At 41.0% G+C, this 262,903-nt stretch overlaps 6 protein-coding genes across 9 annotated transcripts; 2 read left to right on the top strand and 4 right to left on the bottom strand.

Annotated features, from left to right (window-relative positions):
- Positions 1–8,213: 8,213 nt before the first annotated feature.
- On the bottom strand, positions 8,214–40,146 carry EFCAB2 (EF-hand calcium binding domain 2). Its single transcript, XM_064508071.1, has 7 exons — positions 40,102–40,146; positions 21,586–21,670; positions 16,825–16,897; positions 12,017–12,096; positions 10,117–10,159; positions 9,946–10,012; positions 8,214–8,909 (listed from the first exon to the last, which is right to left on the bottom strand). The coding sequence occupies exons 1-7, from the start codon at positions 40,127–40,129 to the stop codon at positions 8,794–8,796; spliced, it is 492 nt and encodes a 163-aa protein (XP_064364141.1). The 5' UTR covers positions 40,130–40,146; the 3' UTR covers positions 8,214–8,793.
- Positions 40,147–61,825: 21,679 nt separating this feature from the next.
- HNRNPU (heterogeneous nuclear ribonucleoprotein U) lies at positions 61,826–75,690 on the top strand. Its single transcript, XM_064509417.1, has 14 exons — positions 61,826–62,811; positions 63,835–63,946; positions 64,070–64,143; positions 66,622–66,761; positions 68,212–68,311; positions 69,200–69,312; positions 69,736–69,999; positions 70,275–70,394; positions 70,900–71,028; positions 71,406–71,574; positions 72,102–72,341; positions 72,788–72,990; positions 74,058–74,129; positions 74,565–75,690. Exons 1-14 carry the CDS (start codon positions 62,067–62,069, stop codon positions 74,616–74,618), a joined length of 2,535 nt encoding a protein of 844 aa, XP_064365487.1. The 5' UTR covers positions 61,826–62,066; the 3' UTR covers positions 74,619–75,690.
- A 12,432-nt stretch (positions 75,691–88,122) lies between these two features.
- LOC112984641 (cytochrome c oxidase assembly protein COX20, mitochondrial) lies at positions 88,123–92,737 on the bottom strand. Of its 4 annotated transcripts, XM_064509416.1 has the most exons (5): positions 92,502–92,737; positions 91,928–92,014; positions 89,694–89,808; positions 89,476–89,539; positions 88,123–88,899 (listed from the first exon to the last, which is right to left on the bottom strand). In XM_064509416.1, the coding sequence occupies exons 1-5, from the start codon at positions 92,532–92,534 to the stop codon at positions 88,758–88,760; spliced, it is 441 nt and encodes a 146-aa protein (XP_064365486.1). In that variant the 5' UTR covers positions 92,535–92,737; the 3' UTR covers positions 88,123–88,757. The 4 variants fall into 4 exon arrangements, with proteins under 4 accessions (XP_064365486.1, XP_025958442.1, XP_025958441.1 ...); XM_026102657.2 differs by lacking the exon at positions 91,928–92,014 and having other exon boundaries at positions 92,502–92,725; XM_026102656.2 differs by lacking the exon at positions 92,502–92,737 and having other exon boundaries at positions 91,928–92,355.
- Positions 92,738–121,329: 28,592 nt separating this feature from the next.
- DESI2 (desumoylating isopeptidase 2) lies at positions 121,330–138,378 on the bottom strand. The gene is made up of 5 exons (XM_064509415.1): positions 137,873–138,378; positions 129,946–130,018; positions 127,941–128,034; positions 127,094–127,235; positions 121,330–125,001 (listed from the first exon to the last, which is right to left on the bottom strand). Exons 1-5 carry the CDS (start codon positions 137,909–137,911, stop codon positions 124,768–124,770), a joined length of 582 nt encoding a protein of 193 aa, XP_064365485.1. The 5' UTR covers positions 137,912–138,378; the 3' UTR covers positions 121,330–124,767.
- Positions 138,379–142,241: 3,863 nt separating this feature from the next.
- Positions 142,242–187,519, bottom strand: CATSPERE (catsper channel auxiliary subunit epsilon). The gene is made up of 22 exons (XM_026102641.2): positions 187,244–187,519; positions 185,395–185,443; positions 182,818–182,891; positions 180,374–180,443; positions 178,646–178,734; positions 175,972–176,002; positions 174,595–174,672; positions 173,315–173,421; positions 168,338–168,830; positions 167,481–167,952; positions 161,953–162,392; positions 158,672–158,730; positions 155,279–155,354; positions 154,805–154,857; positions 153,856–153,909; positions 153,131–153,164; positions 152,957–153,036; positions 152,512–152,611; positions 151,705–151,791; positions 145,576–145,736; positions 144,316–144,369; positions 142,242–143,311 (listed from the first exon to the last, which is right to left on the bottom strand). The coding sequence occupies exons 1-22, from the start codon at positions 187,288–187,290 to the stop codon at positions 143,161–143,163; spliced, it is 2,859 nt and encodes a 952-aa protein (XP_025958426.2). The 5' UTR covers positions 187,291–187,519; the 3' UTR covers positions 142,242–143,160.
- Positions 187,520–187,992: 473 nt separating this feature from the next.
- On the top strand, positions 187,993–223,720 carry ADSS2 (adenylosuccinate synthase 2). The gene is made up of 13 exons (XM_026102611.2): positions 187,993–188,378; positions 205,232–205,334; positions 206,610–206,678; positions 207,460–207,510; positions 209,788–209,854; positions 213,324–213,431; positions 213,656–213,737; positions 215,490–215,616; positions 217,765–217,919; positions 218,344–218,468; positions 219,958–220,055; positions 222,019–222,168; positions 222,944–223,720. The coding sequence occupies exons 1-13, from the start codon at positions 188,211–188,213 to the stop codon at positions 222,994–222,996; spliced, it is 1,356 nt and encodes a 451-aa protein (XP_025958396.1). The 5' UTR covers positions 187,993–188,210; the 3' UTR covers positions 222,997–223,720.
- Positions 223,721–262,903: the final 39,183 nt, after the last annotated feature.

Below are 262,903 nucleotides of genomic sequence, written 5' to 3'. Positions count from 1 at the left end.
AAATTGTCATATTAGCCCAAGTAGCCACTGTTTCTCTGTGTTTCTCAGTCTTTGAATGCAGGTGTTGGTTCTTCCCGTTTTGTAGGGACCTTATTCAGCAAGTCCTTGCCACTTAATTGGACTTTACCTCACATCTTGATTTGTGTATGAAGAATTTGTTTGCTGAATTTAAATGGTTTTCCTCAGCTCACTTTTTTTGTAAGCATATAGCAGTTCAGAGCATGATTGACAGTAGCTTTCCTGGGTGTGAATTATGCATGTTAGAGGTGTGTAGAATCAACACATTTACCTGTAGATCATTCTTTTCTAATTTTTATGTTTGTCCCAAATGTCTAGAGTTTATCATTGATCATTTCCTCTTGTGACTGTATCAAAGCCTTTGTTTCCCCAGTGAAAACAGGAAGGGAGTAAGCAATGATGCTCAGCTTCTGTGTTGTCCTGAGATAATGGAAGAACATCGTTCTCTGCATTTTATAGCTTTATGCTTCCAGCTAACATTGCCTCCTATAGGAGCAGTGGTTTCTGGCTATCAAAGGTTTCCTCGCATGGAGTACCAAGTGGCCACGTTCTTGTACAACTAGGGACTAACATCTGTAGGTAGGGATCATTCTCAAACATTTAAATGACCCTTCACCCCCCTTAAATGGCCAGGTTGTGAAACAGTACTGTTACAGAGAAAGCTTATTGGGCTTGTGGAAAACTTGTTAAAATTCTGCCATCCCATCCAAAAGAAGAGTTATCATTATGCCTCTGCTGGAGCTCATTCTCTGTGTGGGTATTGCTAAATCATCTCTGCCAGATAGAATGTGTCCCAGGCAATTAGAAAAGTCCACATAAAGGGATTTCTTTCTTTTTTTCTTAACCTCTACAGTGTCTGCTACTGTCCCTACGGTTCATTTACCTATTTTATAGAGTAATATTCTGGGAAAGATCCCCTACTCCAACTAATCCCCACTGGAGAGATGGTGTGTTTTTGAAGAAGAAAGCACACTTTATATTATACTACTTTGCCAAAAGATATTGTGTCCCTTCTTGGTTTGGAAGACAGAAAAAAATATTTCCATTTATATGAGAAAATCCAAAGGGCAGATTTCCACATGCCTTCTTTCTTCATGGCCACTAAATTCTACCCCCTGGAGCCACACAATTTCTGTGAGAGCACCTTCAGGATAGCCCAATCGCATGTTGCCAACAGGAAATAAAGAGGAAGAGCACTGCCTTCACATTAGTGTAAAACCAATGGTTACATGCTTTGAATTCAACAGTTACTTATAGCTCTGTTTCCAGTACACTTTTACAGATGCTTTCAGGATATGTACTTTGGTGTGACATCAAAAAGAAACCTGTCTTGGCAAAGGAGCAACAGAGGAAAATCATAGCTCGTTTATATGAATTGAAAAATACTGTAATTAAATAAAATAGTATAACTATAAAAATAGTATGTAACTGGTTTTATTGTCCTCCCCACCCTACATTGCATCTATTCTTAATTTAGAAACTATCTGTTTTTAGAGCACACACCATGATGAAACTATTCCCGATGTGAGCCTCCTAGGGCTACTGTGATAGAAAAAGTGAAAGACACCAACACAACATTGCACCTCCAGAGGAGGAGACGCCAGAAGAAACTGTCAATGAAAACAAACTACATTCAAGCAACTAAACCTCGGATTCAAGCAGGCTCCTGTAAGCTCAGTGAAAGATATCGCACACAAATAGGCATGTCCTGCAACATGTCCTGAAAGTCAAACACCAGTGGGGCAATGGAGCTCTTTTTTTCTTTTTCTTTCTTTTAACAGGGGTTGAGTCAAAGGCCCTCTATTTAGAGTGGTCTGCTTCCCACTACTAGTCATACCATCTTTTAAGCAAGTTCTCCCCTGCTGATCCCAACAGTTAGTAGTAAACTGTAATGTAATATTTAGTTTAATTATCAAACTCTCTCTGCAACTTTCATGAAACTCAAAGAACTAAAGACAGGCTTTCACTTCTGCATCGAGTTTGAGTTGAATTTGAATGCACCTCTGTGTTTGGGGGGAGCGCTGAAGAATGGCATTATTTCTCAAGGCAACAACCTAACACTATATGAAAACTGACTACTGTGGGTATTTTTTGTTTTGTCTCTGCAATGTTGAGTGAAACTTAACCATGCAAATAGAAATTTCAGCAAAGATGTCCTTAAAGTTAAGCTATTGAGGTTTTTTGGGCTGTTTCAGCCTTTGCTAGTAGTTTCCATTTTGAGTGTACCACAAGCTTAGTATTCCATCGCTGTAAAACTTTGACTATTGTAATGCATAAAACTTGGACAACTTGCAAATGTGGAATGCCTACAAATTCTTGCACATCAGCTTCAAAACCACAGCTCCATAAAACCCAAGAAGTAAATTTAAATTATTTTAATGATGAGGCCGATCTCTAGAGGAAGGCATTGCATACCCCAAGACAAAGCCTAGAAGCCATTCTGCACTGGAGGATGCTGCTGCCTTGGCAAGAAAGAGATTATATTGGCAGGAAATATCCAAATGCTTTCCTCTACCTGAAAGCATCCTATTTCAAACTGTTTCCTTGTATGCTATCACTTTAATTGAGTATTTAGAACAGGAAAGTCTGTTCTAAAAGGGCTTCTCAAAGGAATAATTAGAGTCCAGAATAAAAGGAATTGTTTTAATATGTGAAATCACAGAAGTAACATCTGTGTTTTAAGGCTGCAGTGTTTCCAAGGTAATGGCAGGAAGAGGTAATTGTAAGCCTCCATGCAGCGGCATCCCTGGATTTACTTTTTGGGCTCTGTTTGAACAACACAGAAAAGTTCTGTCTGCAGACTCCTGTTGAATCTTGCTTGCTTGCATTAATATGGACAAGATTAACTACCTGCTCCCATGGTTTTACATTTCTGGTCATTTCAATGACACAACTCGCATGCTGGTTGTACATCTCTGTTAGATCTTCCACAAATGACACTTCTTTTAAAGAGACTAAAAGGTTTTTACAGTGCCTTGTGAGCCAGGACATCACTATTTCTGAAGCTCTTCTGCAGACAGGACTTCCTTTGAAGTCAATGGGAGTTCTGTCTGAATAAGGACTTCAGGATTTGGGCCTCAGGATATAAATGCTGTGATCAATCTTCTGAGCATAATGAATAACATTTTCTTGGCTTTCAGAACCATATTAAGCCAAATAGTAGCCCCAGGGATTCAAAATGGGTTAAACAAGAGAATCTGCTTTGTTTCAAGCTACATCTTTATTTAGCTTTTAAACCAGCAGTCTCCTTGCCTAGTAACATTCCTCTGACATGCCCTAAAAAACCCTCCAACAATAAGACTAAACGTTTCAACAGTTACTTTGACAGTCAAGCCTATCACAGCATGAGACACTGTAAAACAGTTGTGTTAAATGAAAACGAATGTATTTGCTCTAGACCGACCTGTTTAAAAGTTGTGACCTGAATGTACAGCCTCAAACAAAGGACTTGAAGGCTGAGAACATTTATTAATCATATGACAGGGAGGTCCATAGGCACTGATTTTGATCAGGACATCATAGTACTGGACACTGTGCAAACATCAGAGGTAGTGATATAAGAAGTCGACAGTCCGGGTAGATAAGACGGATACTCCCTGTCTCCTGTTCTTTATAATTACACTGACTTTATAGATGGAAAGTTCAGCTGCAGAGAGATTATATGACTTACCCAATACCTCTCAAAGTCTAGAATGAAAGCTGACTGCCAACCAGGTGCCTTAATGTCGAGACTATGCCCCCCACCTTTTACACAATGACAACAGTGTATTACAGGACAAAAAAAAAAAAAAAAAAAGCCTCCCATTGCAGTCCCAACCTTGGCTTGACTCCAGCATTCACCACTGCCTTCCACCTTGAAACCAAAGGCCTACATCCTTCCCCTTATGGGTGACAAGAGTTTTGCTAGTGTTGAATTCAGCAATAGCAAATCTAGATCCAGTGATAAATGACAACCCATGCAGTGCTGTGAAGAGCCTGGCTCCATCTTTTTGACACCCTCCTCATAGGTACCAGGGGCTGCTGTTAGGTCCCGCCTAAGCCCTCTCATCTCCAGGCTGATCAATCCCAGCTCCCCCAGCCTCTCCTCACAGGGCAAATGGTCCATCCCCAGCCACACTAGTGGCCCTCTGCTGAGCTTGCTCCAGTTCATCCACACCTTTCTCGTACTGGGAGGCCCAAAACTGGACACAGTATCTAGATGTGGTCTAATGAGGGCTGAGTGGAGGGGGATAATCACTTCTCTCAACCTGCTAGCTACTCTCCTCCTGTTAATACAGCCCAGATGCCTCTGCCCTTCTTTGCTGCCAGGGCGCACTGCAGGATCATGTCCAGCTCTCTGCCCAGAATAACCCCAGGTCCTTCTCCACAGAGCTGCCCCCAGGCAGTGAGGCCCCAGCCTGTACTGCTGCACCACTTCCTTTCCCAGGGGCAGGACTTCACATTTGCCCCTGCTGAATCTCATAATATTTTCGTTGGCCCATTTATCTTTGGCCTTCCTCTGCAGTACTGAAGCCACCAGCGAAAGGCACAGTAACTGAACTTGCCTATCTTGGGCTAAAATTCACAGGGAAGTGCAAGGCAACAAGAAGACCTGGACTGGTTAAGTTCAAGGAAGTCTCCTAACACAGCAGTGACTTGGGGAACATTTTGCAGGCTCTTACCTCTGTGAAAATGTGGGTGAGGGAGCATAGGTTACTAGCCCATTTTCCTTCCTCTAGTCCCAGGTCTGATGCTGGCCCTTCAGTATTTTGGTGAAGGAAGTCCTGCAACTTTTATTTCTGCCCATGACCAGTGGAGAATCTGAAAGAGCTGCAAATACCATGCTGGCCTATATTGCAGTGGGAAATCTTCCAGCCTTCAGGTGTGAATATATGTGGGGCTATCACTGGCAGACAGAAAGATATTTTGGAGAAGCAGCTCCAAAGCTGACAAGGAAGAGGCAAGAAGCAATGAGCAACTGGACTCTCAAATAAGAGTTCAGCAGTTGCAAGAATGTTTCCACAGTACCACTAAGAGTGAGGAAGACGTCTCCACTATATACCAGGTATCTCCTGACACAGCTGAAGCTAGTTGTTTTAAACAAGTAAAGTCTTGTCTAGCCTACAACTTGCAGCAGTAATGTAAACAAGCTGCTGATTCAGTTGTATTTGTAGATGGTTTTCAGGGTTTGTTTCTTTGATTTTTTTTTCTTTTTAATGCCTGGTTAATGAGTTCCCTTCCCTCTCCCTCCTTCAAGTAGGTCAAAACCCCTCTGACTTCCCCAGCTTCTTCAAAGCCTTGGCTCTGCTTCCCTGCATGGTTTTATTCCAGGTGCTAGGCTAGCTTCTCCCTAGAGGCTCCCTGGTGCAATCCATTCACTTATCTTGGTTCCTGATCTTGAGGGAAGAGTCAAAACAGCGAGCAAGGAGAGGCACGCAGTGAGAGACAGCTCTAGACTGCTCAGTAGCATAGATGGAGTTCAATTTGTCCACCTCAAAGATGAGGTCAAAATAATGTATTTTTCCATTCAAATTTAAAAACAAATAGTTTTTTTTAGTGATAGCAAAATGGCTCCCTAAAGCCCCTGGTTGGGAAGGTTCAGCAGAAGTTTGGAAGAAATAGGGATGGGAGAAGAGGTCCTGCTTTCTCCTCATTAAGCCTCCTCACCTCCCCAGCTGACTTGGCCTGACAGAAGCCCAGCTTCAGAGCAAGGCCAGAGTCCCCGGCATGGAGGGGTCCCTGCACTGCCAGCTGCCTCTTACCGAGACCCTTCCTGGGAGCGTGGGGCCTCCCCCCTGCTCACCCACAAAGAGCACAGAGACTTCGGGAGCTCAGAGAGCCCATCCCAGAGAGATACAAGGAGTCCTCACACACAGCCCCCCAACACGACGGGCAGCAGAGCAAGCACTGCGTGCATTGGCAAGTCTTGAAAGACAAGGGGCAGAAAATAATGCAGTCAAGTTCTGTGCTGCTCTGCAGCTTCCCGGGGGACCCACAAGGCAGCTCCTTCACAAGCAGGTCAGACTATTGCTATGTGATCCTAGCAGGCAGGGAGTGCTCAACTTTTGGGATCCTATTGAGTCTGAGATTGGTTTTTGACACTTCCTTCAGTCCTAATATGGAAACTCTCTAGGCAACTGAATTTGCTTTTGCCCAAAGTGAAGTCTGAAACTTGCTTTTTATCTGTCATATCTGCAAATATCCTTCTTGGGGAGAGGTATAAGAAGGTGGGATCTGGAGGATTTATTGTGTGATAGATTCAGCCGCAATCCCACTTTTTACTTGCCAGGATACTTTCTTCCGTTGCATTTGAAGACTGCAGGATAAAAATGTCAACAGATATATATTAAGAGCCTATCTGTACTGTAAATTGCAGCTGTGGTGTACATGGGCATTCTGATTTGATGCAGCAGTAGCTGAGGCAGGCCTCTGGGGTCGCTCCACCACTGACACAAATTGTGCTCTCTCTGGAACACTGCGAGCTAAGAAATAATTTCCTGAAATGAGCATCCTCCTGCTGACATCCAACATGAGGCTGACAGTGGCTTCCATACTGCAGAATATGAACGAGACTTTTATTCATGCCAGCCGTATTAGAGATCCAATAACCCACTGTATATCAAAAAGAAGGACCAATCTAGGGAAAGTAACTGTAATTTCAGCTTCCAAAGACAGACTAAAGAAGACTAATAAAAAATAAAATCTTTTCTTAATGGGTCTTTGTTGCTCTTCCTTTAATCTTCAAAAACCTGTACCCTCACACATTGTAAGATTAATGATTACCTGTGCTGTTTCATTATCACTGACAAAGAAATGAAATATATAGTAAACGTGTTAACAAGAGTGGATAGTAAAGAGTCTAAGGACCAGAACAATGGTGGTTCCCAGATGGAAACCCAGTTTAGACTTAGGCAGATGTTGCTTACCTGCATTAACTCTTTGCTGTGCTACTGTTTAGGGAAGTGTCAGTGAAAGACAACTTGGGTTAGAGAAGTAAAAAGAGAATAAAAAAAAAGTCTTTCTCTTCCAGATTGCTTCTGTCGCCATGTTTAGATTGTGCTAATCCATTCTTTGTGAAGCACAGCAAGCAGCTCTCATGCAGATGTGTATGAGTTTCCAGCTCATCAAGAAGTGAAACAAGTACGTAGAACAAAAGACCTGACATCAGGATCCCTGTGGTCTCTTCTCAGCTCTGCCACTAGAAGCACATGAGATTGGGTAAGGCACTTCATGCCTCTGTGCATCAGCCTTCCCCAGATTTCATCAGCTGATGAGGTCTGTTGATGACACAGAGGTGGGATATGCAATTAATACAGAAGAGTGGTAGGACACTCACTATACAGGAGGAAACCAAACCTGCTGGTGGAGATTAGAAAAATAGAAATGGACCGAGTGTGGAGTGCAGAGTGCAAGACGGTTTCCTCGGGGACAAGAGGACACACACAGAATCTTCTCCCATAACCTAAGACCTCATCAGCTGAGGGCAACTGCTAGTCAGTTATTAGAAGACTATGTACAAGAATTGTGTTGCAGCCACAAAAAAGGCAAAATCAGGATGCCTCTGGAAAGCTATTTCTAGTAGAAGTATGGAAATATTAACAATGTTCAAGGTGCTTGTACAGGTTTCCTCTGGAATTCATCTGGAATTGTACAGAATTCATCTAGAAGTTCCAGAAACTCACAGTCAAAAAAGATGAATTTTCTCTAGAGATTAAAAAGGCCCTCCAATCCCATGCAAAAATATTTTTAAAAGAGGCTGTTTTCCCTCTCAAAACAAAAGCTGTGAGGCGATAAAACTATCTCAAAATGCTATGGGACAAACCACAGGGAGGGGGAAGAATTCCTCAAGTTAAAGGACAACAGCCCAGTAACAGTCAAGAAAGTAGTTATGCTAGCAATGGGAAGAGCACTGAGGTTTGCAGTGACCTTCTACCTAGGGCAGTTTAGACAAGTAATACACTAATATCTTTTAAAAGATGGTGCTTGATCAGTTCATGAAAATCGAATTCCAGTCCTATGTTCCTAAGCTTTGAACTGTTTAGGACCATGACTTTCAAACTGGTAATGAAATGGGACTGTCAATTGTCTGTAATAAGAGGAATGTTTTCAAGGATTACTTTGTTTGTAAATATGACACCGGCAATGGTTTGAGTGGTACCTGCATGTTTAAAACAGATGCAAAACAGTATGTTTAAAACAGAAGCAAAATACATATGTCAACATGAGAAACAAAATATATTTAATTGCCTATGGTAAGCAAAACATAAAAGTTTGACAGAACCTAAAAGCTATAGAAAGCTTATTTGTTCTATACTATTCGTTCAAAAGTAGTAATCTACCCAGTACCTTATTAGTTAAACAAAAGCAGGGATTATTTTGAGATATAAAAGCTTTATCTTTGTAGCATGCCTTCACATTTTCAGTCATCTTAAGCTACTCACTCACCAATTTATTTCCTGCTTTCACAGGTCTCATTTTTCCATTAGTTTTTCAAACACAATTGTAAAATAATTTTTGTCTCCATTAACATTATTTTCCTGATGTTTTTCAAACCAAACACCATGATTTCTTTTCCAGCCCTTACATAATATTTCTGTCAAGAGCTCTTTTTCTGGGTGTGAATATATTTCAATAAATATGCAGATCCCAAGGAAATATAGCTACACAGATTTTATTTTAATTATAAGCATAAGGTCACAAGCTGAGCTTTGCTATGCCATGCTACACATATTTCAACTAACTGCCAAGCTACACTGCTGTTACCAAAAAGTAACTCAGACTCTATAAGGGAAGCTCTTAAGCATCATCTGCTATCATCAATGTAATGTAGTCTTTGTAGCGAATAATATTTGTTTCTGGATCTAGAGCAGCAGAGAGCATGTCCTCCATTTCTTCTTGAGTAAAGGGCTCACCTGAAAGGGAACAGAGAGCAACACCTTGTCTTGACACACATTCTTTCAGGGTTGGCAAATTACCCTGCTTTTCCCTTGCAAGAATTTCCTTTCAATCCTCAGACAGAGGAGATAAGGAGCAATACCAAGAATCTAACTCCTTTACTTTCACAAGTATAAGTCCTGCATGACAAACCAGCTGGCCTATGGGAAAGGAGACTGAGGGCCTGGATCTTCTTATCTCCATTCAATTCACAAACCTCAAAATCTGCAACAGGAATTACAAAACAACTGTTTTTTTCAGTCAGAATGAATTCTTGCGATGGCCACATTAATCCTATTTTCCCTCATTTTCCTATCCTTTCACTTGTGAGTATTCACATCATGAAAGGCTTCTGTTTCTCCCCTTTTAGGAGCTTCAAAGCTGCTGTTGGCCTACTGCAACCCTCTTTGAGAATACAGTCCCAATCTGAAGACAGGTCTTGGAAAGTCTTGCACAAAGCATGTGTGCCCTTTTGTACTTGAGGCAGGCATGCATGAGTCAGCCATGCGAGAAAAGCAGGCTCTTCAAGGCGTATTGAGGATTACATGATATACAGCTTAAATCTGGTCTTTAAATCTCTTGGTTTGCATAGGGCACTAGAAGTAAGATCAAGATAATGCAGGAATGAATGAGCACTGAAACTACCTGAAATATTTGGAAATCTAAACTACAAGTTTACAGGAGGAAAGAAAAAGAGTCACATCCTTAGGAAGCACAAAGGTGTGCACAGAATCTTAAAATACCCACATAAGATTGAATTATGATTCTTAATAATAGCAAGCTCTATCTGAAAGTATCTGCAAACAGGCAGGTAAATGTCCTTTCCCTGCATTATTCACCAGTGGAATATTTTAGTTTGCAGCCACTCGTCAAGAGAACAGAATCGTTTGAAGACAGTGAATCTGCTCCTGCAAGTTTTGGCATGCAGAATCAGGGCCTCAAGGTGCCATATACACATATAACGTTTATTTTCTTAAGTACTGATATTACAAGAATAATTAGTCAGCATGTTACCTTCTTCAGTCATATATTTTACCAGCTGCTCTTTAGTAAGATATCCACATTTATTCTCATCTAAAGCCTTAAAAAAAAAAGAAATAAAACTGTTGTGGTTTTAACCATACAGAATCAAGAATCAGCAAATTCCTTCCAGCAATTAGGTGGTTCAATCTTTTAATTACAGACCTCAAATGCATGTAGAAGAACATCTTCTGGAATAGGCTGGTAGCTGAAACCGTTGAATCAGAAAAATTAGTGTCAGTGTTTGCAAGGCTGCTCCACTATTTTGAAAGACTAAAACACAAGCATTAAAGGAAAGTGAAAACCTACTTTCTAGAATTTAGTAAGTTTGTCTATCTAACATTCAATTCCAGCTTGACTTTTTGGAATTGCCCATATCTTTACCTCTTATGTCTTTTGTTGTGTTCCTGCTTCATTTTTCTTGTGCTAAAGAGCCAGGTGAGTGGCTTCTGCATGTCTGGGCTGGCTGAGTGGGTTAGTAAGAATCAATACCAGCTGAATCATTCCACGAAGCCAGTACACTGAATTGGAGAAGACAGCCAAACCAAGGAAACAAAGTTTTGTCCAGGTAGGCTGGTAACTAGGCAACAGATCACCTAGTGGGGCTTTGAAGGTCTAATGAGCTGATGATGAGCAAAGGAGGCTGGTAGCTACAAAAGAAAAGGTCTGTCACTAACAATTTCAGAGAGAAAGCAGAACTGAGTACACGCGTGTGCACGTGCATGTGTGACTGATTCCACAGCTGAAAAGGAAGCCATGTATAGCAGTGGAGACCCTCCATCCTAGCACTCTCACCAAATCCCAAAAATACTAATGCGAAGTGGAGATGTTGAGGCCAGGGAGGTTCTAAATGCTTGATTGTTTTGTCCGGACCCGCCTTGCTCTTTCACTATCTCAAGATCAAATGTGCTAGAAAGAGTCCATGTTTTCTGTGATACAAATCTCATGTGCCCTTGGATAAGTACATTATAGACATAATGCCCCAGAAGATAAAGTGGGTCCTGACATGCTTGCAGTAGCCTGAAGAAAGCGTGCATGTGTGTGTGTTTGGGTAGATGGGGGGGATAGAGGAGGAGGAGAGAGCCTGGAGCAGCAACATATCACTTTGTGAAGGGCTGAACATCAGTGTGGAGCAGGGGATGTGCCAGAAAGGCCAGAAAAGGCGGGGGTGCTGGAGCCTGGGAAGGCAAGGCGCCCACTGCGGCACGCTGGGACCCAAACAAAGAACCTCAAACGCAGCCCCAAGCTGCGCCCACGGTCCCTGGACCCGATGAGGCACTTTTGGGCAACCCTACAGTTATTTCACACGTAGCACCCTCCTGCTGAGGCCAGTTTTATTTTGCACACAAAAGTCCCTTACCATCATTGGATGAGACTGAGTTTTCCAAAACCCTGGGTTACCATTTTTAAAAAGAAAGATAAATTCCCAATGGGTAATACTGCTTTTAGTGCCAAATATCACAAAGTCCTGTGTACATGCAAAGACTTCACGGTGCCTCTGAATAATGCAGAGCCGTCTTGTTCCAGACTTTTAGACCAGCAGATCTTTTAGATCAGCAGTCTATTCAAGTGCTAATTGTGTACATTCAACTGTACCTGGCAGTTATTTTGAGACACATGTCATAATATCATATTTGAGACACAAATATGAAGCTGATTTATACAACTTATTAAAAATACACTGTAACAGACTGCGCTTCTCAGTAACTGGACCTCATGTGTGCAGAAAAAGCAATGGTTATGACCTTAATTTGCACATAAAATATTTTCAGAGATGCCCAAACCATGCTGAATAGCAAGTTAATTCTGATTTACATTAAAAACACAGAAGCTGCATGTTATCACGATTCATGATTATAAGCTGACATTACTTATACCATCGCCTGAGTATAATTTTATGTAGACTAAATCATTTTGAACTAAAACCTCACTTTTAACGTAAGGTAAACTGAGTTTAAAAAATAAAAATAAAATCTGTACTCCTTCCAGTTACATAAAATTACTGTTGATATATTCTTTCAGAATCGGTCCTCTCAGTATGGAATAAAATTCCACTTTCCATTACCTTCTTTCAAGCAGTACTTTTCTCATCACTGGAATAAATTTTTCCAGATGAATGTATCCAGTTGGTTCTTCTTCTTCTATCTAAAAATAAAACTTAAGGATGGTAGGTTAGATGGCCCATTAGCAAACTAATAGGAAAAACAGAAAATTTGGATGAGTCCTGCATTAAAATTAGTTAGACTTTGAATATTTATATCAGGCTCCTAACATCACATGGCACCAAAACATCGAAGTGAAATGCTTCTGATCAAATAGAAAGAAATTAGAGAAAGAAATTATATCCCAGGCAAAATACAGGCCTGCTAGTATAGACTCTTTCAACAACTCAATATTGCCCTCTTGTGGTTAGCAACCATTCATACAAAAGACTTGGACACAGTAACCGCCCTTACCTTCCACAGTAACTCAATAAAACGTGCAGATGGCATCTAGCTAGTAAAGTCCAGCACGACCTGGAACATCCCCAAGCAGTGTAATGCGATACCCATAATAGCAAATTGTTAGCGTGTTCCCCGGCAGCACTTTGGCATATGCCAACTAATGCTCTCCCCGCAACTACCAGGCCCAATTTGGGCGTTCAGACTTCAGGGACTTCTCCGAGCAGGCAGTCTGCAGGAAGCATTTACCAGGGTAGACATGGGCTGCTCTGTGCCAGCTGGCATCAACATCCAAGGATGTTTCTGGGCACATTTAATATGCTAGTTTGGACATGGCCCCAGCCTAGTATACCTCTAGGATGGAATTTGTTGCCTCCACATGTTTCATAGCCAGGTAGAGTTGTCGAGGGAAGGACCAAACAGGCAATCAAACTGAGTCAGGGCAGTATGAAACATTCACAAGGCAGCCCATAAAATGCTACACAAAGAAAAGCTTCATCTTGCCTCCCAAACAGATTAATAGGAGAGTGGCTCCACAAAAGCACCAGGGACTCCTAGCAGCAGCCTCACTGCATTCCCATACTTCCACAGGAGACAAACAACATGATCAAAAACTGTACCAGTGCATCCCTTCACTGAGACTATCGAGTTGCATTCCCAAAAGAAGTGCCCTTAATGGAGCTAGCCTGTTTCTGTCTGAATTTAGGCTGGATGCATGCCTTGCAGTCTCACATGGCAGCAGTGACACCCTGCTGAGCTCTCTACAGACACAGGCCAGATTGAAAGAAGATTCAAGTAGGCACTAGTTTGAAATCTAAGCCAGGGAAAGACTGAGGTAAGAAATCTTCCTCTTGGGAGCTGGGTCAGAGCAGAAGGAGATGCCTGCTACATCCAGTTGCAACTGCTGCTGCATGCACTCTTCCAGTGCTCTTGAAGGATTTTGGTTGACAGAGGAAGGTAGCCACCCCATCTTGCTGCTTTAGAGTGCAGATTGGCTTGAAAAAGTACTTTTCCCCTTCTGTCTGCTAAGCCTGGCAGAAGATATCTTAAGCTAGGGAATGAAGCTGTTGCATACTTCTTCCTAAATAAAATGGTACCTTTTACCATTACAGGACCATTTGCTTTACTGCTTAATCTATTGAGAAGATGTAATAAAATACTTGGCAAAACCTACCTTTTTTCCAATGACATAACAGTAAGTCAGTGCACTGAACTATTACATGCATCATAAATATTGAGAGAGGTATCACTAGGAAGGATGTTTTATGAAGCATCTATGCTTCAACTAGTAGTAGGTCAAAAGTCTACAGAGACAGAAAAAGAAATGTGGTAGCTATTTATAAATAATGTATAGATATGTCTTATATTAAGCAGAATAACCAGAAGCAAGGGCCCAAAGCATCCATAAAGATGGTAAGTTACATAAAGCACATTTAAGAGCCAAAAAACATTAGATGTGCTCATCCAAACAGTTGAACGACATCCTAATTTTCATACTGGAAAAACTCACTAGAGCTGACCTCTTCAAAAGCTCACCATAACATATACACGTGAAAGTGGCAGCTCTCACTGGCAAATATCCAGATTTCTCTCTTTTTGTTAGTGTGCTGTTTGTATTTTGCCTTCAGAAAAGTCTGTGGAAAAGAAACATTTCCTCCCTGGCAATGGACCTAGTCCTGGAAGGCGATGAGCAACCTCAGCTCCCACACACCTGGAAAGAACAGCTACCATTTCAGTGGCTCTACAGACCCAGCAATGTCTCGATCTGTTAAAACTAACCCTATTTCTAAAATTGGATAGATATATGAGTGCACTGAATATTTTATCTGGCCTAAGTCAGTAAGTATTCAAATCTGCAAGTATATCCTCTTCCTCATGCTCACTCCTGTTGTTCTATCACATCATTTCTCAATGATGTTTTTATTTGTCTGTAATTCCTCCCCTTTTCATAGCAGCTGTGACAATAACAGCATTTGCTAGTTCAAACTCTGTAAGTTTTGCTCCATTTCTTTCCTTTGGGTACCTCCACAACTGCCATAAAAACTGTATTGCAGCACCTCATTATGTTTTGTATCTTTACACTCACAACCATACTATTATTGTCCACATAATGTTTGGGGAAGTGAGGCACAAAGAAACAAAACCACCCTCCAGAGCTACCCAGGAGGTAGGTCTGTGGCAGAGCAGTGCCCTGAACCTGGGCTTTCAAACCCCAGGCCGTTGTGGTAACCCTCAGATCAGCCATTACCATCTCTAAACCTATCATTTAATCTTAACTCTTTTAGTAGGGCTAAATATATGATATTAAGTATAGTATTTAGCATAAGGTAATATAGGAAACAGTATATGATAACTTTAGAGATAAAATAATTATATAAATGCTAATTTGGCAGCTAGAAATAACTTGGAGGCAACATATGCTGGTTTAGCTAAAATTAGGTTAACAGGAAGCTGGATGACTGAGACACACAGGAGATGAGAGACAGAAATGAACCACTGCTTATAATGGCTTATATTGGATAAATAACTTGATTACAAACTGGCCAACAGATACAATTTTTACTTTATTCAGATTAAGATAAAGTGGTATTACCATAGTCAATAGTAATGGTACCTTATATAAATTAAGATAATTTTGGATTATGAATTAAGATAATAAATAAAGGGTTCTGCAAAGAGGTAGTGTTCTTCTGGTACTGAAACCTATGCCAAAGTTTCATTTACAGACACAATGAAACCTTTGAGATTTAACTTCCAATTTAGTGTTAAGGTCAACCAGTATTCTTGAATGTATTCTTTCTTCTTGCATTTATTTGTATTTTAATTTACTGTCCTTATAATCAACAATTTCATACATGCCATACCCTTGTATACCAACAATCATCCACCTCATAGCTGCATTGTGCTGTACTTCATTATATTACGTATCTCAAATTTTCAGTAAAATTGAAATAAAATAAAAGAAATCTAATCTCTTTGCAGGGAGGTAGAGGAGGAATACTTTCAATTCTGCTGGTTCCCCCAGTCTGGAGATGGGGGGGGGGGGGGGGGATGTCAAGGCATCCCCTCCTTTTTCTCAGTTGTTTATCTTGAGACAGTGGTACAGTTCATTTAGTGCAAACAACAATCTCTGTGGGCCACTAAAAATATCATCTATATTAAGCACTATAATTTCTCTTTCCCATTTTGTCTTGTTTGTCAGAGGGAGCTGGGACAATCTGCTACTGAGAGTACAGAACCAGAGGAGACAGATTGCAGTATCATGTCAACAGATCTTTCCCCTCTAATGGTTCTTTGCACTTCCTCATCTGAAGCAGCTGCATCATTTTTACAAGATTTAGAACAAGATATTTCACACTAAATACTGAACTAGAAGAGACCAGACAAGCCTACTGTGGAGAGACAGGCATGCAATAATCCAGATATTTGTTGGGGGCAGGAAGAAAAGAGTAAGAGGGACCAAACCCCAGTATCCTGACATATACTGGAAAGCGCAAAAATCCTTCCCCCACCTCCCAGCCCCAGAATCTCTCACTCCTTCAGGCAGCGTTTCAGTCTGCAAAAAGCATGTGAAAACTCTTTTTCCCACTCCTTTGTCCCATTTATTAACCATACCCTGCCAAGGCACCATCACATCAGCCTTTCTATTACAAAATAGAAGTACAGCATGGTGTGAGGAGACACAAATTACAGTCTAAGAACAAACTCTTGAGAAATACAATGGAAATGCCTTGCCGCTGCACACCAGTGGGAGCATGGGAGGATCGCAAGATCCTGCTAGTCTTTATGTCTGAATTCTGACAATTACAAGCTGAAGTGATCAAGTAAGAGAAGATTACGTAGCTACAACTGAGAGATCTCAAGTTTGGGGGAGAGATCAGGAAGGACAGCAGATTGAGAGGTCTGGCTATATAGGATGCAGCAATAACAGGTCCAGTGGAGAAAAATGTCAAGTCTTCAACTTGGCACATTTTTGGAATTAGATGTGTAATTTTTAACAACTGTTCAAGAATCAATTCTTATTAGTCATCTAGTGTGTCCGTGACACATCCAGAGAAGTAACATTGTTAGAGTTTGCATATCCTCATCTATCTGTGGTTTAATGTGTTCTTTTTCATCAGCCAAAACCACATTTTTCCTCCATTTTCTACAAACCCTCCCCCACACTGTCGACACAGTGTCACAGTGACCTTCTGGGGTAAAAGAGAGTCAAAGACTCCTCATTTTAATCTATCAGTGTTGTTGCCGTATCAGCCTAAAGGCTTGCTTCAGGGCAACCTAAGAGACTGCCTGCCTGCCTGAATCACTTCCATGATGCTTCCAACCTCTGGGAAAAGAGCTTAGATTTCCTACACAGCAATGCAAAAGCGCCAAACTTCTGTAAGTTTAAGACAGAGAGAGAGAAAAAAAAAAAAAGATCTAAAACATTTACCTCTGCAAGCAGTTCCTGTAGTTCTGCCTCGGTCGGGTAGCAACCCAGTGACCTGACAATTGAACCAATCTCTCTGAAAGAAAGAGCATCTCTGTTGGTAAATCTGCAATATGAGAGTGTGAGTGTCCAGCCATCAATTCAGAGCTTGCAAGTAGGTGTGTGCATGTACTCACGCATAAGCATATTAATGTGGACTTTTAAGATGATGTCTTAATAAATAATGTCAATTTTTACATATATTAACATCTTGGAACTTTTTGGAAGAGTATAATTGTGTTTGTGACTTTTCACTTCAATTTCTTCTTAACCATTGTGGTGCAGTATCTCTGCAGTTTGCTTTTCAGTTGCTGTCCTCTAATTCAGCGATGCTTCATTTCAGCAAAGTCTGTATTTACACAGTTAACAAAACACTGAAATCTATTGAGATGAAAGACAACAAATAAAAATATATATTTATGTTAAATGCTACAAAAATACAAATTCTAAATGCAGTAGGGAACTATTACAAAAGGTCAAGAAGAATGGGGGCAGCCCTGCTGTGTTCTAACAGTTGCTCAGACCAGCGCACTGGTTTATCGCCACCCTGTTTATGCTGCAAAATATATTCATAGTTTGCATTTTCTCCTGAACCTGATGCAGTTGTTCTCAGGTTCTAAATACAATTCTGAGCAAACTGGCAATGCCTCCAAAAAGATAAAGATGGACAAACGATATCCTGCAAATTTAGCAACTGGCACATTATGAATCTGAAGTCATCTGTTGGCTGTTACAGAAAAGTACAGACAGTTGGTGCAAATTAACTTAAAGAATACTTAAGTTTTTCTATATATTTTGTAAAATAATGTTAATTTGTACTTCCCAGCTACATCACAAACTAGAATCAAAAGCTAAAAAAAACTGCAGAAAAGCTAAAAAAGCTACAAAAAGCTATAAAAGGAGTGCTAGTGAGGCTTATGCTATGATAGAAAACAATATAAGCATCAGTATTTCTTATGATTTCTATTTCAATTCCACAACACAAAAATTCAAGTACATTTGAATAAATATCCACAGTGTTGTTGGCTGCCATGACTCTGACCTCTGTGGTTACCTCATTTTTGCCAGTACATTTGGTGGAAAATGAGATTGTCTCATAAAAATGGTAGACAGGAGAAGAAATGGCCTCTGTAAAATCATCTTACAGCAGTAACGCCCCAAATGTGACACACCAAGCACAGATAAAATTAGATGAGCTGAGCTCCCATTCTGACTGAAAACATGTTGGAAGCACTATCATAGACAAAAGCAAGGAAAAAGCTTCACAAAAATAGTTACAAAACAAAACACAACCTCACACATACAGTTTTTAGGAAACTAAACCATCTACTCCAATGACTTTGAGTGAAGTCTTGCTCTCTCTGGACATTAACGGAAGTTTGGCCATTGGCTTCAGCAAGGTCAGACATTCAATCCAGTTTTATAATCCTTGTCCATGCATCCTATTTCTAGTATGGATATATCGTATTTGATGCTGTCACTCCTGCACTCCCTCACCTCTTCCACCTAAAAAATTCTTGTAAATATTCCCTGCCTCCCCAGAGAAACATCCAACACAGATCATGCCCCCCGCTGTCCCACTCTATTTCTAGTATCACAGACTGGCAGCAGAGACGGGAGGGTGGCCATCCCACCCCTGCCTCGCCTCTCACAGCAACCCAGCTGCAAGGGGGCTGAGGCACGCCAGGCCTTCAAGGAGTCCGCAAACCCTGGCACTGCTGGATGCTGCTTCTAGCAGCCTGTGCATATGCCAGCATGAGGAAGTTGGCTTAGGTGTCTCTGGTCAAAAAGTCACGTGTCGCATGTGGTAATAACGTGGGGTTTAAAGGACCCCAATAAAGGACCCCTGGCTGCTTCCTCTCAGTTAGTTCAGCAGCTCCAGCTTCTGCTGCATAGTTTCTAGTATAAGAAAGTGATGGCTAAACTGAGTTTATTCTCATACAGCTTTTATAATGCAGATGCAATAAAATTCTTGTGCTGCGGTTTTCACCCAAGATACACTATTTTTAATGACAAGACTTGCAAAATCATGAAAGTCCTTGTCTCAGGGCATGGTGCAAGCAGAATGGAAAGTACCTTCTTCCCCATGCTTAATTTCTTACTAATTTGTATTTGCATTAAGAGTCACACAATACTGGTGTTAGCTTGCTGATGAAAGTAAACTTCCCTATTCTTCCCAGGTATCCGATATTTCAGGAAATCGTATTCATACTTCTACAATCTTGGTTAAGAATTGTGTTGTACTGCCACCTTCTGATACAAGCTAATCAGCCATTAATAATCACATTAATGTGATACAACCTTGCAATATGAACCTAGGAATGATTAGACAATAAGTTGTTGTTCATTGACAGCAGCCGTTCTATGATAAAAAATATGGCATGAGATAGCCCATTTATTATGTTAAATAGACTTTTGAACACCCTCTCTCACAGCTGAAGGCTTACCAGCTGAATAAAGAAGGGAAAAAATGTTTATTCATGTAATTTTATTGTTGTAACTTTTTTCTCCAGCTCTACAGCCATCGCGCAACGGAGTGGAGAGGGTAGCACATCTCATAGCTAATTTGCCTGGACCACAGCTTTGGATGACAACTGAATAAGCAACTAGTAACGTCAGGGGGCCCAGCCGGGCCTGGCCGCCAGGACCCGTCCCCCCACCCCGAGGGCACAGGGCCCCAAGGGAGCCGGGCAGCCTCAGCCCCGGGAGCATCAGGCACCGCTGTAGGAACGGGGATGGGGTGGGGGACGAGGTGGGAGACGGGGGTCCTGTGGCCAGGCAGGGGCCAGGCCACGGCGCGGCAGCGACTGACAGCCCCAGGCTGGGCTGAAATGAGGCCAGGCTGGGGGTGGAGGAGGCCAGGGGTGGGCAGGGACAAGGAGGGCTGGTGGTGCCCCCGGGGCCATGGCATAGTAGACAGAAATATCAAAAGAAGAAAAAGGCCTAATTTTAGAACTCTTTCCTAGATAAGAAAGAACAAGGATTATGTAGATTTTCTCCATGCATCTAAAATTTAAGAGAGCGCTCTTCCCAAAGCCCCCTATAGAAAAGAGAAAGGCAATTGTACTGAGCGTCACAACATAGCCTGCAACTCTCCCTATCTAGTATAACTGAAAACTCTTTTTGTATCTATGAAGTTCCCATAATTTCTGAAATTTAGAGACATTAGTAAGCATGCAGTGCTAAAAAACATAACACAGTTTGCACCTCTCTCTCCCCTGTTTTTTGATGTAGAAAAGAAGCTTGGAACATTTAAAGATGTTTTCCTACTTGGCTTCATTATATAACACGAAGAATATTTTATGAAAAGATAATTTCACCATAATTTCATAGGGTTTACACTCAAAAATTGAATTATAATTAAAAGATCTGGTAAAATTCTTCTGAAAATAGTAACTGGAAATATGAAAAGTTACTTTAAGCAAACTTTAATGACAACAGCTTACAACAAATTCATAACCTGCTCAGTGAGTCATAAACATGCCTTTTTTTGTATTTTATACCAAAAAGATACACTGTTAGAGGTATGGATGTTTACGTTAAAGTAACAATGTTAACTTAGAAAATACCAATATTAAAGTTATTTGTGAATTTTTTAATTTGACTTCCTTTAGCTCTGTATCTGGTATCCAATATGCCTTCATCAGTCTAACTGTTCATGTTTCCATCTTAGCTCTTTCACTGAACATTTTCTTACTCCCTAAGACACATTTTTGTGCATTTCCATAATATTGCATGAGAAAGGTATAGTGTGTGCAGTTCTCCCTCCTGACTCCCATACGATCATCCCATTCCCTCAGTTCTGGTCATCACATTTCGAAAAGGATCTAGTAGAAGAAGGAGCATGAAAAAGAATGATCGGAAGTGTGGAATGGCCTCTTTTAAGAGATTATTTTTACATTAGGAGTTTTCAGCCTGCAACTACTGTGATGGAGGAGGGATGTGGCAGACAGCTATGAAATCATTAATGGTGTGGAGAAGACAAATAGCGAACAATTATTCACTATCTATCAAGACAAAAACCAGGAGTCACTCAAATCATTATGTGGCAGATCTACAACGAATAACAAGAAACACTCTATATTTGTTCAATTCCTTATATGCCTTCCCCAGCGAACTATTAGTAGCTCAGATGAAGGGTATTGGGCTAAATGGACTTTTGGTGCAATCAAGTAGTCCTTAGTTATATAATCAAATTATATGCAAGTTTCTTCCAAGCTTCCTCATCTTGGAAAGAGGAGCTGCCTAAAAACACCTCCTCATCAGAACAATATCCACCTTTCACAGTACACCATGGGATGCACTGCAGTCAAGGATACCTACTGACAGGTAGGTAACTGTGGCACAGGCTGCCCGGACCACTCCTTCATGTGCTGGGATTAATCTGGCAGCAAAGAGATCCATGTAGGACCCAAGACTTGTAGTGCCACATGAGCTACTGGAGCAGATATTCACTAGTGATAACTGCAGCCTTAGACTACTTGGCTAGTTTCATTTTTCCCTTGTCTCTTTGTTCACCAGTCCCAGCATCCCTCTCTCAAGCTAGTCTCAGTCTTTAATCAATGAACAATGCAAAATGTTAATTGAACACGCAAAGATATTTTGTTCGAGCAGGGCCACAGGGCTGTTTCAATTATATTTTCCAGTAAAGCAAGTCCAAGTTTAGGGCATTATTTTCCTCTGTACTAGATTTTGTAATATTTCTGTGTGAAGATATATACAAACCTGACATCCACAGTTTTATTGCATTCATGGTCAAACACCTCAAAAGCTTCTATAACCTTTTTCTCAATTTCAGCTTCTACACGGTCTGCAAAAAGAAACATAAGAGAAGCAAACGAAAGATTCACTGAGCTGCCGCAATCAATTTATTTCTGATTTGAGAACTGTGACAACAGAAGTACCAAAACAAGAGGGACAAACAGAAAAGTAACTTCGAAAAAGCAGAAGTTATTTTGAAAAAAAATCTAAAAGAAGAATTTGTTATCTATACCGGCAATACACCATGCTATGGCTCCGCAGCTGTGTCAAGTCTGAGGGCAATGGTGTGCCTAGCACATAGCTGTCCAGTGTGAACCCTGCTCAGAGAGTGCTGCAGCTCCTCCCTGACGGCGTGCCGAAGCCCTTCCTGGACACCACGGTGCCAGTGGGACAGGAAGGGCTAACACGGGCCAAGGCTGGCCCTTGTGTGGGGTTGAGTCACCTCATCCAGGTTCCTGCACCCAGGAAACAGAAGTGCTCCCATGTCCACTTGGTTAACCACACCATATGAAAAGCTGAGAGCCAGCAGCAAAGAAATGGCTAAGATCTGGGCATAGTGAATGTGTCTCATGATAAATAATTGATTGTAACAATCTGGAAAGGAAGAAGATCTCAGGGAAGGGGAAGGACTAGTCTGCTGCATTTTGTTTTTATGCCTTGATCTCAAAAACTGGGGAAAGAAGAACCACAAGTTACCACAGTTATATCTGGTCTACAGCCTGAAATGTCATTCCTGGTGTAGGGAAAGTACCAGGAAGTAAATTCTGAAGAGAAAAACGTAAAAAGAGGGAGGAGATCCATCTCAAACTAAAAGAGAAGATGTGTCCTCAGGGAGCTTCCCAGTCAAGGAAGCCAGGGTAAATAAAGAGTGAACAGGTTAGCCCATTAATCAATCTTGTAGTTTGACTCCAAAAGATAGAACACAGGAAGAAAAGTGATATGGAGTTGACATTTTGGTTCCTATGACTAAATACAGCCCCAAACTCCAGTCTGCAAAACAGTACCCAGGAGGCAGACTTCTGTGAGTTAGCCTCATTGCCTCCACACAGACACCGCAGTGAAAATTTGAGCTACAGCCAGAACAGGAGACTGATATCAGATGTACTCTAAATCTGTTTCCTCATTTTCACACTTTTCTTCTGAATTTTCAACATAGCAATAAGAACAAATTTATTTTCTTCTTCAGGCTCATCTGGGGTTAAAACTGTTTTGGGGCAGCCCTGACAAATATTACACGGGTGGTCATTGTTTCCACAGACATAACAAATTCACATCTGGTTTTCTGCAGTCCCAATGGCTTGAGAACCCTAGGGGCTGCAGCATGCAACCATTTTTTCATTTGCAGCCTTGCCCTCATGACAGAAATGTCTGCTTTCTGGCAAAACGTATCAGAACTCGACACAGCTAATGCAGTGCCTACATTTGTTTCAAGTGCTTCGAGGCAGTACTGGATAGAACCAAATATAAGGAGACTCTCTTTCATACAGAAGAGAGGGTACTGGTGCCTGCTGCTTTCTGCCAGTGTTCAGTACTGAACTCCCCCAGAGGATATGTAAAGAGAAGAGCAGTAGCAATAGACCCTGAATTCCTCCCTATAAGGTTATTCTCCTGATGGAAGCAGAGGCAGGAACATGTACCACACATTTGAGATTATTAATTACCAGAGGTTACTAATAAGGAAGAGCCTCACTCAGTCCCCAGATACAGGGAAACCTGTATTTTTTTCATAAAAATACATCTGCCTGCCTTTTATCTACCTAAGCAGTACAAGTCACATTTAATTTGTTTCCAAAAAATACAGCTAAACCTAAGTGGACCTGATTCCTCATGGAAGAGGCCCTAAAAACTTACTCTAAACCTACTGAATATGATAGCAGTCTTTTCAGTGACTTCAACGAGTCTTGGATCCAGTCCCCAGCACACACTGTTGGTGTTTGGTTCTTCTTGAGATCAGGCACTTCAGTTGTACACTATGTCTTGCAACAGAGAAGTGCTGAAGGAATATTTATAGCTGAATATTCTTGGCTTGATGGGTGAGCCTTCTGTAGAAATAAAAATTAACCATGGGAAGGCAGGGAAACATTTCCAGTGTTGGAACTTTGTAGACATCCATTTTCAAGTTGCCTTCTGTGGATATAGCGTACATTATTAGACTGTCCTGTTTCAAGAGGCCTGGCAAGGAAAGGTCCTGAAACTAAATGAAAATGATTATTTAATCTAGATAGCAGATCATCCATATTTCTTCCAAGAAGTGAGAGGAAGTTGTGATCAAGAACCAGATCAATGGAAGAAAGTGTAATACACTGTAGTGCTATCAAAGACTGTATGAGAAGAGTGAACACTTAAAAAGCTACTGACTGTATCTCTCATTGTCCCTCTAGAAAAGAAAGCCAAAGATGTTCAACATAGTTCAACATGGCAAAGCTAGTTATCTGAAAACTTCTGTGATCCACTCTAAACTTCTCTTTTGGAGGGATGGATTCCTGCTCTAGGAAAAGTAATAGATAAAGATCTAAAATGATACCTTCAACAAAGCTATAAAGAGATCAGAGGTGCAGGTAACTTAACAAATGTGATGCTTCCTAATGTACTAAAATCTATCTGCACAAGGAGACTGTCCTCCATGCATAGAATGAAGGTTTCATTTTGCCCTGTGGAACAATTTTTTAACTATTTTTAGGACAGAAATACCTAAGCTTTGATCACCTAAAAGACTGCACTCAGTAATTCTACCAGTAATTGTACTAACCAGAAAAACACTATCACTATCATCTTCCTTTCCTGTACTATTCTTTGCTTTTTTCCCAGTCTGTCCAGTGTGAACTAGCTAAAGCTCCAGACACTACCAGTTAAGTAAGAATGGCAGGGAGCAGGGATTCCCGGATTAATTCTTCTGGTTCTCTCAGCCTGAATATTTCCTCTTCAGATAGTCCAGCCTGTTCTCTGGCACTTTGAGGCCCATTTGAAGCCAATCCTTAAGCACCACACCTATCCCTGTTGTGACATTTATTCTCAAAGACCACAGCTTCAGTCTTTGTAGGGAACAGAAGCAATTAAATAGATGTTGCTCTGCCAGACTCTGAGTAACGAGCATTTTAAAAAGTGATTTCTAGTTGATACAACTTGCTAGATTCTACCATTCATTTAACTGTATGAGCTTGCTTTCTTTTCTTCCTCAGGGCTAGTTGCTCTGATGGTTGCTTCTGCAATGAGGTCATGACAATTTCAAAGCCAGCTCTTTCTTTCAAAGAACAGAAATTACATGAAGAATAAAAGTGGCATCAAAGAACAGATAGGCCAACATTAAACAATCCTCTAAAATGCTAGGGAGCAGCAGCTGTCAACCACTCATGGGAAAAGGTTAGGTCCCCAAGCAGCCTCATGAACCTATTACAAAATGTGGTACTCTGAAACTCTTTTTGTGCTACGGAAAGAGAAAAATTAAGGGCTGATTCGTGGAGGAGCTGAGCACCCATGGCTTTGATTACATTTATTAGTTGGTATTACTGCTCAACACACCTAGAAGTTAGTTCATTCCTTTGCTAAAAAAATGAAACATTAGTCCTTATAAACATTAACTAAGTATATTTTAAAAACTATAGTCAAGTTTATATTTAAACTCCTTTATGCATATGGATACCTCATTAATTTCTCCATCCTGTCTGCATGGTACTATCTTACAGTTACAAGCAGGTTAAGGAGACCCCAGAGGTCTCTGGTGACAGCAACCCTTTCTCACATTGAATTGCCTCACTGAACTAGTCAGATTGTGAAAGGGCATGAGACACAACCAGGTAACCTCAACTCAGTGATAGCCAGTGATCCTTCTGCTCTGTTACCCAAGCTATGGTATTCACAGCCATCTGCCTCACACTCCTCCAGCGTTCTTCCATAAGGTCCCTATGACCTCCCTTAACAAATCCTGGTTCTTCCCATCATTCCTAAATTACAAACTTCACTCTCTGTTTTGCCACCCAGTGCCAATCAGAAAGAAGAGGTGAGAAGGCGGTGGGTTATAGGGAGTGTCTGAGCCAGCTGGAGGTGGGAAGGGCACAAAAAAGTAAGTGTGAAATCTCCACTTAAAATCTGAGCCTACTATATGATCCAAAAAAAGATTTGGCCAATAAAGAGTAGTAGTTCAACAGCTCTTACTCCCCTGTCCATCAACAGCTTAATATGGAGTTATGATTCTAGTAATGTGCCAAGATGCAGAAACAGCACCCCAATAGGAAGGGAGACTGGTGCTATTCCTGAACATGTGAAACAAGTACAGTGTTCCCCTTAAAGGAGATGCCCCAGTTTATTAGCCAGGTACACAGGGCAAAAGGATGAAAGAAATGAACTCAAAACAAAAGCAAAAGAGATTTGTATTGATCTTTGCAGCCATTGCTTCCTATGATCTACTCCAAAATCCTTCACAAAATTGCTAATGGAAATAAGGACTTAAGAACGGGAAAAAAAACAAATCTGACTATAGCCCTAATGCAAAGAAATGCATACTTCAGCTTAAATCTGAAGCAAAAAAAGAATAAGAGACTTTAAATTTGCAAGTTTGGGAAGGTTATCAATTAGCTCTTATAAGATCTATTCAGGTTTTTAAGCAAGCACTGTTAACTGGACTAACACCTAGGTCAAGGTATTAAAAAGCAGTGGTAATACTCAGCACCACCAACACAGGTGAAATCTCAAACACTGTCAAAGAAGCCCATCAATTATATTAAAACATTGTGTTTCCAGAGCAGAAAGGGAAAGCCAGTGTGTTTTCATAAAATGAACTCTTTGTGATTATATCCGTGAAAAGTGTTCCCATGCTACTGCCCCTCTTTCCCAACTCCAAAGCAAAGTATACCGCTCCCTAAAGTATTTTGTCACAAATGTCCATGTTGCCTTCATGTTAAGTGTACCGGGGAACTTGACTGACTTAAAAATTATTCAGAAATCTCTCCTCACCCCAAAGAAGAAAATCTTACAACATTCAACTAATACTATTTTAGGGAAATTTCTGAAGAAAGAGAACACAGGGAGAAAACAACCTTGAGGCCATTTGAATCTGACTTATTGTCAGATATATAGATCTTTTCACTCTGTAGTAGAAAAGGAATACATCAGATTTTGTCTAGATGACCTTCTTCATTCCAGAGGAAGCTTAATGTACAGTCAAACTAATATGCTGAATTAGTAATTGTATGCCATGTGGTAGAAATAGTGGGGCAAGAGAAATATTTTCTTTTCTACTCCGAACCTCCTACAGCATCGATGACACGAGTATGTTAGGTAACAGAATAGGAAGGAACAATACGATTAAGCTGCAAGCTTGTGGAATATACAATGTTACGTCTTTGTGTCCTGTGATATACAATGAAATAAATTAACTTTAAGATATGTGCTCATTGGAAAAAGAGTCCTAATTCTGAAAAGACAAATCAAGCAATTTTGAAGAAAAACAAGAGGTTTATAAATCTCCCTGATTCCTCCAAAGAGAGGGATATACCCACTGCTATACTGCAACCTGAAGAAAACAGGTTAGCTCACTGACTAGACTTCAAGAAGCAAAAAGAAAAAAACAAAAAAACAGGACACCGTTCAATATATAGACAGTAAAAGGTTTTTTGGCTTAGAGCTTTACCTGGAGAAAAGTTCTTTGTACCCAAAACTAAAATCCACCTAGACATTAAGCTAGGAGGAATCTAGGAAAAGTTTGTACCACCAAATGATTACAACAAACACTTCAGTTGCCACCTATGAGGCAGGATAGAGAAAGGTATGGTAGTAAGCTTTTCCTAATAATTATATACACTTCTACTGAGCAATTAAGGATTCCCTGTTAAGCCCAGCTCTAGCTGTAACTGCAAGCCTTGCTGAGCATATAGCTCCCAGGCAGCAGATTCCTATTATGGAGTCAGGCCAAGGGCACCATATCAGCAGAGACCTCACATAGCTGCCACATAAACTTTCCAGCATTAAACCGGACTTTCAGGTTCCTCATCACCCTCAAGCTAGCTAGGGTGTTAATGGATCTTATCAAATTTGTAGGGTCACAGGTTCCCAGAGAGACTGAGGAGTCTCTAGCCTTGGAGATGTTTAAAATCGGACTGGACACCGTCCTGGCCAACCTGCTCTGGGTGACCCTGCTTGAGCAGGGAGTTGGACCAGACCATCTCCAGAGATGCCTGTCAACCTCAACTGTGCTATGATTATGTCTCTTGGGAAAACTGTGATGTAAGGACTGGAACATGAAACTACCCAAAGTGTTAATGACACCAAGAGAAAATGTGTCACCTGAGTTTAGCCATTCAGACCAAATGAAGAGATAACAGATGGAGCTTCATGAAATTTGGTATATGTCAGTTCCTGAGAAATGACCAGGCTGTGGTCTCTGCTGAGATGGTATTTCCAGCTACTTAACAGCTGCTGAACCAGAACTATAGAAGCACAGTCTCTGGGTTAATCATGTCATAGATTGCACAAAGGATTTCCCCACCGAAAAAAGTTGGTGATCCAAGCTATGGTCTGCACATTCAGGAACAGGACAATGCTTTTCTCCTAGATAAGTAGCATCCTACCACAGATGATACTCAGATGATACTCAGCCAACCTGAATTTTAGTCTGTCTCCTGCAGAAGAAGAAGAAAGCTTAAATGGTTTCTGCAGAGGTCACTTTCAAGCACTCTCAGAGAAGTACAAATGTAATCTCAAGAACAGTAAAGGCCTTTTCCTGCATGTTTTTCAGAATCATTGAGAGCTAGCCATATGATTGCTCCCTATTATTTGTTTGTCAAAGCATACATCACACGGTATCTTGATAAACAAGCAAAACCCCTATCAGTGTGAATCAACAAAACCAAAATCCTACGTTCATCAACATGTATGCAATCAGCCTTGAGCTAAGAGTATAACCTCACTCTATTGTTAGACTTGTTTTCTTAAAGGTATTACATGTGAAAATGACATGAAAAATTATCTGGTTGTTTCCACCACAGTTAACTGCCTTATGGAAAACTAATAGAGAATAAAAATAAAAGGGATATATTTAAGAATAGATAGACAGTAAGAAGATCTCCAAGTGGAGCAATCAGAACAATCTTTTCACAGCCCCATAGTCTGTGGTACAAATAACCACGAACAAAGCCACCAGCAGCAAACACATTTTTAGAAAAATCAGATTATTAATTTGATGTCTGATAATAAAATACAGGCTGTCAGTGTGATGAAGGTTGTGGCAAAGTTAACAGTAAAAGCTACTTCAAATTCTAACACAAAAATATTAAACACTAATTTTCCTTTATGTCTTTATGTTCTTTATTGCCATAAGACAATTGTAACATGGGCAAAGTATATAATGAACTGATATAAAAAAATTAAGTGCTGTCTTGAATCCAAGTTTGGCTACAGAAATGAGACCATTTTATAGAATGATGTTAGTAATAAAAAAAAAGAGTTCTAATCAACCACAACGGAAATATTTGAATTGCTTCAGTCAAAAGTTGACAAATCCATTAAAGATTTAAAAAAGAAGGATGTAACAACTGTGTATTTCAACCTCAAAGTCATAAAATGCAACAATAATATACATACATACATACAAATATATATATACATATAAAATAAATCCAGTTTGTGATAGCCCATTGGTGGCAACTAATGGCACTAGAAGTTGCTAGTAACTTTACCTGATGAAACAAGAGATCCTGAATATTATTTGAGGCTTTGATTGTGCAGTAGATGGCATTCTAAATGCATAGATTCAGAAGTTTTAATACACTTGGGAACCAAAACTAACAAAACTAATGGGGCAATTAACAAAGTAATTCACCCACTGAGGAACAAATTAAGTATAAAAAGTATTGCTGCCTTGATAAACAGTCAAATTCCTAGCTGTTCATAAAATTCTTAAGCTGACACTACTGTAGACTTAGAACAAAACATGCACCAGAGGATGCCATGTCAAGCTGGAAAAGAAGCCACAAATAGTGCTTTTCATCGCTTAGTACAGGCTAGGGTGTTTAAGTCCATAGTCCATACTGCCTCCAGAACACACTGTATCACTATTAATATGCTATTAAGGTAGCAGTGACTCGACTGATTAACCAATGTAAACAGCAGAAATCCAACTGAGGACCACAGATAGACACTTTCTTAAGTAGCAGATCTTGAGTTACAAATGACTAGTCAAAGACTCAGTCCTTTTATGATGCATGTAAGCTAAATTCTGTACATGTGAGAAAGCATTAATAGTGTGACCTAAAACAACTGGCCAGAGTGCTGGGATCTCACATCCAAATAAACAAGATGACTCATGACATATCAGCGAATCCTCACACGGGATCCTCAGTGCTGATGAAACCGTTTTATTTAACTTGCTGTACATCATAGGCTTCAAGTGGCAAAATGATTTAACTGTTTAACAATGTGTAATCACTGACCTGCAGTTAGCCACCCCAAGAAACAGCCCTGTAAACCAAGAAGCATCACGACAGCACAAGCATTTGTGCTTTTCCTCTGAGCAGCAGCTAGATGATACTGGCAGTAGTCACTTAGCATTCACATAGATGTTTCAAGAAACCCTGTGCCAAAAGCAACCTTTTCTGTTCATCATAGTCAGAAAACCATGGGAGAGGATGAAGGCTGAGATGGTATTACAGAAGGCCTATCTGTCTGTACTGCTAAAAATCCCCGTCTGTGTGATGACCACACATTCTGTACATCACGCAGGATCATGGTAACAGCAATGGACTGACAACTGGTGTGCTGTGAACATACAAAGATCATCAGTGCAGGTAATATTTCAGGACTGGGAAGATGTAGGTCACAGACAGCTGTGTAAGTTCACTCCTTGTCCACTGTAGAGTATGAGTAACACAGTTGTGCTATTGACGAAAAACAGCTGTTGCTATTTAGTTCACATTTGGAAAGACCGTGGCTACAGAGGCAATTTGAAAGGGGATATCCATCATTCATAAAGTTCTTGTCCCAAGTTACCTGTTGCTCCCTGACACACAGGATGTCTTTGCTTGCATCGTCTTACACAGGTGTGTAATCTACAGGTCACACTTATCTACTGCTCCCCCTCCGGGTCAAATATGGTTCTTCATCAATGGAAAAAATATTTCTTTCCCTCATGGTACACATCCTTGTAGGTCATCAAACACATTCTACTGCTGTCAGTTTGGGTTGCTCTTGCAAGATGCCATTGCTTTGTGTGGTGTATGGTGGGCAAACAGGCCCCACACCAGTCCACAGAGATCAGTCTCTACCCTCTGTACTTGAAAACTCATATCTATATGCCCTGATTCATAATGATCTTGCACTGGTGACCTGAAATGTCACCTGAAATGACCTTCTGAAGTACAGCCTGAACAACTGCTGTATGGTTTAAATCTGACTTCCACTTTCTTACCAGAATCCTGTTTGCTTGCTCTGTCCAGAGCTTGTGCAATATTTCTTAGTGCAAATGCAGATGGCAAAATATGTCAGCATGAAGCCCAAGTGGAACTGTAACCACTGTCTGGGCTTGCTGAAGATAATTCATTTGCCTATGGGAATGGAGAAGGACAAATTATGAGGGATACCCTTGTCTCTGCAAAATCCTTGACAGATGCTTGTTGTGATATAAAATTGTCCACACGTTGGAAGGGAGCAATAAACCATTATCTTCTGCATCACTTTCTTCCTATCCTACAGCCCCTGACAGCCTCCCTAAGCCCAGGCTTCCAGGACACAGTTCTTTCTGGAGGTCACCAGAAAGGAGGATTGCAATCTGGCAATTTGTTTGCCAAAGAAAAAAAAAGTATAAGGATTTCCAATATATGAAAAGGAAATCAAACAGCTTCTAAACTAACTGAAACTATTTACAACAAAGTAAAACTTGAAAATGAAGGGAAGGAGGGGCAGGGCATGTTGACTGCTAAAAGTTACCATATGGTATTAGGTCCCCATAGGAGTCCTCCTAATGTCATATGGTGGTTTTTACATTCTGCAAAAATCCATTAAGTGCTCTTTAGGGCTGGACATGCGGTATGTTTGCCGGCAGGGATGGGGCTGTGCCTGAGATGTAGCATGCATCATGTCCCAGGTCAGAGCAATAATCAGACTCTGGAGGCAGGGAGTACTGATCCAGGGCAAACCCAGCCAGTGGCCCATAGCAGAACCTAGCCAGAGACACTAAGACAGGCCAGTCCAGGCCTTGGAAATGCAGGTGGCAGGCTGGGGCCATGACTTGGCTAGCAGCACTAGACTCTCCTGCTGATGAAGTGTTCAAGACCTAGCAGGATGCCCAGAAAAAAAACTCTGAAAAGAAAGCCATGAGCTGACCTAATTCAGATTTAAATTGCAAGGGATTCTGGCACATTTTCCACCAAGCAATTTGTAAGCCACGCTAGAGCATTCATTTTGTATCCGAAGGGAAAACAGTCCCCATGAAGACAGTCATCCCCTGCCTCGCTGGTATGAGTAGGCAGAAGCCCTTCCATCAGGAAACAGCAATGCAAGAATTCCCACATGTGTAGCCACGGGAAGTTTAGAGGTATGTTCACTGCTCTCTGTTTTGACCAGCCAGGATGATGCCATGCAGGAGACCGCTACCTGTAAGTAGCAGGGAAATGCACAAGCAAATGCTTGGTCTCCAGCCCTCCTCCAGCTGCGATCTCCTGTTCTGCGGCTGCCCTTGGCACTGTGTGTGGCTCCACCCAGTCACAGCACGGAGCGTCTCCTGCCGACTCCCACTGTCCCCTCCACTGCAGTTAGAGCCCAATGACAAGCACCTTGCTTGGGCTAGCTCCCAGCTCTGTCTTGCACCCTTCCCTATAGCTACAGCTTATAGGTTTTCATCAGCCTGAGGACAAAGGCTCCCTGAGCTCTGAAACGGTCAACAGTGAGAACTAATGCCCTGACTCGACCTTCTTAAGCACCTTACTCCTTGTATCCTAAACCACTGTCACCCTCCTGTAACACATCATCATTCTGCAGCTACTCAAGCGGTGGCTGAGTACAAGTTCCTGAAGCTTAGGGCTTCTCGAGCCAAAGAAGCAAGCTCTGAGTAATACCACTCACCCTGTTCACTTGCAGAGGTCCAGCTCTGAGGGCAAAGCTCTCCTGAAAATTGGTGTCCACACACAAGCTGCTGAATACCTGCTATTGCGTACAACTGACTGAGGGCAATGAAACAGCAGGCTTATCCACAATGGTTTGCAAAATGATGGGGGAAAATCCTTGATTATTGCTGTAAAGATCTTACATGTCTGCTGAGCAGAGGATGTGGAGATATGCCCCCAATCATCCAAAGAGAAAAAGGAACCCCATCTATGCCTACACCTGGATTACCTCTGGTACACCTGTGATCCACAGAAAACATTGAATAAATATCTTTTACTTCTCATGAAGAAACTCATGATGGTATCCTTTCTACAGTGAAATGAAAGAAATACTGGCACTTGGGGTTTGTTAGCCTGCAAAAAAAGATTGCCACACTTTTTTTAAAGTCAATACCAGATGCATAGTAGTCTCCCTTTTCGTCAGGCAGTGATAAGCTCAGCATAAATCTCCATTAGGGATGTCTTGCACATCCCTAAATTCCCAACTCTGGCAGTTGTACCAGTTAGCACTCCTGCTGCAGCTCAGAGCTGGCAATAAACAGTAATCTCCACTGTGGCAATTTGTTCCGTATCTTTCATCTCAGCCACACCTGGGAGATAATGAAAGAGCTGTGTCTAGCTCGCACTTATATTATCTTTCACCACCAGTGGCAAACTGCCCTGCAAGGATATATAGCTCTCCTGGCAATGCTGAGATTCTTGATCCATCTCCAGCTATAGCTGACAGGTAAGAGCTCATGTAGTCTGTGACACCGGCAGAACTGTGCTACTGCTGTCCTGTGTGGTCCCAGATGGCATTTGGCTCAGCATTGCCTGGGTTCTCCATAGTGCTGGTGTGTTAGCAACAAAGATAAAATAAATAAATTTAATATGCCTACTAAATTGCATCTGCACAGTGACTGCCAAAGTGCTCATGAATCAGAGACCAGAATCAAGCGGATATTAGAGCTCGTAGAATTAATTTATTTTAGAGCATAAGCAATTATGTTCTAAAAAGTTTAACTACAGCAGCACAGTAGCACTGCTAAAATACAGTAGTTTATGAACTTACTTCTTCTGAAAGATCTACATAAATTTCAACTCTTCCTTAAATTCCAGAAGACATACTCTAATTGTCTAAAACATAATGGGAGAGTGAGGGGTTTTAAGTATGACTTTTAATACATGCTATTATTATATAACATATCAACATAACAAGCCCTTTATTTTTCCTGACAATGTCTCACAAGGGTTTAAAAAAAAATACAAATTCTATACTGTTTGCGATTTTATCTGCACACTTATGGAGTGATGACTTCGACCATTCAAAGGAAGACTATGTGAAAGCGAAACAAAAAGACAAGGGATTACTGCGGTTTGCTGCTGCCCTTTGTTTTTTAAGGAGTTTTCTTGAAAGTATCACTTACAGTGCTAAATCACTTTCTTTACATATCATGAGTGGATAGGAGCCTCCATCTTCCTTTTGCCTGCATGGCAATAATATTCTGAAGTTGTACAACATTTAGTCTGACAAATTTAAGACATTTACATGTATCATCAAGAGGAGATAAGACTTTGCTCTATAACAATTTGAGGAATGTTAAGCTAAGGGAAAATGTTGCAAACAGGATAATAAAGGATACAAACTGATCATGGAAAACCTTCAGAATTCATGTCTATTTTTCAACCTAAGCATCACAGCAACGAGGGTCTAGAACTTCCCCTCAGCTTCAACTAGCAACACAAAAATCCAACATCTTTAACATGGAGCTTGGCAAGCTTTTGAAAGTTACGGATGTATGCAGCAACAGGCTGGACTCAGCCAGCAAGGAGATCCCTGCCAGTATCACGTAGTCTTTCACATACTACCCAAATCTACTTAATGTTGAACTGTATGTATTTCATGTTTCCAAAAAGTTGGAATCTCTGGGGGGAGGGGGGTTGGGTTGGGTTTTTGGGGTTTTTTTTGTTTTTTGGGTTTTTTTGAGCTAGACCCTTACAATTAAAGACAATTTACAAAAATATCATCTGGGACCTGTCAGCACGGAGGAGTCCAACTTCAGTAGCCACAGGCACCAGCTTTCGGCTTTGGCGGGGCAGAGCGGAGGCCTGGCGGCGGCGCCGCACTGCACCGGGGCGGCGGGCTGGGCAAAGCCCAGGGACACGGGTTGCAACAGGGCCCCACACCCTGCTGCTGCCTAAGATCATGTTCCTTACGTGACCTTTAGTCAGCCACATTTTATTGCCAATAGCAACAAAGCAGGATCTGCTCACACAAAATAAAGGTACTCCGAAACTGGAAAAAAAAAAAAAAAACATCTTGGCTCTCAGAATAATTAGTATGTAGACATGGAAATTCTTAATAACATGTTAACTATTGTTGGAAAGATAATTTGTGGGAGTTCTCTAGCTCCCTCTCAGCACCGCTTATCTGCTGGTTGGTATTGTTTAAAAGACAAAAAGTTTAAAGCCTTTCTGCAAACCAGCCAATTTTTTATTCAGTAAGTCAGCTAGAAGTAGAACCAAATTGAAAAAAGCTTCTGCTATTTTATGCACCATGGAAACAAGAAAGCTGTCAATCTGCAACTACCTAATCTACACCCATTTGAGATCAACAGCTTTTGCTGCAGCAGTGTAGCCAAGAGGATCAGAGATGTATGGCCTGTGCCTGCCCATAAAGATGGACACACTTTATTTCTCACTTCAGTCTCAAATGAGTACAAATGTTAAAGCATAATGGAGACTGATGTCAAGGTGCATGTTAAACAGCATTACAGTCTAGTAAAAGCTATAAACATTTCTTCTCAAGTAATTTCTTACAGCAATGTCAACAGGAGGAAATAAAAATAAAGATATTCATAGTCTTTGTCTGTAAAATCTACTGGGATAAGACTACACACTGATTTCCTAAGTGATCTCATACATTCAAATTTTCTTCTCAAGCTGAAATATTCCTTGTTTGAGCCCTACCCAAGCTATTTTTTCAAAATCACATCTTTAAGTGATATTCTTTAACAATGTACACTAATTTTGTTCTTTTCCACAATGAAACATAGCTGCTTTTTTAATGAGCTAATTTGTCTGATGAACTACTTTAGCCCACAGGTTTATAGTAAGTGTTCGATCTATAACTTTTGCACCTTTCAAATGTCGATGCTTACTTGTGAAAATGCAAAAAACCTACATTTTAAAATCCTCAGTATAGCAAGAACTTAAAGTTATACATGTGCACAAGCATCCTGTGCATCACATTACCCCATTCAGTGGGATTCCCCAAAGCTGTACACAGCTTAAGCACTTTGCTGTGTCAGGTTTGAAACTCTCATGTTAATTAAGTTTGCTCTGAGCAGAATTAATGGTTACAATTGCCTAAGGTGCTGATGGCAGCCAACAGCCTCTCTAAGCTTGGACTCACAACTTGATCAAAATAGACAGAGGGAGTAGTGATAGGACATTTTTAATAACTCTAGTGAACACAGAATCCAAGTTTACCAAGATAATACAGAAAACGGTGATCCTATTCACAGATGCAGGCAGATTCAGCAGGGCAGCTGAAGCAGTGGCAACTCTGCTTCTTTGCAGCAGGCCAAGAAATGCCAATTGGATATGTAGCTGGTTATTACCAAAGATAAACTGCAGTTAGTCTCTGATTCATCAGCATGCCAGACTGCAAACCAGGGCAGTTAAAGAGCACACATATATATGATTCAATCCACTCTGTTATTATACTTACATAAGGCATTAAAATCAGAGTGAAAACTGTTTCCCATCTCTACTCATGTCACCCCAACATGAGCACTTCGCAAGTGGGGAAGAGGATCTGTGAGGACTGACTGCGTACTGCAGCTCTAACTCCAACTGCTCAGAACAACTCCTAACTATCTGCCACAGAAAGCCATCATCACAGAATGGTTATTCCCCATCTCCTTAAGTCTTCACATCAGAATTAGGTATCTTTCTGGAGGACGTCCACTATCCAGAACTAGTTATTTAGTTTTGTAGGGGTGCAAGTGTGTGAAACAGGACCTCAGACTATTTAATATACTTCCTTTCAGATTAAAATTCGTGGCATTAATTGCATTTTAAACATGTGCTAACTGGCACAATGAATATGGTGTTAGAAAAACTGTAATACTGATCAAGTACACGACACTACCATAATGATATAGGAACACTGAGCATTTTTCCCTTTATGTACTTTCATGTAATTTCTTAAATCCCAGCTGGAGAAAAATATGTCCTGTCTTCTGTCTAGTTCTACTTCAGGCACTACCAGTCTGACATCTTGCCTTCAGGTTCTTGTAACATCAGTATTGAGATCACAGATATTAAAATTTAGAAAATCTGACATGTTATGTCAAATTATAAAAAAAGTATCTGAGAGCAAATGGAAGAACAGACAGACTGAATTAAGACGCAGGAGAAGGGAAAGAAACAGAATGATGGGAGTGAAGATACAGACAAATATAAAAAAGAGACAGATGAAGCAAACAGTGTACTGTATAAAGAGTATAAAGAAAAACATTAAGCACTGTTGAAAAAATAAAGCAGCACAAATATAGAGCTATAAATTCATACATAAAACATATGGCCACAGATACTATAGGCATGATCTACTAACACTTCTGCACATGCAGGATTATATTGACAAAAATAGTGTAAGTTAGAGGGTAATACTCATGTGAGCAATGTCATACACAAGAGGTTGCAAGATTTGTCCTTTCACCATTCTTTTTGTGCGTATATCTGTAAAATATTTAAGAAGGCTTTTTAACTTTGAAGAAGACAAAACTTGAAAATAATAGGACCTCAGGGAAACCTTTACCATGAAAGCCGGAGGAACCACAGTTCTACAAAGAACTGAGAGGAATACCCTAAAGGCTAATTATTTGACAATACAACTAACATTATTGTTCTGTCTGAACCGTAATACGCAAACTGCAACTTTAACTTTCTATGTGGAGTCCTTGTCGGAAGAAAGCGTGCTCAACACATGAACTTGGATTTGGGGAATCCTAATTAACCCTCTAAATGCTATCTGCAAGAAGCTCCAGAATGGGCAGAAGCTCCTTACCCTTGTGGGACTCCTTCTGCAGCTTAATGAGACACTGGCTCCTCGTTTGCCTCAAATGTGTTTATGATAACGAGAAACCTTTATGAGGTAATAAGCAACTGGTCCACCTAACAAAAGAGTACAATTCCCTTCGGTGATTATAGGCGAACTAGATGTCTTGTCCTGGAATCATGTAAGGCACACAGCTTATTGTCCTCATTTTACAGATCGGAAACCAAAGCCCAGTATGTTGCTTTCCCACGTTCGACTGGGAAGTCTGACAGGGCCAGGAATGGAGTCGGGGGGTCAAGGCTGCTTAGGGTGACAGCACAGACCACTTTCCTATAGAAGGAGGCATTACTACATTTGATAGCCTATTAGGAAGGGTTTTACAGGATGCCAAAAAACATGAAGTAAAAAAAAAATCTGTTTCTTCAGTAATACAGTAATTAAACCTTTTTAAAAGTATCCTCACTTTGAATCTACAAAACCTGCATTAAAACACATTAATCGAGCAATCTAAAAACCACAATCTTCCTTCTCCAAGAGTTTCTGCCTGTGGATTGCCAAAACGGTGTAAAATCTCATGTATGTATGGGTGCCCAAAATATGTGGAGCCAGACATTCCCATTATCACTGTTATCCTGCTGGAACACCAGATTGCCTCATCTCAGATGGTTCAGCAGACTTCCAGACTCTTACACTAAATTCTCGACCTATCTCTACCAGTATTGTGCTTCAGCTTCATTTGTAGAATTGGAATGATAGAAAAAATATGCTTTTGCAAGACTAAACATAGATGAAAAACAATATTCAAGAAGTAGTACCGTTAGCAACAGTCCTCATTGAAACTACAGTGGTCTTATTTCTTAATTTATGCAAGATATCTATACTGCAAAGTCTGTCTTAGAAATACTTCTAACAAAGTCAAATTGCTCATTCAGCACTATCCACAACAAACGCTTATACAGGACTTCTCTGTGGAGAATATTGTTTTTCCTAAATAACATGAAATAATTCATTATTTAGACTAATTCAAATATAGTATTTAGAATTTGCAAAACGTTTCTATGTACACAAGTTTATTTCTGGAAATGAGGGATGAGTTTTAAGAGTCACAATACTGTGAGTTTTACAGGAAGTACATTTGTTTTTCTTGAAACGATAGCTGAATATCCTTGCAGCAGGAGTTACCTTTAGCCTATAAAACATAATTTCTGCTCATGCTTCCTAGAGTAGAACATGCTTGCCTCTAAAAATAAGTCATGATGCTATCAGCAGCCCAGATTACTTTTTTTTGGCAGAGGGAGCCTGACACATCCAAAAATGAATGAAAGAGGCGATGACCAACTGGCTAAAGCAGCTGGTTTAGCCTCCCAGTCCCCCCTGAAGCCACCTCCTGCGACAACAGCGAGGCTGGCCCCACTGCGCCACCTCCGTGCACCCAAGGGACCCCGCGCAGGTCCATCCCGCCAGGCAGCGCAACAAAAGGGCTGCCAGCTCCTGTGGCCATCGCCCGGGGTGGCATTGCTGGGGTGGCGTTGCCTGGTGGACATTGCCCAGGGGGACATCCTCCACCATGGGGAACGTTGCGGAAGGAGCCCCTCATCCTGATGCAGGGGCAGGTTGGAGGTGGTGGTGCTGCCACCTTGCACAGGGGGCGCGTGTGTGTGTGTGTGTGTGTGTGTGTGTGTATGCGTATGTCCGTTCCTGTGCGTCTGTGTATGCTGTGTGTGCATGCTGTGTGTGCATCTGTGTGTCTTTGTGTCTCTGCACATTTGTGGGTATCCTCGTCGTGTCTCTGCATGTGCGTGCGTGTGTGTCCGTGTGGTGTCTGGCTGTGCTTCTGTGTGTCTGTCTGTCAGTCACTATGCATGTGCATGACTGTGTGCAGTGCCTCTGGGGGGGGGAGTCTGCCTGTGCCTGCGTGGCTGTGCATCTGTGTGTGTGCGTGTGTGTGTCTCAGGACCCGTGTGTCTGTGTGTGTGTCTCAGTGTGTGTCTGTGTGTCTGAGGGCCCGTGTGCGTGTGTGTCTGTGTCTATGTCTCAGGGCTCGTGTGCCTGTGTGTGTCTCTGAGGGCCCGTGTGCGTGCGTGTGTGTGTGTGTCTCAGGGCCCGGGGGGGGTGATGGTGTGTGTGCCTCCAGGCCCGTGTGCCAGGCCGGTAGCAGCCCGGGGCCGGCAGCCGCTGCTCCCCGCAGGGCCCGGCCCGGCCCCGCCGTCGCCCCGGAGGCCGGAGCCGGCCTACGCAGCGGCCCCGGCGCAGCCCCAGCTGGCGCGGCCCGGGCCCGCTGCCCCGCGGAGAGGCTGCGGGCGGCTGCCCCCCTCGACGGGGCCCCTCGCCCCGGCCTCGCCTTACCCTCGCCGCTCCCTGCCTGCTGCGCCATGGCGGCAGCCCTGCGCCGTCGCCATGGCGACGCGGGCCACCCGCCAGCGCAGCCGGGCACAGCCCCCCGCCCCACCGCCAGCACTGGCACCAGGCCCAGGCCCAGGCCCAGGCCCAGGCCCGGGCCGGCGGGGCCAAGCGGGGCGCAGGCCCGGGCCCGGCGGCGCTGGCTGGCGGCGGCGGAGCGGCCTCCCGCTGGGCCGGGGCGGGGCGGGGCGGCCGGCGCTGCCGCGGGCGCCCTGCTGGCGCTGAGCGCCGGCCGCGGCGCGGCCTCCTGTGGGCCCAGCTAGGCCGCCCGCGGGGCCCCTCCGCAGCCTGGGCGCTTCCCGACTCCGCGGGTCGCCTTTAACAGTGGCTTCTCAGCGCGTGCTGAAAAAGGCAAATAAAAGATTCCTGGGGAAGCTCACGGGAGTCTTTGAGCATCGCCCCAGCTCTCAGCAGCTGGGACTGTGCGGCCCAAGTCCCCAAACGTGGGCCGAGGCCCCCGCGGGTGGCAGCTGCTGTGGGCACGGAAGGGGCCTGGCTGTCAGCAGAAGCAGCACCCGCCGCCAAGCCCCCTGCTTCACAAATTTCTGTGCTTTTTAAATAGAGTTTTCCCAACAATTGCATAATTTCCTGCGTATCTGAGCTTTAGAAAGTGAAAGAATATTTCATTCTAAATACCAAGGCTCTGAAACAGATAAAATATTCTTACTCTCCAGTAATACTGAACGGAACTACACAGTTTCGATTCTAGATACATGTTTTAGCAGACACGTTTGCAATTCATGGTTCTTCAGACTCTAAAAACAACTATGAAAGTTGAGAAAATACAGATAAAATAAGAATTACTATTCTAATATATTCTTAGGAAAAAAAGTTATTATGAAATTCCTAGAACTAGAACCTTGTCCTTGCCACAGTGGATGCTTATTTGTCACATGTTTAAATTCTGCAAAGCTCAGGTGGATGATTCCTCCTCACACACGCTTATCCACCCCTCAAAGAAACAGTTACGATGTGCTCAGTATTCACGGAAGCCTGAAATTTCAAACAACCCATTGAGCAGAAATAGGACTTACTTGCTCTAAAAAAAAATCGCTTTTTAATAACATTTGCTATTTGAAGGAAATAGAAATCCACGGTGCCTTTCAGCCATTTATTTCTGTGTTTTTATTGAATGTAGCTCAGAATAAAGTGGATATAATAGATACCCAAGAGAACACACAATTACTCTGTTGGGAAAACAGCTGATTATGCTCTCTGAACAAAGCTGATCCCTCTGAATGGTTATCTCTAGACTTGAACAGCTTATGAAAGTAACTAAATATTTCAAAGTACTTGTTTGACTGCATGAGGAGCATGGATTTGTTTCCTCTCAAATTTATAGAAGTTTTGGTGAAAGCAGCATGGCAGCAAAAGGAAAAGGACCTAGCAGCAGCAGAAGGAAAGGCTGTTATCTTTCAGTCTTACAGTGGTCCCATTTCTTATTCCCTCAACCCCTCCGCACACAGAACATTTGTCTTTTCTGGTTGCATGTCTGTGGTAAATCAGTCACATTTTCGAAACTGAAGAAAGGTGCAAAATACATTATTGGACAAGCTCAGAGCTTTCTTATTACTTCCCTCCCCTGCCCCAACTGTGAAATTGCATGTTCTCCTACAAATGCTAAGTTATTCAAAGTGCTTACCAGACTCTCCTAATAAATGCTTTTAAAAATTCTGTTCCAGTCTCATTTAGGCCAAACCCATACCCAAAATGTGAACAACGACCGGTTTTAAAATAGATATAAATATTGCTTATCAGGCACATTTATTAAGAATCTTGTGTTTTTACAGTTGCCTTTGACTTGAAGTGAGTCCTTGCAAATATGAAGAGATAAGACAGTAATTCCACTCAGGCCAGTACTTTTAACATCTTTCCAGTAATTACACCAGGGCCTGTGCTTGGCCTACCTCACCAGCCTAGGAGTTTGAATGCATGTCTTCTACCCATGCTTGTTTTAACTTCCTCCTCGAATGAGGGCAACAGAAGCAGTGTATGAAAGCTAAAAAGAAAGGGAAAATCTTTCCTTCACTTCCAGTAAGAAATGTTGCACATTCACAATGTCTACATCCTATTGTAGCAGCTGAGCCAGACCCTCATCAGCTGCTACAATAGCTCCTTTAGGACAGCATTATACCAAGGAGATAAAGGTATTGGTCAAATCCTGGATTTTTGCACTCATTCAATTTGATACCTTTAACCTAGCTGCAAAATCTTTTGACACTTACAGCTATTATTAATATCAGCAAACAATATTTTGCCCTATCCTGCCAATGTTGTTGAAATTCCACTTATGAAAATTACTGTAAATCAGAGTGCTTTGTCTGCATCCCAGCAGTTTACTGCTCCAGCCTAGTTTCCTTGTGCTTTGAATAGCTCGTGGCCAAATGTCAGCACCTGTTTCCCCTTCTTTCCCCACCTCCTGATACACAGGGTTTGGGTGTTTTGGCTGTCTACAGGAACAGAACAAAATACAGAATGAGAAAGCACTTCAAAATGAAAACTCACTTTAAAAAAATTTCCTGGCAATATATCTTGAAAAATGAAGGAAAAGATTTTAACAATTATGATGCAGATCAAATATTGGACCTGAACCACATGACTGTTTCCTTTCTAACTTAATGCACAGACATCTCAAACGAAGGGTATGAGTGGGCTGAAACAACTAATCGTGTTTTGGCACAGACAAGCACAAAAGGAAACCCAGAACTACTAATTCAACAGCTTGGAATATCAGCTGCTACATGCAAGATCTTTAAAGAGCTCCTCTGAAGAGAACATACCCTTTTAAACTTGTAATTTTTCATTTAAAAATGTCAAAAAATATCTCAGGGAAAAATACGGAAGAAACCAGCAATGTTGATATGGTCTGAATGCACTGAAGTCTAATAGAAGTAAGGTACCCTTACTTCTGCACCTAAGTAATTTCATCACATACATTCTTCTCAAATATCAGGGACCTATCACACATTTTGTGTATTTTCTGTACATACATTTAGAAATTTTGTTCAGCGTTAAAAAAACAGCACTAAAATGAGAAAAGTGATGTAAAAGATCAAGTATTTTCAGGAGGCACAATAATGTTCTACAAAGCGCCAACCCTCCATGGTTTGGGGATTGCAGCATTTTGACACATCTTTCTCGTGAACACTTGTTGAACATCTTCACTGTGGGACTCCCTCTGTGGATCCGTACAGACCAAATAACTGAAGACACAAAGATGTGTATTAATTTGCCCTTCACAGAAAAAGCAAAGTAATAGCTATGATTCTGTAACTGGAGCCTACCTTTGCCTAAATCCCTACCGCCAAAATGTGTCTCTGTGTGGCCATGCCCTTTTCTGTCAGTACAACATGAAAGACCCCAGTGCATTTGGCATCTTCATTCCACTCTTCCTTTGGGATCAGCAGCTGATTCAAGTGACTCAGTAACAGTTCCTTCAAAATAGAGTATTATCAAAACATTATCTGTTCACTCAAGTGATACACAGCAACCAGATAAAAAATGAGAAAGACTATTCTTTACCTATGCTATGTCTTCCCTTCAAATTTTGGGTAAATTCCTTTGAAAACAGATACCTCATTCCTTGATGTGTGGGAGGGAAACATCTTCTCTTCCTGCTGGTTCTCTCTCTTACCTTAGAGTCTGTTGATCCTATGTTTGGACCAGATAAAGAGAAGCCTCATGGAGTGGGCAGAGCCAGACAGTAGGCATACCAACCACTAATAGCTCCACCATTGACCTCTTCAAGACTGCTGGTGTTTTCATCACATTTTGTTTTCTTTTTGAAAATGGAAGAAAAGCCTTTCTGGTGCAACTCTGACTTACAGAATAGCAATATGCACATAAATTGACATAGTTCATTTTCCGTATGGGTAATAAACAAGTACTTAACCCGAAAAGCCCAGACTCTGTCCTCCTAAATAAGCTATCTGAAGGAATGATTTCATGAGACATGGGGAGTTCACTGAGGCTGAAAGGGAAGGCTAGAGCTCTTCCTTCTATTCTTGCCCTTCTTTCTCTATTGCTGACTGCACATCCACCTTCCACCTTGTGCTGGCTCATTCACTGTGAGCAGATTTGACTCGCTGATGTAGCAAAAGATAATCCATCAAAAGTGGATTGTTTTCTGCCACATTATTAAGTTCAGCAAAGGGTCTGACAAGCACCTGAACCAGCATAGGCAGGGAGCTGGACCGTGCAATTAGAAGTGAGGAAGAAATATGGAGGAAGAAGGCAGAAAGCGTGAGACATTCTTTTGGAAGGTGAAAGCTCAGTTGTTGACTGAGTCTGTAAATCAAACTCGGAAGAGAGGAAAAAATAGGTTCAAAGGCAGTTTATTATGATAGTATCTCAAATCCTTCTTAGTCCACAGGATGGCACTGGAACTGCCCAGGCAAGTATTTCCTGCTGCCCATGTACAGGTATGATCCTGTGGATCTTTAGATGCTCCTCTCCTGCCTCAGCAAAGCTGCATTTGGGGAAATGACTGAACATACATTAAAAAGAATTACTAGGAAAAGGGAAGCACCTCTTCCCCTCAGCAATATTCCACAATATCAAGGCACTACTGACAGTGCTTAGCCTCTGGGACTATGCCTAAAGAGCTGTAGCAGAGAAGAAAACTTTACTTTTATATCCAACTGCCTGGATGCTGCTCTCCAGCTCACCCAGACACAGAAGTGGCCCTAGAGATCCACATATTTTAACCTTCAGACTTTATTAACATTAATTATATCTAGAAATGAAGCCAGAATCCCTGAGAACACTCTGGCAGGAACAAAATACAATAATCCATCTGCCTAGCAACACAGGTTGCCATGAATACTTCTCCCTGTGCTCCACACTCAGCATTGGCTCTCCATTGAATACAGAGCCAAGTTCAAGGGCCCTGTACTGGTAATGAAAGCCTGTTTCCTTGCATGAAGACCTTGGTTTCCATATCCAAGACACCTGTGTTCCTCTGGAGTCTAGAAGCTGCCAAGCAGCAGCATGCAATTCCTGCATGAGGGAGACAGGACTTTCCAAGCAGCAAGACTTTGTCAGTGAAAGCACGCTTGCAGGAGACAAAAGTGACAATGTTGGCAGCCTCAAATAAATGCAAACGCCATTTTTCTTCTCTCTGTTTCTTTTTTCAAAACTTCTTCACACTCATTTCAATACCATAGCAAAAAGCCGCAGATAAAATACTATCAAATTATTCAATTTACATACTGAGGAAGAAAAGAAGAAAAATCTATGAGTGGTACTGAATACATGGAAATACTGTATGTAACCCCCAGCTTAGGAAGTCCTTGAGCTACAAACCATTTGCAGGAAACTGAGAAAGAATATTTAGGTTAGCCATTTGCCTTGCTCTCCACTCAGCATCTGCTTTAGGCCACAGCTGGAAATAGGATACTCAAAGATACGGACCTTTGATCTGACCCAGAAGCTTTGCTTTTATGTTCTTCAAGAAGGGAAAGACTTTCCATTTTTTTTTGTTTTTTGGTTTTTTTTAATATTTAAGGGAGGCCCTCTGATAATATAGCTCTCTAGAAGATGTGGAAAACATAAGAAAAAATAACTGGAATCATAGGTTTCAAACTAACCATAGGACAATTACAGTTGAATGGGAATACTGAGCACAGGTATTATGTTTGTGTGACAAATATTGTGAATCTAGCCTTAAAAAAAATCTCTTATTTTGTTGTTTGTTATATGATTAGATTCCATTCAGGGATGTAAAGGCCATGCCTTAGTTAAATATGCCCAAAGTACATTCTGCAAAGCCATCAGCCACAACACGGGGACAGTTAGCTTTGGGGTGTCATAGAGAGAATTACTATTTCTGTTAAGAGGGGAGGAACTAAGGGGTACATATTACTTACACATCTGAATAATTGAATATGGCACTTCATGGATTCAGATAAGCCATAATACAATACTTTTTAAGACTCAGGAAAATCATCCCAGTGTATTCCTAGTAGAATTACTTTCTTTTAGAACTTCTGTTAAGGTTATTCAGGCGTCAAGATATTGCTGCCCTCACTAGGTTAGTAATTATCAAAATCAAAATGAATCTGGGCATAAGAAAAAACACAGATTTAAGCATTATCCTGGATTTTTATGTTTTCTTCAGAATGCAAGTTTTCATTTATTAAAAAAATATATAGACCATCTGCCTGTGAAGATATGTTTGGAGGATTTATGTCACATCCTTTTAAATCTACACTAGGAAACTAAAGGGAGAAAATCATGTTCTCTCAGAAGTCCCATTGACTTAATGTGTTCAAGTCTGTTTACAAGTCTGACCCACTACCTGCTCATGTTAACTTCAGAATTTCAGTGGGAGTAAGGTTAGGGTCTTGCTCTTAGTTTGATTTGCAATTCATTCACCTCCCACTGACACAAATAGCACAGGATTAAGACTAGTATTATAGCTTCATCTCAATGCTCATTCATCTCAGCATTTTTTTATTCAAAGGACTAATTGCATGGCTAGCTTGTTTTTCCAGGTTCCTGACATTTTATTAATGCCTAAAAATAAACTTTAACTTTGCAGAAGTTAAATTCATTTCCCAATTTAAATAATGTTAGGTTCCTGCTAAATGGAGATATTAGCCAAAATATCTGATTTGTAAACTTTCCTCTGTAGACTTACTATTGTGAAATGAAACTCATTTTGAAATAAAAAATATAAAGTCTAGTACTTTGTTGCTTGAAGAGGTAAAAAAAGAACAGAGGTAAAACACTTTCAAGGAATATTACCTCTACCTTTAGAATAAGAAAGAAATTGAACCCCTATCTGATTCCTCAGGAGGGATACAGGAGTTTAATGCACTATGGTCAGAAGATAGATAACTGCATTGAAAATCTAATCTATGCTCAGAGATGTTGTATGCTGGCTATGAATGTAAAATATTCATACCACAGTAGACTTTGTTACAGTGTCAAAAGCTGAAGTTCAGCCAGTTTTACCAGCAAAAGTTGACATTTTGGTGTATTCCTCATTCTAGGGAACTGGAAGAATAAGCTATTAAAAGTGCTTCTCTTGTTGGAAACTTTACCAGAGTAACTATTTAGATTTATCATAAATCTAGAAATAGAAAGGGTTTGTCTACTGGGCCATTTAGACACAGTAACTCAAACTAAGAGGAGGTAATTAATACTCAGGATTAGTTGAGGGGTTTCAGCAGTGCCGTGCCAGAGTAAGCAGGGGCAACCACCTGCTTTGGTAGCACATTCGCTGCCCTGCCCCAAGGAGAACATGGCCCTGAAAGGATCGGAGTAGGAAACCAATTCAGCTAAAAAATATCCTTTTTTGTTGTGGTGGTTGCCAGGTTGTGAGCTGGGCTAGCGCAGCAGAAGGGACTGCATTAGAACAAGCAGCCAGGGGCTATGGGAACATAGAGCGGCCACTGAGCACCAGCCTGAGGCTTTTGGTACAATCCTCCATCAGCGAGCGGAGGGGACTTCTGGTCCATAGCTGGCTTGCGCTCTTCCAACTCAGGTGCCTGCCATCCTGAACTAGCTGCAGTCACACTCTGCTCACATAGAGGCACACAGAGGAAGCAAAAGCAGGGCCTGAAGGGAAAAGAAGCATCATTTATTAGACTACCTGAGAGTTGGGGAAAAAAAGACAGGTTTTTGGACATACGAGCTCTTTTTTAGGTCTGAAATAAAACTTGCATTCCTTGAACAGAATACAATGGTAACTGCTTTCAAACAAATTTAGCTTTATTGTGTTAAATCATTTGGACTGTTGGAGAAAAATGGCTAGCAGGTACCCACAGGGTAAAGGTGAATGTTTGCAGAGGAAGATGTGGTAAGGACATTAGCCTTGTGGGGCAGAGGGACAAGAAATTATCACTTGCAGAGCCCTAAGGGGTGGGGAAAACTGCAATGTGCTAAACTCTTTCTAATGGTGTACACAGATGCAGATAAAGGAGTTTTAACAAGAAGAGGCTACTTAAATATCCTGATAAAGCCATTTCAATTATCTTAGGGTTGGACATTCAGAGCAGTATTGCTTAAGGATTTATGCAGCTGTGCAGTGAACCACAACCAGGTAAATGAAAAACAACCTGAAAAATAACGCAGCAAAAACAGGCAACAAAATACTAATGGGTTGTTTCTCTACCAGGTAAGTTCTGGTTTGCTGAGTAGCCATACAAACACTTGCACAGCACAATGCAGGGAATGACAACAGCTTAAGCCACTGTTGTTGATCAGAGAGTTGCCCTGTGCACAGTTAGTTGTGAAACTGTGCCCTCAGCACTCTTTATGCTTTTTTGGCTATTATTAAAATGAAAAATAAGGCCAATTAGGATAAGAAATTGAGCAATACTTAGGAAAATTATACAATTCTCCACAGAGGGAATGGGCTGGATGGTGCTGAGGATTTCTTTTGTTCCTAATGATAATTTCAACTTAGTCCAGTGGACATTTATATATCTAAGTAAAATCCTTTGCATGTGTAGTTCCGTTTACTCCTGTAGATTAGTTGCATGTGCAAGATTACTCTAGTGTGTAAAGATCTGTAATATCAGGTCAGCTGTGATCAATTACCTGTTTACTTAAGGAAGTTATGGCTAAGAGTTATGCAGGACAGTGAAAATGGACTACCTAATGTATGCACAAGTTTTAAATTGCTATCCAAACTTTTACAAACTGGAAATACAAGTTTAATAATCCATCTTAAACTGAGGATCAGTAAGCCCTAGGCAGATAACTTCTTCCCAGTTTTATGTCATTAGCACCATGGTTTACTATCAGGGATAGGATAGCTATGTAAATAAGTTTAAAAATGGCATTATTTACAGTTTGAGATAGTTATTTTTATTTTCTTATAATTGCTAATTGATATATACAATCAAAACAGAACGTTTCTTTTATCTGTCTTAAATATGCTTTCACAATACAGCAGTGTTTTTTGGCATTGCTGAAGACATCACCTCCATCTTGAGAGGTATAGTTACTGTGAATTTAGATTAACTCAGCCAGACACAGAGTCTAAAAAGGAGGGTAAGTTTTAACTAACTAAAGCACAAGATCTGGAAGCCTGAAGAACAAACCTTTCTGCAGTGATTTAAGGCAATACTTTTTTCTCTTGGTGAGCTTACCTTCCACTGCTGGCTGGCATCTCCCCCGCTCCTTAACACAAGAATCAGAAAGGGACAAGCGTGGGTGCTCTAGGTACACCTTCTCCCTCTTTTCTTTTTGCCTCACCCTGGTTGTTCAGCGCAGCACAGCACACTTGATACTTTACATTGATAAACTAAAGCTGTGACCCAAGGAGTCACACATCCCATTTCATCACTTCTCATGCAGTGCAGCTACTGGGAAAACAAGGTCTTAAACCACTGCAGCTAAACCGGACAGAATCTGTCAGTGTACAGTGCCAGTGTACAATACTTATGTATTGTTTCTCTGTTGCTAGACTTCGACTGAACCATGGATAAGTCTTTTAACCCCCATTTTGCAAATACATATGTAAGTGATTTTGCATCTGTAATCATTTACAGGATTAAGATCAAACTTCCAAAAGCTTCAGATGTCACTGAAAAGTGACATTGTATCATCTTTCTATTGCACATGGGCTGAACAAGCGGTGTTAGCATTGTGTATTTTGTACAGTCTTTAGGATAGTATTTATACCTCTCTCCCCATCCCCTTTGCAAGTAGTTTGTCTCTTTAGATATAGCATGGAACATCTAAAACATGTTGGAAATAAGAGATTGGAGAGAGAAGTGAAATGCGATTAAAGAGCTGGAGCTTAATTTGTAGCCACTGATACAAGCAAGTGTAGCAGCTACCTGTAGAGCACATACCAAGAAAGGAGGAGTGTGGGAGGAATTAGTGGTCTAGGGCAGATGACATACCCAAGGGCTGGGACTTTTGAAAAGGTTCTCCTTTTGTGTGCTTTGCGCCTCGTAAACATCCAAAGGTGATCTTGGAAGCAGACACGTCCCTGGAGCCTTCCCTTCCATGGCATCTGCACTCCTCCTCTTTCTCATAGTGAAATTTTTGCATGATAGGAAAAGTCCAGATTTCACAAAGATGTAGGTAGACAAGCCCATGATCTCCTCCAAATCACAAGACACTACTGGACCATCCTGCTGATCTCTAGTCCTACCACCAGGAAGTTCAACAAGGTCGAATAGCAAGGTGGTGTAGTAGCATGTTCTCCCTTTTGACTGATGGTCAAATATAAACACTCCTGGTCTCACTGGGAAGCCTGCATGGCTATAGTAGTCTTTTCAGTGAGCAGTTCATCTGCAAAATCTTCCAGGATGGCTACCAGAAATCTGCCAAGATGCTCAAGAACTGATCTGGTAGCCATGGAGATAATATACATGATTCTTCTGATCTAAAATTTTAGAAGTCTGAGAATTCGTTATTCTCCTAAACAACTCTAGCAGCCAAAATTTTCAGCACATTTTCAGAAGTCCAGTTTCCAGAGTGACTGAAAATATCCTCAGTAAACATGACACAGTCTCAGCCAGATTAAAAGAAGTTGTCTTTGTGGGATTACCTTGCTTCAACAGTACAAGGAAGAAGCCAATTTTTAGAGCTCTCTTTTTATCACTTTCCAACCTATACTCATTGCCATAAAATAGGAATGCAAAAAGTTATCAGCCTTGAGCTATTGGCTTCCCTATAGATTTGAGAAATGAGAAACGCAGAGGAAAATCTCTGATTTCAGACTTTAGAAATAGTGAATACCCATCTCTTTTTCTCAGTAGGGACAATCTTCATTAATATCAGAGTAACATAGGGAAAAAAAGCTCCATAAATTCACAGATCACTCGGAGCTCTAGGCCTGGCATTTGGGTCTGCATAAGATGTGGTTGGCTGTGAAGGTCTTCGTGCCATTAGCAGCAACCTGATGGTTCTTGATTTTGGGAAGATGTCTTCTGCTGCTTTTGAGACACCCATCCCCAATTCTTTTGCCCTTTCTCCTAACATCCTTCAATAATCTTGTGATTGTAGGTAGTAGATAACAGTTGGTTTTATATTAAGGATAATATTTCAAAGGCAAACCTGGGATATAATGTCTGCTTTTGTCAACTTGGCAATTGCATATAATCACATGGAATTAACCCATTTAACCTTGTATCATCACTTGGAAATCAAGAATAAAAGTGCTGATATCTGGAAGCAGGAGAAAGAGCATGTGTGATACCTATTGAGAAAGACGCACTGGGAAGGTAAAAAGATTTGTGAGATTAGTGTTAGAAGAAATAGAATGACACCTAAATGAGAGGATTTCAAAATGGAACAGAAATGAGGAATAGAAGTGAGAAAACACAATCAAATGCTTGAAAACAAAAGCTTCAGAAAACAAAAGGATGAAAGAAAAAGCATATATGGATTATCCGATAGAAAAGTTGTATTTGTCAGCTTTGGAGCTTTAAGTTTTGAAAAACTGAAAAGAGAGGAGGATCTGGTGATCCCAAATATCTGCAGATCTAAATGGCTAATGGAAGAATCTCAGTCTTGAGGCATATACTTGTATTCAATTCCAGTCATGAGGCATATACATATACTTAGCTTTACCTCACACAAGTAACATCAGTGAGTTCAGCAGTAAGCTCCGACAGTGTAAGTCACACTTCTCCCTCTCTACACCTCCAGTTTCAACAGATGCAGCCACAGTAAAGACTGGAAAAAAGAAGACAGAAATCAAATGTAATCTCCAATTCAGAGAAAATATCAGACTGCTAAAAATACTAAAATAAAATTCCTCTCCATTTTCTTTACAAATGCAGTTCCAAATATACCTAAAGAATAGAAAGGGGGGAGTTAACATACTGTCACCCAGGATTAACAATGTTAATGTAAAATATAGGCTGTTTGTATTTTAAGGTATTTTTGTTCTCTGCCACACGCAATGTCATTGCTCATTAAAATACTGTGTTCCATAATTTTGCTTTTCTTAATTTTAAGGACTTTCCCATTTTCATTATTGTCTGGAATAACAAAATCTCAGAGGAGATTCCAGGAGAAACATTAATAAATTGGTTTAACAAACTTAACTGAAGAAGCAAAGCGAGTTTCAAATTTCAACAAAGCTGATTAAAATCCAGAACACACTCTGGAAGAGCAAAGTGTTCTTCAGTGTATTTATAAACTTCACTTTATTCAAAGCTGTTCTGGATATCACCCAGGAAAGCACCCTCTGGTAGCACCGCACTTAGCTGCTGGCAGCACCCCAGCTCAGGCACTTGGGCTCCTTGCTGCCCCACCAACACTCCTTGTCCAGCCTGCCCAGGTGGTTTATTTAATCACTCACACTTCACACTTTCCTCCTGCCCTTCTGCCTGTGAGCCAGGGGCTGGAGTGCTCAGGCTTGGCCAGGTGTTATCCAGGGCAGTGTTTCTGGAGCAGCCCTCGCTGGTTTGGGAGCAGATTGAAGTCCTTGCCCTGCCTTGCAAAGGCCAGCGCACGCATGTTAATGACCCTTGCCAGGGTTGGTCAGGATCAAGCCAGTCATCGCAGTGCTTCAGCAAAGGGAAATTCTGTCTAATTATGATATTATTATATCATATTATTGATATGATTATGATCATAATGATATGCCATCATAGTGATATGAAATTATGATAAGCCAAAGTACCTTCAAAGGTAACCCCAGTGAGGCTACTTGCAGAGAGAAAGTATTTGAAACACACGCAAATAGGGGAGGGACTATAGGACAAATAATGAACACAGTAAGGAAGAAGTACAAAGGGACAGTGAAAGAACAAAGGAAATAATGAGTGAGAAATTACCAGAGGCATCTCTTCATAATAAGGGTTCTTCAAATAAACAATGGACCAAATTCACTAAAGCTGGTTTCTGATTTATTGCTGGTTGCTAAAGCACAGCATTAAGTACAAACTTGCATTATCAGGCCTAAGGACTTGGACAGTGATTGCTAGAGCTAGTTTCTGTGGAGTTAAAAAAACTCTTGGCTTTTGTGATGAGTCCGGCTTCACCCTAAGATTAGACAGAAAAATAGAAGATGAAGGAAGAGTTAGTTTTGAAAATTCATTTAAACATTTGCATCTGAAAGCCATGTATTCATTTCACTTAAAGCTGATCAGTTATAGCATTATTTTCTCATATAATTGCTTCTTTTTCAAATCTTTTATGTTTTTTAAATTTATTTTTTACCCTTAATTGCCTTTTGTGTGTCAGTACATTATAATTTCATAGTGCTGTCCATAGCTAGAGTATCTCAGCACTTTCCACATAAAATAGATCAGTAATAAAAAGATCCTTCTAGATTTTGAGGACATTCTGATTCTTCTCTGTTTTGAAGGTGTGAGAGCTGTGTATGGGGTAAATGTGTGGTTTTTTCATTCCTTTTAACAGCACTTTTGGTTTTAAGTCTTGAGTTTGTAAATGTTAACAATAGACAAGTGCATTATTGTCACTTAGCAACCAGCTTTTATTTTATTTCAGAAACCCTGTCCTGTATTTGATAATAGATTGCTAAAGCAGTTTCTTGTTATGACTAGCATGCTGTGCTCTCTTTGCTTATTTATTTGTTTTTATTTGTTTTAAGTTTTGCTGTTGGTAATCTCTTTGGTGGTACATGGAGAGGGAGGGAAGCAGGAAAACCAAGTGCAGATGCCTTCTCTCATATAGGAACAGCCAGGCAGTTTTGTTTTCTTTTGTAAGAAAAAGAACTCATAAAATCTAGAATCTCATTTAGGCCCTGACCCTGTAGTGAACTCAGCAGAGTCACAGGGGTCCCAGGACATGGGAAAAGCTACAGGACAGAGAGCCTTGGATTGTAAGTAGTGCCAGTTCACACTGCTGCAGAAAACAGTTTGGTTCCACGTTATTTAAAATGATGCTTTGCTTTATGTTCAGAACCAGAACATTTTCCCCGGGTGGCTTAGGGGATTGTTAAATACGGGACTGAGGGCTTTGCGGAGGAAGCCCCCTACCAAACTTTCTCTCCTTCCACTGCCCGTGGTTTTGCTGGCGCTGTTTCTTTAAAGCGGCGTGACCTGATGGGATACCCGGTTCAGGTTTAAATACCTGCTGCAAGGGCTGCCCTCCTCCTGCAGGAGGGCCTCCGGCAGGGTCCGTAGGCCATGGATGGGGAGCAGCAAGGTTAAGTGCCACTGCTTTTGTTCTCGTGGTTATTGTTAAGCAGGACAGTGTGCTTTGTGCTGACAAGAGTAAGTTGGTAGGGGGCTTGCTGAGCTTTTGGATGCTACCTAGGAAATTACCTGTAGCCGTTTGCTAGCAGTCTGTGTGCCGTTTTGACAGATGAGCTTCTGTTGCTGCTGAATCTCTTGTATGAAATGATGCTGGTTTTCCCCCACCCTGAATATAAAGAGGCTGAGCAGATTTACTCCAGCAGAGTGGGTTAAAGAACAGTCTATGAAAGTTTTCCTGGTACAAAATGGCTTTTTAACTACACTATTTCATGGGGTAAAACACAGTTTCCTAAAAATCTCTCTGAACTCTAATTTATTCTGCTTTTCTATATAAAGATGCTATAGCATACATCCTTAAAGTTATATGCTATTAATGCTTGTGCTCTTGTTTGTTAATATACAGTTAAATTTTACATAGCTGAGTCAACACACGTGTGCCTGGAGGAGAGAGGGTGGAAAGGGTGGTTCTTCTCTCACCATTTATGCTGAGTGGTTTTCCTCTTGTCTTGTCTGTGTTTACTTATTCTGAGGCATAACAGGGAATTGTAGCTAGACTTCTGGAGTGCTCTTTGCAAAGGTAAGAGTGAAGAAATCCAAGACAAAAACTGTGGGGAAAGGTGGCTTTGTGCTTTCCTGGCTGTGGGCTTTCTGGAGCTACCTTAGCAGCCCTCAGGATCTTGTAGCAACAACCTTGTAGCATTGGCAGAGCAGTGCCTATGCATAGAGAGCTCTCTGGGATCTAACTACTCATTTTTTCCTGTATTGGGCATATTTCCTGTGTAGGAAGTAGTGCTGGGAGTGCTGGGGTAGAAGTTTAAGAGGCTGCTCCTGTCTGTGTATTCTTCTCCTGAGGCTGTACAACTTAAGAACGGATAAACCAGCAGTTTCAGGAAGGGGAGGTGGGGGAAGTCACCCTTCTATTGCTGGGATATGTAAATTCATGAAAACTCTGTACTTCAGTTGTGTGGAAATTAAGAAAACAGCCATCTTAAAAGCTTGTTAACCTGTATTAATGCACACTTGAAAATTGCTTGCTTACTCAGTTTTGCTAATCCCATATTTGAGGTATGGGTTTGGACAATAATAGTAACTTGCAATTAGGATACAACATTCTTTTAAATTTTAGGGGGGTTGTGTGTTTGTTTAGCAAGACCTTCCCAAGCTGTGGAAACCATTCTTTCTGAACTGAGGGGGCATAGAGTAGACAGCCTAACCTGGCAGTGTCCTGGTGCCACAGAAGGTGTATGGCAGGCTCCCCTTTTGGTCCGTACCATAGCAAAATGGGAAGGAGAAGGGCATATTGAATGGATCCAAAGAGTATAACGATGATAGGAACTGCAGTGTTTGGTGAGCAATGTGTATAGTGTAGAGCATGCAGGGGACTAGAACATGAGGGAGTAAGGGAAGGAAAAGCTGAGAAGGCAGTCATCTGAACATTAATGTCTGTAATCTGCTGTATTAAAAAAAAGGAGGGGGGCAGGTTGAACAGAAAAGCTATGTGAGGCAAGAGCTGGTCTGTCAGGTGTCAGCTGGGTTGTCCTGCCACCCATACTTTTTGCATCTTTCTTCTGAGATCCTGTAGCATTAGTTACATATATTGGCCATATGTTCCTTCTGGTATATGTGCAGGAAGGTATGCTCGAGCTGACACTCAACTTTAAAGCCTCCTTTTGACTGTCTAAAAGTACGTTAGAGAGAATATTTGATATTCCTCTTGAAACAGTTTTTTTTAAATGCTGCTTTATTTCAGGAAAGCAGTGTTTTGAAAGCTGATTCACAATGTTGCCTCCTCTTTCCACTTTCATAGACTGAACTCTATTCAGAGGGGTCTTATTCAGTAGAGACTGCAGCTAGAAGATACTGAATTTAGTCTGCTTAATTTTCCTGAGTTCATAGGCCTGCTCTAGCAAATGTGTATGTGTGGCAGGTTACAAGAAAAAAATCAAGAAATTGCAAGTGTCTGTTTTCCAGAACTGATATCTTCTTATGAATTAACACTCTAAGTGTGTGGTCACTATGCCTTTGAATGACTGAATAAAGCCAAAATGATTTCTGGATTTAATGTTGGAGAATGCAACCTTTCTTTCCAAGGCCAGGTTTGGAACCTCTTTGTGAGTCTTTGATTGCTCTGAATTGAGAAGCCTTTTCTCAGGAGTTCATGTTTTCTGGCTTTGTGTGGTGTGTTTTAGCAAGAGAAGCTACGGCTTGAAAATGGGAGAAAGAGGATTCTTGTCTCTGGGGTCTTCTGTCTACAAGGTCAGTGGGTACTGACCCTTTGAAAGGTGACAAGCATGGGTTATGGGTTGTGACTGGATTATGTGATGAAAACACAGCTTCCTTAGTCAATGTGAAGCATTCCTGCTAACTCTGGGGAGTGCTTCCTCATAATTTAAAACAAACATACTCTTATTCCTCATTTCATATTCCTGTTTCTTCTGTTCCATCTCCATCCTTTTCTGCTCTTTGCTGGCTGTGACTGTGGTGGATGGGGCTGGAGTGTGAGCACATGCGGAAGGATTGCTGAGGGGAGTCTGGTGGTCCCAGAGTACTCTGCAGCCCTTCATTCTGCTTGGTGGGATTGCTGAAGTGTATTAGATAAACAGAACCTCATCTTAATTCAGCACAGCAAAAGCAAAATGATATTAGGATTTTGAAAAGGACTTGTGTATTGAAACTTTATTGAGAATCTATCTGGAGGCCCAAAGGATACAATGACAGAAAGGGCATGCAGAAGTACTGGGGGGGGGGGGGGGGGGGAGATACTAGGTAGGCATATTCCAAACCAATGCCAGAAATCTGAATTTCAGTCCCTTGAACACTGTTAGTTTTACTTGAAATCAGGCACTAAACATCTGCATGAAATAAGGATTTAGTTCCTCTTCAAATAATGGGCATTACTGCAAATGGCCTTCTTATTTCTGAGGTGGATTAAACCTTATTTGATATTAAAACATCATGAAGATATTATAGATAGTATAAGGCAAAGCCTATCTATCTTTGTAAACTGACTGACAGTAAGCAATAGTGAATGCCATGGGACGAGGAGTTCAGGGCAAGTAGGCAGAGATTTCTCCAAAAGACACTCCCAGCCTCCTCGCATTTGTGTTTCAGGTATGTGCATGTGTGTATGTAATACACGTGTGTGTATATTTGTATTTATATGTGTGTGTGTGTATGTATATATATGTGCATGTGTGTATATAGTGGGGGATGAACAATCATCAAAACTGATCCTTTGCCATGAAACCTCGTTTGTGACAAATTAGCATTTAAATGTCTGAAGCTTTCTGACCAGCCCTAATAATGATTAATGAGGATTTCATGAGGAGACTTGGAGAGAGAAAAAGACTCACTCCACATGCTCCCTGCTATCATAAAAGGCAGTAGAGTATTTCAAGAACGATATTCTCTTTTAAAGTCATGGTGTCTTGGATTTCAAACTCTGAAGGCAGTGTTAATTGAATATGGGCAGGTTGAGGATATACAGAATAAACCCAGGAGCCTACTGTGATGGTCAAAAGTAGGGTAAAGCACAAGAAGGACAGATAAGGCTGAAAGAGAGCAAACCTAGGAAAAGATAAATGTTTGTGTGCTGCAACACTGAAGGTGTAAGAAAAAAATTTAAGTAGCTATCACATCTCTAGGGAATTACTGCTATTTGAGCAGTGTGATATAAACATGGATTTGTCTGATGTGTGCTTGGGGTAAGAGACAATTCCCTGCAACTTGGAGGTAGTCTGACGATGCCAGACCAGTTCTAACAGCAGTTGGTATGACTGATCTCAACATCCCTCTGAGTTCCTCTGAGGAAGGAACAAATGGGCACAGTGTTGTGCACCTGCAGAATTGCACAAAAGCCCAGGCAGGATGGGCCCCCTGGGACCATCTGGTCCCCCCATGAAAACCTGTCATCCTTCTTGTCACCCCTTGGAAAAGATATCCCTGTCCCTTATCCAGGGGAGCAAAGAACCACTGCAGAAAGGGAGGCACAGTGGTGGGGAAAGGGCTGACCATTTTTGGAAAGCAGGAGAGGAACCAGGAGTGGGAAAGGGGAAAGACCAAGAGTGACTAATGGGAAGAACATTAGGGGTGAGAGGTGGAGGTTGGCTAACTAAAATCTGAAAAAGCACAAACAAAAATGAGAGGGACCAGAGCAACTGATTAGAAGGGGTGAGTTGCAGATTGAGAAGATAGCAAATTGCTTTTGAGAGGGGAGACTGGTTTGGAGCGAAAGATATTTTAACTTTCTAAAGAAGTAACAGAGGTATGAGGAAAATACTGTATGATGGATAAATAAGTACAAAGAAAGCACAAGGAACTACATGTTGTTTATGGGTTGATGCCACTTTCCAATTAAATGAAGGGAGGCTTTTTGTTTTTTTGGTAAACTTGGTATATTCTGAGACGGAAAAAGGGCAATTTAAGGCAAGAATATTTGTGATTGTCAACAATGATGCTAGGTATTTATTATGGCCACCACTATTACACAAGTAGTAGCTTTGCAAATTAAAGCTCAAGTGCTTTAATTTGAACTTTCATGTTTCAGGAGTTCATATTACTAAATGTTCATTTTTATGATGTAGCTGGTATCTGCATGATCTATGAAAAGCTGAGTTGAAGGATCTGCTATCTGAATTAATGGAAGGCCCAGCAATGGGAAAAACATATTCCCTTAACTCCCCCCCCCCTCCCCCATTAAAGTAGGAATAGGGAAGAGAGACACTCCTGAAACTTAGGATCAAGGAGGACAAATGAATTCTTAGTTTTTCCCAAACTGGGGCATTTGGGTAAGAAACATGTATTTGACATATACAGCAGAAAACTTAATTTACTTTTACCGTGAAAATCAGTCATAAGGTTCTGTGTCTATTTCAGTTATGTGTGTATTGTATGTGCTTAGTTTTATGAGAAAAGCTATTCTCACCACAATTAAATCACTTGATATCTGAAAATCAGCTGGGATCTCTCACTTGATAATAATGGGTAGCAGCATTCTGTAGACTGAAAGCATGGCCTTACTACACTTATGAATATCTGTTTGATAGTGTAATTAATGGTACTATATAACCAGGCACTTAATACTATGGTAGGCATTAATTCCCTAAAACAAAAGTTTAGCCTTATAAGTGGTTTAATAAGGAAAGTGGCCTTTTCAGGTTGGTGGTAAAAAAAAAAAATTCTGGGAAAAAATGGTGAGCTTCTATTTTAATACTCAAACCAAATTACAATTCTTATTTTATGTACTTGAGCCTTTATGTACAGGCTTGAGTGCTTTGGGGTAAGTAAGTAATCTCTTGATGTGCCTCAAAGTCGTTAGCTGTTTTGTTTCTCCATGGTAACAAGAGTATAAAGCAGTATGAGCATGTTACTGAAGTAGGCAGACATGACATTGTTTAGGAATGGGATTACATGTGAGGACTGTAGCTCTAAGATGATTCTGAAGGGCAGTTTTTAACACAGAAGTGCTGTGAATGTGTGCAGATGTGCTAATTTAAGGTAATATTCAGGGCTCAAAATGGCTGGAAAAAATCTATAAAACTATAAAGTTTGGTCTGGTAGGATTATCAGATTAGGCTGATGTTCTTCTGGAAACATGGCTCAACATGTGATGAGGACTGTGACATCAATGTTTAAATGCAGGGCTCTGCCTCAGGTTCAGATGTGCAACAAGTCATAAGGACTCTGGTGTGTGTTTTTGTTTACAATTTTTAAACTGAAAGTTCACAAAAGAATATGGACGGAGGTGGGAGAGGCGAAAGATTTAAATTATTGTAGAGGTGTCTATAAACTTCAGTAAGCAATCTTGCAATATTAACTAGGTAAGCCCTGTTTACTTTTTGTTCCCCTCTGTGGGAGAACAGTATATATCAACATTACCTTAGCAGACACAGTTCCTACGTGAAGAAATGAAGAAAGGTAATAATTTATATCAGTGCAGCTTGATAATGCATTGACCTCTCCTTAGTACTGATGCACTTTTATTTTTTCTCCTTTTCCCCCTATTTAGATGACTGACCTACTCAACTGAGAAAAATCTACTAACTTGCCTTTATACAAGGAAAAGGTTGTGATAACCTCTTTCTAATCTGTACATATTGCTTGAGGGAATTCTTACTGTCTCTGTTCCAACAAGACTTAGTATAGTGATGGGTTGAGCTAACCTTGCAGATTGAGTCATGTTTCTTCTGAATGGATTCAGCTTGACTGGAGACAGAGCAGAGTGTGTGCGCCTGTGCTTAAGAGACTGTTTAACTTTTCCTTGTATAGTTAAAAACAGTGTGACTTCCTTGTCTCTCCTCCCTTTTCCTGAATGCAGGTGAACTTAATATAACTTGTTCTGGTTCAGAAGACCATGTGACCTGTTCCAACACAAGGCAACTTCATGCCAGTACACCTTCCCTACAATAGGGCTTTATACCAATCTTTTAGTTGTTTAACTTGCATTTTTTTTAAAGCAAGTGGAAATGAACTTTTTTACTCAGGCTCCCTAAGGAACCAGACTTGTATACTAATGCTTACCTCCTGTTCAGCTGTGCTGCTCTCTGCTGTTTCTTCTCCAGTAACTTTTGACCATATTGGAAAATTCAATCAGTGCACAACTTGGTGGCCGAATAGAGAGAAGACACACAGATTAATGCTTTGCAGCAGGAAAGCTGGGAGAAACAGCAGTTTGCTTGCATTGGTTAACTGATCAGCTCTGCACTAAGCTCCAGACCAGTGCTGTTTCTCTGGCCGAGAGTTAATGCACTTGGAAAACCTTAATTAGCCCTGTGGCTTGTGGACCCACTTGGTCTAGTTACTAATCAGGTTGGTGCATGCCTCATACTGCTGCAGCCTGTAAAGAAATTGCTGTATAGCTCTACTTTTGTCCTTATGTAACTGTGCTAACAGGGTTGTACCAGGGTGACTATTTTTGAGTACAAATATTTTCACTTTCAATTGAAACGGAATTTCAAACCCTTTTTTGTGCAGCACACTGCAGGCGAAGCCTGCGGAGGGTGCCTTGGAGTGGGGGCCACAGGGCTGCCGTGTGTGGAGGCTGAGGCCCCAGCACAGGGCCCTATGGCGGAGGGGATGCCGAGCTGGGCTGGGGCCCTATTCAGGCTTCGTCTTCCACCGAGGGAAGAGCTGAGGCCTGGTGAGGTGCCGCTGCGGCCGATTTCCCGTCCGGAATGGCGTATTTTGCCGAAAGCGAGCGGGCAGCAGCGGGGTGTCTCGCCCTGCTTCCTGCCGCCGCCTGGCCCAACATGGCGCAGGTACAGCTGTCAGCGCGGGGGGGGGGGGGGGGGGGGGGGGGGTTGGAGTGTTATGCCGGCAGAGGCAACTTTTTCTTTCCTGTAACTCGGCGGCGTAGACGCCACCAGATCGGGCCGCCGGGGCCCCTCCTGCCGCCCCGGCCCCGCCGCCGCCCCAGCGCACGGCGCCCCGCGCGGGGGAGCCGACGGGGGCCGCGCAGAGGTGCTGCGCTCGGGCCGGTATTTACGGTAGCGGCGGTGCGTGCGGCGGCCGTTACGGTAGCGGGGGGAGGAGGGCCTACGTGCGCGGGGGCGGGGCGGGCAGTGCTGCGTGCTCGGCCCCGCGAGGCGCGTCTCCCTCGCGAGCTCGGTGAAAGGATTTGGCGCCAGGCGGGTCCGCTCTGCAGCTGCCGCAGCCGCACGAACCAGCCGCGCCACCCACCCACCGCCTCCCACCGGGGCCTCGACCCAGAGCCGCCACCGTCCGCCCGAGCCCAGAGTCGCCCGCGCGCCGCCCAGGGACCGAGCCGCCGCCGCCATGAGCTGCTCGCCCGTGAACGTGAAGAAGCTGAAGGTGTCGGAGCTGAAGGAGGAGCTGAAAAAGCGGCGCCTCTCCGACAAGGGCCTCAAGGCCGAGCTCATGGAGCGGCTCCAGGCCGCGCTAGACCAGGAGGAGGCCGGCGGGGGAGGCCCCGCTAGCAGCGCAGTTGAGCCTGGCAACGGCAGCATGGAGGGGGAGGCAGCCGAGAGCGGTGGGGGCGCCTCGCAGCTCCACCAAGGAGGAGGCCCCGACCAGGCCGCGGCCTCCACCGCGGAGGACGACGACGAGGAAGGGCTGGAGGCCGCCGATGGCGACGCCATGGAGCTGGGCGAGGAGAACGGCGAGCGGGCGGGGGCCGGGGGCGGCCCCATGGAAGAGGAGGCGGGCGGCGAGGAGGAGGAAGAGGAGGAGGAGGAGGATGAGAACGGAGACGACCAGGGTTTCCAAGAGGGGGAGGACGAGCTCGCCGATGAGGAGGAGGCCGCGGCCGGAGACGCCAACGGGCACGGCGAGCAGCAGCCGCAGCCCCAGCCGCCGCAGCAGCAGCAGCAGCAGCAACAGCCCCCGCCGCTCCTCCAGCCGCGTGGGGCCGCCAAGGAAGCGCCCGGCAAAAGCGCTGGAGGCGCCTCGGGGTCCCCGGCGGCGGCCTCCGCCGGCCCGGCGGGCCCCGCCAAGCAGCAGCAGCAGAAGAAAGCGGAAGGTGGCGGTGGCGGCGGCCGCCCCGGGGCTCAGGCCGCCGGGGGTGAGTGTGCGCGACGGGTTCGGCGGGAAGGGGGAGGGTGGGGGGGGAGAAAGGCCGTTAATCCCCCCCGCCCCCCCCCCCGCCGCGGGGGTGTGGGGGGGCGGGCAACGGCCAAGAGGGCGGTTTCCGGGGTGCGCGCGGGAGGGCGTTCGCGGCCGGCGCGAGAGCGGGCGCGACGGCGGCGCCTCCCCCGCGGGGGGGCAGGGAGGGGAGAATGGTGGTGGTGGTGTCCCCGAGGGGGTTTCCAGCCCCCCGACCCGCACCGCGTGCTCCGCGCAAGGCGGCCGCGCCGGGCCGCGGGCGGGGCAGAGGGGCTCGCGCTCGCTCTCCCCCTCTCGAGAGGGGTCGTTGCGTGAGGCCGCCGGAGGAGGGAGGGACCGTTGCGCGGGAGGGGGGAGGGTGGAGTGGAGGCGCGCGGGGGGTGAGGGGAAGGGGCCGCCGCGCCGGGCCGCGCGGGGGGAGGGGCGGCTCCGGAGGGGCCGCTGGGGCGCGCTGTATTGTGCAAAGGAGCGCTCGGCGGCGTGACGTCACTTCCGGCCTGGGTGCTCCACGGGATGGCGTTTGGAAGGCCTGGTACAATGGAGGCGGGAGGAGGCGGAATCCCTTCCCTGCAGGCGGCCGGGCGGCCCCGCGCGGGGCTCCCGCCCGCCGCGCCCTGCCTGCCGGGAGGCGGCGCACTCGTGCGGAGCGCTCGGCGTCCTTGTGAGCGTCCGGGAGTGTCCTGCTCGCCACGGCGGCGGGGGTGAGGGCGCGGGCGCTTTCTTAGCCATTTTTTTTCACTGCCTGAGAGCGGTAGGGCTTTTCTCTGGGTGTCTTCTACTAACGTCGAGGACTGCGCCAGATGCGGAGATGCGAGCTTTTTATCTTAGATCAAGTAAAAAAATAATCTGCCAATATGCTGCTGCTTTTCCGTTGCTGAGGATTTTCTTCCAATTTCCAAAATTGGAGACATTATGCATGGCCTTATTCCTAGCTAACTGAATTACATTGTGTTATTAAAATAAATTGTAAACTCTGTTATAGGAGATGCTAAAACAGAGCAAAAACCTGGTGAGAAAAAGAGGGGAGTGAAGAGACCACGTGAAGATCATGGCCGTGGTTATTTTGAATATATTGAAGAAAATAAGTACAGCAGGTAAAGAAACTTCTGATGCTGGGCAGCATTTTGTGAATGAAAAGAGGAAATATTTGTTATACCACTATTAAAATATCACCAACTTTAATTTTTATTCCTTTTTTTTTCTCCCCTGTTCTCCAGGGCCAAGTCCCCTCAACCACCTGTTGAAGAAGAAGATGAGCATTTTGATGACACAGTGGTTTGTCTTGATACTTGTGAGTAAACATGCTTTCCTGTACTCTGGAAGATGTAGTGGTATGCTTCTAATCTTAAAACTACACTTTCTGAAATGCAGGGCAGATTCATTGACTCACTTTCATTACTAAATAACTTAGAGTGCTTCTGCTCCTTTTCAGTACAACAAAACAACAAAAAGATGCATGGGTCTTCATGTTAGCAATTACAAGGTAGATTTTCCCTGGAAATATGTAGTATTTGGTGTTCTGAAGAAATCTTAACCAAAACATTAAGTTAGTATGTGAAGTAAAATGTGCCAGCATATAGTGAGTGTAGATCACACTAAAAACAGCTTAGGTCATGAGGAACTAATTACATTTTTGTTATATCACATGAATATTTTGTTTTGGTAAGTTTCAGGAATAAACAGTAGAAGGTTAAGGCGGTACAATCTCTGGAGTAAGTTTCCTGCATAACTTGTGGGGGCCCTATTTACTGGCAATCCAATGCAGGTTGTTTTTCTGATTTCTAATAAACTTCAAAAGAAATCAGCTTAAACTTCCTGGAAAATGCTTCATTCATGCAATCTGGGAGATGCAGGGGTAGATGGTGTGTGGAAATGGTATGGCAGAGAGAACTGGTTCAAAGGGCATAAGAATTGAGAACTACATACAAACTGGGTTTTTTGAAGCAGGTTGTAAATGTTACTATTATTATGATACAATATGACTCGGACTAACTTACATTTGTATTCTTGAGGGTAAGTATAAGGAATTACTGCAGAATTACTGGACTTGAATAAGCAAGATATTAACTTGTTAATAGTGCAATGGAGGGAAACCTTAAATTTTAGCTCTGGCATATTTGCTAGCAGTTTCATTTTTTTTTCTTCCTGAGAAATACTTTCACATGGAAGGAGGCATTAATTTACAGCCACATAAATGGCTGAACGTGCTGTAATTGAGATTTAGTTACCAAACTGTCAAGTCGATTATCTTTTGACTGCTAAATGGTTGTTTCTTGGTGGGAGTTACCTTTGTAGGAGTTTGTAATTTGCCAAATAACTGACTAGTAGCTAATTTTGAATATTAGAAGACCAATACTTCTACTAGAAATAAATAATAACAAAAATGTTGAAGTTTGATTTCTTTGGACAAACAAATTCTTCAGTTTAGTCTGACAGTTTAGTCTGAGGTGTTGTCAGGCTGCTCGTAGCACAGAATTGATCATAATTTCAAGACTGAATTGCGTAACAACCTGGTGCTCTCTTGTATGGGCCATAATGACCCAGACATAAGAAGTTTAGCACTGTTAAGTGCTTTCTGTTACACATATTTTGTAAGGACGCTATAAAACTTAGAATTCTGTATTCATTGTTCTAAAAGTAACTTGTACCAGGTGGATTTCTTATGTATGGTAGCTTTATTTGCTCTTCATGCAACAATTGAAAATATTAATGAGAAAACATTTGAGTCAAATATTGCAGTTGTAACTGGAGATGGCTTTATGCAGACAAAACACTCTCATTTGTGAGCCTTTCCAGTAATAAAGGGGAAACTGCGTTCTTCTGTACTTGGACAGCATGCAGTTTTTGTACTAGGACAGAAGATACTCATTGCTTGCTAACCTTAAACCTTGTTTGTAACTGTCGTATAGGTTTGGAGTTTCTTCTGTGGATCCCTAGCTCTTGGAAAATTCAAGGGCTGTATGCTGCACATCATATTACCATTTTGCATTGCCTTGTTGAAAGCTACTAGAAGAAAAACTTGAAATTTCATGGTGCTACAACTCTGAAGATATAATTAAAGCAAAGGTTCTACTTATGCTCCTAGGATTCACTTAGAGCAATAGGCAAATTTATAGTGCAGATTGTGTTTTTCATGTGAAGGAGGTTCTGTTGTCACATTCTGCCTGCTTAAGCTACCTGTATCTGACTTAACTGACTTTATTTTAATTGGCTTAATGTAATTGGACTTGCTAAATCATTGTATTCACCAAAGGCAGTACTACTTTCAATACTTAAATAAAAGTACTTGTCTTTCTATTTATTTCTTAGCTGCCCTTACTTAGGCTTGGACAAGGGGGTAAGAAAACTTAAATAAAAAAAAAATCTAGCAAATAATTCAAAGAGCACTGTGCAAGTTCCTGTGGTGCATCGTGGTGGATTGTCTCAGGTAACTGGCTAATAAGGTTCAAATAGAAGAGCTGAATTTAGCCACTTCAGTCAAAGTAGGTCTGTGTTCCAGGTGTTTTTGCAGAAATCAAAATTCGATAGGAATTTGATAGTGAAGATGGCACCTAGGAAATGCTAGCTAATGTATAACTTTCAGATTTGTCTAGGCATGTATTCAGTTGCTCTCCTGAAAGATGCTGAACACTTGCCAGACACCAGCAGTTTGTCTTAAAATCGGTGGAGGTTTGCATCTTTGAAAATTGAAATTGCCTTTAATGCCTAAGATTAGACAGTCATACTTTATTTTGTAATAGAGTAAACAGAATGATTTTTATGTTAACAGATAACTGTGACCTGCATTTTAAAATCTCAAGAGACCGGTTTAGTGCTTCCTCTCTGACCATGGAAAGCTTTGCTTTTCTTTGGGCTGGAGGGAGAGCCTCCTATGGAGTTTCTAAAGGCAAAGTCTGCTTTGAGATGAAGGTGAGTTAGACTGATGTTTTGGTGGGAGATTATTCTGCGTGCTTAAAACACAGTACTGTTCATACTTCACCATTTTCTTTCAATCCAAAATTTTTTATTTAGTTGCAACTAGTTCAGATGAATAGAACATGAGCTTTTAGAAGGCCTTCTGTTCTGGGCCTGTGAAACTGTTCTCAATAAAAGACATCTTAATTAGCAAAACTTTTTCCTCTTTTATATGCACTTCCTTTAAAAAATGAGCTTGCATTTGTGTGGAATGTGTAATTTCTGGTCTTAATTTTTGAACCAAGATTTTCTCTTGGTATCTACTGTGTTGAGACTTGATGAATTTTGGTACTTGCTAGTCAGAGTTTGATGGTGCTTTCTGAAGATTCTAGAACACCCACAGCCACCCCCTCCAGAGGTCCCTTCCAGCCTGAATAATGCTATAGCTTGTGTACATAATGAATATGAAAATCTTGAGAGTAAGAGTTCTCCTAAAGGAGAATAACGGAAAAGAGAAACAGCCATTCAATAATTGGATTTCTCCCATTCACTGAAGGGGTAAAAATGGAAGGTATAGAATTTGATTTTGATTTAACGATGTTTAAGCCTTCTTGCACATGACATTCCTCTGTGTATACATGCTTACTCTGTTCTCTTCCTCCACTATTTTCCAGTCTAACCACTGCCACAAGGAGTGGGTAGTGACCCCCTTTTTCCACTCTCCCCTGAGCGATCTCTATCCCTGTTGGTACTTGTAAATTTGGAAGGCTAGTGAAGGGATATTGATGTCATTGTTTTCCTCTTCACTTTCAAAGCAGTTTCACTTTGGTCACCTGACTTAAGCAGTTGTGGAAACGAATGCTGGTCAGGTTTTTTTGCAAATTTCACCAAACTGACCTGAAGCAGGTAAAAAGTAGCAGATTGCCTACAGATTCCAGTGCTTTTGGTGGGGTTTTTTGAATTTGCTTATGTTGTTTGGAAGTTGGCAACTTGCCTAGGGACACTACTTACTGTGGAAAGGGATGAGTGTAATATTTTCCCAGGTCTGTCTAAAACATGTTTTTTCATCTAATACCACATTTTACTGGCAAAGTAGTTTATTGCTATATCTCAATAGTATGGTAATGTTTAAAAATTTATATCTTATGGTGTGTAATTTTAATACAGTCCCAGAAGGATTGAGGTTTTTGGCCACTAACAGGGACTGCTGTAACTAAGTGCTCTGATTGAAGTTATAGGGTATATCGTGTCTCCATTGCTCAGTCAAGAGATGTAAATATTTAGTGACTGGCTTGTGATTCCACACAGCTTAACTTGAGCATGCCTCATATTTTTGCGGAAGATGATAATTACTTGCACCTAGCAAGGACTGAAACAAAGTACAAAGGTTCCAGATATTACCTTTGTGTTTCCGTCTTGTTGGAGTCTAATACTACATACCTTTTAATGAATGATTTAAAAATAGGTTACAGAAAAGATTCCTGTTAAACACCTGTATACAAAAGACATTGACATACACGAAGTGCGAGTTGGCTGGTCACTGAACACAAGTGGAATGTTGCTTGGTAAGACTTAAACATTTGGTTACTTATGTGTTACTTGTTTGTGCGGTTGAAATTCTCATTTCTTAAGCATGTTAAGAAAAACTTAGTATTTGTAATCCAGGTGCTTTGAAAAGCAGTCTTGACTTGAACTGTTTATTGGGCTCAGTGAGAGGAGGTGCATTTGGGGGATCAAAAAAAGCTGTTAGGAGAGGGGTTTTTTTTAAGGTGTAAGACTAGCTGTAAAAGAAATTTCTGGATAAGTACACTATCCTTCTTTTGGGGGTGGGGGAGAAGCCACATTTCTGAAAGTGGCTAGGAAGATAAATTAAAACTGTTCATTAGAGTATTAATAGCTAATACCTGCTGCTGAGATGCTCCTTTGTGGGGAATGTGTATGAATTGATAAGTTCTAACATCAGCAGCTTTCTAGTCAAGTATTTAAGTTCTACATGAGCCTAGTGACACTTCCTGTTACCTTCATTCTCAGCGGTCACATAGTGAGTTGAGGGGAAATTCAGCCTATAAAATGGGGAGGCTTAAGTGCTATTCAAGATTAATTCATAAAGCCTATGCAAATATTTGTATTACAAGTGTATGGATGCATAAGCAGGTCTTATGACTTCAAAAATTACTTACTCATGTTTTCTTTATCTAGCAGTTTAGCTTTATGCAAATGTGAATCTGGAACCAGTAGTGTAAGACTCTTAAACCTGGGAAGGGGGCAGCACTGCTGTTTGATATTGAGAGTGTTAAGTTCTTGAAAGAATGAGCACTAGTTGTTCTGGGAGTCAAAGCTTGTTCTGGCATAAATAAAAGCATTCTTAATATCAGTATATTTAAGTAGCTGTAAAGTGACTGTTCATGAAAGTTAGACAAAATACATACTTTTAGTTTAAATTATTTCTTCAGGTGAAGAAGAATTTTCTTATGGATATTCTCTAAAAGGAATAAAGACATGCAATTGTGAGACTGAAGACTTTGGTGAGAAGTTTGATGAAAATGATGTGATTGGATGTTTTGCTGTAAGTTTTCACTTTTTTTTCTCTTGAGGGGAAAAAAACACCCTTGAATTTTCAAGCTTCTTTGATGTGAGAAGGGGTAAACTGAATCCAGAAAAACTTGGAGCAAGACAAGTCGCTTAATGTAGGGAGGAGGCAGAAATAACATACATAATCAACAGTGACTGCTGTCAAGGTTTTAAGATTGCATATTCATAGACAAATGTCTTTAAAGCCTTTTTTTTAAAAAAAAAAAAAGATCTTAAACAAGATCATCACTGACAGTCACTCATTTCAAGAGAGGAAGCTTTTAAGGAATTCCATTATGTTATGATGATGTTACAGAGGAAGCTTTGAGTGAATAGAGCTAATAAATTGTATTAGTAATTACAGTTTCATTATGAGGTGAATAACTTCATACAAACTAATGCTTTGTTTGAAAAACAGAATTTTGATGGTGATGAAGTGGAACTCTCATATTCCAAGAATGGACAGGAGCTTGGTGTGGCATTCAAAATAAGTAAGGAAGTTCTTGATGGGCGGCCACTCTTCCCACATGTTCTCTGCCATAACTGTGCAGTTGAGTTCAACTTTGGTCAGAAGGACGAACCTTACTTTCCTGTACCTGAAGAGTATACCTTCATCCAGAAGGTCTCTCTGGAGGATAGGGTCCGAGGACCAAAGGGGCCTGAGCAAAAGAAGGATTGTGAGGTAAGGATCTTATTTATTATCTCAAAATAGTTGAAGCAGATGGACAAAAGCAGTGGCATTCATTTAAGCATAAGCATACTACTGTACAGCTCTTGACCTTTTTGTTTGGAGAATAGCCTTGACACTTAGTATCCCATGAATTGCTTTCCCCCCCTACCCCCCATTCTCTATTTTAATTGGGCTTGCTAGCCTAAGCGTGGCAAAGTTTCTTTTAAGTTGCATATTAAAGAAAAAAATTTGAACTAGTATTTCAAATACATAATTTGTCACAATAGGTGGTGATGATGATTGGCTTGCCTGGAGCTGGCAAGACTACCTGGGTTACCAAACATGCAGCAGCGAATCCTGGGAAATATAACATTCTTGGGACAAATACTATTATGGACAAAATGATGGTAAGTGGTAATGTGACTTCCCATTTGTTGATATGTTGCACATTTACTGTAAATCTGAAGATTTTTCTGCTCCCGGAGAATTCTTTCTTTATAAATCTAAGAAGTAGCTAGTTACTTGACCATTAGTGAAGATTAAAGATTTAGTCTTACTGAATTACAATTCTGCTGTGCTGTGTGCAAGAAATAGTGGGTTTTTTTGTGGCGCTGTGTAAGAAATGCTGCTGTTCAGGTATCTCAATTGCTGTTTGTCATTGTGTTTAGAATAGCATATGCAGCTTTGAGTCAATGTGATGAATATATCTTAGATTCAACTGTATGGCTTCACCTAGATTCTTCGTTTATAAAGATACACATTTTGTGGAGGCTTTGGGAATTTCAGTTAGATGAGTTTGTAGCCATTGCCTTGACTTTAAGAATCGTTGAAGCCAGATGAAAAGCATTTAGCAAAGGAAAATGGCAGCCACATGGATCAGGGCTGCTGTAACTTTGGGAAATTTCTCTATAGGTTGCAGGTTTTAAGCGGCAGATGGCAGACACCGGAAAACTTAACACACTGTTGCAGAGAGCTCCACAGTGTCTTGGAAAGTTCATTGAGATTGCAGCTCGTAAGAAGCGGAATTTCATTTTGGATCAGGTAGAGGCTTCAGTGAAAAATTGTTAAGGCAACTTGTTATTGGCTATAGTGCAGTAATTAAGTGGGATTAAAGTTGCATTCTAATAGCAGTTGTTAGTTTCACTTAGTGACTTTTACTACTCATTCAGGAGATGCAGAGTTGAGATATTACTACAAATGCTTTATCTGAACTTCTCTGGATTTATGGGATGTGGGAGGAATAGTGTTTTAACACTTGAATATGAGATGGTAACTTTGCATTATGCAACATCTTTGTGTCCAGTTATTTGTAAACTTCATTGCAAGCTCTTGTAGAGGTGAAGTCTATACACCATAAGTTGACTTCCTTAACTCTTACAATGACAGCTACGTGTAGTAAGTTACTGCATTTTTTTCAGACAAATGTGTCTGCAGCTGCGCAGAGGAGAAAAATGTGCCTGTTTGCAGGCTTCCAGCGCAAAGCAGTTGTTGTTTGCCCAAAAGATGAAGACTACAAGCAAAGAACACAAAAGAAGGCAGAGGTGGAGGGAAAAGATCTTCCAGAGCATGCAGTTCTCAAAATGAAAGGCATGGAACATAATCCTATACTGTGTTTTAGGATGCTGAGTATCTGTTTAAAGGATTAAGTAAATCTGAAGTCTAAAAATCACGTTATCTTAAACAGTTTTACTTGAGCAAAACTGGAAGACTATTGTAACTTGTAGGACAACACTATATTGTGTTCCCTCTGCTGCAGTCCTTAACGCTACTCAGTTATGCTGATATGCTTCATGCAGATGCACAAAGCTGTCTTGGCATAAAGTGCCCTATTTAAATGACATATTTGGCAGAAACTGGTACTCTGAGTGGAGGTTTAAAAAAAAAAAGATATAGGCAGAATGTTTTCAAGGTTTGGAACAGTACTGGCAACTCCTTGGAGACCCATTTATTTCTTTTGTCAATCTTACATTTCTCAAATGTTCAAGTTATGTAATTTTGTCCCTATATGTTGGGAATGTGGGGGGTGGGAGGAAGAATGGGAGAAAGGTGGTTAAATACATTTTTAATTCTAGCTGAATGGAGATGCTGAATACTCAGTGTTTTTGCAATCGTAGGGAACTTCACTCTGCCAGAAGTAGCAGAATGTTTTGATGAAATAATCTATGTAGAGTTGCAAAAAGAAGAAGCTCAGAAGCTCTTGGAACAATATAAAGAAGAAAGTAAGAAGTCTCTTCCACCGGAGAAGAAACAGAACACTGGCTCAAAGAAGAACAAAAAGAGCAATAAAAATCAGTTTAATAGAGGTCAGAGAGGACGTGGAGGATTCAATATGCGTGGCAACTTCAGAGGGGGAGGTGAGCCTAGAAATGAAAAGCCTGTAAACTTGGAGGTTGCTGCTTTTTTTTTTTTTTTTTTTTTAAGTTTGTAGTACTTGAAGTGCAGTTGTTGTGGGAACCTTGATTTCAACTCAGATAAGTTTAATACCTTGACCTTTACTGCAAAGTTAGTTTTCTCTCATCAAAAGTGAGAGTCACCAGTTCTTTCCAAATCTGGAATTACAGTATTTGTGTGGCTTAAGAAACAAGAATTTAGAAACTGTGCCTCAAGTTTGGTGTTCACTTGTGTACCATACTACATTAGGGATTTTCTTCATGTTTAAATTAGTGTTGCTCACTGACAAGATGGCTTGAGTTTTTGTGCTGAATTTGGGCATCAATTTCTGTAAAACTATTAAATATTTCCTATATGAAGATTATTGTTCAAAGTAATTACTTGATTCAAGCAATTCTTTTCCCTGCAGTCCCTGGCAATCGTGGTGGATACAACAGGAGGGGAGGCAATATGCCTCAGCGAGGTGGTGGAGGTGGTGGCGGTGGCGGTGGCAGCAGCGGTGCAATTGGCTATCCCTATCCTCGTGGCCCTGTCTTTCCAAGCAGAGGTGGCTACTCAAACAGAGGAAATTATAACAGAGGTGGAATGCCCAACAGGGGGAACTACAACCAGGTAATGCTTTTTTTAGGGATTTTGTTAGTTGAACTACAGTACTTAATACAACATTGTTTGAAAGGTTTGTTACTAATGAGTAGCAGCAAACTTGACTATTTTAATATGCTAATCCCATGACAAAAGGCCGAACTTTCTAGTTTAGTGCAAATGCCTAGAGCTCTGTAGATTACCTAAAAAGATTTAATGTTGATACAGTGGCTCCATATTAAGACTGTACCTCTCTGGCCTATTAAATCTGAAGATTTTTAGGGCTTGTGCTCCATGGTAGGTTAAGTAGCAACTTCTGTTTTAGGGCTCTCTGAGAGGCCAGAGTTTCCTTTTTGCAACTAATCTAGATGCAGTTCATCGAGATGCAAATGCTCAAGGTGTAACTTCTAAATATGTAGTTTAGCATTTCGTTTTTGTGTCTAATAGCAAACACAACTAGTAAAGACTTAATAGCCTTTTGTCCTAACTGACGGATATCAGTGAAAGTATTTGAAAATATAAAATTTGGATTACTGAAGAGCCAGCAGATGGAGCCCAAGCTAATAAACATGCCTCAGGTTTGTCTAATACTGATAAACAGGGGAAAAGCAGTGTCTTATCTGCTAGTATCAAGGTCTTTTTTTGTACTATAGCTTTTATTTGAAGTTTTGTAGACTAGCTTTTCTATTCTCAGTTGTATGACCCATATCCTTTTGTCTGATCAGATAACATCCTTGTAGCAACTACAGCTTTTCCTAACTAAAAATAGCCAAGCTCTTGTATTTTTAGTTGTCCTGGTGCACTTCAGCAGCTGGAAACAGGGTGAGTCAAAACTGGATTACCCAGCTTTCCAGACCATGGTCAACAGCAGTTTATTGAGCTGGCTTATTAGTTCAGAGGTTCTTGCCCTGTGCTTAAGTAGTGGCTGCTTGGAGGGAGAGACTTTCAATATTTTGTTTGTTAATGTAGACCTGATACCTTACACTGGAAAGCTTGTATGTGGTATGTCATGTTTTGGTAAGAATAGGAAGATTGGCATTAATACACTTCTGGAAGATCTATCTGGATGAAATAGTTAAACTATTGTCTTCTTACAGAACTTCAGAGGACGGGGAAATAATCGTGGCTACAAAAACCAATCTCAGGGCTACAACCAGTGGCAGCAGGGTGTAAGTAGTAATAACTTAAACTTTTCCTGTTTACTGATTGTTAACTTGAGCATTTCAAAATGCTATTGGAAATAATAAAAGTAGATGCATAACAAAAACTGGATAGCAAAATTTTGTATTAGTCAGGTAATGTTACTATAAATAGTTGTCTCTGTAAAACTTAATGTGGCTTGGTGGTTTTGGTGTATCAAATTTCAGCTATGGCTTATCAGTCTTAATGGTATGTAGTATTTGGCTTCACATTAGTACTGTGAAGTGCACTCAACTGCCTTCAGTTGTTCAAGAACTTACTGCTCTTTGAGAGGACTCTAGTCTTAAGTTCCAGGGGAACTAAATGTTTAAAAAAAAAAAAAAAAAAAAAAAAAAAAAAAAACTAAGAAATATGACTTTGATGTGATTACAGGTTAAAATTAACTATTTATCCATTTATTGCAGCAATTCTGGGGTCAGAAGCCATGGAGTCAGCATTATCACCAAGGATATTATTGAATACCCAAATAAATGAACTGATACATATTTCTCCAAAACCTTCACAAGAAGTCGACTGTTTTCTTTAGTAGGCTAACTTTTTAAACATTCCACAAGAGGAAGTGCCTGCGGGTTCCTTTTTTAGAAGCTTTGTGGGTTGATTTTTTTCTTTTCTTTTTTTGTACATTTTTAATTGCAGTTTTAAAGTGATTCGTAAGAGAACCTCAGCATTGTGCACGATAAGAGAATGTGTCAGTATTTCAGGGTTCTACATTTTATCTGTAAAATGTGACTTTTTTTTTACCACAACAAAAGTAAAACGTTGCTTTGTACCTGGTGTCTTTTTATTAAAGAATTTTCTCCTTTTTTCCCCCATTCCCCAATTTCTAAGAAACAGTCGTGAGTCATGTCACAATACGATAGAAATGTTAGCAACCAGATTCGTATAGAGGCTCCTTAGTAGCCCTCATGAATATCATGAGATTATGTAAAGCTCCATATTGCACTTCATCCTCTCTATGAAGCTTCTGGGTGGGGAGGGGAGGAGGGGGAGGTAAAAGTTTCTGGCAATAACTAGGACTTTTTTTGTAACACTTGGAATTCAATAAGATGTTGGGGCAAAGAGGAAACCTGGAGCTGAATAGTGAAGATGGAGTGTATATAGAAGCTCTTAAAGTTGTAAAACTTGGTTGCATTATTTGTGGAGGCTCAAACTTGTGAAGGTACAACACCATAATTTCTTTTCCATTTGTTCTGCATTTTGATTCTGAAAAGAAGCTGGCTTTGCCCATTTCTTATTAAACAAAACTTGTTGTAAATCCAGTTGTCTAATGGGATCTATATGAAGTTAGCTGTGTGTCTGTATAACCCTTTCCCCACAAAATACTGTATACCTAGTGTGCTTGTAGTAGTTACTCCACCATTTTGTAAGCTAATGAAACTGTGAGTCACCCATTTTATATCTAATTTTTAATCATGTCAATTCTCAAATGGGTGTATCTCCTTAGCCTGCTGATTCCTTTTTTTCTTTAAAGAAAGTGGGTGGAGAAATTTAACTCTAGACGTTTGTTTGCAATAAAATAAATTCATTTTACTCTTGTTTTGGGATTGTTGCCATCAAGGTCTAAAATCCCTTTAAGGCTATAAAGAGGAAGAGAATGTATAAAAACAAATGCTGTTGGACAGTTTTAAACTCATTACTATGTACATGCTGAAATACTTGTGTTTCTTTAAAAATCTAAACTGGTCATTGCTCTGTTAGAGATCACATGTATTATCTCACAATTTAACATGGCTATATGTGTAGGGCAAAAGACTTTTGAGTTGCACTTTTGCATCATGTAAATCCACTCTATATTTATTGTAAAATAGAAATTAGGGAGGGAGTGGGGAAAGAAACTGGACAGGGAATAGGACAGAAGAAGGGTTGTCATGGAGAATGAAATCTGGAATTGAACGGAGAACTTCAGATTTGTTTTAATTGCTATTTTGTTCAGGTATATGCTTTTGTAAAATTGTAGTGGTGATGTTAGCTAACAGTTTACTTGCATTTTAATGCCATAAAAGACAGGGAAGAAACATAACTGTTACAAATTGGAGTTACAGTATACATGTGAACATGCATGTTACTGCCAGGATCTGGGACTTTGGATTTGTGCGTGGAGTTCCTCCTGGCAGTGTACAGACTAGCAGAGGCTTACCAGCAGCAGTGTAGCTGTAGAGTCAATGTAGTGTGCTTGAACTTTTTTCAAATGTTAGTCAATTTCTAATAGTCTTTGGAAGTAAAGATATAGTCGTGTTGCTCTTCTGGCCTTTATAGCAGATACCATACTGCATATTGACATTAAACATTCACAGCACCACCTCCTTGTTAATATTGCTTTAAATCATCCCTCTGAACAAAAAAAGTGTAAATTGTCTTTAAAGAAACACTATTTAAGAAACTAGAAATACAGGAAATCTAAACCTGAACCTGTTTTGCTGAAATGGAATTTTTTTTAGATTTGCAGAAAATCATAGTGTAATTAAATTCCTTCCTCCCCCCTACCCTCCTCCCAAGAGCTAACACTTTGTACGGAGTGCTGATCCTTTGCTTATTTTGGTACTCTATAAAATTATATAGTCTTAAACTGAAATATAAGAGCCTACACTTACTACGTGGTTGTAAAGTTTGTATTTTAATTTGGAAGTCTGGGGGGTTTAATTCTTTGAGGTATGAGGGTTTTTTTTTTTTTAAAAAAAATACAACCCTTTTCAGTTTGTGGCAGTAGATGTCTTTCACGGAATATGTTTCTGCTTAAAAAAAAAAAAAATCCTATATAAGAAAAGTTGTTTTGATAACAGTTTTTGAGCAATATCATATGTATTACCTGTATTCTGATATACAGAAATCAAAGTTTTAACATAAGCATAACAGAGGCACATTTAGTTATGAAATAAGATACAAAAATCTAAATACTTGTCTTTTCCCCACTCTTTGCTTGTATTTATTACAGTAGAGCGGAGACCCTCACTTTCATGAGGCTTTGTTCAGCCTGCATCTGTCCATAAAGAATTCTTCTATTTCCATCCTCACTCAGATTATTCTTAGAGGGGACTTGATATATGAAAATGACTTGCATCTACCTAGAAAATTACTAATAATCCAGAAACCTGAAAATTGCATTTTGTGCTTAAAAAGCAATAAGAAGCTTAGTTGGTGGCTACAGAAACACAAGAGAAGCACAGCTGTATGTTATCAGAAGGAGAGGGCTGGGCCATCTGGCATATTGAGCAACTTTAGCAGGCTTAGAAGGGCTTGTTTACATGAAAAAACCCATATTACAGCAGCTGCACCGCTGGCAGTGGTGGTGCAGATGCTGGTGATGGATAACAGACTTCTGTTGTGAAGTACAAACCTGGAGAACCTTGGAGCTGGTCTGGTAGCAGTGGAGTGTGGTATGAGGATTGTGCATCTGTTATCAACAGCAGTAGTAATAGGTTGCTCCCAGTAATTTTTTTTTTTTTTAAAGCAGTCCTTTCTAGTCTAAGTTGCCTAAATCCCTTTCATGTAAACAGTGAGGTCATAGCCACCTTGTGCTGCATGATGGACCCATGAGTACTTCAGCTGCAGACAGAAGGCAGGTCTATGCTGGGGATCTCAAGAGGAAGCTCCTATTGGGGGGGGGGGGGGGGGAGGAGGTTGTATTCTGTTTTTGCTAGTAATAGGAGCTGGGATACACAAGACTTACCTGTCCTGGACTCGGTGACAGTGTAACTGCAGGTACTTTTCTGGTGCACTGTGGTACTGGCAAGAAGCTGTGCCTTAGGGCCTCAGAGAGTCGTGACTGCCTGAGCAAAATGGGTGAAAGTGTTCTCCAGGTCTGCTCGGACCCCAGTCCCAAAGCACTCTCTGGTATCTTTGAAGTGGACCTTTGGGGGGGGGGGGGCAGTTTGTGCTCTGAAATGCCGTATGAAAGTCCCTGTCCCCACGTCCAGGCTTTCTGCCTTGGTGAAGCGACTCTTCTAGCGGGCAGCATTGCTTGAGCTGCACAGGAAGTGCTGAGCAGTGGTGCCGGCACGCACGTGTGTATGTAGGAGTGCAGTGTAAATGATACCTTAGTTATGGGACAAGTTTCTTTCAGTACACATTACAGAATATTTCTTGATCACTAAGAGATTTTCAGAAAATAGATTCTCCCTTGAACCCTTCCTTATTTTTTCTGGTACTGGAATTCATTAGACTAGTGTTTTGGTAATGCCACATGCAGCCATATTTGCATTAAAAAAAAAATCTTCTTAGTGGTGCAAGCCACTTTTTTGTCTCATTACTGTAGCATGTTTTATTTATGTCTTTAATAGAAGTAGCTGATGAAGCCATCTTACAAGATTTGGAGATTTTTTTAATCGTGACCTTTTAGAAAACTAGGTCAGTGCTTTCTAAAAGCACAGCTTCAAACTAAGCCACAAGAAATCAAACTGACTATTATAAAAGGATGAGAGTTACTTTAATACTTCACCAATGTGTAAGAGCCAAAAACTGGACTCCCACAAGTGAAGAAGTGTGTTTATACCTTAATTTTGAACAAGTGAAATTGAAGTAAGTCTGTTTTAAGCAGTTTTAGCCTGAAAGACTATGGAGCTTCTGGCAAAGGAAAGCAGAAATTCAGAACTGCTTTGTAGCTTGAGCATTAACAACCCCCTTGTGAAGTTAGAGAAGCACCCTTGTTTTGTCATGCAGAGTTCACTTAATCCTAGACAAAGTGACACCGTTTGGATGGGGGGAAGGAGGCCTGTTTTTATTTTAACTGCAGGTTAGTTATTAGTTTTGTGCAGCTTTCCTCCTTTGCTCAGTGACTGAGACACCAGCTGTCTCCTCCGGTGCAGTGGGCCTTTTTAGGGCTAACAGTTGCATGGAATCAGTCAGCCGAAATAGGGACTTGGCCAGAAGTGAATCTAGATTGGACTCTCGCCTGAGTTTGTCTTTCTGCCAGTACTGGGAGCGGCAGGAAGATCTGGCAATGAATAAATAACTACATAAACTCAGTTACAGTTTAAAAAGATGCAAAATGTTTAATAATATTGTAAATTAAAAAAAGAAGGCAAACCCCAAAACCTGTAATATAAATAACTTTCTCATGCAGGTGATATTGATATTAGTCATTGTTTACCAGTACTGGTATTTTAGAACAACTTTTTATTTTAATTTCTGGTTTAGTAGGCAATCTTTGATCTGCAGAATGATATTGGTCCTAAAAGTTACTAAAATTGAAATTACGAGTAAGGGAGCTTAGCCAAGTTTTTCCTCAAACTTTGTCACGCTTAGAAAAATGTTATGACTTGGTAGTGCCAAAGAAGATGCAATTTACAGTAAATAACTATATTGGAACTGCCTCTTGGTTAGCACACAAGGATTGAAAGGATACTCATTTTCACAGTGTTAATTCTCCCTTAGTTAGAATCAGATGTCTGCATACCAGGACATTTGTGATAACTAATGTGTCATAAAAATGCAAGTATATGCTTTCTGGTCTGAACGTGGCCTTGGTTTGTCACATTAGCCTACGTTAGTTCTTTCAGTGCTCTTTGCTTGGGAGGTTTTCCCCTAAGTTCTAGGAAAAATGTATTTGCATCTGACATGTGGGGAGATCTGTGCTGGAGTGCAAACCAGTTCTGAAATGGTGCAGAAATATGACAAAGTTTTATCATAAAAAGGGTCAGAATAATACTGAAAAATTCCCTAGGTGTAATTGCATGCTTAAAATACCAGTGTTTTCCAAATGTGAGACATACGAAAGACTTGATTTTCTTTATTTTCTACATGTAACCTGTTCAGAAACAGGTTAAATCTGTGTTTTCAAAGGGCTCTGGTGAACTTTCAGCTTAGAGGGGCTGTTGAGCAAGTTGATAAGATAAGCCCTTGTATTATAAAAGGACTTTTGCCTTTGTGGTAAGAAGGTATTAAGAGACGGGGGAGAGGAAATGAGTAAGACGAGCTGGAGGGATTTGTTGTAATTTTTTTTTTTTTTCTAAAAGAAATGACACTTAGGGCTTGTTTACATTGCTCTGTGAAGCAAGATTTGGAGATCGTTGAGCTAGCAGAGACCTGAGCAAGCAGATCTGCATACAGCAGCCCGGCTTTATGTGCAGGTTGCGAGCAGCAGGGCTGCATGCGTGAAGTCTGACGGCATCTGTGTTGTGAGCACTTCTCTCTTTTCTACTTCGTATTCCCAGCTGCGGCTAGAGCATGTGCAGAGCTCTAGTGTTTGGGGACCTCTAATGCAGCCTGAGAGTAGTTCTGCGTACTTTATCATTATGGATTTAACTCTTTGAAAACTAAATAGACTGTGATTTGTGTGGTCAGTCCTCTGCACTATGCCAAGCTGCTTCTGCCTTGGGTCTTGAGTAATCTCTGTCTCTCAGTAGATGACTGGATTGTAGATGCATTGTTTATGAGAGACCTTGGGAGATCATCTAGCCCAGCCTCCCACTTCAAGCAGGATTGTCACTAGCACTTGATCAAGTTAGCTGTGGTTTTGACTAGCTGAATCTTGAAAACCTGCAAGGATGGAAATTACGCAACCTTTCTGGGCAACCTGTTCCAGTGCTGTACCGCCCTCTTAGTAAAAAAGTTTGCCCTACTGCCTAATCCAAACCTCCCAAGCTAGAGTCTGTGGCCATTGCTCCTGTTTTACATTATCTGCCACTACTGAGTGGAGTTTGGCTCCGTCTTTGTAACTATCCTGCAGGTAGTTTTAGGCAGTTATTAGATGATGCTATAGCCCGCCCTTCCTCAGACAAGTCCAGCTCCTTCCACCTTTTCTCCAGAGGACATGCTCTTGGCCTCTGAGCACCTTGGCAGCCCTTTGCTGGACTTTCTCCAGATTTTCAACATCCTCGATGACCAAGAGGCCCAAGGCCGGACAGGAGAAATCCATGTGCTGCCTCAGCAGCATCATATAGAGGGGGATAAGAGCTTCCCTTGATTTATTGGCCCCGTACTTCTTGATGTAGCCTAGTATGTGTTTTGCCTTATGTGCAGTGAGAATGCTGTTGGCTCGTATTCAACTTGGCATCCACTGTAAGCCCTATCCTTTTCAGCAGGGCTGCTATTCAGTCAGTTGGTTCCTAGCCTCTATTGTACACTCAGTTTTTATATAATAGAGTGTATAAGCAGCTATGCTGTAATAAAAAAAATTGTCATTTATTAAATTGTTAAACAGTAAGTCAAGTACCTATGTCTTGTGTATTTTGTCTATTCTGAGAGATCTTGGAGAAAACTGTGATAGAGCAACTAAAAACTATTTTAACACTTGCATATCAGAAGACATAATAATGTTACAAAAATGTGTTTGCGTTCCAGACCTAAGACAATCTTTCCGTGTAGTTTTTGTAAGAAATGGCATGCGCCTTTTTGTAAAAAGAAGAGAAGTATCTGCTTCATAAAGCAGGGGACATTGAGCACTATGCAGACTTCTGGTATTTGAGCTGAACAGCTTAGTCTGATACGTGGTTGCAGTAGAAGCTGCTTTCTCTGAAAGAATGAGGTGAAAGGAATTGTTGTAATCCAGCACTGGAGTGCACAAGGCAGCCTGCTGAGCCCAGCGCAGCTTGGCGTTCCTCTCACCTCACTGGTTTGGGAGTTGAGAAAAATCTCTGATTCCCTCTGAGATGCAGAAGAATGTGGAGGCCATATGCTGGAAGCAGGAGATGTTTCCAAAAAATGAGGTTTCTCTGGCAACTCCTGGACATTCTTGGGACAGGGGCTGCTACTATTACTTCAGCAGTGGTGTTGGCTCAGGCCAGGGATATTTATGTTCCTCCATTACTTGGCAGTCTGCCTCTGTGTGTTTTAAGTAACATCCGTGAAAGGGAAATAGAAACTTCCAACAGTTTCTCTTGGCAGATTCTGTTGTAGAAAATGGAGATGATAGAGGTTTTCAGGAATAAAGTTGTTCTTGTCTATTATCCAGCAAGTATTAAGTATAAGCATCATTCTTAGGTTCCACAATAAAACAGTGAAAACTACACCATTGAAAGCAACCAAAGGTTGTTGGGGGAAGGGAGGGAGTGAATGGTTTCCTCCTTGGGTGGTGGCTGTATCTTAGAAGTTCTAGCTGGTGTGGATCCTACTGGACATGACTAGTAGCTGGAAGGTGTTTCTGTTGCATCAGTAACCGGACTCTTCTGAATTTGGTGTCAGATTTACTGCCCTACCAGGAGTATACAATTTAATTAAAGTCTGTGGTTTGTTTGCATGACACAGCCTTGTAGTTCTCAGAGCCTGACCATTCCTGAAGGAAAGGGGGGTGTGTGTGTGTGTGTGTGGGGGGGGGGGGGGCACGTGCGTGCCTGCCTCCTTTGCTCTGCTCACATTAGATTTGCTGTTCTGTGGGAGAGGCTGGCTAGTTGTGTGGTAGGTGAACAAGCACTCTGTCATCCATGTAGGTCCCCTGTGACAAGATGTGTGGTCTTCTCAATGGCCAGATAGAGCCACAAAGAAACAGATGGAGCAAAACACCTAGTCTTGATCAAGATTAAGGGTGTGGTGCCCACCACCTCCAGAACATGCAGATTCCTTTTTCATCCTGTCAAGTGGAGCTTGGAGAAAAAGGCTGCTGCCTCAATTAGTTTAGGTGAAGCACTTGAAAACACATATGTGGGTGGTAAGGTGTAAGCTTTGAAGTGTAGTTCGTCTCCAGTAGAAGGGTGTATAAAACGGTCAGTGGATTGTTGTATTGAGATGACCATCTTCTTGTTATCTGGAGTACAAAGATGTCTGTGGGAGTGGTTCAGAGGGACAGTGTGGGGTTTAGGAAGAAAGAGCTGAGCCTTTTTTTAAGTGGGCAGTTGAGCAGGGGATAACTGAAGAAGATGATTGTGTTTAGACACTGTCAGAGCTAAGAAAGAGAGCAAAACAAGTTCTCTGCTGGCATCCCAGCATTGCTTCAGGGTGACACTCAGGGGCTTTAAATGCTGGATGAGAATCTTTTAAGCAAAGTATGTAATAATCACTGGTAGTCCCAGATTACTTTGGGCTGTCTGAACAGAGTATATTCTCCATTTCTGAGGAGCAGGCTGTTGGAAAATTTCTTGCTGTATATTGGATCTATGAATAACTCCACAACAGCCATTTGTGATATCTTATCTGCCCAGTAGTAAATTGATTACTGGCTCTATGTCTTCAGCACTGTTGCTACCATCTCATCCAGAGTCTGATCATTTCTTGACTGAGTGTGGCTGTTAGCTTCTCCTTCATTGCTTACCTAAGATATCCTGGATATTTTGTTGGCTGGGATTGTGGGTCCCCAACTGTGAATTTGCTCAGAACAAGGGAGCCATATTATAGGCCAGTCTAACATCAGACACTCTTACATGGTGACATGTCAGGAACTGTGACTGTGCTCCTGCCTTTGTGCAAATGGGTCGGGTGGAGCACTCCTCCTGTCTGCACAGCTCCTGTGCAAAGTGTTGCAGTGCTGAGGTGGGAGAGAAAGACACTGCTCCTGGGGTTTGGCCACCAGTGAAGGTAAAGGTGGCAGGAACTCCTGACCTGGATGATGTAAAGCACAAATATTGGCCAGTGTTGAAAAGCTCATAGGAGAAAGCAGGTGGGTATATGAGGACCTGTAGGCCAAGACTGCCTGTAGATAACTACACACTGTGCTTGCTGGAGTTAATTGCAAGTCATTTGTCATCAATAGGAAAGACCAGAATCTGCCTTCTGAAGAGAGAATTTTTGTTGGCTGAGAGGCACTTAATGCTTCTGTGGACACTGCTGTTTGTAACAGCATTTGACATAATAAACAAGCACTTACAGTTTAAAAAGTAAGCAAAGAATGTACTTTGCTCTCTTACTGACACCCTGGGAGCATTCAGTTAAGGATAGCTGGCGATTCTTCGGTTTTGTTAAATACATCACCACAATATACAAAGACTGGGTATTGTTGGTGCTGTGGCCAGTCTAAAGAGAAAGAGCCCTGTAGTGGTAATAGTCTGCTCCCATGGTAAATTTTATGTACTTCCAGTGGGCTCTTGACATGTTCAGAAAAGTTCAGAGCTGTGAGCTAGTGTTGCTCATGATAGGTGACAGAAGCAAGTGTCTACTGCCTAGACATGCTACAAGGGTTAAAACCATCCTCCTGAACACCTAGAACAGAATTGCTGTTATTTAAAACAAGAAGATCTAGAGAGTGGCCTTCAGAGAACTGGGTTTCCAAACTGCACTGGGGGCCACAGACTGCACCTGTGCCTGCAAATTTCCTCCCAGAAAAAGCTGACGAGATTTCTGACTTCAAGCTTTGAATGATACAAAACTTAGTGATGGACTTGAAACAAATGTTGAGAGGCAAAATACCCAATAGAGATATGAAGATTAAGACCACAAAGCTGGATGCAAATTTACAGTTCTCCCCCCAGAAGGGTCTGACCAGTTCCTGCAGGAACAGAAAGACCTGCTGCTAGCCTGTTCTTGGGCATACCAGATAGAATCCAATGGAAAAATGAGTTATGTGCTGAAAAAAGTATACACAGAGCAAGGGAGAAGGTACGGGCCAAGAACAGTCGTGGTCAGGGTTTTTGATAGCCATAAATGAAAGTCTGTGTTTACTAGCATCTTCTTATCCAAGGTTCTACGTTCTCTTTTCCTCCTTCTCCCCTGCCCCCTTCCCCCCCCCCCATTTTAAGGTTTAGCAACCACACTTGCTTAATGTAATATGTTCTATAAAAGCAGAACAAGAATACATGCTCCAATGCCTTGAGTCACATTAACTAAAAGTCAAATCCATTTCTGACATTTAATTAATTCTTGATTCTTCAAATGCTACACTTGGTCATCTGAAAATACTGTAAGAACTTTGTTTTGATGAATTTCTCAAGGCAATAACGTATTTGCTTCAAGCTTTGAATAGAACAAACCAGCCAACCTGCACTAGTCATCACTGAGCTCTTGAGTTAAACTCCTGGATATAAGAATGATAGAAGTATGGGAATTAGTCTATAAAACTGGGATAAATCTTTCACTCAGGAGCTTGTTACAATGGAGTTCATATTCACATAAAACTGGTTACCTGGGCTGCCTACATCAGAAGTAACAAATGTACCTCCCTCTCCCCAGTCATCCTACCAAAAGCCAGACTCATTTTCTAAATTTAATTTTAATTTGTTAATGACAGGAGGAGGTCACCTTCCCTTTGCAGCACAGTAGGGCTTGGGGGTGGGGGGCACACAAATCAGCTGGGAAGCCTGCAAAATGAAGCAATAAGAAAATGCCAACAATGTCTGCCAAAAATCTCTGCTTGGGTTAAGCTGCAAAGCATGAGTTTGAGATGGCATTTGTAATCATCTTTATTGTCAACTTAAAAATTCTTGGGTTGTGAGCCTGTTACAACTGTAGCTGACTGTAAGCATTAACTTTGCTTTAGCAAAAGGTACTGAAGAGCAGAGATGATCTAATCATACAGATCTCTCTTAACAGCATTGGTGATTAACCTCAGATTGCTGCATTTCTGCCTGTTGCCTTGACAGTGACTTTTTTTTTTTACCCCTGCAAGGCTTGAAAGCTGCCTGCCTTTGCTGCATGGGCACTGTCGGGAGCCATAAGCATACTCCTGCTGGAGGACAGCTGATAAACACTTTTTCCAAAGAATATTGCTACTGTGGGGAGTAGCAAGAGTAAGGTAACTGAGGAGTGGATGCAGTCATATAGCCACTTACTTGCTTTAATGTAGGTAGGATTTTATTAACTTCAGAGATAAAAAAAAAAAAAAAAGTGTGCGTGTCAGTCAGTTTAGTGACCATAGTAATAAATGTGCAAGAGACCTAAGTGACCCCAAAAATTCCTAAAGTTGTTATACTTTGTTCTCTCCTTTTTTAAGGCTTTTTCAGAGTGCCAAAAAAAATTTCTTTTTCCAAAATTACTAGTTCCTTTTAGTAACTGTTTTATTTGATGAATCTAGATAAAGTAAGAGCTATCACACCTGGCACAGCTGCAATACTTAAAAAGAGAGATATCAAGTCCAATAATAAAATACAGGTGGATACCATGTGATCCCACTGGTGACTTAACTTAAAAAATTAGCCTTAATAGGAATATAGCTCACTAATTTAAGATGTAGTCAGGAAACTGATTTTCATCACTAACAGTGTTTCTACTAAGTTACTATAATGTTTCTTGTGAATTTATCCTAGTTTACCCCCCTTAATAGCTTTGAGATGCCTTTTTTTTCTGTTCCTGTCCCTCAAAGTAGCTTGCTCTTTCAACAAGGGTTTGTAACTCATCAGTCACTTTCAATATACTTTCCCTAGCTAATGCAGAAGCAGCTGTAACAGACACTTTGAGGAATTATGTCAGGCTTTTTTCTACATGTTTAACTATGGACATTCTTTCCTCCGTTATTCCAGCCTGCCCTTCATGCCAACAGGTTCCTTCTTTCCTCCCTTCAGCAAATACTCTGACTCTTGTTTAGCTCAATTCTACATCAACTTTTATTAAGTAATGAAACTTGCAAGTCCATCATGACATTCAGACTGCTTGCATATTCTTTTTCCTCATTTTTATGGTAACATTCAGCATACTCATTTTACATTTTGCACAGCAGTAAAAGTTCACTAGATGCTAAATCAGTTATCTAAGCAACACAGATATAGCTAGAATTTGATATAGTTATTTGCCTGAACTGCTAATACTGTAGCAGAATTGTTACTGAGCTAATATCCTTAAATACAATAGCTTAAACCAGCAGCCAATTAACACTGGAAAGAATCTAATCTTACAGTTTCACTCAGATTTTTTAATTTACACAGTATCACAATGTTTCTGCTTTTTTCTTGTCAGAATCGCATAGTTACTCATTTTGAAGGATACCATTATGTGCCTGCTAACTTCTTTCCTATCAGTACAAAACAGCATTCTCTTCTTTCTCAACTGTGCTTTGCCAAAGAGTAAATTTTCATCTGGATGCTTTTGTTTGCTGAAGTTCCCTACTGAACTATGACCTCTTAGCTGAAAGACCCCCTGCTTAGGTTGCAATTCCTTTTCTTATGTCAGATAGCAAAGAATTCAACCATGTATTAAAATAGGGACTTGCTATGTACTTGTTCACAGCTCATTCAGTTTCCCACTGCCACTCCAAGGCCCTTGGAAGCAATACCTCCTACCCCCTCCAAAGAGAAGAAGCCTCTCTCCCCCGCCCCACACAAAACTACGAGAAACATTTTCTCTTCTGAGTTACGGTTAGCTAGGAGTAACTGCTGAGTTTTAGCTTTTCCAGTGAGGAAAGAAAGAGTTTCATCATATTAACTCAAGTTCTCCAGAGACTTTTACATAAACTGTTGAACCGAAAGTCCTCCACAAAAATCCATCCTTATTGTGTTTCCTGCAGAATAAACAGGAGGAATAGAGAACAGAAGGAAACGGAAAGATTACATGATTGTTTTCTTCTTGTGAGAGGCTAATCCACAGAGTAAAGTTTAATTATCTTAGTGTAAACAGCATGTTTGTTTAGTGCTCTCACATATATCTGCAAATTAAAATATGTAGTGCAATGGTGTTGTTTACATCTGGACTCCAAACCTCCCCACACCAACCTGAGACACCAACAGATCACAAAGTCTCTCAGATTAAATACAGGGTTGGGAGAAAGGACTGAATTTGCTCAGAGAATGGCTTTAGACAAGAAGTAGTTTATAGCATAATTTTGAAATCTAATTAAGTCATTTTGCGAAAATAATAAATACCCTATCTCCTTCCTCAGCAAAGGAATACTATGTCATCACTCATCTCTTTACAATTAGATAACACAGTATTTCCAAAGAAGAGAATGTTTCCTTGAAATTATACATCAGTATTTTTAACTAAAGACTTATAGCAAAATACACAAGTAGCACATGATTTTTTTAAACAACTGACCATTACTATTTATTAATAATGTAAATAAGTATTTCACCAACTAAACAGCAGACCGTAGTGTAAGAAAATGTTTTAAATAGAAGAACAGGATTTTAATTAAATTAAAAAATGAGTTACATAAATAGCTTAGACTCCTCCTGAAGTGCAAGTAATTTATTCTTAGTTTCACACAGAGAGAACAATGATGGAATTTTTTCAATTTCACAGTGTATATGAACTATCTGAAGTTGCCCCCTACACTGCAGTTGAAATCTTAAGGCAGCTACTGATATTATCCATCTTGCACAAGCAAAGCATTCACCTACTGTTTAAATGTTCCTGTTTTAAAAACAGCACAGTGAACAGTAGCACCGAAGGATATGCTTACTCAAAGAACAGCTGATGAAAATATTTTCCTATATTTAAATGAGATGTAATTACAACTTTTCTAAAATGAACCATTCTGTTTATAATAAAAGTTACAGTAGTCCAAAAACACTGTCATTAATCCTTTGAGAGCATGCAACAGAACATATCAGTTCCCAAATGTTTAACAGGCCAAAACCAAGGAGGTCATTCCGAACTGTGTACATAGTCATATATACGTACATGAAACAAAGAAAGGCTTGTATACTGATTTAACAGATTCATTATGAGTTTCTTACTTGAATTTGCTAGGAAAAACAGCACGATTTAATCAGTCTCATTCACCTCCCACGTTTACAGGGAAGACTGCCATTTTTGGACCACCTTCCCCCAAACCTGTATTAGACCACAGATTCCTCTATAGCATACTATGAATTGCTTCTTTCATTGCCAGTTTGTTTTCTTTCTGGATCAAGAGAACTGCCTTCAAATAAAATTTTGTTTTTCATTCCTTCTCTAAGCATTCTTTGCCGGATCCTGTGTTGGGCAAAATTGTACCTGCAATAAAACCTAGGGGAGAGGGGGAAAGAAAACATGATTCCCTGCTTCATATTAGTAACAATATCAAATTAGAGTTATTCAACCAGTTGAAAAGTTGAAACCACATATAGTAATGCCAATAAAATTAATTATGAAATAATATAGGTAACTGCTGCTTCTCTAAGGCAAAGATTATGCACCACTTAGGAGACAGACACATGTCCAATGAAAAATACTAATTTCTATAATTTGAATCTTAAGCTCATGAATACTGAGCATGCTGCCTTCATAATTAGGATGGAAGGATAGTACATATGAAGAAAAAAAGAAAGAATTAAGAAAGAAGGAAAGAACAACTGGGTTGTTTTGTCTCTTAGGATTCAAGAAAAATATAGCAACTTTTTAAAAATAGAATATTAACATAAAAAGTCAAGGTCATTTAACTCTTTCTCCTTAAAAATATTTTTTGGGAGAAGGGAGAGGATACTTTGCTAGACAAGTCTATAAAAGATTTTTTCCAGGAACAGCGTGAAAGGTCAAAAGTGGATCATGTTGTACAAAGCTGCCATCACAGGTCTGTCAAAATTCAAGAAACATTTTACATACCAGTATCCTAACATTGTGAAAATAAAGCCACCAACTGCAAAGTCACAAGATCTTCTAACTCTACCTGAAAGAAAAAACAAAAATTCTTCCAAAAATCGGAGAAAGAAACGTGGGTGACTTGGGTTCCTAGCGGTTCCCATTATGTGAATAAATACCAAATAGGAATAAATTTCTCCTTACAAATAAACACAGAAAAGAGAGAAGGAAATAGTACTTACTAGTTGCTAAAAAATGTCCGAGACCCAAAACTAAAGATCCCAGTGAGCCATAGAGTACTGATTCTCGTGCACATGGGACATTTTTAACGTCAAGGAACCCTAGGAGTTTAAAGGACTGTAAGAAAAAAAAAAGAATCTAATTACAAAAACATTTATGATTTAGCTTTATATATAAAAGCTATACTTGAACCCACTTTGTATTCCCCTTTCTAGTAATTTAGCAAAATAATAAGAAAGGTTATCTTCTGAGTTATTACACATAAGTTACCTTGATTTCTGCTCTGCCTTAACTTTATCACTCTATTAGTTTCAACTGCACTTGTACCTGCATAGATAAAGCACAGCCAATAAAACTAACGATGTGTCAACTATCTTATTACATAAATTTAAAGAATTACTTTTGTAGAAGTCTATGATGCCAACTTCATTGTTAAACTGACCGGTACTCTTAGTAGTCAAAAATAAATACTCAAGGCATTCCTATTTCTGAGGTTATATTAGAGCAAAAGATTACCATACACAGCAAACATGGACAGCTGTGTGAAGAATGGTTTCAAAAGAATTAACAATTGATTTATGGACATCATTTTGTATAGACCTGGTGATCTATCCTTCCTATTTAAGATTATAAAAGAACTGCTCCCTCTCTTCCTTTACATTCCCAAAAGAAGGAAGGGAGAAAACCCATAGGAATCTATTATCTTTGCTTAAAAACAACATGCATCACAACAAACAGGTAAAGTTACAGTCCATAATGCAGTTAGTTATACCATGTCATTTTAACATCTGAAAAAGCAAATGTGCTTTAAAAAAGTGAAAAAAAATTACTGGAGAATACACATGTACTAGAGAAACCTTAAACTGAGCAAAGAATAAAAACATTTTTAAACCAGTAATTTTTAACCTAATCCTACATAAAGGATGTTGCATAGAAATTCATCTGTACACAACACTTCAATTTTTAAGTAAACCTACTAGTAAAAATTACTCAGTTATTTCATACCCTGCCCTACATTTATAATCTATCCTAACTTATATCTACCAATTTTCTATTAAATTCTCAGATGGCAATTACAAGCAGCATTGATAAACCCAGCTCTGGACTGAAAGATGTGTTTTTTACTTCAGAGGTGATCGTACTGGCTTTAATACAATATAAGCTTTCTAACCTCAATACAACTCATACTTCTCACCTGACACACATCCTTATAAAAGTGTGTTTGCACCACAAGCAGGAACAGGAAGCTACATATAAGAAGGCTTCAAGAGGACACGTGTCAAAGTTAAAGTGGCTGAACAGGAATAACATCTGCACTTCCTTCTGCAAATAATTCTTTTGTCAGTGATAGTGTGAGAATTCTGTCTTCATCCATTTTGTTGCATTTAAGTCCTTAGACCACCATATACCATGTGTGCAACATTATCAACTAAAATCCAGAAAGATGATTTTTAAATGGTTGTGATTTTTTGTAAAGATATCGTACTTGGACAAAGTAGATGTTCTAGACAGAATGCTGCAGTAAAGCATATGTGAAAAGTAGACAACTCTGTGAGACAAGTTATTGTGAAATACATCTGACTGGCATTAGGGATGGCAAGCATTTCACAACAGCTGGATTTATATGCAAGTATATAATATCCCCATCAATAATTATATCTTTACTCTCTGTGGACAACCATTAGCTGTTTCAACACAATCCCTTTGTACAAATGAGACAAAAAGGATTTGGTCTATATTGGTCTAAGCTCCTCATGAATAATTTCAAGTACTCTTACACGGAAGAAGTCATTTGATATGTTGCTGTTGTTGGCTAAGGTACCCATGCTACATCTGTGCTGCATGATGCATACATTTAAAATAGTGTTTCACCTGTTGCTATAGTTGAAATCATTTGTTACAACTCTACCCTATTGGTACTACTAAGGCTACAATGTCACCAGTGTTTCACCCCAAAGGAGAAAGCCCCAGTAGAAGGGTCTGTGGAAAAAAAGAAAGGTCCTAATCAGCCATACAAAGCCTTAATTCTGTCACCTGAAGGATCATTTTTCATATCTCACTCCATAATTATTTCCACAGGAACAAAGAAGCCTTCTAACACAGCAGGTAAAAGCAGCAGCTCACACAACTGGTGTAAAATAGCCTACACTTGTCCTGCACCGGGCTGGCCACCGGTGCGCGTGCCCCCTTGGCGTGTGCGGCCCCACGGCGGTGCGGGCCGAGGGATGGCACCTGCCTGAACGCGGCTCCGCTTCTCAACGGCTTTTTCAGCGGGGTCGGCGAGCTGGCAGCGCCCGCAGAGCGACGACACAGAATAACAGCACTGGCAATGAAACATTAAAACGCCTGAAAGACCCCAAGTGATCAGAATCTCCTGATTTTTATACATATGCAACAGATCCAACTGGGCCCACGCCGCCCGCGCAGACACAACGGTATCACCCGCCGGCAAAGGAAGCGGTGCCCCCCTCCGGGGCTGGCCCGGCCCCGGCCCCGGCCCCCCTCACTCGGCCGGCGGCGGCCGCGCTTGCTGGGGCTTCCCCGCCGCCCACACCGGCGGGGCGGGGCCGCGCGGGGCGAGCTGCTGCCGCCAGGACTCCTTCGGGCAGCCCCAGCCGCCGCCGCCGCCGCCTGCCCGCTCCCGCCCAGCTAAAATGAGCAGCGGGCGGGATCAGCCGTCGGGGAGGGTCGGGCGGGGGGGGGGGGGGGCAGCACCCTGCGCGGCTCAGGGAAGCCGGGGGGGGGGGCACAGGCCATGGCGGCCCACTGCGTAAGAGCCCCCACTTCCCCCCCCGCGCACCCGCCATTACCTTCTCCGGCTCAGAGTCGCCCTCGCCCGCCATGATGTGGTTCGCAGCAACCCCCTCAGCTCAGCCCCCGCCCCCTCCTCGCACCAGCGAGCCCAGACTACAGCCGCGTAGAGAAGGCCCGCGGAGGGGCCGCTCTAGCTGCCCCGCCCCGCCCCGTCTCTATGGTGCCTGCGCGGTGGGCGGGGGGGGCGAGCGCGCCGGCGCCATTTTAGGTCTAGCTCTGAGATTCCAGCAAAATCCTTTGTTCAGTGAAATGGGTCACGGAGCAGGGCGCGCGCGCGCACGCGCGCACGTACGTGGGGGTGCGCGGGCACGCCGCGGGGGGGGCAGGCGGAGGGAGCGCGGCGCCGCCGCTCGCGCACGCTCCCTCCCACCCCGCGGCGCGCGCCTCTGGCCAGCGGGCGGGAGCGGCGGGTGGGGCCGTTGAGCCGTTGGTGGCCTTGTCGTCGGGGTGCGCGGGGACGGCGGCGGCGCTGGCGGCGGCGCGGTCGGGCCCAGCGTCCCGACTACCCTGCTCGCCGCCCGCGTGTGGCCCAGCCCGACAGGCGCCCTGAGGCTGGTCGCTGTCTGGCCAGTGATTGCAGGCCGCGCCCTGAGGGCTCGGCGCCACGCAGGCTCTTGGCCAGGGCAGGCGGGCTCCTTCGCCTGCGCCTGTGCCACCCGCCTTTGCACCGCCGCCACGGCTTGGGATTTTTTTTTCCTGTTTTGTTTTTCTTCTGTGAAGAGTGCTATGGCAGCCAAGATGCTCTGCCAACCTCACGACCTTGTGCCATGTCATTTGTGTACTCGGCACCTCATGCAGAGGGAATGTCACAAGCCCTCTGTATGTGTCTGTCTTGCTTTTTAGATTGGGGCACTCCTTGCCACAGACAGCAGCCCTTGTTTTGGGGTTTACTATCAAAACAACGTATTTAGAAGTGCCTGAATTTAATAACTTACTATGTGCTCAATACTGTACCATAAATACTCAAAGAGAGGCCCTGCTGCAGTCTAACAGCATGATCTGGGACCCAGCCTGGTTTAGCTGAGTTATTAAAGGCAGACTAATAACAGGATGTAAGAGGTGAAAAAGCAAATACTGTAAACGTGGTCAGTGAGTAGCACCTAATGGGAGAAGGAAGATACAGGATACTTCAGTGAGTGTAGGTGCCTGAACCATACAAACATCAAGAAGGGGGAAAGGTTATTTTCAAAGACAGCAAGGGATAACCCAGAGGGCTGGAATATGATTAAGAAAAAATCACACTGAACTGGGAGAAAAATGCACTGGTGATAGGATAAAGCAGATGGAAGAAAAACCATTTTAAAGGATGTGCTCTTGAAAATGATCTCGTTTAGTGCATTTACAACTAAATTAGATAAAACACTAGTGTGTGTTCCATAGGAGTAAATCCTGTGTTAAATCCAGTAGGTATACTGGAAATGATGCCTTACATACATAAATTTACCTGTAGTAACATCTGAAGAGGTAAATGGTGCTAAGTAACATAAGGTAGAATTTCATAAGGGGAGAGATACTGGAAAAATACATTTTGCTGCAAGAAAACAAGTCTCTATCTCCTAGAGTAGTGAATTACAGGGTGGGTTCAATTTAGGACCTTTTCCATCTCAGCAATGAAGTTTAAGATGAGAGATGTATTGCCTTGTTCATTGATTTAAAAAATATATATCTTGAAACATCATTTTTCCTGCATTTGGGGGAGGGATGAGATGTCTTCAGACCTTTTTTAGTTTTATTTTTGGATTTGTTTTGATTCTATTCTGAATAGAATTGTCTTTTTCACACACTGGAGTTTAAGCCTTTTTGATATCTTTTATCACTTCTTGTTACATGTTTTCATTATTCTGAAAACTATACTTTTATACATCATGAATTTTGATATGTCACTGGTTCAAAAGTACTGTTGCATATTTGTGTAGGCTATTTGATATCTCTCTGATAGATTAGAAATGAGTCTCTCAGTCCTTCCCAGCCACCCCAAATCTGTCATGGTTTTATTGTCTTTTTAGCCTTTACAGGCTGTGCTCCAAATTCATGGAATGCACTGATTCAATAAATGTAGTATTAGTTTAAAAAAAAATCAGTAAACACAGCTTGAATTGTGAGTAGTTCAACTGTTTTTAAGTTAACATATATTAGGTATTTAGTGGTACAAACATGGTTCATTTACTAGAACAAAATGTGTGAAACTGAAGATCATTGGCATACTCTCTTCCTAGAAGAGTTTGTAACATATTTTTATATTACTTATTTTAAAAATATATAAGTGAATTTTATTAAGCAACTTCAAACACTGAGGAATCACAGGAGTATGCTAATATATTTGAGATTGACAAGGCCACAATGGGGAAAATGGATGGTGCTTTTACTGTTGATGAGGTGGCCTGACCTACAGAAGTGAATATTTTGAAGGAAAAGAATGTGAGAATCTTTTACTGCTTTAAATCAGCAAACTGTTTGCAGAATTAGTGTGTTGGAGAGTACAGTCCACTAACAGAGCATCTTCTGTTTGTTTGCTAGCTAAGAATATGCTAAGGAAAAAACAAGTATTTTTTCTCCATAATTCTATGTGTAATTTATGCCTTTTCCAAATATTCAAATCACATAAATTACACTGAAACATCCATTGGCAATAAACAACATCAGTTTTGCCCTCTTTGATACCCAGTCATTAATCTGCTTTACTGCTACACATCATAGTTCTGCTTCATCTGTTTTAGAAGTTGTTTTAAAATTAATAACTATTATCCTTTGTAGAATTAAAAATACACAGGGGACTGTTTGACGTTGTTTGGGATCAGTGAAGACAATTTGGAGCCTCCTTAGTTTAAGAGTGGAGGGGCTTCTGACATGGCCCTTTTTGTGATACCCTTGAGTGTACAATTCACTTTCCTTCTTGGTCTATAATGACCTGCAACCTTAGGACATGCTTTGAAACAATGTGGTTTCCTCAAGTTCTTGAGGTAGGCAGTGCTTTTGAGTATGGGACTTGTAGTTCTGTCATTTTTTCCTGGTATGTTTTTTAGACTGGAAGTAGAATGCTCTTTTTTACATCATAGATTCTAAATATACATATATATATTTATATATATATATATATATAAGATGTATAAAAATATTAGTTAAAATACAAGTTTTAGCCTGTTGAAAAGCTGGAATTTAATGTGAAAATTATATCCTAAGTATGAAGAACTTTATTATAATTTTAGGAAAACTATATCCTGTTAACGCTGTCTGGGAGAAAAGTGGAGCACTGATGCAATATTATTAAACCAATGCTGGGCAAAGCATCCAGGCATTATTTCTGGTAACAGCAAAAATGAGGATGTCTGAGTGTACAGTATTGTTAGAAAAGGGTGGTAGTCCAAGAAATGCGAAAGCTGCTGAACTCTGCCAGCTACCTCACCAAAATTATTTGCTACAAGGGCTGGACCAAGTTTTCATGCCTCACTGTTCACAAATGCTTGGTGCAGCTGCCCCAGCAGAGGTGCATCCCAGAGCATCTTCCATCATATCCTGCATGTGTATCCTGCCAGGACCCATGGAAGATGGTTGGCAGAGTCTTGGCCTACATCTGTTTCTCTACTGATAGGGACAATATGCTGTTTCTGGAAGTCGGGTACGTTTGGGATTGCTGCCTTGCTTGTTTTTTTGACCATGAAATACATGATTGACATAGAAAGATACCTCTTTCCTTCATGACAGTATCTGGAGCTAGAGACCCTTAAGCTATCTATGCATACTCAGTTTTATACATAATAACATGCTGACTTCCTCTCTCACCAATTTGAACCTTTGTATTTATGCAGCCTTTATTTTTGTTTGTGTGGTTCAGTAAGGTGTAACACCCTTTATTCTGAATCTGCCTGTCCATTCACTTGACTTGAAGCCACCAGTTCGGGAATGGTGTGGGTTGGCCTTTGGCAGCAGTACTTATTCTGTGCCCTTGCCCTTTATCTCAGTGTTTAAAGATCAGGCCAAGCAAAACTCTGTCAGTCTGGTAGTTGGAAAGAGGCCACCGTGTGCAGGACAGGACACAGGACAAAAGGCAGTCTTGTCGTATACTGCACGCAGGAACCTGGCCTTGCTGATTTCTCCAGTGCTTATTGCCTTCATCATACACAGCACTTTCTTGCGGGGTCTGAACCTACATACAAAGATCTCTTCACTTCTGGAAAAAAATTAGGCTGTACTCCCTAGAAAAATAAGGCTATCACATAAACTTGGAATTAACATTTCCTACCTTTAGCACCTGTTGGGCACCTAAGTAATTCCTATAGTGTAAGCTATTTCTGTAGTCTTGTAGAGAAGCAAGCACCTGCAAAAGATGAGTGAGCCTGTCCTAAGAAATGTGTTTAATAGGTGGTATGAATGATGACAACTTTAGATTGATGGCTGCCATGGGCCTTTCAGATAATTAAGCTTAAGTGAAACAAACTCAACTTCAGCTTACGGAGACAAGCATCACATGCTCTGCCCAGGTTGTTTGCTAAGGCTTTTCTCATGATCTGTCCACAGCAGTTGTTACTGGCAAGTGGCTACTACTCTCTGTGTTGGTACCACTAAACCACTCTCTGCTCCATCTCTCTCTTTCCATGTGTAGCTTAAACTGTTCAAAGGTGGGCTGCTGACACCAAAGGCAGTCCAGACTGTCCCCTTACATCTTTACTGTGCAGTCTTGCCTCATCCCTTGTACCACCAGCTCAACCACATGATTCAGCTGAAAATTAACACTAGAAACTACAATTTCCTAGCCACTAAACATGAAGGGAGAAACATGATATTCTTCTGAGAGCAGTGCAGACTTAGCACGTGACTCATGAAGTTGCTGTTACAAATACTGTTTGGTATGCAGCAGGCCATCAGCTTCCTGGACTAGCAGTTGAGGCATGCCTCCAGACCAATGTTGAGGATGTTGAGTGGGTCTCTTTATTTGTCTGCATGGTCAGCCTGAAGCTACTTAAACAATGAAGCAATTGCTTGTGGTGACTGTGCACTGTTTCATAAGCCATGAAAGCAAGGGGCTGTGAGACTTGCCAGATGTCAAGAGGAAGGTGGTTATGCCATTTGTTCTGTCCTAAGTTTTCATGAGAGTGTTTGTCCTTCAGAAGAAGGATATTATATGGATGCAAGTGTGTAGGATTTGTGTATTTTGATAGTTTTGTGGTGGCAAATATTTATTATGATGGTTGTAGAGATACTGTGCAGGAGGTTATGTCAGAGCCACCACTTGTGTGGGAACAGAGCAGAGTGGGGACAGGACAGAGCATGGTAATGTGTACGCTGTCTGCTGTTGCCGAGGCAGTCAGGAATCATGCTCAGACAATCAAATAAAAAAACTCACTTACTCACTTCTTTCTTTTTAGCATTAATGCTGATGCAAATTAAGGTTGAACTGCAAGACACTTTTACTCTGGGTTTGCTTTACTGATCGTTTCTGTAGGTTGACTTTTCCTAACATGTTCCTAACTACCTGAACAAATGAGCTTTTCAGATATAACACATGAGAAATGTTAATTCAACATACTCCTCTCTAAAAGTCAAGGAAACAAGCACGGGCTGCTAATGGCTTTATTTCTTCTGCCAGATCTGTCAATCTGTTTATCTTATTGAAGCACCTGATTCAAAAAGAATGATGGGTTTATATTAGAAAAGAAGAACTCTTTACATAAGAAGAACTCTTATGTAAAACATAAGAGTTTTAATTTCAGTTTAAATCATTAGATGTAGAGATAGATTTAGAATTTCGTGACTTCTTAGCAGTAGTTGGAGTTAAGGATGCCTGTGACTAAAATAGAACAGAATTTTTCTCAATTAAGCAAACATTTCCATATAATGAAAATGACTATTTTGTCTATAAAGTATGTCGTAAATGCATTAGTGGCAAGTACTGAAAGACCCTATGCTTTCTTTTAAGTCTCTCTAATGCACTTGAAAGAGAAGATGAGAGTATTTATTTCTGCTGTTTTTCTGTTTGGCATTTTAAGCTGCAGCTTTGTAAGATATAGAACTTATTTTCTGAAACTGAAGACATCTGGAAATGCATTTTACATCTGAAGCAATTAAATCAGTATAAATAATGACCCAGTAATCACAGGGCTATAGAAGAAGAGTGTGGAAGGAAACTTGAAAGGTTAGTTAGTCCATTCTTTTGCCCCAGAGCTAGTTTATTTATACCTGTGTTATTCCTGACAGATATTTACCTAACCTTTTTTTAAGACATTCCCAGACTGGGATTCCATGACTTCCATCAGCAGTCTCTTTCACAGATCACCTATTCTAATGCTGGATGAATTTCTCCCCTAAAATTATTATTTCAAAAATCTGTATATAGTGATCATGTGACTTTTCTGATATGTGTTTTATGTGTAATATTTCATAATTTTCTATCAGTGAAATCATAGTCTTTTTCATTCAAAATGGTATTGTGTCATGCTTCTAAACTTATGAACATTAAACATAGGATTCTTCAAATCAGAATATTGCTATTTTTGTTCCTGCCAAAAATTCCCAGAAACATTTCACATCTTAATTTTTTGAAATACAGTGTCTATCTTGAGATCTCTATCATGAACATTATGAACTCTAAGCCTCCTGTGCCATGTTTCCCATATGAATGTGTCAGGTTTAATCTTTATTCATTCCCGAGACCAAACCGAATACTAGAACTAATAAGATATTTGTATGGTAATTGTTTCTTATGGGATGTGATTTCTGAAAATTCATAACAAACTGAAGAGGGTTATGCCAGTAAGAAATTTATTTAAAAATAAGCTATTTATACGGCACAGTAGAACTACAAGATCCATGGGGAAAAAAATTACTGAAATCTATTAAATACTCAGGCACCCTCTCAGGCTTAAGAATTTGCTCCCTGACCACAGATCACTAGAGGCTGGAAGAGTGTTCAGAGGAAGCATCATTGCATACTTCTCCTGTCCTTATACTTTTCCTATATATCCAACTTTGGCTGAATGGCCTTTTTGCATTCCCCACTGTGACTATTCTTGTATTTTTGCCAAAATTAGGCTGAAGCCTGGAGAAGGGAAACAACCTTCATATTGCCCGTACCATGGTCTGGACAGCTGGTTCATTTTTGACACAGACAGTGCTACAATTTAATGATACCTCTGAGCTGAAGGGCAAGAAAGGAGAGAAGTGGCATTCTAGGAGCCACTTTGAAGATGTGTTTTGCATGCAATGCACTGTTAAAGTAGATGTATGATTAGAGAACAGTATACAGGGAAAGAGGCTGGTTCTGAGGAGTCCTGTTCAAGGAGCAGGGTATATCAAAGTCAACACTCAACTCAGACAACTGGGAGAGACGCCCAGAAGAGATAGTGTGACAGCTAGAAAAAACATATGGTGTATCAGATCCCACCACAGCTTGTTTTTTTTTTCTTTTTTTGGTAGTGGTTTGGCTATTTTTTTTTCCCCCTATTTTGTAATTGAGTACCAAACCTTTTACAGTAAGTTTCATTGACTTATCTCCACCTTGTCTGGTGAGAGAACTGACCTCTAGTAACCTGCCAGAGGGAAGTGCTATGTTCCACTGGAAGTAGCAAATATACAGAAGTGCAGGGTATGCATCTAAGACAGCTGCCATCCAAAATATGTTTAAAGAGTCAGGGGAGACAGGGTATGTTTTTTCATCATGCTACACATTAGTTTCAGTATATTAGAGCAGTACAGAAGAATCTCCTATACAAAACAGTGTGCCTTTGGCAAGTGGCAGAGGAAAGCAAGCTTATGGCTTCAGAAGGACCTTATAAGAAACAGCTAATCTGCAAGGCTGAGATTTGACAGATCAAGGATTTAAGCTATATCTAAAATACAATTATTTCCTAACAGTTGTTCTAGATTTTCAAACACCTCTCTGGTCCCCCACTATGGCGTCCAGATTCCCTGGAAAGAATTCAATTTTTTTCTAGTTAAGTAACAGGAATGACTTACTGTCTTGCATACTGAGAATGTTAATTTAGCACAAAACAAAAATATTTCTGTATCTGATGAGGTTTCTGCTGCTTTCTGAGAAGGATCAGAGACTAAAAATACTTCCAATCTTGTTGTTAGTGTTTCTGGATTCAGTATTTCTTGCTCTTTTCTTGATGCCCACTGTGACTTGGCCTCAAGGCTGTCAGTCCTTTGGTGATTAGCTACCAAGGGCTATTACCTTCTGTCAGATTTTGGTTTTGGAGAATCCTAATTTCCTGCTTAAAGCATCAGCCTCTAGGCTGAAGTTACTTATTTGTAAGAATTAATTCTCCAGTGCACCCGGGACAAGACAGCCAGCAGGATGTGGAGGGCCAGAAGCTGTCTGTGATCTGAGGTTTTGGAAAATGGCAGGGCAACTGCAGCGCTCCCTGTTCCTGGGCAGTTGTTCTTGGGTGGATTGGCTGGATTTGGGTGCACCCTCTGCACAGAGCAGTTAGCTTGTGCATGCCTGTACGTGCACAGTGGTGGTGCTGGGGAAGCCCTAAGAGTCTCCCTAACCTTCATGTAGGATCCAGTGCCATTGTCTGCACAAGTACAGCAGGTAGCTGCTCTGTAAATTTGGTTACGGAGGTCGTGGGGATGGCACCTGTTCTGAAACCAGTGATCTTTGCAGAAGGCTTTCTCTTATTTATGCTGATAGTTTTATTTTTCCATACAAATTCTAACATGTCAGACTGGTGCCTTTTCAGCACCTCTGATGGCCAATGGTTATTGAGGATTAGATAGGATCAAAATGGTTAAATCCTACTGATCTGTGCACAAAACAGCTGAGAATTTTTCAGAGGAAGATACAATAAATGAAATGGTGAGGATTTAAGCATTTTGATCTTACTTAATCCTCAATAAATATCAGCTCCTTGGTTGCTGGGGGTGTGTCTGCTAAGAACAATCTGTCACCTGTCATTGTGCTTTTAAATAACTTTGATTTCAGATCCAAAGCTAAGACAGGTAATTAAGGAAATCATGCAGTCTTCAGTTGAGAAAAGCACAAAATTTCAACATTATCATTAACCACAAGTGTGCTGCTGTCTTTTTGAGTTCATTTCACATTCTTCTCATGCAATTTTGGTTTGTAGATATGAAGAATGACATACTGGACTGATTTTAGCAGATAGCTCAAGATTAAAGACATATTAGCTACAAACTATCCAGATGCTACAAAGTTGTATAAATGCTGGTTGAACCTAAAGTTTTCATAATTAATACATTTCAGTTTGTGAGAAGTTTTTTAGAACTCATTTTAACAGATACACACCAGTATTTCACCAAAACACTAAGCTCATCAGATCACTAAAACTTACTGATTACCTCAAATCTGTCCATGTTACTAGTAAGGTTTTGGGCAAAATAAGCAGGTCAGCTTACAGACATTGTGAATTACAACATGTGCTAAAGAATCCTGTAACTAGGACAAAACAGCATCATTTAATAAAACATGTTTTCTTTTCCAGAGGCCTCTATCCCAATAGCAACAAAGTTAATGGCACCATAAACTCGAGAGAAATAGGTCTGGAGGGCAACCTGAGAAGGCATTTTGTCCAGCTTCCTGTCCCAATGAAAATTAATTATACCTGCAACATTGATGACAGCTCTTTATCTACTCTCTTCCTTGAGACCTCCACTGAGACGCTGCAACCTTCCCACTGTTCTTACCACAAGGAAATGTTTCCTCTTGCCTTTCCTGTCAAACTGTTCTCAATAACGGCCATGGAAACTCGGGCTGATTTGTCATCCTCATCTCTGTCCATTAGGAAACATATATGATTGATTCAGTTAAGGTTCAGGCTCGATCTGGAGGGCTCCTCACACAAAAAAAAGCTGACAGCCTGCTGGTAATATCCAGAAAGGAAACAGCCATTTCTTTCTTCTTTAAGTTTGATTAGTTATTCTTACATGGTAGGAAGTTCTCTTTTTCCCATTGTCACAATTGAGGAACTGAAGAACAGAGAAACTAATAATTTGCCCAAAGTTATGTAGGAAGTGTGCACCAGAAGAAAACTGAACACACATCCTTTCTGCCTCTGCCATCCTCTTTGTATATGTACACTTTCAGGTCTTCATTACAAATGAATGCCTCCATAAAAATACTGATGTGAAAGGGATATTAAATTTTATGTATTTAATTTTTAATACCAATATATATGATCCTACTGATGCAGCCTGCTTTCACATCCAGTTACCACATCTGATTAGAATGAACTAAACATTTAGGAAAGCTGTGATTTGGAGAGTCGAGTCCCCTACCTTCTATATCTTCTATTTTGAGTCAGGTTGGTTTGGGGTTGCCTGCTTGGAGCAAAAATCTGGGCAGATCTGAGTAGAAGAGCTGAAGGAGTCCCAAGAAGTTGTGTGTATTTTGCTTTTTAGATCCACAGAACAGCATCTGTAGTTATGTAGATATCCCTTTCTCTCACAGGGAGCTGCTGCTGACTGCTTTGACGGTCTTCCTTCTGTCTTCTAGGAGGGGTATTTGCAACAGCTGTATTTATTCCTGAATAATCTTTGTGCTACTGAAGCTATGGCTGCATTAGCAAGTAATGGAGTGCAATGGGAGTGGATCAGTAGATTGACACAGCCGATGTTTGAGTGGTTCACTTCTCATCCCCTGAGTTCCACTGCAGCTGTGGTTCAAAGCTGTCTGAAGGAGAGAAATCCTGCAAAACTTTGTATCTTTAATTGTAATCCCTTCTGTAGGCCCCTGTGGGAAATATCATGCTGTCCTTTTAGCTGTCTCATGCAGATGATGCCACCATTGCCCATGCCTGGTCTCACATACAAAATCCTTAGTGCTGTTCTGTGCCGTAGTGCCCACTGCCTGACCAGACTCCTCATGCTAAGTTTGAGCAATGGCCACTGCAAACAGTGATGGGAAGGTGTGATGGACTTAATGCCAGTGCTGCAGAGGCTGTTCTGGATGACTCTGTGAGTGTACTGTTAGCCAGCCCCCAGGACCTCCTTTTTTTCTGAGGAACTGGTTATGCAGAGTGACTGTGTTTGAGCCCTTGCTGCTGTGGGTGTTTTGTCTGGGTTGACAGAGGCTCTGGGCCTGGGACACAAGCTGCAGCTGGTGAGACTGTACTGCCCTGGGGACTTAGGATGACCAGAATGCGTGCAAAACTTTTGTAAAGATGGTAGACATGGTCAAGGGCCTTTGCTGGCATGTGCTGGCACCACTTCACCATCCTTGCAAGAAAAGTTGGTCTTTCCTACTTGCATTCAAGATGGTGGCTGTCAACTTATGTAGCCTAACTCCAGCTGGCCAGCAACTAACCAGTTTGGGGTATCCAATGTGAGTAAGGTAGTAATTGAGGTGTCCAAGACCATCATCCAGACTTCCTTTGAACACTGCATGGGAGATAATCACAAAATCATCCTGACCTTTACTCCTTGTGTGTTCTCAAATTGTGGGGGAGCTGGTGGTGGAGTCCACATTCCCACCATGTGCCTGACCCAAGGCAGCTATGAATACGTAACTCACCAGGGCTACCACTCCACTGCCATCCAGGGCCTCAGTGGACAAGTGAAGCAGATTTATGGACAGCTCAGTAGGCATCACTGGAAAAATTCATGACATTCAAATCTTCCTTAATCCAGCCTTGAACTCAGTGAGGGCACTAGCACCTTCTCTCCAAGGAGAGACAGGATTTTTTGTGGTGCTTGGGTGCCCCTTTCCATCACAGAAGATGCAACACACTGCCTTGCATCACTGGGTCGCAAGGCCATGCCCCTGCACATGGTAAACGACACCTATGTTTTGTTTACCTCTGCCCCTACCATATACAGTGTGGAAATAGACCATGTATTTGGTGGTCTCCCTGGAAGAGGGTGGATCCTGGACAAAAAACACAATGTCAGTTTTCCCAGTAACCTCTGAATTATGGGCAATTGCTGTGCCCTACACAGCCTTTGTGAGGAAGCAAGAAACCTCCCTGCCCATGTTGGCAGAGTGAGGATCATTTCCCTCTCCAGCTCTGTGCACAGCCCTCAGCAACTCTGCAGGTGGTTGGGACCCTCAAGACAGCACTCGTGTCTGGGATGCTCTCTGCTCCTGTGCTATCAATGACCACAAATATGAGGCACATCCAGGAGCAGAACAAGTGGGACAGGAGAACATGATTAAATGTCAGTGCCCTTTTCAAGTGCATGCATGAAGTGGAATCTAATCAGCAAAATGTAACGATGAAAGTGGGGTAAATTCCTGACAGCTCCATGTCATCTGTTTGCCCTCTTTTTCCCTGGAGCAAGGAATGAAGGTGTCTGTGCTCTCCTTTGTAATTTTGCCTTCTTCACACTCTTGCTGTTGGCTTGTGATCCACCATCCCTTTTGAACAATCATTGCGACTCTACCTAGGTCCTCCATGGCTGTCTATGTCCTTTTTAATCTTTCTTCTACAATGAGCTGGGTGAGAGCCATGCCTGTCATCTCTAGGGCCCTCAGGAACCACCCCACATTTCCATAGAGCTGTGGGCCATCTGTCCACATAGGCCTTGGGTAGGCTGGCTTGCTTGAGAGAGTGAAGCAGCTAGGATGGCTCCTATATTCTGCCCAGGAGAAAGCAGTGGTGGAAAAGGGCTTTTTTGCTGCTTTGTGAAGCGGTGACAAGAAAGGGGAAAGGGTTTGAGCATGGTTTTCTTGGATGCTTCTTTAAAAGGAGCTGGCATGAAATAGGGTGGTCAGAGGGAAGTGTGATAGAGGTTCTGCAAGCAACAGCCACAGATGAGAAATTTGATAAACATTAGGGAGGTAGGGAGTGAAGCTGGCAGCTGCTGTCCTGGAGGGCGTGAACCCTTTCAGCAAATAAACCTTAACCTCTCCCTCCACCAACAAAAGCTTTCTCTCTCTTTGCCCCTTTTAAACTCTCAGAAGTCTCCCATCCATCCACTGCCAGCTTCATAACGGCCCATGACCCATGCCTCCTCTCCAGCAGGATCCTCACAGGTGGACCTCTTCTGGCCCAGAAACTATTTTTGTTTCCTGCAGGAAAAAAAAACCCAAAAAAACAGGCATGCAGAGCTCTTGGCCTCTGTCTTCCATGGGAAAGTTTGGGAGGACAGCTATTCAAACTGTAACCATGTCATCCAGGGTCAGCATAGGCCATCAGCACCCCTTGGTCAATGCTCTCTGCCCCCTTCCTGTCTCTCGAAGAATACAAATGCCGGGCAAGTGTGCAGCTTTAGGCAAAGACCAGACATGTAGTTACAGAAATGGGTCAGCAAAACTGTAAAACTGTTCGAACACTAAGACTTTCTGGCACCACATACTATTCTCATTCCACCCCAGCAGTGCTCAGCCCCTCCTAAAGATTTTGTTGTTCATATTCCATGATTAGGAGATAAAACCCTTATTCCAGGTATAGTTGATCAGTTCCAAGATACTCAATTTCATTCCCTTTTTGAAGGTGCTCTCTTGTCTCAGAAACTATTTTAAAATCTTACATGAAATTTCCCAGGCTACTTGCTAGCATATACTGACAAGTTCCATTTTGGGGAGAATTCTTCCAATTACTGAAAGTGAAGTTGTTCTCATCTACCTGTTGCCCTCAGACAGAGAGCATAAATCAGATTTAAAAAAGAAAAAGTCCACCGTTTTATCACTCACCATCAGAATGCATGGATTTCATACCTGTCATTTGCTCAGTTTGACTGCAGCAGTTCTGAGTGTATGTCTGCCAGCTCCAGTTTTTTCTTACTTTGCTCAGGATTCTCAAGACTTATCACCTATAGGGCAACACCTGTGTGTCAGTGTCAGCAAACCAAGAAAGAACACCTCAGTGCTGCAAGGGAAAGCTACAAAGAAAATACTTGGTGACACTATCAAAAGTCCTTAGTATTATGACACAGGCTAGAGTTTAGTTATCACTATGTAATTTGGATCAAATTGGATTTATCAGTGTCTAGGACAATTTTCAGTTAACAAATTGCACTAGTAATCTTCAAGAGGCACTTTACAAGGCTGCTAGGTAATTTTAATGTACTTTGTGTGCTGCTATTGAAAAAGAATAGTGGGAACCAATTTTGAAACTCACCATCTCCCCTCCTTTAATGGTTGAGGGTCAAGCAAATTTAAATCTAAAAATTGGTTTGAAAGTTGATGTGTTTCGCTGAATAGAGATAAGAAAGAACAGCTGAACTGATGAGTCAGATAAAAGCATTCAACATATGTCCTGATCTGAGAGTCTGACTATCCCTGTGGCAACTAGAGGTTTTCGCAGTGAAGAAGAATGTAAGAACTTGCACCCTTGAACAACCAGTATGACTGTCTGTGATGGGAATGTGAGTCAGCCAGCGCTCTGAGCTAACCTTACCCCACTATTCCCCACTTTTTTTCATATGACTATGGCAAAATATATCAAAAGCTTTCTAAGGCTATGTTTATTAGAACAGAAAAGTAATAAAATAGGACAACACAATCCTCTAAACTAGTGTGTGAGACAGAATAAAGAAAATTCTGAAAACATATCTATCCCGTACTTAGTGGGTCCTTACGAGGTGGATATCCTTTCCTCTAGTTTGCTTTGCAATTTAGCAGCATTCAGTAAATTCTTACATTGAAGAACTTCATACAGTCCCCCTGGGACTTCTTTCCTTTCATCATCTCAGAGATTCAGTCTGCGCCTCTTTGCAGGCCAGCCCTCTGGTCCTCCCAGGAGCTGCCCCACCTCTGCTTTTACTGCATCCTTGCAGCTTGCACGCGCGCTCGCTTGCTCTCTCTCCTTCCTGCCTTAGCCTGCACTCTGAAAGTATGCCCCAGTTGAGCACAAAAAGTTCCTCTTAAGAAATCCTCCTTCCAGAGGATTTCATCTGACCCACAGCACCCAGGACAACACAACCTGTTACACCTTGCTGCCCAGCGCACCCTCTTAAACAACATACAAACCACACAGCTGTGAATAAGCAAGTCAGGCAATTCTGCCAGCCATTGCACTTACACAGCCCGCTTCTGACCAGCCATGCTCAGTCATGCTCCACTCCAAAAGATACATGAACTCTCAGGAGAAACTGGTAAATGTCTGCTAAACATGCTAGGTAATTCCGATCACTCTTGCTCTTCGCCATCCCCTACCAAATAGAGGGAAGCCTATGGCTTCTTAAATTCATTCTCAGGGGATTCAAAACTCATAGTTTTGAATTCAAACTCACTGCAGATGAAAGGACTGTTTCCCACAGCCACAGGTGAAGAAGGAACCCCTTTGTCATTGACCAGCAGGGATGGGCAGTCAAAGAAAGGCCACTCACAGAAGGCAGTGTGATAAAGAACATTTCCCCTTCCTCCTGGCGCAGTCTCAGACACAGATGATGTAAGAAAGTGGGAATCAAGGAAAGGTCATTTGAGGCACTCAAATGGAGAGACTTCATGGAGAAAGAGTCCTTGCTTCAGGGAGTCAGCAGAAAAGACATGGATGTAGCTGAAGGAAGGCGTCCCCACAGGACACAATGGGCTTTGCTCCCTTGTAACCTCCTGCATTTCCCTTGGTTGCTCTTGCCCTCATCCCACAAACTCTGGGGCTGTGATTTCACAGTGGCAGCTCAACTGCCTGCTTTAGGCCTTTCTTATCCCGTATCTCGGGGGTGGTGGGGGACAGGCATCGGATGCTCCTGCATGAGGTAGGACCACACAGGCTTCTTTGTCAGACTCCACCGTGCCTGGGCTCTCCATCCTCTCAGTCTCCTTGGAGTTTAGTAACTCAGTGCTTCAGCTAGCACAGGAAGAGCCAAGAATGTGCCGATGAGTATGGCTGACAGTTCACTCCATTAACAAGACATGAGACTAGTCCATGAGTCAAGCAGCTGTCTGCTGCTTGATGTCTCACTTAGCTTCAGCTATGCTGTGTGGCATACAGCCCTGGTTCCTGATCTGCCTGGCTTTATTTGAGTCCCTCTTATCTTCTGTCCACACTTCTGCCTTGTCTTCTGGACATCGGCCTAGCATCTGACCAAGCTTCCTGCCAAAACCCTTTGTCTGATGCAATCCCTGGCTTCTCTGATTCCTGCCCATCACCTTTATTGATGGTGGTACCCATCTCCTGTCTCTGCTCTGGCCCTAACCATTTAGACAGCACCCTGGCAATGTTCCTCCTAGTACTTCCTAAGACAGGCCAGAGCACGAAGCCGTGCACTGTTCAAGCTCATCAGGAGAGTGACTGAGCTTTTCTTTCAGGGAGCTCTAGCAACCCAGGCAGGCGGGTTTGAGAGGGTGGAGTACTTTGAGGCAAATTGCTGGCCCAGGAAGGGAAGAGGTGGGCAGGAAAGCTCAACCCTCACATCAGCCTATACCCTACCAGACAAGACTCCAAAGAGTGTCTGAGCCTCTTCTGATGTGAGCGGGGGGGGGGAAGTTCAGCAGGAAATCTGGGAAAGGTAACATGAGAGGGAACTTACCCAATCCTGAAAATCTTGTTCATGCCAAACAAGTTGCTTTTAAATATGAGTTCATTACTCTTATGACAGTAATAAATCAGCTGGGAAAGGATTTTATGTTTGGGTGGCTAAATCAAATGAGACCCAGTGCCAGTGTTTAGCCAGCTGAATCATGCCCTAACCATCCAGCTTGAATCTAAAGAACCCAAACCATAGCTCCCCTTTCTATACATTAAATCAGTACCTTATACATTATGTTATGTATTCTTCTGTTGCTCCCATCTTCTATGGTGTGACTGATGTGTGCTTTTCAGTCGGTTAATCACCTTATCCATAGTCTAAGCATTCATGCCATATCAAGTCATTGGCAGCACCACATGTCTTTTTCACACTGTGAATCTTCAAATGCCATATTTAGACATTTTCTGAACTACATGTTTCTTCCATAAAATACCATAGCTGTCTGTTGTGGGGCTGTGTTACTCCTTTGATGGACTGTAGACCATCAAATCTTGCTTCTTAATTTAGCATCTAATTGCTTATTAGTAGTACTGTGAAGTTCTTTATGACTTCAGTTACATGGCTACAGTAATTAGACTTTATATTCCTGAGGCCTGCATAGCAGTGCTTTAACACTGCATAAAGAGATGAAACATTCCACAATAGAGCAGTAATTGAGCTCCTAGGATTTCTATTTTATATCCTCAAGTTTTGTAGAGTCTTGCTATGGGAATCCCTTCAGCAATAGGGTCATGGTTAATTCAGGATAGTCATTTTGAGTAAATTTCACAACAGTAGATGCAGAAAAATAGTTCACAGAAAGCTTGTGCGATCATGTAGTTTTCACTGAACCAAGGAACACCGGAACTTTTTAGTTACAGAGCACTTGTTTATAAGTGCCATGCTCAGCTCTGATATTTGCATGACTTGAACTAAAATATTTCTTGTTTGACTTGGCTGCCTTAAGCATTTCTGGCTTCTTGATAGCATTTTTGTAAAACATTGGAGCAAGTTCTACAGAACTTATCAAAACTTATTAAAAATGAACTCCACGTTGATAACATCTGTCCACAGATGTTTCCTCTCATTTGCCTGATTATTAGTCATTAGGAAGGCTTTTCTTCCACTGAAGTGATTACTTGCAGGTGCTAACATTGCATTAAGTTGAACAAGCGTGGAATACAGTGCATATGGCTGTTCTGCTTCCTCTCACAAGAGACACCAACTTGTGTTGCTGTGGGCCCAGCTTGTCTTCACACTACCAATTCTGAGTGTGGAGCATTAACCACAGACCTCAGCTGTGCTACCTGAGTTGGAACATGGCATTGTTAGGCTAAATGCCTCTTTATATTTTCATGGACTCTTTCCAAACAGAATTTGATCAAGTAATTAATAGTATCATATGTAGAAAGAGTTAAGCTTTTTAAATTTTGCACTTTCTCCTGCCAATTATTCCATCAAAGACTGGCTCACTTTGTCGCTACAGAGCTTATCTGCTAGGCATTACTTTGGCTTATTCAACAATAACACATGTATTTCCTGTGAGCAACTGTGGAAAACTATGCCACTGTTTCCCAGAATGCAACATCCAGTGCACGTGCCATCCTGTATAAGAGGGAGCAAATTCAAGATAAACTTACATAACAGCTGGAATATCCAAACTTTGTCTTCAGACAAGGCTGATTGGTGGCCATTTGAAATATCAATTCAGACACTGAATAAAGACCCCCTAATTCCCAATTTGAAAATGAGATGGGAACAGATAGCCTCACAATAACCGCACTCCTCTCTAACCTGTCATTGCTGCCTTTGCCCCTTCAACTTGAGATACTGAATATGCTCCCTGCAGCCTCTTTGAGGTGTCGCCATACAAGTGAGTATACAGTGCTGCTGCTGCTTCTACTGCCTTGGCTTCTGCAATGCAAACAATAGATTTCAGCCCTCAGAGACAGCATCAGCACCGCCTATGGCATTGATGGGAGCTGTACTTGTTTGTGCCTGCAAGGAGCTAGCAGGACATGCAATAGCTCAGGCTCTGCTTCCTCCACCATTCCTCCTCCTCCTCACCTTTGCCGTTGGTTTGTGCCTGTGCCAGCTGTCAGGGGCAGAGGGGACGCGGCACAGAGCCTGTTGGTGGGAAGTGTCTCTGGGGCCCCTGCAGCTGGTCTGAAGCCAGCTTGATGCCATGCACAAAGCAATACAGTGCTGAAGCCCCTCTACTCTCCTTAGAGCAAAGCGAATCTGCTAGCTTTAATCTTAGACATCTTTTTCATAGTATCATTTCTACAGCAACCAGTTTCCATGGAAATCAAGGAATGACTCATGGTGTTGACAGTAAAGAAAACTGATGACTCGTGTGTGACAGACAGGCTGGTAAGGGCCGTGGGTCAGTCTGAGAGGAGCCTATGTCTTGTCCCAGGGTGGGCCAGTGCCCTACAACACCATATACAAAAGCTACTCACTGAAGTGCCAGATCAGGTTGACTGAGAGCCACTGGCTTATCATGACCATTTCAGTATTTTTAAAGAGGATGACCTAAGCTCACCTGACCTACAGTCCAACAAGTGACATTTTTCAAAAAATTTTTTCAAAGGCTATGTGCGGACTTCAATTTGTTCAACTTACAGCTGGACCAGTGCAGGGCCTCTCCCTTCCTTTGGAGACTCTGCTGCCTCTCTTCCTCTTTACCGCTCCTCTGCATTGGGGCTGGCCAGCTTGTGGCCAGGGGAGGAAGGCAGAGGGAGCGCAGGGTTTCAGGAGTGCCTTCGCCTCCCCCGCACTGCTATAGTGTGGGGCTCTCAGGCCCCAGCAGAGATGGGAGGATTTGCAGTTCCCTCTTTTGCCACCAAAATATAGATGCTGTATCCAGGGCTGTTCTTGGACTGGGTTTTGCTTGACGTGGCTTGGCGGGTGGTTCTAGGTTTCCTGAGGAATTTTGAGGGAGAATGGGGGCCAGGGAGCTAATCTGTCCAGATATATGCAAACTGACTTGTATTTGCCCTGCCCGTGCTTCAAGGTGTTACTCAGTCTCTCTGCAGCTGCTCCCACCCCAAAAGTATTTGTTGTATTGGGCCCTTATAAAGGAAGCTCTGTCATACCTGGAATACAGCTGGCATATTTGATCCTAGATTTTTGAAAACCAGAGCAAACTGCCCTGTCTGACTCCCCTTTGTTTGAATGTAAATGTTTACCTTCCGTTTTGGAAGCTTTACCCAATTAGATGACATGTTTCTTTCACTTGTTCATTTGATTACTGCTGGCATATTCCTATGAGTTAACCTGTTAAATATATTTCAGAGTGATACTCACCAACCTTATGTGTATTGTACTTCATTTGCAAGTATTCTTGGAATTCTTCCTACTATACCAAAAATAACTGTTCTTGTGGTTAATGTTCCTCAAACTGTCCACTGGTGCCTACAAGTTAAGCTATGTTACCTACCGCTCTTTAGATGGTTGAAGAACATCAGATGCAAATGAACTGTTGTGCCTTTTGAGATGAGCTTTGAATAGTTAAATTGTACTAGCCACACTAAAATGAATCTCACTGTGTTCCTAGGTTTTGTCTTCTCTAAGCTGGGCCACCCTAAAGGCCTTCTTTTCCAGCATTGGACCATGAAAGAAAGAATTGTCAAGAAAAGGGAGAACTGGGCTTTTGTCTTGTGACAGAATACCTTCTCTGAGGTATCCTGACACTCTCGTGCTTCAGCCTTAAATGCAGCTGTGCCGGATGGATGCTTACTTGGACTCAACAACTATGTGATGACTTGTGACCTTTCCATAATCGGGACCCCATGACTTTGGCTTACATCAGGAGAATTAGACAGTGGTAACAGGCAATACTTTTTCATAATTGGATCATGGCTTTCCATAAGCTTTCAACAACTGGGTGTTGAATGATACACTTTCTGGACATTTTCTCAACTTAAGGGAAAACAAGTCTTGTGGATGAACTCCTCCTTCTTCTCAAATGGTAGCCAAAAATGAAGTTTGGGAGTTACACTAGTCATCTATATTTGCTGTTAATGAAACTACCTATTAGAGCTCCCTAGTAGTGATGCACCTAAATGGCACCTAAATTTTAGGCGCTTCATGAGGTACTCCTCCCCAGATAAGAATACAGGTTACCTATAGGGTCCATAACAAAAAGTAAGTGGGATGGCTCTGGAGGAAGGATGCTGTTTGCACCTTAAGCAGACAGGGTCTTCGTCTGGATGCCTTCAAAAGCATCCACCTCCCTGGTGACTTCTGGGGGACTTAAGCAGTTTGTAAGGACTGGCTTAATACAGATGGATGCTCGTGTGCTGGATTTACAGCTAATGGGCAGATCTCCTCTCTTTATTTTATCTAATGATCTGCCTTCAGTCTCCACTTACGTGGTGGGAAGACAATGAATCAGTTGCTTCTCTGTTTCTCAGCTATTTCTCTTTTTCTTTCAGTACTTGAATTTGAGCCCTCTGGGGAAGACCCGAGTGCTGAAGACAAGTAGGGATTTCCCTTCTTCAGTTGGTCACGCTGTGGTCAGGTGCCAGGGGCCGGCGCCACAGCACAGAGGCAGGTAGCTCTGGCGGATGTCCACTTTGTGCATTAGCACCAAGCAGCCGGCCTGGTGCTGGCGGGAGAGCGTGCGCTGCTGCCAGTCGTTCCTGGCAGGTCTCGAGTCAGTGGAGCAAACGTACCTTTTCCGAACACAGGGCTGGATGAGTGTGTAACAGCGGTTGGACACCAGCAAAGACAGCACAGAGCTTGTCAAAGAACATATTAAATCATCTCCTCACTCGTTGCTCTTCCCTTTTCCAAAGAATTGGGAAGTGTGAGCGGTAAGGTTAGCTGCTCCAGAACATTTCCAAGGAGGCTGTCTGAGCCAGTTTCCCAGGCCAGAGAAAAGAGGAGTTCAGAAGCACGGACTTAGCGAATCGCTGCATTTCAGGACGCCATCTGCTGGTTTCTGATGCCATGGCCGTGGCTGCCCGAACCGTCTTTCTGCAATTTCTGTTATTCCTATCTTACTTTTTGCATGATGTCAAAAGCTCTGCATGCTCTCTGCTGTGTAATAGCAGTAGCTGGCTATGCCCACAGCACATTTGTCCCTGTCATTTTATTTGACTTTGCCACTTTGCATCTTCTAGGGTTAAAATCACTGGGTTTGATTCTCTGTGCTTAGCTTGGGTGCAAGGAGCAGTTCAGCCCTGCCAGCATATTTTACTCATGTTGCATGACTGTCAGTGGACCATCAGGCTTTCCAGACTGGTCTACAGCTACAATTTTCATATGACCGGATACCAGGGAGAGCATTCAGTTGCCTTTCTCCATTAAATGTGTCTTAATGTAGCTGCATTCACCTGAGTCAAATCTCTGTTCCCACAAGTGAGAAAAAGATCTTGAGGCTGTGCTGTCTTTACTTTAACTCCACGACTACAGGAGAGAGCTGTGGAGTCCCTAAATCCAGAAGTCTACTGCTTTGCTGAGAAAAAACAGTCAATTCCTCCATATTTACTCTGTCCTAAGCTTAATATAAGCTCTGTGTCTGAAACCTCCATCAGGGGCAAAAGGAGCACTGGCTTTTTATTTAAATAGGAATATAAACATTAGAAAAAAAAATCCCTTAATTTCTTCACAAAGTATAAACTATAAGGGCCAAACTATTTCTCTTTGCTGCTTATCCAAGTGGACATCATAGCTGATAGACTGCCTTAAGCATGTCTTTATACTGAAACCACCAGGAGCCCTTTACCCGTCCCATCCCATTCCCATCCTATCCACTGTGTGGGAATGTGTCTTGGACCCAGGCTTGCTGTGAAGTTCGGTGGGACAGCATTTCATTCCCTCTTCAATTTGTATTTTAGAGCCCAGCTTTGTTATTTTTCTAGCAGGACTAGCAGGAGACTCCCTTGGGAAGAATGAAGTTCCTGCATCTGCTGCCAGGCGATGTCTGCGGGCGGGGGCTGTTTGCCCTCCCTGTCTGCTGCTGGGCGCTCCCGGAGGCCTGGGCACCAGCAAAGCACCAGGACGCCCCCTTTTCTCCTGTAGCCTTGCCCATGCGGGGAAGGCCCTGGGCTACTGGATAAGGCTCCTGGGAGCAGTTCTACGACGTGTTTCTGTCCCCTGGCCCAGCGGGTGGGAGACCAGTACAAAACCTTGCACAGGGGAAGGATGGCTAGGCTTTTTCAAGCCTCCCCACCTTTGTCTCCCTCGTGAGGTAGGTTTTGTTTCTTAAGGAACCACAAACCAAAATCACTGTCCTACATAACTAGAGATTTTTTCTGTGCATTTAGTTAGGAAGACTTCTGACTCAAGCATGGCCAAAGCTTTGGTTGCGTTTCTTCAGATGCCGCAGGCGCCAGTGTGGCATGCCTTCTTTAAAAGCCCTGTTTAAAATTTAAAAGCAACTTTAGCCCATCGGGTCAGGGCGGCAGCCCTTCCTCACACTATATAGGAACTTATGCTAAAACAATTGCATCAGGTGCCTTCTTGTGAAGTAAGAGTGTCTCAGTCAGTGCTACAGATTGCTAATAGGAGAAGCAAAACTAGATCAGGTCCTTCAAATCCCTTTCTGGGTCTCAGACTCCATCCTTCTTGTGCCTGCACACTGCAGCGCTCTGCACAAATGGCAGTAATTTAACCTTACAAATAATATATCCTCATGGCTGGTGCCCCAAAAGCAAGTTGCTGTTGGGAAAGTAGCACTGCTAGACCTTTCACAGCCTGCTTGGCAGGGAGAGCACAGGTTTTCTTATGAGGTCATCATGGAATAGTGAGGTCATCAGTACAAGCTTCCACAGCTGAAGAACCAAAGAGCTGTTAATAAGTACTACAGCTGCCTGTGTGGCATGGTGTTTCTAATATTTCTCAAAGCCCAGCAGTTAAATCCAGCTGACAGTCATTAGAAGTATGCTCATAGGGTTTTTTCCTATACAATTAAAAGATTAATATTTATGGAGGTGATAATCAACTTTACACATTTTTCTCCCCCTGCAGACACAACTTCAGTTCAACAGCTGGTTCAGAACGATGACAAAATATTGCAAAGGTGACCTTAAAGATGTGGAAGGACAGTCAGAAGAACTCCCCAAATTAAGAGGAAACTGGAGGAAACTGAAGGACAGAGTCTGACTTTTCCTGGCTACCAGACATACACTGCAAAGACCACTGCCAGTGGAGATGAAACAAGAGCCCATTTCTGTTGGTTGCTGGTACTTCAAGACAATTTTCAGGAAAGAAGAACCCATTTCTGTTGGTTGCAGGTACTTCAAGACAATTTTCAGGAAACTTCCCCAGGAGATAAGGAAACAGGGGAGTGGGAAGGATAGATTAGCAAATGATAAAGTCAGGGAAGTGAGAAACAGGGAGAAAAAGGCACCTCTTCTGAAACTATTCAGAAAGTTGAACACTGGCAGAAGACTGAGGGAGGGAGAAAAGGATGAATCTAAGGAGCTGATTGCTTTGGATTTATTACAGATATCTTATGCCACAGAATAAGACAAGGAAGGTACATATGCACAGACACCTTCCTGTTCATCCTTGTTTTAATTCTGCAGTGTTAATATAGTATAAATAAATATGTTGGTGTATTCACTATGAAAGCCTTTTTTTTCTTATGAGAAGAAAATCTCAGCAATATTAGCACCAACCCATGCTCTAAAATGTATTTTTGGCTTATTAATTTCAGTTGCTTACATGGGAAGTAGTTTGGGTTTTGCTGTCATGCTGTATATTTGTAGGGAGGAAAAACTCTGCCACTGCTCAGCCTTGAAAGGTAACAGGCCTGAGACATACGGGTTAATGGAACAAAGGTGTAAGACAAAAATGTCACCAAAAAACAATTGCAAATGGTAGCACTGCCCTGGCCTGAGGCTGACACCTTTGCTGCCCTGCGCGTCCGTCTCCTGCTGGCCCTGATGCAGTGGCAGCCCCGGAGATGGCAGCTGGCTGCCCTCTGGGTGCACAAGCACCTTCCTCCGGGTGTTAGCACCTGGCGGCACCCACAGCAGCTGCGAGGAAAGCACACGGGTGCAAAGCAATGAGGCCCTAAACCGGAGCGCTAGGAAAGGGGAGTGGAGCTTTCCGAGTCCCTAGGGTTCATGGGCACAGAAACCCCCAGCAGACTTTTGCTGTTTTGCTGCTATCCCTTCTCAAGTGGATTAAACGGACTTGAAGTAAAGGACAGTAAGTGCTTGTCTTCAAAAGCTGTTGACTGCTTCCATGCTGGTTGTTCCTTGCATAACAAAGCTACGAGCTGTATCCATCAGGCCTTGGAAGCTCAGTGCAAACTGGCAAGGTGCTCAAGGCTCCCCCTCTCCCTGCGGGGTGAGCCCCGGGGTTGCACAGCCTCTGCACTTGCTGCATGCAAGGGGAGACGGTTGCCTTGCTGCACGTGTGCTGTAGGGCAGCTGTCTTGCTGGACGAGAGTTTGTGCAAGGGGAGACGGTGCGGGCAGAGGCAGCAGTCTGGGCCACGGAGACGGTCACTCCTCTAAACCTCTTAACACGCACAGAAGCCTTAAGGCTCCTGGAAGGGCAAAGTAGCTTAAAGAAGAAAATTCCAGAGGTGAGAACGTTCGCCAAAGCTTTGTCGCAGCCGGTGCTGAAAACTCAAACTTCTTGAGGTGGTTCTCTGCTCCTGGCAAGCTGGCCCCTGGCTCCAGGGCAGCCACGTGGGCGCCTGCCCCAGGGCAGCCTCCGCTCAACTGCTTACACCAAAGCCTCCCTCCGCCTGGGATGAGCTGCAAGAGCTCAGCTGCACTGCTGAAGAGCAGCTGTACCTTGATGAATTTTTTTTAACCTAGGAGCAAAAGCTGGAAGAATTGCAAAAATCAATCTTATCCCTCATGACTCTTCTTACTTCCCAATCCTATTCAGAATAGAGAAACTGAAAAAAATGGCTGCTGGCACAATATATTGGTAGACAGATATTTGGTTTGGTACCTGCAGAAACCTAGAAATACAGGAAAATCAAAGAAGGTAATGGAACAACTCTGAAGTCATTACAGAGAGCAGTTTCTTTTCAGGCACAGAGTTAGGCAGTGCTTTATTGCAAACTGAATTTTGCTAGGCACCATAGGTACTTTTATTTCCACTTGTTACAGAAATCCAAACCAAGCCCATATTATAGTATATGGATGCAGGAGCTATGCAGGCTATTTCTTCATCAGCTGTTGTTTACTATTTTTACTAAACTTTCTAAGTCTCTTTGACATAAAAAATAATTGGCCTCGAGCTGGCTATGTTATCATCAGATCTTGCTAGTGTTTACTACTCAGATCATTTTTGGTTAAGGGAATGTGAATTAATTTGTTGGAAGGACTGTTGCTAGTGATTCTAACACAGGGCTGGTGTATGAAATTTAGGATGCAGCGCATCTCTTGGGGGAAAAAAAAAAAAGAGGGAAATTCCAATTCTTTGGGAAATCCTCACTTTTAGGATGCTATGACCGTAGTAATGAATGAGCTGAAGAATAGAGGAAAAATAAACTCACTTCTAGCTATTTAAATGCTCAGCAATTCCTTCCAGGCAACAAACAACAAGCTATTGTGTGCTCGGGCTGGTAAGGCTAGGAGGAGGCAACGGTTCCCACACGCAAATTAGGAACGGGAAAAAGAGAACAAACCCCACAAGCCTCAGAATCCTAAGTAGGGAACACAAGTCATTTTCTGTTCAACATGATTTGTGTTGTCATTAGATGGTTTTCATAGGGCGTTATTCTTATTCTGGGAGGAAAGCCCTGGCTTCGCTTGAGCTGACAGTAATGACCATTCAGACCTGGGAAACATGAGGGAACCCACCCTAACCCACATTCATGGTATCACTCAAAAGCCTTTTGGGAACAGAGGGAGTCTCCTCCTCCCTGCCTTGCCTTGCTCTCTGGAAGTTGACCATGTTTAAGCTACAGCATCAGAAAAGCTTGTCTTTGCCTGGCTTTGGCAGGGAGGTAACTGAGCCACATCATTTGCGTTGCTGAAAAGGAAGCCCCATGTTGGCTGTGCTGTCAGTCACGCTGGCCCCCAACCCAAGTCCCAAAGAACGAGGCCTTTGACTCCCACGCGTGGCAGCTCTGTCATTACCTGGGCCAGCAGGTGAGGCCTCTGGTCTGCCCCGGGAACCGCTTCTCCCCCCACCAACGTCCGGGGCCCCTTCCAAGTGCTTCTCCTGCGCTGTCTGGCTGAGGGAGCCGTAGCAAGAACGGTTCACCAACAGGCTTGTGGCTTCTCAAAGGCTAGGGCTTGGTCATCTTATTTGTATAAAAGTGACATGGGATAAGGAGCTGAAAGAGGAAATCTTACCACTCCTCCCTCCCAAATCTTAGAACTGAAACCCCTGATCCCCACGTGAGGTCCCTGTTTTAGTTTCTCTGGCTTCATTCAGAGGGCACTAACACTAATATCTCACCTTCCTCACACTTGTAGGAGGCTAGGAAAGCATGGGAAGTCATCAATATGTGCAATAGTCTGTCTGGTTTGGGGATTACAGGATTAAGAGACATATGTGAGGACAGTGTGAGAAGCAACAGGCACCTGCGCTGCCTCCGTTGAAGGAGACGTGATGGGCTCGCTCTCAGAGCAGTCCTCTGATGGACGGGCACTGAGAACTAGTCCAGTAACTTCCCTCAGGAAGCAGAGGCTGGAGACACAAGCAGCCCTCTACCTTCTCAAGGGCAAGCTACAACTGAATCAATGCAAGAATCTTGCATTTCTTCACGGCTATATCCTGTTTTGGTTTGTGATATGCTACTTTTAGTGGGCCAAATCATACAAAAAATAAGGGATTCCTACTGTAGCCCAGTAGAAAATGGAGTTACCAGTGGAGTACAGTTGCTTTCTTAAAGCAATGCCTGAGGCTTCCCTGACAACAAACCAAAGGAGATTAGAGAAAGACGGAAACAGTTCAATAGCCATTTTCAATGCATTATATGAAGCGTGAGGGGGGGCGGGAATTATTTTGGGGGACAGACATATTAGGTGTCTCTAGCCCTAGGAAAAGCTGTCTAGTAAGCTGTTCTGTTGGGGGCAGGGTGGGGGAAGCAAGACAAACCTAAGACAAACCTTGCATGCCTGAAAAAATTTTTTAGAAAAGTGAAACTTCACTTGAAAAATCTGTAGTTTCTTCAAGAACAGTTCAATAAAAAACTCAGCTACTCACCCATTAAATAAAATAAACATGTATTTTTATGTATAACAAAAGCACAACTTTGAAGAATTCAGAGTAGGAAATCCACAGGCAAAATGGATCTTTATACTCAAATTACTAGCTTTAAGTGATGAACTGTCAAATTCATCAAGTTCTACTTTAACAAATTAAGAATTTGCCTCAAACTCTTTCAGCTTTACTAGTGATTAGGGGGTCTAATGACAGTTGGAAAAGGGAACGCACCTGTACTCAGCAGTTTCTCCAAGAAGCCCAGTGTCCAGCCACTCTTCATGAACAGCATGAACAAAGATGCCAGGTTCAGCACCCAAAGCTTGGCAAAACACCCGCCTCTGCCCGCTGTGGGGGAGAGGGGCAGCGCAGCAACTTCTTCAGCAAGATTTTCTAGTAGAGAAGCAGCTATCCAGATAAAACACGTGCCATCTGTTTAGCAAAGTCTCTTACAAAATAAAGGCCTTGTCAGTTGCCTGAAGCCGGTGGCACTGGGTGCTGACAGTGCCCATCCTCAAAGGTGGCCTACTGCTTGCGCCCCGAGCATGGGCATGCTGAGCCAGGCCCCCACTGTCAGCTGGCCTCATGCAGGCCCCCACGGCTCGCTGCAGAGCTGCCAGGGGTTGGCACAGGCAGCCAGGCTGCCACCCTGCTGCTGAACTGGTCTGACTGGGAAATAGCCCCACAATTTTTTTTTTTTTTTTTTAAATTAAACAGCCAGGGCAGTTTCTCCAGTCTGGGTCAGTGCTGGGCCACACCAGCAGTGGCACCCCCACTGCAGAAGCAGCAGGCATAGCACAGGCAGCAGTGGCTGCAGTTTGGCATAGCCTGAGTACTTTTTATTCAGCTCAAAGGAACTAGCAAAAGCCAGGCATTCCCACAGACTCTAAGCCACTCGCCGCCTGCTTACTGTTAGGTAACCAGGGCTAAGCCATGAAGGCTGTGCTCCATGGCAGCTTAGTCCCATGCAAATCCAGACTACTGATCAAGGTTTTCAAACAAGTCTGCAGAACGTGGCACGCTGCATCTGCAGTGCTGCCCAAATGCAGGCTGGGTGTTTGGATACCCCCACTATCTGTACTTAGCATACCAAATCTGAAAACTTTCTGAAGTTAGTCTGTTAAAAAATAATGGCTCTTACTAATGCCTTAAACAAATCAAACTGACTGCAGGTTCTGATGCCCAAGCCTAGTGTACACTATGGCTTAAGCAGCTATAGTGAAGTTACCCAAATGTTTCCTATCCTTTGAACAAAGCATTTTTCCAAGTCAAAAGGTCAGCTTGTACGGCACTGGCAAAACAAAGCTATAGGTACCAGAAGAATACACAACACAGCCAGCTGTCTTTTTTTTTATAAAAGTATTTTTAATAAACTGATGGATTTAAGATGATAGACAACTTGTTGCCATGTACAGGTAACAAAAGTCAAAATTCTTTGAATTTTATACAAATACTATGAAGTATAGTAAACTTGAATACAAGTTTACAAAAATTGCGTCAGTGAATATTCAGCTTGTAATCAACTTCCAACAGTGAAAATGATGTATCAATAGTGATCAGAATTGCATTGCAAGTTTTAGAAATAATCCAACTGTATTTTTACCAAGCCACTCTGAAGTTACTGGTGCACACTGACAGTACATTGGATTTTTTTTTGGCTTGCTGAACAGAAAGTTGCATTTAAAGAAAATGACTTTGAGTTAATGAATATAATACATATCAAAAGTCTATCTTACAGAAAATTAAACAAGAATGAGAAAGTAAACAGAGCAGAACCCTGAAGTAGTGAATTATTTTTCTACCCGTTTTGATGGAAAGACTCCACAGGCGTCCAGCTTTCTCACAGCATTTTGGAGTGTTCTAGTCCTAGCACAGTGTGGTCATTAGTAGACTAAAGTAATCCCTGCTTGGCAGTTATGCTGGTGAAAGGTAACTTGCTCTATTGCTAACAAACAGGAGTAACCACTGGCAGGGTGACTTCTTTTAGGCATCCAGTGGACGCTGAGTTTACAGCACATGATGGAAGTTTCAGTACCGCTCACTTTGATCCAATACTGAACAGCCTCCAGGGTTCAGGTGTCAGTTTCCTCATACAATTTACAAATGGATAGTTTTGAGAAAAAAAAAAAAAAGAGAGCATAAGACAGCATTTTCACCTGTACAGCTATCAATAAAACAAGCATTTTTGTTACAAACTTTCCAGTCTGCTTTATAAAAAATATTATTAGTTTTACTTCTAAATAAAAACTGTGCTGTGATCTGTCACTGTTCTTGCATTGTACATGCTGTAGTTGTGTGTGTTAATGAAAGTGTAGAGATTTGTGACCTAGTGCTCTGGATATATTAGAAGCCTATAAAGCTGATTTTGGTACATAAAAGTTAGGTAGCAATGAAAATTCATTCTATTTATTCTTCCTAAAGCCTAGGAAAAGCTACAGTACATTGCTAGATCAGTGGCCTCAACCCTGAGCTGAAATAAAGGACCTGCCTTGGCCGAGAGACTTAGTCACATTACTACCACAACTGCACAGCAGAGACAAAATAACCCATCCATGGCCTGTTACCTTAGCTCTAAGTAGTGTGATATTTAATTCTGTAATAATGCTTGAGAGTCAACTGGAGACCACCTTATTCCTTTTCACTACAGAAGAAAAAAGAAAAAAAAAAAAAGAAAAAAGGAGAACTCAAATTCAGAGATTCAAGTGAAGGGAAAAAAAATTCAATACAGAGAGTCAGTATGTCCACCTTTCGGAGATGAAACAGATGTAGTTAGTGGTAGACATGTCAGTTGATCTCTTTCACTAAGTGGGAAATGATTATTAAACACATACCAAGCTACAGTTAAAGAGACTTCTACTATTATTCCACTCTTCCTAGAGTCTCGCTTGATTTTTTTCTCCTCCTGTTACTACACTGCATCACAGAAGATCAATGAAAGCTTAGACAGTTTTATAAAGGATTCAGCCCAACTGCTAGCAGAAAAGCTCCTGCCCATTTCTAACATGAATTGGAGTTGGCCATCATAAGAATTCTTACTAGAATACAGTCTAATGCACCTTTTTGAGGGTTCAACGGCACTGACTACCCAAGGCTAGGAACATTCATAACATTAAGTATTCTTGCCTCCTGAGATCAGTTTTTTTCCTTTTAAGTAGCAGAAACTGTAGAGTTAGTATTTCATTTGGTGGAAAAAAATAAACCCAGAAACAGATTAAAAATAAAGCTCCTAAGAATCATTTATACTTCTAGTAATGCACACTTCTTTGTGAGCTGATTAGTTTACAGATGGTGTGTTTTTTGTTACAGTTTAAGGCAGCAAGTCTTAAAAAATACACAAGCTCACCTCACTCACGGTTGTGCTACTGTATCCTTATATGCACAATAGAACCTCACTAATTCACACTAATGACTGGAAGAACCATTAATTCTCTTGATAAGTGAACAAGAATAAGGCATTCCATTATATATTCTGATCACTAATTGTAATTCAGCTCTAATTATAATCCACCAGCAAACATACTTCTGTGTTTTACAAAATAACATCTCTTACCTTCAGATATAATTACGTGTGCAGATTAGTGGGTTCTGCTGTGTAAACACACAGGTGCCTAAGCAATTTTCAGGTTTTTCTTCATTACATCTGACAAGAAAGTTAATGCCACAGATAGAAATTGGGAAAATAAATTTGGATTTCTCTGTAATTTGTGTGGGTATGCACAACTGGTCAGTAACTCATGTCCTGTTTTTTGAACTACAAATGTTTACAAACTCAAATGAAGCATAATCATCAGCAGAAAGCAAGGCCATTCCCCGACCATAAATGGCTTGTGTATTACACTAGTTCAAAGTATACTAAAAAACAAAAACAGAAGAAAAACAAAAAACCCTAACCACCCCTGCAAAACACCCCTCCTCCCCAAGTACTAACTTTCAAACACAAGTTTTAAATCAAGTAAAACAAACAGAGAAATTTGCTGATGCTTGTAACAGGTGATATTCACAGGTCTAAATCCTGGTTGAAGTAGACTGTAAATACAGAAAGAAGATAGGATGGCCATTTGAAAACAGGACAACTACATGGCCAAGTTTTAAAAAAAAAGAAAGAAAGCAAGAAAAAACCCTAGGGATTAATGTGCATTGTAATGAGATTTCCCTTCATATGTGCAAAAATCCACAGTTTCATTAATGTAGAGGTCATACTTCTAATAACAGATCTTAGACAAATATCAGTCTCCCTACATCCTGGAATCTACCTGTTTACATCAGCCACTAAGTGCACAGTACCTTGTTCACGTATGTAGTATTCAGCAGTTTCTGGCATTTTTCAGAAATCTAAAGGTCACCTGCCTCAAATCTTTAAAACAAAGGGGAGAGTTCATCCAGGGCTTAACATCACTGCCTTTGAGTTACACCAGCAGTTAATCAAACTCATATTCTCTCTTCTTTCATGGTGGCAGGAGTCCTTACAGGACTTGTAAACAGCAGTACACAATACTGTAAACAAATAATTTAAATTCTGCTTTATACAAGATGTTAAGTTGACCCAGGTCTACCAAACAGGTGAAAATGAAAAGGGTGGCTTCACACAAAATCCTTCCCTTTTCTCCCAGCAATTCCTTGCACTACATAAATAATCCTGAGCTGAAACACAGGCTGATGAGAGCCATTTTTGCATATAAAGACAATGTTCTAGAGTCAGCTCTCATGTTCTGTCAGGAAGTCAATTGCCAGAGAGATTAAATTGAAGTATTTCAGACCATTTGTTACTTTGGAGGAGGACTTATAATTTGGTGTGGCGTCCAGTTCTAGATGCAGATGCTGAGCTGGCCAAGGAAGCTGATGCCGCTGCATCCTCAGCCTCCTCCAGCTCATCGTGTAGCTCCTGGCTAACGCTAGACTGGAGTGCTGCAGGAGTTAGCCATTCTTTCGGCAGACAGCTCTGGAGAAACGGTATACAAGAGCTGAAGTACGCAAGACGATTCACCCATCGTGGAATCTCTTTTCCACACAGAATCTAGGGGGAAAGAAGGAAGAAAGGATTGTATTTGTATTATGGACTCAGCAGTAACAAAACTACATTGCTGTACAGAATAGCAAAGACTGCAAGAGCCTTACAATTTATATTTCACAAACACCAGTCAAGAAGCACCCAAGTTAACTGCACTAAGACAGCCTTCCAGTAAGCAGCATCCCAGCTGACACAACAGACTTACTTTTCACTGTGAGAATTTGACAAGTGGCTTTATACTTAGAAGTCCTAAAAATCCCAGCAACCTCTTCCTTTTTTGATAATTTCTTTAAAAAGCACAGAAATAGGAATTAACAGATGCTTTCCATTCACAGCCAATTCCTCAGAAACAAAAAATTAAGGAGAAACCTATTATAAAGCAAGTACCCTGAAATCATAAGCAGTCAAACAGACAGTGTTACCTAGAGTTAGGTACAGAGTTACCTAGAGTGTAGGTTACCTACAGTTACCTAGAGTTAGGCATACAACTGAGGACATTCTTTACTGTGAGGGTGACTGAGCACTGGAACAAGTTATGGAGTCCTATCCTTGGAGAATTCAAAAGCCATCTGGACAGGGTCCTGAGCAGTGTGCTCTAGTGACCCTGCTTGAGCAAAGGGGTGGGACTAGATCTTCAGCGGTACCTTCCAACCTCAACCAGTCTCTGATTCTGTGACATTTGCTGTGGTGGCCTCTGATGACTTTGGATAAGAGGTCAGTATCTTACAGCACAAAGGCCAAACACACATTTAAGTTCATTGGAACAAGAGAAGCCGTACAATGTACAGCTAGTTTCAACCCCTGCTCAAAACGAATAGCTGTATTAAAAGCTTGTTTTTACCATGGATCAATCATTTTGTTTTCATTGCCACTATTCAAGGAGTGAACTATTTTACTTAACATCCTCCATATTCACTTCTGATATTATTTACTTCAATACAAAACTGGAGAAAATTCATAGCTACTGGGAACACTACTCTATGGTAACTCAATAGCATTTCACTTGTAATTATATCCTTGTTTTTATAGTCAACTTGAACACGAAATAGGAAAAGAGATAAAACAGAAACAACATGGTCATGGTCAAAGAGTATGGCAAAAGCCTGGCCCTTTAGGCCAGAATTCATGCCAACTGCAGCTTAGTCAGTCTTGCCCTACCTACATGCACCAGCATTGCATATGAATCATCATTTCGATATAATTTTCCAGTACCACTATAAGATCAAACAGTCTGTACAAAATGTAGTCTACACAAGAAGCATGCCATTGACTTCTGTGAAAAAAAGGAACAAAAGTTGTATGGACATTTGAGAAAAAAATCCTTCTTGCTTGAATGAGCATGAGAATAAATTCTGACACACACAGACTGGCATTTTAAATAAAAATACTACTGCCATTCCCATCTTTGTCCTGGGGTACTTGTTCCTGCCCCTTTCCCTTCTGTAGGTACAAGCATGTGAGTGATCAGACATTCAAGTGTATTGGCAAACCGATCAGGTTAAAATAAAGCGGGGCGGGAGGGGGGGAAGCCCATTCAATTCCACAGTTGGATACTTTGCATGACCACACAGGTGTCTACGTGACCAAAACACAGTTGCTGGCAGAGGGATAACTTGACAAAAGCCTCTCAACAGAATATCAAGGTTTTCTGCAAAACTTCGATTGCTTTGCTATTCTTCAACAGTATGACATAACTCTACAAAACATTTTTAGTGTGATAGTTCTGTGAGGGAATTAGCTGGTGATTTCTGATAAAATATTAAGATGTGGTTCTGTCTTTGGAAGCGATCTCTGAAATAGCTGCAATGGTTTTGAACACTTGTGTTACGTTAATACTTGCTGTACTTGGTCTCCCGATTAGGAATGCACCCTCGCTGGAACACAGACTATGTATAACAGCAATATTTAGCTTTTTGGCAGCACAGTCTTGCATTTTGGACATAAACACAAATAAAGCTGAAGAAATAGTATTATTTTCCTAAGGTATCAGAGATAGGAAGTTGGAAATTAGGCCAAACATAATCCAGAAGACGGGAAGGAGATAATACTTTGTAGCCACCTGGGAAGCACCTTTCTATAAACCCAGGTGTTTGTTTACCTCAGATAAAGCTGATGAAAAGTGATTGCAGTTTTTGTGCATTAGATGATATGCATTTCCTTTGAATTCTTTTCCAAGCTCTTCTACTATTTTTTCTACATCATCTTCCATAAAGTCAGTACTGCCTAGAACCACAGCCTCTCTAAAAAGAGAAACAAAGTGATTAGAAGATAATCATGCTTCCCAGAAATAGATGGATCACTGTTCTCCCATTGCCCCAAATCACCCCACTGTGGGTGGTGTGATCTTTCTACCCTCCTAGAATAACAGATTCCATCTTACAGCACCACTTTCTTCTTCCTCATATGAGATGATTTCCTTGCTGATTGTCCGCCTGTAGCTCACTAAAGTTCTTTGTAACTTAACTCCTGATTGGTGGATGCAATTCTTCCCTCCACTACACTTTTTTTTAAGAGACAGAGGGAACAGAGGAGAGCTGGTAATGCAGAAAAGGGTCAAGGCAATCACACTGAGGAAGTGGAGACACTGGGAAACCTCAGAGAGCAGTGTTTTTCAACTTTTGCTCTGAATAAAGATTTCACTAGCTTGGGAAAGTTACCTTGTATATATTGTATGCATAATAAAAGCTAGCTATAAATCTACATAATTTGTACACATTTAAGGAATCTGCCTGTATGCTAAATACAATATTCTTTGCTGTAGACACTTTTCACTACCTCACCACCTCTTCCCACCTTTTGTTTCTCAGGCAAAGAATCATGCTAACTTCTCATCAAGTCAGAGACCCTGGCATACTACTCAATACGTCTACTCTCAAAAAATAAATGCAACAAGTAGCCTTTTTAACATGCCTCCTCCAAAGCAACAAAATAAATATCTTTCTTACTTAAATTTAAATGTTTCTCCTAGCTCAGAAGCATTTCCTGGCGAAATTTCAAATATTCCAGAAAAAGGGTAAGGATGACCACCATAAGCAAATTCTGAAAAAGAAAGCTCACATTTAATAAAGCCTGCATAAAATGATGGTAAAGAACAGCAGACTTCCATTTACTGGAAGATCACTTCTTAAGAATCTAAAGTTGGAAACTAGACATCTTATTTATATGGGCAAAATATGCAAGGGGTTGGCAGTGTATAGTTTTATTAGCTAACAGTCAACTCATGTAAGAATTTAAAAGGGATTTCCTGCGTCAGTGTAAAGGTTTAACCTGTATAACTTCAGAATACGTACATACCATTTTCATTGTACAAGCGAGGACTTATGAGTTAAATTGGAAATCCAACCAATGTTCATTATATAAGCAATCTTTAAACATATACTTGCGTATTAACAGATTAGGGACTCAAAGTACTCCATCTTCCAAGGCCCGATGGCCTTACTATTCAATGCACACTACAACTGTAAGGGTGGCAGTTAGCACTGGCCTAGCATGTTTTTGAATTTCTTCATTTGCAGGAGTTAAACTGTACTGATAAGTTCTCTATTACAACAAGAAAGTAAACTAGTGCATGGATCTGAAGTCTGTATATAACATCTACCAGCATAAGCACCAGCAGTTTGGGAAAATATCGCATCATGCTTGAACTTCCTTCTGTGTCTGCAAGATAATGCCACGTGCCACACCCACATCATAACAAAAGCTTTAAGCATGACTTCACACTTCCTTTCCCCAAGACTCATAATACATCATCATCCAGGTCTAGAGTGCACTTCTGTGGAAAATCAGTTTTACAATAAGTTAATAAATAAAGATTGAAGTACTTAGAAAAATGCATGTCACTGTTCTAGCAGTGGTATGACCTACAACATGAGAGAACCATTATAATCTGAACTGAAGGGAGGCACACGTATTTGGCACAGCTCAAGAGCCTGGTTTCAGGCATGACACTATCAGGAGTCAGGTCTTTCTGGTTTGGATTAGAAGAAATTCAAATAAGTTTTAGTAACAAGCCCTGTATTTTTGTCAGTTCTCCAATATCTTGGTTACACTTGCAAATCCAGGTACAACGCTACCACTATAGTAGCTGAAACATCTATATTTTAAGACACTTTCCCCAGTCTGGTCTTTGGAGCACAAGACACATCTTATGCTGCTTGCCCTTATTCCCAACTGCATTCCAAGAACTCAAGTAGATTTTTCTTTTTTAAATGGAATACTTTTAATAACACCATCACCTCAGAGTGTAGCTTTACTGTTAGGTAGTAACACCTGAGACCTGAGCCTGTGCTACAACATACTCAGAAACATCTCTTCTGGCAGCAGTGGGGATTCAAAGTGGCCTAAGCAAATCAGGGAGCTGCATTCTCAAACTACAGCCTATTTAGCAAAGTCAGAATGTGTTGCTCTATTTATCAGAAGTGTATCTTTTGTAAATGCACAGGGTGCATGAGATTCCCTTTAAAGAAACTCTCTCTTTAAAACAACCAGCTAATCTGCTACTAAAGATCCAAAATGGACTTTTTACTGAGCACCATGCATTTCCAGGTGCCTCTCTGCAACAGATTACTATTTTTACAATTAAAATTAACTCCTTGTACTAAGTGCTGGCAGAATACTGAGGAAGCATGATCTGACCATGTTTACATGAAGCAGAAATTTGTTTTAACAACAGGTATTTGGAAACCTAAGATAAATATTGCTATGGCTAGCTGAATAAATTGTACACTTTTTCATAGTTGTGTAGCTGTATACAAGAATACAGGATGACGGCCAGATTACTAGTATCAAAGTTTTTTTTTTTCCCCCAGAGGCAGAAAAGATGAGAACTTTAAGAGAAAACTGATGAACAAGTTTCAGGAGCCAGACTTTCCTGAGGGCACACCTGAAAAATGTTTTTTAATAATAGCTTAATCAGAACAAAGAGTAAAACTATGCTTTTCTTGTACATACCTCGGCCATACACCTCTATACCTGAATGGAATACTCCGATTCCAAGGGAAGAAGTATATTCATTCATCCAATACTAGAAGGAAAGAAGGAGGAAAAAGGCTATTGTTAGTTTCCAATACAGATATCTCTTCCGATAACAAATTGATGTATATTTGTCCCCCACATCAAAAGCATAAGAGCTAACTACCAAACAAAACTGCACAAGCCATTTTTTGAGAACAGAACATGCCATGAAAGTTATCCAACTACACACTGTCAACTAATTCCATTAGGTTTTACTCCAACGTTTTAGTGCCGTCAAAGAAGATCACACTTGGGAGAAAACCAGATCAACTTTGTTTTGCTAGCAAGTTCAGCTTATCAAGGTTTCCATCTGGTGGAACAGATACTTTCTAGAATCAATGAAAGTTATTTTGCAGAAGCATTCATTTATTTTTAATTTTTTGGGTGGGGTGGGGGGGAGGTGGGGAGCATCAGAAAGCAGGAATGTAGTATACATACACTGGCTATCATTTATAGCAATGACCACACTTCTTTGCTCATAACCAGGTGAGCATGAGACACACTCACAGATACATGAAAGATGAACTAAAATTACCTTCGTATATTTTTGTCTTTGAATATTCAATTAGTGGTCATCATACATAAGACTAAGTGGTCTTCAGACTCCTGATGCATCTCTCTCCATACATCAGGTATAACAGTGTTTTTGCAAAGTCTAATATCAGTTTCCAATATATAACTTCTATGATAGCAAACAGATCAGAGCTGCATTTCAAAAGAGACCAGAAAATGACAGATGTTAACCAACTCTCCCCTCCCCCTGCCAAATCCTTTCCTTGGTGCTATCTCTTCCTCACCCAAACAAGCACCAGTGAGTGCCTATCAGGAGCTAACAATTACCCTCATGACCATAAAGGCTCAGAGTTCTGAAAAGGGAAAACCTCAAAATTACTGTTTGTCCTTGGCTGCATCACCAACCTCAAAGTATCAGTCTCCAAGCAGTAATAAATTTCAAGTAAATCTTATTTAAAGAGGAACCTCAAGCAAAGGCTTCAAAAAGTCTCAGCTGTGTCCCTCTGTTAAACATCTGAAAACTGAGATGAGCTGGCAAGAAAAGGCCCTTGAAAATGCAAGAAGTAGTCTTTTGTCAAATTATTACTCCAGCAGTGGGATTTCTCCCCTCCTCCCGCTTCCCCAACTAATCTGGTCCCAAAGTGCACCACTGTGAGCTTCTATAAAACAGAATTCAAAGAGTCAGGTTGCAATCAGGATATAGATTTGAGGCAGCATCCCCAGCAAATTATTATTTGTTTAGCAAACAGGAATAAAAAGCTATATTTTTTAAACAAACTGTTGACATGGTAAGAACTTTCTGATGTGAAGTCACTGTTAAAACAGCACAACTGATAATAAAAATATAAAAGGCCACAGATGTCATGCTTTGTTTGTATGTGCTAGCTACAGTTTGTACATAATTTACAGGGCCGTTACAAACATTATGGCATTCAACGTGCTTTTCTGCAAGCCGTTTTTTCCCCCATTAAAAAATGATCCACTAAACTTTGGACTGAGAAGCTATTCAGGAAAATCAAAACAAATTAGCAGGTCTCAGACAAAGAGACCTATTATTATTGTGTGAAATTCTATTCATAACAGCTCCATAAATACAGTCCATTGCTGCACATTTTGTAGCTATCAAGGGAAATAAAATAACTGCCCTACTAATGTAGGTTGATATCGATGTAAAGTGAAGTTACAATCATTGAAGATCCACAGGGTATTCCTACACAGGAGAGTAACCAAATTTCTATTTATTCTCCCTTATTTGGAGTTAAACAAACTCTTGATTTTTTTTAAAAAGAAAAAAAATACAGGCATACTCAGAGTTGGCAAAAAGAGCAAGTCAGACCAAAAGGTACAATCTTTCAGGCACTAAAAAGGAATGCATTTGGCTTTTACAGAGTTCCTTATTCCGAGTATCATCAAACCTAAAACTAACGGTCCCTCAAATTCAGTTACTAGTAGTAGCCAAATACCTGCACAGCATGTTTCCAAACTAAACTTCCAGTTGTGCTAGCAGGCACAGGACATGAATGACTACCTGGATAACAAGATGCTAAGAATTTGATGATCTCTTCTTTAGACATGCCAGTTGTAGAAATTTTTGTCAACACGAATTAACAAAAGTCAGGTTTTGCTCTTTATATTTATACAAAGCTGAGGGTCACTGAGATCTGTAGATGAATTTTGCTCAGACTGAACTTTACACTTTGCATTAATTTCTGGCTTTGTTAATACATTGCTATGATGCTGGAACAGATGGGGTTTAGATGACTACATCAAACCACCACCTTCATCTGTTTAAATGGCTTACCAATTCTCTCCTTCCTTCATTCTCCCCAGAAAAGAGCAGAGAGCTGGTCCATACAGAAAGACACATAATAGGAAGAAAAAGGGGGGAAGGGAGAAGGAAGGAGAAAGATTTGTTAAGACAACTCGATGAACAGGTATCTGAGCATAAAAGAAAAGGATTCTGTTCACTGGAGGGAAATCAAATCCCACATGAAAATGGAAGAACTACTTAAACATAAATCCACTTCAATTCTGAAGCCAGTACTTTTTCACACTTTTGCAGCTATTTCAGAATAGTTTTAGCTTTATACTTACAATCAAAACCATAGGAACACTCAATATTCAGTTTGTCAGTGCAGGAAAAAGTATGTTTGTCTAATGAGAATATGTATCCAAATTAACCTAACCCTTATCACAGCTTTTTGAAAATGGAACAAAAGTTACACAAGATGTTCCATAAGCAGTGGAAATAATAAAGCCTAGTTTGTTACTAGACCGGAATAGAGAAGAATTATTCATACTCCTCCCCTCCTACTACCCTGTGAAATGTAATGCAAGGTATAGGGAGACAACAGAAAAGCAAGTCACCAACATTCCCATCAATCTATATAGAAACAGACTGGTAGGATGAAAAGCTGGTATAACAAGGTATTCAGCAAGTTCAGTGTTATTCAGGTATACAGTCATTACTACTGTTAGCGCATAAATACATGGGGCTCACTGGACTACAGATACTGAGCAATGGTGGTAAATTAAACAAGTGTTACCAGCTTTAAAAGATGTGCCTAAAGCAAGATGGCACTTCACTTAATATTTCCAGTAAGAATAGAGTAGGTTAATTGAAGATGAAAGAATTTCAATAAGGCAGAATTACTTTCCCCCTAGGAACAGTAATTATATCTAATTATTACTTAATCTGGATCAGCTATCAGAAGGTTGGTCACATTTTCTCATTGAACAAAATGTCTTATCTCACTGAAGAAAAAAATGCAGGACAACTGCAACTTGAAATAGTCTTCATTTGGCTATAGCTGAAAGAATTATGAACAACTTACAAAATAAAGATTGTAAATTAAGAGACATATACACAGCTTATTGGTTCAGTAATATGCAGTAAGTTCTGGAATCCCAAACTGATCCTCGAAATTACTTCTTTGCTTCCATTAGACAACTGGGATTCCCCTCATTTAGTCTTAATATGTATTTTACCATAGTAGAATCTGTAAGAGGCACAATTCCATATCCTAAGTTTTGTGCAGTAAGTCAATCTTGTAAAACAGGAATTCATGTTCAATGCAATTATCAGAACAAAAATATTGGAGATGTATTTTTCTGTGTGCACAATAAAGTCATGTGCTCCAAAAACATCGTCATTATTTTCTTCAGAGCTTTCATTTATGCTTAGACTTCAGACTGCTGCAGGTTTACTTGTCATGGGAAAAACCCAGCATGTTACTTTGGACACAAAAAAGCTAGACTCCTAAAAATAGCAGTTAGTTATAATGAAAACAAAGTGAGTTCTTCAGTTCTTAAAACAAGATATATCAAGGTCTTCAACTACCCTTTTAATGAGATATTTTCAAAGGTATGAACAGCAGCACAAAAATATGCCCTTAAGCTCCTTTCCCTCCATAAAGTTACCAGTACTTGAAAGTTCACTTTCTTGTACAACATGCACCCCCCCGCCTTTGGTTTTCTGAAAGATTTTCTCCTTTTCAAATGAGAATTAGAGCTAAGGAAAATGGAAGGGTCTCTGTTTCAAAACTAACTGACTTGGTCCTGTAAGGAGCTTCACCAGTAGCAAGGTCAGCTAGTATTCCCCTGCACAGGTACATGGCCGTGCTTGGGAAGACAGATATATGAAGCACCATTAGCAGAACCACTAACAGATTCAGGTAACAGCTCAGTCCCCCTGAGAAGAAGGTGGAAACATGTCTCAATCTCATCTCTTTTCCTATCAAATACCCCAACAGTATCAGCTTGTAGGTTCCGTTTGATTCTGAAGTCATCAAGCAATTACCTACATGAATTTCACCCATAAACCAAGTGAAACACTGAGACAGAGAATACAACTTGAAGGACTGCTGACGAGGACAGTGGTAAACTACTGTGGGTTAGGGATCAGACTTCGAGAGCCAACCAAAGCAGTCAGATACAGAACTAAAATTTTTTTCAGCGCATTTTCTTGATGAGGTCTGCAAATATTCAGTATGAAAATTCTTCTTTTGCTCCAAGTGAGCTGACCCTGAGATATGTAATAGTGTAATTAGCAGTTACGAGAGGAAAGAATTTAGACTGCATTGACCTACATAACATACCATTTGGGGGGGGGGGGGGGAACAGCACAACCCAAAAATTAGATGTCTTTTATTCTTAGCAGATGTTGAGACACTTTCTGTGCTGCAGAAGTGGAGCTACAGCTAACAGCTTAAAATGAAGCCATTCATACAACTGCTGCAATTATAATGTTCATTTCTCCAGCCAGGTGGCTAATGCTGATCCTTTGTTCATAAGGAGAAAAAAAATATCCTAATATGTCTTCCTCAACAAGAACTAAACCACCTCCAGATGACGTGAAAAAAGTCAGGAGCGAGCAGCATATTGAGACACTAGCAGGTATATAATTGACAGCATTTGATGAATAAACAGAACTACAAAATAGCTTTTGTGAAAGGTTCTTCCCTTCTTCCCCCCACTCTTCGTGCCCCAAAGAATATGTTATCATTGATGTCAGCAGGCTTTCTAAATGCAGCAATAAAACCACTATGCAACATGAAAGGGAGGCTTCATTTAAGTTCCTGTTTCAAACAAGTTTAACATGGATTCAAACATCATTTAGTGAACAGGTTCAAGGATGTACATTGACAGCATCTTTCAGATACCAAAAACTCTCTGTTCTCCTTCCCAGCTTAAAGGAAATGTGTTTTTCTAATGGTCAAATAATGTATTTGTCATTATAAAACAACAGACATAGGTAGGGTATTTACTTAATGGTCTCAGCTTGCACTTCACATAATTTGTGGTGATGTACAGCTTCAATAAGCACCGAAACTGCAGGCCAATACACAAAAAGCCACCCTACATATGATCAAACATCTGCAAATTAAATTTATTTGATTGCTTCTTCTGGTGAAGAAGTTCCTTCCACAAGTAGTGGCTTCAGATACTATTCTACTTATTAATGCGGAGACAGCCCTATTAATCCCAACAGGACAATAAGCAGAGTCCCCAACATGTCCTAATAAAAAGTACTGACACTACTTTATATGAGCACAACCTTCCTGTTGTTGCATTAAAAAAAATGAAACAAAACAACAACCCCCACCCCCATCCTAAGATGATGACTGGAGTAAAACTGATCACTAATTCAACTCTGGAGGAATAAGAGGAGAGGATATGGATTGCAGCAAAGAGATTTAACAAGTAAATGATGAAGGAGAATCACGTGAACAGACAAGTACAGACTGTTACAATGCAAAGGCATGCTGAAGTCACAAACACACACCGTCTAACCAAAATGCTATCATATCCAAAGCAAATTTTCTCAAATGCTTTGTCACATTTCTTTCTAGGCAGGTATTTATATATGAGAGACAGTCCACTCTGTTACTTTTTACAGCCCGTCTTTAAAATGGACCCAGAGGATGCCTCACACAGCTAAGGCAGTGTTCATAAGAAAACTGTATCTTCCACGTTAGTGAGTTAGAAGTGCATCAAGCCTTTGCCATTTAAAAAGATACTATCTTAAGAAAAGTCACTACCCAGTCCATGCAATACTTCTATATTCTGGCCAGTTAGCAAAGTATATTTTCCTCAGGCTGCACAAGTGCTGAAACTGAAGTCCTGTTTTCTTTTCTGTACAAATACTGATGGTGAATAAATGTAAAACTATCTCTTTTAATGCTACACCAGCTTCTCCTCTGTGTATTTTTAACCTGTAGTCCAGCCCCTTACATCTAATATAAATAAGGCACAGTGACTTTTTGTGGCGTCAGCATCATGTATGTGCTAAACCAGGTAGGCAAAGACCCCAAGGTTTTCCCCTCTGAGAGAAAAAAAGTCACAGTGAACAGATTGTTCCTGTCTGCAGTCCCCCATCACTCTTTACGATGAAGGAAAAACAAAGTAGAAATAACAGGTCATATTCACTGCAGACAGAAGATGGACACCAGGGAGTGGAGAAAAAAAAAAAGAAAATAATTCTTTGACTGCCAGGGCATTTGTTTCTACAACAAGTATTAGTAAGAAATAAATACATGACAAGAATCGGACTAGCTACCTAATTTCATATATAATTTTAATTTCATGTAAGATAGCTCCCTATTAATTGCCCGAGCCCGAGTATTCCCAAGCAACAAGCTGCGTTTCCCCTCTGCCAGCAATCATTGACTCTCCCACTACTCAAGTTCACCCTTTTAACATGCCAAAAGTTCACTTTTAAAACAGAGGTAATAGTAAAGCCTACCCAAAATAGGCCAAGTAATGCAAACAAAGTTACGCAAAACTAGCTGTCAATCTTACCATCCCTGTATCAGTAAACTCAGAATACAGTCACAGGAGAACTAGAGGTACTTGTTCTAATTTCCAGGGACTGAAACACATTAACGGATAATATTTTCCTAACGTTACTTATCCGTATCTCCTATTCTATGCAGGTTCTTACACCTCATTTGTTACCATGGTATTTGAGCAGCTTCCAGCTGAACATGAGACAATACAATTGCTGCTGGTGTCACAGAAAGATTACACAGAAGAGAGGGAAGGTGAGTTCATAGGATTGCAAAGCAGGCTGAAGCACTTCATTAATTTCTACCAAGTTGTGGCCACATCAAAGCTGTTCAAGAATTCTGGTCTAGAAAATAAGTAACAGTTAAAACACTGACAGAGTACTAAGAACTTTCATCCCTTCAGAGACAGGAGTTATCCGTGACTATTATCCTGTTGAAAAATTACCTCAGACACTTCGATTTTGTTTTGACAAGCATGAAAGGCAGGGCTTTCCCCCTGCTGAGTCCTGGGAGCAAGGAAAGAAAAGGAAGCAAAACTCAGGGAGAAATCCACGTTTTCCTAGCATTCGGCTACTCTTTAATAGCAACTACAGCAGTCATTGCACGCAATTAAACGAAAGGGAGCAGACCTACGTGTGACTGAAAAAGAGACAGCACAACAAACTTTTGTTATGGATAATAATGGATTTACAGCAATTGATAGGCTACCAGAAATTATTTCCTCCCCAACCTCAGGTTGCGTATTTCTCCTTTTCTACCTCCTCCAAAGGAGGGGAGCCCGCGGACCACTGACAATTTAAGCAGGGGACAACTGGAGGAAAGGGAGGGAAAAGTTTCCCGGCCCGCCGCCCGGCAGCCCGGCGCGGGGGCCGCGGCCCCGGCCCGCAGCCACAGGTGCGGCCACCAACGGCCTCCAGCGCCGCGGGGCCGCCGGGGGTCCCGCGCTGCCCGCCCGCCGCCACCCAGTCCCCGCCGGCGGCCGCCCCGCCCCGCCCCGCCGCGGCCCCGGCAGCCGGGGGGCGCCGCGGGAACCGGTGCCGCGGCGGAGCGGGCCGGGCGCTCACCATGTCGTAGACGTTGAGGATCACCAGCTGGTTCGCCATCGCCGGCGGCCCGCGGGCGCCCCCCGCCCGCTCGCTCGCTCCCTCCCGCTGCGGCGGCGCTGCTCAGGCCGGCGGCGGGGCGCTGGGGACCCCCGGGGGCCGCTTCCTCCGCGTCCTGCCTGTTGCTGCGGGGCGGGGGGGGGCGGCGGGCACCATGGAGCCGCCGCCGCGGAGGGACGGGGCCTCGCCCCCGGGAGACGCGCTCAGCCCGCGGCCGGCGGCGGGGCCGGGCCGGGCCGCGGGGCAGCGCGGTGGGGAGTGGGCGCGGGCCGGGCCGCGGGGCGAGGCGATCACGGCGCGGGCGCGGGTGCGGGTGAAGCGCGGGGGGCGGCTCGCGCCGCCGGGGCCCCAGGACCGCCTGGGAGCCCCTCTAGTGGACGCAAAATGGAGCCGCTCGAGCCCGCCCCCATCTTCCGCGAGGCGCGGGACCCGCGGGGACTACAGCTCCCGGCGTGCCGCGCGGCGGCGGGGACTACAGCTCCCGGCGTGCCCCCCCGCCCGCACTGGTAGCGCCTCGTGTTACGGCACGGCGCGTCGGGCTGGGCCGCGCTGCGCCGCGCCGGGTGGCCGTTGGCGGCCCGCGCGCGCTGCGCTGCGTTGCGCTGCGTTGCGCGGAGCCGTGAGCGGCTCCTCTCCGCGGAAAGCGGCAGCGCCCCGATGTGCGCGCGGCTGTGGGGCGGGGGCGCGCCTCCGGCCGCGGCCGGGTGGCCTCGCCCCGCCCTCCCCGCACGCAGCCCGCCTGCACCGCCGGCGGAGAGTTGTGTGCCCATATTCTGGAAGTTTAATCTGCCGAGACACTAGCGTTTTCATGTTTTTGTACTTCCGAGGTATTTGGGCCAGCTGAGTTAGCCCTGCGGTCTGAGTGTCCACTGAGAAAACAGCTGTTGAAGTTTCTCCTGACAGGCAGCAACGGGCTGCGCGGTCAGACGGCTGCCTGACGGGCTGCAGATACGCGCTGGGACCGTCCTGCATGGGCACCGCAACAGCCGTGGTCGCTTGCTTCTTTCGCACTTGCTTGACTGTGGAAGGCTGTTTTTAAGTGGCACAGTCTCAAATACATCAAGCCTATTAATTTTCAGTGGCAAGAAGTTCTGTTTCCAGGTCATGTGTGGAGCATCCCCCAAACTCACCGTTTCATATCCCAGTTCAATGAAAAATGGGAATCTGAGCTAGCTTTTAAAATGCAAGTTTTAGTCTTTTGGATTTGCAGATAACCTACAGGTCATTACTGGTGAATGAATTACTATTTCTAAGACTTCAAACATCTTTGATATGTACAGTACATCTTCAACAGGCACAGTACACAACCTTGCCAAGCAACAGAAAAAATGAGATTCTAGTAGGTGTGTTTGTAGGAGAACAGATGCTTTCTCTCTTTCAACAGCTGACCTGAGGTACAGATTCAATTTTGACAGGACAAGTACTGCCCCTGTTGCAGCTTCTTAAAAAAGATGCAGCTCACAGGACTCTGCAGATGCACCCCCGAGAAGAAGGTTCTGCAGGAAGAAGTATGTTTCTCACCCCAGTAATAGTCTCACTTATATTACCATTTCTGGCAGCAGAAATACTGCAACTACATGCATGTTTGCATGTGGTGTCCTTAAGAAACATATCCTTAAGAACCTTTGGTGTCCTTAAGAAACATGTCCCACTTCCAGTGAAAAATGTAAGGCCGTCTCCTTTCTCCCTAATTATATTCCTTCATTTATTTTCTTTTAGAAGTTTAGCACAACTTTCGTGGCTGAAATTCCTCAGGGATGGTAGGGCTGCTGAGCACTGCACCCTGGGCTCTTGCCTGCAGAACAGCTCCATCCTTCCAGTGCCACAGCCCAGCACAGCTGATGCAGACAGCTGGGAAAGCATCAGTTTATTTCCTACTTTGCAGAGTGACTTTTGATTAGAAGAAACTAGCATTGTTACAAAAACCTCTCAAAAGTTGGCTACTAGTTGTCAGATCATGAAATTCAAATGTCAAAGAGACAAGTTTATAAATCTCAGGTCCATCTGAGCTATATGAGGACTGTTGGCAATAATGCCTCATTTCACCTTTAAACCAATAAACATGTGGACAGGATTTCTATAACTCCTTTGGGTTGTGTTCTTCATCCAATTGCTCCTTCAGCTGACAGTTAGGAAACAAGCTGATAGTTACTAACCCAGAAAGTTTCGTGAGAAGAAGCTGCTTCTGTATCAGGGAATATTGAGGAAAATGTGATCATATCTTAAAAACTGCATGGGGCAAGAACCTCATCTGAAAAAGGAGGAGCTCCATTTCCAATTAACACTATGCATTAACTGGAAAAGAGGAATACAAAGTGCTGCAATGACTTCTAATGAATCACTTCCCTAATCTTCATTCTCTCCTGCTAGTTGCCTGTCTAGAAGATGCACAGGGAAGAAAAAGGAGAGAAAGAGAAGAAAATACAACTTTTAGCCTGTAGTGACAGAAGAGATAGATAAATTTAAATTCATATTTATATGAATAAAGTTGAAGAGTAAAGCCCCAAAGTCATTTATTTGACATAAAATTTAATTTTGGTATTTTAATATTAAAATTACTACATGGAGTAGTAACACAATAGGTATGTCTTGCTCAGTGATGCAGTTATCTCTTCATGCAGTTACCAGCAAAAGACAGGAAAATCCTTTTGAGTAAAAAGACTCAAGATAAGACTGGCTAGATGTCAGATGCAACATTAGGCATGTTTGAATGCTGCAGAAAGTTATGCCTGACAGTGGTATATCTCATGTCAGTTTGCACTTATCTTAGTAATTTGGAGAGTGAGAAATTATGGTATGGGGATACTCCAAGATGGCCATGAGGACCATTTGGATATTTAAACAGTATCAGAGGTCAGTGATGTGACTTTCAAGGAGATCTGGCTCCAGAGTTGTATCAGATGTCTATAGCTTGCCTCTGTAGCAATGGAGATGATGAAACCCGTGGCTTAGTATGGGCACAAACAAGGACATTATTATGGACTCCATAAAGGATGATAAAAGATGCTTTGATCTGTGACACTGCAGAGTGTGCCACTAAAGAATACAAACAAATCTCTTGCTGCCATGTAAATCTCTAGCACACTTAGTACCAAAGTGGAGGTGCCACAGAACTGGCTGGCAGTTTGAAAGTCACAGATGAGGAATCAAAAGATTTCACTAATACAGCAGTAGGTACCAGGTCTGAAGCAGGAACTGACTGTACCAGCCTGACAGCAGGTCCTGTCTCTGTGCTGATGGCACAGAGGAGATGAAGCTCTTGCTTTTATCTTGACATGCCCAGAATCAGCAGCATCTTGTCTTAGTAACTGTGATGGCCAAAGTCCTTGAGCTCGAAGGATTTTCATTTTTCCTTCAAGATGACTTCTGATCCTAAGTGGTTACATTTTAAAAAGTCTTCTGAGAAGGACATGGAGAGGAGGCACACCAGCTCAGCCATGGGTGGCAATAGTCACATCTAAAGCCAAAGCAAAAGGGGCACTTGTGGCTGCTGCTATTTCAGAGTGGCCAGTTAAAAGGTAGCAGAGAGTGCTCAAGATAACTCTCCTGGAAGGCATAACTTCCAGGATGTCTGAGTCTTTTAAAAAAATTTGCAAGTACTACATTTTTCCTTGGTTTATCCCCTTTTTGGCATCTCAGGTAAGGGGGTAGTAAGCACTAGAAGGCACTGTTACCTCAAAAGGAGTTTAATGTGTGGACCCAGGGACTTCTAGATTGTAAAACTGAAAGCCAAGCTGCTTGAGCCCCAGATAAGAACACAGAAAATCTTTTCAGAGAAACAACACAAACCAAAATCACTGCCTATCTGATTACTAATTTATACTACATATACCTTATGCCATAAAGTTTTCCTATCCTTGTGTGGGAGAAAGCTGCTTAAAGAGCAACATCGTTTCTTGTCTTTACAGAAAATTATGTTGCCTTTTTTGGTTTCAAAGGTATAGAAATAGTAAAGAGTAGGGGAGCACTAATTTTCAGCCATAAGAGAGAACTGAGAGAAGACTAAGGCAGCCCAGATTCACAGAGAGATGCAGAGCATCTCAGACAGGTGTTGCTACAAAACCTGCTCTGTGGCCAGTGTACTGGGCATAAGCACAGCTCAGGTAGGACACACTTCAGGAAGAACTGGGGACTTCTTGGCTCTTATCTGTGCTTCAGCCCATGAGACCATCCTGTCTTAAGGGAATACTGATGTACTGTTCAGTAGGAACAGACTGCTTTCACTTCAGGTGAAATTTCAAAATTGATTTCTGATTTTTTCCAATTTCTGCCTCGGTACAAAATGTACTGAAATAGACGGGATATGAATCATACAAAATGAATCAGTAACAAATGTTTAAAATGTTCATATATTCTTCATGCCAAATTTCCACAGCTTTTATAATCTTCACAATTTTCATAAACTATGAACGTCAAATAAAATGATTATAAGAAGTTCAACCATTTATTTAAATATGGAGCTTAATTAAACTTCTAGTTTTAGGACAAATAGAACAATTGCCATTAACAACAAATTTTAAAAGGTATCTTATCTTGACAATAAGAAAATTCTGGCTACAAGTGCAAAACTGTCTTCAGCTGGAATCAGAAGATAGAATCAAATAAAATTTTGAACTATTATAACAAACACTGCAACCCTTATATTTATATATTAAAGTAGAGAATAAGCTTGTGAGAATGTATAATGACCCAAATACATATTTTTAATATAGCATTTATAGAATTAACATTTATTAAACAGAAATAATACATGGACTATCAAAAATGTCTTCAAGAATGTCTAATATTCCTTCTGTGGACTGAGCTACTCATTATGGGAAATTAATTTGCTGGCTGCATCCCTTGGATAGAGTAGAAATTTGCAGTGTTCTGTCAGATTTTACATGGAAAAAATGTTCTGATACCTTAGGTGAATGAGTCAGTGAAAGCCATAAAAGGTGAAGCTAACGCAAGCATGAGGCTCACAGCTTTAGCTTAGCTTAGTTTGGCTTGAAAGGTATCTATTAAAAACTGTAAGCCACCACTGACCTGTACACACAAATGAAATCAATTAAAGTTGTACTGAATAGTGTATCTTTTATATTCAAAACTAAATACATCAAACAGTATTACAGAGATATAAAAACTACTTATGAAGACAGACCCTAATAAAAAATGTTTCAATTGTCTAAAATGCCACCATATCCTGACAATGTGTTATATAGGATGACATCAATGTAACAGTAAGAATCTGGTCTTCAAGACTTGCACTAGTCCTCTTGCTGGCCAAGTGATGTTTGCCAGTCAGTATAATTGAGCTCTCGAAAAATTTTTGTATACCTGAAGTAGCTTAAGATGAGGCAGGCCCCAAAAACGCAGAGTATGAGGAATGAATAAAGCATAACTGTAGACAGATCTGACCTGAAATGCAAATGAAATTGGATTAAAATGTAATTACTTTTTAGATTCCTGCCTTAGTCAAGAATATCTCAGATTTCAAACTAGCAGTACATTCACATGGTACAGTAATTCATGACAATGTAACTGACTAATCATTAGGTATTTCCTTTAAAACTTACGGTCATAATAGGAAAATCTAAATTATTTGCTTTTTCAGTCAGTGGCAAGATTCCTTTGATTAGGGATGAAGAATAAAATGTGACTTTACTGGGGATACTTAAAAGTTCATTTTGGTTTTAAAAAGCTTCTTGGTTCCAGGTATCTTGTGTACTCACACAGAAAATAAAATGACACAAAAATTGGAAGGAAAAGCAGGTATTATGCAGGTTTACCCTCAGTCTGCAGGTTGGGCTCTGAGTAATATCTCAACGCTTTTCACCTAGCTGAGTAAGTGCGTAAGCCTAGCTAAAGCAGTTCTACTAAGTTTCCAGATAGGATACATGTAAAATATGTTTATTCTAGACTATGGCAGTGGCCAGCTTAAGAAGTGCTAGGGGATAGTGTCCAACTTGCATTTTCATTTCCATCAGGGCAAATCCTGTATTTTTACCAGAAGTCAGTGGAAACTTTTCTTTCTGCCAGAACATATTAATGAGCAGAAATGAATCCAAGCAGTTGCAAGAGAAGCGTGCAGTTTTGTGGATCTTGTAAAAACATTTGCATTACGTCGTGGAAAACCAAGTTAGGTTTGGCACGCTGGCAAACTTCCTGTTTGCTTTCAAATAAGAAACTTTGGAAAAACTACATCAACTAAAAATGTGTAGAGGAATTCTTCTGTCTTTACCTGCAAATCATGTGCATAGAAGAACATGATATTTTGTCCCTTCGTAACTGTTTTTGTAATTACCTCTGTAATTTTAAGTATATTTTCATATAAATATTGAATAATAAAATGACATAAGAACATAAGGAGAATTTAATACATTAAATAATGATTAAGTTTAGAAACATCTAGTAGCTTTTACCTTTCAATTATACCATATGTACGGACCGCAAAGAATGTTTTTAAATCACAAAAACTGAAATATATAAAAAAGCCTTGTTAGGTATCTTCACATCTGTAATGACTTGAGAGCAAAAACAGAGAATCATATGAAACCGTCCACCGCCTAGAATCACCCATCACTGCAAATTTGTTAAAAAAATTAAGTTATTGATAAGCATATTAGAATTATTAAAACCCCTCTATATTCATAAATAACACGCACAATGAACTATGTTGTCAATTTTTCATATTGGCAATTACAGTTAATTATTGTGCAGTACAGCTGACTTTTGTGAGCATTCAGGCATGCACATATAGGTTTTTACAGGTCCTCTGCTTTGGAAAAATCACATTCTACAAGAGTCATCCCAGCAGTATCAGTAGAACTTACGTAGGGCTAAAAAGGAGGCAATGTGTCTCTACAAAGTTCAGGCTATAAGGGATAAATTATGGCTTTGAGACAGGCTAGAAATAACATGAAAACTGTGTTCTATTTCCTATAGGCTTTGTGTAAGCAGGGACTATTGGAGAAACTGCAATGCATTAACCAGCCCTCATTGTTTTCAGTCTGACCTCTGTGCTAGTGTTTCAAGCAAGCAGATTTGAAGGAAGGGGAGAGGAAAAGCCAGAACTCTCCCCCAAGGCAGGACCTTTTTTCAGTGTAAAGTTAGCTAGCCCAAGTAAGCTACCAGGATATATCAGTTCTTTTCATTGATATGTTATTGGTATTTACTGGTCTGCCTACATTCCCAAAATACATGGGATGTATGGTACTACACTGAATATTATATGGGTTAATTTCTTTTTAAAATTTTTGAGTGCATAAAAATGTTGAAATTCTGAAATTGTTAATTTGAAGGAAAGGGAAAACAAATATTCTTGAATAGAAGCTATACCCTCAAAAGTTCTTGTAAAACTAAGATGTGACATGTCCAAAGATTTTCAGATAACCTATATTCATTTACAAATAGTATGGTTCTTTTTTTGCAAATGCCTCACTGTCTTCAGATTACGTACTCAGTATTTATGCTATTGATTAGTTTGAAAAAATGGAAAAGTCAAGAATTCTGAGAATCACATCCGAATCATTTTTAAGTTAAAGCTAGGCAGAAGGGGAAAATATCAGTAACACCAAAGTCAAAAGAAATCCTGAGCAAAAATATTTTCAAAATATCAGTGGCAGGCATTTTATCCATTTTTACCCCAGATTACATTTTTTCACATTAAAAAAGAAAATAACCTGTAGTTTGGGTCTAATATCCTCACTCTGAACACATAAATGCCACTATGACTAGTAGCCCAAACAATGGAGTTTGTAGAGGTCCTGTTTAAAATCTGATACTGCTCATACAGTCCTTCATCTGTACTGTTCTGATGAAACACAAAACAGGACCTGTAATTCTGAACAGAAACAGTAAAGAAGATATTTATTTTCAAACTAGCTTTGAAAAGCAGTAAGACACAAATACACACAGATTTGGGGTTTTTTTATGTGTATATAGTGGCTAAAAATGATAAATAGATTCTACTCTGTACAGGTTCAATTAAGTACAAATTAAATGTTCATATGAACATAAATTATATAATTCAGTCCCTTGATGGTGCTATTAAGAAACTGCCTATAATTTACCAAACACAATTATCAGTTCTTGAAATAACTGTATTTCTCCTACAGACATGATGTTATTAGGTAACTTGCTGATCCTACATTTGTAAGTCAGTCTGTATTCGGTCTGTATTGTATTCAGTTTCTAAATAGAAGGCTACTACTTGACAGAAGAGACAGAATATAACATATATAGAGAAGTCTGAATATGCCTCAGAATTTATTTTGATGCCTCAGAAAATATTTTCATCAGTCTGAAAGGGGTGTGAAGATGCTTCATAAAAAAAAGTGCTCGACAGACAGGACAAAGCATTAGCTCTGTGGATATTATATAAACATATTCAGTCTTTTCCCATTCAGCCTGGCTGCTTGAAGGTGAAAAAAATAGATGTCATGGGTCATACATTCTCTTTACATTCTTTCAAACTTGTGAGTTCCTGGCATGGCTTCCAATGGTAATTTGATCAATCCAACAGCAAAAAATAAAAACAGCTTACTTATCTGTAAGTGTCCTCTCAAGATGTATTGTCTATGTATATGTCTACATTCATGTTATCAGTATGTATATGTAAGCTCTGTTAGTCAGAAAACTGTCCTGTTAATATAGATAGATAAGGCACACTAGTATGTAGGATGTAAAGGGTTGCTTCTGCAAAAGAAGAATGAACTTCAGGAAAAAAAAGATGCATGCATGGATTTCTTGGGCTAAATAAAAGTCAGAAACCATCTTGGTTAAGAATTTTGTGTGTGTCCTAAAGGTCACATTATCTTCATAAAAACCCGTTATAAGGTCAGCCCTGAGGAACTGACTCTCTCACCTACACCAAAGGACCAAAATTAACGGTTAATGAAGAGGCTGTCTTAGTGGACAAGTTGAGAAAAGACATATTCAGAGGATTTTATTATTAAAAGGGGCAGAAATTAAATTAAGGTTACATTAAGAGAACAGGTTCCTGGCAGGAGAGTTGAGCCTGCTTTGCTCCTTTGAAAATCTACCAGAAAGAGGGTGGGAAAGGCAGATTGATCTTCAGACAGAATAATCTTTAACCTAATTGTGCAAGGCTAAAATCTGGCATGAAATTAGCTATTACAGCTATTAGAGCTCTAACAGAGCTAAATTCTTCAATTTGAATAGACAATAGAGAGAAACTGCTTGGGAAGGGTGGAGAACATTATCTTCATGAATAGCAAGCTAAAAGCTTGTTCAGCTTGCCTGTGTAGACAGATCTTCTGGATTCCTTTCTCCTGTTTACAAAAATGTTCCTCCCTGGGAAGAGCAAGGTTGTATTAACCCCAGTAGCATCCACATCCAAGCAGTTAGATGAAAAAGCATTTCAGAGGACAAATGTATTGCAAGTTGGTATAATAATAATGGACATATCCTGGTATTTTGGGCTGAAAGACTCAGAATATCCTGAAGCCAAAGTTGATGAGGCAAAGTTAGCCTGCTGAGGCCAGCAAAACTGCTTGATCTTCAACCTATCTTACCATGAGAATCTCCTGTGAAAGGTAGGGAAGTGGGGGAAATGGGTACATCAGCCCTTCTACCTGTATGATCAGGAATGTGTCATATGCTGACCTGGAAACCAAGCCTCCCCTACGGCAGGCTGGACACGTATCATTGATACATAAGGCAAAAAGCTCAATATTGAGGAAGTCTTAGTTCTGAAAAAGTGATACTGGAACATCTCAAATCTTTCAATTATGATCTAACAGTTTGGCATGAGTGAGATTGTCTGATAGAGTGTCTGGCAGATGGACTGCAGACAACCAGATGTGATGATTTGGTCAGCACTTCTGAAGGATTCACCAGTTCATGGAAAAGCTGAAAGGTCCTTGCACTACTGCTCTGATAGTCAGTGTGAAAGCTGGGGGTCTGCATACAACAATCAGAGATGGACAGGAGGAAGGTGTAACAAGTGTATCTGACAGCTCTGAGCTCCTGCACATTAATATGTAATCTGCAGTCACTCCCAGTCCACTGACACGGTGCTCTGTCACACTCCTATCTCCCCAGCTGAGAAGAGCTGCATCTGAGATCGGATTTTGGGTGGAAGGGGAAAATGGGAAGGTTTTTTTTTGCAAATATTAGTCAAGATTATCCATCAATAAAGGTAGTTGCAGACACAATCTGCAGACATTTGCACTGAGTGAAAGTTTGGTTGCTGGCTGTGAAGTCAGGTCATTGGCATCTTGTCTGGAGCTTGAAATAAGCGCTCACAGAAGTGCATGTTCCTTTCTGCCTCTGAAGGATTAGGAGAGTTCCGGCAATATACCATGGTAAAACTCTGTATTCAACAGTTTTTCTGTCAGGGCCTGGAAACCAGACAGAGGAACGCTTTGGTGCCAATTTGGCCAATACTGCTCTTATGAAGTCCTAGTGCTAACTGAATTACTAAATGTGATTTGTTAATATTACCCTAAAATTTATTTTCATATTGTAGATATGCTTCATGCTCTAACACATAGAAATAACATATTTGCCTTCTCATTTCGTTCCAGCAGCTGTTGTATAAAAAATTTCCACATGTATTCCATTTTGATAAATATAAAGAAAACTTGTTGGTGAACGGACAGTTGTTTTGCATAACAATTTTATGCTGGATTCATACCATGAAATCATACCATGAAATGTGAATAGAAAAATCCCCTGAATGCTCTGTGGCACAAAGCCAAGTTACATAAAGCACTGTCAGGTAAAAAGAAGGAACTCAGTACAATACTGAATGTCAGTCTCCCTCCTGAAGGTCCCCAACATCACTCCTAGAGGTGACAGACAAACACACAAATCTAGATTTATTATAGCTAGACATTAGCTTCAAAATCTTGGATCCAAGTTTGAAAATCCTGCTTATACAAGACTGAAGAGGGGGTTTCAGGACAAAACCAGCCACAATTGGCAGTCTTTGCTAAATTACTTTATTGATACTAACTTAGTTACAAATTAGCAAAAAAAAAGGTTTTGCCCGTAAAGGAGAGGTCATTCACTAGGATATCTTTAAAGAAACCTGTAGTTTGAACCTGAGTGACTTCTCAAAACAACTGCAGTAGCTGCAGATGCGGCTGTGATACTGGAGGCAAAATAGTACCTTGGAGCATAATTCACAGATTCTCTGTGAGGGTGCTCCCAGGTCCTTTTTCAATTCAGATAGAGGGAGGGCAGAAAAGGACTTCAGATGGGTAATTCAATAGCTTGTGGACGTTCTTATACAGAAGTGCTATGTAACTTATGATATGAAACTGGACAGGGGCAGTAGACAATTAATTGATTTACTTAAGGTCCTCATTAGCATTAAGGCTCCAGCCCAAATGTTCTTCTGCCACTAATGAGGCAGTTAATAAGGCTGCATGAAGAAAAACTTACGTCCCATAGGAACAGATACGTGTAGTGGTCTTAACGGGAAGGCTATTGTACCTCCATGAGTTAGTGATCCACATAACAGTTGACCTGGGTAGGCGCAGGCCTGTGGTGTGCTGTACATATCGTCTGACCACTGGATGAACTTACTAATCGTAATGGAGAAGCCTGTACTTGGCACTGGGCGATTATACCACCTGCATGTCTCATCATATCTTGAAGCGAAGCAGCATGGTTACATATAACATACATCCTTTCGCTTGACAGTAGAAATGATGAACAGAGTTGTTTACTCTTAAGAAAATTCTGTAATAGCTCTAAAGGCTACAGTGCTGGCAAACCTCACCACGGATGAGATCTGTGCAGTGTGCTGAGCCCTGTCTAGAGGTCTGTCCAATGCTGTACAACTTGGGGTTTCCAGCATTTGAAGGGATGTAAGATTATGTTATCCCCTTTTTCCTTCTTGTGTTATCTCCAGTAAATGGTATTTTAAACAATACCTTAAGGAGTCTGAGTGCTTTTTTTATTGAGATCCATAACAAACACTTGCACTGGTGCATTACAACACTTCCTTTCTATGTCTTCAGACATAACTCTAAATGACACTGCGTTTTGCCAGATCAGATGGGCAGGATCCCAAAGAAAGGATTAACTGGCCACGACAACTTTGAAGTCAAAGTCTGAGGCAAGTTGTCCATTAAAGATTAAGATGTCTCCAAAAAGAGGTCCAAAGGATTATCCAATGAAGATGCCGACTTCTTCATTAAGAATTCATAGTTATCCTGTGCCTACTGGGAGATACAAGATCTGCCAATACTGAGGGAAGATCTATTGAAAAGAGAAATCAGAAAGTCATAAGGATAGAGAATTTAGAAGAGAAGGTTCCCTCTGTTCAGACTTCAACTTCACATTGGATGTCATAATGTCGAACTTTTGGTTGTATAGGAAAATGCAAAGGACCCATTTCGTGTATAGTAACAGCTGTCTGGATGGTCAGGAGTAGGTCACTGATAGTAAATCAACAATTGAGGAGTTTCACGTTACATACTCTGCTGGTGATACAAGGTTTTGGTATTCAGATAAGCTTTCTTGTCTGTGCTTTCCTTTCACGGTGATGTGGTAGATTATGGGAAGGATTTGGAATAGAAATTATTGGAGCCTGAATCAGAGGGCTCAGATGTTTCTTTTTCTTTCCTCCTTCCAAAAGCCAAAGCCTCTGGCTTTTCCAAAGATGAAGGATTTGGTTGTTGGGCTGTGTCAAATGCAATGGTCTCTTTGGGAAAAAAGACTTCACAAAGTGGAGAAAAATAGAGCGGATAGTGTGCTTAGTCATAACTGCAGGTCTCCTGACTTGGGAGCTTGATAGAAATGTCTGCCCAAGTAAAGCACCCCAGGGAAGCTGCAGCCTATCTTTTCTGGCTCTGGGTTTAAATGCCAAACATTTGGCTGTGATATGTTCTAGCTAGCATTATATATAGCTACATTACAATAGCTAGCATTAAAAGTGTCCTTTTCTACTTAAAACAGCTGTGTTTAAAGTATGGCATGAAGATTTAAAAGTATTTTACAAAGATAATTAAATTTATCCATAGTTGTATTTGTGATAAAAATTAGATTCTAACAACAAGAAGGGTACAAATAGGTCAGATTTCTTAAATATAAATTGATGTGTAAAAATAGCATTTTTTGGTTATGAATATATACTAATAGTAAAAGTATTTTGAACATACAAATGTAACTGTAGTGATGAAACACGTGTCAAAAGATTCACCCTAAATTTAATTATAGTTGGATTTCTACCATCAAGACTACAGATGGACTACTAAAAATGCTTACCAAATTGTAGTTACTTTATTGCCCTTTTGAGCAGAAGCCCAAATTTGGGGTTCTGTGCAACAGTTTTGTTTAGATGGGAAATAAACATTGTAAAGTTGATCTAACTGCCAATGAAACTATTCCTAAATAAGATATCTTGGTGAAGTCCTATCCAAATTGGCATCAGTAATAAAGGGGTCTCTGCATCTGAGGGAATTTTTTTGGTTCTAACCTCCCTTTCTGGTCTCCTGTCTACTATTCTTCTTTGTGTTCAGCTGTTTTGTATTACAAAATACTTTCAATTATTCCTACTGTTGACCACAAAGAATACCTTAGTGAGTTTTAAAATGATACCTTTGCCTTTCTTGCAATATAATAATTGACAATACTAATTAGGCATTTTCAGCATAAATATCCTTTCAGAGCATGGTTAGATCAATACTGTATTGTCATAGGAGTTTTATTCAAATGTCAGTATAAAGGCTTTGCTATGCCCCCCCCCCCCAAGGGATATTAGTAATGTAAAAATATGACATAACTATAGATTTTACTCATGCTATCACCAGCTATTTCTAAACATATTTTCATACCTGTGGTCCCCATATTTCATCCAGTGTAGAGTTTTTACTTCCATTAAGCATCATGGGCCAAGACTGTGCTTTATACAGGCAACCTTCCTGTCAAAAATACAAATTTAAAACAACATGTTGAAATATAGATTGCAAACGTGTACTTCAAATGAGTATCATTTGAAAATATGATACACGAGAATACAGAGATAATTGTCTTTGTCAGGGTTGCATGTAAATAAGAGTCATGTCCAAACCTCCAGCACAGCTGTATATGTATACATAGAAGGGTATGAAAGAGTTGAAGGAGTTCTTTCATAAACAGTGCTGTCAGAGGATGCTACCAAAGTTCCCATAACATTGGGATGTAGATGAGGATTCCCATAACATGTAGATGAGGATTCTCCACAAATATCCTTTGTCATTCTACTGAAAAAGGAAGTTATGTTCTTGTTTTGGTTATACAGAAATTGGGCAGAATTTTTTAGATGAGACCATGTGGATAAGTGGATATAATTTTTTTTTCTTTTTGGACAGAAGGCAGTCTGAAATTTCAATGTGATTTTGAAGTTTAATTTCCCAAACCATATTCTTATTGGCAGATTTCTTTTTCTTCTCTTTGTTTACTGTACTGTTTTGAAGCTTCTCACATGCTTAATTTTGAACAGAGTACGATGTTAAGACCAATACATGAAATGTCAAAATGTTTTACAACTAAATGCATCTATTCAGACTAAAGAGGACCAAGCATGCATAAAAACAGCTGTACTTCTTGCAGACCATTGTGCATAAAACATATTTAAGTTACATTCTCAGTAGCTGGCTTACTTCTTTCATGGATGAAGTGTACCCATAGTCATTTCTGCCTTGCATCTCCCATAATACGAAATTTGTTTCAACCCTTCTAACATATTTATTGCCATCATACCTGTAAATCATATGGAATGTGACATCTCAATAAAACAGCACAAGCACATAAACAGCATTAGGATTCAGAGCTGTGCAGTGGATCAGTAAGCATGCAGAGCTGCCGCTGCTGCAGCTGTGGGGGAGGGTGAAAATGGTAGGCTGCTTTAAGGTAACTTGGAATTGCAGCATTGACATGGTGCAGCAATATCCACTGGGACAAAGGCATGTGTGAAAAGGAACATAAAAATTTGATAATGTTACTCTTGCCATTGGGCTGTGATACTTTCTGCAGCTTCACATCTCTACGCAACATTAGTGGAAGAATTTTTCTTCCTGCCTCACGATGTATCAGCAATTTACTTACATGGAAATAACAGGTTGGAAATACCGTTCATAATGAAGTTCCATTAGGCAACCATAGTTATCCCAGTCATAATAGGCTATCTAAAAAAGGAGAAGTTTTATTCATATATTGAATACTGCACTCTGCTTCTCTTTTTACATGCAGCCCCACTAGAATGAAAACTATAATGCTCACCTTGTCCTCAGCTGTTGCATGCCACAGAAATTTCCTAATGTAAGGAAAAATCAACAATTGTTTTGTTAAATCTCTTAAAACCTCTCTTAAAAATTTTGTCTTGATAAAACACAATTTCAGTTGTTTAGATAGAAAGATTTCAGCCTGCCACTCTTCCTTACTTAAACAAAACCCGAAAGCCTTTCTTTCTACTATACAGTTTTAAACTTCCTTATGTTATTAATTTATTTAAAAAGTCAACTTATAAGTAACATGAGTTTCTAAATATTTGTAGCTAGTTACTGCTACAAGCATTACCCAGAACTAGTAACTAAGAATTTAGAGGCCAGAACAGCCCTGAGTTCCTTTCACTCTTAATTTAACAGCACATTGGGTGAAATCCTGAACTATAGTAAATCTCCATTAACCTGTTGGGATCAGGTGCAGATATTGTTTTTGTGGATATTTTAGGCAGTAATCTAATAGAAGAAAAAATACTTCAATAGTTTCTGCATTGATTCAATCACACTATCCTGTCAGAGAATTCTTAGAATACTAGTTTGCTTAGGTTTGTAAGTACTGTGCGTCTGTGCTGTAACAGAAAAGAAAAAGATGATAGGAACATCAATATCAGAAAAGCTTCATTTTACATTAAGTGGTGTATATTAATATAGAGCACTTCACTTTTATATGACAATATGTCCAAAATGCCTAGTTTTCTTTAGACTATTAATACAGTGTCTTACCCGGGTATCCTGTAAGTAGTAAAATCATGTTTTTGACAGACTACATCTGAAGGTCTAAAAGACAAAAAAAAGAGGAATTTTTGGAAAGATGTTAAATATACAGCTATATGTATTATATAAATGCCTAAATATTGATCTCCTCCAGAACCTGTCCTTCAGTTCCATGCAAATATGGCTCCAGTGTGCTGTTGTTACTTAAACCAGCAGAACAGAGTTCCTGAGGGTTCCAATCTTGGCCTATTTAACAGACTACCTCATTTTTGCTTAGTTTGGTAGAAAACACATTTTTTCTTCACTTATTTTTTATAGGAATTTTTTAAGAATATGAATTTTTAAAGAAAATATGAATAACCGGCTTTTTGGGGTGAACACTAAGCTTTTTTTTTGTTTGTTTGAACACTAATCTATTTGATTCTAAAGATATGAGAGATCTTTTGGATATGCTTTTATTTGCCTAAACTCTCTTATATGGCAGGAATCACTGTATGAGAAAGAAGTTGAGTTGATAATACTGTACTTCCCATCATGGATGTAAAACGTTTGCAGAGTTATAGGAAAATAAGGCAGAAAGAACTGCAAAAGATCATCTTGTCCATCCCACTGCCCCAAGACAGGATCAACTATATCTACATAATTCCGGATTTCCTCAGGAGGATAATGAGAACTGATAATATTATGGAAAGTGGGATATTTTCTTTTTTAATTTTTTAGCTAGTTATTTTTCTCAGAAATTATAAGCTACATAAATCTGTGCAGACTTTACAATCTGTACATACATTTTCAAAGATAAACCTTTTAATTATTGTTTATACATTTATGCAGAGAAAGAAACATTTTATAAATGCAATAAGTCATGTATATGAGGATTAAATATCACCACATTAGCATTTATTTCAACTACTATTGTAAAATTGCATAATCCAGAAGTAAACAGATAATTTAAACTTGCCTCTCAACAATAATATGCCTTCCTGGAGGGCAGCCAACAAAAATGTGAGATACCTGAAAGTAAATACAAAGTTTAGTTTTTCCAGAAAACCTTCCAGAGATGAACCTCATCCATGGGCTTTGAGGATTCTGGTCACTACTCATGGGAGTAATAGCTACAGTAACTATAGCAGCAGTTTTGCATCATGGTTTATTACTGTGAGTCCCTTCTTGTCCACAACCTCTTTCACATCTTATTCACCTTGGACACTTTCTAGTCAATATGGTACTGTGAACTTCCTCTTCTCTGCCTTCCTATTTAAGCAGTGTTTATATAATTTCACATGACATTAGCTAATCGGAATGACATGAACTGGAGTGAAATCATGGCTATCTTGACCCTTGGCTGCCAGTGGGTCAGGATTTCCTCATAAGAATCTGAGAAGCGTTGTTACTATATTTTATCCAAAATGCCATATCAAGCTACAGTGCCTACCTGAGAGCGTAATTCACATGTAGCTTCAAAGACACTAGGCTGCAGTTCAATTGATACAACACCGCTGGTTAATTCCCTACAAAAGAATCCCCCCCAACAAACAAGAATTTGTGTTAGAATTTATTTCAAAATAAATCAGTAGCACCAAACTATTGAACTGCAACCATATCAAGATAATTTCATTTGGTGGCAAGTGGCACTGGTTATTATTATTAATTTTTTTTAAAATTTTCTTAGCATATCATCTAGAAGTCAGGTCAGTGTTTATTCCCACTGTACAAATATAGGTAATTGTTGTCGTATCAGAGGCGGATATTTGAGAGACTAAGAGAATAAGTCCTAGCAGTCTGGGTTTTTTTAAATGCTTATTGATTTCTGAGGGCCAAATTAGACATTATTAGACCTCTTGGTTACTTTGTGAATAATACAGCAACTATACAAGGACAGGCTACATTTTTCAATATCAGCTTCATAACTACTTCTTTTGAAATACTGAAACAAATATTGCTTTGGTTGCTGTGAAATGAGTCTGTAATCCATAGACAAACACAGATTAAATTCAAGCAAGAAAATGCAGACAGCTTTGAAAATGTGAGCAGCTGAAATACTTTTTTTCTGAGTTGCCAGTCAAACCATTTTGAGGAATGCAGGAAGGTCAGGTTCAGGTGGGAGGTGATCTCTGTTGTGGGAGATTTGGACCTATTATTGAACCCATTAACAGGTTCAGTATATCCTGGAACAAGGCAGAGGGGAGTGAGCAGAATTACACAGATCCTATCTGATTTCACCTTTTGCAGAACTCTGGTTTGTGCTGAGATAAGACGAAAAGCTTAACACAACCTACTGTGGCACTGAATCAGAAATCTATCAGAGACCATTGATTCAGGCAGTCCTACAACAGAATACTCAGCTGGCCTTTTCTATTGTAGCTTTTCATAACGAAATAAATTTCAAAATGTCTTCAGTCCTTGAAAATAATGTTGAAGACACTTGATTGTATTTCCCATCTGTGATTCTGAAATGGCAAGGATTGCTCACCAGCATATTTAGGACTCCTGGAAGGAGAATACTAGAGCTGAATTGAAAGCCTGATTCAGAACTTTTAAAGATCAACCACTCTGACAAAGGAAAAATCAGGCTATCTGTGCTTTGATGCAGAGTATAGCGATGATATCATCAGGTGCACACAGAGGTCTTCATGGCTCTATGCTTTAGCATATTAATGTCAAGAACTCTGTCCTGGAATCTTGGACCAAAATCAACTGCATGAATTCTCTAACTCACCAAGAAGGAATCTGTTATGACTGAACTGGTTGGAGGAAAAGAGGGTGGAATGACATATCCACACACACGTCTTAAGGGTCCTGCCACCATTAAAGGTAAGACGCGATAGAGAAGCTGAACAACATGTTGGCAGGTGGGAGCAGGGAAGAGGAAATCTGAAGGAATAAAACATCCTTTTATGAAGGGCTCAAAGATAGATTCACATCACAAAAGTGACTACAGAAGTCAAACGCCCGAAAGCTACCAGATTTGCCTGCAGAGGCCCTTGAGCAAGACACAAGCAGAATTATCCCAAAAGCCACAAATGATTTCTGCTTATACTTTGCAATGTTGGCCTGAAATACTTGCTAATCTGAGTTGGAAGGAGACAGAGAAGTATGTGTGCTAACTCATGGCATCCAGTCCTTTACAGTCCTTCTCCCTAAGTGCAGGGAGCAACTTGAAAAGCTTTTCAACTGTTGACTTTCTTATACATCACTGTTACTACCAATGGCATAGGTGACTGCCATTGTAGTTGAAGAGAAATTTGGTATTCTCTGCCAAGTCTTGATATTTCTGGAGATGGGGGTGAAATATGCAGATATCTGCAATTTAGGATTGCTTCATTCATTGATAGTAAGGTCCTCATGGGTGATGGTTGATGGAAGAATCCAGAAGGCTACAGGACAGCTTTCCAAAGTATAAAATCTGTGCTAATTGCTGAAGAAATTTTTAAAATCATCTGGTATCTTAAGGTGATGGTGGGCTTCCTCAAGAAAATGATAGAGGCATGCCCAATGTTTCATTATTCCTGACAAATGAATGAACGTCTAGATGAAAAATAAAAAAAGGAATGAATCACAGCATAAAAGTTGCAATGCCAGTGACTTTACAATGAATTGCAGCATCACTGATTGAAAGATGAAGTCAAGCAAGAATGTCCATTTTGGGTGTTTAGCCTTCTTCATGGATCATCTGCCAAGATCTTCAGGTGGACGCTTCACCTAACTGAAAATGTAAAAAGCTTGTCTTGGGTGGGAAACAAAAGAAGCTATTCAAAACAAAACACACCACTGTTGTCAGACCAATTTAAGGGGACATATGAGAGTGGCAAGAAAACTTGGAAAAGATAACGAGTGTAATTATGGAAACAAATACAAGAAAGCTGATAGCAAAGCACACAAATCACAATAGTTAGGACTACTAGGCATCTAGCCTTGCCTTCTGAGTATATCAGGACATTTTAAGTACATCCAGACCCTTCTAAATTGAGCACAGTAAATTTAGTCAACTAAAGCACTTCAGTCCTTAGGCGACTGCTTTGCATACAAAGGTTTGAAGCCTCTGAAATAACATGGAGTTGTGATTAGCTTTAAACATATGAGCAAGGTCCACCCACTCATACATCTGTGAAACAGCATTACACCATCTACATCAGTGCATTTGTTTATCCTCTCTGGTATCATACTCATCTATGGTCAAACTCTTCAAATGCTTCAAAGTAGAGTTGAAAACAAACACACCTTTACATCACAGAGAACATTTTGGCCATTGTGTATTGGAGAAAACCATACCTTTCTAATTCCTAGAAGTGTTCCTCTTCCTTGATGGAATGCTTAAGCCTGTCACTAAATTATATTCATTTTCTTAATGCAGAGTTGCAAACACTATGTTGAGGTCAATGACCTCTTTCTGTTATTAAAATAAGGAAAACAAACTGATCTCAGGCCTCACATTGCAAAACTTTTGTTCCACTCACTGAATCCCTTTTCTGTTCTTCAAATCCTTCTCAGTATTTTTTACATTCCTCTTGATCAGGGAACATCAGAACCAGACACAGTATGTTAGTCTCAGCTTTATCAACATGATGTACCAAAGCAAATATATCTTCTTAGTTCTCAATCATATTCTCTTTCTTATACATACAAAAATGCCATTAGCTCCTTGCATGGCCCTTCTTGAAGTATTACAGCAAGAAGCAGTATTCTCCCATTAACAATTATATTATTTAATTTATGTAACAACTTTCAGGGCAGTTATTATAGTCCTGATGACACTTATAATTCATACTTATCAATACTACATTATCAACTTTATCTTATCTTTACCTTTAAATTTCATGATACTTACAATGCCTTTGTGTAATTGGATTCTAAAGTATAGTCAATTTCATGATAAAATGTAAATGTCTAAAAGAGACAGAATAAAGATTAAAAATAATTAATAAAAATCTTTAAACCACAGAGATACCTCTGTTGAGATGAAGGGTATCTTCATGCTATCTGAAGCCCCTGAAAAAATGTCTAATTCCACTTCTGGAGTTTACTTTTTATGTGTCCACCACAATATCTATGTTAAGTGAGAGGTTGAATCTTTTCTCTATTCATGTCATTCTGAGCTGCCCAAACAGCATAGCTGGGATTCATCTACTGCAATTTAGATTTCTAAACTACAGGCGGATACATCCGACAAACTGCATTTAGTTGAGACAAATGCCCTAGCACAAAATGTACTACACAAGGGAAGCAACAGAACCTAAAAACATCACAAGAAGTTTCCTTCAATAACATTCCCAAACACAGTAAGAATACATGACCAGGGATGAAGAGCAGCTCTGGCTTTCTGCAGTGGCAAACTACATGTGCCGTGTTGATCCAAACCAGCTGCACCTATGACAGGGAGAAATATCTTATAACAAAAGGCTCACTGAACTGCTCACCGAACTGGTTAACACACTGAAGAACATAAATGTGATGAACACCAGCATTACAGATGCATACTGGAAGAGAACTAGAGTCAACATTTACAATTTTCTGTGGCCAGACAAACTTCACTGGGTGAAACATGCAAACTCTCCTTTTACTTTCAAATAAGGAAAAATAATTTTTCACTCCAAATGTACCCAGTTTTTCCTACATCACAAAAATGTTGAAATGGGGAGATTCCGGCTGAACTCACAGGCAGACGGGGGACACTTGTCCCCAATACAGTTGGCAAATATAGTCAGCTCTAAAAATAGTTCCTGTTCCTTAAGCAGATAGTGTGTAATTCTTGAAAACATGTACCACTCACTCCAGAACACTGGACAAGGTCCCATAACAAAGAAAACATCTTCTTCTGAGACTGGATGGGGTGAAGAAAAGGGAAGTGTCTTTATCATATAGAGCCCTCCCATACAGCATTACAGGTAGTAAAAGTGGCAGTAAGTCCTGACTTGTTTTCATTATTTTTTGCCTCACTGTGACTTTCTCAAATTTTCTATCATAATAAATCTTTTTTTTATTGAATATTACCTATCTATGTGTAGAATTTTGATTGCCAAAGCCACTCTCCTTGGGCTCAGTCCTCATTTAGATGACTGAAAATATAGTTTACAACAATTTGACATATTTGTTGAGTTCAGGATATTACTTTCTACTGAGTGTCTTGTTGTTGTCACCTGTGTCTATGCTCCATTGTTCCAAGGTTGTCACTGGTGAACGGTCTCATCTAGTCCCTGGGTCTGTCTGGCTCTCCCACTTCAGGAAGTTGTCTCTTCTTCTGTTTGAGAGGTTTCCCCTTTTATTCCTTCAGATAGTGACAGGTTGTGCTTGAGGGACACATTTTGGAGGATGCCACATATCATGAAGACAGTGTTAACCCAAACTGTGTGGTATCCTCAAACTGGCAGAGCCAGCACTATCACTGTTTTGGAATACTGAAAATCCACCATAGTTGTAACACTCCTCAGCATGGGCTCTAAAGTTCTCAGAAAGGGGGAGAGGATAGAACTGTTTTTTATGGAGAGAGCAGAGAGGAAAACTTACTAGAATTCAGTGCTCCATGTGGCTGTGGAAACAAGCCAGATAAGGTACAGCACTTTGTACAGAGTCTGTCTCTGCTGTCTTGGTTCAGGTGGAAGTGGGGTTTGACAGTGCTTAACAAAGCAGTCAGGTCTTGCCAATGTTGCCCAAACTGAAGAGGATGCTGTGGCCTGATGAGATATTTGCATCATGAACAGACTCAGGCACTTGCAAAGATGTCTATCAAGAGGAGATGCTGAGGATGGTTGTTAGAGAAACCCATTGCCTTCATGGAGCTGTTTTGCAGGCTAAAAGCATATATGCTGGCACTGTTTGGTGATTTGCAGATGTTGAACTTTGTCTCCTAATCTGCAGCATCCTCCATTGATCTTGGAATTTGTGTGAACTGATTTTCAGATGATAGATCCACAGGGAACTCAGTAAACTTGCCAAAGGCATCAACAAGCTCCTTCAGGACCAACTAGTGATGACAGTGGACAGCCCTGTCATGAACTGAAAGCTCATAATGGTTAAGGTGTTCTCATATTTATCTCGAGGAAGACAGTGATGTCTGTGACATGACTGGAAATAAATCTGTCTCAAGGAAGGTTGCAAAGGTACAGCATGGTATTGAGATAGAGCTGGAAACACTCTATCCATTGCTCCTCATCAGTGAGGACCACAATGCTGCATGTAGGAGGAAGTTCAGGAGCATGGCATCTGAACAGCAAGCAGCAGCAGCTGATTCTGCTGACAGCCTCCTCTCATACGATCCTCTTCATCTACACCACCCCCCGCTGGTATTTTCTAGCTCTTTGAGACCAGGACCTGTCCTTAGCCTTGCCAGAACAAGCCTGCATAGCTCAGTGCTTTTATACCAGTGGTTGGGCCTCAATTTCAGCCTTAATATGGGAGCCTTGTTTCTGAGATGCCTGGAAAATAGTGAGCCTGTAGAGGGCGATGGAAGGACTTAAACTTTTACAAAATAGAAGCTGCTTCACAATATGGTAAGATTTTGGTATAGACATCTAAATTAGCAGATTGTTATAGCACAGGAGAGACACTTTTGGTATCTATAGATCATTAGACATGCAAATGTTCACACCCATGAAACACAGTAGCAGTAGAATGGAAGGCGGCAGATAAGCCAGATGAAATGCTGACACACACTTAAAATGCCTAAAACAATTGTTATGTCTAAATTAGGGCAGATGGTTTCCAGCTTATGTGACTAATTGTTCATGTTTATTAAATATGACTTCTTAACATTGCAGAATTGTGTAGCTAATTTCCAAATTTACAGTGCAGACCTGGGATGATGAAACTTAGTTAATGTGCTATTTTAATTCATAGCCAGAAGTACTGGTTTCTCTTATTGAATTATAATCCAGGAAATATATTTAAGTAATAGTTCTATTGCCAGAAAATTAATCTGCATGGATCTACGTGGGCTGCAAAGTCTTAACAGTAGTGAATGTATGTGGAGAAAAGCCTTTTCCCACTCCTTCAATGTACACAAAAGGACTCTCCCAAATACCACACAAATACTGCAGAATATGAAAATTATTGGCAAAATATAGTGGAAAGAAACTTAAATTGGACAGAAAGAAACTTTTAAACAAAATTTACCTCATTTTTAGTACAGATTCCACGACCAATTTCGTATTTGCTGCTTCCTTTTAGTAGTAATAAGTCTGGCCTGTAGACTTCCAGATATGTACTTATATCCACACTATCCTCAAAAACTATCTGAGACCAAAAGGTCAGTTCATCTCCCATGTCCAGATAGTAGACATTGAAATCCATGTTGTGTTGAAAAGCTATAATTGAACAAGAAATTTCAGATCTAAATGTAGAACTAAATATTTCCGTTTCCAAAGGATAGGTCTGGCGATATATGTTAGAACCATCAATTAATAATACGTATACACTAGCAGATGGATTCAAATAAAGGACCATCTTTTTCATTCCATTTATCCAGGCAGGAAGCTGAATTAATTCTCTCAAATCGGCTTTTGCATAAAAGAAGATGTTGTTTTTCATTTTTATCAATATATTCCCAAGGTAGTCTGTAAAAAGAAAAACAGAAAGAATACACCTTTATTTGTGTAATTTAAATTTACAAAAGATTATGATTATATTTATTTAGAGCTCCTTTTTCTTACAACTGGCATCTTTCTCATACAGTAGCTACACGTACTCCATTCATATACATCCCAAGTTAGAGAGAAATCTTTTGACAAGCAATGCCCAGTGGCTGATGGACGTATCTTTTATCCTCTCGATCTCACTCCCACAGAAGAAAGAAAAACACACAGGATCTTGCAGGATCATTTCCTTTGTCATCTGGAATCCTTCTGCTTTAGAATTTTGATGTTGTGTGGACACAAGATGGGTCTTGGCATATGTATAAGCAGCACATTTTGAAGAACGAAGGCAAACTCCTTAATTTGCTTTTAATGATTGTACAAATTTCACTCTAGTGACTCTAGCAGTGTTAGCACATATGATCTTACATGAGGAAGGGAGATACCAGTGTCTTTAATAAAACAGTGACTGAACAAACTGGTTTGTCAAATGACCAACTACTCTAAATACTTCCCATACTGCACAATGTTTTGTGTAATCATGGAGTATCATGTGGTAATTACATAGATTTCAAATACAGGAATGTTTCTGAGAAAATAAAAAGTTATTCAGTACTAACTGGAGTTTTTTGAGATATACTGCCCAAAGGGGCATTGCCACTATGGATGCATGTGCTGTTAGTACCTGAAGACGTATAGTTTGAGCAGTATTCATGAAGCATGCTTATGCCTCATCTCTTTGCATGTAGAGACATAAAGGAGAAACCACACCATATGTTCTGTATCCCCTTAACCCCATAATTCTAGATCTAAACAATTCAATGAAGTCCTCTTCAAGAGGTGGGAGATGAATAGGCAAATGGCATATACATCTCAAAGAAGCTGATTAGTGGTAAGTAGCCCTCTGACTTTTCTTTGAGTGATAGTACTTATAAACAACCATACTAATGGTAACTACAAGAAGTATCCCCTTCACATCCAGAGATAATATGGAGTTAGTGTATGTTAAGAAAAAGAACTATCCCAGGACTACTCTAAAAAACACTGTATCATTCACAGATGCTTTTACAATGGCATTGTAAAAGGAACTCCAGGTGGCTGTTTGCGGATGTCTGGGAAAGAGACATTCTTCAGTTCTGATCAGTGTACCCTAATCTTTGAAAGCACTTTCACTTAAACAAACCTGTAAAAGGGCTTGATTCAGCAGAATAGGCTTTGTAAGGAGACTGCTGTGCTTTCGAGTCCTTTGACAACAGAAAGAATGAAAAATAAGCTTGTCTAAATAATTTGGTCCTATTCAGATGAAGATATGCCCCCTGTCCAGCTAAGCCTTGAAACAACAGAGGTTAGAAAAGAGCACAGATTACATAATTTCCTAACTCAAATGAAATTCAGATATGATGTTAGAAATTCGGAATGAATTCCAAAGACCACTCCACATGGAAGAAGACTAACGATTAACACCTAGATCTTTTTTTTTTTTTCACTTTTGGCTGAGGTGACCACGTAGAGGAATGGCACCTTTATATAAAGGTGAATAAGCAGGCCAAATCACCATAAACTCAAATGTCTGGTTTACCAAAGCTGTAAGTGTAAATGTAGTAACTGTAAGTAAAGGTAAGTGCAGCAAGTGTGGATCCTACTGGAGAACAGGCTCTTCAGACAGAGGGAAAATCTTAACCAGACTCTGAGTGAACCTCGGAGCTGCAAGCTGAGTTAAGTTTCTCTGGCAAGTATTGAACACGGTGTTTCTCTCAGTCTGCCTTTTGAGATAATACTGCTCTGATTTTTTTCCTCAGAGGCAACTGTTTCTAATATTATTTTTTTTAGAGAATCAGATGATTGTTATGTCTTCCCTTGAATATTCCAAAACTCTGTTGCAGGTATCTATCAGATCATCTTTTCTTGGAGGGTCACCTTTGGTGAAGTCCACTGACTGAACCAGGAAAATAATAAGATGCAGCATAAAATAATAATGACAATCTGTGATTATTATTTTGATTCATGGTTGTATACAGCCTCTTGCTGGCATTTTAACGTATTTTGTCATCCCTAACAGCATGGCTTAAACACTGCTTCTCAAATCAGCTAACGGTACACTTATGTACGTTGACAGCGACTCTAGCACACCATACGGACTGTAGGATGGATAAGAGTAGATCTAGATGCATTTTCCAGGCCTTAGTGAGAATCATTATTATTATCTGAACATACTGGTCTGTACTGGCCATTGCCTTTCATGTTTTGGTCTATTACCTTCTGAAAATTAGCAGTGGCTCTCTTAAGACAGTATAATCTGAAAGGGATGGTGAAAATAAACTCATTTCAAAGTCTCACTTCAAAAGGATTATGTCCTGTTCTTCAGGTTATCAGCTGTTGCCTCCAATTTAATATAATTCATGAACTTACTGAGGGTGCATTTCATCCCACTGATGATGATGTTCAATCATACCAGCCCCTGTTATCAACCTCTGCCAATTAGACTTTGAACTATTGACCCTTTGGGCCCTACAGGTCAGCCAGTTTTTCACCCACCCTGCATATCAAATGCATTGCTAAGGTCAAAGTATATGACATCCACTGTTCTCCATGCCAGTCATCTCATCACTAAAAGTGATCAGATTGATCAAGCATGATTTTTCCTTGGTAAATCCATGCTGACTGTTTCCAATTACCTTCTCATCCTTCCTGTGACAGAAAATGCCTTCCAGGAGATTTGATGAATAATCTTCCCAGGCACTGAGGTTAGGCTGACTGGCCTGTAGTTCTTCTAGCCCTCCTGCTCTCTTTCTTGGGGATGAGTGAGATGTTAGCCTTTTTCCCCTGATCACCACAACTATACAAAGACAATGGGAAAGTGGCCCTGCAATGACATCAGCCAGCTCTCTCAGCACTCGTAGATGTATCCTGTCTGATCCCATGGACTGTGTATGTCCAGCTAGTCTAAATAGTTCCTAATTAAATTCTCCTATAGTGTGGATAGTAAGTCTCTCCCACAAAATTTGCTAATAGGAATGGAGAGCTGGTAGGCCTGAAAATAGTTTGCCAACAAAGACTGAGGGAGGGAAGCACTGACTGCTTCAGCCTTTTCTGTATCCCTAGTCACTAGGTCTCCTGCCCAATTGAGCAGCAGGCCCACATTTTCCTTTTTCTTCCTTTTGCTGCTGATGCATCTACAGAAGCCTTTCTTGTTATCCTTCATATCCCTTGCCAGTTTCAATTCCAGCCAAGCTTCAGCTTTCCCAGTTCTGTCCCTTCACGTCCAGGCAATGTTTCTGTATTGGTAGCCTGTTCCTGCTTCCATGTCCTGTACACTTTGTTTCTGTATTTGAGCTCAATCATTATCTCATATGGAACATATTGCTGGGCCTGATTTTGGATCACGTAGGTCTGATTGTAACTATAGTCTACTAAAGTGCACTCCTGTTTTAAATATCCCACAGTCCCCCAAGAAAAAGGCCAGAGGCTCAGCCTGTCTTATCATTTGGACAGAGTTGCCTGTAGCCTATTCCAGGGATAGCAGCACAACCTTTTTCAGGACCAGCACTAGTCAGAGACAAGGAAAGTTGCAGTGGCCATGAGGCAGAAACTCTTTCTCAACAAAGAGTGCTAGAAGCTTGATTAATAGGGTTCCCTCTCATGCTTCTCCTTCCTGAGCCAGTAGGGAAATGGCACTTAAGTGTAATCTTTTATAAGCCTCCATAAGCCTGACATGCTTGTAAATCCTGGCACTTTCTTTAAAAAGGACCACTAAGAAAAACTGCTTCAGTACTATCACTTGGCCTCCTATCACGGCACTGTCAATAGACTTAGCCCCTCTGTAGACAACTTGAGGTTATTTTAGCAGAAATATTTAGCGTGTCCTCTTCAGAAGTCTTCTTGCTAGTACCCTTGGCCTGCCACCTGCACTGTGCTGTAGTTGGCTGGTAGTTCTGCCATCATCTGCCTAGCTTCGTCCTATTCTTCATAAGTATTCTCTCAGCTGTTGCTGTATTTGCATTGAGGAGCTTGGCTCTCAAACCATCACTGCATGACCTTGTTAGGATCCATCTTCTACATCACATTAGATGCATAATGAAGTAGGATTCTGAGTATCCCATGAGCCTGCTGGCTTCATCTTGAAAGCCTAGTCCCAGTAAGTATTTACCATGGTCTTTGGAGGTAGCTACTTTTGCCCGAGAGGGCTTTCCTGTATGATACTGCACTTGCAGAAGGGTTTTGTTTGGAACAACAGCTCACAGCTGTAGGATCAGATCTTCCAAGTTTCAGGAACAATTTTGTAGGATATGGCTGTGGTAGTGTCCAGCATGGATCCACTGAACTCTAAATTTTGTAGAGATGGATTCAGATTGGACTTCTGTACCTTCACCAGGTGACTCAAGTAATTAAACAGACATACCATTGTCTGTAGAGCGAATGGCACCTGCTTAGTTGAATTCTTCTTTAATTGCCTACTAAAGATGAGCAGCTACCACGGGAAGAGACTTGATGAATTTTCTTGAGGATGGAATAACAAATGAAAGGACTATGCCTTAATAACAGTCATGGCCTGCTTGGGAATTCCAGGTATTGTCAGTATGATGCTGTGATTATAATGTGAAAGGGGTGCCTTAAAAAATCATAAAGTTGCAAAATAATCTCTCTTTGATGTAGTGAAAAAGTTTTTACTGACATGCCATTTTAGTCACCTTCTCTTAAGAAACAGCAGAGATTTCATGCCATTAAACTTTGAATCAAGCAGGACGAAAATAATCCTCCTCCTAAACAGTCAGACAGCAGATACAACTATCCTGCTGTAACAAACACTAAGGCCAAAAGCTGTTGAGTTTTCTTAGTAGAATCATACTGAATGATAGTTAACATTACCTGAAGAATAAAAATTTGCTTGATATGTCTGTCCATCTAAAAGTAATAATTTTTAGTCTTAATAGGTCAATGAAATAAATAACTTTCTATGACTATCATTTACAAAAAGACAGACTAAGTAATCCCTTCTTAAAATTTCTTTTACTTTAGCACTTAATTAATTAAAAAATACTTAATAACTACTTAAAATATAATATACTTAACCAAGAATAATCTGGTGAATAGTGCTGCCATTAGACATTTCTGATAGAGACAGATTTGATTCAGATACTTGAAAAAATCCATTAGTTGTGTTGTTTCTGAAGGTGTAGTAAACGCTCTCACTGTCCCACAGCAGACCACATGATAATGCTGAACTTAAATATGTCATCCTCATAACAGAACTGTGAGGAACAGGTAAATAAAAATTTCTTAAGCCCCAAAGTTGTCTGCTTTCGCTATAAAATGCCAGAAAAAACAATCTAGAGGAGCTGCAGCCACTGCAGATCAGCAACAATGCAATTTCAGATGGGATGGAGTCATAGCTAACAGTCTCTATAGATAAAGCAGCATTGTCTGGAAAATTTAAGGACTTCACTAAGTTTGTTGTATCTGCTATTTTATTAAATATGTCATTATATGCAAGATACAGCTCATTAGATGTCCATGCTGCCAAAGTACTTAGTAGTTTTCCATTCTGTTAAAAAAAAAAGAAAACAGGGATCAGGTAAACAATGTCTTCCCTTAAAATTTACATCAAAGATACACATTAGGAAATCAAAATGTTGTGGGATATATCTTCAGCTAATGTCATCAGCAGAGCTCCATCGGAATGGATTTACAAATTTAAGCTGTGATCCTAGAAATGGTTCCATATGGCTACATGAACCCATGCAGAGCCACTCATAGTATCCAGATCTTATTTCAAAATGTCCTGAAAGTAAATTTATTGCTGCCTGGTCATTTCTGCTTCCAAACATAGCATTACATCAATGAAAAGTAGATCTAAAATAGATTCATCCAGATATTTAGTGGAGAGCATCTGTATTTTAAATGTTAAATGAGAACTGAAGATAACTTACCTGCACTGGATAGATAGATGAACACCAGTATCTTGACTGTATTCCAGTTATTTCTGTTTCAGGAAGCTTGTTTTCTGCTCCAAGTTTAAAAAAATGATTATATTCTCTTTTATAAATAGTTCCACCTATTAAAAATAAGACTCCATTATCTGTTAGAGTTACATCAGTTACATTGTTATTTAGGTCTTGGGTCAAAGCACCTGAGGGAACTTTGATTTCTTCGTAAGTTTTGAATCCATCATTTGTATAGAAAGTTCCAAAATCTGATAATAAAATGGCTGTTGTTGGAAAACATGCATACCATGTAATGGACATGTCACTGTTACTGGGGGAACAGAGTGAGGTGTCATTTTCCTCGCTTGGAAATGATTGTTTAGGCCTTGGAATTATAAAGGGAGTATCTAGAACAAAGCATTCTTGAAATGCTACCTCCTTTCCACGTATATTTATTATAATGTCTTCTGATACTGCAGGTACATTGACTGTCCATAATCTGAAAATGAAAACAAGAAAAAAGAAAACAACAGATAATCTTACACGATAAAACCTTACCGTTGAGGTCACTGAAACAAATTCAGCAATGTGATTAGATTTATGTCACATTCTTAGAAGAACTGCACCTACAGTCAAGATCCTGAATTAGTTATTTGGGTGGTGGAGTTGTTTTCAGGATACAGAGGCTGCATATCCACAAAAGCTGTCTCTTCTAGCCACAGTGGTACAAAATTATTTCCTAATTTTCCCTCTAATTCCACAAGATAGAATATGAACAGGGAGAAAAGGACCAGAATTGGCCTGTAGTTAGATTTTAACTTCTGAACTTACAAAAGCAGGTACATTCCATATCTCAGTGCTGTCTGGGAACTGTACATTTCTGAAAGACATGACTGAGAAAAGCAAGAATATCTGGATTTAAAAATGAATGTTTATAATGTTATAACTCCATGGAATAATACAGCATTCACTATTACTGAGGCCATCTTCTCCCCCACCTTCCCCACAACCTCCTTTGAGCTACTTCGAGTGTGTAGAAGAAAGCTGATCAACAGGAACTAATACCAGGCCCATAGATGTTGCTGATGGTGATCAGGGCCACTGATAATCAGCAAGAGTTTTGCTGATAAACAATATGAGAAAACTGGGCTTAAAAGAGAGAACCTACTTGTAGGATTAGGCTCTTTATAAATCATGCAGACTGGCAAACCTGATAACAGAAATGGTCATGAATTTTGAGAATTTCTAAGTCATTGTGAAGATGACATGTTTTGGTGTCAAACATAAATTGCATTTCATCACCTTTATCCTTCTCTAATGAGAAATGGAACAAATCATCTCAACAGAAAAAAAAATACTTAATTTCTCACAGACTGAGTGTGTGTGAGTGTATGCATCACATTGACAGTTACACAAACATCCCTGATGCATAAGTTCAAATGCTGATAGCAGAAAAGTTAAGCAAGCTGCTTGGTAAACAACTGGCTTACAGAATCAGATAAAAAACCCCAAATCATATCATGTAAATCTATATTCTTACCCTTACATGCTTCACTTTTCTATGGTCAGTGTATTCCACGGAATCAATAATGAGTTCTATTAAACCATTAAGTAATGGATTCCATACACAGACCAACAATCTGTGTGCTCCTCCCAATGATGAGTATGTAGTGTACTTGCCTCTGTATTACTGCCCCTTTATTAGGATATACAATGATATGAACATATTTCTAGTAGCTCCAGTATATGAAGTCTAGAGTGTGTTTGAAACTTAGAGGGTTCCTCCTCAAATCCTCCACAGTGACTGACATTACCAGGAAACACATAGAGAGTGGATAATGCAAGCTAATCAAGACAGAGAAATGATTTTTGTTATTTTTCAATTAATAGTAACTGCACAGCTTTCCAAAATTAATTCCCTAATTTCAGGTGGCATAATATGACTAGCTGATGAAATACAAAGGATTATAATGGATCTGATGGGATGCCAAAGACAAGCCCCTCTAAATATGACGACACTTTTCAATAAAAGATGTTTCCGCAAAACAGCCAGGTGTATGTATGAGAAAATTCAGATTAATCAATAGATTCTCTTCCCTATTTGGAGGAAAAAAACCTGTTAATTTATGAAGCAGATTTTACTTTCTCTTACTTGATTACTCTGTACTTCAGTTGTTGAAAAAGAAGCAGGTAATGAGATTAAAAAAGTTATACCAGCACAATTTACTGACACTGCCAGAATGCATATATTCTCTTTCTTGGGAGGAATGGGGGAGGGGGAGATTATTCTAGTTTTTTTGTGAAAAATGTGATAGAAAAAACCCTTCTCCGGTTACAGCAACTTTTGATAAGAGGTGTTGCTATGTTGCCATCTAGCGATCAAACAGAAATATACAACTGATTGATGGAGCACAAACCGAAGCTACATAAGCAGCTATTGCTCCTGTTAAAAGTCATAATCGTTTCTTGCAGATCATAAATAGCATTAATTACAGGCTAGGAGTAAACTTAGAAAAGAAGGAAAAGTCACAAAATAGCAATGTAACTTCTTTTAATTGGCTGTTCAGAGAGTGTACAAAACAAGGGTAAGTATCTAAGAAACAGATGGTAAGTATGTTGCAAGAAACATATGCAGTAAGAACTCCTCATAAAACGTAAACCAGAGTCATTCTTAGTACCTCTGTGCCAAAATTTAGCTCTGATGCATTTGAATTAGCTTCACAAAAGGCTTATGCAGAATAACATTTTATTCTTACAGATCACAAGACTGGTGACAAATCCGTTTGCTACACATGCCTCCTTGTATGCACATCACTATTTTTTAACCATTTAATCTATTTTCTGATCAACTCACAATCAAATAAAAACTGTGAATTTATGTCACTGCTGGCCTATTGTGTTTTCACTTTACATTGCAAAGCACTGTATGTAGTAAATACTCTTGGAAAGGAAAAGAAGTAATTGTCATAAAATGTAGTAAGCAATGATAAATATAGAGAAACAGACAGTGGGAGAGTCCTTACATTAGAACTAATACTTATTGTCCCAAAATGCTAGAAAAAACAGTGCAGAAGTGATTTTTTATGGGCTCCAGCACTATAAAAAGGTCATGACAGAAAGGATAGGAACTGAAATAGGATGGCACTGTCCCAAGAAGTTCTTCAAGTGTCAGGTTGTCTGGATATATGAATTGCCTTTTTGTGACTGTCCAGACCACCAAAACATTAACATAATGCCTTTATTTATTTATTAGAAAATGGACATAGCTGCTCATGAAAAGAAATTCATCCATGCTTTGAAATCTTGTACAATATTCTTAAGGAAAGTTCCTACAAATGTTGCCCAAGGGTGGATGCTGTAATACAAGGAGGCACTGAGATTTCCTCCTCTTTCCCCTCACCTTCCAAACACCACTTCCTTGCTTTTCTATTTCTCATGCAGAACATAAAACGCCCCAGTCAGAGCATGACTGCAAATAAACAAGCATTAAAAGGACAATTAATACTTTGGATATAATCTTCATCACATAGATTTAGAACCCTATTACCACTGCCATTGCTCCACTACTGTTCCTCACCACTCAGGGCTATAGTTAGCTAATTGTTCTTGGAAGGCTGACAGAAAAGGATGAACTCTTCACCAAAGAGGTGAGAAAAAATGTCTCATGTGGTGTTTCACACAATGAATGAACTCAATCCTGAGCAAGCTAGCAGAGATACTGGAAGCAGTTTAACTGAACCTGATAGTCCACCTGAACGATCTCACTTCCTTTTGGAAATTAGGCGTGAAATATCAGCACATAAGGCAAAAAAGTACAACCCCACTTGGCAGTCTAGAGAAGGGTGAAGCAGAGTATCTGGCCAAGATTTTTTCTAAATGAGGATGATGTGTTCGACACAGTATCTTACAAAAGTTTTGAACTTCCAGGAGTATGATGCCTGAACGGGGAGGTGTTGAACTTCGAGCTGATACTTACAACTTAACAAGTAAGACTCAAAGACCATTACAATAAAAATTTTAGGTGATTTCTGAGTCCAGTCTTGGTACTTTTCCATGGGCTTCTATGCATATGAAGTAGAACAATTACATGCAGTGAATTGTACAGATTGAAAAGCCTATGTAAGAACAAGTGCTTCAGTTTAAAAAACAACAATGGATATTTAGCTTTGTAAAATAATAAAGTCTATCTTATTTAAGAGTGGTTACTTAGTTTTAAGTACTATGGTGAAAGGAAGAAATGGCAGATAAAGCTGGCTAGCAGATAACAAGCTCTTTTCTCAAGGAAAAGGAAAAAAACAGGCAAAAATTGTTACTGAGGCATGAAAGTTATTTCAATGTAGAAAAAGGAGGTCCAGACATAGCCATAGTCAGCCATATGAGACACCAAGAGAACTTCCGAAGAGGATTTTGAGGAGTCTGAAGTGATCTTATGCTGCACAAGCTCTAAAAGGACATATGGGTCTCCTTGCGTTTTCCAAGCCAGGTTCTTAAAAGTTGCCCCAAATCTGGAAGTTGTTTCTGATTTGTTATCAAACAACAGAAGTGCTGTGTAACCATAAAAATAGAAAAGACTACATCTTTTTGCAGAGGTCAGGCTTTTCCCTAAGGTACTTTGAAATGCACAGGATTGATTCTACCAATTCAAAGGCTTGGAAGCATCTGTCTTTCTGCAATTAGCCTACCCCTTCCATGCTGCAAAATTGTTAGAAAGAAACTTTGAAGTTCTTTGGGAACTATATCCTTCTTTCTTACATTGTCTCTGTGTGTGTGGTAAACAATTCTTACTTATAGCTAAATTAATAGGTATCCTAATACCCTTCCAATATTACTTACTCTAGTGTAATTAAAAAACAGACATGAAAAATGACCCAACTACATTAAATGGTATTTCTATATCTACTTATCAACAACTGTCTGCAAAGTCATGATAGTAAAATAATTTTAAATAGAATTCCATTAAAATAAATAAATAAGATACTGTACCCTAAGTCTGGATGCGCCTGAGAATAGTATTTGTCTTTTTTCAAATAGGTATGAACAACAGGATCCTGTCCAAACCTCCAGAACAGCTTGCTGAGTTTCTGAGAACTCTGTTTAAATAAAATACAAGTTATTATTTATCACATGTTTTTCACCCAACTAGCTGCTGTCTGGTCATTTCTAATTCCAAACCCAACATTACATCAATGAATAGTAGATCTAAAATAGATTCAGCTGTTGCTGAGAAGCTCTCTTTTTTGAAATTCTGATGTTAGAATGAAATTCAATACTATAAAATACATTTTCAAACAATGACATACCATTAGAATCATTTTTAGAATCAATCTATTCATTTTAGAATATACTGCCTTCAGAGCCAAATTCAATTTTCTTTGCATTCTTTACATAGCAGCAGATAGAAAACAGAAACACTTGCCTAACACCTAGTAATCTAATAAAAATGCCTTAGTAATACAATTAATATTGCTACTTTTATCTTTTCTTTTTAATCTTGAAGTTAATCATGTCAATTATTAAAAAATGGAAAAAATATTAAAAGATATAATAATGACAAAATAAAAAAGTAATTTCTAGAATAAACGGTGGTGCCATGCATGCATACCTCATGTCAGGCACCATACCAAAGACGAAATACTTTCTGTCATTCATTCAGATCAGAAATCCACTGCTGACAAAATTTATTGCATACATTAATCCCGGCAACTAATTCATGTGGAATAATTCCACAAATGGTCCCCCTTCACTCCCAAGATCTAGCTGTGCAGATCTAGCTGTACAGCAGCTTGTTAAATTTTTCAGGTCTTAATTAAATCCGTGAGTTACCATCCCTGTTTATCATATATCTTCCACAATGCTTTTGCTTAAACATTTTTTCTAACAGTTTGCTATGCAGTTGCCCGAGGAAATCTGGAAAAAACGAGACTTGTGTTCAATTGTTCCATATTATTACCAGTTACTAATTCTGAATATAATTTTTGCAAAGACCAAAATTTGACTGAATTACTCCAGCTTGCTAATTATTCTGTCTCTATGAAACAGACAATAGGTTTCACCTCACTCTATACCTGTGTTACTGCTTCACCATTAACAGGGGAGAAAATCCTGAAAATCCTGAAAATTTATTTTCCTAAATACAGTAAAGTAAAATAAGTAAAGATGTGTTCAGGCAGTGTATTTCGATACAACGTTTCCACTTTTGACTGGTAAATTTTCATGAGACATGCATTTTAACTTTTTTCTTAAGTGGCATCATTTCAACATACTTGTGAAGGACGAATTGCAGTGTGGTTCCGTTCAGAAGCATCTGCAGTTTCAGGATCATATACCCATAAAATTAACTCCTAACAATTAAAAAAAAAAAGAGATGCAAGCTAATAGTTTACTAACAATCATTAATATTCTATCACCATGATAACGTTTCTTCTTGTGACAACACATAAGATAATGTAATAATTATGTTAACTTGGGCAATGCCTATGCTGTAAGCTAACTGTTTAAGCTTTGCTTCCTGTTGATGTCAACATGCAAAAAAAATTGAGGGAAGCAGCACCTCCTTTCTCAGAAATAAAGGGGAAATGAGTAAGAGTTCATGCAAAAGTTTTTTTTCCCTCTGATGCCTTCATTCTTCTCTCAGAAGCCTTTCTTCAGTCCCTTTCCATCCACATGGGCTATACAGTTACATACAGCCTGTGCTGCCATAGCATAGGACGAAGGATAAGGAGGGGTTACTCCCTGTTAAAAACAATCCGAATTTGTTTTTTGTCCAGGAAATGTTACAAAGCTTTTATTAAAATGTGCATCACGTATGCTTCCATGACTGCCAAACAGCTGACTATATTGTTCTTTCAGTCAGGAAGAAGACAAATACATGGCATTTCCATCTCATGGTACATGCAAAGGGAATCATCATTCAGTGAGGCACATTCACCACATTTACCACAAAGTAGTACAGTGTAAGGGTGTATCACAAAGCAGCTGATGTGCTAAAAGTTCACAGCCTGCAGTACGCATCCTGCAGTTTCTTACTCATCTGCTCAAAGCAAAATGCGAAGTCTTGCAATCTGTCCTTAGAACAGGGCAAGCTAAGTAATCATATAGCTGCTTTCTCAGAGGTGGCTGAGTAAAAGAACTTACACAGGGAGCATATAAGCTTGCTTCCACAGCTGTGGAGTTCAATCGGGTTGTATATTTTCAGTAAACTGCACACTCCTTAGGCAGCAGCTCCTTGACTTTAATTTGTAAGTAATGACCCTTTCTTTTCTTTAAAGTTTCCTTATTTTCCCATATGATCACAATGTCTCTCGCAGTCCAACAAAAAAGGGATGAGGTAGGAAATAATTTATGTTATAATCTGTTTATACTAAATTTGGCAGATGTTGTGAAACAACAAATTTTATAAACAAGATGATAGGTCATAGTAGTTTACTGTACCAATGGAATGTTTAATCAGATTCATTGTATGACACACACTTTATAAATCTCAAAAAAGCACACAGATTCGAAGAGATCAATAAGAAGTTGGCCAATGCCTGCCTTTAGCTAGCTTGAACTCATGTCAGAATTGTATTTCATGAAAGTGAGAAAAGATTTGGAGACTACCTAGATTAAGAAATACGGTCAAAGGACACAGTCAAATTTACCTGGCTTTCATTTACTGAGAGTGGATCTGTTCTATAGAAACAAAATAAATTGCATATTACTTTATATTATCATTAAAAAGTTCTTATCTAATAAAATTATTTTAGACAATTTAAATTAACCTGCTTGTAGGAGACATATATATAGTGTCTAGAACATGTTATAATGTATTTAACATATTGGGTTTGGCTGGTCCACTGCATAAATATTTCAATATTTAAAGTGTGACATCCATATTTGCTGACGGTTCTCATTTAAAACATACTTTACATATCTTTTATATAATTTTTTAAAAAATAATGTAGCTTTTCCCTTACAAAAATATGTATTCTTCAGAGAAATATGTTCTTTTGTTAAAGTTCATCTTATCTGAAGTTATCAGATTAAAATAAAATCAGATTGCAAGGAAAGATACCTGCTGTATCAAACTGCACTATGGAGACTATGTTGTGCCCTACAGCAGGCGAACATCCCCTCTCTCCAATACTGATGGAGGACAGGTCCCTCCCTGTAATTGCATGACAGGGAGCAGAGTGCTGCTTGTATTAGAATTAGGGTCTGAGTCTTCTGCACTCTTGCTGCAGCTGGAATGGGTAAGTTCCAAGGGCTGTGACTTGAGAGGCAGAGGCAGGGCAACTGCTGTGTCTTGGATGCCAGAAATACAATAGCCCTAGGATTGCATGAAATCAAACTGCATTAAACCTCCTGGACAAAACCTTAGTTCCAACAAAATCAGTGATAAAAAAATCCATTGCCTTCAAAAGAGGTCAAGAATCCACCCACTAGTTTAAGTGGAAAAAAGAAACTGTAGACAAGGAGTAGAGTTTATACTGTAGAAACATGTTTTAATCACAGCTCAAGCAAAATGTTAAAAATCTACCAGTTATCTTCAAATTTGCTGAAAGAAATCTCTATGGCTTCAAAATTAAATGTTCAATTTTCAGGCAAAGATACAAATAATTCTAGCTAGTGTGACTGAAGAAAAAGAGAAGAAAAAGTTGTCTGATCTAGAATTCTTTTAGGATGGGAGATACTGTTTGCTGCTGTTAAGGCTGTCTTTGGCTTCTTGTCAATCACATTTTATTTCAGTCTGATAATCGTACTCAGTGCCTTGCTTCCAGCAAAATAAAAAAAATGCATTTAATCGCTTCTTTATGCAATAATATCTAGAAATTATAGGAAGATACTTTCAGGCAACATTAACACTAATCAGAACAGAAAACATGCCAAAAAGTTTACCCTGGGATTGACAGGGGGAAAAAGAAAAAGGTAAGGGACTGATTAGCCTATTATACAAATAAAAAGAGATAAAACAGTTCTATGGCTCTGAGGGCAAGCATAGACAAAGCTTTGCAGTATATAGGAGTTACCGGAACAGTTCAAAAACTGTACAATACCAAGCTACTGCTATTTATTTCTACCGTGTTTAGAGAAATAGGACTTAGTATACATATTTTGTAAGCAAAATAGGCCATTAAAAAATATTCCTGATTAGCATTATAGATTTTTCCTCCTAAATAAATAAAGTAAGCTGAATACTAGCAAATTCCATGGGTCAAACAGGTGGAATCCAAGTTTTAGCCTAAAAACTACTGGTTTTATTCAGAAAAATCTATAAAACTTTTTCGGAAAAGTTTGAAGATAACCCAGTACTTTTGACTGCAAAGTGACCAAATTCTGGTATGGCTTTCTAGACTGAAAACCACCCAGGTTTTCTGCTTGGTCTCACTGTGTTAAAGTATGTGCTCTTAAACTTCACTACTCTTTTTTTCTTGATCTGCCTAGCACACTTTAAAATTATAGGCTCTCTGTATGCAACAACTTCACACAAGTGGCACCTTCTGTTCAGTTATTTTTTATCTCTATTTGTTTGAGCGCATGCTTTCCAGATACAACTTCATTCTGATGTATACTTCTGCAGGGACATGTGAGAGGGAGCAGACAGACACGTTTACTTTATACAGTTTAAAAATCATTACTTTCTTTAGTGAGGATAATAAACACACAAATACAGACAAAAGAATAAAGTCCCTGCCTCATTTTCCTCCCTCCTCTTGAACATTCTTTGGAATCCTATAACAGCATCCAAGATATTCTTACTTCTACAACTGACTCCTTTGAAGAAATGTGTACTTCCTTCTGGCCTCTGCAATCAAAATCTTCCTGCTTTCTACACAAGATAGGAGGTTCTTCTATAACCTTCAGGCCTCTTAGAGGTAAATCCTTCCAAGTCTGTCTCTTTAGGTGAGTAATACACCCCTTCCTTTGTAATCTGTTGCTCATTAGCTCTCTTCTGCAATTCTGTCTTGAAAAGCTGCTTTACCTTGGGCAATGGCTACATTTTGTTCAGTCCTACATCTGAATCAATACTTCAATACCCTTAATTTTTAGACTTGTGCTAAGTACAAAAGCTTCTCTTTTCACTTCCTGTGGATTTCAGATCAACACAGAAGCAAAAGATAGCAAAGAATTCAAATGAGACCAACAAACAAAATGGAGTTCTGAATTTGACCCATACATATCTATATTTAATAGCCAACATTCGCTAAAATTCATAAATTCTACACTGACAGGTTTTTCATTTCTTCAGACAGATCATTAACAATATTACCATGTTAGAAAATATTACGATTAAATTATGTATTTCCAAAAATATTCACAAAGAAAAAACATTACCTGGTTGGTTGTGAAGCTGTTGTCACATACCACATGAAACAATCATAATGGTCAGAAACAGGCAAATACCGCTCTTTATCCTCAAATGTCTAGAAGACAGAAACATGTTTTACTTTCATATACTGTCTTCCTAATGCCACTGGTTTATATTTTACTAATATCTATATATGCATTTATATAATGCTTTATTACTTACAGAAAAAAAACTTTGATTTATGGCTAGTCTAATTGAATTCAGTGAGACTATTTACAAACATACAAACATGCTTGGAAACGGAAGGTCTGAAAAGTCTTGGCCAATCATTGCATATCTAGAATAGGATTCATTATGTAGGTTAGGATTCATCACAGCATTTGCTACCTTTTGTTCAAACAATAGTTCAAAATATGAGCAGCAGAATCTGTTCTGGAATGGCTCAAGAGACGCTGAGGGAAATGGAAATGTGGAAAAGAGAGGAGAGTTTGGACACATGGGTAAGACTTAGGATCATTTAGATGAAAAGGATGAGGTGAAACATGAGAGAGAACTGAGGTTTTGCATTAGGAAAGGGTCATAAGAAAAAGAGACAGTTAGAGCACACAAACGAATAGGCAAAAATTAGCTATGATGTTCATGAAATAATTTGCAGCAATTCCATCTCAGAAAACACAAAATTCAGAGAGGTTTCTTACATGATTTTTAAAAAATGTTTGTATATTAGATCAATTCTGATTAGTATGCAATGTACATGCAGCCTATTTATGTTTCTGTGCCACCTTAAATGGAGGTATACAAAAGGACATAGTCCCAATATAATTCACTTCTTTATAACAGCCTTATCTAATGAACAGGGATTCAGTAGCATATTGCAAACCTCCTTAATCCCTTAAAAAGATACTGTGATTCTTTCTGGGCATTTAATCAACAAAGTGATTATGTCAAGTTTTGTCAATATATTTTCTTCTCTCCAGGATTCTATACGAGCATCTTCAGTTCCAGTCTCCCAACATACTGATTACACTCTCTACAAAGCACTGAAAAAATACTAATTAGTCATATCCTAAGATTTTTGTGCTAAACACGACGGTAATCTGTGACAATATCCACATAATCTGTGCCGTTCCAATATAAGAGGCTGTTCCTATTACAAACACATTTAAGAATCAAGAGTTCTGCTGAACTTAGTAAGAAAATGAATAGCATCTGCACTATGGTTTCTTATCTTTCATTTAATTTGAGAATAAAATCATTTAACATTCCATAAATTTTTTTCACTTTATCATGCTACAGAATTTGTTACTAAAATACTCAATGGTGGTTAGAAAAACTATCATGAAAAAGCTGAGTTTTTTGCAGCTAGATGGGAAGCAGCTGCTTTTTATCACCAGAGAAGATTCAGGAAGCACGTAAGCCTGCGGAGCAAGCAGAGTGACTAGATGTTAAAGGGATATTTGTAAAATATTTAACATTTCAATAAAATAAAGGATGCTATCAGAAATCTCAGAGTTCATTGATTCAGCCTGCAAGAAAACTAGTCCAACTCCATTCTTATTTGGAAATTTTCCATCACAACCTTTACAGATACAGACTTAGGTTATTTTGTAATTAGCATATTTAATTCTGGAGCTCCATTATGCAAAAGGCTATGGATGCTGTGACACATACCTGTGTCCAAAGGCTCAATGATCAGTGATCACACAGTGATCAGACCACAATTAATTTTCTCACAATTTCTTTTCACAGCTTACCTCAATCATTACTCTTGGTTTAATTCTGTAAGTCCCAGGACTCGGACAATTCAGTGTTGTTTTTGGTGAACTAAAGTTATATAAAAAATGAACATCATACATGACACAAAACTTTAACACTAATTAAAATCAGATATAGGCATCTGAGAGATCTACTTAGACTAAATTTTGAAAACTTAAGATTTCAGGGTCCTCTTGAAGACTCTATGCAAGAAAAGACTGCACATTTCTATTCAATATAAACAGAGAATACAATCTAGCAGTTCAGTACTAGGGTGACAGAAAATCTGTATCTCTAAGACTGAAAGACTATCCTTTCAGGGCATTATTTATAAGCACACTGGACCAAATAAAAGATTTAAAAAAGAAGAACATGGGAGAAACTTGAGACAAGAAGCGTATAAAATATTCATTAAGCTTTTGGTTCGTTTCTCCTTACACGTATGTGAGACAACATAGCTGCTGTAGAGTATCAGAGAAAACTAGGAGACTACTCTCTCTCAATAGCTGTATAAACAAGCCTCCAAATGACAGCCAACCGGCAGGAAAGTTTCCCAGTCCCAGTCCCCAAATTTTTTAAGTATGCAATATGGTATGGGTCACTCCAGACTGCCTGCATATCCTCTCTTTAAGGGCACACTTCACTCTGTTCACCAGTTTATTCTTCATCCGTCCTGTCCCAAAGCATCAGATAAAAGAAAGGAAGGACTGATCAGGACTCAGGTATTATAAGTTACAGTTAAACAGATATAACAAAGATGTAGGTCTTTATTCTAACCTATACCAATTCGGGGAACTATTCTGACAAAAAATAGCCCCAGGAAAACAAGAGTAGTAGTTTTCAGTCTTTCTCAGTAAAATATTGAACAATATTTGGCTTCTTGTTCTAATGAACAAAAACAACAACAAGGATTCATACACTCATTGTTTTTGGGGACCTTCCCCTACATATCTCTTCATTTCCCCTGCCCCAAAGAGATTAAAACCTTCAAAACATAAGTCATCCAAATTATCTATCACTCATACATACTATTAAACTTTCAATGGCTGATGCTGTCAAAGGCACGCTTGTTAAGGAATAGCAAACTGAAACTGTCTAGAGGTAGCCGCTTAGCACAACTTCTATAAAACTTGCTTAGCATGAGTAGCTAAATTTGCTGAAGCCTTAGGCCACACTTAGATAAAATAACAAACTTTTACTTAGTCCAGTAAGAAAAGGGCCTCAGAGCTGGTACCAGCTGGGAAGATAAGGAAGTTACAAGCAGTCTGCATTCCTGCTTCTCACACTCCGAAAGGGACTCTGAAAGGGATGATGGCAAGGCTTTGAAAGAAGACCAGTGCAGGGCATTAGGACCTTGAGGGGCAAAGCCTTAGCTCACTGCTGGGGCAGTGTTAATTGTTACGATTTAGAATCACCTCCTCCTCCTCCTCAGGACCTTGAGAGAAAACAGTAAGACCCAACAAAAAAAAAGGTACAACCGTCAGCAGAGACCGCAAAAAATGAAGATAAGGAGAAAAACAGCTTACCCAGAAACAACAATGAGATCCAATGAGGAGCAGGAGACCCCAGACCTAAAAATTGCTATTGGTCTAACTACCACGTGAGGGGTGGGAAACTTAAGTTGAAAAAACTATAATTGCCCAGGATTTTTTTTTGTTGGGGTCCCTCTTAGGCGGCACCCAGCTCGAGCAGTAATTACTGCACGTGCGTCATTAAAATTTAATTATTTAATTTGCTTTGATTCGGCTCTGAACTTTTCTGCGGGAACCAAGGGTCAGGCCCTGTTACGGTGGCCGACAAGCCTAATTTCCATAACAACGCTTTGTACACATTTAACATGTCGTAACACTCAGAAACATGGAATGTATTTACACATGCCTTTGAGAGCAAGCTGCTGTCTGGATCACAGTAAGCAAGGAAATTTAGGGGGAACACTGTAATTAGCGCGAATTTGTGAAATACATGTCTATTTTCTTTTTTAACATTTTATAAGTAAATATTTAAATTGCAATATAATACATACAGAAAACTTGGTTTCAATTCTGGTCTGTAAAGACAGTAATACATTTGCCGTTCTTTTAGGGAAGAATGAAGTATGCAGATTTGAAGAAGTCACTTCATATTTCTTTACTCTTTTTTCTTCAGTAGTATTACATAGCCAAGTTGTCTTCACAAATCAACATTTAAAATCTAATTTCCGAGCGTTTCAGTTCTGGCCTTACAACTTTTCAAAGAACAAAAGATAGTATTTTTTTCCAGTCTGTCTCTAGTCCTGACAGCTGCTATCTTATTTGCACTTGCATACATCGGTTAAAAAAACTCCACTTCTGTAAACTATCATTGAAATTTCAAAAGTATTCTGTATTACCTTAATTATACACTCACTGAATTCAAAATCTTACTTTTGTAATGATGTGATGTTTTTCATTTGTGAAACTCTTACCTTTTATTTTTAGCAGTACATTCATCAGGAAATTCCCACACAGTAAACGAAGTTCCTTCGTATTCTAAATATATCTAACCAAAGAATTGAGAACACATGCTAGTATGTACAAATGTATCGACTGTGACAACATGTACAAACATTTTAAAATTATAAGGTTCCTAATCTAATTTTTATCATGATTAAAAAAGATTAATGTCTTTAAATATAAAAAAATAGTTAAGGAAACCTTTAACTGGAATAACTAATTTAAAAAGCTTTTCCGCTGACATAAATGATGTTGTTTAACAAAGAACATTTTGTTTAACGAGACATCATTGGTCTTTGGCAAACAACTTCTTAGAATGCAAACTAGTATCTATCTTGCTTTTCTCTTTCTGGGAACCCATCAGGATCTACATTTTTTCACTGTGTGAAAAGAGCAGGTACTACAATGATGAAAGCCATAATAAGCATGTACTCAACAAAACACAGCATACTAGAAATGCTCTCTTCTCCAAGGAACTTGACATACATATAAAATCTTGCCATCTGCCCAGCACAATACTCTGATGTTTGCAACATCATCACAGAGAGTCAGCTGCTCTCGCTATAGCACTCTAAAGACCACTGATGGCACTATAAATACATTTTTAGGGAAAGAACCACCTCTTTTGCACCATCACACTCAAAGATATAAAAGGTATTGTACTCTGTAATGCATTTCTTTTCCTATGACCCATTACAGATTTTTAAAAAGTTTCTTCTTGTATATTGTATTTTTGTTTATAACTGAAGTAACACTTTTTTTATCTTTTGTGTCCTCTGAGAGACAGAATAGATCTAATATAACCTCTCTGTGGAGAGGCTGAAAGCTTCTATATGCTCCCTTACAATATAATCTGTTCCCTTCCTCCTGGGGTAACCTGAAGGCATTCTGGAGAGTACGAATTGCTAGAGATGCCAACCTTGTCTGGCACAGTGATTCTTACACTTTTTTTGACTACAGACCACTGTCAACACCCAAAATTTCTTATGAACCACTGCACATATTAACATCAAATTTAAAGCAGGAAAATGCTATTAAAATGCTGTAAATAATCAGGAAGTAAAGTTACCTTACTTTTTATTGAATATTTTAATGAGATTAATGTGACAAACTTCATTTTCTTCTTCAGTGTAGATCCGTAGAATACCTCAATTAGTTAACCATGGCCTCACAGATCACATTTCTGCTACCACTGTTCTAGAGTATGTAAGATCTTAGTGTAAAATATATGAGTATATCATTGTCATAGACAGAATCAGTGCTAATAGAGAACCCGTCCCTTGGATTATTTGCCCTGACATTTTGTCAAGAGCTGTTTCTCCCTTCAATCGATACTTTTCCTGAAGGAAACTCAGAAGTTGCTCACACAAGGAAAATAGTACCAGAATGGTATTAAAATCCCTCAGTTCTCTTTCACCTTGAATAAGAAATATTATAGCAAGGAGGAAGAAATAACACTGTATGACCCATAAGCCATGCTGAGCGTTAGCTACTAGTCCAGTTGACATTCTTGGCTGTGTTACACCATTTTCACTTCATTCGTGCTCACCCTTGATTTTCTGAACTACTGAAGTTCTTACAAAAAATTCTGCTCTAAACAACTTTACACCGATTTGTGTCCCATTTCTTAAATATATAATCAGAATACGTGGACTCTTTCAGCAGAATAACTGGAAACATACAGATGTAACAATTTTACATATCTCTTCAGCTCATTTGATTGAAATGCAGAAATTACATCACACTGCTGCTGTTCTCTGCTATCTGTTAAAAAGTTCCTGTCTGAGTCTCTTGCAGTTTATTGGGAGGAAGAAAACAACAGTCATATGAAAAGCCTGACTGCACCCAAATTACAGTAAGATATGTGATAAATATAATTGCTTCAGTTATTCACCTCCTATCAATAATATTGAACAATTCAGAAGACAAACTTCATCATTTTACACTGCTGCTATGGGTTTAGCTTTACAAAGTCAATCCCATCTAGCAGCTTGCTAATGCCAAAAAGGGTAGCCACATTCTTTCATTCCTTGAACGTAGATTCTTGCCAGTTTGCACCTCTGAACACTCACCTGATCACCAAGGGAGCAGACTCAACATGCCAAACCAGCAAAAAAGTGAAGTTTCCCTACATGTTAGAGGCAAAAACCACTACTGTAACACTGCATGTGCTTGCTTGCTCTCTTGCTTATAGAAAATGAACCAAAATAAGTGCAATTGGGCATTTCTGCACACGTTTATTCTAATGTCTTATACTACCAAAAAAAAAAAAAATCTGTTTTTGACACAGAGCATTAGATATGAATTGCTTTTGTACCTTGGTCAAGAGTTAGCATTTTTTATAACTATACTGTATATATAGTTAGTGACCCTTGTCAATAAAGAGCACTTAGCATCTTTTAAAATATTAAAATGAAAGCTTCCACATCATTAGTTTACAAAGAAAAGGGGGTGGGATAAAGGACCCTGAACAGCATATATTAAATAAAAATTCCAAACCTCGAAGTAGCAACCAGTATTAATTAGCATGATCTCCATTAAATGCTTACAGTTGTTCTGGAAGTGAAGAGTTTATAGTTTTCTTCAGTAACTGTGTACCTACCAAGAAAACATACCAAAACATAAATTTCAAAACTCTTCTATTCCAAATAAAAATAGCAGAACAATGAAACTGTATGTCTGAGACCTGTTTGGAAGGTAGCACTAAACTAATATCATATTGCCAGAATACTGCCCTGACAGGCTATAGTAGTCTCAAATTTATTTTGAGATTCAAGGGACTATCTATCTGTGTGAAAACTTAAGATCATAAACAAACAAGCTAACTTCAAATAATCTTCTGAATTTAAAATGGTATATACATTATATCTGTATACAGAGCAGTGAAATCATTCTTCGATTTCACTAACAGTGAACAAGTTAGGCTATGCAGTTACACCTTAAGTGAGCTGTACACTGCTAAGAGCATAGTGAGTGCAAGATACCCAACAGCTTATGACAGGAGGCAAAGACAATAAGAATCAAATGAAACTGTGTTACAAAGAACACTGGCATAATCATTTTAAGCTTAAAGAACAATTTCCCTGTACAGGTTGAGCAAAATCACAACCAGAAAACAAAGACCCTGCTCTTTCCTTCCAAATTCTACCTCCTGATGCTCTGAGCTGCATACTTGCACCACTTACCTTTAGCTACTTAGCGTGCCCATCTGGTCACGTGGTAAATGAATTGAATTCACTAAAATACTGAAAAAAAGCTACACAAAAAATAGCATTTGTTTCTTTTCTTTGTAAGATCAGCAAATTTATTTTGTTTATCTTGCAGTCAGGTAACTGCTACTGCCTTTTGCAAGGGAGGAAGCAAATCATGCAGCTCGAAGTAGTGGCAGGAAGAAGGGAAACTTTTGCTGGTAATGGTGAGACGTTATTAGGACTCAGCCATACTGGGAAATCATATCCTAAGAAATAAATCAAGGCTATTCTTTGAGGAAACATGGAATCTTGTATGGCCTCAGTTTCATATTTCCTGGCAACTTCACTAGACTAAGCATACTAAAATAAAGTTTGCCATTGTGTCAGCAAATCTGAAAAAAAGCACTTCAGCAGCTCCTTGTGTCTATTTTAGAGACTTCCCACAAGTTCTACCCAGGTGATAAAGAAATCATGGCTATCTTCTTTAGCAGAAGCACCCAAAGATATTAATACTACGGACTACACCGAGTATCTAATGGACTCCTTCCTCTTCAGAATGCACATTCACAACAGCCTCACATATTGTTTGCAATTGCTCAGCATGAACCACAGCATCCCTCTGCACTGAAATTCAGGAAAGTATTTAGACATTTTCAGTTATTCATAAAAAACCCTTTCTCTATTGACTTCATATTTCATTTTCTGTTATATATCTCTAGCTTTACAAGGCAGAGCTAAACTTTTCTCCAGTGGCTTTTACAGATCCTCAAATTCTTGATAAGAGCAAACCTGAAGGTGCCAAGAAGCAACTACAAATCCAATACAAACTCCGTAATCTGCCAGATCTCTGTAGTTTGTCAGTGACTGCTCTGTGACCCAAGGTTTTTGAATAGCTGTCTTAGCAATAATTACATCATTCAGATTTGTCTTTTTAATAGCTGATTTATCAAAAAATTTCTTTTCCCTAGAGGTGTTGATTCCGTGAAGCAGGAAAGAATGAAATCAGCCACTGAGACATCAGTTCCACTTCTAAACCTCTCAAGCACGCACAATGAATGCATTTCTCTGCTATGTTTTTCTTTTTTTTTCCTCATGAATGAGCTGTGAACAACGTCCTGGTGTCTCTGGAGAAAACGGCCTCTCATATTTAGCCCCTGGTTCTACAGACACTGATTTACATCCTCATCATGAAGTCAGCAACACTAACCATATGCATGAATCTGTGATATACGTGTAAGTTTGCGGGTTTGACATCTGTAATGGGAGTCATCGGTATATCCCGTCCAGGGACCTAACAGAGGAAGAGCACACTGACCCCCTCCCCCGCGGGCAGAGCCCAGCAGCGCCGCGGGCGGGCCGGCTCTGGCCCCGGAGACGTGCAGGTACGCCTGCAGCGCCCAGGCCTTGGGAGGCCGCCCGAAGAGGCGCCTCTGCGGGAAAGGAAAAGGATGTGCGGCCACCACACGCGAAGGCCGAGGCAGGGCCCAACGCACGCAGCCCCCCGCCGCCCCGGCCCCGGTTGGCGCCCCCACCCCCCTTCGCCCTCACTCCCTCCTTCCACCTCCACAAGGTGCAGCCTCCGTCCAGCCACAGGAGCACCAGCAGTGGCCGGCACCAGGGCAGCCCCATGGCCCTCGTCCGCGGCGCGGCCCGCCTCTCCCCGCACAGCCGCCCGCCGCCTCCCCGGCCCCGGCCCCGGGCCCGGGCCCCAACCGACACGGCCTCGCGCCGCCGCGGGGGCGGATGGGGCAGCCCCGAAGCAACCTTCGTCCCACAGGTGCGGCCGCCCAGAACTACAGGCCCCAGCATGCACCGCGCCCGGGGCCGCGCGGCCGCCCTGCGAGCGGGGGTGCCGCGCGGCGCGCTGGGCAATGTAGTCCGGGCCGAAAGGCACGGGGTAGCGGCGCAAGGGCGAAGGGCGAAGACGGAAAAAGCCGCCGCGAGCGGCGAAGATGGCCGTGGCTTTCCGCGGAGGAGAGGGGCGGGACTGCGCCTGAGGGCAGGGGCTGTGCCGAGGGTGGCCGCCCTCGCGGGGCCGGTAGGCGGCGGCACCTGGATGCGGCAGCGGCATCATCGCCCCGCTGCGAGGAGGCGGGGGGAGAGGAGCCGCGGAGCGCGCCGCTCCCCTCCTGCCGCATGTGCCTGGAGCGGAGCCGGAGCGCGCTGCGCGAGCCATGGCGGCGCATGGCGCCTCGGCGCCCGCCATCCCCAACGGCGAGTGCGCCGCGCGCCTCCCCGGCAACAAGGTGACCGTCGTGCTGGGCGCGCAGTGGGGCGACGAGGGCAAAGGCAAGGTGGTGGACCTGCTGGCGCAGGACGCCGACATCGTCTGCAGGTGCCAGGTGAGGAGGCGAGCCGGGGCGGGGGAGGCCGGAGAGTCACCTTGAGGCGGGCGGCGCCGCTAGCGGCCCCCTCCGCTCCGCTGCCCGCCGCCCGGCCGGGCCGCCGCGGCTTCCTTCCCCGCCGGGGCGCCGCCGCGGTCGGGCGCCGCAGCCCTGCTGCGTTGCCGCGCTGCGCGCTCGGCGGCGGGGGGACGGCGCCCGCTGAGTCGCGGGGCGTTCGCGCCCGGCGGGAGGACGGCGCCCGGGGCCGCGTCCCCCCGCGCCCGCTCCGCCGCGCTCTTTGTCTGCGAGGCGCGGGCAGAGGGGCAGCGCCGCGGCGAGCGGCGCCTCCAGCGGGGGCCCCGCGGCCCTGGCCCGCGTCGCCTGCGGGCGGGGTGACCTCGGTGCCTGTGCGCGACACCCGAGTTGTGGGATGCACGTGCGTAGCCCTCGGCAGCTTGGCCGCCTCCGGAGGAAACCGACTTTTGAGGAAAAACTCGCCTTCCCTTGATTTAAGGTCACCGTTGTGTCTGTGAAGTCCCGTTTTTCTCTCCTTACGTTTTTCTTCTTCCATGTTGCCGTGTGGAGGCCCTATTCCAGCAAAAGAGAATACCGTTTGGTCAAAAAAAGCGAGTGTAGCCTGCGAGCATGATACTGTTAAATGCCTAGGTTAAAACTACACGGGTTTAAGGGGAGATTTTCTTCTCTTAACGTTTCTACTATAGTAATCTCGTGGTGTGCAACGTTACAAACTAAAGTTACGTTCCTCTTTCTTGAAGTTAGAGACACAACAGCTTAAAACGCCTGGAAGTATTACAGTACTGTAGACTTCACATAAGTTTTGTTATCAGTACACTTCTGTCGAATCTATACATTAAATTTACTTTTAAATACATATATTTTGGAAGAGAGCACTGTTTCCCTAAGAGTGGGAGTATTGAAGCATTGTGTTATCTAATGGGAACCACAGATAAAAACTGGTGTTGTCCAAGCTCAGTCAGCTGTTAAAAAACTTGAACTTTGGAGATCTTAATTTTAAAATAAAGAAACATTCTTATTAAATAGCTGTTTTTGCAAATGAATGTCTTTTCCCCATGTACCTTGTTTTAAAAAATACATCTGACATAGCGCTGTGGCATGATTGCCTGTTTTTGTGGGTTAAAGAACACAGTGACTCAGTTGGTCCTTTCAAGAACAAAGTTGTAAACTTGGAGGGCATCTGGGTTAGTGAGCGTGTTTAATGCTAAGAAGTTTTGGTGGGGGGAGAGAGGGTGACAGTGAATTTTTGTTTGTGTGTTTTAATATATTTGTTACTGCTCCAATCAACTGGGGGAAGGGTCAAGAAAAGGGAAAAACTAGGGTGTTATCTCGAGCTGCAATGTCATGGCCAGTTCTACCATTTCTAACAGTTTTTTTGCTCCTGCTGAAGGAAGGAGGTTCTCTTCCTTCTTTCTTCCCTTTCCTGTTGATGGTCGTGTTGTCTGGCCTCTTCTCTCTGGCACTTGAACTTGCTCCTGTGAGTTGATTTGAATTCACCAAAATGGGAGGAAACTACTTTTGTTCAATTTATTTTCTACCATTTTAGTAAATTAAGCTGAATTTACTTAGCTCAGAGGAACATGATGAAAAGAAGAGCCCAGGTCAAGGTAAGTTCCTCAAAATGAGGATGAATAGGAATATTCCCTTTCAGTGCTACTGTGCCATGAAATCATCTTGCTATGTGTTGTGCAAACATACTCCTGATGTTTTTGTTACTGCTGGTAAACCAGAGTATGAAAATGACACTTGCACTTTGCATACCAGTACTAGTCCTGAAGGAAAGATCATAACTCACTTAATCTGCCCTGCACTAATATCACTCAGTAGTCCCTGTGTCTGTTTCTTATTCCAACTTTATTCATTCCAGGATGGTTCTTTCTGTTCTTCATACCGCAGAGTTGCTAGAATATGTGTGGATGAGACCAAGTGGTTCTAGCATGGCTGTTGCAAAATTACGTTTTTATATAGACTGATGGAAAATTATGCTCTTGTGAAAAATACTAATACAACTGTTTTCTTGAAGGACTTGTGAAGTTGTTGTAGCAGGTTTAAGATGGCTTAGAAAATTGTGCTATAGTTGCAGAGAAACTCGGGGAGCTGTCATCTTGTCATACTTGGTGCTGTGCAGATACAGAACAAAAGTGGTCCTCTCTCAGAACCGAGCACTACTTATCACTTGCTTGTACAATGCCTGTAAAGACATTGCAAGAGGTTGTACTCTGAAATCTGTGGTCATACCTTATTGTTTACTAGGCAGTAGATGTCCTAATGACTTCAGTTGTTTGTTTGACTAGCTGATTATAGCATCTGGAATGAGGTACTTGGGTACAGTTAGGCAAACCGGTGTATCAGGATTAAGCTGTACTATGGCTTCTAAATACCTTCCCCAAAGCACTGTATCTTAAGTTTGGAAGCTATTGGAAAGGGTCTTGCGCTCAGAGCAAGAGTGTGAGGTTTTATTTCCAGGAGAGAGTTTCATATTTGTCAAAAGCAGTATTATGGTTTCAAAAACAAGTGATCTTGTTTTTGACTAAAATGAAGCATGCGGGGGCTGCATGTATGTGGTTGCTAATGCAGCTGTGTTGGCAACTATGACTGTTTTACAAGGGCACTGCTAGTATAGGTTTCGTAAATACTTAGTACAAACATGTCTAGATAAAAAGCATAGTATGCGCTGGCTCTTCCCCTGTCAAATGTGGACTGATATTAATTTATTTCTAGGAGGTATCTGGTAAAATGGTACTTCTGGTAAAGCATGTACATCTGTGATACTTTTGCACTTAAAGCTATGTCTGGTCTTCAGTGGCTTACAGAGCAAAGTCTGTTTACCAGCTATCAAATAAATCATAGTTCAGACAATAAAACAGTGTAAGAATTAGGCTGAGATTCTGGAGTAGGCGCCAGAAAAACTATTCTTGTGACTTTTGACTGACACGTTTTCCTCTTAGTAGGTGTTTAGCCTTGCTACCCTCAAGCTTGGCAACTTTAAAAAGTATACATTGTATTTTTGTCACTGCAATGGGTAATATAAAATCAAAGGAAAATGTTTCTTGTTCTGGTTAAGGGACTTCCTACATTGCAAAATGGAACCAAATTAGGGAATTTAATTACTAGAATTCCATTTTTTTTAATGGATACAGAATGGTAAATTAATATTAAAAATAAAGCAGGTGATTTTAGATGATCATTTTATCAAAACAAATACAGTACAAAAATGCACTATGTATGTCTTATATAAAAAACCTCAATCGACCAGTGTATACAGTGCAACAAAAAACTTTAATCTTTGCTGCATGATTCCATGTTCATTTACCCATTTCATCAGCAAACTTGTTGGTCACTCTTTGCTCTTACTGCTAGAGGTAGCTGATTTATTTCAGAGCAGGGTGTATAATTCACACAAGCAGATAAGACTGCAAAGCCTTCAAATTATTATTAAACTATGCTCCCTATGCTAAAATAATCTCATCTTCCTGTTTCATCAGTTCTACTGTACATCTGATTACTACTCCAAAATAGAATTGCAGCTTCTTACCAAATCTTCTCAACCTACTTCAGCAAGGTCTGTTACATATTGTTATTGCTCAATGTGCTGTGGGGTCGCGCAGTTCTTCCCTCTGAACTGCTAATACATAGTAATTGCAATAGGTAGATTCTTAATCCTCTCTTTTCCTCATCCCCTCAAACAACGTTTTGTATTGTATAGGGAAGCCACTGCTGATCGGTTGATGCAGGGCAATTACAGTACAACAATTAGCAGAGAAGTTTCAGTGAGCGGATTCTTGACATTAAGCAGTTGCCATTGATCAGATGCTAACTGGTGACTTAAGTCCCCAGACCAGTGCTGCCTACTACATCTATATCCCCATACTGTATATATCTGCCTTTTTTTTTTTTTTTTTTTTAAACAGTAATTCCCCTAGCCTTCATCCACCAAACCCTATTTTTTTTCCTAATAATTCTCACTCAAAAAGATGTTTTAAATCTAGAGGCTGTGCGGACCCTGCAGAATTGGGAATAGCAGAACTGGTAGCTATAGCAATTGGTGCTTTTTCAGCTGCTCAGGCATTCGATACGTGATGTCTGGCTAGAGGTCTCATTTTATTTAAGTGCTAGGTGCACTTTTGGACCTTGTAGTGGTTGGCAGCATGCCAATAATGTGCTCTGTCAGGTCAGTAAAATGAGTTCTTTGGCCTGCTACTTTGCTCTAGTAAAAGAAACTTATTGAGTCATATGCTTTACAGACCTGCTTTAGAGCATCACCGGCAGAGGTGATCTCTTGTTATTGTAAACAGTTGAACAATGTCTAAATTATTTCAAATAGAAGAGTAGTTGAAATAATTTATAAAGTTGTGCTGTAAACAGTGGAGATTTAATAGTACTAAAGAGCAAGTTGCACCTTGATCTAGCAGTCTTACTGTTTCTTACTTGGTTTCTTCATGGTGCAAGCTTCTATAGTAGCCTGTTAACATTTCAAATACGCTTATACTTTCTCCTGTACTACCTCACATTTGGAAGAGGCTCTCTGTAAAATTCCCAAAGCCACTTTTGTTCTTCATAACCCCTCTTAAATCTATTGCTGTGAAACATAGCAAACATTAGTGGGCTTTTGTGTACTGAAGCAACATAGCACTGGGCTAATCAGCATTTTCAGTGTTTTACTTGTTTCATATCTGCCTATCTCACTTGATTTCTTTTATCTCTTAGGGATAGAATTGGTCTTTTTCCTGGGCTTGGATGAAGACTTGCATAAAGAATCTTGCTGCCTACCTAACATAGGTAGATGTTGCAGCCCTATAAGGTTTTCCAGATCATGTGAAACTAAGCTGGAACTAGTTCTAAAGAGTCTTTCTGAGTATTGTGATCCTACAGTTGTTCTTCAGAGCAAGCTCTCTAAATATAGAGGAAACCTATCAAGTTGTTGGAGATGATTTACGCTTTCTCCTATTTTCTCCTAAAAATAAAATAAAGTATTAAAAGCATAATCTGCTTACTCTTTTGTATTCCCCCTCAAACCACACTGTTGGTCTTGTTCTGATCCAACTTAGTTCTTCTGCTACTCATTTAAAAAAATCTCTGAAGTCTAGCAAAAATTTTAGGCACTCTTTGTTAAGTGTGTAACCTGACAGCTCCTTGAACTTAGTTCAACTATTATAAACATGAATGGATTTGAATGAATAAATACCAAAGAAGAAAATTGCTAGCTGCTGAAATTTTTTAATACTGAAAATGAGAAGTAAGTTGTACTGTACAGTTTGTTAACTGATAATTCATTCTCTTCTGGAAGAGAAAGAAAAGCAAGAAATTTATCGTAAAGATTTGGAATGTGAGAGAGTATTTGTTACCAACTCCTTGGTAAATGAGAGTTTTGCATACTGAAGTTTAAACGAGTTTTTTGGCAGTATTGAAGAGAGAAGCAAATAGCCTAACTGCAAAACTATATGGTGTTAGAGTATATAGTATAGTTCAGATATGTACCTCTTCAGTAGACTCTGATCAGCGTGTTAAAGGTGTGTTCAGCATTCTTAGAAGCTGCCTTCGGGGAGGAAGAAATTTATTTCTTGTAATGGTAATATCCAGTTTTCTTGACGCATTTTTGACTTTCAATCTGAGAGTTAAATGGAAATGTTTACAACCACATGATGCCAAAACAACATTGACTTGCTTCTTGCACAACTTGGCAGTCACTTGTATAACTAATTCAGAAACAACTGTGGTTGCTGTGAGCAAAAAAAATGAATGCTGGAAAGTGGTAGCATTAAAAGCAAATGATAAAAAAAAATATATATGCACGCATCTGTTGGGAGAACTGAAGAGAGCGTATGACTTCTCTTCCTTAACACAGGCATAAGATAACATCTCTTTAATCTAGACAACTAATTTCTGTTCTAGAAGAGATGACTCAAAAGACTTCTTTGCTTTACCCTGAGGCATCCTATTTTTGAGATAGACACTTGGCATTATCATGTCATAAGAAAAGGCAGTGATTTTTTCATTGTAGATTTCTTGGGCATATAGCCCTCTTAAATGCATATTCATTCTTTCAGAGCCATTTCAAATACTTTTGTATTTAGTATCTGTAGAAAGAGCTGTTCACAATATACTTCTAATAGGAATTTTAGTCACCTTTTCTATTTACCTAAAAGTGGAGGTGCATAGGGAAAAAAGGTTGTCACAGTAATGTAGACCAGTCTTAGCAATTTTGAGAACACTGCTGAAGGCAAGGCATCAGGGTTTGTACTGCTTTCTTGACTTGTTCGTAGCAGATTTAGATGATGTAGTTACTACACTAGCATCTAGTCTGCCCTTGCTTAATGAGGCTATGCTCTGGAAATAACATGGATGTTTTCAACTTATGATCTAAAATGGAGAAAGATATGCTATTGGTCCTCCATCTTAGTCTTAAATACATTATATTTCTTATGCTTTCCTGCAGTGATTTCTTACTTGCAAGTTCTACTTGTGAATATACAAATGTGCCTCATGTTTAAGCTTAGACTTCCTTGACTAGCACACATGGCACACATTTACTCTTGCTCTTTGTGCTGAACACCGAGGGTATAAAAGACAGAGGATGTCTTACTGCCTCTTTTTTAAGAGAATTAATGTTTTGTATTTATTAACAAGCGACTTTGCTTTCATTTTTCGTTTTGCTAATTATGTAAGTTGGTATGTTAAGGCTTCCTATTAGACCATTTGTACTTAAATTTCAAAAAAAAAAAAAGAAGAAATTACTTCAAAGCTAGAATAAACTTTTAAAGACTACAAAGGGGGCTTTTTCAGTGAATGATAAGTATTTTAAGTGTGCATGTTTTTTCTGGGAGGATCTTATGTGCTGTGAAAATGCAGTAACTGCAAATCCTTCTCCCTTAAACTGGAAGGGCACGTGGTAGAGGCCTTTGCATATTTTCAAGTAAATTGGTGAGATCGGTTGCAAACCTAGGAGCACAGAGCTCTTCTGAACAAGCTCGTTGGGGAAAGAGTTCTAGTTCGGGATTTCCCTAAAAGCATTTGAATATGGCTTTATATCATTTTCAGAGTCTTTTTGGAAAGTGAGATTCCATGCTTCCTCAACAGTTGGCTTCACTTGGCTTCAGATGAGCTCTTAAGTTATCAGGCATCGCATATAAAACATAGCAGAGCTTGTAACTCCCAACTTGATTTTTCATTCTAAATTTTATGTCCTTGATACAAATATCATTGAAGCAGATTAATGGAAAGCCAAATAACTTTTCTTGAATAAAAAACTGCTTAGGAAACTTTGTTGTATCTTAATATTTAGTGAACAAACACAAAACAAAAAAACCCCAGTAGTTATTTTAAGTTTAGTGTTTTCTTAACTGAATTTTGGAAATGCAGTGTCTGGTCCAGCACTATAAAACTGAACTCAAGTCAAAACTGTTGATTTTCTTGCTGGATTAAATTTTAGTGTATTATTTTATCTTTTTACTGAATAAGCACATCTCTCTTTAATCCTGCACATCTCTCTTTAATCCTGACAGTAAAAGGCTATGATGCAAAAAGATTGGTCTAGTAGTCTTCAATTTAGCCTTTTGAAGACAGGCATAAGTCACTGCGTTTTGGTCAGACTACAACTTGATTAAATTATCAAGACCTTGGTATAACTACAAAAAATGATTGGTTGTAATCTGGCCAGTTAATCAGCTCAGTATATATTCCAGAAAAAAATTGCATCAAAGGGTAGTATGAACGCTCCTTTTCCTTGCTTTGTACATGATTTGGAAGCTGTTATACATATACTGAGTGTAAAATGCTAAAGAGCTCTTGTGCTACAGGAAGGCTGCAAGTGAGAAGACTGTCTCGCTTAGGACTTGTTCATAGATTATTATTATGATTATTTTTAGGTGCGCTAGTTTAGTTCCTAGCATTGTCCAGAATACATTTTTTCTAACTGTTCTAAAAGTTATTTTTAACTTTTCAGTCTTCAGAGATACAAGGAAAAAGTCATAAAACTATATTCAGGTAATTACGTTAGTATTGTTCATAATTCTGTTCAACTCTTTACCCAAAATATTTCAACAGGCATATTATTTAAAAGTTACAGAGTGTAAGAGGGGAAATCAGACATTTTGCTTGGTTTGGATAAATGCTGAAATAACTTTGCCTTGAAATGTACTACAGATGTCCTATTAGCAATACCATTCAGTCAATATGTTGGAAATGTAGTCCTCCTTGATACTTTGATTAATCTTCAGTATGTTTTTGAACGTTCCTGTCTTGACCATGGTACAGCATCATGCTTTTGTTAGTGGTAAGTTTTGTCTTCAAGTGCTTTGATAGTGGTTTTTGGCTAGCAGGAGTCACTTGTTTGATTTGTTGAAATTTAAAGTTTGTTTCCAGTAAAATGTCAGCTAGCAGATAATGACTTATGCCTTTCCAAATTAATATTTTCAGCCACTCAAACTATTGCAGAAAGGGTGTTTCCGTAGAATGTTTATCAAATGGCCCCCAGATGTGCAACACTTGTAGCTGGCTTTACTATCTTATGCCCCCTCTGTGCATTTGTGACAGATTCTGTGCACATTTGCCAGGATAGGTATATTTTAGAGTAGTGTCTAGTTTTGTGTGTAGTAATGGCCAACGTATCTCAATTGAATATATGGATGCAAATTCTTGGGTGTGGTGCTTAGCCTAAAATCCTTCTCAGTGTACTTAATCTTCTTTAGCAAGAGTTGGGGGGGGGGGGGGAACCAAACAAACCTACCCTGTTCCCCCCCCCAGAAAAAAAAAAAATTCTCTGAGCAGTTTTCCACTGTAATAAGAATATTTCAAAAGTGGTATTTCATGGAGAATATTTTTGGAATGAGGCTGCTAGAAAGTGGGTAAATCCAAGTCTTTGTTACCATGATTGCTGTCATTCTGACAGTACTTATGTGATAATTTGTCTATTAGTATGTACTTTTCCATCAGAGTTTTGTATACTTAGCTGTTCTACATGTTGAATAGCTTGGATATTTCAGGATTACCAGCTAGTGGCCAGGGATCATATGCTGTTTCAAGGAAGTGATTTAAGCATACTGCATTAGTGAAACTGGAATAATGCTTTGTTTTCCTTTTTTTTTAAATCTTCTGCATTAGTTACCTTGCAACAACAGATTTTGCTTAAAATATTATGGATTGGATAGTGATCTCATGCCTGATCGTATTTTTGCAATTCTGTTTATACTTAATGACTTTAATACTCTAATAGTGTAATTTAATTGTATTGAGATGATGAAAGGAGAAAATGCTACTGTGTCTCAATAGGATTTGAAGTTGTTCATCTGTCAGAGCACCCAGCTAAAAAGCCTCTAAACTAAATTCGTATTTTGAAATGCATAGATTGATGCTTTTTCATGATGACTTTCACACTGCATCTCCAAATGAATGGAAAGAAACTTTTTCATTCTTATCCAGCCAGCACCCTTTTGAGCTGGATATGTTTGGAAGCTTAAAAAATGACTTTTCCAAGAATCTTAGGAAACTTTCATGGCTGAGTCCTTTTTTCTTTTTCCTTGCATCTAAGGTATGATTAAAAGAGCTATTTCCCAACTGCATAGTTTCACAAACTGCTCAGACTGACATTGTTGAAAGAAGTGGTGTTCAGTACTCCTTTCACTGCGAGCAAGCTCATGCTCTCCTTTGTATCGGCACAAATGCTCTGTGCCACCTGAAGTTGTGGTGGCAGTTGTAGTTTCAGAATTGCCTGCAGTGGTAGAGGTAACTATTACTAAATTGAAAACCGGAGACGGAGTCCAGCCATGAAGCTAACCAGTGTAACTTTGGTATATTCAGAAGTCTAAGGAGCAACAGCTGGGACTAGGTACAAGGATGTCAAAAGTTAAGGAATGACATCATATTGGGAAGTCTATGTTTGTGGCAGCTCTAAATTATGTCTCTGATAGAATTTCTTCAACCTTTAACATTATTTGTAACTGGATATGACTTTAGGCTGCTTGAAAAAGCTGATTCCTCCCCTTAAGAATCCTTCAGTAAGGAAGGGGAGATAAGTGTTTTCCAAATACTGGGGTGAAATGTATGGGGAGAAAAAATTAGTGCAAGGAAGGAGAAAGGACAAGCAAGCTGAATGCTTTTAACTTTAACCCCCCTTAGTAGATTCCTGGCTTATGAAATTTTGATTTTTGAAACCTCAGAGTATGCTAAAAATGTGCAATGATAGAGATGCACAAATAAATGATATTTCTATGCAAAATATGTTTGGGGTTTCAGGAGCAGTAAACCTGTGTTAGTCTCTCAATAGGAGTAGCTAGTGCAGTTGTGTTACTCGTGCTTACTGCTCCGTTTTATGGGGTAGCAGCTTTGTTGCTAGATGGGGAATCTGTCTTATGTTCTGTTTTTCAGCAAGGCATGCACCAATATGTCCTATATACTCAGTTTTTCATGATGAAATAAGCATAAATCCAATGCTGTTTTCCTAATGTAAGGAAAACTAAAATGAGAAATTTTTTTTTTTTTTAAAATAACTCACTGTTTTCTAAGTATATTATATTAAACTTCAGGGAGAAGATAGTTTATATTCTCACCTGAATAGCTTAGTAACCTAATCCAGACAGTTATTTCAGTATTAAATAAACAAAAGTTAAATTGCAGCATTATGCATACTACATTTCTGAACAGCTTAGTTTCTGGTGTAATATTAACAGGAACTGATTTGTTCTGATCTGTTCAAACTATATACTTCCAGTTCATGGCATCTGAATGCTAGATGACTCAGTCTTTTGGGCAGTAAACACCTGTTTTTCTGTTTTTTGCCTCCCTTTGTCTTTGGCATGTTTCAGAGAAGATGCCTTATTAAGAAACTGTTAAGTAGCAAATATCCTTTCAGAATGAAAAGACTTAAAAATCAAAAGGTTTGCGATATTTTAGGTTTCATCCATTGAAATGGGAAGCTCAAAGTGTGTAAGGATTTTGCTGTGTGTATCCAAACTTGAAATACATGTGTAGGGGTGTTCTTGAGTGTGCAAAATATAGTTTATCTCCTCTGAAGTATCTGTGAGAGGGGAAGGGAGGTTCTTAAATGACTTTTAAGCGAGGCAGCCTTATTATTCAGGTTCAAAATTCTGATTATACTGTTTTGGCTGATGACATAAGGGTTTAATATATCTGGTATTGTAACATCCAGTGAGATGCAGCAATGAATAAAGAAAACCCTGTTCACAAAATGTATTACACTTACAGAAACAAATGTGTGGGTTTTTGGTTTTTTTTTTTTGTTTTTCTTTTTTTGGTAATGTTTTAGGGGTGTTAGGTTTTGAACTACTCTTAAAACAACAGTAGCAGGATGTGGAAAATTTATGGAAGTGGAGGGAAGACACAAAGCTTTACGAAAAATTTCAGTGTGATTTTGATACTGTTTAGTAGTGGACTTGATCTTGGAACCTCTCTTCTGGTCTTGTGTATACTGCCTCAGCTGGGTTTTTTTTGGTCTTCCGCAGGTTTAGCTTACCTAAAAAATGCTAAAAGGATCTTTTTTTTTTTTTTTTTTTTTTTTTTTTTTTTTTTTGTAAAAGCACTTTCTTGTGTGGGGGTTTTGGGTTTTGGCATTAGGTAGTTGCCTTTGCTGTCTTTTCAGGATCCCTTGCTTTTGCATGATTTTGAAACTATGTATTGTTTTGCAATACCAAGCAAGTGGAGTTTTTGAGTCTAAGACATTGAATATGTCATGCTAGTTCTTCCTCATTCCTTGTTTTTTTTTTTGGGGGGGGGTGTTTTTGTTTTTTTAAACACACAATATTCTTTCCCTTACTATGGCAGACAGCTCTGCCTTAGCTACCTGACCTCCTCCACAGCCTCCATTCCAGCTTCCAGAGGGGCATCCTGCACCACCTTTCTGCTTAACTGCAATGCTTCCTTCTCATAGTGAACTTAAAGTACCACAGGTACTTTATTGTACCTTTCATATACAAGAAGTTTACTGGGGAAATATCTCTTGCCTCATCTTCTCAACCCATTTGTACAGTCTGTGTATTTGTATCCAAATCCAGGGCTGCCGTGCCCTAATGAGTGGGTCTGGGTTCCTCCAGAAGGTGGAAACTGTGGACCTTTGGTAAGTTGGCCGTGGCAGATCTGCATGACTCAACTGAGAGAGGTCTTGCCATTCTGCATGGAGAAAGGGAAAAGGAAGTAGCCACTGCTGCATGTGTGTAGTGTTTTGCTCTGCACTTGGCCTCTGCCTGTGTTGGTATGAGGTAGGTGTTTCAGTTTTCACATGGCCAGAAGGGAGAGAACTTTGCTGGGGGCTTCTTTTGTTCCCTCAGTTTGAGAACCTCAAGGATTACCTGGATGTGGTAGACAGACTACTGTATCTAGTTACTTAACTAGGAAGCATTGCCAGCCCCGATAAATGACTTCTGTATCTTCATTTCCCTCTTGCAAAAGCTTTATGAAGTGCATTGAAGATCATTTGAGCGTGAACTTTGTTTAACTAATGAAAATAAATTCCAGAGTTAAGAATTCTCCATTAATAATGTTTAAACATTTGTATCAAGGGAGTGACAGCTCGAATGACCTAAGTGATCCCATTTGGTTTAGTGCAGTGTGGGAGGAGTGAGAAACCCAGATGGAAAGGACTCAAGCCAAAAGTGACTTAATCGTTTCTACCTTGAATCACACCCGGAAGCAATAGATGCCTACAGTACAAAGATGTTGGCATTGTCATCAGCTTCTGAAAAAACAAACAAAAAAACCCAGCAAAAAAAATCACTAGAACTCTGAGTTCAAGTTTTTGTAATTAGAGTTGTTTACCAAACCTGTGCTGTGCGGTATCTGAGCATACCTGTGTAAACTTTAAAAATAGTTTGCTGTAAGTGTATAGTATGAATCAATCTCATCTTAATGTATTACAGTTACTGCTTGTGCAAGTGTACACTTACACTTCTGTTAGGTTAGAACTTACCTGTAAATCAACAGCAGAATTTTGAAAATGCTGTTTTCAGCCTTTCAAATAATTTCAAAATCAAATGCTGCTGTTCTAATGCTCTCTTAAAATATAGTTTGAAATTTAAAAGTTTCATTTTGAAAAATATTTTTAAGCAGGATGACTTATACCAGCTGGTTGATATCAATAGCAGTTTTGGCATTAAATCTTGTAATATTATGGTACACATCACATGACAAACATTTAAAATCTGAGATTCAGATGTGAGTATAATCTGAAAACAATCATTTAGAAAGCTTGAGGTTTTAGTATGGTGTACGAATGTATTCATAGCATGTGTTATGCTGAATTTTTCTTTGGTCTGTAGCAAAATCCCTTAAGGTATGACTTCTAACAGTACACAGAAGCAAATGGGAGGAAGTTATAGCAGAAACTAATATAATACATCTTTTCAAAGATTTCTCAGCCCAATTCTTGTTTTGGGAAATAATGTTATGGTAATAGGACAGTATGGACTTACAGAATATAGCCATTTAGTAAAAATTGAAAGGTGATAGATCCATAGGCAAATAAATGAGATTACAATCTGAAAGTTTTGGAGAACGCTGAAGTCAAGAACCAGTAACTAAAGAGTGAAGTCTTAGAGGGTCTGCTCAAAGTTTTGAGACCTTCAAAAAGGTGTGGATTTTTCTTCCTGTTTGTTTTAATAAAATTCTTTATACAAGTCTGAGGTCTTGTAGCATGATTTACTGAATTCCTGTAATATAGCACCTTGGTAAAGTTTGTATAATTCTAATACGGCTTAAATGTAGTGATTCCATATGAGCTGTATTTAAAAAAAGAGAGGCAAAGTAAACAAAATGTGACTTTCACCTGAAGTTCTCTTTTATTTAATGTATTTGGCATAACTTATGCACATGGGCGATTGAGGAAAACCCAGTGAAAGTATTTCCTACACTGCTGTATTATCAAGAATTTCTATTTAGTTGTAAAAATAGAAGAACCTGATATTTGTGGAAGGGCTTATTTTTCGGCTTAATGGATTGTATTCTAATTCTTGAAAATATTAGAGACTACTAACTTTCTTCTAAAGTATGAGTTGGGCTATGCATATAGCTCAAGGTTTAAAAGGTAAAATACCGTATTTACATAAAATGCCAGCCATGTGGTGTTTTTAAATGCGCATGGAAACAATGCACCTTCATCTATCTTGGTATTGTTCAGCAGTGCAAGGGAAGTCTTGACACCGCCAAAAAATGGCAGATATGTTCTCATGATTAGTACAATCTAAGCCTGTATGTTTTACACCCTACTCAAGTGGTTGTGACTACTGAACATTACGTTACTGTCTCTGAATGGCACTAGTAGCTTGGCAAACTTTAAAAGACTAAGAATTTGTTAATTGTGATCTAATCTCTGTAATGGCTAATTTCTATTCTTCTTTCTTTGAATAGACCCTTGATGCTAGAAAACTATTTGCTTGAAATACCTTGTGAAGTAAAACATGAAATTAAATCAGTCATTGAATTTCTAGGGGCTTTCAAGTTATTCACTAATCTGGATGTTGCTCATGGGTTAGTCCCGCTAATCTACACTGCGGCAGGACAGCTTGGACTCTTCCATCTTTCTTCCCAGTTGCAAAATACTCCTGAGTACTTTAACATTGTACTTGGACCTATTGAACTTTCATCTAAAACACTTTAGTAGTCATGTCAAATTTCTTTACGCTGATATTACTAATGGATCTAATGGAGAGGAAAAATTTGAAGGAACCTGATGGGGAAAGAAACCAGCATTTTCAGCAGATATGCTTGACTGTAAATGCTACTTTTGTACATAGCTGTGTTTTCTTTCCTTCTCCCACAAGAAAGGATTCTTTCCTAGATTCTCAAATATTTAAATCAAGAACAAAATTTGTGTCTTTTTACAGATACTGAAAGAGCTTGCATATTTTATATTTGTGTATAACTTAATAGTTCTTAGAATATTATATGGTTTTGGAATAATTTGCAGTAGCCCAGCAGTATCAACAGTGCATTTACAAAATAGTAATAATGTAACCTATTAATGAAACTATTTAGCATCCTTATAAATCAAAGGTACAACTGTGGAGGCAGTAGACCACTAAATAAATAATCTTTATGAAAAGATAAGAATAAACTTGAAAGGCTTGCATTATTTATACATTCAGTGTGTCTTAATTTCACATGTTGTGAATGGAAAGTTTGGCCTTTTCTGGTTAAGTCAGATCTTTTCTAGTGAAAAGTATCTGTTCACAGAAACCTTTACAACCTTTTAAAGTTATTGCTTGCTACATGAAAAATGAACAAACAAAAAACCTCTTAATATATTACAAATTCCTTTTAACTCTTTTTAAATTCAGACATTTTCTTTGTTGGGTTCATGGATCTTCTCTCTGCTTCCAAAGGAGGTAGGACTGGTATAAGAGTAGTAAGTCCTCAGATGAATGATGCTGAAGGCATGAGAAGTTTTGTTACCAGCCTCACTAAAATAAGGCTTTTACCTGTGGCGTGTGTGTTTATATACTGGCACAAATGTGTTTGATATCTAAGAATATTCTTTGTATAATGTCTACTATATGTAAACTACTATATGCAGACTATATATACTACTTGTATAGTATACTATGTATACTGTTTGTACTATATTATGCAATATAGTCATACTTTGTAAAGTTCTAGAGGTGGTGAGTTGCTGAGTCCATTGCTTAGAAAATACTTTCTATTATAATCTACTGGAGAAGTTTTATGAAATATTAATCCATGGAATTATAAACCTAAAATTTCTTTTGGAAAGTTATTTCCAGTTTATCTTGCACTGAAAAAAGATTTCAATTGTTAAGGCTTTACTTCTGTGAAGCAGTTCACTGGATTTCTAGTGCTAGGTCCCTCTAAATGCTGTTCCTGTAGTTATGACAAACAGAACCATTTTGTATGTAACCTTGTCTTGCACAAGTGACTCGGTCATGAGAGCGTTTAAGCTCATTTTCAGAAATACAACAAACAAGAAATGGAGGTATTTGGTAACCACTTCATAATCTTTTAAGTTCCATAAGCTTATCTTGACCCTTCTTAAGATTTGGACACAGGCTTCTTTTTGTATTTTAGCCATATTCCACAGTTTAACAAATCTTAATACTCTTGTACTTTATGGTAATGAAAAAAACTGGGAATGTCGAGTGCTGGTTTGTAAATAGATTTCCTGTAATTTAGCGAAACCATGATTGCATTTGTTGCCTTAGATTCGCTCTTTAACAGCACTCTTCGGCTGTGAATGTGCTGTACCATTTAACAGGCCTTTCTTCTGTCTGAAGAAGTATAGAATGGACTAGTCAACTTTGCTGATTGCCATTCCTAGAAAAATATCCAAAAGACAACCCCACATACAGAACAACAAGTTTGCATGTTGCCAAACAGCTGGGCTGATCTGCACTAATAACTCTGTTAGTATGGTTTTATGTACTCAGTTTAACTCGTGATTTTTGTCTTTGCTGAGGTTGCAGTCTGACTTTAATGTTTATGATCCCTAAGTGTAATAGGAATTTAGTAAAACTGTTAATGGATATATATATATATTTTTCTTTTTAAAAAAATATTTGCATGTTCTAGAACATGTATGTTTCTGCCCAATAATTCTTAGAAACGTTTTTATAAAGCTTGTTCCAAAGATTTTGTACCTTTGGTGAACTAAAATAACATCCAAAGTCTATATGGCAGAAAATACTAATGCCAAAATTTTCAATTTAGACAAAACAAGTTCAGCTAATTTCCTGGGGAGAAGCAGGTCTCTTATAGATCTTCTGTCTGTAACAGAAATGAAAGCTGCAGAATTGGAAGTGGAATCAGTTTACTGAATCTCTGTGCTGTTGTGTTCATGTGTCTTCAATATCAAAAACTATAAACTTCTTTTTTTCCAGGGAGGCAATAATGCAGGGCATACAGTTGTTGTGGATTCTGTGGAGTATGACTTTCATCTGCTGCCAAGTGGGATCATCAATCCAAAAGTTACAGCATTCATTGGTAAGTGGGACATCTCTAAAACAGAAATAGACAATAATGCAGTTCTCAACATCTTAAAATGACAACGCAAAATATACCTGAGAACATATAGGATCAGGATTTTTCTTCCTCAAACTTACGTGGGCCTGGACTCCAGTAGTGAGGCTTCTTTACTACCTTGTTAATATTGACATAACTAAATTGCGAAGCTTGGATTCTGGATATTTCTTTTGCTTTATTGTGTTGCATAGTCCATCTTTTGTTATCTGTCCTGTCACTGCAAACAGCTCTCTGCCTAGCTTAATTCTCTTTTCTTTTTCCTCATCTATTTCCTCTTACTTTCTTTACTGCATATCTCTCTTATTCTCACAATCCCTCCCTATTCTGGTCTTCAGCCCTGCTGAGTGACTACCAGTACATTTTGCAGCATAGATCTTTCTTCCCTTTTCCATTGCACAGTGAAATGAATGAATACAGAATCCGAGAAGATTTCTCCACTGTATAGTTTCTTGTCAAATGGTCTTCTCAAGATGGTACAGTAGGAGGCTTAGGGCAGTGGCAGTACTATGTGATGTCAGGGTCTATAGCTGTTGGGTAGACGTTATCATACTGACAGCTTCAGGTCTGCTGAGTTTGACAGGACCTTAAGATGGTTCAGTTTTGATGTATGGAAATGCTCGTTCTTAAACCCTTCAGCGATGCTGGTTAAGTGTGTGAACTGCTACCTTTTTTTTGAGCAGTGTGACAGAGCGGCAAATCTCAGTTTCCTGTAGGAAAACGAGCTTGTTCTGGTGGAGCTTTTTTCCTCTGTTTTTTTTGCTAGCCTGGTAACAATGCCACCTCTATTTACATGATATTCTGTAGTTACTTACAGAGGAGTGCCTGAGGGATACTAATGTTTATAATGATGCTAGAAATGAGCTAAGCTTTCAAAAAAAAACAATTGTGTCATTAAAATGGAATACAAAAAGGGAAGCTAATTTTAGAAATGAGGAAGAGGAAGTTGTATTCCAGGCTGTCCCACAATACTATTACTGATCTAAGCTGAAAGTTTGTTAAGTCTTTTTTTTTTAAAAGAGATTAATGTATGTAGTTAGAAACCCATGCTTTAACTGTAAGTCAGTCTTTTACAGATAGATTCCAAAGGAATGAAAACTAATATATTAAAGGTTTAAAAACTTAAATGAAATATTCTTCATACAAAGCATGATGTCTCTCTGAATTGATTGGAATGTTATTTCCATGTTTAGCATAATACACTAATCTTTTTGTAATGGTAACTTGTAATTTCTTCAGGAAATGGTGTAGTAATTCATTTGCCAGGACTCTTTGAAGAAGCTGAAAAAAATTTGAAGAAAGGAAAAGGTAAGAATATTTAAAGATACTACTTTTAAAAAGGTGTATGGGGCCTTTCTCAAAAGTTTTAGGTAGAGGATGCCTTTGCAGAGGTCATAATATGTTCTTCCAGAACTCCATTTACCTGATAGCTTCTGACAGGAGTCTTGCTAAAAGTCTTGGGGCTCTGATGGGCAGTAGAAGTGCAAAAGGAATCTTTGTACTGTTTCAGAGCAGAACATCTTCTAGACATAAATTATCTGCAGATATTTTTTTTGTTACCTAAAGCAGTAGAATTTATTAAATAAAATAACTTCTTAAAGTGTGTTACCTGTTCACAATTGTTATGCCTCTTGCAATACTACTGTACAATTTGATATATGTTAATGCAAACAAATGCTATTGGAATCACTTGCTTCAGAACTCTTTTTTTTTTTTTTTTTTTTTTTTTTTTTTTTTTTGATAGTTGATGTTATGTCTATGGCAATATCTGGCAGTAATCTGCTAGAAGTGAGGTAAATCAGCTGTCTAAATTATTCAAAAGGAAAAAGCTACTAATCGGTTACTGAAACTGAGAAACAAGTAAAATATATAGAATTTTTTCATCTGGATAATGAGCCTGATTTTCTTAGCTTTATAGGCTGATGTCAGGTTTTAATTATTGCAGTCTACTTGTTTTCCCTGGAAGGTGTTTGCTTATCCTTTAAATGTATTCACTGAAGACTAAACATGAAAAGCATTTCTCCATTAAACATCAAAAGAGAAAAATGCTACGTAAAACATAACTTGAACTATCTTACTTTCATTTAAGGGCTAGAAGGCTGGGAAAAAAGACTAATAATTTCTGACAGGGCTCATATTGGTAAGTTCTCCATTTTTATTTTATTTTTACTTTCTCTGAATTTTCCATGACGTTAAATAGGTGAAAGTTTTTAGCTATCTCTTTACATTGGTACATAAAATTATTTGGATTAAGCCTCCATATCTTAGGTGTTGTAGCTGCTTTGGTTTGTTGAAGATCCTGGAAAAACTTTTTAATCACTCAAGACTCTCCCAGGCTTATATTCTGGTGACTCTTTAATCGTAAGCATATCCTAGTCAGGAAAATGGGTTTGCTCTTCAAGCCAAAGACTAGACGTGAAAAGCAGTCAAAAAGCACTTTGGGAGTTAATTGACTGGAGGATTCATTCCCCCCTTATTGTAAAAGTGGTGTTGCGTTTTTTTTTGTTTTGTTTTGTTTTTTTGTTTTTTTTTTTCCCAGAAATGTAGCATCTTTTCTGGTGGGGAAACCATGTGACTGTCCATGACTTCCAAACTAGTGAGTTACCTCCCAGCTAAACTGCCATATACTCCAGAAAAGAGACTGTGGGAGTGGCTATGGGAAAGACGTTATAGGGATCAAGAGAATGACTTTCCTCTTGCAGTCTCCTGTCAGGGAGCTCATGAGTCAAGCTTTGATCCCAACTGATATTCCAGACAACTTTTCAATTTAGAGCCTGGAGTAAAATCATGTTTAGAGTCTTTTCCTGGATGACCTCTAGGCCATCTTTATTGCATAAATTCATACTTTAAATTAGATATTGGGACATAATTGCTTAGTAACTGCACATATTAGGAAATGGGCTTTTTGTTGATGTGGTAGTTATTTTTTGAAGGTACAAACTTTTTGGGTTTTAATCAGACAAAAGCTTATGACTTTTTTTACTATCTGGAGTAGCTTTGTGAGTGAACATGCTATTTCAGAATAAATCTGCTTTTACTTTGAGTAATTACTCTGTTCAGTTTGAATTACTCTGTTCAGTTTGAAACAGTTGAATAACTTCATAAATTACTAAAACCCTTTTTAAGCAAAAAAAATCACTACAAGCAAATTATTCGGAAATGACTAGATTACTAGAAAAGCTGTTGTGCAAAGATTATATTACAGTGGCAATACTGTGAAGTTCTTCATGGATAAAGAGATCTTGAGTAAAAAGGACCAGTTATTGACTGTCACCCATAATCATTCAACCCCTTAGAAACAACCAGAAAGTTCACTAATGCTATATTAAGAGGTTTCGAAGATGGTCTGGAGATCTGTTGCCATTATAGATACGCCTTATCTAAAATGGGCATTGGCAGTCAGTGAATTTTATTATTAGTCTATAACAAAAGATGAACTAAAGTTGGTTCAAGCTGCTAGGGATGATCTAGCCCTTGAAATTATGGGGAAATGTGGAAATAAACACAAAAATAACTTGGTAAGGAAGACGAGGAAAACAACTCTTGTTTTAGAGACTAGAGCACTTACCGAATGAGTCAGTTTCTTGCAAGTTTTCCATCTTTCATGTGTAATGAGTAGATTAGTTGTTGAATTTTCAGGACATAGTGTTTAAGAAAAATAAGTTGGTCACCTGCAAATGACTGTTTTCTGTTAACCTGCAAACTGCTGCTGCACTGCTTATATGTGCCATGAGTCTTGTTGTATTTATTTTTGGTAAATAAAGAATTGTTGCAAAGAGTGTTTTGCATAAACTTTGTTGCTGATAGTATGTAATACAAAAAAAGGCACTACTTGTGAAGATGACTTCTGTCTTTGTCTTGTACTGTGTTGGTTTATGTAATCAACACTGGAAGATTTTATCCAAATGTATTTCCATGGATGCTGTGTTGTTAAAATTAACATGACCTATGAAGTCTTTAGAATGAATGAAAACATTCTTAAATTTCCTACCTTGAATTTCATCAGTATGACTATTTATTATAACCTGTTTTCCAGGATTTTTTTCAATTATGCTTTTTCTTCCTGTTTGTGGTCTATACATTATTTTGGGCCATTACTAGACTGAAATGGCTTAGTTATTCTATGGGAGATGTATACACAGCCTGTGAGTATTCTACAAAATAAACATGTTTTTTAAAAAAAAACAAAAACAAAAACAAAACAAAAACAAAAAAAACATCAGCCACCTCAGAACACTTTGGTTGTAAAAGAATAAAAAAAAGGCTCTTTCCATTGTAGTTGCCTCTCTTTTGTGAAAATGTTTTTGTTCTCCACAGTGATAAATAGGGTTAGGATGAGTTTGAAGAAATCGTTACTGATATGGCTATTCATTTCCTGCAAATTTTGTACTTAAGGGAATTTTTTTTATTTTCTTAGTGTTTGACTTCCACCAGGCTGCTGATGGAATCCAAGAACAACAAAGAAAAGAACAAGCAGGAAAGAAGTATGTAGTTTTATTATGTCAAACATGGGAAACATTTGACTTAGCAAACTGGATTTTCTTTATTGTTTGTTGTCATGTTTAAAACTGTATTAATTATTCCTTGCAAGTCTTTAATGTGAGGTATGTAGGGATCATTTATTACACTTCTGTCCTTCAGTGGCAAGCAAAAAATTATATTCCTAATGAAAGAGTTGTATCTTGACCTTTTTTTCATATGAAAAAGTTCCTACATCCTAATTTGCTGTATGAAAGGGTTGCTGCTTCCCAGCAGAGAAATATTACCAGAGAAATGTGTTTCTTTAAACCCCCCCCCCGCCAAAAAACCAACCCCCCCCCCCCCAAAAAAAAAATTTCTGTTCATAAAGATTGAAGGACCACTTCATCATCTCCAAATAACTAAAGTCTGATAGGACTAATATGGTATCTAGTGACTTCTGTTTTCAGAAGTGCATGGAAATATTCATGCTGTCTGTTACACACTGCTGTTGACTTTATGAAGCTTTTGTAATAGGTGCTGTGTTTCTAATTTGTGATTTCCAAGTAGCTTGTCAGTTCTTGAGGATGGGGAAGGAGCTGGCAGAATTAACAGCGTAACATGTCTACAGTTGGAGTGTAATGCAGCACTACAGATTTCTGAGATAAAAACTTTAACTTATCTTCTCTACTACTATCTCAAACTAAAATCCATCTCCTGAGGGGCGGTTGTGTATGTGGATGGAAATTAATTCAGTCTTCCCTACTGAGACTTCAGATAAAAGGTATCATCCATGACTGTAACCTTTAAGAGAATGTCTGATTTGGGCAAAATACTTGTTTCACACAGGTTATTGCATGCTAACTTTTCAAAAACTTTAAAGAGCAAATAGGAAGACAGTCAGTATCTGTACATCAGCTATTCTTGAAAAATGTTTGTGGAGTACAGATTAAAACTGATGTATGACAGTATTTGTGGTTAAAAACATTAAGTCACTTGGCTGCTTGTGAGAGGGAAATACTTTATTAGTCAACGTTAAAGACTGTAAGAGAATACTCAGTAAAGAAATAACCACTTTCTGCCAGTTAATTCGGTTTAAAGAAACCCAGAATTATTTTTCCCTGTAAACATGTCAAGATGCTGCAAAAACCCTGGGATTCCCACCTCGGGAACTATAATAGGTAAAAGACTCAAACTCCCTACGTCATCATTCTAGTCAGAGAACAAATAATGACCTATTAGTAGCATAGAGAGAATTACATTTTATTTCTATTGCTTTCAGCTTTTGGACTCTAACGGATGGGCTATTGACCTTTAATCAACTATTTTACAAATACCTAAAGAGACAGCCCATGAAACAAATTTACGCACCAGCATGAAGTGCAAAGAGACCAAAGCGATCATCCCAGTGATCGCTATGATCTCAACAGATGGTCCTTTCAGCAAAATAACTATACAACAAAAGTTCATTTTTAAAGGTTGGAGGGTTCTCTGTAGAAGGAAAAACAGGGCTCTACTAAGTTTTCCAAGTCCCTAACTCAAGGAAGGAGACGGTACAAGAGAAAGTAGCGTAGCAGCTATTTGAAATCAAGAAGGAAAAGTGAGAAACAATGGCACTGGTCAGAAGAAGGCAGAATTTGAGTTTACAAAACAGAGACAAAGTTGAAGTGACAGCAGCATAAAGCCAGGCATTGGAAGGCATTAGAAGAAGGAAGGAGGGAAAAAAAAAAAAAAAGACAGTGCTAGCTGTTAAAAGATGAGAAAGCGATTCCAACAGAGCTTTGCTGGATGGCTATCAAAATGGAACTAAACTGTGTTCATCACAATCAGCTTGTCAAACATCTCCCCATCACTTTCAAGATTGAAGTAGTTTTCTAAGGAGAAGCTAACAGTTGTGCAGCGTTTTCAGAAACTCGCTGTACATTGCTATACTTAGTTTTCCACTTCATAGATTCTTTTTTTTTTTTTCTTGAGAGGAAACACAAAGCCTTGACTTTTTCCATTACAAAATCTGGCAGATGCAAAATGGCCCAGATTTCTTCTAAATTCCTTGAAGTTACTATAATTCAGTTTAAGAGGGACTCCATTTCAAAGTGAAGGTACAGTTTAATCCTAAAGTCTAGAGATATTGAGATGTGCTTGAACTGAATTTCAGTTCACTCACATCAGTATGTAATTTGTTAGTTGCTGTTTGCTATTATAAGTTTAGAGTAGATTTAAAACAATCTAGAAAAAACAACAGATTATTCCAATTAGACTCAACATTGAGTTATTTCAGGGAGTGGTATGTTTGCCTTCTGTCTGAAATCCAAGACATCTTGACTTTGTATAGTACAGTATCATTTAACGAAAGCAGAGTGAGGCTCCTCACTAACTAGGAGTTTGTGGCTTAAATTGATTCTAACCCACCCCAATGCATACCCTCCACAGAGATTTAAAAAGTTGGTTTCCACTTGTTTTGTTTCATAAGACACGCCAATTCGTAAAGGAGTTAAGTTCTCAATCAGGAGACTCTCTAGGTGTTAACAGTTGTATAAGCATAATCAGATTGCCATTTTCTATACTGTTTCTACAAGGAAAGCTGTATGATCCTTACCTGTAGTTTTTCTTGAGCCACATTTGAACAGATAAAAGCATTCAGTTAAGTTAAAATTAAAACTATTGCTTATTTATACCGATCAACTTTAAAGTATTAGACACAGAAGAAGTTTAATACAAAATATGCTAATCAGTCATACCTACACTTTGGCATGCTACCAGGCTATTTCATTTTCTTTCACAAAAAAGTCTAAGTCTAGCTGTACTTCTCTGACAGTAAATTGTATCTTGTGATATCACTGGCTTAAGCTAAAAACCACTCAGTTCTATCTGCTTGTCAGGAAAAATGGGTAGGTAAAAGTAAGAACAGTAATTCAGGTTTTCAGAATTGGCTACAGTAAAAATGTGTTCCTGAACTGTTTCTTATGTACATTTTGAGCATCAAGCTCACTTTTAGATATTGGCCAGTGTTTCTATTCTCCTAGCTTGAACTGAGGCTTTCAGTGTTAAATGAAAGATTTCTCCTGTACAAACTTGAAATCCATAATGTCTGTTCTTTTGCTTTATCAAGGACTTTCTTTATCTCTTTAGGAAATAACTTTTTAGGAAGGTGGTTAGTTAGTTTCAGTTCATACTGTCAAACCATGTTGTCTTGGCATTCAGTTCCTTAAGTGTAAAATCAGGGAAACTTATCACTTGGGTTTTTTGTAGAAAAGCATTTCACTAAAATATGAAAGGTTATTGCTTTAAAAACAGAAGTATGTGAAAGGTATGTACATAGTTTCAGAACATGTTCATGTCTCTTAGTTCAAGTTGCATACTAGAAGTATCTTGTGCGTCAAGATTTTAAATGTTTGCAATAATAGCATTTGATTTTATGCTAAATATGTGTTAGCTTTTAAGAAAAAACAGCCTAGTTTTATATCAAGAATAACTTGTATTATTATCTTTTGAAAGCTTGGGAACTACCAAAAAAGGAATTGGTCCAGTATATTCTTCAAAAGCTGCTCGAAGTGGACTCAGAATGTGTGATCTTGTTTCTGATTTTGATGAATTTTCTGAGAGGTAATTTCTATATTTTAACACACAGTTTCAAGCTTAGTTTTCAGTTTCTGGGTAGGTCCCTGCGTAAACAATTGTATCTGGCTGCTGGTACATTTTTGGTGTGCTGTTCTGCTTAAAAAATATACTTAATCACAAAATAATTGTAGACATAAAACCAAGAGAAGCTAAGGTGGGGGCAGGAAGCAAACAAACAAAAAACCGTAGTGAAAATTTTTGCCTTTCAGGTTCAAAGTGTTAGCCAAACAGTACAAAGCTATATATCCTACCTTAGAGATAGACATTGAAGGGGAGCTCAAAAAGCTGAAGGTAAGCCTGCTTCTGTCTGTTAAATGATGTAATCACTCTGTGCAGTTACTGATATATAAACCTCTAGACTCTCAAATGCTTCTATGAGGAGTTTTGTATTCTCTCATGGGAGATTGATATGTATTGATTTTTAAAGAGTCTGACTCCTTAAGGATTCTTGATGCTGCTTTATGCAGCGTTTGAAAACCTAGTTACAAGAGAGCTATTGCAAACTTTAAGAAAAAGTCTTATTTGGGAGAATTCTTCTTGCCTTTCTACTTGCTCAAACATATTGGCTGAAAAAATAAGATTGTAATTGGTGATGGGATGTCTTTATTGCAACACAGAATATGAATTCCTCTTGTCAGAACCTTGAGAATTGTAGGATATTACTATTCTAAAAAGGTAGCTTGCTTTTTTCTATGCTGGTAAACAGTAACCTGATAGCAGCAGAACTAATGAAGGCTGGTTACCAACAAACTAGTCTTGTGGTTAATTATGAATTCTGACTTGAAGTTTTCCCCGTAACTGGAGCACTTACGAGATTTTTTTCCCTAGTGTTGATTTTGATTTCTTATGCTTAATAGTACAAGTTTGCAGTGCAAGCCAAGTTCTTATCTGGAAAACTCTCAGGTGCCTTAACTTTACCCAGCCTTCTCCCCCCTCCCCCCAGCATTTTATAGAAACTTAACTCTCTTTGAGACTTTTACCCTTTAGAAAGCTTCAACCAAATTTGACAAATGGATTAAAAACATTGAGGTATGTGTGGAACAGAGGAAGGAACACACAGTTACATATGCTTAATTATTTTAGAAGATCAGGCCAAAGAAAATCGTCCTTTTTAGTTGCCGCTAAACTCAGTTTGCCAACTCTAGAAAGCAATATGTGGGAGTCCTTAGCATTTCTGCTTGGCTTACTGTAAATGATGTCACTTACACATGTTGAACTGTAGACTTTTATCAATATGTAGACCTGAAAATCAGTTATAACTAAATGTTTTATAATCCTTTTCAGTTTTCTTCAATACACATTGTGACTACAGAATATCAGAAATTCATTGTTGGGGTGAAAACATAATATGTAGTGTAGCCTTGGGAAAATTACTTGCACTTAATGTTTGTTTTTTGCTAATGTAATTCATTAAATTCTGAAAGAGTAAAGCTGCTATATTCCATGTGAAGTGATTCATTAGTATGAGAACTTCCATATGTTCTCGTGAGAAAAAGGCCATGTGCCAACTGCTAATTGGAATATCATTGGGTTCTTACACCCAATTCCTCAAAGGTATTTAGATAATTTGCCCTTAATTCCAATAAATAGCATTCAGTTTTGTTTCTTTCTTTAAGTTATTTTACAGCTGTGTGCATTTGTTGGCCAGTAGTGGAGCTCTCCAGATGCTGGTTTTGGAGGAGAAGTCTTGAATACTTGTAAATGAAATGCTGAATACAGTAAAATATTGTGATTATACTCAAGCTTGAATCTTTCTAAAACGTTTAAAATACTTCAACAGTTTGGATTTGTGTTTTTCTTCTTTCTCTCTAGGAAGAGCCTACATGTCTACTGTGTAAATATGAACCTAATGTTTCTCTTTCCCTTGCTCACGTATTGGCACACATTTATTTAGCATTTCTTCACGTTTGCCTTTCCTTTTCAAAAGGCTTAAGACTCTTGTTATGAGAGAGGAATAGCACTTAAACATTTACCTGGAACAGTTCTCTGGCTGTCTCTATCATAGTGAAACTATATTAGACACTAATCTTTTGTATTACTCAGGGCTACATGGAGAAAATAAAACCAATGGTAAGAGATGGTGTCTATTTCATGTATGAGGCTTTACATGGACCACCAAAGAAGATCTTAGTAGAAGGTGCAAATGCAGCGCTACTGGACATTGATTTTGGTAGGTACAGCCTCTTTGAGAAATGTGTTGCTGTATATTTATGCTGTGAAAGGAGAACTTAATAGAAACTCTTCTGTGCATACTTGTTTTTGTGGAAGAAGTGTTTTGTATTTTAGAACAGTATTCTTTGTGATTTAGCAAATCTGAGAATTTAAAGAAATTCTTTAAATACATTCTTCTAAAAAGTTTAGACTCTTCCAAGATTAATCTTTTGAATGACATCAAGGATTAGGTGACTAAACTACTTTTCTTAAGTAGAGTGTAACTACTACAGACTTCAGTGCTTATAAACTTCATATGAAATAATTCACAGTTGTATAGATCTGTGGAAAACACTTGAGAATAAAAATTGATAGCTTTTTAATGCTCGATAACAGAGAGGCAAAGTATATATGCAAAATATTTGACTTTTAAAGAATATGCTTGCATTTTTAAGCCATTTATGTAACTTAGAATTTCACTGTTTTAGTTCAGGGAAAGATGACTGGAAACTGGTTTGTTATTGAGGCAAGAATGAAAAGATTATCCCAGACAACTTGAAATTATAAATGGTGCAGTTGTTCTTATAGTACTATAAATTTGCTAATGAGAAGCTTCTTGATAGAAACAGCTTTTTCTATTGTGAAAGTTATTAAATTCTGAGGGACAGACAAATTGCTGTAGCTCTATGCAAGCATAAGAAGCCTGTACGATTGGCTCCCACGTTCTGCCACATTTATTTTTCTTCAGTCTCCCCAGTATTGTAGCTGCATCATTTTTATTTTTAGAAGGGTGTTTAAGCCTGAAACTCAGGCCTGCGAGGACTACTGTCAAACGAATACAAAATTGGAACACACTCTACTTTCAACTGATAGGAGTTCTGATATGGAATGTTTTTAAACATGCAGGTTTTGTGCCTCCTTTTAAGAGCTTAGTTCCACTTCTTCCTTTAAGAGGAAGGTATGTCTAAGAATAATCGCTATATAGTGTAGGCACCAAGTTTTCCCACAGTAATGTGAATATTGGAAGAACCTTCCTGTTTTAGCAAGTCAGGAATAAAAGAGGAAAGAAGTCTTAAAATAGGTTTGTCACAGGAAAATGTTTTGATGCAAAATTGTGAGATATTTGCAGTAAACTCTAACTTTAAGTTTTAAGGATTTTAGTTTTCATAAAAGCATAGAAAATGCAAATCATGTCTAAAAATCATCTATGTCTAATGTGTACAGAGTTCATTGGGTCACTTGGATTTTCTCCTGCCTGTACTGTGAGAGAGATTGATACAGAAATCTCTACTCTCCCTAGGTAGATGCTGTCAGTTGGTGGGACACTTAGGCTAGCAACAGACAAGTCCTAGCCAAAAGATTTGGCAATGCCAGATTTAATTGTTGAGTGTACTGATTGAGGCATAGAGATCTTAATGCTGAAGTAAGTTTTAAGAATGTGGGTTTGTTGACACTGAAGATGCTAAATCCCTGGTGTCTTATGTTCCATGCTGCTTTCTGGGGCATGTAATGAAGCCTGCTTTTGTGAATGTGTTTGGTTTCTTCTGGTTTCTTTTTAAACACTGGGTGAGGGTAAACCGGCGTCAATGTACCAGCCTGGAAGCTGCAAATGAGTAAGAATTGTCTCATTGACTCCCTTTGACATCCCTTATTTATACTACCTGCCAGAAGAGATAAATCTAACTACTGTTTCATAAGAAATGTAAAGTCTTAATTAGTACTTACAAACTGCTGGTATGTATCATCTATAAATCTGTATCTTTCTCTTGAGCAATTTGAATTAAGCAACGGTACCTAAAGCTAGGCTTCAAAACCTCCGCGTAAAAGTCTCTGAAGGATTTTGACTTTAAGTTTTCCGTACTGCTTTCAGTTCCTTTTATCTCAGCTGTTCCTCTCTTACCCATCTCTCTGACTCTGACACTAAGAAAGAAAAAAGAAATCTGAAGCATCAGGTAGAAGTCTGGCTTAAATGCAGTTACTCTGTGCCTGAAGCATTCATTCATGATTCACGTCGAAATTGTGAGGACTGGCTTACTACGTTTCATCTTCCATTATTTAAACAAAGAAGTGTGAAACTGAACACTTTTAGCTGTTTAACTCTTTTAGCTGCCTTTGGTATAGCTTAAGAAGAGAGTGTTTTAAAAAGTGATTAACTTTTTTTTAATAGGCACATATCCTTTTGTGACTTCATCGAACTGTACAGTTGGAGGTGTTTGTACAGGTCTGGGCATGCCACCGCAGAACGTTGGGGAAGTGTATGGAGTTGTGAAAGCATATACAACTAGAGTTGGCATTGGTGCCTTTCCTACAGAACAAAATAATGTAAGCATTATCTGCACTAACATGACCTATAACTGGATAAAATTACTTGATGTGTCTGTCTTATGTTAAATCAGTATTACTTGTTAAATGCAAGCAGATGACAGTGGGTTGGATGTGTCATTCTTCTGATTCTAAACTGAATTTACAGGACTGCCAGATCTGATTGGCAGCTTCTCAAATCTTCCTATGGAACAGAAGACTAGAGAAGGAACAACTTTTGAGACAGTTGTTCAAATAGCATTCTCTTGAATTAGCAATAGCATTTTGTGTTTTTATTTTCATGTTGATTGACAGATTTGTAAAATATAGGAGGAGGAAGAAATTTTAAGGTAACTTACAATATTGTAAATGGTGATAAAATATATGATGCAGATGTACACTGCAGATACGAAAAGGCTCATGTAATAGTACTGCTCTTTGTTAGGAAATTGGAGAATTGCTGCAAACGCGAGGTAAAGAGTTTGGTGTGACCACTGGTAGAAAGAGAAGATGTGGCTGGCTGGATCTTGTGTTACTCCGATATGCCTACATGATTAATGGATTTACTGCGTGAGTTATTTGTGACAGCTTTGCTGGCAACTTGACTTTAAATCATGATATGCGACAGTTATTGTATATGGTACATGTGCTAGTCAGTAGCATTCCATCTGTTCATACTGACAGAAAATGGACTTTATAAAGATTTGATTGCCTATAGAATTCCATAGCTAGAGACGAAGACTTTTCTTCCCTGAATGGGCAGATATTTTCAAAAGGTACAACAATCAGATATGTTTAGTCTGCAATTCTGGATATTTTGTCTAAAAGCTAGACACTACTCTTAAGTAAGACTCTCTTCACTAAGAGAGAGAGTGTAGCACTAGAATAAGTTCCCAGAGGTGGTGGAATCTCCTGGCAATTACTTCTGCCTCAGTCAGGAAGTTGGACTAAGTGACTCTCAGATGGTTGTTACCAGATGGTTATTTGTTTCTAGCCAACATTTCTGTTTCTATGATTCAAAAGCAATGATAATGTCATAGAGGAGACTAGAAACTAAACATATCTCATGATTTAAAGTTAGTGTTATGATTTTTATGAAGTTGCTTGACAAGGATATTCATTATTCTGAATGTATCTTTCATTCTTCTCTTTTTGGTAAATTAACTGCCCCTCATTTTCCTAGAAGTAAATATTTTTATATTTTTTAATTTCTGTACTCCTAAATTCTTTCCTTTACTTGTAGTACACATCACTTGTGTAAAGAGGTCCAAGAACTGCTGTGGCTCAAAGTACTTGATACTTCAAGCTATTGCCCCCCTCTTCTCCCAACCAAACCAAACACATCACAAGGGCCTTAAAACCTGGCATAATTTGATTTCCCTCCCCCCAGTTAGAAGACAGACAGGAAACAATTGGTATCTTTAGCAGAATATGTAAATATAGAAGACTTGAATGTGACTGTCTCTGAGATTTCAGTTAAAATGAAAAATAGGTATCTGAAACAAAACTTGAATAAAATTTCTAGTAGATCCATCAGTGTAAATATATGCTTTACTTAAATGTTCTCATTTTCCTTGTCCTTTGTATTTTTCATTTAAAATAATATGCTTGGAAATGCAGCTGGGTATTCATAGAGCCAGTGCTTGGTTATTTTGCTGTCCTCACAATGGGACAGGAACATTTGGCAGAGAGGAGCAGAGAGCAACAGGCATCATGCTACAAAACCATCTCATACGAATGGTCGTAGATGTCTTGGCAGCACCTTGACCAATAAGAATTCTACCATTTAAAAGTAGAGATTAGTCACTTTAATTGGGGCATACCTGTTCTTTGAATTTTGCCCTTTTCCTATAGTGCTGGATCTAAGTGCCAACATAAGGACTGTTTAAGTCAAACAAACAAACAAACCACCCTAGATAAATTGAACAGTGCCCTACAAGCTGAGATGAATTGTAACGTGCAGGAATCTCTTTCGTTTGGTTGGTTTTTGGTATTTTTATAATGTGATGAGAATTGAGAGTTGTCGGAAGTGTTTAAACAGAGTAATATTTCTTTATAGCTTGGCTCTTACCAAGTTGGATATCTTGGATGTGTTTCCAGAAATCAAAGTTGGTGTTGCATACAAATTAGATGGTGAAATCATACCTCATTTTCCTGGTAAGACTGCATGTTTATAATTACTATTTTAGATTTTGGCAAAATGTAATCTGATACTTAAATCACAGGAATTCATTACTTTAGCATCAGGCTGTTTGTGTCTTCTGAGATGCACCAGAGACCTGTACTGTATAAAGACACCTGCACCACATACTGTCATTTGTCTACCAGAAAGATGCAAAATGCTTTATAAAGCTTGAGGGTTTTAAACATAAATTAATATAAATGAATTATAAAAATAAATGTTATTACTGCTTTATCCCTTTTCTTTAATACAGCTTTCTTTAATTACCTTCAGGCTAAATCTGAAACACTTACTTCACATTCTAAACCCAGTGTCCTATTCCTACCACTATTCATTCTTGTAGTATGGCAAGTCTTTATTTAGCTATCGAGTGGACCAGATGAAGGAACTGATCTTGTTGAAAAGCCAGTTTTTTCCCTCCGTGTGTTAATTTTTGGATGCGTCGGTTCCCTTTAATGGTTCACAGAGCAGCCAAAAACCAGTGGAAATGGGGGGGAGAACGGAGAGAATGAACAGCTAGTTTAGGAGAACATAAGAATGCATGTTTCAGGAGCAGCATAGGTCCGCTTAGTGTGATAGAAACGGTAGTTCCTCACTGAGGGAGGACTGTAGTCATTTCAGTAGATTTACCAGGAAAAATATATCTGCATGTTAAAATATTCAAAATAGTGATTTCATGGGTAATGCATTTTTTTCAGTTTGCTGTAGTGATGTAGTCCAGAAATAGGAAGAACATCAACCAGTACTGAAAACTGGGCTTTCTGATTTTCTAATTTGCACCTGGATCTCTGATCCATGCTTGTTGCCACTTGAATGTTTGAGGCTGCTTGCAGGTTATAATGTCTTTCTCAGGAGGATGAGAATGCCAGGTGTCCTCCCATTTTTTTTATGAATATTTTTCATCCATCTTCAGGCTTGAGGCTTCTGTTTCACTGCCCAAGGTCAGCCCAAGACTAATGTTCAGATAATTGGTGGAATGATTCAATTCCAAGTAATATGCTTAGCTTCTTTTCCAGTACTTGAGAGCATCACAGGATTCAGAGTTGGTGGACAGCTTCATAGCAAGCTATTACATAAAGGACAAGGTGGAATATACTCATTGCTTTGATTCTGAGAAGTAATTGGAACGGAGTCATTGTTCATACGTCATGTGTGGCTCCATATTTTCAGGTCTACAGAACCAACATAATGGTTTGACTCTGTCCCTGTACTGTTGACTATCATGGTAGTTGCTTAAGACTTTATTTTGTGTATCTTTCACATGTGATGATATCAAAGAATAGACCATCTGATGTCTGATCAAGATAAACACTACAAATTCTGCTCTACAGAGAAGAAGACTTACAATGCAGTATCCAAGTATCCTATAGCTGAGGACCTGGACAGCTAGTGAGCTGCTGACAAACAAGAGTCTGTTCTAGAGTTTTGGGGCAATGGGTCCATGGCCATCAGAAGTAGACTATGTATAAACAGTACATCTTGTGACTACATTTGTTTAGTAAAAAATACATTCCTATGCCATTGTAAAATGCATGCAACTGACAGTTGCAAACTGGTACATCGCTTTCCTTTCACATTATCCAAATTCCCTTGTGAAGGGAGAGTTGGATCTTGGTATTTGCACAGGAAAAAAAAAAAAAAAAAAATCAACATACTTGGGAATTAAATTTCCTGAAAAATACAGGTTGTGGTTTAAGCAAAATGTATGCCTGGGACTGTTGAACACCAGAATTCTTGAAGTCCAAGTCCTGATAGTTGCTGAGTTTTGTTCTCTCCATTTACATTAATAAAAAAGGAAACTTTAGCACCTTCACTGCCAGTATTATCTGCCGAACAAACTTCATGTAAGACAAGAATAGAAAGCTTACAGATATATGATTAGTGGTAGAGAATATATCAATGCTGTGGATAATAGTTTTGTTTCTGTTCGCTTCTCAGCCAACCAGGAAGTCTTAAATAAAGTAGAGGTTCAGTATGAGACACTCCCAGGATGGGATACAGACATATCAAATGCAAGGACATTTGATGAGCTGCCTGTAAATGCACAGAACTATGTTCGCTTTATAGAAATGGAGCTAGGTGTTTCTGGTAAGTAAGCAGGATTTTTCTTTTTTTCTTCCCTCACTGCTCCATGAAACCTGTATTTCTTGTACTTTCCCTTAATGAAAATCTGAAATCTCAAAAATTAGATTTTTTTTTTAGCTGTGCTTATTCTTAAGTACCTGGTGATTCTTATAGCTACTGTTTTATCTCTCCTTTTTATCTGTCTATTTAGCTGTTGAATTGGACATTCTCAAAAGTTTCAGTATGTGTCCTTTCTGTGGCATGTAGTTCATGTTGAACTGAGATTTTTATAAATTATTTACTGATTTTTCAGATCAGTTGTAATAGGGGTTTAGTTCTGCTGCTATTAAACTCAGCAGGACTACTGTATACTAATGTGATATTAAATACACGTGATAGAAGAAGATTCTAAACCAATCAGTTGCTCTTATGCTCCCTAATAAAGATGCTCTTGTTGTTCTGTCCAAAGATGGGAATTAGAAGATGATGCAGATTTTTACTTTTCTGACAGATGCTATGTATTTCTCTCTCTCTTTTTTTCTTTTTTTTCTTTATCTGGAAGACCGATGTATTTCTTAGGCATTCAAGACTATTCCTACTTTTTTAAATCAGCACTCTTCCTTTCAGATCAATACAGTTATCACTTCTTACCATGCTAACAGTCTACATTGTGTTTTTCTTCATAGACCATAGCACTTAAGATCTTAAGCACTTAAGATAAGATACAAGCTTATCTTCTTAAGATACAATAAGATCTTGCTTTGGATTATTTACAATAGTTTGCTTTTCTCTCCTGCAGTTAAATGGATTGGAGTAGGGAAATCCAGGGAATCAATGATCCAGCTGTTTTAAAGATTTCAGATGCATGGAAGAAAGCACACTCCTCAAAAGACTGCTCATTCTTAAATGCATTAGTAGCCCGCAAAGCAAAGATGTTGGAAAGATAGATTTTTGCATGGAAAGAAATGCTAGAGTTGATATCCCCAAATCAATCACTACTCCTGAAAGAGACTTTAACATGAACTTGTATCAGTTCTTGGTCAACTGGCGATTTCCAGGACATTTGTTGTCATTGTTGTTCATGGTGCCATCAGATCTTTTTCTTTACATAATATTTACTTCATAATATAATTCTTGTTTGAAAATCTAGGGTAGTGTTACTTTCATGACTGTTTGTCTTTGTTACCGTGTCTCTGCTTTTGGCGGTGTTACTTCCCTGAAATTTTAGACAGTAAAAATAATGCAGTTTTGCACAGATAGTTTTACATCCACATTATTTGTATTCCTTAAAGCTGTTGTATTCTTTATGGCTGCTCTTGTAAGTGATTAAAGAGAGGGATTCTGATTTTATAATGCTATAAATGCTGTCTAAATTATTGTGTGATCTGTTTTAAAAAAAAAAAAAGTGTGATGCCAAGGTGTTGAGAAATGTCCAAGGGTTTTTAGCTGTACAGCCCAGAAAACTTATTCTTTGTCACTTGTTGAGGACACTCAAGTGTTTACCAGAAAATGTGCTCAAAAAGTTAGAAACTTGATATTGTAAAAATAATTTGCAATTATTAAAGAATGATTCTGATTTTGAGTTAAATATTTTATAATTTCACTCACATATTTTAGTATCTTAAAAGCTCTGAATTCCTCTACTTCCAGAGTGCATATCTCAGCTGTTTCCCTAATTGAAAGAGGTTATGTTTGTATTTGATGAGAAGTCTAGCATTTTGATGCCCTTTTAAATTCCTTTCTACATAGCCAGTAGAAGATCTTTCTCTGGAGACATAGTGAAGCACAGGCACTTTTGTAATTCTAAATTTAAGATGCTTTGGAAATATTTAAAATATTCAACATAATGTTTTCCCACATCTAAAGCAAACAAGTATTCACCCCTTGACATCTGACATATATTTTGGCTTATTACTGTTGGAAAATCTTCTGGAATGGTTTTCATTTATAACCATTATGATATAATCCAAATAATCTGATTTCTTTTGGCAATTACTTAATAATTACGTACTCTCATTCCAGATTTTTTAAGTCTGACTTTGTTTTTATGCGTTATATTACGGTGTTCATGTGCTTCCTTTTCACTTCAAACAAAACTTGCTTTGTTTCCTAGAAACAAGTTTGTATCAGGGTGGGGTGGGGGCAGACAGCTTAGTAGATTTCAGCTGTGCAGGTGAATATAAGAAATCTCTAATGTAAAATAAAAGATACCAGACCTTCCAGAATACGTCTTAGGTAACCACATTTTGTGGAAGTGAATAGAGCTATTGGATTCACGCTGCACTTGACGTGTTCAACACAGTGCTTATATTCTCAATGGGACATAAAATAAAATTGCTCATCATAAGGATAAAGATTACTGATATTTGGGGAGCATTTCCTGTTGAATTGTTTCTGCGTAACAGAGCAGTTAGCAGGATGTGTGTCTTTTACTTGTGTAATGTGTGGAAAGAGGAGGATACTACATTATGGTGGAAAATTGGCAAATACAGTGAGAGACCTTTGTATCAATGTTACATGTTAAAGACCATTCTCTCCGGTATTAAAAAACAGAAAACAACCGTACACTTGAAAAACTTTTCCAAGAGGGGGTGGGTGTGGGGGATCTAGTTTTGCCCTCAGTCTTGCAGTTTGAGAGAGAACCAAATCATCCCTCCCTAGCTAAGGGGAATCTTAAATTACAAAGCTGTGCTAAATTCCCTGATGAAGAGACAAGTGTGTGATGAATAATTTACAAAGTTCCTTTAGAAGGTAAAAGCAATATCATTATTTTGTGAACAAAAAGTAATAATAGCTATATGGAAGACAATAATATTTAGCTGTAGGAAGAACTGAGGGGCTTTGTGCTATCAGTGAAATTATCAGCCAAAGGATGGGGGGCTAGCTGGTTCACGAAGTGAGTAAAATGAGGGCATGTTTTGCTTTTAAAATGAATAAATAAAGGAGGGCTTTCTACATACCGGAGTCTCAGTTCTGGTAAGCAGAGATCTTCCAGTTCAAGGCCTGCCTTAATTTTTCCACTGTTGCATGACCTGTACCTTATTTTTCAGTTGGTAAATTCAGACTCCCAGTTGGGAGACTTCTAAGCAATATAGCTATAGGCTACAGTGATACGAAGTATTTGTATAATTAAAGAAACAAACCAGAATTCTGTCTTGGATGTACGAGTGATTTACACTCTTGCTTTCTTTTAAGTTCAGCTGCAATTTTTCTTTGATTCTTCCATTCAAGTGCAGATCTGGAAAGCTGAACAACTTCCTGTTAACAGTACTTGTCCAGATGGTAAGTGGTCCAGGATCTGTTGCTGGTGTGTATTCGTGACCTGGAATTAAGATTTTTTCCTCTTTAAATTTCAGGTGGTTAAACTTGGCATCTCTAAAGCCTATTGTGTTGTCCCTGAATGCCAGTTTTGCATGAGCTGTGCTAGAGTGAATTCTTCGATCAGTGCACTGCCACTTTCCTGGGGTGAAAGAATGGTTATAGCCTATGTAATTTTTTATAAATTTTTCTAATGCTATTTTTCCTGTCCCTTTTTTATTTGCACATGTGGTGAAATGGGTCTTTTGCTGAAGCTGGGATGTGTTATCACCAACCTGAACATTGTGAAAACAAATGTTAAAAGCTATGGAGATTGTTTCAAGCTTTGTGTGGTCTGCTCTTGAAACCATGCTATGCTCAACTGCAGAAGCAAGGAGGAAGGAGAGTTGCCATGGAACAGCCTAATGCTCTTTAGCAGTCACAAGGTTAAATGGCTTTGAAGGCTCTTACAGTTTTTTCTCTAGCCAAAATTAACTGTCCTGCTTTTTTCCCCTTAATGAGTCAAGTGCTCTTTGGCCTCAAAAGAATTGCCACATTCACCGGCAAAAGGCTTTCAGTTGTCTATCACAGGCTACACAACAAGTAAGCTGCAATAAGAGGGAAACCTTTGTACTTAAACTTATTTTTTCAATGACGATCATATGTTTCTCAGGCCCTTTCTGTATGCTTCTTACCTACTGGGCTGAAGTCTCTTCTGTTCCTAGCTCCTAAGTGGATCGGATGGCAATATGGGATAGCAGTTGAAATTGGTTCTCTGCCAAGCGTCCACTCCCACTAATGGGGTGTTTGGAGGAGGCACAGGCACCTGTGAGACCTGACCAAGCTGACGACAGGCAAGGTATTCTGATCTCATGCCATTCTTGCTGCTGCTTAAATATTTACTAGGTTGATACTCCTAGGCTTGCGCCGCACTGCAGCGTTGAATAGCCCTTATGTCCCTGTGGCTTAGTGAGTCTGCCTTATTAACCTAATAGGAGAGGAAGTGAGGGATACTTCTGCTGCCTTAGCCTTTCCATTTGTAATGCACATGTAATCGAGTTTTGGCATGCTGCTAATGGACAAAGCCTTCAGATAAAGTGGCAGACAGACATGCTGATGTAATGCATGACAGCTGCTTTTGCCTACCATCATCCTGGAAATGTACTTTCTAATAGAAGATCAGCGTTTCCATTCTCTGTCACAGACAGACCCCTTAACAAAACAAATAATCAGAAGTTTAGCTGGTTTAGAAAAATCAGAAGGCAAAGTTACTGGGAATGAGGGACTCAGCCTGTTTCCCCACACACACCCCCATACTGCTCCTAGCCTCTGAAATAGTGAAACTGTAACCTAATGCTGTACTAATTAAGCACACTTCTTTTCATGCATAATAGCTTTACCTATTTAAGGTAGACTGCTGTGTATGTCTACCTAACATACACATATACAGATGATGCATTATTTCCAGAAACTCAGAATTTTATACCATTCTTTGTTCTGAATGGTTATAACTGTAATCTCATTTGACATCTTGTCTTTAAAGTATCTTGTGATGAATACACATTCAAAGGCTTTTTGTACAGCATCAAATAGATGGTGTCATGTTAAATCCTAATACTCTTCACTACCACTTTAGAACTACTAGATCAAATGTATCAAATCAGTGTATTTTCTTATATATTCTATATAAACTTTTTCAGTGATGAATCAATTCATTCATATATCCAGGCATTCACTATTTAGCTCTTTCTATACACACTGCTGGGATTATCTACTGCATATTTGAGAAACTGCTCAATTTTTAGAGATAACAATCTGCACAAGTATAAATAACTTGTCTTGTTCTGGTTCACTGGGAGCCTTCTGCATATTACAGAGGGAACTGGGATGCCCTGGTGGTTTGTAGTAGGAGAAGAGCATGGTTTTGGGGGGACAGGTTGCAGCTCTCTTTCTGAAAGAAGTGAGACAAGACTTTATTCACTTTCTTCTCAAGGCAGTATAAGATTATTTGGGTAACTTCACCCAGGTGAACCCCCCTAGTTCGTCTTCACATCCCTCTCTCCAAGAAAAACACTAGTGTGTACAGAATGGTGTAGTAACTTATGCATATTGAGAAATGGCAAATCAAATGCTGCTTTGTAGGAGGTTTGATTGTACCCATCACTGGTGGTCTTTTTCATTGTCTTTTGAAAATGAACATACTGCCTGAGAGTTGAATTGTCAAAGTCAGGTTGGAAAGCAGTTTCAGCTTCATAGTTTCCTGGAGCTGGTTGCAGCTGACTGAAAGGTCTAGGCAGAAAGCATATATCATTCTGTAATCTGATGCTGATGTATAGTATGTAAATACCACCATCCACCTAAAGGGTAGCCAACTTCATAAATGTACTTTCTAATCTCTTGCTGAAATGAGCACTTAGTATGATGCAGCTGTAATCTAGTAGATTTTAACAGCCTGAGTGTATACAGTAAGACCCTAATAATTCAGTATTGTTCAATTGGCTTCATCTGACTTGTAACTAGTGTGAAAAGGATCATGTATCTTGCAGTTGAGCAGCTAACTGTGTTAGTTTAATTTTACTAGAACTATTAAAGGCTTGGGTTCCCAACAGAAATAGCCTACAATGCTAAATAAATAAAACATTTCGAAGTTGATGTGCAGTGCAACAAACTTTCTTAGGGAAAAACTTAACACTTCTTAAGGCAATTTCTAATCTGGATTCTCAGATGCCTAACGGACTTGGGTCATGCAGCAGTCCTGGTATGGCCAAAAGCTTTTGGATGTAGTTTTGGTTTACTCTGCCTGGGTTCTCTTGTTCCTCTTTTAGGCCAAAGTTATATATATATATAAAAAAAATCATTAGGAGTTGTTGCAATGTTGTCTGTAATAGGCATAAACAGGAAAGGCTTATTCCGCAGTTCTTTCAGGTTTCATTTGACGCACAGGCTTACCCTGGAGCTCCTTCGCATGCATGTGCCTTATGTACACATCCTACTTGCCTAGGGCAGAACCCGTAGACATCCTTTCCAAGGTGAATAACTGGGCTGATAAAGCAAGCAGACAAAACACAAGTTTGTGATAATACAAGCAGGACACTAGAGAGCAGGAATGCCACCCATATTGTGGAAAAGCACTTTTTTTTACATGGCAGTTGCAAAAAAGGAAGTGAAGAAATATTTTTGTCTCATTACTCAGCTTATAAGCAAACAAGAAAATGACTTTAATAACAGCAAGTCCTTGCATCCTTTGGGAAAGAAAAATGTGCAGATGAACGCCCTGTTTTTTAGAAAAGCTAAAAGTCAGACTTTTCTTTATGAAAAATAACCTTCTGAAGTTATAAGGCCTCTTCAGCAGGTTTCTTGTACAATTGACTGATAACCTGGCTGGCATGCATAATGTGTGCTTTGTGTTTCCAGAGGCTTACCCTGGTGGCAAGACTGGTGCAGGATCTGTAAACTCCCTTAGTCTGATCGCTGTGTATGACATGACAGACCCCTGCAAACAATGATATAAAATGTCAAGTTGTTGCCAAGAAGCTACTGATAGATTTAAAATAACTTGCGTACCTGGCTGAATGTATTAGTCTCCATTTTGGCACCCAAAACACCTATAGAACAGCATACCTGTTAGGACTCTTCCAGGAAATGACTAGAAGAAGAAAAGAAGCAGTATATGCATGTAAAAATAAAAGTTCTAAAAAAGGTTAAATTTGGCAGAGATACGGAGATTCTTAGTATGTGTTGCACGATATCGGTAGCAGGTCTTAGAGTAGAAACAAATGCAGGAAACAGTTAACTTTTTAGATGGGACTTCATAAGTGAGGACAACAGTGTGCTGTTCTGTGACTCAAAGCAGAATTTCTTTGCAGATTGATTCATTATACCAGTGGGCCTGATGATCTACTCATTTGTCATAATTAAGTAGTAATTTATTCTACCTCCTGAGGAAGGAAATTTGGCTGATTTGTATAAAACAATGACTCACCAGTATTTGGAAAACAGGGTAGATGTTTTCTGTATTTTGTTGCCCATCAGAGTCAGTGAATTATGTTTTGGCCACTCCATGGCAACTACTTCACTGGAGTGTGAATTAATACTGCAGCTTGAGGAGTTAGATGTTAAAATCACTTTTCACCAGAGATATTAGTTGCAGACTGATATTTTGAATAGTATCATGATGCTGCTGTCTTAAAAACTCCTTAAATACATCCATAGTTTTTTTTTGTCTAAAACTAAGAACATTGCATCTTCCACTTAGTTGTGCAGCACTATGTAAAAACTTTCTATCCAATTTAGTCTACAAAAGAATGTATTTTTCAAGCTTTAGATAATTTCAGTCAATCTTGGAAAATGTAGCTATACAACATACAAAAGTGACAACTCCAACACTCGCACACAATATGAGCTGTTGAGAATCACTGTTATATTTACCAACATTTCCATATCCCTGTCAGCCAGTTCTGTGCAACTGTTGTCCTCATCCTCGTCAGCAGCACCAACAAAGATTGCTCTCCTTTCCCCTGCTCCTCCCTATGGGGGATTATTGTTCTCCAGTTTTGTTCTTAGTGCCTTTAGTAGGAAGCATTCCTCATGTACTTGTCCTTGGGAAATTGGAAAACTTGCATCCTCGTTCCTTCAACAGGAATTATTTAGTCAGGTTGCCAAACAGTTAACTTGGCTAGTGCCAATATCAGCTATGTTTACTACAGACTTAACAATCTTGCTTTCAGACCTCAAGTTGCTTAACTATCTCTTGGTGTACACTTTAAAAGCCCTCTTCTCAAAATATTTCCTCCATCCTGGATACATCTAGAACACTTACCAAAAAAAAAAAAAGTCATTTCAATGGTTAGGTTACAGCTTTCTCTTGTAACTGTGTGCATAAAACTGCTGCCACAAGCCTCAGAAGCTTTAAGACCTGATGTATTAAAAAACTCAGCAGGCCATGAACTAAAGTAACTTTGGCCTATTTAGGCAAGGCACATACAGCACACTAGAAAGGAGCAAACCCTAAGACACAAGTTAAATGATTCATTTAAGGGCTGCAGGAAGTCTGTGAGAGACAAGGGAAACGAGCACATCCAAATGCTGGAGTCATACAATTAAAATTACAGCACCCTCTGCAATCTACCTGCTCTACCAGGACAATCTAGCTGCTCATGTTAAATAATAATCACCCATTACAAATTCTCTGTTCTTGTTTTTGAAACTATTGCCTAACTAGCTAACAGTGAAAGAGGATTCTTTTTCCAGGGCAGAACTCATTCGTCTTTTCAAAAATGAGAAAGCCCATACCACTAAAGCTTATTTTATTAAGTAGTGTTTCTGTTTACAAAGTGGGTGAAGATGGAGGGTGTAATGTGAGCTTACCTTTTCTCACACTCGGTGAGTCTATGGATTTAGATAAATCACTAAAGGAAGACCAGAAAAGGCAAAGCTTGCAGGTCAAATAGCAAGGACCTGTCTGGCTGCACTTCCTTTCCCTTGCCAGGGCCATGGGAACAAATCACTTCACCTCAGTAGCTGGGGCATTGTGATGCTCCCTCCTCCTCTCGCGCGCATGTGAAAGTGGCTGCCCCTCAGCATCGCGGCAGTCCCAGAAGTGTTGTCCTCCCAGAGGCATTTTTGAATGCTATTTGAGCCAGTTTGTCAACTACATACAGAATAAAAAGAAAAGGGGCTGTCATACTGAAAATGTGGATGTGAGGAGGCTAGGAGCTAGGAAGGGGAGAGAAGAGTCTGATTTATCAGCAGATCATTGGGAAACTAGTGCTGCTGTACTCCAGAGCCACCATCCTGAATGCTGCTGGACTTTGGTAAAGCGCAATGTGGTTTTTTCTGCTAGTCTTTGAGTTGGATATGTTGTATTACTCCTAGATCTGAGTGTAGGAGCATCTCCGGTAAAATTTTAAGAAGAAATCCAAAGCAGGAGAAAACAAAAAGAATCTGGCAAAGGAATAAGGACTTCAGGGCTGGATCTTTATGGGGTAAACCTTCTTATATTTTATTGGATGTATTCTCCAGTACATCTTACTTGCTTGAGGCAGAGGGTAAAGCTTTATTTAACTTTTCTGGAATTACAGCTGTAGGTATAATCTGAGTCTGGATTTTCTTATGCAACTTTGTCGTATGAGCTACAACCTACATCTCAGCACTGAAATAGGGAGACTTCAGAGCAGTCAAGTGGAGCAAGGAAGAAGGAAGAGCTTTGTTTGCTTTCTGAGACACAGACTCCTGGAAACGGGAAGAACCTGAGAGGCCCTCTAGTCAGTGGGGCCTTGGGTGGGAGGATGGACTCTGCCTTCACTAATCCAGGCAGATGTGTGCCTAATAGGAGGCTCCTAGTATGAGATGTTATAATCTCCCAGGCAATCTGCTGTGGTGCTTCACCATCAGAATGTTTCTCCTAACATCCACTCAAATCCTTCCTGCTGCAATTTAGGCTTGCTATTTGGTGTTGTTTGCTGTGGGCGTGGAGTACAGCTTATTCCCTTACTCTCTGCAGCAATTTTTGTGTGTGTGTGTGTGTTCAGTTCCAGTCATCTTTTCCTCAGACTGGTTAATTCTAATTTACTGAAGACTTGCTTGTAGGTTGTGTGGGTTTTTTTTGTTTTTGTTTTGGGTTTTTTTGAGATCTCTGAGGCTGTTTGTTACTCTTTTTGTTTTTTCTCTAGTTGTCACTGGGGAGTTGGGATCTGAAAATGGTCACCATTCATTCACGATTCTTGTAATGCTGAGTAGAAGAGATAAATGACATCATGTATCTTGCATCAAAAAATCCAATTATAGATTCTAGTATGATAGTTTCCATCTTTCTAATGGCATAGCTTTGCTGATTCATGTTTTGTTCTATTTTGTATTTGCTCTATTGAATTTTTTTTTGCTTACATATAGACTCTTGCACATAGTCTGACTGTGTTGCAGCTTATTTTTCTCAGATCACTTCTCCAATTTGTTAAAATCATTTTGAATTCTTAACCTGTTTCCTAATGTACTTGCAGTTCCTCTCAGCTTTGTGTCACCTGCAGATTTGTTAAGTATACTGTCTATTCCATCACTGAGTTCATTAATGAAAATTTTGAATAATGTGAAACCAGGACCTGTTCACTGAATACATCTTGCTGTTTTGATGGTGAACCACCTTCTAAAGTGTGTGGTTTTTCTGTTTGTGGTTGTTTGCGGTTGTTTGTCTAACCAGTTCTGCACCAACGCTACAGCAGTTTTATCTAGATCACATTTCTTTATTTGCTTATGAGAATATCCTGCAAGGCTAAACATGTCACCTTTGGAGCTGATACCAGCAGCATGTTAATGCTGTGAAGAAACTGTCCTGAGCTTCACCTTGAGATTGTCGAGCCTTGTGCCAGACCAGTTCATCTTGCTAAATTGGTGGAAAATGAACCAGCAAAAAATAAGTGAAGACATTTCTGCAGGTTTAGCAGATCAACTTGGCTCTGGGAAGAGTCTAGCAAGCAGCAGAGGTGCCACAAGGGAGGAAATGACACTGTAGCACTCAAGTGGGGGCAGAAGTGGGACTTGCCCCTTTGCAGAGGTAAATTGCCCCAACTACAATATGTAACTTCACCCTGAGCCAGTGTCAGGAGCTTACTGGGGCTTAAATGAAATGTTTACTACATCTCATGAGAAGAAAGGTCGAGTTTGCTTGTTGAATATGGAATTGGAGGGCAAACACAAATAGCATTTTCATTAATTTCTGCAACTCATGCTTAAGTCTAAGGTGATCTTGGGTGTTCTTCTTTAATTAGATGATTTTTCGTGCCACTTTTTCATGTGAGAACACCCTGAACATACTTGTTCAGTCAACAGTAATTCATTAATTAGTATGGATGACAGCTCTGTCTACTGAATCACTGAGAAGTGATTCCAAAAATGACAGTCTCATACGTGTTGTCTCTTTCTCACTTCAATATCACACTTGTTCTGCAACAAGATAAAAAGATGGATTTTCCTTGTTTCTACCATCTAGCTCATTCAAGGCTCCAGTCATTCCTGAGAGGGACCAGTTTAGCTCTCATCTAGGAATGGACTACAGATGTTAGATTCAGTCCTTGCATTTTGCAACCCTTTTGTCTTTGGATTTTTTCCCCTCAGACAAAATTATAATTGTAAACTCAATAACCTTGGCACACATGGAGACTTGTCCCTGGAAGAGCAACCAGGAGGCACCAGGGCTGCACAAGAAAGGAGAGACAAGATACGACTGCATCAAAATGCACATGCTCTAGTCTGAATGGGAAGGCTCTGAAGTTTGCTGCATTGGCTTTTTAGAAGAGGAAGAGTAATTTACAAATTCAGCACAGTCAGTAAGGTAACAAATTAGGCACAGTAAATAAAGAAACCTACAAAGTTATTTTTAGAGTCCTTGAGGATAGAACTGGACTTCAAAAGCCCCTTGGATGTAGCACCAGTCCTGCTTATGGCCGCATGCTGAGTCTAGTAGCAGCTACGTGAGAGATTTCATTCCTTACTATAACAAATCTCATTCCCATTATCTTTTTTCTTTTTTTTTAATAAAGGAAAGGAAAAGGAAAAAGGAGACTTGCCTCTTTCCTGTTGCATTTCTCAGTTCTGCCCTTATATTAAAGCAGCCCGACTCCCCCCCCACACACACACTCTAAACGCTTCTCTTCGTATGCTGTTCGGAGGCTGGCAAGACCTAATGGAGTCGTTGGCCCCTTTGGAGGGAGGAAGGTGGCAGGTGAGCGGGGGCCGAGGCGCCAGCTTTGGGCTTGCTCGGTGTCGCGGTGCCACTGGGAGGGGAGTCCGGGAGCTGCGGGCGGCTCTGCCCCGTGGGTGGGGGAAGCTCTGCTGGGGCTGGGCGTTCAGGAGGGAAGCGGATGCGCATGCCTGTGTCACGGTCTGAGCTCTGAGCAAGCTCTTCAGCTTGCTTGTGAGCCACAAGAGCACTCTTTTCCTTGCCTTTTCCACTTGAGACCGGGTGCAGATGACTCTACGTTTATGAGGAGACAAAGAGAGAAGCATCTGAGCTGTGTTGAGGCTCAACTTGCTGGAAGAAACCTAACAATTCTTATTTACCAAATTGACAAACTCCTATCATTGCAATTAAGGGGATATGTAATTAACTGTCTTAATTACAGCAGCTGCCACTTCATCTGAATGTGGCAATTTGCAGAGAAACCGGGGGAGCCGCTTAGACGTGGTGCGTGCAAACAGCGGAAGCGCAAACAGTGCGAAGCGCGCGACTGCTGGGGGATGGCCGCCACCGGCCGGGCGTGAGCTGCCCTCCTCTGGGCATTGCGGGGCGGCAGCCAAGGGCTGGCCAGGGTGGCGCTCTGGAAGCCACCCGGTGGGTAAAGCTTTTGAAAACCCTATTATGAACCTATTGCCCAAGGAGTTTTTGGGCGCCTTGCTCCATCTTGGGTTCCTCAGCCGTGGAGTTGAACATTGGCCAACATCACAGAGGTGTTGTGACACAAAAGCATTTGTGAAAGAGCTTCATATGCTTGACTCTGAGTCACTGTAAAAGCATGAACTCTTGTTTGTGATGAGCTGTACCAAGTGAGATTAATTTCATTTTATTTCTCACTGTGCACTTGCATGGCTTTATCATTTGTGGCAGATGCCTGGCTGGCAGAAGCAAATTATGCAAATGGACCAATAACACACACTCTTGCGGAATATTTTCTTTACCTCTTATGACCTGATATACTATAAGAGGGAACATGTTAACCAGATCCAGCTTTGGAGAAGGCCAACTTCAGTTCTGAACTATGTTTTCAAAGCAGGGCACTCTTCCTTGCTGCAGTCTTTCCTGACCGATGTGACTAATTTCCAAGGAGTTGCTGTGGTTTTCTAAGGCAAATGAGCTCTTCCTATTGAATTACCAAGAAGGTTTTGTTCTTTGCAGAGCCATGTGAGTGCAAACCACCTGGATTTCATCCCTGTTCCTGCCTGACTCAGTGGGCTGCTTGCTCCTGCTTCCTGTTTTTCATCGGGCTTTGGTGACTGACTTCACTGGTTTTGGGCAGGGAGTTGTGATGGGATGGATGTGCTTTTTCCACCCTCGGAGAGTCAGCGTCAGATTCCCTGTTTGCCTAAGGCGAGAGCAATTGGAGCGCATTGTGTAGACCAGGGTCCTGGGCTGCTGAGCCTGTTTCCAGCCCTGCTTGCTGGCAGCTGCTAACTCAGGGGATAGGGCTCAGGAGCTGCTTTATACCTCTGTGCCTTGGTTTACTCTTTTGCAAGCTGGCTCAGAGAAGTCGCTTGACCTCTGCAAACGGCATCAGAGCATTAGTTATAGCTCACAAATATGGAGCTAAACCCAGAAAATGCTTCTTGATGAACTGCAGCTTGGAAGGAGCAGTGCCCCCCTTTCCCCAACCCCCACTCCTAATAAGTGGGATTTATGCTCCAGAGGCTAAGGACTGTGTCTGCTGAGGTTAGTAGACATCCATTTGGGCTCCATAATTCAGCTGCGTTAATTTGCACCGTATGTTTCACACGCGAAATAAAGCTGCCCTCTATCAAATCAGCACAGGAAGGATATCCTGTTCTATACCAGGCACGCTCCTCTGACTCGCTAACTGAGACTGTTTTCTGCATATTTCACTACTTTGTTTTGTCGAAAAAGATTGGCTTATTAATATGCACGCCAAGAATTTGAAAAGATGGGATGACATCCCATTGCTATTTTAATGACTGCACAAGTTCCCATGGATGCTTGTGTGACCAAATTTCACCAGCAAACAGTACTTAACTGTCGAAAACTATCTTCACATTGCACTGCAGGACTCTCGGCTGCAGTGGACAGCACTTTAAGGAAAAGAAAACACAGTTAAAACTTGTCCATATTAATCTCTTAAAAAGCACTTATTCCAAGTAGATAGTTGCTGTGGAAATAGTTACATTAAAATATTCTATTATTTTATCTTTAAAAAAATGTAGGCAGCAAAACTCAAAGGTCAATGAAACAAAGAGCATGCATACATGCAGATACAGCTGATATTAAAACCACAGGTGTGTAGAGCTCCATCCCAAATAAGACAGGAGAAACATACTTACCAAGTTTTCCATGAAGCACTGTCTGGGGTGTCACTGACTGTGCTTTGGGTATGGTCTTAGCAGAAGGAATTAAATTAAAAAGGGAAGAAAACAAAGCACCCCCCTCCCCAATTTGTTTAACCAAAGCAGAGCTTCTAGGCAGAAGTGATGTAATTTTCACAGACACTGAGCACTTGAGCTTTCATTGATATTGGTGGGCTCCAGCGTGGATGCTGAGCATTTACCTTTTCCCAACAAGATACGGAAACACCACCCAAAGCTTCTGCTGTTGTACAGCTGTCCGTAGCAACAACAACAAAAGAAATACAGAAAATATGAGACACCAGAAGAATGGGTTTTTTTCCAAGTTTTTTATTTGACAGCTGCAGGGTTTTGTTGCATCCAGTTGACAGTACAGTCTTCATAGGATACAGAAAATGGTGTGAGCAAAGCAATCTGTTGAAGACCCCTGTCTAATCTTCCTTAGGTAAATGAATTATGTTTACTCTCCCACTCATAAACCTGAGAGGCAAATCCACAGTTGGTCACGCGCAGTTTATATCCATACATCTCTTATGCAGTTAAAAATGTTATTTTGACATCAAGCTGTTTGACAGCAGCTAACGTTTGGTGTCCAGGAGGTGATGTGGCAACGCTGTCCATCTATAAAAATGCTCCCTACCGCTACTCTTGTTGTTTTAGTGGCTGTGAGGAAAACGGGACAAAATCCCTGGATTAGAGGAACTTTCCTGTTTTTGCTAATGCACCTCACATCCGACCCCCAGCATCTATCTCTGTTACCCAAACGCTGGGCCTCTCTCCACACTAGGCAGAGGCTGTCTCAAACTGGGGACTGTGAACAAAGGGCTGTGAGGAGCTGGAATGAGATCACCAAATCCATTTGACTTTATTCAGGATTTGAGCCTAGGTCTTCTGAGTGAAAGTGAGTGTGTTAACCCATTGTGGGAGTTAATTCCTTGCCTAGTAATTATTCAGGCATCATTAAAGCACGCATTGTGCTAGAGGTCAAATGAGATTACTCTAAAGAATTTGGAATGGGAAAAATGTTGGGTTTTTTTTCATTGGTCTAACTGTTTAGTTATCTCAGTGTTTAGCTATTTATATTGTGCCTGTCACTGTGGCATGTCACTGTATAAACAAAGAGATGCTCTAAATCTCTTATTATTCTAATGGCATTAATGTTCTTCAGCTGGGGAAAAAGGAAAATAATTTTCCCCTGGAAGATAATCAAATAAGTGGTTTAAAGTAAACAGCAGCTCTGGGAAAATTGCTCTTACAGACTCACCCAGGCAGAACGTTAGCTGGCCCCAGCAGCCGCCCAGTTGCACCTGGAGGTGTTGCTACCCACGCACTCCCCTTAATGCCAGAAACAAGCCATAGACTCCAGTAAGAAAGGCTACCTTGAAATGATGAAAATGCAAAGGAGAATGACAGTCTAGATCTATTTCTTTTGCACCAACATTTAAAGAGAGAAAGGGGAGCAACACTGCATTACTCTAATCTCTCATGCATGAGTGTCACCCTCAGCAGAGCTCTCCTCCACAGCAATAAGCTGGGTGCCTTATTTAAGTCATATATTCTAGCACTAGAGGGGAGAAGCAGCATGTGGGTTGGGTCAAGAAGTATGCGTCTTTTAGCGATTCACAAAGATACAACTTGTAATTGCAGATCCAGACACATAATGTCCTTATATCTGAAAAAGAAAATGCTGGGATAACAGCACCATGTTCGAGGGGAGCAGCGAGGGCAGAAGCTGGAGCAAACTAGGGGCACACAAAGTCAGCTCCTACCCCTGAGAAGCCTGGCTGGCTTTCCTGTTGTAGCAGCAAGGGAAGAGGAACTGGAGACTGGAAGCAACCTGAAAACAGATCAGATTGGGCTATAACTGTTTAATAAGATGATAGTCCCTCTTGGGAACAGATGCTGGCTAGGGAGGAAGTCTAAATACTGAGACTCTTCTAGTGCTTAGAGGCAGTGCTCAGGGAGTCTTGGTGTCTGGCATGCTTCTGCGGTATTAAACCGTTCTGTGAGGAACAGAGGAAGAGGGTGAGAGCACAAACTGGCCCTATCAGGTAAAGGGAGTCTGAAAGAAGCCTCCATTAATTTTACCTTATGTTTCTTTTTTAGCCTAGTTTCATATAGAAATAAGGTGTAGGTGATCGCTCTGTCAGCCCCCTTCAAAAGACTTTTGAACTTTCTGACCAGCTTGAATGAAGGTGATGGTCTCAAAACATTCAGTTCCTACAGTTCAGTTCCTTTGTTAAAAGAAACATCTGTGAAGAAAAGATAAATTCAAACCTGCAGTAGTTCAAGTACAGTATTAGCTAGATACCATACAGGAGAGAGGTATTATGAGCCCCTCAGCTGCAAACAAAGCATTGCAGAAGCAAAAAGAATTGCTAAAGAGAGCACAGGAGATGTGGGGTGCAATCCAGGTGCAAGGCACACAGTCGTAGGGATGCAAAATTCATACATTTGGCTGCCTGACGATAACTATTCATACTCCATTTCAAATTGAATCTGAATTTTCTACAAGCTTCTCCATCCAGGGAGTTCAGCATGTTTGAGTACTTTGAAACCCACAAGGAGGTATGTGTCCTGAGCATAGGACTCAACACAAGCCCCATACCTGAGGGGCTTAGGGGATGCCAGAGATGTACAGAGCTGCGCTGCTTTTCCCAGATGATGTAGGAGAGTAGGGCTGAGTGGCACATAGACCTGAAACCAGGAGAAGCTTTCTCCTTCCATCTTTGCCATTCTTCACTTGTGAGGTGTGAGATGGATGAGAAGACCTCTTGAAGCAACTTCCAGCCCCACTTGTTAAGAGTCTGCTATATAATTGAAATAGTATAACCAAAATGTCTTTGTTCCTGGCCAGTAATGCAGAGAGCAGAGACCACTAAACACCAGACAAGGGTCCAAGCTGCATCATTCATGTTTCAACCAGGCACGCAGGGGACTGGATCTGCACATTAAACGAGTGACTCAGAGAGCTCCCTACACTTCTAAACATCCTGATTCAGGTCTTATCTTTACCCTGCAGCAAAGGATCCTTGAAACAGTGTAAGAACGCCTCCTAAGAAGGAAACAACTCTCTGCATGGAGACCTAATGTCAAAAAATACTTTGTGCAATATCAGGAATAGTCTTGCTTTTGCACACATCTGGATTTTGCCCAAGGAAAAAGGGCTGATTTGTGCCCTAAGCTGGAACAGGAACCATTTAGCAGCCATCTCCTTCTAAACACTGAAACATGCAAAACGTGGGGGAGTCACATACTGACCAAATTCTCAGATGCTTGGACAGCCTGAAAAGGTGTCCTCCATGGCTTCTTTTGCCATTTCCCCGGATTTATCTAGACCCATTCATTGACCAAATGGCCTTATACCTTCTATACAGTGCTTGGGTAGGATACTGAAGGGAGTCAGCTAATCTATCAACTCCTTCCCTGCTGTATGTGGTAGCATACAGGGCTGACCTGAGCAGGTGGAGGGACAGGAGGGTTGTGAGCATACAAATCTCTTTGGGGCAGGATCACTGACATGCAAATACCTGCTGATCAGCATGACTTGTTTTTTCCAGTAGCACAGATTCATTTTACAAGATAAACTAGGATTATTGTACTTGTATGCCACCCAGTCTACCTCCTTTGGCTACCTGTTGCAACCTGGCAGATAGCTGGGGTCCTGAATTAGGCAGTCATCGGATAGCTTGTACTGACTGTGGGAGTGTGGGCACTGGAGCTGCTGCCCTGTCCTGCCCATAAAGTGAGGCTGCCTGAGAGGGACCTAAATGCACTTGATACTGGCTGGGTGCACGCATGGGTGTGTGAAAACCAGGATCCTGGTGGCAGTCTGCCCTGCTGCTGTAGCATTGTTGGACAATTTATTGTTTTTCAATGTTAAAGAAATATTACGGAAGAATTACACCAGGACTTGGCAATTTAACCTTTGATGGAGCCCATTTAACTCCCCAGTAGAAGACTGTGATACTTGCCTCTTGTTCTCCAGCAGTCACAGAATCCACTGATATCTTTTAAAAGATAACTGGGGCAGAAATGATGCTCATGTTGTGAAATAGGTCAAACATGATGTGACACCTTATCTGTTTAGCTGTAAACTCCACCATTGCTACTCTGCCTCTGTATTGATTATCTGACAGTTTAAAAATGCCCCTTAAACCTTTGCTTGTCGTCTTGTATAATTGCATTAAGGAGTTAGCACTGAAGTGCCCCTGTGCCCTTTTAGCTTGGAGATTCAATTATCGTTTCTCATTTCTGTAATACAGGAAAGCAGAGAGGGCAATCCTAATGCACAGATGGCCACTGATTTACATCAGGAGCCATGGGGTTAGGAAATGCCCCAAAAGAGAAAGCACACTAGCCTTTCTTATATTACACTGTTTTCAAATGATGTATAAAGTCAACATCCTGGCCACCTGTGGCCATTAAGGATTCAGTGGTGCTTTTTGCAGGACTGTTAACAACCATGTCCTGAGCAAATTCAAGGAAGGGGGTGTGTGCATAGAAATACACTCCAGCTTCTTAAATTCTTCTTCCTGATTAAAATGTATGAAAGAGGCATTACCTTCTTCCTGACCTTAGTTTTCCTATAATGTTGTTAAACTGCATGCAATCAAATAGTTACTGCATGTTGCCCCAGAGCTGGGAGCATTTCAGCTGTGAATTCAAGAGATTCAAATGTCTTGTTTCAGTTTATAAAGTGCCTGGGAAAGGCAGTTACTGCCTTGAGAAGAGCTCTTCAGTCCTGGAGGCATTTTTATGAGTCTGTAAAATGTCCCCGAGTCTGCTAAAGACTGAAATGCTAGCAAAATAAAAATTGAATGCACTCTTAAACTTCACTTTAAATCATTGGATTCATATGAAAGATGAAAACAGCCACTTAGGAGCTGGACTGTTAGGAAGAAGACTCAACTCCGACAATAGTAATGGTGAATTACTGGCAGTGCAGTCATATTATGATTAGGTGCTTTGTGGTGGTGTGTGGAAAAAGCTGAAAGAGACACCAAACATACTCAGCCTTGTTCTTCCCCTAATTACATGACTTTTATTGAGGAGTACACAAAATGAGCACTTAAAATTAGACTCTGAGAGCTCTTGCTTAAACTAAGAGACTGTCAATATTTGCAGAGCGATGCTTGGGCTCACCCAGACAGTATCTGAGTGCACTGCACTTGAATGGCTGAATAAATGGAGCACTCTCTTCACTTTCTCTGCCTAATAAAAGGCAAAATGGGAAGAGCCTGATTTTGCTTTTCAAATTCTTTATGTTCACATTTGTTCCAGATGCTCCTAAACCTGAGCAGACTCAGCACAGTCACATGTCCTGGCCTAAGACTGTATGAAACACAAAACAGAAGAAACAAAAGGCTTTTTTCAAACATTGTAGGATTCTGCCTCTCTAATCTCTCTTTCCCTCTGGACAGTTAGATGAAGTACCAAGTGCAGACATTGATTGGTTCTGGAAGCAGAGCAGTAATATGTTGCCTCAAGGCTGAATTAAATTGTAGCACTGCGTGTGATCTTGCCAGAATATCTGGGTAAAGCTTTCCACACAACACCCTCTTCTCTTGCACTTTTATCACAAACAAATCATAATTTTGAAGCTGATGGGCATTAATGTCCCAGACGACTTGCATTTTTCCATGAAATTCTTTATTATACTTTACCGGAATAGCAGGACACATGCGTCTAGTCCTTGGCAATTTCATGCTTCTCAGGTAGGGTTGAACTGTTGGATCTGCAGCGCTGTAAGCTCAAAGTAACCACAGTGAAGGCTTCTGCCCTCTAATCTTCCTATGTTCAAAGCATTTCTTATCTGTCACTGAGCTCAGGTCCCCTTGGCACCTCTGGCTTTTGCGGACCGATTGCTGCCCTCCCTTGTAAAATCCTCTCTGCTCTCCTTGTCTCCCAGGCCACAGGGAGGCTGATTCCCACCGAAGGGGGTGCGAAGTCATGCACTCCATGGCAAATGAGGCTGCTCCCCTGCCTTGTTATATCCCTTGCAGTGCATGTGCTTTGTTCAGTACCTGGGCTGGAATCAGCAAGAGCATGGATACAGTTCACATAACAGCACTTCCCACCATTTCCCTCTGGATCTCCACTTAGTAAGAGTCTTATAGGCCTCGGAGTACTTTATAAAGCAGACTGAGTATTATTATCTTCCCCATACAGCTGGGGAAACTACAGCTCAGATGCTTTGCTAAAGGTCATACTACAATCTGGACCTAGGTGTCCAGATTCCTAAACTGATGTCTCGGACACGGCACCATGCTGCACTCATCAGTTCCTTTATTTCTTCAGATAGCAGGTCCACAAATGCGAGGAGACAGCTGCCACCCAGCTAGGAGGGCGAATGCTCAGAAACATGGGCTGAGCCACACCTGAGGTCAGGGTCTATAATTTCCAACCCTGATTTCCTGGAACAAAGCAGCTGTAAAAGCATAAATGTCTGACAAATTTGGTCTGGCACAGACTGTTCGGTGCAAATCTTAATGCAAATAAGAGAAATGTCAGTGCTAGAAGAAAAAGAGTATTTTGGAAAAAAAAATCGTGCTGTTTTGTGGCATTTGTGCATAAAATAAGGAGACCAAATATATCACCATTGGATTTATGCCAGATAAGTTCATAACTTCTAATCCAGCTGGTGGATCATGACTCTGTTCATTATTTAAAGCAATGCTGTGGGAAAAGAAACACAGAAAAGCTAACGAGACGGTTCTTGAGCTGCCATACTCCTGGCAGCTGAACAAATGCAACATGCATTTTCTCGTACCAGCAGGGAAAGAAAAGGAAAACGTGTAGCTAACGACAAGCCCAACGTCTCCTCACGATGCAGGCTGAACCTCACCGCACATTTCCATCTTCTTGCTGGTCTGATTCTATATGTTTTAAGTGACTGTGTTTTCCCATGTCCCTTTACCACAGTCTCAGTTTTTTAACAACAAACCAAGAGAAGGGTGATACTGGAGCAGAGCTATCCATCCAGCCTTGTATCCAGCAGGGGCCAAAGCAGATGCCTCGACAGCCAAGTACAACAGCCAAGCACCTAGCAATGCTTCCCCTAAATTCACTCCCAGCCTTTTGAGATTTGCAGCTTGGGGACTGAGCCAGAGGGGGTAACTGTGTGTGCAACAGTTCTTCAGTGAGTTATTTTCTTCTATTTATCCAGTCACTTTTTGAACTCATGCAGACTTTTTGGATCATTTAATTGGTATGGAGATTATTTTCTAGCCTAAGTTTTCTTTTGCTTGTTTTGCACCCCTCATTAGCCTCGTGACTACGGCCTGTGATGAAGCAGAAGCAATCTGGACAGAAATCCTTGCATGGCCACAGCCTTCTTATGCACAGTCATTACTTGGTCTCTTTCTGCCTTATTTCTCTCCGGTGCTGTGCCTAAAGAGTGTCCTGCTCTCCTACCCTGATCGTAATCCCCTGGGGGCAGGAACAACATGGGACACAGCGATGCCCTGATTTTATCTCCATCCTCTATGGGCTGCTGTAATATAAGAAATAAAGCCAATTGGTTGCATCCTCTTGGAGCATGAGCGGCAGCTCTTCTCCTTTCCCTTTGCTTGCTTGTGTCTCCTCCATGATTCACTTAAGGCCACCAGTTTTGGTCACTGTTGATTCGGGGACTCTCTATTAGGCTCTGCGCCTCTAACCCTGGCCACCCACACCAGCTCCATTAATTACTGGGGGATGTGGGGAAAAAGGTGCCGTCTCAGAAAATGAGTCACAAAGAAAAACTCCAAAATGGAGAGACACTTCTGTTGCTCAGCTGGTCGCCTTCCCTTGCTCCCCGCTCCCTCCAAGCAGGTGGGTTTGTCACCAGGGTGCCACCACCTCACCAACCCCTATCAGGAGGTCCCCTCCTCCCCGCAGAAGTCCCCCCGGCTGCTCTGCGGGATGCTGGCAGTGCTCAGGGCCTCGTTCCGCCAGGGCCAGCTTCCTTCCTGCCCTGTGACCGGCCCCTTTGCCCGACATGGTGCTGCCCTCACTCAGGCAGCATTTCTGCTCCTTGTTGTCTGTTTTGAAAGTGTCTTCCTATGGAAAAAAAATAAAATGACACTCTTACTTCATTACTCATGATATATAACTGGGAGGACAAAGTATTTTTTATTTTTCTAGGTAAAATAAAAAATATATATATAAATCTTAGTCGCATCCTTTGTTTTCCCTCCGAGGTCTCTCTTCCAGGAATGCTGATTCTTGTCTCGGAGAACTTGTGCAGCACCTCGGAGAGCTTGGTCGTGCCAGCATAGGGTCTAACCGATCAGTCAAAAAGATTGTCTTGTCTCCCCAGCACCTCTCAAATGTATGAGCTACACAGGTATAAACAAAAACTGGAAGCACAACCAAATCTACAAAAATATGATTAAGTAACGTTCCTGCCAATCAATTTTCACCTCCTTTGTTCCTACTGTTTCCCAGTCTGACAAGTTCCTCAGCCATCCATTCAGTTTTCCAGGAAAAAACAGGGCAAGACAAACATTGCTTTCTAAGATGGGAAGATAAATTAACTCCTGTTTTGATTTTGAGTAAATGTTTCCAGTTCTCCTTTGCACCAAAGAACACAAACGTTATCCACCTATTTGCACATCAGCATCTGAATTTTTAAGTCCAAAGAAAAGGAGAGAAGCGGTAGGAAAGACAGTTTTATTTAAGTGCTCGGTGTTTCAACACACGGGTAGAGAACGAGGAAGGAAAAACGGTGCTAAAAGAGACGAGAAACACCTAGAAACAGGGTGCGGGGCGTGCGGGGGTGCTCGACGGCTTTTCTGGGAGGGTGACCCTGGCCCTCTGCGGGCCGCGCTCGGGAGGAAAGCCCCGCCTTGGCGAGAGGCGCGGGAGACCCGCGGTGGGCCGTGGGGCGAACGCGGGGTGCCCCGGGGCCGTGGCGCTCAGCAGGGCCTTGAGGCCCTCCGAGGTGACGGCCAAACCCTCCCCGTCGGGGCGGGAAGCGGGTTGCGCAGCGTCTGCGAGGCAGAGAGACCTCTGCAGGCAGCACCAGCCGTCCCTGGCCCGGCCAGCTAGTCCAGGCAAGGGGCGAGCGCAACACCCCAGAGTCCGGGCTGCAAACCCCTTGAGGCGCGCCGGTCTCCAGCGTCCGTATCCTGAGCACGGGAAAGCTTTCCCAGCCTCCAGCACAACTCTCTCCCTGCTGCTGCTTAGGTACACCACTGCTCCTGCTGGACCTCCTCCCTCGGTCCCCTCGGCCACCGGCGCATGGTGGGGCGGGCTGGTGGCTGATGGTTCCTGTTCGGCCTCTGTGGAGACCTTTCACCTCTAATTTCTTAGAAGGCAGCAATCACCTTGTTTTCCACGGGGGAGGCGGAAACCGCATGCTTGGGGCAGGTGGTGCTGCGGAGCCGGGCACTGAAGAGCGGTCTAAGCGGCGCAGCGGCTGCTGCTTGGGCGAGCCGGCGGCCGGGCGCAGCGTGTGGGGCGAAGCGGGGCCCGGTGCGGGCTGCGCCCGGCGGGAGCGCGCGGGTATGCGCCGTGCGAGCACCAGATGGTGCAGCAGCCCCAGCCATGGAAAGCCCGGGCCTGCCGCTTGTAACGCTAGAGGTCTCCAACCATTCATGATTAGACGTGCTCACTCGATTTTTAGAGGGATGAGTACCGCGAGCAAGAAGTTCAGACGGCCGACCACCATTTTTACCCCCGCAGCGTACACCTCGCAGACTGGGGCCGTGTTTCGGGGCAGGGCCTTTGCTCGTCTCGCCCGTCTGTCCCGACCCCCGGGAGCACGCGGAATGGCCGCGGGAAATGACAGAAAATAGTCCCGCTATTGCTGGTGGCGCTTGGTCTGTTTGCCAACAAACATAAAAAAAACTTGGGAAGGCAGGGCAGGACTGGTGGAGAGCACTTTTGTTGGGTGTTTTGCCTGGGAGGTTTCCAGACCGAAACCGTGCTGGCATTGGTGTTATGTCGGCAGGCGCAGACACGGCTTTGCGGTGCTCCCAGACCTACAAGGCAGGCTGAGCCGCTGCGCTCAGCCACAGCGACTGTCACCAGAAAAGGGTCAGTGGGAAGCAATCGGGATGAACTGCGATGGTTATGGCAAGTTAACACAGAAGGCATTAATGTGCTTTTTTTGTTGTTATTGTTGCTCCCCCTTTCTTTTTATCCCATACTATGCAAGGTAAATTTTCAGCCAGCTTCTAAACGCCACACACAAATTTTCCAGCGCGTGAATGAATAGAGAGGTCTGCTGAAAGCTCGGATCAGTAGGGGCTGATTTAGCATTTCTCTCTCTCTTTTGTTTCTTTGCTGGTTGCTCTGCAACACACATTTTATACCAGCACTTTAAGACTGGTTGCACCTTAGAAGGGGAGAAGAATGAAAGCAATGATCAGTTTGAAAGGGGATTTCACTTTGCTAGCGGGTTTTAGGACTTTGATGAGTCCGAACGATAAAACCTGACTCTGAGAACTGAATGACAATTAAGAAAGCAAAAGCTTTTTTTTTCCGGAGAATCTGGGTTTTGTTTCAGAAACTTCATAGGCGTAGGAGCTGGCTGTAAAGGTTGAACCAAATCTCTTCCAAGTTTTATCTGCTTCACAAAAGTCATTTTGGCAGCCAGGAAGCCGACAAGACGTGAATCCAAAACCCAACAGAAGTTCCATGTTAGAAACTTTAGAGGAGGAAAATGTCTAGCACTTACAAACAATGTAGGTTTCCATGTGAGTCTCTTTGAAAAGTTGTAAGTCGGAGAAAGTTCTTGGATTAAACATTGTTTATTCACCTTGCAAACTGACATCAGCCTCAGTTCCGCTACCTGATACGAACCGTCTGTAAGAGTGTGCAAAATTGGCTTTAAGTGCCTATTTGTGTATGGCACCAGTACAAAAACCCAGTGACAAGTAACCAAATGAAGTAAATGCTTTTCCTACCAGAGTAGTTCAGCAAGTGCATCTAAGGTCATTCCTGCTCTCCTCTGTAACTTGACATTTTCCTGGCCCCTTATGCAAATGCAGTCCATCCTAAACTAGCAGGTATCCTGTACCCCTGTAGGGAAGCAGCATAGTCCTGTCCTAGGGCTGGCCTCCAATGAAAAATAAATAAATAAAATGCTTTATCTTGCACATGTAATGCTTCTGCTGAATGTGATTCAGACTGCTGAGAATCGGAACCTGTTATAAAGCTGCCCTTCGACATCTAACCAGCCTCACGCTGTGACCCCGCTCTGCCCTTCTGAGGTCCTCATACCAGGTCTTCGTCCCACTGAAGGCCTCTCACATGGGGCTACACTTGCTGGGGAACAAAATGATATAGCCGAGGAAAGTGGAATTAGCCATAATGCAGGCAGGGCTGTGCTTGTGTATCACTGATTTGCCTTGCAAAATACGTTTGTCGTATTTGTTATATGAATTGCAGCAGGACCCTCTGTGCTACACCACGCACAGCTATACAGTGAAAGACAGCGTGTTTTCCCCTTGACTGCTATCAAAGTAGTGTGCTTCCTTAACTCCTGTCAGAAGAGATCCCTAGCTAGGGTGTATCAGCCTGGCTGTATTGAGGAAAATCTGCTCCACTGGGAACTGTGGACACAATAATTTGTGGGAAGAAGAGAAGGAAGGAGCACTCTTAATTTGTGAAATACTTAGCGGTATCACAGGAAGCTGCAAAAACAAAAAAGCAGTTGGGTAAAGTACAATGCTGCAAAGAATTGGACTGGGGAAGACCTGCTGTATAACATGGTGCTCATCGAGTCATTTGACCAGACAGCTCAGCAGCTTCACAGAACTGATGTTGTGTGGCAGAAGTCAGTAAGAAGGCTCCAGTTGCACGGGAACATGAGGACTTGGGAAGTGACACCTGGAAGCTATTAGGCTTCATATCAACAGTTGCCAGAGCTGCTCCAGGAAGCAGGCCAATGTAAACTAGCATTAACCTTCAGCACACCTATTCCATGGCTATCTGGACACGGTAGCTCTTACAGGAACATTGCTGGTCTTAGTAAGGCTTTTTACCTAGTGAATTAAAACAGCCTAACACATGACCTCATGGCATACAGGATAACAGAAGAGTTTGTCCATGCAGCAATCCCAGTTTTGAGGTTAAGAAAGTCTCAGGACCTATTTAATGGTATATTTAACTGCTTATGTGTGTGCTATGTACAGTGCACAGAGACATTTTTATCAGAATCTTCAGTAGCTGTTTCTTGTCCTGGTCTGAGAAGCCTCACCTGCATCCTTGTTTCAGCTGTCCATCTTTCCCTGTCCAGCAGTTGTTGTTGCAGAGTTTAGGTCTGAAAGCAAGAAAACTGCATGGACAGATTACCTAGAAACTTTCTGGAAGCAGAATCAAGGCAGACACATAACTTCTTTGATGACTTTTTATATTTAAATGTTTTCCTCCTCTGCTTTATTTCTGGGTTCATGTCAACAAAGCTTTCTTACTTAAGTACTTCAACTTTCAGGGCTGATATTTAATTGTTTTCCTGTAATATGCATCTGGAAGCACTGCAGTTTCTTTCCTCTCTATTGCAGTGCATGTGATTTGCTTTCTTGCTATCCAGCTGGATGATGCCTTTTTTTTATAGACAGAGATTTACTTCAGAGAGAATACGTTCCTGAATGCAATGTCCTCACAATTTAGGAAATCATTCTCGTTTTACGTGTAAAAGATCTTGAAGCCAGTCCAGGCAGTAAGAGGTAATTGATGTTTCCTCCTTGGTGAGGTGTTTTTTCCAAGTCATTTGTGCTTTACCAGTGAGAGGGGTCGGTGGCCTCCCTCCTCAGGAAGGGGGCTCCCCATGCGGGGCAGCGCTGGGGTTGCTCGTCCAGCTGGTGCGTTGCCCCAGGCCGGCTGGGCGATGCTCTGCCGCCAGCCGGCTTCTTCTGGGGGCAGAAGTGGTGCTCATCCCTCTGCGCACTTGGAAGCGCACCAGGGCCGACCGCCGCAATGTTTCTGCTGCCTGCTCCGAAAGGCGTAGTTTAAGGCAAGAAATCTCTTTACTGCAGTAATTTGGGAAGTTTGGAAAATTTGCTGATGTTAGAGCCATTTTTTCCCCTTAAAGCTTTTCTTTGAGACCTGCACATGGGCAGTATGGGCTGAAGATGAAATGTCAGCTCAATCATTCTTCAGTGATATGTTGTTGCATTTCTATTCTAAAGATACACCTAAAGGGCAACTTGTTTGCATAACTTTTTCATACCCCTGATCTTGAAAAGGCTTAAAGAGTCAGGACTATGATCTGAGGTCTAATGTTCATGCCACTTAACATTTTACTGCAGCAGAGGAATGGAGGAAGTGTCTTTGAAAATGTATTGATTCTCTTTGAAAAATAGCATCACATAAACTGGAGAAGCCAGTCAATGACTGGTTAAAATATTAAATAGTGTTACAGTTTTGGGGGTATTTTTATTGCCTCACCCCAGGCATTTACTGTGGATTCTCTATGTGAAATGTAGTGGAATTATTGTGAAGACATGTTGTTTAAATATTAAACATTAATGTTCTTCTTTTGATAGTTAAGCCAGTATTAAAACCGTTAATTTTTCATTAAAGTGCCTAAAGCCAAATTTGTTTAAACTCTCAGTTTGCTGTCATCGTCACAATAGAAAACATGAAGTAAAAGCTGCTGCAGACCTGAGAATAAATAGGAGGGAAATGTGGGAAACCACTACAGGCTTCCTTGCACTGCGGAGGGGTGATGAGAGGATGAAAGGGGACAAGAGCAGCAGCAGGGGGAGAAGGACGAGGCCAAGCAGCACAGGGAAGAGAGGAAGAGGGAGGAAAGGATGAGCATGCACAGAGCAACAGGAAAGGACGCACGAGTATTAGATACACCGATACGGTGACGGGGCATTTCAACAGCCAACTTCTGCTCCGTGACAGATGTAAGCTCTTGCCATGGTTCACTCGTGCACTGGGGATGGGTCAGGGCAAGGAGCCGCTGGTGTGTGGGTGCCCCTCGCCTTGTGCCTACAGTCACCACGGTTGGGCAAGGGACGGGGGGTTTCTGGTCCCTCGCGTTATTGCCAGTGGGAACTATGGCAAATTTTGGCCCCAGCTGCATTGTTTTATCTCAGTGTTATGGTGAGATTACCCCAGCATGTAAGTTAATTCTTGCTTGCAGTTCCCAACACTGCAGACTCCAGTGATAAGAGGGGAAACCTATAAACTCAAATCCAAGCAGGACCCTGCATCTTCCTTGTTGTTTTGTGATCATCAGCAAGGGCCGGCAGAAGGATAACTCACAGGAAATGTTTGCGGGTGATGCTTTGGAGCAGAAATGATTTTAAGCTGTGGTTGGCGGGTAAAGTAGTGGCTGGGCAGGGAGATGGGAGAGGAAGCGCTGGATGAGGCTGCATTTGCCAAGCAGGGAGAAGGATTTTGCAGTAATTGAGATGTGAAAAGCTGAGAGTCTTGACAAGAGTTTTAGCTGTACAGATGGATAAGGAAGGCCATATCTCAGAGATGTTATGCAGAAGGAATCTGCAAGCGGAAGAGAGCGAGCTTGGATGTGAGCCCGGGGGAGGCACCGTGGAGCCACTGCCCAGGTGACTCTGCGGAGTGGCAGTGCGGAGGGGTGCAGGGAGGGAGGGATGCATGGGTGCATGCAGGGATGTGCAGAGCAATCAGAAATGGAGGGAGCACCAAAGGTGGAGGCGAGACGGACAGCGGTGTTTTAGCTTTGGCGGGCGCAAACTGATGACTAGTTGTCCACAAGAAGCTGAGAGACTGCAACTTTTAATGCAAAGAGGCGATAGGTCTCCAGTAAAGCCTTATACTTGGGAGACAAAACGACATGCCCCAAAGCAGCATCAAAGAAAACTTGAAACACCTTCTGGTTCTGGGGGTAGGAGGAGCCACCCGACTCCTTGCTAGCTGGCCTGGGGCATGCAGAGGTGTTGTTTCTCCCTCTTGATGCCCCTGCACAGATGTAGTAGCCTGTCTTTTATGATTGACTAAGGACTGGCACAACATCCTTCTCCCAGTGAGATTTCTCAGTTACACATAAGACCAAAAAGCAGCCTGTTAATAATTAATTTAGACTATTTTATTAGAATAATGGGCAAAACAGACCCATATTTAACTTTGGTTATTGGATTCTTTTTTTTAAAACACCACTTTGTTTTTTTTAACCAGTCCAATTAACCCTTAGCAAAATGTCCCATTGGATTTAATAAGGATGTTGTTAACAAGGACCTATAGATATGCCATAGAATTCTATATGAATTACTCCAAAACCCAGGAAGTCCTGATCCACGGATGGTGTAAAATGAGCTGTCGGCACAACAGCACTGCAGTAAGCAGAGTGATCGGGGACTATGCAGCAGCAGGATATGGTCCAGCCAACAGACCGGGCAATGAGTGAGCAGTACTATTTTCTGTTGGACTGCACAGGGCCACTCAGAAAACTACATCTGTCTTGTTGGTCATAGTTTGCACCTGAATTATTTAAGTCCTTTCCTGTAAGGGCTGTCTCTGGGTATTTCTCTCCTTTGCTCTGTCATTCCCTTCCTCTGTTTCCTTTCCTTTCTCCCTTACGTGACCAGCTCATTTGGAACATTTCTGCTGCAAACCTGCAGAGATTCATTTTTGCTTTTTTACTGAAAAATCAAAATCTTTAGAATTACAAGTTCCCAGTATTGAATTTTCAATAGCAGGTGAAAATTACACACTGCATGACAATGAGGAGCATGATGCATTGAGCTTGGAGCACAATGACATGGGCACCGATGAGCTGACGTTTGGGCCACATGGGACAATCGAGGCAAGTGCTAAAAAGATGAAAAGAAAAGTGACAGTAACTTGGGAAGTGTAGCAGAGAAAACTGGGGAAGGAAGTTTCCTGCTTGGAGGAGGAATTGCAGGAGGAACAATTTTCCTGCCATTTGAGTCCAAAGCAAATGCCGAAGCGGGTTGCAAAGTTTCTGCACCATGAGTGTATTTATGAAAACCCTCAGAGACTTGAGGGTTCCCGTTTTGGGCCAAACAACTTCATGGCTGCTGCTCTGGCTTCTCCCAGGCCTAACCCAGCCGTCCTTCCTGGGGAACTCAGTCCTGCAGACCTGCTGTGCCCAGCGTGGGACATGCAGGGGACAGCGGCCATGGGCGAACCCCTCTGCTGCAGCAAAGGCAGCCACTCTCTTGGTCAATTCTTCTGTCATTGAACTAACACAGATGCAGCAGCAGCAATGTCGCTTGCCTCGCTGGCGCTTGGCACTCGTTTAATTGCCGCCCAGACTTGCTGGGAGAAGGGTGAAGCAAGGCCACAGTGGCACAGCCAGTGCGCTGGGTGACCGACCGCTGAGGCTCCCACCCCGGGATCTGTGTCATGCGCTTTTCCAAGTGTCTCCTCCTCTCTCTGCCGGCAGGTTTATAGCTGCCCTGCTGGGCGCGGGAGCAGGAGGTGAGCGCGTGGGGCTGCCTGCGAGAGCTGGGTGCCGAGCGCGGTCCCTGGGCCCCCAGACATGGGCTGGGACACCTCATGTCTTCAGCAGCGCGCCACGGCCACCCCTTACATAAGGTCAGCTGCTCTCAGCCAAATCTCGCCAGCTGCCAACTTCAGACCATCGGGTTTTTCCAGCATGTGTCATCTGCATCGCCCCAAGTGGACGAGGGTTTGGCTACCTTCGCTGGCAGTGGGGCCTGACCCCGGGCTTGCAACTGCCCGAGCGAACCAAGGTCAAATGGTTCCCTGACTGATATTTCCTTAGGGTTTTTTAAAAGTTTCTTTTTCAAGCATGTCTTTCAAAACCTTGTCTTGTTTTTCAGTTAGTATTGCAGGACATGCAGAAGCAGGAGTCGGAGGAGTAGGGAGGCAGGCACAGAGCTGTTTGGATGATGGCTAGTAAGGGGAAAAGAGCAGGTGGGAGAGTTTCCTTATGCCTTCAATGAAGTCAAGAAAGGTTTTGCCACTAACTGCCCCAAACCACACTCATGCTCAAATACTGTTTCATTTCCTGCTAAACCATCATCAGGCATGGAGGCTTTGAAGAGCCAACAAATTATGTAGGTCTGAATTTCCAGCTAGTGAGATATAAAATTAATTCAGAAGGGCTATGGTTTGTTTCTCCCCCTGCCACCCCACTGTTAGCAGCCCAAACTTCCCCACAGCCCAACTCCGCTCCCTGGACAGTCTCGGGGAGCTTTGCTGTTGGCACTGACAGCCCCCAGCCATGAAGCACCCTGCTCCAAGCACCGCGGGAAAGGGAGGGAAAACTACCCCCCCCCCCCCCGCCCCCAGCACACCCCTTGGGTGCCTGCGACATACAGGGCAGCGTAGAGCCAGCAGCAAGGACCTCGGCCGTGTTATCTGTGCAGGAAACCCTCGCCAGGCCCAAACAAGCTCCTTAGCGCCCGGCCCCGCGAGGCGAGAGCCCAGGGACTCCCTGAACCAGCCAAGTGCTGCCGGGCATGACTCTCGCCAGGCACTTTTGGATATAATTAGCTTTCCCCTCGCTGCTGCTGCTGGGTGAGGAAAAGGCACCCTGTGCATGGAAGTGATAGGAGGAAATCAATCAGGAGGATAAGTGTTGCTTTAAAATTTTGCTGTGGCTCCCTTCCCACCTCTCTTTGGTCCTGGGTCTGTTTCCAGCCGGCCCCGACCGAAGCAACTGGCAGCAGCATGTGACCCACGCGCTAGATGGATCGTGTGTCACCCGTACAGCTGTACATCTCTAGCACACAGGTGTTGGTCTCACGCCTGCCAGCTGCCCAGCAGCAGCCAGATATTTGTGGCCGAGGGATGAAAGGGGAGCAGAGTCTCCGGACTCGTGTGGGCAGGCGGAGGGACAGAGCGAGGGCGGCCGGCAGACCCGGCGCTGCGGCAAGGGGGAGAGGGATGAAGGCACCAAGCCCTTCCCACTAAAACCTCGGGGACGGGCCGCCCCACCAGTGGAGCCAGAGCCAGCCAGTCCGAGGGCAGCACGAGGTGGGTGCTGCCTTGCAAATCCGCTCAGTGTCCTGCTGCCGGCTCCAGGTCCTGGTGCGGGAAACATGGTCCCTGCCGTCACCGTGCAGGGACACCCCTGCCTGAGGTCCTCTATTGCCATCCCTTGGGCGGACACGGACCGTCTCTGCATTAGGAAAGACAATCTCATAATTCAGACGGTGCTGAGGCCACCACAGAGGGTTGACGGCATGAGGTGCCGTCTTGACAGGCACAGAAATTAATCATGGCAGTATAAATTTGTGGTTGCTTAGGTACGAAGTGATCATGACCTCATTTGGTTTGTGTGAAAAAGTAAATTACAGGCCGGTAATAATTAGCAACATTCTGTGCTTACATTGCTAGAGATTATGGGCCAAATAACCTGGGAGAAGGAGTGTAACAAGGAAAACGTTAATTGGGTTTTGTTGTAAAATATTTTTTTCATCTGCTCCAAAACCCAAACTCAAAGGCTGAAGAGGTTATACCCAATCTGATTAGAAGGGAGTAAAACCAGCTAAAGTTTATGTATATAAGACATGTGTGTGTTTGAGGATTAGGTGCAGAGGTGTGCATACATACATATACCTGCACACGTGTATAATAGTGCTGGGCTGGAAATCACTAGCGAAGGGCAGTGATATGGCATATAGAGAATTCCCTGAACATCAGACATGCACAGTGGTGGCTTTCAGAAATGGCCAACAGGAGAATTGGGTTTCATATTTTTATTTCCAACTTTCAACATTTCCATTTTGATCATGATGTGTCTGTAAATGTGTATGTGTCAGTACTTGTGTCACACGACACACATACACCAGTGGAAGAAAGGAAGTCAACTGCAATGAGTAAGAACTGTAGAAATTGCTAAAAACTAAAATAATGGCTTATAATTATATAAAGTTACAGCTAAAGGCAATAAATGTGAGTTTTTAAAGCATGCTAGTAGCACAGGGAATCTGAATAACAATGTGTCACCAAACGGAAATCATAAACTGTCAGTCCAATATTATACAAAATACAGTAAGTGCTCCTCTTGTGCACTTGGGAAGAAGCATATGACACACTTGTGTCCTGTGAGGGTGACAGTGATGAGGACACTGCTTTCCTGACCAACGTCCGTTCGTGACGCTGTTGAAGACGAGCCACCGCTTTGCAGAGTGCCGTGCAATGCAGTGGCCTGGGCAGCCTGCCCCGCGTGCTCTGAGGGATTTGGCTAAGCCCCTTCCTGGCAGCTTGTGTTGGGTTTGCAAAGTGTCGGGGACTATCCCCCACGCTGGGACGCAGCAAGAACTCACCCTCCTACCCAGGACACGGCCTGCTGCCCATGCCTGTTTGCATGTGGCTTATTTTGGCAAGCCAGGTCTGAGCGGGCCTGCCAGCGCTGGCCCGTGGGGACGGCCGTGGGTGCCCTCTTCGGAGGACAGTCCCACGCTCCCCCTCGCCCAGCCCTTCAGACCAGGACCTCTCCCTGCTCTCGCTGCCTGGAAAACTCTCCCTGTCCCCCGAAATCGGAGCAGAAATGTCCCCAGGGCAGCCGACCGCACCGAAGGTGAAGCTGCCCGCACCGAAGCAGGATCGTGTGCATTCGAAGGCTGCCCTTTAAAAGCGGCTCCCTTCCCTGTGCGCAGGAGCTGGGTTTACCATTACTCACTGTATTAATGGGACTCTCAGTGCAGTTATTTCTGAAGTGCAGCTTGTATAATAAACAATTACGACAGAGATCTGAATAGCTCCCATTGCAGACTCAACTTCATCCAGCATCTGGGAGAATCTCTCAAGATGATGTTTATTATCCTTTTTCTGCACAAGAAAATGCTCAGTTGGCTTCTGACAAGTCAGCAATCAAATGTGTATTTCTCTAGACTGGTTTCATTTGTAATTTTATTGATTACTCCGTCTCTTTTTTAAGAGGTGATTGGAGATTTTGATTTCTCATAAGCTATTAATCGAAATTACAAAGAAACCTAATTTTGGTTAGTCAGTTCCTAACTGTTTGGCAAAATGAACTTGCCTTAGCTGTGAATCCACTGTATTTCCTTCAGGACTGTCACGCTGTACTAACATCCAGCGCACTACTAGCTCTCAGCCCGAATACACGCGAGTCAATACAGGGAGAAATATTCTGCAGCTGAGTCAAACTCAATTGCTCGATTGCTCTGCCCAGCCTGCAATGTTCACGTGTCATTTACTCCCATCATACCGACACCTCGCATTGCAAAAAAATTCGGGATGCCTGGTAGCCGACAGGCAACAATTAGCAGTTCAGCCAGGCTGCGTAATGAGAGCGTCTTTCCCTCCCTGAGGGATGCAGGCTATCTTCTTTCAGGAGGGCTGTTGATGCACTCACAGTGCTTTTGTACATTTTTCCTTTTGGAGAAGGGTTTTTTTAATTGGTGCATCCCTTTTCTGACCCTCTGGAAGCTGGAATAAAGCAAGTTAGAGCGCTTAGCATCAGAGGCAGTGCTCTGCTTGTTTCCTGTTTACTTCTGACCACCAAGGTGGTGTAAGACAATAGAGAAAGATTTTCCTTCCCTCCCCCTGCCTTTCCCAAAATCCAGTTAGGACGGGACAGACCTGGGCAGCCTGGCTTGCCCCACAGTCACTCCGAGGAAGATGCAGCCAAGCGCAACTTGAAGACACAAAGTGAAACTCTTTGAAGCAGCTTAGAAATCTGAGGCGAAAGTTCCTGAAAACTATCCTGAGATCACCAAGGCAGGCCACACACGAGAAAGAGTTTGCATTGGCTTAGCCAGTGCAGCAGGGAGCTATAGCAGGAAACCCATACAGCCGCCAGCTGCTTCCAGTTGTCCCCAGAAAGGCTCAGAGGTGAAACTGCTTCTAGTGACTTGTGCACAGAGTTTCAGAGGTATCCACAGGGCAGACAGTGCCGCATCAGACTTTCCAAAGGCAAATGGATTTAGTGAGGGGCAGCAAGGAGTTCCCACCGCATCAACCAGCGTTTCTTGGTGCTTGAGACACCTTCACTCCGTCCTTGGCCCAGCAAGTGGCCGCTGGGCAGACAGACCTGTGTAATGCCCCTCGCTTCATGCCTGCGCGTCAACCATTGCACTGGAGAGAGCTGGACATCAGCACATGGTCAAATGGTTTCCAGTCCCAGGGACTTTCTCCGCGGCATGCTGCTTTAGTCAGAGCCTCACTCCTTCACGGATTTCCCCAGGCTTTTACCACGAACCCTGACTGCAGCATGCTAAGAAGAGGTTTCCACGTGAAACAGAGAAGCGTTTTTCCGCACGTTGGGTCGCCGAGCCTGGAGGCGGGCTCTGCAGCGAGAAGCTCGGTGGCCGGGGCCGCAGTCCTCGGCGCGTTCCCTGCTGCACGAGGCAGAGCCAGCCCGGCTTCCTGCTGCTGCTTGGCCGTGCCAGCGAGGCCCCGCTGCTTCCCCGGGAAGGGTGTTAGCGCCGTTTTCCGGGTGCTAAAGCAAGATAACGAGCTACTTGGCGGTGCAGAAAGCCGCGAGCGAGGGCAAAGGCAGAGGCTGGCCCAGCTGCCGTGGGGGCAGAAATTAGCTGAGTGCATCGTCCTGGGGATGGGGAAATCTGGCTGATCCTATGTGACAAAATGGATGCTGTATTAAAGGGAGGCAGTGATTACACTGGGTCGAAAAGGCATTTCTGACACCTGCTAGGAAGCGGGGGGGGGGGGGGGGGGGCGAGCCAGGAGGGGGTGAATGCACGGGGCCGGCTGCTCCCGGCCGCTGCCGGCGCGGCCGCGAAGGAAGCCAGTGCCGGCTCCCAGCAGCTTGGAGCCGACACCAGCACCCGCTTTCCCACGAGCAGCCGTTCGGTCTCATCGTTTCGAGCCGCTACAGATGCAGGCTGGCACGGTGCATGCAGAATCTGTGAAGAGGAGAGAGGAGGGGATATGCCGAGGGAGGGAAAGGCACGAGGGAGACAGCGAAACAGAGCTAAAGAAAAAAAACAGGAATTGCTGAACCTGAAGAAAAGCGAGTAATTCATTGATAGGGGAAGAGAGGTAAGGGGACAACAGGACAGGTCAGAGACAGAGACAGGAGAAACAGGAGGAATAAAAGAAATGGACTGTCAGGACACAAAAAATGGGAAAAAATAGAAGTATATATATATAAACCAAAAGGAACCTGAGATAAAGTTAAAAGGAGAAATGGGAAACCAGTGTATTCATGCATTACCACTTTCACTGCTCTCGTGCCCACAGCGCGCTGAGCCCCTCTGCACGTAGCTGTGATGGCAGTGCCTGCGTTTGCAAGCAAAGAGGGCAGAACGGCAGAGCGAAGCCGGGGGGGTGATAAAGCAGCAGAAGGGCTCAGTCGCCCTGTTAGCTTTATTTGCCTTCTCCTCTCCTTGCCAAGCTGCCACAGAGCAGGGGAGATCGCCTCCCTGCCCCGTTGCTGCTGACCCTCCCTCATCCCTCATCCCCCCAGGGGCGGGCAGGGCTGGATTGGCGCGGGGGGGGGGGGGGGGGGAGGTGTTTCGGCCGAGGCACCATCGCCCTGCTTCTGTATCGCTTCCCGGGCCATTTCCGCTGGGGTGCCTCCACGGGGCAGCCGGGGAGGCTTTACAAAATTCACATATTGCAAAAATCCAGTTTGAAACCAGCGCTGGATGTGGTTAAAGAAAAAAAAAGAAAGAAGAAGAAAAAGATGGAGCAATGCAAACCACCCCGTAGCTAATTGCAGCCACGGCCCAGCCGCCGCGCTGGGCTCCAACGCTCGCCATCGGTGGGCGGCAGGCTCAGGGGCCAGGTGCCCCGCGGGCAGGTGCCAAAAGGACTGGGGCTAAAGCAAGGAGAAGCCGCCCGCGGCCAGGGCTGCCAGGCAGCGCGGGCGTCTCTGACCTTGTCTTTTAGGTCTTGCCGGCAGCGCTGGGGCGAGCACCCCGCGCCATCTGTGTCCGGGACGGCGCTCCGGCTCGCAGGCAGCTCGGAAGAGCGAGTGGTCGGTGTTTCCTGCAGTGGCAGCGAACTTTCAGTGTGGAGCCAGACTAATGGGAGAGAAAACCGCAAACTTTAAAAAGCACAGCTTTAAAAATAACGCGAGAAGTTTGGCTTTAAGATGCAACCTCTCACTTTCCCTGAGACTGCAGAGCTGTGGTAAGAAAGTCTGTGCTGAGCCACCCAGTTTTGCCAGTGTTGCGGCGTGTATGGAGACGAACCGAGCGCTTCCCGGAGCCAGCGGGAATTTTCCCAAGGACCTCGGTGGCACTAGGACGGGGCCCAGGGTATTTAAAATTATTGCCTGCTTTGGAAAGGCCCCTTTGGTTAGTGCAGCAGGGAGGTTTAAGAATAAAATTTCGCATTTCCCTCCGCTCATCCACAACGTGCCTGCTGTTTTCACGGCAGCGATTTGTGGAGGTGACTGAGCGGAGCTGTGCGAGGCTCGCCGGGAGAGCCGTCCCTGCCGCGATGGCTCTGCCCTCTCTCCTCCCCGGCTGCAAGCGGGGCCCCCACGACGTGCGGGCGCGCCAGCTACGAGGGGATTAGCGCGGGCGGCTCGGAGGGCTGCAGCCCCAGCCTTGGCACCGCCGCCTGGATGCGAATTCGCAACAATGGAGAGCCGCCGGCTGCCAAATCTCAACACAGCAGGCGAGGCTAGGTTCAGCTCGAGCGAAACGAAAACTATGTAGGACCCTCCATTTTGGAAGAGAGCTAGCAAGGTCTGGCACTTGGGATTCTTGGCACCCACAAGTGTCTTCACTCTTTCTTATCCCCTCCTGTTCCCAGTAGATTTTGCATCCTTTACAATGGATAAATTATACATGCAGAGTTTACTCTCCTACCCGAGCTTCAAGAATACCCCAGTGCCAGCCAAGGGAACTGGTGCATGGGGGAATAGCCAGGAATGTTTAAAATAGTCTGGCCACGTGATTTTGGAGATTAAAAAAAAAAAAATCCCTTCCCCCCCTGCATTAAAAAAAACGTAAGTGAACTTTTTTGTGGGAAGAGAGTCATGAACTGCGTACAAGTCACGAGCTGGGAGTTGTGGGTTTCCTCCCGGCTGCGCTAATGGCTGTGTCTGGGCCCTTGGGCAACGTTTGCAGAGCCAGAGTGTGAACGGAGGAAGAAAATCATATGCATGGCTGGAGCTAACCTAGGCTGAGGTGACAGCAGTCAGTGTATGGAAAGCGAGAAGACAGCAAAACATTTCGTTTCCTCCCTCTTTGGCTTGTGCTGAAAGAGTAACATGAAGAGAGGATGTACCTGTGCATGTGCATATAGATTATTCCATGTAGGCTCTTTGTAAGGAGAAAAAAGTAGCAGTGAAAAGAAAGACAGACGCAGGAGATGTAAATCTGCGTTTGCACCAGGAACCAGCTCAGATAAGTGAGAAACTCATGCTCACAAGCAAGCCCCTTGCTTTTCTTTCCCCCAGCCGGCTCCTGTGAGGCTCCTGCGCCCAGGGCACCCATCACACCTGGCCCAGGACCCCGTTCTCCTCCCCGCCGCGGCTGGTGACGGCCCTCGCCAGGGTCCAGCGGTGCTGCCCTATTAACGAACCTCTTAATTATGGCTACAGGCTTGTACTACAAGCATCTGATTCTCATTTGAATTCAGGCAAATTTAAGCTCTTTTGGCAGTATAAAAGGGCCTTAAAGTGGATTCCAGTCACATGTGCACTTGCTTTTAGACTCCAGCGTGGTGCCAGCATGATGTAAAGGGGCCTCCGTGAGTCGGAGAATCAGGCCCTGCATATTTTACACGCTTTTGTAGCTTGCTGTGACTCTGCTTATCTCTAACAGTTAAAAACTGAGTGCCAATGGTCTACACGCTGGATACGTATCATGCAAAACCAAATATAGCACGGCTCAAGAACACTCTTTGCATAATGTACATATGTATTTCATTTATTTTTGTAAAAATTCTGCTTAAGCATATGGAAGGGAAGGAGTGATAACACTGCCTAGAGGCAGATATAATGTGGTCAGGCAATGTGCAAGCTTCCTCACACAGCTCGAGGAATGTGCCTGAGTTTGAAGTTGTTATATGAGTCCTGGACAATTCCTCAGCAGAGAGAAGCAAGTAGGTCATACAGATGATTTTGTAACAGGGGTCTTCCTTTGCACCCAGTGGTAGAAAGCCTTCAAGTGCATTTCACCTGGGGCTTATGTTTTCTAACCCAAAACTATGGATGTGCAAGACTCTGGCTGAAAATAACCATGTAGATCCATATTTAGGAGCCTGCATGCATGGATTTTGCTTAAAACTTCTGGCTTGCCACATAGACGCTGTCCTACAAGAACTTCTACAAACCCTGTATTTAACATTGCATATCAGAACCACTGCAGGTGGTTGCAGAGAAAAAGGCAAGTCACTAACAGAAAAAACAAGTGTACTTAATATAATTTAAAGCTCCTTGTTCATTGTCCTCCTTGGGGCCAGCCAGGCTGGACTGACCACGGGGCCTGGCCCTGAGAGATGCTGGGCTCCTGCCAGTGCTTCAAACAAGACTTCAGTTCTGTTCATCTCCAAATGTGCCTCTGTCCGTGATGCTTTATTTCTATTTTCCTTATATGCAGATTAAAATATATTTTTAAAAAACAGAGTGGCTGCTGCTAGAGGATTGCAGTAAACTGCATGTTCACTCTGAATGGCAAATTCACTTCGAACCACGGCAAGAGCCAGAATCTATTAGACATTGCTTTACATGTTCCAGCTTGCTTGTCCAAAGCCAGCTTGAGGCCTCGGGGGCTCTGGCACCCTCCGAGGCCCGAAGAGGGCTGCCCCAGCTCGGCACGGCCCGACCACCCAGCGCCCAGCAAACGGGGAAGCTCAGGGCACTGCAGCTGGCTGCAATCCCAGTTACCCTGGCTTTGCACCAGTCACCCGTACTGGGCTTTCCCGGATTTACCTCTGACTTTTACAAGTGTAAATGACAGGTGAACCGAGCACCAAGGATCAGCCTATTTTAGCGGCCCCACAGGCACATGGGGCCTTTTGAAGCCAGCGGAGGAACGCATAGTCAGGACCCGATCTTTCGAGCACATTGGACCCTGAGTAGGGAAAGTGCTTAAACATACCCTTGAGTTCGTGTTTAAGTCTATGCTGTTCATGAAAATACCGAAGCAGATAGTTAGCTGTAAGTGTATAATTTAGTGTAATTCATTAAAAGCAATGCTTTCCTGAACTGGGACTTCAAGAATACACCTAAGCTGCACTGAAGTCAATGAGTTTTATTTCTCAATAACTTTAGCGATCGGCTGAAGTACCAACAGGACCAAGGTCTAATGGCTTGACAGAAGGGAAGGGCAATGAAACAGAGAGTATAGAAATACCAGCATGTGGTTGCTCATGGGCATAGATGTAGATTTAACTTGTAGACATATGTTTTACATATGAGTTTATTTAGATTTTAGCTCACAGGCTTCGTTTTAGATATTGGGAGACTCCTGGGCATGGTGTTATCCTTCTGGCATACAAACACTTTCTGTTGAGAGGCTGTTCGGCAGAAGCCATTAGAAAGACTGATCTGAATGAGAAGAGGTTGGAGCACAGAAATTTGAAGGGGACAAAGAGCTGT

The sequence above is a fragment of the Dromaius novaehollandiae genome, chromosome 3, assembly GCF_036370855.1.
Source record: "Dromaius novaehollandiae isolate bDroNov1 chromosome 3, bDroNov1.hap1, whole genome shotgun sequence".
NCBI classification, from domain to species: Eukaryota; Metazoa; Chordata; class Aves; order Casuariiformes; family Dromaiidae; genus Dromaius; species Dromaius novaehollandiae.
This window is presented reverse-complemented; position numbering and strand designations above follow the sequence as displayed.

Coding starts and splice junctions, on each gene's coding strand:
- EFCAB2 (XM_064508071.1), bottom strand. CDS start 40,129: ATGGCGCAGCAGGCAGGGAGCGGCGAGG. Junction 10,160..12,016: donor AAAGTACTGCTTGAAAGAAG/GTAATGGAAAGT, acceptor CAACGGTTTCAG/CTACCAGCCTATTCCAGAAG. Junction 10,013..10,116: donor TTCTTCTACATGCATTTGAG/GTCTGTAATTAA, acceptor TTTTTTTTTAAG/GCTTTAGATGAGAATAAATG.
- HNRNPU (XM_064509417.1), top strand. CDS start 62,067: ATGAGCTGCTCGCCCGTGAACGTGAAGAAGCTGAAGGTGTCGGAGCTG. Junction 70,395..70,899: donor CTATTATGGACAAAATGATG/GTAAGTGGTAAT, acceptor ATTTCTCTATAG/GTTGCAGGTTTTAAGCGGCA. Junction 71,029..71,405: donor GGAATTTCATTTTGGATCAG/GTAGAGGCTTCA, acceptor CATTTTTTTCAG/ACAAATGTGTCTGCAGCTGC.
- LOC112984641 (XM_026102656.2), bottom strand. CDS start 92,080: ATGTATAAAAATCAGGAGATTCTGATCACTTGGGGTCTTTCAGGCGTT. Junction 89,809..91,927: donor AGAAGCGGAGCCGCGTTCAG/GCAGGTGCCATC, acceptor TTTTTCTTACAG/TCCTTTAAACTCCTAGGGTT. Junction 88,900..89,475: donor TTCACAATGTTAGGATACTG/GTATGTAAAATG, acceptor CCTCTCCCCTAG/GTTTTATTGCAGGTACAATT.
- DESI2 (XM_064509415.1), bottom strand. CDS start 137,911: ATGGCGAACCAGCTGGTGATCCTCAACGTCTACGACATG. Junction 130,019..137,872: donor TCCTCAACGTCTACGACATG/GTGAGCGCCCGG, acceptor CTTTCCTTCTAG/TATTGGATGAATGAATATAC. Junction 127,236..127,940: donor GGAGAAACATTTAAATTTAA/GTAAGAAAGATA, acceptor TTCTCTTTTTAG/AGAGGCTGTGGTTCTAGGCA.
- CATSPERE (XM_026102641.2), bottom strand. CDS start 187,290: ATGTCAAACCCGCAAACTTACACGTATATCACAGATTCATGCATATG. Junction 185,444..187,243: donor ATCACAGATTCATGCATATG/GTTAGTGTTGCT, acceptor TTTTCTTGGTAG/GTACACAGTTACTGAAGAAA. Junction 180,444..182,817: donor TGTACTGCTAAAAATAAAAG/GTAAGAGTTTCA, acceptor ATATAACTTTAG/TTCACCAAAAACAACACTGA.
- ADSS2 (XM_026102611.2), top strand. CDS start 188,211: ATGGCGGCGCATGGCGCCTCGGCGCCCGCCATCCCCAACGGCGAGTGC. Junction 205,335..206,609: donor AAAAGTTACAGCATTCATTG/GTAAGTGGGACA, acceptor TAATTTCTTCAG/GAAATGGTGTAGTAATTCAT. Junction 217,920..218,343: donor TTCCTACAGAACAAAATAAT/GTAAGCATTATC, acceptor GCTCTTTGTTAG/GAAATTGGAGAATTGCTGCA.